The 288,358-nt window shown below is 37.6% G+C and overlaps 1 protein-coding gene across 1 annotated transcript; it reads left to right on the forward strand.

The window, feature by feature from the left end:
• The first annotated feature begins 33,745 nt into the window (after positions 1 to 33,745).
• On the forward strand, positions 33,746 to 200,230 carry GBE1 (1,4-alpha-glucan branching enzyme 1). Its single transcript, XM_074144821.1, has 17 exons — positions 33,746 to 33,849; positions 78,364 to 78,533; positions 87,451 to 87,566; positions 102,525 to 102,650; positions 104,113 to 104,248; positions 107,729 to 107,819; positions 108,993 to 109,202; positions 134,699 to 134,814; positions 135,064 to 135,191; positions 138,506 to 138,604; positions 140,762 to 140,872; positions 143,813 to 143,984; positions 175,466 to 175,650; positions 176,734 to 176,881; positions 189,715 to 189,842; positions 191,588 to 191,650; positions 200,174 to 200,230. The coding sequence occupies exons 1-17, from the start codon at positions 33,746 to 33,748 to the stop codon at positions 200,228 to 200,230; spliced, it is 2,160 nt and encodes a 719-aa protein (XP_074000922.1).
• The last annotated feature ends 88,128 nt before the right edge of the window (positions 200,231 to 288,358 follow it).

Below are 288,358 nucleotides of genomic sequence, written 5' to 3' on the forward strand. Positions count from 1 at the left end.
ATTTTCAGGCACATATCAGGAGGGAAGAGTAAAATTGGTCATTATGAGTACATAGTGATGAAAAATGGCTAGACACAATAAAGGATAATTTCTTTGGTTTCCCGAGCATAATGGAGTATGAATCATATTTAAAATTAATGGCTGAGAAGACAGATCATGATTTGAATGTCATCAGTAGCTATTTTACTCCTCCCTAGAGCAGCAACAAGCCTTTTATGAGAGATGAGTTCCTGCAAACAAGCCCTTCTAAGCTATCTGAAATCTCCTAATTTATAAAAGAGCTTTAGAAAATGTTTTATTTCTACTTTTTTTCAGTGCTTGGAGCAGGCGGAAGAGACTGGGAACACCGCCTTACTGTCCAGCAAGTAATATGCAGTTATTTTTTGCAAGTAATTTTTTTAATGTAACTTTTTTTTTTTTTTTGGGTGGGGGGGCTAATGTTGGCAGCGCATGTCCTCATTTTCAGATGGTGTGTAGTCTTCCTTTACCCTTCTCTACTTCTGAAGTAAATTTGAAATTACTTCAGCAACTTCTGGTATTTCCACTTTTGGGCAGTGCTGCATCCCTGAGCCTTCGTTTGAAGCACCACACCAACATTGATGTTCAACACCCTTGAAGACTGCTGTCACGTTCCCAGCCCTTGCCAAAGCGCTCGCCTGTGTCCATGTGTCGGGCCACTGCAGCACTCGCGCCCAGACTCATCCTGCCTCACCTGCGAGCGCTGCTCTCGGACACACACCTTGCTGCCTGCTCTGCAGGGCCTTCTGCCAACCATCCAAACCTGACCTATGCACCACATGCCCTAAAGCCTTCCACCGACAGTAGGGCGAGGCCTAACATGAGTGTTTATTAAAACACCACTCTCTTAAGCGTTTCCCAATCTGTTTATTCTTGCACACAGGGAATGAGTTACAATCCCACTTGTTCAAAAATAGCGAATTTGGCCAGGGTGGCTTCTACTCATTAGTGGGAAAGGAAAAGGAGAGGGAAAAGGCATTATGGTGTATCTGTGTGTGGAAAAAATAAGGCTTGCCTTCAGCATTTTGTTCACAAAATAAATAAATGGGCCTCAGAGTAAGTGTCAGTACTCGTTTTAGTCATTGGAGAAATAGCACTGTAGAGGGGGATATGCTATTATTTCTATTTAAGTGATCCTTTAAGCTCTGTTATTGTGTACATGTGGTAGGCAAAAAGTAAAGATAACTAGTCAACAATAAGTCTTTTTCCAGGAGATGACATCCTGATGTTTTTGATAGTCCAAGATATCAAGCAGCAATGAAAGAGGAAAATCTGGGGGGTTGACTTCTATGTTTTTTGGTTTCTTTTGATGATTGGACCAGTTGATCTGAAAGGTCCCTTCCAACCTAGGCAATTCTATGATTCTATGATTCTACGTTTATGTAAAGTAATCGAGCTTTTTGATTTTCAGCATCAGTGACAGTCCTGTATTGAAAGTTGAAGCCTGCTGTTGGAGATCAAACTTTTAAGAAAAGATGAAGTATGCCTTTTGTTTTAAAGGACTGTAGGTAAGACCTTTCCTGACATTCAAACTTTGTGTTTACTAAAGCTGTTATGTACTTTCAGTTCACAGGCTGTCCTTAAGCTGTTGGAGTTATTACAGTGGTGTATTACCTTTCATTCTTACCACCAAATCTCTCATGGCTCATTTGCCGTGCACGACGATATTCTGTGAGATTGTTTTCATTTTTCAGTAACTTATATCACAGAGTACCCCAGATTTAGCCATAACTCTATTTCACTGGCAGGCTCCTCTCTCCTCTTCCTTTTGGAATTGATTCTTGAAAGAGCACTCGTAAAGCACGGCCAGTTAGGATCTCAGTTTAAAGGGCCTGCCAAATTATACTGTTTCAAATTGGCATAAAGGCAGGATCACAGGCTGAAAGCAGGCATTGAAGTAATTCATTCTTACAAATGGAGATAGACCAGAAGGGAGACTTCCATGTATAATACCTAAAATAATAGTCTGACTTCTGGTTTAGGGCATCATTTTTCATGCTGCACTGATCTATTTATAGTCTTATAATGTCAGAAAAGCACTTTCTATTGTATTTAGGTTCTCTTATACTTTGGCAATATCTAGAAAGATACAGAAGCTATTCTGCTAAAGGTAGCTGAAATTTTGTTGAAAAATATCTCCTTTCATGTCATTACAGTATATTGTTTTACAGGAGCTGAAATGGGTACAGAGAAAGTTAAGGGCTCCAATGATCTGTAGCCTGGCAACTACAACAGTGGCCTGAGATTTGGAAAGCACATACATGCTCAAGTTCTTGCTCTGGTAGAAATGTTCCTGGGGAGATATAGATAGGTAGATATGCACACACACACACAGAGGCATACATATATATATTTCATATATATATATAAAATAATAACAGCAAAGTGAAATCTTCTCTCTGCATGCTCCTTTTGTACATCCTAGGACACGATATCCTGATCACCACGTGGCAGGATTTTTCCTCTTAATTAATACTTTCTAAAACAAAAAGGAAAATATTTGAATACACATACCCCACACCAATGTTTTGTATAATTTCCTTTCTGCAAAGAGAGTCGATAATGTTATTTTTTATTTCAATGTGATGAAAAGCTAAGTGTGAAAACACTGGAATTTCAGAAATGTGATTGCTATCTCTTATAAGGGGTCAATATCCATTTGCTCTACCAGATGGTCTTGTGAACTATGTAGTGTAACTCTCTGCTTCTAAAGACTCCTCAGTTATCAAAACACAAGGACTAGAGGAAGTTCATGGGAACATGTATAAATGGAAGGAATCCGCTGCTTTAGGAAGACAACAACTGAAAGTTATAATCGAAGTAGTCTAAACTGCTACTTCTAAAAATAGCTGTCTCTAGTCATTTCTCCGTTGCACTTCCGTTTTATGTAAGACATACCTGGTACACAGTTGTGCTATGTAGGAGTGGATCTGATGGTGCAGAAAGGCAACCCAAATGAAATATGAACAGCTAGTTTTAGTACTCATAGAAATACATTAGAAAAACACTGCACAGAAGCAATAATTTAAGATACCAAACACGTTTTTTCCCCATTAACGATATTTTAAAATGCAGAAAGCACTTCTGTGAAGCATGAAGGATGGTCAGGGTTAGCTAATGAGGCTGATAGGTACAATTGCTGCATGCTTGATCTGTCTTGGATCCTAATGCTCATTTGAACATGTCTTATTATTGTGTGGGTGTTAAGTCTGTCCAAGCTCATAATCAATAGATATATGGTCATTCACAGTGTTTATGCCTCTATATTAGAAAGCTGGAACAAAGTGATCAGGATGTAGTTTGCTAGGTTCATACAGAAAATTTCTCATAGAAAATCTGAGCAAACTAATTGCTGGCATTAACATGGGAGTCATATGAGCTGCGATAATGATACAGATAATGAAACCCACACCTCTGGCCATCACTTTATCACCTATGAGGTCAGCAAAGAATTTATTCAACCCTGAGCTGCATTTTATAATTGGCTATTCATATCCAGGAGATTTTGGTTCTGTATGGGAGCTTCAGATATCATTCATTGACTGTAAAACAGCCTAATTGCATCAGAAGAAAGAATGGTGGGGACTCACTGTCAAACTGTGTTGGAAAACAGAGTCAAAAAACCATAATTTTCAGTTTTAAACACATGGATCTTTTAGATTTAGATGAAATAGCCTGAACTGGCAGTTTAGCTAGAGATTAGCAGATTTATAAAAACTCTATATCTGCTGAATGATGATAATATGGCATTGGGTGAACATCCTGAATCAAGTGGGCCAGTGCTTTGCAAAACGTACTTTTGTTTTGGTGACGTGATTCCTCAATCTCACAAAATGGTGGGAATTTCCCACCTTTAATTCTGCACAGGGTATCATGGCACATGAAAGTCCCCCTAATAATGAGATGCTAACTAGTCAAGGACTTGAATGCCTGAAGGTTAACAGTAGGATATTCTTCAGTTATTTGCTAAAAGCTGAATTCAAAATGAGACATGGCCATAATTCATTCAACCTGTGTCTATATGCCTAGCTGAGAACAGAATTTGGGAGTCCAGTTTTCTGAATTGTAGCATATGCAGCAAGAGAGGCACCATTAGGAAGCAGCTCACAAATTCTATCCCTCCAGAAAGCAGTTCAGCCTGCATTTCTTTCTCTGTTAGCTGTATAAAAAGCCCAGCAAGATTATGAGTTTAATTTAAGCTGGTTTTGCAAAGACTATTTGATTTGGGCTTAGGTATTCTGGGTTTATTGTCCCAGGCATGTGGGCAAAGGTATCTGCCAGTAAGTTAAAATAACACCCACAGCAAAGAATTTGGCAAGCGTCTCTGGTCTCCACTGCAAGCTGTGGCTTACTGCTTAGTAAGACCCAAGTCCCTCTTCCAAGAAAGAGAAAGAAAAGAGCTCTTGTGTAGTTGACTGTAGCCTCTGAGCTGACAAGGGATCCTTTCCCCTGGCATTTCATAGCTGAGACTGGAGCCCGCACACAGCGGTGCTATTTCTTCATTCCCAGAAGCTCATTCCCACAGCCAGTCAACTGTGAAAGGAGAAGATACTAATAGCCAAGAGGTGACCAGGAAGAGTTTCTAAAAGTAACCCTTATCTTGCTACTAGTAGTTCATGGCTACCACTTCAGTAGTTCAGGTTAGATGCTTAGCTGTACGAAAATTACTTGGAACAGGCCTACGTAATTTTTAATCATCTAGGTCTAAAATGTGATCCCAAATCTCCTGCTCACCGGTGGCCTACGGTGACATGGCTTTTACTTGCATATTCTTCAGGTATCCGTTCCACTCATGGCCTTACTCCTGTTTGGAGCAGCTACGTTAGTAGCTTCAATTAAAATCAGATCAAGATCCAGCTAATGTCCACTCTGGTAAAAAACTCTGGATGCTCAGCTCATACTCTCAAGATGGCTGTGGCTACTGTCTTTACTATGCTATTTTTCCTGGATACAGGAGATTGAAGAGAATTTTAATCTTTTAAGAAAGTTTCATAATGAAAGGACATATCACTTTAGGTACAGAAGCAGTAAATCAAATCAGGTTTAAGCTATTCCAAGTATTCTTCTTATCTTAATTAAAAAAAAAGAACAACAAACCCTCCCCAAACAAAAACAAACAAACACCTCCCTCCAAAAAAAACCCAACAGAAAACCCCAAACCAAACCCTCAACAATAGAAAAGGAACACACATAGAAATCATAAATAAAAAATTGCCTTCATTTAAATTTTACCTTTCAAATGATTTCTGGCTCCAAAATCATTCCACAAGTAAAATGTGGTGAAGTAGATTTAAGTTTTTCATTTAAATAGTGAAAAGCAGTAGCAATTTTTTTTCCTAAGCTTCTTGAACCAGAGATTTCCGATCACTCTTTAACATAATAATCTGGAAAGCATTCACTTACTTTGTTTTTAATCTAGCTAGCTACATATTACTGATCTGAAGGCATTCACTCAAATTACATATTTATTTTATTATGAAAGTTTCAAGAACATTGTAAATTTTAAAATTAGACTAAGAGTTTGTTTTTATAAAAATAAGATTTTACAAAATCAAAGTAAGATAATTCTATAACTTTTTAGAATTTAATATTGTTTCAAAATATATTACTGGTAATAAATCTTCAAGGCAAAAATTGCTGCTACAGCATAACTTAGCAGAGGAATATTTCAGTTATTTCTGCTTATTACACCTGCAGACAGGTAAATCACATCTGGAGATCTCTATAAAGGCTAGTCATACGGTGGATCTCGGCCATAACTTTGCTAGGACCTTGCCAATCTATACATGCTGTGTTTTTTACATTCCTACAGGACATCCCATACATATTGTTTTTTCTAGTTTCCCCATGAGCATCTGCACCATCCTACTGTGGCTCTTAACTAGGAAAACAGCATCCAGCACCTGTCTGTCCTGGCAGAGAGCTGCAGCCTGCTCACTGCCTCCTCCTGGGCAGATTTTAGGACAAGGACACAGCATTGCTATGTATGTTGAAAGACTTGCTGTAAGCTGGAACTGATACATCTAGTGGCTGGAATATAAATGTAAACTATCTAAAGAGGTGATGTGCGAGGAAAAAAAGGAAAAAAACACCCCACAAACATTGCTGCAGATCTGTCCTACTGTCTGCATGCTGTCAGACCTCATGAGAATTTTGGATTAAATTTGCTGCCTGAATTTTTGCTAGTAACTGGAGGGTACAGTATCAGGCAGTTTTACAATTGTGGCTCCTGCAATGAAATATTAAAAGGATTTTTTTTTTCCTTGTACTTTTGACCTGCTAGACAGGAAACTCCCTCTTCTGAGAATTAAAACAGCAATAAAGTTTAGGTTTCAGTTTGCGAGAAATGGAGAATTCTTGATAAGACAACTGCTGGGTTAAGTATTTGTTTAAAGCCAAAAACAACTCGTGAGTAACATAGGCAGCTAAATTGCACCATCTGGAGCAAGAGGCAGATGTAAGCAACTTTATTTAAGAATTAGTTTATAAATATTAATAAAAGATGTGTGGAATTAATTCCCTCCTTTAGCTTTGTTAGTTCAGGGTATATCTATGTAGCCCATGAAGCTTTGTGTAGACATCTGGAATAGATGTTTCTTAATCATTTTATATAATAAATGCAGAATAACTGCTAATGATTAATAGGTAATGTCACGTAAGGACTTCAGACAACCTGACAGCTTGGGCTAAGCACAGGCGGATGCTTTAGACAGGCTGTAAGGAAGGCTGAGAATTATACGCAAGGCAGGGAAGTGACCTTTTATTGTGGCAGGAACCAAAAGTGTCATCATACACCTGAACACCACACATTGCACAAATTAGATCCATTGACTACATCTAGACAATCTTGTTTTCCACCTGGTATTCTGGGCCTTTCAACTTGTAAGTTGGGCATTCAGAAACTGAGGCACATTAAATTATCAGTCATCTTCTAAATTTTATAGAGAAAGTGGTATTTTCATAGGAATACCAGCATTTTGTTTTCACAATACTAATTTGTTGTCAATGATTAGTGAAATGGTAATTGTTTTTGTTACTGAAAATTACAGGGTTTGATTCACAAAATGACTGTTATTCATTCAATGTTTAGAGATGGAAGAAAAGGACCATATGAAAAACAATTTGTATGTGATCCTCCAAAACTTAAGCATCATCTAAGTTCCTTCAAAGTGAATATATAAATATAAAGATAAAATAAGGCAGTAATCTATGTATATTCAGGCAGAAACAGACTAAGATTTAGGCCCTCTTAGGATAAAAAATAATGGATGAAAAAGACTGCTTAATTAAAACTTAACATTACGTTGTGTGGTTTAAAAAAGGTCCATCTAATTCAGTGCAATTTATTTCCAGATGGAAGGCATGCATAAGAAAAATTATACTCACAGAAAAAAAGAGAAAACTTTAGTGAGACCAAAGCAACCATTAGTAAAGCAACCACTAGCACATTTATAGAGCTTCAATAGGGGAAGATCTATGAAAAGCGAGTGTTTTAAAGCTTCCCACCAAAGAAACAGATAAGTTTAGATATTGAGTATATAGCTATTTTCTCATGCCAAGAACTCTGATTTAGTTCCAAAGATATTTTATGGTCTGTACAATTAAAACAGCTGTGCATAAATATAAATGTGCATTATACTGCCTATCCAAAGAAACCTACTAGCTTAATTCTTGTGCCATGAGCTAACATACCCAGAAAGGACAAAATTATTTGTTCTTCAGTGGCTCTTTGTCTCTAGTGAACAGCTAGTCAGTATCAGGAAGCGAGATTTATCACAGAGTCTAAAAATTAGGCCCTGGTAATTCTGTTTGGTGAAATTTAATTTAGATTTAATTAGAGATGGACTGGAGTCAAGATACATGTCTTGTTAAGCTGTTGTTAATACTGAAGGGGTAAAAGTTACCTTTGTTTTATTGGACCTCCCAATTGATTGTGACCCATGTAAATTTGCCTTTTGGGTTAGCTGGCTGTGGCCACCATGGGCTCTCAAACCGGTCCCTGGGGCAGAATTAGTGCCCCTATCAGCAGGGTGACAGACATTTCACGTATGTATGAGAAATAGGGGCTGGCAATCTATCAGTGCCAACACTGCTTATAAAAACATTGTGTTTGGGTTTATTTCTCACAGGCAAGGAATGAAACTGTGGGCGAATAGCATCCTGCTTACTCACAGCCCTCATGCAGCTCTTCTGTTTCCTGGACCACGTGCTCCCAGCCTCCCCAGCCCCGTCACCATGTTTCTGACACTTTCCGGTCATGATGCCCCCAGCTCAGGGTACTGCCCAGCCATGGCTCCCCTCTGCATCACCCCTGGCACGTCTAGGTTTGTGTCCTGCAACTGAGTACTTGAGAGTGGACCCCCACATTCTTGGACAGAGGTATTTAGGTACCAGTGACATCTCTATCTTGGACACAGGGTTGTATGCTCCTTTCAGGACTGGTGTCTCCAATTAACAACTTCAGGTATTACAGTATTAGCAGCAGTACTGAGCAGCTAGAGCCCATCCCTCTGGTCCTGTTTCTAAACTTGGTTTGTTACCTAATCCAGCTACATTTCACATTCATTTGTGGAAATTATTTTCATGTCTGAGGACAGAACTTGACTAACCTCTTTTCCTACTACTGATCACCACTAGCTCCTTTATTTTCATTTTATAATGATTATTTTTCATTAAAAAGTATCATTCTTAAAAAAAGTATCTGCATATTTTCCTATTGTCAGGAGAAAAGCTAAAATTCCCACCATGAATCAAAACAATACCAATCAAAATCTGGGGGAAAGAAAAGCTATCAGTAGGCTTAAGAAGGCGGCTTAATATTCTCAAAATAGTTTCAGAATATTTAAACTTTCAAATTAGTATATTTGAAAACATACATATCAATACTTTGATATATATGGCATATCAATAATTGGAAACTTTTTTCTCAGTGAAAAAAAAAGTTAGAAATTGATCTTTCCTCTACGCATTGACATGACATTGACTGGTGATCTGAGAATCCTGTGATGGCACTGAGTGGCTCAGGGATGACTGAAGAGCATCTCGGAGCCCAAAAATTTTTTTCCTCTCGGACAATGATACTAAAAGTTTTAAAAAGATCGCTCTAGCAATAATGTTTCTTTCAGTGGTGTCATGGAACTCGAATATCTGTAGGTTGCTGGTTGACAGTTGCTTTCTCATTTGTGATTATACCTTTTTCATTATGTTTAAGAGCTTTGCTACAGATGAGTAGCATATGGTATTGGCTAAGGAGATGAGACTTTAATGAGATATAGAAGACACCAACAAAATGCATGCTAAATTGCAATGACACGCTTGTGTTGGTAGCATGTGATGTTGTGAAATTAAATTCCTGACAAGACAATACAAACAAATGCACTTCAGCAAGCATGCAGTCAACAAACTGGTTCAGAAGTTGGTCCAGGAGACAGGGCAAGTGGGGGGCCACTGGGAGGGAGGAGTTAGGTTCTCTCCTCATTCTGCTACTGATTTGCTGGGCAATTTCATAAAAGTAATTTCACCTTTTTTCTCTCATTTTGCACATGGGCATAATGAGGCATGGTATTACTTACTTGAAGATGTAGAGATAAAGTGGTAAGTATGACTGCTGCTGCAGTGTCTTCCAAAAATTGTTGCATTTATCTTACACATACGCAATTTCAAACAGGCAGCTAAACAATAAAAATTGCAATCAACAGTAATAGACTGTGAGTAAGTGATATGTGACTTGCTGTAACCTGGAGCCATGCACACTATTTAATTAGTGCCACTGAAAATTTTCCATCAGGGAATACAAGAGCAAGTCTTCTCTTCAGCTCAAGGAGTGACTATTGACCCTGCAGAAGGAAACAGATAGCAGTACCTCTGACACTTTAGCTTCTATGCCTGGACTCCCAAATCACCCATTTTTTGCAAGAACAAATAAAAGTAATAACGCTAATAATATTGTTGTGAGTAATTCACGAGGTTTGGAAGAGTTTGGTAACATCATTACTCTTTCTTGGGAGAGATTAAAGAAATTAAATGTTAGTTCCCTAGCCAAGGAATACAGATCCAACAGTTATAACCTTGGTTGGCACCATTTGGAGGATAAAATGAAGCTATAACTGTTCCATTAAGACTGCTCCACTTGGATCTTTCTACCATTCTCTAAGCTTCCTCTTGCCCTCCCCTAAATGTGGATAAATACATGTCAGAAAAGTAAAGTATCTAAACATCTCCTTTTCTTACCATGCTTAGGCAGAAGCAGCCAGCTAATTAGAAACAGCAGCCTTCATCCACTCAGCCTTCCCAAGGCATCCCAATTCTTGTGGTGGACATGTATTTTCAACAAAAAAATTACATTTTATCTCTTTATGAAGAGTTTATTCATGTCTGGTTTGCCTTAACAAAGTTTGAAAAGCTAAAAGTAAAGAAAGCCTGCCGTGCAAGTTATCGAGAAATTGCATTTTTCAGGTGCAAGAATTTTCTAGGAAGCATCACTAAATTTGAACTAGAAATAGTCTCAAACCAAAAGATTCAATCACCTTTGTACTTTAAGGAAACCCAGATCTCTCTGTGAACTTCATGGGTCATCTTTTATATCCGTTGTAGAATTTAAACTAAAATCTAATCCCGGATGCAATTTTACCTATTTAGAACAGGTCTGAACCAGATCTGATCATTACAATCCCAGTTCTACTATAATTTGGGGGGAAAAAATATCTTAAGAATAGTAGTTGCCTCATCCATAACATATCTTTAAGACATATGAACTGCAGGTGAGTGCAGATGTTCTTAAGATAGCTTTAAAGTAGGTAACTGGCAATTTAGCTTCAGCAGCTCAACATTAGCTAGCTCTGGTTATCAAACCAGATTCCAAGGCGAATTTTGCACCATGCTGATCTTCGTGACACCTTTAGCAGTCAGACAGCAGTAGGTAATTGAAAGCTATCTTCAGTATGCAACATGGTGGTGGTGTACACATATTCATGGACTATGCTGTGATTTTTACTATTGATGTACTCAGTTGCTTTTTGAAAGATGGAAATCTCTGTCTTTAATGCTACTAGCAGAAAGCATTTTCTTGTACTTTGCAGAGCAAAAGGACAATGATAACATCTTCTTACAGGAGTCACAGAGCAGAAAGAAGAATCAGTTTAATTTGCAGTAAGAATTCTCAGGGTATGCTTTGCTTTACTTGATTTTGTTGAGAACAGCAAACTGGATTAACACAAGATGGGCAGCCTGTGCTGGGCTCTGAGTTGCCTGCACTGACCGAGCAATCTGAGCGCACTTTCCATGCCAAGGCTTCACCGGGGTTGTGCTGCTGTGGGAAGGCCAGGTAAGAAGTAGGGTAGGTAATCTGAGCCCCGGGGGCTGTCAAATTGAGATTACCCCCAACCCAGTTCACGTTATCTCCTAGTGATGAGGTGAGGCCCAGAGAACACCTTTACTATTCCCTACACATAAATCACTTTAAGAACTCCTTCAGACTTCCAGTGCCTATGGTATGTGCGTTTGCTTTTGGCAGGAAGCTGTTAGGACCAGTAAAGATTTGTGGAGGCTTTTTCTTGCTGTTTCTGTGCCAGCTAGCTTCTACAAATCAATATCTTCCCATCTTAAGGGGAAAAAATAAAGAAAAAAAAAGTGTCTTAGAAATCATTCAGACAGAGACCAAGGATCTGAGCCAGGGCCTGTGTGGATCTGACAGTGTGGGAACATGATTGGAGAGGGAGCGGAAATATCCAGATTGGCATTTTCATTCGTACTTTCTCTGTCATGCTCTGTATTCATGCTTCTCTCCCTGCCGGCACACCCTTATTTATCTCTTACCTTGAGCCAAATATATTGTGCTATTCTGAGAGATATTTTCCAAAGGAGCTACAGCGTCTCCTTGGGATGATGGCTCCTGGTAAAAAGATTCTTTTGTTCACTTGGTTATGCACAAAGCATCATCTGTTTCTTCCTAATAGGTTTTTCTTCTAGGTAAATGTCTTTTAACAATTGGAATTAGAAACAAATTATTTTCAGCCATTCAGACCTTGCAAAGAAAGAACTAAGAGTGTCAGCATTATGTCTTTGTGTTTTTCCTTGTTTGAAAAGTGTGCTAAAGTACAAGTGCCGCACCATGCCCACTGCTTTCAAGAGTACATGAATAATATTTATATACATATATATTATATGCATTTTAAAAAATATATACTGTAATCTGTATAATACATATATCATGTTTGCAGATGTTCCAGTGATATCAAGACAGTAAAGTATATGGTAACATTTTTTTTTTAGTCCATTTAGCCATTGCATTGCATGAAGGGAATAATTACATACCCAAGTGATTTTTTTCAACAGTGAATGGTAGCTCTTCAATTATATGCTCACTGTCTTTATCAGTTAAATTCCTTACATGTTTTTGCAAGATGGGGATTGTGCATCTATACTATGGAAATGTAATTATCTGTGAGTGTGGTACCTGGACAGCTATCTGCTTAGAAATTAATTTTGCTTTTTATTGTAGAGAAAGACAAAGAAGAATGAAACTTTGGGAAAGAGCTTCCCTTATTAAATATTTACCATTTCAGCTCCAGAGTCAGGAAAGGTAAGCTCTGAGTCATTACTTTGTATTTTTAGTATCCAATCTACTTCGAAATGAATGGAATGCAATAACCTTCAAATCCCTTTAGAAGTTGTAAGTTACATGAAATCATCTATTTGAAAAGCACCATGAGATAATGGAGGATGTATTGGGTTTGTGTGGCAAGGTTTTGGTAGCAGGGGGGCCTACAAGGGTGGCTTCTGTGAGAATATGCTAGAAGCTTCTCCCGTGTCTGATAGAGCCAATGCCAGCTGGCTCCAAGACAGACCCACCACTGGCCAAGGCCGAGCCCGTCAGCGAGAGTGGTGGCTCCTGGTAGGACCTGTGGATCAATGGAAAGAGGATCCCACACCACTGGGACTGGCAGGACTTGTGACCCCACCGGGGACCCACGCTGGAGCAGTCTGCTCCTGAAGGACTGCACCCTTGCCTTGCCTGTGGAAGGGACCCACCCTGGAGCAGTTTGTGAAGAACTGCAGCCCATGGGAAGGACTCACATTAGAGAAGTTTGTGTTGGACTGTGTCTTGTGGGAGGGACCCCACACTGGAGCAGGGGAAGAATGTGAGGTGTCCTCCCCCCTGTGGAGGAAGGATCAGCAGAGACGTGATGAACTGACCCCAGCCCCCATTCCCCATCCTCCTGCGCTGTTTGGGGGGAGGAGGTAGAGAAAATCGGGAGCGAAGTTGAGCCCGGGAAGAAGGGAGGGGTGAGGATGAAGGTGTTTTAAGATTTAGTTTTTATTTTCTCATTACCCTACACTGATTTTGATTGGTAATAAATTAAGCTAATTTCCCCAAGTCGAGTCTGTTTTGCCCATGATGGTAATTGGTGAGTGATCTCTCCCTGTCTTTATCTTGACCCACGAGCCTTTCATTATATTTTCTCTCCCCTCTCCCACTGAGGAGGGGAGCGATAGAGGGGCTTGGTGGGCACCTGGCATCCAGCCAGGGTCAACCCACCACAGAGGGGTTGGTTGGTAAATATAAGGCACCTTCTTCCTGCGAATACCCATTTTCTCACTACGCTTTTTCCATATTTAAAATTGGAACTCTGGAGGTAAGAATATGAATTGATTTTTTGAAATTGTTTTGTATTATGTTAATTTAAAATGATCAGCTAACGCAGCAGTAATGATCACAGAGGATTGTTCTTTTGAAACAAAGATAACATATCATTGATCTGATGCTGCAATCACAAGCTTCAAAATACATCAGAGATTTTTAAGGCCAGAAGGGAGTATTTTGATCAGTTAGCCTGACTTCTTGCGCATGAGAAGCAAAGAGAATTTCACCCATAGTTCCTGCACAAACTGTGTTTCTGGACAAACACAAATACTTTTGTTTGCAAGGGCTTCTGAAAGTGAAAATAAGTCCTTCTGCACCAGACACTTTGTTCACTGGGTAATTTTAAACTTCTTTGGAAAGCACAGCTGAATATTTAATTTCATTATACACTCTGACTTGAGATATTTACTAAAATCATGAGTGGATTCTGGAAATGAATGAAAGAGATGAGTTATCAGTGAATATTTGAGTAAGAAAACTGAGCTAGAAATCATGATAAAAAGCTGAAGTATCATCGACCTAGTACAGTTTTAAGAAGCTAGGTCTTAGAAATAAATGCAAAGAAAAGAAAAATGGCTGAAGTCTTAATCCAGTGAAGCACTAAAGCATACCTGTGACTCTCATGATGTGACACGTTTCATCAAAGGCAATGAGACTGTTAAAAGTTTCAGAAGATGGGCATAGGCATGCCTCTAAGTGCTTTGGTAGATTGAAATCCAAGTGCCTAGTCAAAATCATTAATTTATTTTAGCAAGGAGGTACTACAGAGTTTGTGAGAAGCTCACTAAAATAAATTACAAAACAGAAAGAACTATAAGAAAAGTTCAACAGTCACGTTTGTGGTATTACCTAAGGATCAACCACAAACAAAGTTCCCACTGTGCAATGTAATGCACCTCAGAAAACACTAGATGCTACTTGCTCCGCAGAACATGCAAGCTAAAGAGAAGAAAACACAATGTCATTTTCATGCATTGTCTTTCATCATTTTATTGTCTTTCTTATTATTTCCTCTTGTTTTAGTCTTGATTTTATATCCATATGTGTTGTCTTTTCTCCCAATGCAGAAGCCTTTGGGGTGCATTTCTTAGCACCCACTGGAGACAACGGGGCATCCCCCAAATATTGCAGCAGCCCTGCAGGTGAGATGTACCATGGTAAAATTTTAAAGACTAAAGTGCTTTTTTTTGAAGAAGCCGGAGTACATAATTGAACAGAGTTGCCATCATTAAAACGCAATTAAGGTTGTGAAGCCCTTGAGCATCTTAAATTGTGGCGTGATACAATATTTATCAGGCTTCAGAGCACATAATCACATCTATGGCCATCCAGCCATGTTTTGCTTTTTCACTAGGCGACATTAACCCTCTATCACAGTTTCATGCAGATAAACTTACCGCTTCTGTATATGACATCTTCATAATTCTGAGGTGGAAGAGTAAGGACTAGAGTTGCACAGAAGACCAAGCCAATGAAGTGCCAAGAAAACAGACATATTTAAGCATTCATTTAGAAAGATGCTTTATTTTTTTTGCTGTTAATGAATAATGGAGATAATATGAAATTCCGACAGGCATAAACCTATTGAATAATTCTGACACTGCAATCTACAGGTGACTCACAAGCAATAAATTTATGCAAGAAATAATCTTTTAAAAGCCAGAAAAAAAGGCAAATGTGTAATTCATATAGATAATATTTGAGGTATTTTGAAGGTAAGTTCAGACATTTTCTGTGAGTATCTACATGTGCATGGTTTAAAAAAAAAAAAAAAAGTCCAAATGACCTTCAGTTAAAAACTTGGCAACTATTTCATATTCTACTTCTAAATTTAACTTTGTCATGTATGCTTATTAAGAATATAATTCATCGCCTGGGAGTCTGGTCTGAAATACCAGTATCTATCATAAATGCTGGACAATTTTTCAATGTATCTGCTTTCAGACATTGGCACTGTATCAGCTTCAATGACTAGGTCAAATTCAGGTGTTGGCAAATGACACTGTGGGCTTTAATGACAGATTTGTGAATCTGCTCATGAACTATACTACTGCGGTTCAAAAGATTTACGATTATTTTGATTTTCTGTCACATTTAGAAGTTGAGTCAGAAAGATCTTGTGAACTGTACCTAAATCAGAATAAAACATTGCCACCCTTACACGTGGATGGCCTTAATTAGTTGTTAAAAGTGCTGTCCTGAGTTTCTCTGGTTTGTTTATTTTTCCAGTAGGGAAGATTTGTTCTGGAGGGGAAACAAATACAGCCACCATCACATTTTTCCTTACAAATAGCTGCTTGTGAAGAGACCAGGTTTTTACCATTAGGATCTCAGTATTTTTTAACAGATTTTTGCATGCAATGATGTTACTTGTTATACTTTTCATTTGTCATATATAGCACACACATGCAGTAAGGTCTGTGTTGCTCATCAGCCAGTTAGGAGATGAACACAGGCACAATCTGTCTGTCTAAACCAGGCACTGGAGATCAAATCCAAATTCCTTCCAAATTTAAAACCAGGAGCTTTAAAATTGAGCAATTTACACAATAGCTCAACAGATTAAGGACTAGAGAAGCTACTGCAATTTAGAGCTGAAGACTTAACTTTCAATGGTACCAATGCAACTACCACAATTTCAAAATAGTAGCTACAGCAGCAGTAGAAAAGAGAATTGCACCTGTTGTACACAACCCAAGAATTCAAAATTTGCTTGGCTGGAGAAGCAAAATGGTGGAAGGTCTTCCTAATTTTTTCCTAACCCTGTCCTGCTGCTTCTTCAGGTCATTGCTCATCTTCATATTGCCCTTTGGAGAGCAGCATGAGCCCCTCTTCCTTCCCTCTGCCTCCACAAGCTCAGCTATCCACGTGGGAGTTTCATGGATTTCCAGCCCTTGGGTTGAAACCAGGAGGCAGACAGTAAACCTTCCCATGTTAGAGACATACTGAGAGCCATTTTGAGCCATCAACAAGGAGCAGCCAACAGGTGGACAAAGCATATGGGCGTATAGGGGATGTGAAGCGGGTAAACGCTACCCAGGCTACACATCTGAGAAGTGGTTACTTGTTTCTGAGGGGGGCTGGACTTGATAATATAGATCACTTTTTTTTCTGTGTCTGCAATGCAGAGGTTCCTCTCTGCTAATCTCGGCACTGACATTGAAATTGATGTGTGGCCTTTAGGCAGGTCACTTAATCAATGTGTTTGTAAAATGAGGATAATAACATTTATTTGCCTGCCTGAAAAGGATGTGGTAAGGACAGACTAGTTAATGCTATAAAATGCTCTTTACTAGTAATTGCAAGTATTATTAGACTGCAGACTTAAAACCCTCCTTGACTGGTAATTGAAATAGCCAAAGAACCAAATAGAAGCCTGAAATGTAAAGGTGATAGAGGTCTCAGCTAAAGTGGAGATGGTTAATCCCCCTTCCTTTTCATGGAGCTAATTATGCTTTAACTGAGGCAATAAATATCAAAAAAGGCTCGAGCATATACCTGCTCTTACTCAGAATGAGGAAAAATATTGTGGGAATCACATTTGATTCACTGCTTAATGTGCCACTCATAATGGGTCAAGGGAGGAGCAACAGAGAAAAATACATGTTCAAGCCTCTGTTCTGGGATGCAGGTGCACTCAGGTGTCCTGAGAGCAGGAAGAGCACAGCAGGTAAGAGAATTTGATGCATCATTACCATTTTCAACCCAATTAACATCCTTGCTCTTCAGGATGCCTTTAGGTACGGCAGGTTAAAAAAAAAAAAAAAAAAAAAAAAGTCCTGAGGGTGAGAAGGATGAATATAATAGTGTAGAATGGCATGAAGTAGATTAGGAAATGAACTACAGTAAACTGGCTTATCTGTGAGTTGTGCCTTGAGAACTCTCCTGAGGGCTCAGACTGTCAACATTTCTCCCACAGATGTTTCTCTGAGGAGGGAGGAACATAAGCCGGCTGCCTGGGGTGGCTAAAGGATCAGGTCCTCCAAAAAAAATTCCTTTTGGCCATCCGTAACGCTACCAAGAATCATGCCATTAAAAACAATCATGTTTAGTTAATGTAGTAATTAAAATAAACAGCCTTAGGTTTCTCTAACAACTGTAGTAAAGGGTCATAATTTGATCCTTCCTTATGCTGAGTGAAAGCTAACCAGCAGGATAAGTGCCTCTGACTTCATTAGAACTTGGGGGAAAATCTGCTTCATGAATATTACACACACCTCAGTTTAACTGCTCGATATTTTCATGATAAATTTGCTTGAAATTAATCAAAGAATCTAGGAAGCAGGGAACCAGAGTGTGATTAGCAATATATCCAAGAATATATCAAAAGTTATGAAAAGAGAAATAGTGAAATTGTTAACTGAGGAATGACCTACTTTGCCCATCTCCAGGTTACAGCCCTGCTTTTCCATTTTTAAGTATTACAATCAACATTTGGGGCTAATCCAGCCCGGAAAGGACAGGCAGCTAGCATCTCCAGAGCAGCGGTGAAAAGCACAACGATGGGTGCTGAGTGGGGGACCTGTGACACTGGCAATACTGCTTGGCATACTGGTGGCAGTGTATTGGAGGGGATAAGCTTTACAGCAAGACAGGGACAGAGAAACATTTTGTCATTTTGTGTAAAACAGTTCTAGGAGAGGTTGCAAGTCACTGCATGCTGCTCTACTACCCAGGGAGAGGTGTCATGCAGAGGCAAATCATCATTTGGCTTACTGTGTTAATAAGGTTAGAAACAAAGAGATGCCTCTTTGGGGCTCGGACAAAAACGTGGTCGCTGTAGGACTTTCAAGAAAGAATCAAACACACTGAAATACAACCATTTAAGGGGTGCACTTCTGCAAAGGAGATTTAAATGCAGAAATAAAGAATAGGGGATGCCACGGGCTCATCAGGTTTAAAGGAGAGCATCTCGGGGGAGTTCTGCTACAGTAATACACGAGCAGAACCCTGTCACTCAGAAGGACTGTGCACTGAAGAGATTAGGTAGAGGTAAGGTCCAGTGACTGTTCTTGTCCCATGGGAGACAGTACTACTGGATATAAAGGCACTGCTACCTGCCAGTCAGTGAATGCTGAAATGTTTTTTTTGGGAGTATTTGGTCAAATTGGTAAAAAAACACGTTCAGTAATTTACTGGCCTTTTTCGGGTTTTGATGATCACAGCCTTATAGAAACAACAAATTTTAAATGACTGTCCAAGGAAAATCGTTCAAAACAATATTTGAACTAGCCATGCCAAAACATCTAGCACCAGCAACGTGCTAAGTATCCACAGCTAACAGGAATATCATGCAAGTTCAGTGAAAACAAGCCAAAGGAACTCAAATTTCCAGGTATGAATACTAGTCCCAGATTATCTGTGGATTACCTAAAGATCAAAAATAATGCATAGACAAGATTTCCAATTCATAGAAAAGATTTTCAGTAACTGGAGAAAAAGTTTCTAAAAGAATAAATGCTTTCTATTTCCCTTCAAAGCCAGAGTGGGCCACAATTAAGTATTTAATTAACTATGCAATATTTTTTTGTTGAAAAATTGGCCAAGTTCTAATAAGACACTGCAAATTGTTATTAAAAGCATGAAAATAAAGCATTCTAAATTATGTATTATTTTCTCTTACTTTTCTTCATGTGATGGCCATTTTCTTTGAATAACAGACTCCATAGCCAATATTCTTCTTCCTAATTTATGCTGAGGTTGTTTATTTAGCATTTTTTCCCCTAGTACCATGTGCTTTGAAGGTATACTGAAATCTTTCTTCTATACTTAATTCTTCACTTTGTGATGATGAGGCCTTGAGATGTCTATTTTATTGGAAGAACTCTACAGATGGGCTGCACTTCTTACTAGGAACAGTGGATCCTTAACTGGATTTTAGACAAGCACTTCCACTATGCAGTGCTGGGCAGCTTCTTGTTTGCCTTGCAACTCTGGCAGCTATCCCCAAGTCACACATTTGGCAGTTCATAAACTCAAGACATCCATCTATGTACACTTTAGAGAAAATGAGTATCTTATTTCAGCAGCTGAAAGGAAAGTCAAGTAAGGTGGCATATATTACAAATTTCTTAGGGGTATAATTTACTTGCAGTGCACTGCACGCCGGGAGATGGGTCAAAAAATTATTTTAGATCGAACAGAAGGCATTGTAGCATACATCTTAAACTGTGGTTACACAGTAATTCTCTCCGTGCTGGGGCAGAGAATATGGGAAAGGGTAAGGGTGATCCTGTAGCAACAGAGAGACGTAGATCTGGTGACGTACACAAGAGTTTTCCACATGTATTGTGGGAGGAAAGAAGTATTTTGTCTCTGCCTCCAGGCCACAGACGTCCCTGGCACTGCTCACTTGAAGTTCTAAGGTTCAAGAACACTGGTAAGTTTACTTAATAACCTGTCTTCTGCCATCAGTGACATGGCTACAAAGCCAATAATTCAGAAGAGTGGCTGTATTAGGTCCAGAACAACAGTGGATCAGATCATCTGAGTTTACTGACTCAAAAAAAGTCCTGTGTTCGATTCAAATTCTCTCTAAAAAGGAATAGGTGCTGTTTTCCTTAGAATAGGACTATATATTTTTACAAAACTTTGCCCCACTTTCCCTTTTTTTACTTTGCTGGACCTAGTTATTCGAAGAAAGTGACAGCTTTAATCGACAAGAAACTCAGTTTTCATCGATAGAGCAGCATGGTATGTCATTCTGCCAGCAAAGATAAATTCGCTGAGTGTTATGGTAATTAATACGTACATTCGAAAAGGAGACTTTCCATCCACCTTTAGTGAGCTATTCTTAGCACTACAAGTATTTCCTAACCCGTGATAGGAGGAGATTTAACCTTACCCTGTGAAATTTAACAGCTAGATCAAAAGTGTTACAAGAGGGGGAATTCCAAGTCATCTCAATTATACAGCTCCACATGAAATAATTATATTTGGTTATCCTTTAGAAGGATATGTTCTCGAGGGATAACTTTATGTACTGCTCCTCCAAACATGACTACGTTCTGACTGTGGTGCTTCTGATTTTTAAATAGCTCACACAGCTATAACCTTTGCATATTATCTCTAACTATGAATGACAGTATTATATTTACACACAGATACCATGTTATTGGAAGATTATTTTTTTCCTTAACTATCCAGGTTTACAAGGTAAGACAAAAGAAATTAAAGGCTTCATTGAATCTTCTCTAACATAATGGAAAATTATCAGAGAAGATTCTATACTTTTTACTAATAGAGTAACAATATTCTTTTGAGAAGAAAAGAATGAAGAGAATAAAACTAACCAAACCTCTTTCAGTTAATACGCAAACTTGCACTCAAAGCAGTGTGTAAAATACATTAACCTGAAAGGCACAATGTACCTGATTCAAATTTATAAAAAGGCTTGTTTTCATGTCTCTGACTATTGAATAGGATGTAAAATGAATGTAATTTACTACAGAAATACAACAGAACCCACCTCAGCTCCTCACTATTGTGTCAGTGTTGAAAGACGTCTTGATGTTTACGAAAAACTGGTCCCCAATAAACAAATGAAATCATGTGAACAAGCAGGACAGATGCTAAAAGCTGAAATACTTCAGTTTATTCTAAAGATGAAAAACTGGGGCAAGACACCTGACTAATGATGTAAGTTAAATTTGCAAAATATTTCTAGATTTAAGAAAAACAGTAGACAACAGGTGATAGCTTTTATTATTGTGGAGGTTTTTTTAATTTTGAATACAAATATCCACACTTCATTCTAAAGAAAGGATGTTAGAAAAAAAAGAAACAGCATATGGCAGTTTTTTTTGTTGTTGGCAGTGTCTTTTTTTTTTTACAGTTATGAACACCTATGCTTCATCTTACAGAAAAGGAATGACTCCTTGTGCAGCTCCTTACAAAACCAGGGAAATATTCTGATGACACTTGTATCTCGTATTCCACAGTCCTGTCCCTTTACCAACATGCAACGAAGATCACGAAGAAACCATAAAGCTTATCTCATCCATTGACATGGGGCTCAATTTTCTTCTGTGTAGCTTTAAACATGACTTACTGTAAAAAAAAAAAGGGGGGAGGAAACAGCATATTAAAACAAAAATGAGCTGGAAAAGTGATAGGGAGAAGATAAATATGCAAGCAAATAAAGCAAGAAAAAAAACCTTAAAAAGTATTAATTTGGGAGATTACAAATTTAATATTGAGGCAGTATTTATAAAAACAGAGCTAGCATGTAAATTCCTAAAACATGAGAAGAATTATGCTGCAGAAATCAGCTGAAAAGTTTTATTTCAAACGACATAATACAATTTAAACACAGTTCTTTAGAAGTGTTCATGTAAATCTTATTTGGGGCTGCAAGTAACCCAGCAATTTGGACAAAACCAAGAGAAACCACAGTGTTAATAACTTGTAGTAGTGCTGGAGTGGTTTCAACCTACTAGAGTATGCATTTTTGGCAAGTACAGAGACACGATTAAAAGCAAGTCTGTTTATTTAAAAATACAAAGAATGTGCATGGTATTTTATACTGCTAAGAAAGGATAAAAAAAAAAAAACAACAGTTGGTCTTGCTTTATCCTCACTTTCAGGATGTCTTATATATATCCTCATCAGTCAGCCCTTTTAAATGTTAGGTATATCGTATGACTTAAGCCAGATTGATATTCACCATGAATGTCTTTTAATGGTATGATTTGAATAACAATTTGATTGTACAGGAGGTTATGTTCCTAGAGCACTAGAGGTTTCCTGGATGAGAGGAAAGTAGTCGCAGTACACAGAAATTAGATGTATGTACAAAAAACAAACTAGTGAAGATGTGAGTATATTCTGAAATCATGATTAAAACATAGAGGAGATAGAACACAGAATGGAGAAGGATAACTAAGTTTTTGGCATTATATAACGCATACGGTACAAATACATAGAAAATTTTGGTGGATACTGCTAAATTATGTGCTTTTCAGTCAGACACGCATGTAACAAAGTAAGAAAAGCTGAAACATCCCATGTAAAATCACATAGGTAATACTTGCCCTTAAGTTCTGCAGAGGAAGATTTTGCGTTCAGAGGATGATGGTCCTGATTTAGAGAATGAGTCAGCTCCCAGGATGGAAACCTTTGTGAGTTTCTCTTGTGCATGTGTTGAAACAGATGACAACATAGGAGTTACTGAGGAGACAGCTGAAGGACCACATAAGTCAAGAAGCAACAGATCATTCATTAACTGTAAGAGCAACTCAGTATTTTAACTGTGCAGCTGAAACAGCAGCAGGAGGAAATAGAACAAATAATTCTAACAATTTGGACAATGATCTTATCAATGAAGAAATCTCTTAATTTCCATAAATTAATGCCTTAATTGCGAACAGTAAAAGAGCTAAATAATGACCAACAGAAAAATGTCAGGAGAGGACTTAGTGTGTTTTGTAAGACTAAGTTTTAATGGGGGTAAGACATGAAAGACTTTTCAAAGGATTCCTTCTTTATAGTGTACTAACATGGCTGGTATTTGACTACTACAACCTGACTGACCAGAGACAGTGAACTGTGTCACTGTTTAAAAAAATGTTACGTCTATAAAAGGTTGATATTAAGGCAAATATATATATATCTATAACAATAATTTTGCCTAGAACACTGCGTTATGAGAGTCAGTGATGACAAAGAAAATGGCAGATGAGTTCCAGAGACTCAGTATACCTACTGGTCCATGTATTGTCATTTATCCTACCACACTTATTCACATTTCAGATTCTTTGAGGAAAAAGAGCTGGAATAAAACAAGACATAAAAATATTTGCAATTTTTTACCATGACAGAGCATTTTGAGTACTTAAGTATTTCTACAGCATATTTATCTAATAACAGTTGGTTAATGTAAGAGAGTAGCACAATCAGCTGATTTGCTTGTGGCCCCAACAGTCTAGGATATATGGCTTTTCATAACCTGAGTCAGAATTTTAACATAAATTTGACAAATTCTGCAAAATTGGAAGAGATAGCAGACTAAGTTTTTTATATTCTCTATTGACAAACTACTAAATTGCAGGCAGGCTGTAAAATGGGCCATTGTACTGCAACGTTATAAATGTTCACGATGTCTTCCATTTATAGATGCTTTACTCAAGTAGCTAAATGACAAATTTGAACTTAATGATGCAATGACCTCCAGTTTTATACAGCTCTGCTGACTATGTATTTCAGCAAAACTACTGTGAATTTGAAAAATCAACCACTGCTCTCTAACCTGTCTCCTGGATTCTCCACTAAGGAATTACAATTTTATAATGCTGAATCTACTGATTTTAGTAGAGTTAACGTTTGTATAATAGTGGAATAAAATTGCAGAGGATGGCAGATATCTGCTGAGAGCCCTGTAGTGAAGATATTGTGCAATATTCAAACTAGCTGGGAATCAATGAGAGGGGTGTAGATGGTATAAGGAAAAGGTTTAAAAATAAAACTAAACATACACAGGACTAAGGAATTAGAACCTCCAAGAAGAACATTATTGTTCTTCTTATGAAGACCTCAGGGGCTGATGACTTGTCATAAAGCAAATCCCCCTCTCTCGTCTGTGTCAGGAAGACTTAAACTGCCAACCTCTGGACCTAGAGGCACACTGGAAAGGGGACCATAATGTCAGAAAAGTGAGACTTTTCTATATTAATTAGATAATTTGGACTGTTAGAATATTTACTGGACTAACAGTAATTTCTTAGCACTATGTAAATGATGTAGTACACAAGATTTTGGGTGTAACAAATCAGTGGAAATATGGGCAAACCCTTCTGTGAACCCTTCTAGTATGTTGGTGAGCAACCAACCTTCCACAAAAACTTTTGTAGGTAGAAGCCTACAGTCATCATAGAAGATCAGGAATGTAGCAGGTGTGCATTCCTGTGTTGTGGATCTCATTTATCTCATTTATAGTGTTTATCTCATTTATAGTGTCTCAAATATTAATCTTTGGTAAAAGTGGCAAAAAGGGACAAAGTAATAAGAAGCAGAAAAGTAGTCCATGCACATATGCAGTGGTAGGAAATAGTGCACTAAGAAAACAGTCAGACCTAGCACAAACACACATGGAAACGCTGTGAGAAAACTGGGGAAGAGATGCAGTACGGGGTCAATATTTCCAACAAGCCCCCTACCAGATCACAAACTGAAGACTGGCATAAGGAAAAAGGCAATTAATTGCTTATGTCTCATCTTTACAGACACCGAAGTACAACGTGATCATTGCGGATGGCCTGCTGTCCCGGTGGAACTAAGGGACAAGTGGAAAATGAAGAGCCTGGATATTGCCTGAGAAGATAATATAATGCAAAAAGATTGAACACCTGGCACAGGCTGTGATCTGTGCAATTCAGAAGGCTATTCTGATTAAGCAGGCAGAGGAAGAGAATGAAGTGCTAACAAACAAAGAAGCTGAATATTCAAGCAGGAGAAAGCAGAACTGCTGTGAGAAGTGTGACTGCTGATGCATGATGTCCTACCCCTTGAGCTGATCGCACAATGTGAGGAATATCTGCACCGAGTGGCTGGTTAAACTAAAATCAGATTGGGCAGTGCTATCAACCATTTCTTGAATAGGATTAGGTGACTGAATCCAACATCCAGGGAGAATTCTGAGAGATAAACAAAGGGCTCGAAGAGATACCGAAGAGGGAGGGTGTCTGAAATGAGGAACACTGACTGAGAACCACCAGCCCTTAAACTATTCTACTGGAATTGGGATCACATTCACTTGGAAAATGAAAAGTTACCCGTATAATACATGATTGTAATTAGTATCTTATGGTGAAAATTTATACATAATTGTAAAAATTGAGATTTGAATCAAAATAGAAATGTTTAGCTGTTTGTTACAAGTAAGAGATGGAACCAAAGCAAAACAAAAACAGACAGAAGATTACTAAAGTTATCTAATAATACAAAGCAAATTTTCTTACTATGTAGTAACGAAGTAGTTGTGTTATTATTATGTACTTTACTGTAAAATATTCAGGAAACAGAAATGCAGTTAATTAACTTGGATAGCCTCAGAAAATCATACTGAGGGAGGTGCTTTAGCCTGGATAACTAAGATAACTATGCTTATCTTCCACAGATAGTATAGTATAAGCAATCCCTTCCAAATGTAAGCACACTGTAAGCTGCATATCGCTTAGTTTACTGAGTATTTTTATTATGATACATGCATATAGGAAAAGTGAAAGCCACACTACTGTTCTTGTAACTCAAATGCCATGCCTGAGTTTAAAAACAAGAACAAAATACAAACCTAGGTAATAAGAGACAAAGAATCCAACCTAAAGGATTTGTCCCCAAGCAACAGAAAACCTGTTTCTGTGTGAAGACAGATGTACTTCTTACTAATCTATGAATACCTATATTCCTAACAAAAATGCGTGTGTGTATGTGTTTGCCTTGGATGAAGCTTTCTACATTTATAAAATACAGAATTTTGAGTGCTTAAGAAGAAAAGGTAAACCACCGATGGAAAATTGTATTGCCTACAATACAATCACCTATGGCAACAGATTGCATACCTGTAAGTGTAGCTCTGTATCACTGGGATTGAGAAGACTGCACCTTCATTTATTGTACTGGGGATATTTTAATACATGTAGAAAACGGTTGAAATCACAGGTCCATAAACTGATAGGGTACCAAAATGTTACTTATGTTTATAGTATGTAACGTTGCATGATTATTCAGCTAGAGCTAATCAGGTAACTTCAGAGATATATAGCTACAGCATTGCTGAGATGAGAGATGTGCATTTATAAAAATGGATTATTGAATATCACAGATGTTCTTCACAGTCTCTTAAAGCATATTCGAGAAAAACAACAACTCAAGACATGCATTACATATGTAAGGATATTAGTCTTCAACGTTTGGACAATTGCCTAGATCAGAATTTGACCAAGATTTGATTATGAAATTGCTCCAGTCATTGTGCCATTATCTATTAGGATTTGGTTATGTTCACATACATCCAGAAATCACTGTGAACTATCTCATAGTGTGTAACAAGCCTAATGATAGGCACACATGCAATGGAAAGATACAACTTACATCATTACCTTAAAAGTAAGGCTGTGGTCTCCAACACCTACAGATACCTGAACTTTGCTTTGCACCCTACAGTTGTAATTTTAGTCACTATACTAGCTTCGGTGATTGTACAATGTTTATACATCATTATACACTCAGACCCTTAAGTGTTATCATCACACAAGACCACACAGGAAAAAAATGATTGTTTTCAAGCACCATCACTCAGTTCTGTTAAGAAGCCTTGAGTCAAAGGAGAGTTTGCAACATCTCGGCTGGACTCATATCGATTAGCCTGTATTTAGTAGACCATCTATCAAAAAGGAGAATTTTAGCCTGGTACATGTTATTTTTTGCCATTGCCATTGCTTGCCTAGTGCCTGAGAGACTATTGCTAAACCTGTGTGAGCTTGCATCTGTGAGTGCCGCTGGGGGAAAGGATCTGACAGCCCCCGGTAGTTCGTGCATGACCAACAGCATCCCTAATGTCACCTGCATCTGGGAGAGGATGTCGTGCTGTTGTCAGACTTCAGCTGGGAACCTCAAAATTGAGGAGGGAGACACCCACTCCGCCCAAGAACACCATGCAGTGTGTGGCAAAGACCTCAGGAGGCCAATGCCTTGTCATAGCACATGCGCCCCATCTGCCTGAGGAAGACTTAAACTGTCAACCTGAGGACCTAGAGACACACTGGGAAGGGGGGCATACTATTAAGAGAAAATGCATAGGTGCTAGAATATTTTCTGTCTAACAATTTAAATTGCACTATTAATGAGGATAGGGTTTTTTTCCATATTAATCAGATAGTTTGGACAGTTATACTGTTAAAAATTTATTAGACTAGCAGTAAATTCTTAGTTCCATATACGGTGTTCTCTTCTGCCTATAGTAAGATTTTGAGTGCAGCACTAAGAAATTTGTCCCTGTCCCATCTTTCTGTCCATTCAAAACCCTACTGGTCACACCTGAGAATTTATTTGGTCAACTGCAACCGACTGCCATTAAATCTAAACCACAACTAATACTGCCAAGATTTATAAGACCATCGGCAGAAAGCATTTTGGACTTCAGAAAGTTCTGCACTTCACACAAAATTTGCACTGGATTCATCTGCTTTTACTGTGGTGAACTCAGTACACACTTAAATTCATGAATGTAATTTAGGTATTATTCTGCTTTTTGAAAACTAAAATAGTTCTACCTGTACTAATGAATTTATATGGGCAGAGCTGTCAGAGCATTAGCAATATGTATCTCCTTTCTTCTCACCTCACTTGACCTCCCCAAGATCAGATGTGTTACCCTCTGAACAGATACCTGGCAACCTCACACTCTTTTCTGTTCAAAAGGCCAGTCAGCCTAAATGCTCGTAGTGTTTCAGGGAGGACTGTGAGACCATGCAGCCAGCCTTCAAGAGACCTCCCAGTCAACATTACTTCTCAGGGATTTTAGGAAAGACTTGGCAATGAACAACAAGAACACAAAATTGCTGCTGAGGCTGTGGTGTTTCATTCTTAATTCTAAGCGTACTGGATGTAAACCATACCATTATTGGGTAGTGTTAATAAGTTGCTTGTTTAATAGCAATATATTGTTACAGAAGCCCACTGCAATAATAGCAGGAATATTCCTTTGGGACAACTATTCTGGAGAGCTCAGGCTACTTATTTCCTAAGTGTTAGAGATAAACACACACTGCTAAGACAGAGGTGACAGTTACCAAGTATTGTGGGCAAAGAATTAAGGAGAACAAAGGAGAGAGTCCTGAGCGTTTTATATTCTTCCCCCAACACATAAACACATATACAAATACCAGGAAACAGCAGTATTGGCAGTTGTAGAGGATTCTTACTATTGGCAGTAATTGCTTTTGAGAAATACATACAGAAGGCATAAATACAACAGAGTACATACAACTTCCAAAAATATTGATGTTCCTACAGTTTTCCTGTATTTTGTATCTGTGAAGCGTTTCACAAATTCTTACTTGAAACTAAAGACTTTCTGCTAAATTAAAACCTTTTTTTAGTGAAACTCATGGGCATTTTCACAACAAATATTGTTCTACATCTGCTGATATTTTTTAATTGGTATCACACTTTGAAGTGTCTTGATTACTGTGTAAACAACTATGAAAGATATTTACATTTTTTGATACTCTGTTATACAAAATAAGGACACCAAATCATAATAATACTGCAATATTGTGAAAGCAAGAAGCAGCCGTTATCTAGGACTTTCAGGTTGTTGGAATGTGTTTCCATTCTGCTCTGCATGGTAAGTGCAAATGGCATTCCAATCAGCTGCGCTTACTGGAATCTGACAATCCTGAAACTGGCTTTTTAGTATTCCAGATTGTATACTAGTTTTGATCTTTAAAGACGTGTTGTTATTTGAAGCTCCTGATACCATGACAGGGAAGAGGTAAGACTTTAAAATATAGTCCCAATGAATACCCTACATTTCTTAAAAAATCCAAACCCCAAAACAACCCCTCCAAACCTATAAACTAATTAATGGATATACTAATGGATTCTTGGAATGTTTGCTGCAATTTTCAAGGATATGTGCTTTGTTCTTCATATGCAATCAAACAGTAAAATCCTTGCCAGAAGTGCAGTTTTAATTAAGGAACTGTGACATGCTGTTGAGGTCTAGCTTTGGCAGCAGTTGTGCAACACTGACCATTTCTTCTCTCCTATGTGTCTCACCTTGGAGAACCCAAAGATAGGGATAAGTAGCTTATTTAATCTCCATTTCCAGTATTTGACCTGTCTGAGAAGACTACCAAGCTAAACGATAACTTTTTTTTATGGGGGACATTTGTATTGGATCTGGATGACAACAGTGCAATTATTTTCTTATGGATTCTTGAACAAGTAATAGGGGTAAGTATGACTGGCCAATGTAGCAAAATATGCTAGTTTTCTTCTAAATTTTGAACTCCATGTACTGAATGGGCAGAGGCCAGTCTAAAGGTGGGAAGATGCAATTTGTCCTGTAACATGCTCAGATGTCTGACACCCCTATAACGGACACAGGGAATCCTTCAAGAATCCATTCTTCTGGAATAATGAAACACGAATCTTTTTGAACAGCTGCCTCTGTCCACAGGAACACCTTTTGTTGATAGTGCCCATTGTGGGATCCAGTATAGGCACAGGGGACAGCTCATGCTTGGCCATGGACTACTTCTAATTTTTAAGACATCAAAAGGTGCAATGGCAATAAAAAAAAATGCATGCATCTCCCCACATGCAAGCACATAAAGTGGGCAATAAAGTGGGCCAACCACAACTAGTGTAAAAAGGCTTTCAGGAAAAGGAATTGGGAGGAGTTTTGCCCAGACTGAAACAATGACAAATCTTGCATACAGCCTTTAAGTATTGAATTTAAACATACAAAGGACATACCTTGTGAACTGTCACTTTGAGAGATCAGTAATTCTTAAATGATCTCAATAGCAGAGTTAAAAAATTTATCTTGCTGTCTTCGGTACCTGCCATCCCTTCTCAGATGGATTAAACTAGGAGTCTATACACTGCCTACAGCTAAAACGGAGCACAGCTGATGAAATACGCTAGTAAGTACTTTGTGGTATTTGGGACCATACTGTAGCACCCGGGTATGGTTGTTTGCAATGCCCCATTTATGTCTATATTGGAATAAAAACTGGGCACACATCATCCTTGGCCATTGCCCTCTTTCTCTCCCTGCAAGTTACAAGGTAACTCCAGCAAACCCTCCCCATATTCCTGCTCTGGGCAATCTGGGAACCGACATGGCAGGAACCACACTGTAACTCATGTATGAGTTATCTACCTATATATCTCAGAGCTGTCGGATTGGGCAGTCTAGAAATTAGCAGTAGTGCATGACAGCTGTAGTGCAGAATCCTGTACCCCAGAGATGACTCTGACAGATCTGGAAGCATCCTACGGATCCAGGCCAGAACCAGTGACCAGGCCCACTTCATGCTACTTGGTTTAGAAGCACCTGGAGCTCAGAAACTGGCTCTGCAAGAGCCAGTTCAAGGCCAGAGACCACACAGATCTGTTTTGGCTGATACACGAACTGACGCTATTGATGATGAAGAATCTGAACCAGTGCCTTAATGTAAAAAGATTTTTTCCTAACCCAGCTCGTACAGTTTAGCATCTCTGTCACCTTTTGAAAAATAAGTGCAAAATACTAGTGAATCAAAATGGAGGTACTGCATAACAAGAGTAACCATTTTTCTCTTTCTTCAATGCTTTCCAGATTTTGAACATTCTTTAATCCAACACTTTGATTTCTATTTGAATTTTGCATATTCAAAAAACCTAAACTGACATTATAATAATTGTAACTACACAGTTTCTGCTCAGCATTGCTATGCAACATTTTAAATTATACATAACTTAAGCACGAGCATCCTTTGAAAGACTAGTTTAGACTGGATTGCTAGAGTCCAGCCTCAGTGGTAACTGGGTGCTACACACATGCCTTTAACATCACTCCTATATGACCCATGGCTGTCCCCCCAAAAGAGCAGTTACTACAAACAACCCTTCCTCTTCCTACTGGCAGCAGCAGCTGCCAGCTTTGTATCAATCTCTGACAAAGCCACAAAGATGCATTCAGCTGTTGGGACAATGTTCATTGTTTGAACTGCCATTTTGCCTTCAGGTAGAGGACTAAATGGCAGCATCCTGAGAGCCAGCCTCAGCCTTTGAGTATCAGCTAGATCGCAGTGTAATAGATGATCCCAATAATATATGCCTTAGTGTCTTTGAGTTACTTGTGACAAAGTGGGCAGATCAAATTGTACCCAAGTTGTAAACTGGAACATGATACAAATTATATAGTTATCAATTTCCCAGTTAACAGAGTATTAAATATAGCATTTCAGCTTTGTCTATTATAGGGACAGGAGCTATTTGCAGAATTTAGCTTTCTGAAGTTCAAGGTTGCTTGAATGTGAGGCTTGATACTGTATCATTTCTACTTAAAACCTTCCAAATGAAGGTTAAGTAGGGGTCCCTGTCTTCAGGGAGCCGAAAGTCACAGCTATATTCCTACTGTTTATACAAATTGCTAATGCTTATTTATAAATCTCTCTCTTTTGTTTATGCCAAACAGCTAGTAACAGTGCTGTTAACTGGTTTGAGCTTCCTGACAATGAAGAAAACTAGAGACTGTGCCAAGAGAGAAGCTCCTGTTTCCTATGCTTGTGAATACAAAGGCTGCAGAAATTTCCCTCCTACCTCCCCTTCAACGGCAGGTGACCACTCCAGTACCAAACACTTGGAAGCCCCAAAGCAGCAACAGAGGTAACATAGAACTATTGTAAAAAAATAATTTTCTGGCTCTTGATAATCAGCTGGAATTTCTCTCCTTTTAGTTTGCCAAATTAGTTAACTGTGAGAATGACTGACACATTTGCAAAAGAACACAATGCACATAGTATGATGCATGAAGCAAGAATAAGGTGGTAAGAGTCGTTCCTCCATAAGGAAAAAAGGACAAAGTACTTGGATTTTTGCGTCTGTAATTAGAAACTGCTGCAAGGAAGGAAATATGAAACAAACCATTACGGGAACTTTCACTGTAGCCAATTATTGGTAAAGTAATAAATGAATTGCTAGGGTTCATTAAACACTGTGCTGTTAGTTATCTGGCAGACAGGAAGGAGAAGCAGCACTAAGATTCAGACGATGCCAAGACAGGGGAGATGAGTTACAAACTGAGGATAACAATTTAGGAATCGGCTATGGAAACAAGTTAAGGTATCTAGGAGCTGAAAAGTTTATAAACCGTGACTGAAATGCATTCAAAAGAGGCCTTTAAATAAATGTTCTCACTACAAGTCTAAACAAAGCAAAATTGCTGGACCTTAAATAAAAGTGCTAAATGCCGGCCTAGAGGCATGGTCAGGCTAGAGATTAGTTGCATTGGGTATCTGGTGGCCTATCCAAAAATGAGACACGCTGTTATTAGATCAAAAACTTCCACAGCAATTCTACTTGAGCTATTCAGCATTTCGAGCTGCATTGGGATCAGCTGAATTAATCTTAATTTGTTTAGGATTCTTTATGTGTCCAGTAAAGCGACATTTTGCTGTACAGACACGGCGTTTATGAGGATTCATGGATGCCCTCGGAGTCTTGTTTTGCTGACCTTGTCTGTGAGCACACCAGCACCCTATCAAACAGTCGAGAAATTTATTCCAGCACTCACGATGATACCAAATCCGTTTGGGGCGGGGTGGTGGTGGTGGTGTGGGGTTTTTTTGTGTGTGTGTGGGAACGCAGAGTTCACCCAGCAGCAGACACACTGAAAAAAAAGACATCAAAGAGGCACTAAGAAAACAAACTGGGGACTGCTGGGCGACGGCAGACACCCCCCTCTGCCGTGGAGGTCGGCTCCGACAGCGACTTTTTTATGTCCTTCATTGAGAGGGCACAGCTCGCCCCTTCATCTCGCCCCCCAGCCCCTCACCAGCGCCCAAGCCCCTCAGCAGCGGCGTTTCAGGCCGCCGCTCCTCGCCTCAGGGCCGGCTCCGCCAGCGCCGCGGCCCAGGCCCGGCCCGGCCCGCCTCGACACCCCGCACCGTTTTGAGAACGGCTCTTTATACACTCCCCCCACATCAACCCCTGCGGGCAGAGCCCCGGGGCTGAGAAACCAAACCCCTCGCTCTCCCGCGCCAAGGTGAGCCAGGGACAGAGCTTCCCAAAACACTTTCCCCCTCCGCGACTCCCTGAGGCACCCAGAGCCCCGACACCGCCGCCCCGGGCATCGAGGGGGGGAACTGTCGGGGGGGGGGGGGGGAGGGAAGCGCGGCGTAGCATGCCCCAGGCGGCTGGCACGGCGGGCGGGGAGGGGCGGCAGAGGCGGCCGCCTCCCGGCCCCGGCGGGCTGCCCCGGCCGGTGGGCGGCGCCGGGCGGTGAGAGGCAGGGGGCGCCTCGCCCGCCCCGGCCCCCCTCCCCGGGTGTATATAGCGGCGGCACGGTGCGGCGCGGATCCCGCGGCGGGCAAGATGGCGGCCGCCGCCAGCACGCAGCCCCCGCAGCCGCCGAAGCTGACGCAGCTGCTGGAGCGGGACCCCTACCTGGTCCCCTTCAAGACGGACTTCCAGCGCAGGTACCGGCCCGCCCGCCGGCGGCCTAGGCCTGCGCCGCGGGGAGGGGAGCGCTGCCTCGGTAGGGCGAGGGGCGGCGGGCGAGCAGGCGACGACCGCCCGCCTCTGGGGGCGCCGGGGCGGGCGGGGGGAGCGGCGGAGCGGGTGGTGTCCCCTCCCCCCTTCTTCCTCTCCCCTCCCTGTGGCGGTGGGGGCCGGCCCTCAGACAGCGCCGGGGCGGCTACGCTTCCCGCCCCGGCGGCGGCGGGGGGGGACGGACGCGGAGCAGCGTTTCGCGCCGGCCCTTCCGATAGAGGCGTCTCCAGAGCAGGCGGAGCTGCCGCCGGGGCCCGGCGGGGCCTCCTGAGGCGGGCAGGGCGCGCCGCGGCAGGGAGGCCTCCACCGCGGGCCTCGCCGCCAGTTTTGTGGGCGGCCGGGCCGTTATGTCCCGTGCCTTGCAGCTTCTCCGGCGCCTCAGGCGTCTTCGTTGCCCACCCTCGACCTGCCGAAAAGCGGCATCGCTTCGTTATGGGGCGGGCGGCGTGGGGAGGTGCCAGATAACTAACTCGCTCATAGGCGAGAGTGGCCGATGGAGCGCAGGCAGGTGCGCGGCGGGGGGAGCGGCGGGGCAGCTTGTGAGGGCGGTCAGCCGGGCCGCTGTCGCTCGTAAAAATGTTTTTCAGTCTGGCTGTGGTAACCTGCAAATAAACTGCTCTTGAATCACCCCTCTCTTTTGGAGATTTTTTTTTTTTTTCCTTTCTGTGCGTTTTTGGAGATATCCCTCTATCCCCAGCTCAGATGTTCGTCAGCCTTACGAACGATAAGGTAGCAGCAGAGTGTGCGTTATGTTGGTTTCAGGTTGCCGGGTCGAGCATCCCTTTTTGGTTTTTTTTGATATATTTTTTTTTTTTTTTCCTCCCCTTCCCCCCCCGCCCCGACAGGAGCTGCGGCACCAGCCCTCCGGCACCGGGGAGCGGTGGGACCGGGCCGGAGCCTGCCCGCAGGAGCTCGGGCAGAGGCGGCCTGCGCCGTGCAGAGCCCTGGGGGGACTGCTGCAGCCTCGCCCGCCCTCTGGAAACGGGAACTGGGAGGCTTTTATACTGCAACTTTTTACGTTGCATTTCACTAGCGGTCCTCTGATAGTTATAATTGTAGTACTGACTAAGGCTCTACAGCCCAGAAGTCTGGAAAAGTCTGTGTATGTGGGAGGGAAGTAAGAGGGAATTTGATTTTTTTTTTTTTTGTTTTTTAAAGGACTTGGATTTTTTTCCTTTACTACATTACCTATGGTGCTTTTGGCTTAGAATTATGAGGTGTCTTGTTGAGTTCTGGCAGAGAGTAATGGTAAAGCCTAGGTCTTGTAAAATGGGATTAAGGATTGAGTAAACTGCTAGGCTGATTTGCAGAGCATTTTCTCAAACTGTAATCTCTTAATGATGGAATAACTGAATGTTTGAAACAATGATTCCTGGCAAGCTTATAGTAATGTATGCAGAGCTGTAAAACACCTAATTCTTTCAGTGGGGTGCCAGGGTGTAGGAAGCAATAAGTGGGCGGATCTGGCTCTTAATAAAACCATTCATTAAAACATTTGGGCTTCCCAAATGTGCCTGCCGTCCAAATGGGCACATTGTGGATGATGGGGTTTGTATTTCTGGGGATAGTATTGCTGTGCTGAACACAGCGAATCTTCAAAACTTTTGAGTGCTTCCTGGGTTTGTACATCTCAAGTGCAGAGCTTCAGATGTTCCTGTTTGTATCTTGTCCCTTTCTGGCTTCTGAACCTCAAACTGGTTACTCGCGATATAATTATTGTGGAAACAAGTATACTGTAATTAGTTTAAAAGAACAAAGGAAAACTTTTATGACAACCTATGATAAACAGAATGTCTTATTCCAAGTCCAAACAACAACAATCCTTTATTCCAAGCCTGTCCTGTCTTTTATCCAGTGGATGGTAGAGAGTGCCAGGGGGAAGAGTGTAGGCACAGGGAAATGCCTGTTGGTGTCTCCATGCAATGCTTATCCCAGGTTCTAAGAGTGCTGATTCAGCCTGTATTAAATAGCTTCAGGTGTGTTTTTATCCAGAGCTTTTGCAGCAAGAGTGCCCAGGAGAAAGGAGTTTTGCAGCCTAATTGTGGCTTGTGTGAAGAACTAGTTCTCTGAGGTGTTTTGAGCCTCAAGTATGTGGGTTTCACTTCCTTTTCTCTAATTCTTGCACTGGAGGAGGTAATGAACAGCCATGCACTACTCTGTTCACTGTGTCCATGAAATCCTGAGCAGTGTGGAGCTATGTGATTTTTTTTTTTTTGTTCCAGGTCGAAGGTTCCTGACAAATTGTTTTATGAAGGTGGTCCGCATGTCTGAGCCTTTGCTGTGTGTTGTATGTTTTTTCCTGGCCCCTTTTGAGATGGGAGTTAGAACGGAAACCAGTCTTTGACTTGAATACCGTGTGGATTAATACAGTTACATAATGATATGGCACTTGCATAACTAATCCTTCAAGTAAAAGTATAAGGCAAAATAAACCTGACAAGCTGTCTAGAAGCAGTGATGTATTTAAATGTATTTACCTTTGAAGCTCCAAGCATACGCACAAAGTAAGGTTGCACGTATTAATCTTAAATCCTACTGGCAGTAAACTTGTGCCTATAGAAAGGTAGCGGTTATTTTAGATGATGACTTAAACGTTGATCATGCATCTGCGGTGCCTCTCATTAGGTAACCCAATGGATCAGATATATCCCACACATAGTGTAGGAAAGGCTGTGACGAAGCAACCAGGAATATGTGCTGTTGAGCATATCTGTGTATTAAGAGTTGATCAGTCAACTGCTTGCCGTGGCCTCAACATAGGTAGGGCAGGAGGACTAATTCTTAATATATATTTGGTGTTAACAATTTTTACTCATGTAGAATAGGAAAACTGGATAGAAATTACATCATTCAACTGCTGAATAAGTAACAATCTGTTCATTGCTCCTGATACTACTGGCTGGCTTTCTCTCTACTTTTGCCCCTGATACCCCCCAGCCAGTGGCATTTTTGCTACTTGTGTAGTTTAAACAAGAAAGATACAGGTAGTCTCTCAGTTCAGAAGGTTGAGTTATTCCTGACAAAGGGGGACTGGAGACAGCTGTTGTGCCTGGCACCCTGTGGCACCAAAAGTGGTTTACTTGCTTGGATTAGGAAGCTTTGGAAAAGAATAGAAATGAAACAGACTTGATCAAATACAATATATGTGGGTACTTCTACTGTAGAAGTCTAAATTTCTACTTAAAGTTTGCAGTGATGTTGACCTTGCTTAATATGAAACAAAATAATTAAGGACTGATGGGAATTTTGTAACTTATAGGTATCATACTGTGCATCGCCTAGAGAAATTAAAAGTTGGGGATTTTGGACACAGGAATAAGGATCCTTGAGAAACAAAGCTTTTTAAACATTTGTCTGTGGAGATCTTCATACTATGCCATGTGCAAAACCATATAAAAATAGTCCTCCCCTTGTCTTGCTTAGTAACTATGTTCTTCTACAGAAGTGGGGGGAAAGAAAAGATTTAGGGTCTGTTCTTGTCAGTGATATTGGCAAGTTGTTGACTCGCCATTTGGGCTTGAGTCTGCCGTTTTATCCACAGCACCATATTAGCATAGCCAGATTATTGTTACTGGAAAACTTCATATCTGTTTATGCATGACTGTTGTAGGATGCACAGTTAACTTGGTTGTGATGGTTTATTCTCGCACTCAAAGCAGGGCCATTTCTGGTGTTGGATTGGGTTGCACAGGGCCTTGTTGGGTTGTGCTGAATCTTTGAAGATGTGCTTCTACAGCCTCTTCTTGGTCTCTTTCCCAGTGTTTGGTTACCCTCATTGTGAAAACTTCTCGATACTGTAACTTTCCTTGGTGCAACATTGTTCATTGCCTCTGGTCTTTTTCCTGTGTACCTTGGAGGAGAGCCTGGCTCATTCTTTGCTCTAGGCATTCTCCCCAGCCGGTCCCTTTAGATAGATTAAGACTGTAAGTGGACATAAGCAACCTATGCCTCCCCAAGTTAGCTTTTTCATCTCTAGTTTGAAGAAATCCAGCTCTCTTGGGCACCTGTGTGCCAAAGTGTAACTTCTGCTTTAGACAGCTGACTTTTTTCCTTTTTTTTAATAAATCTTTGAGAAACACTGAATAGGTGCTTTGACAGGAACAAAGTGCTTATCTAAATAAATGATGCCTGATATGTGATGCTAGGAGCTAGTTGAGTCCTGAGTATGGACTACCGTAGTTAAATGAGTGACTAGCAGGAAGCAATGGACCTCTGGTCACATTCCTTCCTCTGTTCTTTGTCATGCACAGGGATATTATTGCAAATGGTGTTTGTGGGGAAAACCAATTTTTTTTGTGATTTTATAACTTCCTTCATCGGAATGCCTTAATTTGATCCTGAGTTGTGGGGAGGTGGAGTATTTTCTTTGGGAAAGGGGGTAATCCTTTCAATATTTATAGTGAACCATTCAGCCTTGACCCAAACACACACTGTTCAGAGCTTGAAACAAGAATCTACTTAAAAAAACAAGCGAATAAAAAAAAAAAAAACACCACACCAAAGTGATAGTGTTTGCATAGGATATCACTATGCTACATTGTTTGACCATCTGTGATATGTTTTCCCACAAGTATTTTGTTAACTCCCAAGTGTTATTTAGGCTAAAGACTTTGTATAATTTAGTATGTATTTTTAGTCTTTTACCTCTCAGAACATAATTGGTTCAATTAAAACCATTAATGCCTGTGGTGTAATTGCATTTTATGGAGTTACAAACTGGTGTTAGAAAGTGCTGCCCATTAGAATTTTCTGCTATAACAACATGCATGGCTTATTATATTTTACCAGCCCCTGCAACTGCCTCTGTAATCTACTCACTGTGTAGTCCTCAGTGAAAGCTCTTTTTTGAGTAGTTCAGTTTATAGAGTAAATAAGTAAGAATGTACCACTGTACAGCTTCAGTCTTTATCTTGGTGAAAGCATCAAACAGGACACTGATTTGTTCAGCTAGACAAAATACCAGCCATAATGCTTGGCCATAGGTACGGGCTGAGAGAGAAAGTGTTATTTCTTAAGTGTTGGTGAGTTTTTGGTTGAGAAGACTGGTCAGTGTATTTAGTGTGGTTTGAGAGAGAAGATCCTATTTCTTCTGAAGCATTGGTGAGTTTTTGGTTGAGAAGACTGGAACACCTCAGTGGCTTTAGTAGCTGGATTGATTAACAAGGTGTCTGTCAACTAGTTCATAGGTTTCTAGAAGTGTTCGTAGTCATCTGCAGCCTTACAAAAGGGAAATACTTGCCATTTTCCTGTTTTTATCTGCCTAATATTGGATTACTGCTGCTTTATGATAATTCTGTGACTTTTTTCAATTTTGAAGTGCACAGTGGTGGGTACTTCACTGAGGTATTGAAAATGAAGATATGTGGAATTGGGTTTGGTAGGACTGTGTAGCAGGGCAGCTGTTGGGAGTCTGGAAAGTTTGGGAATAGAAGCTGATGAATGATCCAGTGGGAATCCTAGTTTTAGGTGATGAAGAGGGGGGGAAAGGCTGGAGTGAGATCTGTCACAGCACAATTACTGTGTATAATCTGTGTTGGGAGCCATAATGCTTAGAAAAACTGGATTTGCCTTTTCTGTTTTGTCTCGTACAGTCTGCTGTATTGAGTGCAAAACAATGTTCATGAAAAATGTAATGTCATACATTGCTGTCTTTTTCTTTCTTTTCTTGATGGCTTCCCATAAGTTCAGTTGACTTCTGCTGAATTACTCAGATTAAAGCCCTATAGAAACCAATGCTTGTCAGTTTAATGGAACATATGCTTTTGCATTATGGTAGTCTTTAGAATGCTCTTGTGCATAAGAATTACTACCCCTGACAAGCACAGCTGACTGCATCACTGATAACCTTAGTTTTTAAGTCTGTGAAGAATTACATGGCTCAATGTATATCTAGTGTATCTGGTTGTAATCCTCATCAAAAGATTCAAGTTGGCAGTTGTCTTAAGAGCTGCTAGCTGTACAAAAAGGCAGGAAAGTATTAGGATCTGAGTATTGCATTTTGTTAGCAAAGCAGTTGCGTCTGTATATGAATTTAAAACCAAGTACTCTGAAAAACTGAGTGGAGGCCCCCTCAGCTGTTACATAGTGTTAACATGTCTGAGGGTGTTGGATGGGCTCTTGAGAGTTTGCCCAGAATTTTAAAACAGTAGATTATGTGACCAGGAATCTAATTACTGTCTCATTGTAATAGTGAGGAAAAGACTAAGTCTTGCTGAATATTTTAAATTCAAGTACTTCTACATGTTTCTTTACTACTTCCAAGCTGCAAAGATGGCACTCTTATTATGGAGGACCATCTTAACTTGACATCCTATCTCATGAAGATGCTTTTTTCCCCACTGTTCAGTTTCAGTATTTATGTATACACGCTTCTTTCCTCTGTCTACCTGTTACCTTCAATTTACTCTGACTATACCTTCTAATCCTAGCTGCTCCTTCATCTTCTGTCTTCCATAAGAGAAGCTTCTTTTCACTTGTGTCAGAGATCTAAAACCGCTCACTCATGCTTCAGTTTACTCTGTATTTCTGAAACTTCTCTTCATATAGTTATTTGTTAACTTAAAAAGGAAATAATATCTTAAGGCAATGTGTTAAGCGCAACAAGATCAAGTTTTTCTATTTAAAATGTTTAAAACATGAATTTTCCTCTGGAAAAAAAAAATTCTGCAAAAAAGCTTTTAGCTATAATGTGGCTTGCCTCTTCCCCAAGTATCTGACAATTTATTTGACATTCTTATGACACCTCATGTTAACAAGTTGAAGGCTGATTATTAGCGATGATTCCAGGCCATGTTGCAAAGAATAGGCCTCCAAACTGCTTAGAACAAGTCTGTTCACCTCATGTTGCTGTTGGAAGCACCTTACCAATGAATATTATCTGGACATTATTTGCACTTAAAATCTAGCATAGACACTTGATCAGTGTAGGTGTCTGAAGACCTCTGTAATGACCCAGATCAACTAGTTTACTTACATGAACATCTTGAAACTAGTCCATTAATCTGGATATATCTAATGCTAGATTTATTTTAACCTACTTTCTTGATATACTTAAAAAGAAAAAGGAGAGTTAAAAAAAAAAAAAGCCTAATTGATAGTTTCTTTAAACATGCAGCTCCAATTCTATTGACTGTTACCTGAAGATAGCTGTAGCTCTAATGCTTTCTGTTTGACACCCTTGACACCCTCCTCCTTTCTTTGGCACTGTTGCTCAGGTACAGTGTACTTATGGTTCACACATGTCCTTGCTGTTCTGATGTGCTGTGTTGCTGGACTTTGTGCTAGCATATCTGCCATGGTGCTTAGTGTTAGAGAGAAAATAAATTGGCAGTGGAGCATGAAGTTCCAGTAAGGCTGGACCTACTGTCCCCAAAGTAGGAGTACCACTGCTAAGTTGAAAAAAAAACTGTAGCCTAGGTCTGCAAAAGGAATTGAGTGTTGCTCAGTCACATACAGAATTAACTTCTAAGTGCTTAGTTCATGGAATAGAAAACATGAGTTTCAGCCCTTATGTCTTGCATTCATTCAGCAACTTGTTTCTGTGTTCCACAGTCATCAAAGTAAGGGTGGAATCCTCCTACTTCCAAGTGATGCTGGTGTGAGGCACCAAAGTAAGGATGATGTCCTTTGTGGTAGGAGTAGGGAAATGGAGAAACCCTGTGAAAGTAATACTTTGGGAGAGCGTGGACTTCAAGTGTATCAGTATTTCTTCTTTAATTCTTCCTACTCCAAACCGAAACAAAGCCCTACCTTTTTGGTCAAGAAAAGGCTTACAGGATTGTGGATAAGCTAACATATGCAGACTTCATTAATTCTGAAGGGTGGTCAAAGATCACTGCAAAAATGTGCAACTGGAAGAGACTTCTATTCCTAGGAAATGTTTAGGGTCTGATCTTCATTTGCTTTCATCTTTTTTGGGGAGAGGGAGCTGATAGAAAAGGATCTCTAGGAGAACACTGTGTTGGGACAAGCGGAAAATAAACTTAGTGCTGATCACAAATAGATGTACGTAGTTTATTACAGTTAGTGTGGGGATTTTTTTTGGTCAAAACAATACATTAGTTGTTCAAGCAAGTCCTCTGTGCCAACTGTGTGTGGCCAGACTTCTGTTTTGAGGGCATTCTGTTTCCTAGTGTGTCACTGATAGGCAGGCTACATGCATGTGTGAGATGTGTGCATCTAGGCATTCCCCATGGGTACGCATGAATGTGATGTCATCATCAGATCTAAGTTTTTGTATGTATAAGCATTTGATAAGATCCTTTAGTGGAAAGGCAGGAGGGCAGGGGGACTGTCTAAAAGACTCCTATTAAAATCATGCTGAGTTACTGTATGTTTTAAAGGAAAACATGCTCTACTACCACAACTGTTTGGAAATTGCCTATCTAGAATGAATTCATTGCATAAACATAGGAGTTGGCAGTTCATTTCAACAGCTTTAGGGGGTATCCTGATATTTTTTCTGCTAGGATAGCAGGTACAATACAAAGTTTAAAAAATTCTGTTGTGTATGTCAGGCTTAAGCAGATGGCTTTGGTATTTTAGGCTGTCTTTTGGACATCCCTATTTATGCAAGCAAGTCTTACTGTTAACATCATTGTTTGATACCTATTGTGGTAGATATCCACAGTATAAATGTTCCCAGTTTGACAGGAATTGGTAAGCTGTAAGTTAATTAATGCTTTCTATTCTAAGACTTACGCAGCTCACTTGGAAATTATGAATCTTTGATCACTTCCAGCAAAGTTTAATTTGTCCTGCATAAACAGTTCTTCCTGCTAAATGCCGCTCCTCTAGGAAATTGTTAAAGTTTAATAGAAATATGAAGTGTTGCATACTGCTTTGGTGTGCCAGTTCTTTTGAGAAAATTTGGGCAGCATGCCGGCTGTAAATACTTGCACAATGGCTTTGTATTGTTACACAAACAGTAGCAATGACTGCACATAGAAGCATTTGTGAAATAGATTTGGTGGTTTGGGATAGGAATTGGTGTGGGGTCTCTCCAGAGGTTAGAGCTAAAATCTATCTTTTTTTGAGAAGAGAAATTGGAGAACCAATTAAAGTATCACAATCTGTATACTTTGTACACAAAGGTAAGAACTTAAAGGAACAAATACTTTCTGTCAGTTCTCAAATCTTTTCTCAGTTTGCATTTTGATTGGACTTGTCATCTGATTTTACCTCCTCTCTGTCCCATCCTTCTGCATTTGCCCTCATCACCCCCCAAAACCCTTAACATTCCTAGGAGAAATAGGGAAAAAATCCCTCCTTTGTAAAAAAAAAAAAAAAAAAAAAAAAAAAGCAGGGAACAGAGTTGGAAAAAAATACATGCTTTACAACTTCAGGGCCTGTTTAGATTACAGCTTTTTTTGTGAGAATGTTAAAGTAGTGGAGAACAAGGTAAAACTTCTGCATGCTGAATGAGGCAGGTGACTCAGTTCTACTGTATGAACAAACAAATACTATCTCTCAGTTGACATGAACTCCCAAGCTTTAGCTTAATCTTTGGAAAGATCATGGATTATATCTTTCAAGTTTATACATGGATATTGTTTGTACTAAAATGTCAGTTTTCAGGAGTAGATAGTATGTGTCCAGTATTGCCAATGGCATGGCCTCTATGAACATGTATGTGAGGTTTTCCAGTGAGGCATAATCTGTTGGCAAAGATTTTCCATTTTTCTTTCTTTCAATAGGCATCAGATGTATGCTGTACATTTTTCATTCTCACCTCAAGGAATTGAACTTGGAAAAATATGGCTAAAATAAGCAGTGTAGAAATTTTAAATTTTTCATCTTGCAAGTAGTATGGTTTCTGTACTAGCTTCTCCCTGTGGTCTACTTAGGAGACTAAATAGTTGTCTACTTGCCCCCATTTTTTTAGTTGGGATGCTACCCTCATTGCCCCTTTACTTATTTCTTCAGCTCTTTGCTACTTTCTTGCCACTGGTTGGCAGCTATTTTGAACAACAGCAGGTACTCTTGGGATACTGAACTAATTTCAGCACGTAGAACCAGTAGAAAAATAATCTTTTCACTGACAAGCTCCAAAGGGATGGGAGAGAGACTGCAGCAAAGCATAGCATTTAGGTTAGCTACTTTGGTCTGTATCCATGGTGTAAGCAGTTTTTTCCCTTTCTTAAAGAAGGCAAATCAAAATAGGCATTGCTGTCTCTTTTGTCAGGAAGTAAGGGAGAAAGCCCAGTGAAATTTTTTTGTTCTTTTTTTTTTTTTTTTAAAAAAGTGATGATGGTAGCAGTTTGGAAGTGATGACAGTATCAGAAAAGTTTGTATTTCCTCTTTCATCCTTGCCTGTCCCCCCGCCTTCCCAAAAGGAAGAGGAGGGGAAATCCCTGAAGCTTTTAAAAGGAAGACCTGTGCCTGGCCTGTGTGGAGGTGATGTCACTTGATCTGCAGGTGGCACTTTCTTAGTCTGGAAATTTCAAGGTAGGTAGTTGTATCTTAGCTTTCAGTGGCATGAAGTTTTTGATTTGAGAGTGAAGGCTAGCCTTTCCTTTCTTAGTTGTACAGCTTCCTCTATAGCTTTTGGGGAAAATATATTAAAATATGTTTATTAATTGTACTTTATGTACTTAATGCACAAGTGCATATACAGACACAGAGTGTGCTTTTGGAGGAGTTTAGCTAACGTGTATGTGTCCAGCCTTCACAGGGGTCCATTGGCAAGTTTAACTGTAGCTTATAGAATTCATTGACTTAATCTATGGCATATTTTGGTATGAGTTTTCTGATAAGAGTGAGTTTTTTGATGTTTAATTTTATAAACACCTGAATGTTTTTTTTTCAAAATATTGCTGCTTTATTTTAATCATGTTTACAACAATTGGAAAGTATTTAAGAAAAAAAATTAGGCTCTTAACAGGCTCTTTTAAATAGCAGCAAACGGATTTTTAATAGTAATGCTGTTGCAGTGTAATTTGAATATGATTATAGTGATTAGTTCTTTCAGACAGAAAATTATAAATAACACTTGTTAGCATTTAGATTTATTTGCCAAACTTCTCTGGATTTTTCTTTGTATCATCAAAAAATTCTGGACAGAAATTCTTTTTCTAACTACTTCTTACTTGTTATCTTAAAATAAATAAATGTATGAGTTCATAAATCTGACTACTTGTACTTCACTCAAACACTGTAAATTAGTGTAAATAAAACCACCTCAAAACTGAAGACTCTCCTTTTATCTCTTTTCCCTGCCCTCACACTTTTAGATGCCACATAATTTTGATGGTAGGTATATGTAGAACTTTCCTCAAAAGTTCAAAGTATTAATTCTATCAGCTGACTTGATACATTGTTTGTGGTTTTTTTTTTTTTTAGTTTGAGAAAGGGGCATTGCATTATGTCAGTGTATAAGTGTAATGTATGAAGTGTGTATTTCACATGTGAAATACATGTATTTCATGTTGCTAAAATAAATTATGGATAAAAAGCTCAAGTTTGCAGAAGGAGGACAAGAATGGGGGAGGTTAGAGAAGTTAACTGCTGGACTTAATCTACAGAAAGATAGTGCAAGGTACTGACATTATGTGGGAAAACTTAGCTGTGTCACTTGTATATAAATTGCACCCCTCTATCTCTAGAATTTGCTATGAAATGAATGCTGATTCATAGTATGAGCTGTCTTTTCTCTGATTAAGTTTGGGTTTTTTTTTTTTTCAGAGGCAGATCGGAGCATGTTTTAGGGCTGACGATGCCGCATAAGCTAATTTCAAATTCACTTTGTCCTCACAGACTGGGATGGGTCACTCTAGCTGACACCCATGCAGGCTAAAATTCAAGCCCATAGTATGAGATCCAACAGAGCTTAGATAGGGCCTGTTAAGGTCACCATCTCCTCAAATACAATGTCTTCTGCTAGGCTCCCAGTACAGTGTGTTTCAAAGGTTTCATGTATGTATTGTTTAAACTGCTTAACTTTTTTTTTCAATCAGATAATAAAAATACAAGATCCTTGATATTGATGGAGTTCTTAATGGCAGCAGAAGACTCAATCTATAAATCTGATTGTTCAAGTATATTTTTTTTTTTTTTACTTCTGAGGAAAGCAATCTGCTACTTCTTTGTCCTGGTATCAGTTAGTGGAAAAAGTATGGAAGTTAACCTAGTCCTTGACACCTTTAATTGGTAGAAGGTGGCTGTAGGTTATATGGAGATATATGTATTTCAGCTACAACTTGTGAATTCTAGGAATGAAGTGAAAGGCTTTACTAAAAGATTAGGTACCTAAACAAACCTGATGATTATTCTCACTTTAAAATTTAGCAAATTTGGACCTAAATAGTGCCTGGATATCAACTATTTTAGCACGGCCAGTAAACCAGGAATGTTGTTACTGCACAATAACAATGAGTGGATTAAAGTATCTTCGCCTTCTGAATAGGATCTCTTTTGGGCCATGAAGTTATGGTGTGAGTATTATAAGGTAATGAGTGATGTCTTTGAGTGTGACTCTCAGCCATTGTGTATTTTGACCAAGCTATTTGTTTTTGTTTCTACTATTGATTGTTAAGCAAAAATTTCATAAACAAAATCCAGACTTTAATACCATAAGAAAAAACTTTATCTGAGCTGTTGGCCTTTGAATTGCAGAACAAGTAAAACATCACCTTCCCTAATATAATAAATAAAGTATTATCAAAGTAGGCATCAGACTGAGCTTTCAGCCACAGTCATGGTTGACTTTGAGTGGTTTCCAGCTCAAAATGGAGGTAGCTGTAAATGGCAATTATGTCTGTTAAGTGTCATTGTGGAGCACTTTGACCATAATGACTTCTGACAGAAGCATCTTCCAGGCCCTACAGAGGTAGGAAATGCTAAGCCTGTCAAGATCTGATTTTTTTTTTTTTTTTCCAGATTTCCCTTTGAACATTTTTTTGTCCTTGCATCCTTACAGGGATCAGTGTAGTTTGCTGTAAATCCAGTACCTGTCACTTAATGTTGTTCAGTTCACTTAATGCTTAGTCAGTTCTGGGGTGTAGCTCTGATAATTATTGCATTACTTGTCAGGGGAACCAAAAAAGGGAGGTATTGAAGTAGGTCTGGTATATAGAAAGATTGCCAGTGTAGCATATAGTATTGGAGAAGTGGTTGTACAGTGAATACAGTTTAGAGGTGCAAGAGCATGCTTTTAACAATACAAATTGTTGCTGGTGCCCAGTCGAACCCAGACAAAACTTGTAGTGGTAAATTCCTTGGTCTAATGGCATCTGCACTCGGGACTTTTGCAGCAAAAAGGATATTGCTCACCAGTAGCATTTACTAATACACTAACAACTACTTTAATGTAAACCTGGTTTTAGAACAATAGTCATCACATTTTGAAAGGTCGGAGACAGCTTCTATGTGCACTTGCATAAGTCCTTTAGATGTTGCTTTGACTGAAGTACAAATTTTGATGCCCCACTTATTCAACTCGTGTACTTTACTAAGAGGAAACAGATTGAACTTGGGTATTTGGCTCTACTGACTACTGTGGGTCATCAGTTTCAAAGACTGTTCTTGCCATTGTTGATTCTGTCAGTGGTGCATGTTGTTGGCTGTTGAAGTAATTGTAAAAATGCCACTGAGATTTCTTCACAGATGGGTTTTCTTTAAATGCTTAATTAAGTTTGCCTAATACAAGCAACAGCATTTAGTCTATGCTGAGGAAACCAATGGGACAATAGTAAACTGCAGTGATTTTTGTGTTTGTTTTTGACATTTTCCAAACTTCCCGAAAGTTTCATCAGTCAAGTCCTAGTTCAACACAAAAAATGTGCTGAGAAAGGTTAAGATTCTTTGTTGTATTGTTCCTTATTCTGTTCCTAGCCTGTCTTTCCCAGGCTTTGTGGGTTATCTGCCAGGAACTGTAAGAAATCCAGAGATTTATTGTAGAGAAGGCTTTTAGACTCTGGAACCTTTTCTGACATTCATTCTGTCAATATTACTTCATGATATGTGTCAGACAACATGGTGCTTACCATCATGCCTCTTCCATATGTTTGTATTAAATATTGTATTGTTGAGTTCAACAGTTATATATTTTTGCCTTTGTTCCATAAATCAAGTGCTGTAGTGGTGATGACTAATTGAGAAGCAGCAGGAGAATAAAGGGCAGAAATTGCTTCTGCTGTGTTTTGGTGTTTGTGGGTATGTTTGTGAGATACAAGTGTTACTCCTTGTATCTCCAGGGAGTGCTGCTAGTTGGGGCAGGATGGCAAGACAGAACTATGTCAGAGACATAATGGCATAAAACCTTAAAATTACTAAATCAACTTGTTTACTACCTTGTTGAGGTGGTTGAAAGCTGACACTAGTTTCCTTCTGGCACAGAGAAACAACACTTTGATATGATGGCTCCAAACTGTAGCTTTGATGTTTCTGATCATGCATAAGTGACAATTAGGAGAAAAATAAGGATAAGCTCTCTTTTTGTTGAGGGACCAACAGTTCTTGTGGCAGAGAAACTGTATAACAGAAAACTAGGAATAAACAGTAATTCGTGGCTGTTTTTGTAATGTGTTTCATACTTTGTAATGGTGTATTTCAGTAACATTTTTCAGGTGTCTGGGTGTTTTTACTTAAAACCAGAAAGGGTGCTTTGTGGAGGTATGGGGTGCTGTGTTTTTTAATATCTGTCCTGTAGTGGATTAGCTTCCTGAATCTGTTTTGCTGAAGTTTTTGATTCTCAAATGTCAATGCAAAGAAAGTACTCAATCCCCTGTAGCTTGTAAATGACTTTTCTGGCTTTCTAAAGCTTTGTGCAGAATAGGCTGACCAAGACTGTGATTTGATGAACAGCTCTATCAGAGAAGATAGGAAAACCAGTTGAAGTCAAGAGTGTTCTGGGTCTCACTACACTTCATCAAGGTGGTATTCCTGCTGTGGTTTGCTTTCCCCTGCAGAGGAGAAGTACTGTAGAAACCTCAAAATTCATTGGGATATGAGCTTTCACCTGCTAATATAAAAATCTAATAGTCTGTAAGATCTAAACAGTCATCTAGAAAACAGAGATGGCACTAGTGTTGTACATGTGTTTTGGCAATGAATGCATTGTTTGTTAGGTTAGAAGTTTTGGCTTAAGGTATTCCTTTCTCCTGCTATTTCTATTGATACTGTTTTATCAGCTTATCTATTGTAAACTATGAAAGAAACTATAAGGAAGTTTGAAGTGAAGAGAAAATTGAGATCTTGACAGATGAACTCAGAAAAAGTCCCTTTGATATGGAATGAACTGGGAAGTATAACTGGGGGATGTGTAGCTGCTTCTGTTCATGCAGTATGAGACACTATAGACTTTGTGGGGGGTGAAATAAAATGAAACTTTGAGGGATTAAATAGCTATAAATAAGTGTCTGTAACTCAACTGGTTACTAACTGTTTGCTAGGCTGTGCAAGGTGTGCTTTCCCCCCTGCCCCCCAAGCCCTCCAAGTACATTTAAAGAACTTGCTAGTTGGTGAGAAAATTGTGCTCTGTTCTAGTACTTCTTGATTTGTGTGCTTTGTGCTATATAAGCCCAATGGTTTTCCTTGGCTTTATTGTTGCTTCCTTTATTTTTTACTTCAGGTATCAAGATAATGAAAATTGAATTTAGGGTTTTCACAAAGGTAGATCTTGCCTTATACAGTTGCATATATGACCTTATTTGAATGACAGATATTTATTAAACCATCTTAAAATTGTGTATATCTCTGGCAAACAAGCTGGTCTGCAGTGTAGGATGTCAGATTTTAAATCTAATGCTTCAAAACTCTTACTGACTTGGAAGCCTGGATAGATGGGGACCTGTTGAGGATAAAATGTTAGGTTACTGTTACTTCCATGAGAGAGTGGTGGTGAATGGAGTGAAGTCCAGTTGGCGACCGGTCACGAGTGGTGTCCTGCAGGGCTTGGTACTGGGGCTGGTTCTCTTCAACATCTTTATCAATGATCTGGACGAGGGGATGGAATGCACCCTCAGCAAATTTGCAGATGACACCAAGTTGGGTGGGAGTGTTGATCTGCTGGAGGGTAGAGAGGCTTTGCAGAGGGGTCTAGACAGGCTGGCTGGATGGGCTGAGACCAATGGGATGAGGCTCAATAAGGCCAAGTGCCGGGTCCTGCACTTGGGTCACAACAACCCCAGGCAGCGCTACAGGCTTGGGGCAGAGTGGCTGGAGAGCTGCCTGGCAGAAAAGGACCTGGGGGTGTTGGTCAACTGTCAGCTGAACATGAGCCAGCAGTGTGCCCAGGTGGCCAAAAAGGCCAACAGCATCCTGGCCTGTATCAAGAACAGTGTGGTGAGTAGGACCCGAGAGGTGATCGTCCCCCTGTACTCAGCACTGGTGAGACCCCACCTCGAGTGCTGTGTCCAGTTTTGGGCCCCCTACCACAGGAAAGACATTGAGGTGCTGGAGCAGGTCCAGAGAAGGGCAACGAAGCTGGTGAGGGGTCTGGAGCACAAGTCTTACGAGGAGAGGCTGAGGGAGCTGGGGTTGTTCAGTCTGGGGAAGAAGAGACTGAGGGGAGACCTTATCGCTCTCTACAACTACCTGAAAGGAGGCTGTAGAGAGGCGGGGGTCGGTCTCTTCTCCCAAGTTACAGATGATAGGACAAGGGGTAATGGCCTCAAGTTACGCCAGGGGAAGTTCAGGTTAGATATTAGGAAATATTTCTTTACTGAAAGGGTTATCAGGCATTGGAATGGGCTGCCCAGGGAGATGGTTGAGGCACCATCCCTGGAGGTATTCAAGAGAGGAGTTGACATGGTGCTCGGGGATATGGATTAGCGTTGGGTGGTGTGGTGGTGTGTGTGTGTGTGGTTTTTTGGGTTTTTTTTTTTTTCATTGGTTGGACTAGATGATCTTAAAGGGTCCCTTCCAACCTAGGTGATTCTGTGGTGATTCTGTGGTGATTCTGTGGTGATTCTGTGGTGATTCTGTGGTGATTCTGTGGTGATTCTGTGGTGATTCTGTGGTGATTCTGTGGTGATTCTGTGGTGATTCTGTGGTGATTCTGTGGTGATTCTGTGGTGATTCTGTGGTGATTCTGTGGTGATTCTGTGGTGATTCTGTGGTGATTCTGTGGTGATTCTGTGGTGATTCTGTGGTGATTCTGTGGTGATTCTGTGGTGATTCTGTGGTGATTCTGTGGTGATTCTGTGGTGATTCTGTGGTGATTCTGTGGTGATTCTGTGGTGATTCTGTGGTGATTCTGTGGTGATTCTGTGGTGATTCTGTGGTGATTCTGTGGTGATTCTGTGGTGATTCTGTGGTGATTCTGTGGTGATTCTGTGGTGATTCTGTGGTGATTCTGTGGTGATTCTGTGGTGATTCTGTGGTGATTCTGTGGTGATTCTGTGGTGATTCTGTGGTGATTCTGTGGTGATTCTGTGGTGATTCTGTGGTGATTCTGTGGTGATTCTGTGGTGATTCTGTGGTGATTCTGTGGTGATTCTGTGGTGATTCTGTGGTGATTCTGTGGTGATTCTGTGGTGATTCTGTGGTGATTCTGTGGTGATTCTGTGGTGATTCTGTGGTGATTCTGTGGTGATTCTGTGGTGATTCTGTGGTGATTCTGTGGTGATTCTGTGGTGATTCTGTGGTGATTCTGTGGTGATTCTGTGGTGATTCTGTGGTGATTCTGTGGTGATTCTGTGGTGATTCTGTGGTGATTCTGTGGTGATTCTGTGGTGATTCTGTGGTGATTCTGTGGTGATTCTGTGGTGATTCTGTGGTGATTCTGTGGTGATTCTGTGGTGATTCTGTGGTGATTCTGTGGTGATTCTGTGGTGATTCTGTGGTGATTCTGTGGTGATTCTGTGGTGATTCTGTGGTGATTCTGTGGTGATTCTGTGGTGATTCTGTGGTGATTCTGTGGTGATTCTGTGGTGATTCTGTGGTGATTCTGTGGTGATTCTGTGGTGATTCTGTGGTGATTCTGTGGTGATTCTGTGGTGATTCTGTGGTGATTCTGTGGTGATTCTGTGGTGATTCTGTGGTGATTCTGTGGTGATTCTGTGGTGATTCTGTGGTGATTCTGTGGTGATTCTGTGGTGATTCTGTGGTGATTCTGTGGTGATTCTGTGGTGATTCTGTGGTGATTCTGTGGTGATTCTGTGGTGATTCTGTGGTGATTCTGTGGTGATTCTGTGGTGATTCTGTGGTGATTCTGTGGTGATTCTGTGGTGATTCTGTGGTGATTCTGTGGTGATTCTGTGGTGATTCTGTGGTGATTCTGTGGTGATTCTGTGGTGATTCTGTGGTGATTCTGTGGTGATTCTGTGGTGATTCTGTGGTGATTCTGTGGTGATTCTGTGGTGATTCTGTGGTGATTCTGTGGTGATTCTGTGGTGATTCTGTGGTGATTCTGTGGTGATTCTGTGGTGATTCTGTGGTGATTCTGTGGTGATTCTGTGGTGATTCTGTGGTGATTCTGTGGTGATTCTGTGGTGATTCTGTGGTGATTCTGTGGTGATTCTGTGGTGATTCTGTGGTGATTCTGTGGTGATTCTGTGGTGATTCTGTGGTGATTCTGTGGTGATTCTGTGGTGATTCTGTGGTGATTCTGTGGTGATTCTGTGGTGATTCTGTGGTGATTCTGTGGTGATTCTGTGGTGATTCTGTGGTGATTCTGTGGTGATTCTGTGGTGATTCTGTGGTGATTCTGTGGTGATTCTGTGGTGATTCTGTGGTGATTCTGTGGTGATTCTGTGGTGATTCTGTGGTGATTCTGTGGTGATTCTGTGGTGATTCTGTGGTGATTCTGTGGTGATTCTGTGGTGATTCTGTGGTGATTCTGTGGTGATTCTGTGGTGATTCTGTGGTGATTCTGTGGTGATTCTGTGGTGATTCTGTGGTGATTCTGTGGTGATTCTGTGGTGATTCTGTGGTGATTCTGTGGTGATTCTGTGGTGATTCTGTGGTGATTCTGTGGTGATTCTGTGGTGATTCTGTGGTGATTCTGTGGTGATTCTGTGGTGATTCTGTGGTGATTCTGTGGTGATTCTGTGGTGATTCTGTGGTGATTCTGTGGTGATTCTGTGGTGATTCTGTGGTGATTCTGTGGTGATTCTGTGGTGATTCTGTGGTGATTCTGTGGTGATTCTGTGGTGATTCTGTGGTGATTCTGTGGTGATTCTGTGGTGATTCTGTGGTGATTCTGTGGTGATTCTGTGGTGATTCTGTGGTGATTCTGTGGTGATTCTGTGGTGATTCTGTGGTGATTCTGTGGTGATTCTGTGGTGATTCTGTGGTGATTCTGTGGTGATTCTGTGGTGATTCTGTGGTGATTCTGTGGTGATTCTGTGGTGATTCTGTGGTGATTCTGTGGTGATTCTGTGGTGATTCTGTGGTGATTCTGTGGTGATTCTGTGGTGATTCTGTGGTGATTCTGTGGTGATTCTGTGGTGATTCTGTGGTGATTCTGTGGTGATTCTGTGGTGATTCTGTGGTGATTCTGTGGTGATTCTGTGGTGATTCTGTGGTGATTCTGTGGTGATTCTGTGGTGATTCTGTGGTGATTCTGTGGTGATTCTGTGGTGATTCTGTGGTGATTCTGTGGTGATTCTGTGGTGATTCTGTGGTGATTCTGTGGTGATTCTGTGGTGATTCTGTGGTGATTCTGTGGTGATTCTGTGGTGATTCTGTGGTGATTCTGTGGTGATTCTGTGGTGATTCTGTGGTGATTCTGTGGTGATTCTGTGGTGATTCTGTGGTGATTCTGTGGTGATTCTGTGGTGATTCTGTGGTGATTCTGTGGTGATTCTGTGGTGATTCTGTGGTGATTCTGTGGTGATTCTGTGGTGATTCTGTGGTGATTCTGTGGTGATTCTGTGGTGATTCTGTGGTGATTCTGTGGTGATTCTGTGGTGATTCTGTGGTGATTCTGTGGTGATTCTGTGGTGATTCTGTGGTGATTCTGTGGTGATTCTGTGGTGATTCTGTGGTGATTCTGTGGTGATTCTGTGGTGATTCTGTGGTGATTCTGTGGTGATTCTGTGGTGATTCTGTGGTGATTCTGTGGTGATTCTGTGGTGATTCTGTGGTGATTCTGTGGTGATTCTGTGGTGATTCTGTGGTGATTCTGTGGTGATTCTGTGGTGATTCTGTGGTGATTCTGTGGTGATTCTGTGGTGATTCTGTGGTGATTCTGTGGTGATTCTGTGGTGATTCTGTGGTGATTCTGTGGTGATTCTGTGGTGATTCTGTGGTGATTCTGTGGTGATTCTGTGGTGATTCTGTGGTGATTCTGTGGTGATTCTGTGGTGATTCTGTGGTGATTCTGTGGTGATTCTGTGGTGATTCTGTGGTGATTCTGTGGTGATTCTGTGGTGATTCTGTGGTGATTCTGTGGTGATTCTGTGGTGATTCTGTGGTGATTCTGTGGTGATTCTGTGGTGATTCTGTGGTGATTCTGTGGTGATTCTGTGGTGATTCTGTGGTGATTCTGTGGTGATTCTGTGGTGATTCTGTGGTGATTCTGTGGTGATTCTGTGGTGATTCTGTGGTGATTCTGTGGTGATTCTGTGGTGATTCTGTGGTGATTCTGTGGTGATTCTGTGGTGATTCTGTGGTGATTCTGTGGTGATTCTGTGGTGATTCTGTGGTGATTCTGTGGTGATTCTGTGGTGATTCTGTGGTGATTCTGTGGTGATTCTGTGGTGATTCTGTGGTGATTCTGTGGTGATTCTGTGGTGATTCTGTGGTGATTCTGTGGTGATTCTGTGGTGATTCTGTGGTGATTCTGTGGTGATTCTGTGGTGATTCTGTGGTGATTCTGTGGTGATTCTGTGGTGATTCTGTGGTGATTCTGTGGTGATTCTGTGGTGATTCTGTGGTGATTCTGTGGTGATTCTGTGGTGATTCTGTGGTGATTCTGTGGTGATTCTGTGGTGATTCTGTGGTGATTCTGTGGTGATTCTGTGGTGATTCTGTGGTGATTCTGTGGTGATTCTGTGGTGATTCTGTGGTGATTCTGTGGTGATTCTGTGGTGATTCTGTGGTGATTCTGTGGTGATTCTGTGGTGATTCTGTGGTGATTCTGTGGTGATTCTGTGGTGATTCTGTGGTGATTCTGTGGTGATTCTGTGGTGATTCTGTGGTGATTCTGTGGTGATTCTGTGGTGATTCTGTGGTGATTCTGTGGTGATTCTGTGGTGATTCTGTGGTGATTCTGTGGTGATTCTGTGGTGATTCTGTGGTGATTCTGTGGTGATTCTGTGGTGATTCTGTGGTGATTCTGTGGTGATTCTGTGGTGATTCTGTGGTGATTCTGTGGTGATTCTGTGGTGATTCTGTGGTGATTCTGTGGTGATTCTGTGGTGATTCTGTGGTGATTCTGTGGTGATTCTGTGGTGATTCTGTGGTGATTCTGTGGTGATTCTGTGGTGATTCTGTGGTGATTCTGTGGTGATTCTGTGGTGATTCTGTGGTGATTCTGTGGTGATTCTGTGGTGATTCTGTGGTGATTCTGTGGTGATTCTGTGGTGATTCTGTGGTGATTCTGTGGTGATTCTGTGGTGATTCTGTGGTGATTCTGTGGTGATTCTGTGGTGATTCTGTGGTGATTCTGTGGTGATTCTGTGGTGATTCTGTGGTGATTCTGTGGTGATTCTGTGGTGATTCTGTGGTGATTCTGTGGTGATTCTGTGGTGATTCTGTGGTGATTCTGTGGTGATTCTGTGGTGATTCTGTGGTGATTCTGTGGTGATTCTGTGGTGATTCTGTGGTGATTCTGTGGTGATTCTGTGGTGATTCTGTGGTGATTCTGTGGTGATTCTGTGGTGATTCTGTGGTGATTCTGTGGTGATTCTGTGGTGATTCTGTGGTGATTCTGTGGTGATTCTGTGGTGATTCTGTGGTGATTCTGTGGTGATTCTGTGGTGATTCTGTGGTGATTCTGTGGTGATTCTGTGGTGATTCTGTGGTGATTCTGTGGTGATTCTGTGGTGATTCTGTGGTGATTCTGTGGTGATTCTGTGGTGATTCTGTGGTGATTCTGTGGTGATTCTGTGGTGATTCTGTGGTGATTCTGTGGTGATTCTGTGGTGATTCTGTGGTGATTCTGTGGTGATTCTGTGGTGATTCTGTGGTGATTCTGTGGTGATTCTGTGGTGATTCTGTGGTGATTCTGTGGTGATTCTGTGGTGATTCTGTGGTGATTCTGTGGTGATTCTGTGGTGATTCTGTGGTGATTCTGTGGTGATTCTGTGGTGATTCTGTGGTGATTCTGTGGTGATTCTGTGGTGATTCTGTGGTGATTCTGTGGTGATTCTGTGGTGATTCTGTGGTGATTCTGTGGTGATTCTGTGGTGATTCTGTGGTGATTCTGTGGTGATTCTGTGGTGATTCTGTGGTGATTCTGTGGTGATTCTGTGGTGATTCTGTGGTGATTCTGTGGTGATTCTGTGGTGATTCTGTGGTGATTCTGTGGTGATTCTGTGGTGATTCTGTGGTGATTCTGTGGTGATTCTGTGGTGATTCTGTGGTGATTCTGTGGTGATTCTGTGGTGATTCTGTGGTGATTCTGTGGTGATTCTGTGGTGATTCTGTGGTGATTCTGTGGTGATTCTGTGGTGATTCTGTGGTGATTCTGTGGTGATTCTGTGGTGATTCTGTGGTGATTCTGTGGTGATTCTGTGGTGATTCTGTGGTGATTCTGTGGTGATTCTGTGGTGATTCTGTGGTGATTCTGTGGTGATTCTGTGGTGATTCTGTGGTGATTCTGTGGTGATTCTGTGGTGATTCTGTGGTGATTCTGTGGTGATTCTGTGGTGATTCTGTGGTGATTCTGTGGTGATTCTGTGGTGATTCTGTGGTGATTCTGTGGTGATTCTGTGGTGATTCTGTGGTGATTCTGTGGTGATTCTGTGGTGATTCTGTGGTGATTCTGTGGTGATTCTGTGGTGATTCTGTGGTGATTCTGTGGTGATTCTGTGGTGATTCTGTGGTGATTCTGTGGTGATTCTGTGGTGATTCTGTGGTGATTCTGTGGTGATTCTGTGGTGATTCTGTGGTGATTCTGTGGTGATTCTGTGGTGATTCTGTGGTGATTCTGTGGTGATTCTGTGGTGATTCTGTGGTGATTCTGTGGTGATTCTGTGGTGATTCTGTGGTGATTCTGTGGTGATTCTGTGGTGATTCTGTGGTGATTCTGTGGTGATTCTGTGGTGATTCTGTGGTGATTCTGTGGTGATTCTGTGGTGATTCTGTGGTGATTCTGTGGTGATTCTGTGGTGATTCTGTGGTGATTCTGTGGTGATTCTGTGGTGATTCTGTGGTGATTCTGTGGTGATTCTGTGGTGATTCTGTGGTGATTCTGTGGTGATTCTGTGGTGATTCTGTGGTGATTCTGTGGTGATTCTGTGGTGATTCTGTGGTGATTCTGTGGTGATTCTGTGGTGATTCTGTGGTGATTCTGTGGTGATTCTGTGGTGATTCTGTGGTGATTCTGTGGTGATTCTGTGGTGATTCTGTGGTGATTCTGTGGTGATTCTGTGGTGATTCTGTGGTGATTCTGTGGTGATTCTGTGGTGATTCTGTGGTGATTCTGTGGTGATTCTGTGGTGATTCTGTGGTGATTCTGTGGTGATTCTGTGGTGATTCTTCTTCTACCTTTCCTAATACAGCCAAAGCAAATTTTAATAGAATCCAGTGAGATTTCATACACATGCTCATGTATGGACACAGTGCCTATTGTAATATAAATTTGAATTCCTCTCTTGTCAAATAACTTTATTTTGCAGCTTTTTAAAAACTTCATTGCCTCAACAAAAAGGAAATGAAAAAGGATGGGTGAGGTGAAAGCCAAGGCAAACTTGGGAGCAGAGGGAAAGGGAAATAGGGAATGAAGATTTGTAGATCACCTCTAGAAGTTGTGACAAAATCTAAGGTTACATCTCTTTCAGAAAGTGTCAGACTTTGCTGCTGTGTTCTGTTTTCCAGCTATGTGTGGTGTGGGTGGTGTTTGTGGGTAGGTTTTTCAAATAATAGCATGGTTATAAGAGGACTGGAAAAAACAGGTTGTAATTGCAGCCTGTAGTATTACTTTTCATGATGTTTATTCCAGTGACATGGTAATTGCAGATCACACAAAATCCTGATAATTTTTGTGATGGAGTGTTGCTTCTGCTGGCTTATTCCTTTGTGCTCTGCTGTGATAGCTGGTGAGAGAGCTGGTCGACTGGGGGGAACTTAATAACTGCATCGTTGTATCATGTGTGCATGTGAGTAAGATTACTATCAACCTTCAGGTGGAATAATGGTGTATTTCAGTGTGGCTCTTTGCTAATTCTTACTGTTCTGATATCCTGACTAGATATCACGAAGAAATTTTTATTAGTAGGTGGAATCACATAACTTCTTTTTATTAAATTCCTGGAAATGCAGATATCTGTCAAATCTTAAAAGAATAGTTTCTGCACTATTAATGATGCAATTTGTGCTTGATAAGATATCAGTACTCCAGTGAATGCCATATATTATGGGAGATGTTTATACCTTACCAAAACTCAGCCAAACAAAAAAGATGTCATGATAAATTTCTGACAGTACAAATTCATGATGATTATTGCAAAGGAATCTTGAATTAGCTAGATAGTATGAAAGGGTAAAATATACAAATTTTTTGTGTGTTTTCAGATCTTGACAGATATTCTGTGTTGCGTCTTCTATTTGCTATTTACATTAGTTACCTCATTATGCTTTCTAGAAGCATTTTTCATCTTCCTTGTCAGCATTTGTTGTGTACTTTTTTTTTACATAGGGAGCAATCTGTAGTATGTATTGTGAGTTTGGGATTCTGAGGCTAATAATAAACCTTTCTTTTGCAGAGTGCAGGGCTTGGTTAGCTTACAAAGTATTGGAGGAAATTCCTTCCAGAATATTAATTACAAAGAAAGAAAAAAAAATTAGAAAGATGGAAATTATAATCAAAGACCTCTGTACTTGGTAGTAATCTAGAACTGATTTTATTTTTTTTTATTGGTACCTGTAACCGGTAGTGTCTGTGGTGTGTCTGGGTTGTATTGTAAAGTAAACTTTCAGAACAAAAGTATTCCTGGAGCAAATTGTATCATAACAATTGCTGATTGTGTATCATTTTTTAACTCTTAATATTTCAGTGTTCTTAAAATACAGAGCGTGCTGCATACTACTGAATCTTAGTTTTCATGAGTGCTGTCAGGGGTGAGGGAGTAGAGGATATTGTCAGTTTATATGGAGCTGGGGGGTTGGGACTATATAGCTCACAAATCACGGAGATTACAAATGCAAGCTAAAATTATGGCTGCATTTGTTCTTAAGACTTCAAAGTTGTTAATGAAATTAGATTGATTGCAACTGTGTCCAAAGTATGCTATTTGTGGATTTGATGGGGGGGACACTGTGTGGTTTGTGTGACTTTTTGGGGAGTGGGTTTCTGTGTTGGTTTTTTTTCTCTGAATTTCTCTGTGAACTGTACAAGCAGTGAGGATTTTCTGGACTCTTGCAGTCAGTGAACTTTGAAGTTCACTGAATGGCCTTTAGCTGTTCTGGATCCAAGTTAAGCTTATTTCTAGTTTTATTTCTGTTTCTGGGAGAACAAACAAAAAAGGAAATTAATAATTAACAAGTAAGCTGAGGTAATTCTCTTGCTTTCACCTTCACCCTCCAAAAAAAAAATAATGCACTTTGACAAGTAGTTGCTACTCTGAATTTATTCTTAAAGCAAATATGGAAAGTGCCTGATACTGAAATTTGGTCTAGGAAGAGCTAGTTGACTAGCAATGGGACAAGATTTAAGGTGTAGCCTTGCATTCTGTTTGTTTTAGTAAAAAGTTGCTGTATGTCATATTCACTGCTACTCATGCTAATAGGCATCTGCCTCTGCCAGAATATTTATTTGGAAGCTGCTCACCTGTTTTGCCTGATAACTCATTGTTTAAATATTAAATTAACTCAAGAACAGCTTTTCCCTTCATACTACCTTAAACTTTTAACAGAAGGGATTTAATTTAGTTTTCATGGCTTTTTTTTATCTTGTCTCTCTGTGAGCTATTTGAAATGTTAAATGCATAAAATTGAATCATGGACACTTGTGCTTGTTGTGAGAACTATATGGAGAAAGTTGCTTTGGGAGTTCCAAGCCTGGCTTTGCTTCAAACTGAGATGAAGGGGAGAGGGATGTTCTTGCTAAATGGAAGGCTGTGGGCAAATAGCAAGTCAGGTCCTGGCTGTGGGCCCCTGCTTGGTGCTTACCCCAGAGGTGGGAAGTGCCGGGAGCCGGCACCACAGAGGAGCTGAATAGGAGGGCTGGTAGGGAAGCCGACTCTGCTGACTAGGTCTTGTGTGCTTGTTAAAGGGTCTTAATAAAATAGTGTCATATAATGAGTGGAAGTTGAAATCTGTATTAGCTGTGTTGGGATATAGATGTGACTCCCCCAATTCAAGTGTTATGTAAGTGTAATTCAGTTTTAGCAACTCTTTAATGCCTCAAAAGAGGGATGAATTACTGGATTGAGCTCTAATATTGCCCAAATCAGGTGTTGTTCATATTGTTCATTACATATATTGATATGTCTTCAAAATTTTGTTTTTATTGTGGACTTTTCTCAGTAAGCGATCTGAAAGTTTATACTTAAGAATAATTGATAATCTTTACAAGTTTCTCTTACAACATCTTGCAAGTTGAAAATTTGCTTTATTCAGCTGTATGCACAGTACATGTAAGGGAAAAAGAACACATGTTCAGTTTAGACCTGAAACTTGCTTATTGTTCTCTTCTTCACACTTACATGATACAGCACCGGTAACTCATGTGCCGGTAACCCGGAATGAGCTTCTCTTGCTCCTGTGACTCCATGTAGGACACAACTTAACTGTACCAGCTATGTGATATTTTGGTTTTGGGAAAGAGGCCGTGGTTCTGTCATGGTTCTACATGTCTGACCTGTAGGAAAGGACTGGTAGTGAGAAGGGCCTTTCTACAAGAATCTCTTATCTGATCTGTTGCTGAAAGCTTTTTGTCATAACTAAATGCAAGTGTATTGTGTGACGGTGCATTAGGATGGCACACAAGGGCTTTCTGAACAAAAGTATCTGTAAACTTTTGTCAAACAATGCACCCACTGATGGTGTATGGCCTAACATTTAAAATAAATATTATAGTTTCTTCAGCATGCACGTTCTGAAAAGCATTAAACGCTCAGCTCATAAAAATGTGGGAATAATTAAGAACTTATCTTAAAGTAAGTGAATGATGGACTGTAAGAATCCAGACTTCCTTCAAGAGATCTTAAAGTGAGAGATATACATACTTACAGCCCTTAGCTGTGTAAGAGACTGGAATGTGTGGGCATTAAACTAACTAGCTGTCACACTGCAGTGAATCAGGCGTTCTGGTTCCCTCCCTGGTGATGTAGAGGTATGCTGACTTGTCTTAAGGGAGGCTGGCAAAAGAAGACATGTTAAATGCAACTAGTAATGGGTACCTCTTCAAAAGCTGCAAAGAACATAACTTAATCCTAAATTTTCAAGAAAGCCATTATCTTAAATCCTGGAGACAGGCATCCTTTGTGAAGGACTTCCCTACCCTTTGCTGTTGATTTATTCAGGATTAAGTTTAGTGTTGTAGAATGAGGGCTGATGCATTTGATTGAAAATTACCCAAATCTGACTGAAATATAGGGTAAGGTCCTAGGTTTTGTAAAACTCATATTGACACAATTTTACATCAAGAATCCCATTGGTAGCATAAATGGGAGGCTGACAGTAGCAATTCAAGGGGGTTTGCCAGTCAGTAGCAGGGGAGTACATAAGGTAATATGTGGTAGCTGCATGTTCCTGATGATTTTGGTGAGATGGGAAAACAAGGTGTCCCTTTCCTATAGAGACAAACCGCTGTTAAATAGTAGTTCTGTGCTTCAGTTCAGGAAGAAGAAATGGTAGCATGATCTTTCCTGTAAGGTTGGCCCCCTCTGTTGCAGGATACTCAGGGTTATGGATTGTCTCTTGTTCTAATTAGCTATCCAGGAAGAAAGACTCAAAAATTGCACCTGTAATATTTGGTTAAAAAGGTTAAGAAGAATAAAAAATCCATAGTATTAGATGATATCCAGGATGATACGATCTTGTGTCCATAATCCCCTAAAGTGTTTTATATGTTGGTGCTGAAAATGCTGGAATTTCTTGTCAATACTAAATTGGTCTACATTTCCAGAATGCTTGGAAACAATACATTATATATATATGTAAACTTTGTGTGTATAAACACACATATATAATTGCATAGTATACACTTTACATATAACTTACAAGGAATTAAGATAGAAATAGCTGAGTATATAAATTGCTTGTGAAAATCTGGTTACTGTAATTGTAACATTTTACAGGTAATCTTGGTGTAAAAGTTCACTTTATACATGTCAGTAACTACTTTAACTGACTTCATATGACAAAAATACATATGCTAATAAGGAATTTGAGGAAAAAATTGCCTCGCACAACAACTTGTTTAAGGTAGCAGCTGGGCTGCTTTGTCCCTATTTTTGTCTGGTTTAACACTGGAATTCCTTCATCTGTGTGCATAGATACACATACAAAGAAAATTAATGCAAGTCTAGGGGAGGTGTATGTGATTGCCAAAGCATTCTAATATATCTTAAATTACTGGCATTTGCAGCACTTGTATTTCTGTCGCTATCTGCATCGTTATGTTTCTACATCTTGCCATGTCTTGTTTTTTCTTAAGCAGAACTGGCTAGCTTCAGTAAGTGTAAATTACTAAATATTCACAGAACCATTCTGGCTGGAGGGGACCCCTGAATGCTGTGTTCCAGCCTCCTGCTCAGAACCAGGTCAGTGTTGGATTTGGACTAGATTGTTCAGGATTTTGTTCTTTTGAGTCTAAAACCTACAGGGACGGAGATCCTGCAACCTCTATGGGGCCTGAATCCTATGGGAAATTTTCTTCTATCTAGTTGATGCTCCTTCTGTCAATTTTTGCATGTTTTACACTAAAATCTTTTATCTTGTACCAATTCAAGTGAGAATTGAAAAAGTCTTCTAGCTCGCAGCATGCAAACTGTGTGTGTTAGGAGGGCAAGAATAGGAGAGTAATCTTATAGATGCTAATGTATGTATAGGCTTGTAGAAGCTGAATGCGAGTTCAGGCTCCCCAGGAGAAGAAGAAAAGGTTTAAGTATGGAATTTTTGGGAGGTTGTATACAATTTGTGGATTATAGATATATTGATGGAATAAATACCCAAGCTACTCTGTAATGAATACATTGTGACAAAAAAATACATGTTAATATTGTTAAGTACGTAAAGAATTTTTTCTTCCATGATTGCTCGGAAGTCATTACCAGCTTTATTCTTAATTTGTACCTCATAAATGAAGAGGTTAATTTCCTGACAAACTGTGAATAACTATAGTTGTTGGCTCATGGTTTTCCTGCTTTGTTATTCCCTTGTGCTGGTTCACGTGAAGTTGACTTCAAATAAGGACCCTGTGCTGACTGAAGCTCTGGGACTAACCTGTTGTCCTGCTTGGCTTCAGTTTGTAGGCTTTACTTTGGCAGCTCTCCAGGCTGAGAATTGGAGCTAGTAGTGTTTTTCTAGGCTTAGTTCCAATAAAAGAGATACTACTCTTATGTTGTGTGTGTCTCAGGTGGGAGAGGGGAGAATGAAGGGTGGTTGTATGTGTATATGCCTAATGTAAACACCCAGATTTGTAGTACTTGTATACATATTTATATTTTTTCAGTCAAGTATAGTGCACTGCTTTTCCTATTTTGTACTTTAAAGGTAGATAGGTACTTTAAAACACAATTTTTCAAGCAGGTCAGCTAGTGTAAATTGTGTGAGTTCCTCTATAAAGAGGAAAAAACATACTAAATCATCATAGGAATATCATTGTGGGGGTAGAAAATTACTAAAAAGTGAAATCCTATCCAACATATAGTCCATTACTACATTGTTTAGCCTTTTTGATGTTTAAGTTTGTCCATCTGAAGTAAGTGAATGCTTAGTAATATTAATCTTTTTTATAGAAAAGATTCTGTGTAAATAAAGCTTATGTCAAAATTTGATGAGACTTCTCTAACTTTAGTAGATGTTTTAGAAGGTGCATATAGAGTCTTAAGCAGACAAGATAAATCTGAAATTCTAAAAATAGAGGGCTTTTCTCCACCCAGTAGATAGCTTGTTCATCTTGTATTTAACTCCTAGTATTAGGCAAATGTTAATATTCCATGATCTCTGATACTTTCCCAGTAGTACTGTCATATCAGGTTGACTAACCCTGGCAATACCAGGCTTTTGAAGTTTGGGGGTTTTTGCTTCCTCCTTCTCCTCCATCCCTGAATTGTTGCAAGTGGCTTTCTGTGTGTCGTGAATTACCTCATCACTTCAGATATTTAACATTCTGATGTAAACTTCACTATCTTGCTAAGTTTTGAGTCATTTGTAATAGGTGATTTATGCAGCATTGTTACACAAGACTCATTACTCTTCCCTCTTGTTTAAAATTTTCTTTAGTCATATCAATTCAGAACTTGAATCATAAGCTTTCTAATGTTGTGACAGACAAGTTACACTATCGACAAGACTAATGTGCTTGGAAGCTGTAAAGTAATGGTGACTTCTATCATTATTAGGCTATCCCAGCTAACATCAAATATAGCCACAATCCCATCAAAAGGAAGCTATGTCATATGTACTTATGAGCTTAAATCATGTGAAAATGGTTATGTGGTTGGGGTGAATCAAACTGCTGAGTAGTGTTCTTCAGTTAAGTGCTTTACATGAATTTCTGCATGCCAAAAACTTGTTATTTTATTCAGATTAAAGATTATGCCAAAGAGATGCAGTACATTGATGTTTCAGAATAATAGCTGGACTATACAAAATTTGAACTCCTCTCTTTTCTAAAGAGGTTTGAATAATCAGTATGATAATATTGAGAATTTGATGTTTATGATGCTCTTTTAGCTGATGGTGCACATTAGTTAACAACTAGTATTTCTTATCTTTGTATTCATTCTTACTGAAGCAGATTTTAGATGACACCTTGAAAATGGTTGGCCACAAGTGAAGTGAGCCATTGTATATGACTACTCACAGCAGCAATGACAATACATGCTTTTTGCTGGCTCATCTTGTGTGGGAATAGACTTGATTGCCTGGAACTAGTTACAGAAATTTCTTAAGTACACAAGATCTAATTATACTTCTAGTATGTTGATACTAAATTGTAAACACTTAGCATTGTGGACTATAGAAATGTTTAAGAGTGCTTGGCTTTCCTTATTGGTCCTGTCTGCAGTGAAAGCAGTTAAGAATTAAATTTAGACAAGCTTGTGCTGTGAAGTCAAGGATGCTAAGGCACCTGAAGCTGGCGTGATAATGTAGAAGGTGAAGTAGCTTAGTGGTGTTCTTCCCCTCCACCCCCAAATCCTTCCAGATTTTATTGTCCAGTCACTGGAGGTAATGTTTTCTTCCTTAAAACTGTCTTCTAAAAGGGCTGCTTTTCTTCATTGGTGTTACAGGGAACCCAGCTAGCAGACCAGGCATGCTTAGCGAGTTGAATGTGCAGTCTATATGAATAGCCCCGTACAGCTACTGAGCCTAAATAAAAAACACTCCAAGCTTGATCAAACCAATGAAGACTAATCAAAACTGGCACAGTGGTCAGCAACAAAAGGAAAAGTATACCTTCTTTCCCATCCCATGTTTAATAGTTGTTTTTCTATCTATTCTTTATATGTAAAAGTCTCACACATGTTTTTCTTTCCTGGAGTACTGTAAAGTTTTTCTTTCTCACAAGAGAATACAGAGAGGTCATCTGTAAATGGGTGACAAATACTTGAAAGCCATGAAGAAATCTACATTAGGAGTATATTTGTGTGCATGAGAGGGAAACCAAAACACCTTTTTAAAGTGGTGTATGAATACATGCACATCCTAAAATTTAGGCTAAAGTAATAGGATTTAAAGAGCTAGTTAATTAGGTGGAATACTGTAGCTTTATGGTCACACTAGATAAGAGGAAAACTGTTACAGGGAGCAAGGTTTGGTGCTGTAGTAAAGAACCCAGGTGTTGCTGTGGGTACCTTTCCTTTAGCTATCTTTTTGGTAGTCTCTTAAGATGGCTATCCATTTAAATCTGTTTAAAGTTTGACAAAGAAACAGCCCTATAGTAAGGGGGATTTTTGTTTGGTGGTTGTCAGGGGATGAGAAGATTTTTATTTAGCTTTCTAATGTAACTTTCAAGTAGTGAACTGCTTGAATATATAAGCCATTGATCTGTTCCACTAAATCAAGACTTTGTTTTTAATTTCTGGAATGTATTTTAAAAAGAGGTGAAGTAGGACTTACAGAAATTAATAATGAACTTGTAGCTAGAGCAGCTACACAGTTTTCTGTTAGGAAATTCAAATAACAATTCTTACTACATAATGTGCCTGCTAAAGTGGGTTGGGTGGCTACGGTAGTGAGGAATATCTGGTGTTTTATTTGAAAAAAAATAGAAAAATCAGAAGTGACTTCTAACTTAAAAGTTTTCCTGTTTGGTAGACAACTAAAACTTTTGATTCTTAACTTCTTGGGTGCTTATTTAAAACGACAAGTCTTTCTTAGCATTGTGTTAAACTTCATTTATACCAGTTAATGTTATTTGCAGCATTACTCAGAATGTGGAAGCCAAACTGATGCAGCAGACTTGAAATCCAAATTTGAAGAGAAACAGATGGCTGCTTATGTTTACTGCTGTGGCAAGCTAATAATAAAAAAACCTACAACATTCAAAATAGCTTTATTTAAACAACTAAATTTAATAGTAGTTACTGAAGTCCAGACTAGCTTGTCACTATTTGCAGAGCTTTTACAACCCATAGGTAGTGTGTGTGGCAGTTCTTACCGTACAAATAATTGCTTTAGAAATGGTACTGACTGACACTTCCAGGTTTCTGAAGACCTTCAAAAGGTAATGACACTTGCCCACCAAAAGGCATGTTATAAATTCTTTAAGAAATTCTGCAGGTTTTTTCCCCATAGCTACTGCTTTTTGCTTGTGTATTGATTCCAACTTTGTACTAGTGCTGTGGGAATCACTGACTCTTTACCCCAACTAGACCTTGATATCTGTTAATATGAAGATAGCCTGTTAGAAATAGTTGGCAGTGGAATCAAATGGGAATTGATATACTGTTATTTACAGCTCCATTAAAAATAATTCTGGCAAATAAAACATTTGAGTGAGTTGTTTCCAGATTAAGATGGTTTTAAGCGTGTGCTAATATGTTGAGTAGAAACTGTTTTGGAAGGTTCCACTAATAAACGTGTTCTCTAAGAGGAAAAATAAACTACTTTTAATATGAGGGGAAAAGTGTACCCTACAGTTTCCAGTTACATTGTATTGAATAATGAGAAGAATTTGTGTACTTAAAGTAAAAATGCATTAGTAAACCAGATTAATTTTTGACTGTATTGTGTCCCTATTACGAACAAATTAATAATGATGCTGTCCCTGTAACTTACCTGGGAATGTGATTAATGTTCAGTATTACCTATTGTAGTGTGTTTTGGCAATATGAAAACCTGAATGTTTAACAAGAACACAATTTCAAATTAAAGTAATAAATCAGAGTTACTGAAGTAAGGCCTGCAGTGTGCCACACTCCTCAACGGGTATTGAGAGTGGTATTTTGTCCCACATGCATTTGGCAGCAAAAGCCTCTTTATCAGCTACTGTCTTTCCAGTCACGCTTGTGTTCACGTCTTTGCTACATGCTCTGCTGATTACCTTGGAAAAGGGCAATGCTGTAACTGTTCAACTGACCTTTCAGTTTATTTTCTCTTGTGTAATATGAAACATGAGCTAACACAGTCTTAGTCTGCTGATTTCAAGAAAGAAATCTGTCTCTCTACACTTCTGCAGCTTTCTGCTCAAATATGATGGAGTTTCTCTGTAGTTATGTTAATTCAAAAAACTCCAACTTGCTTTGGATATCATTACAACAGAGAAGCAAATTATTGTAGCTAAAAGAGGGGTTTTAGTGTACAATTCATGCATAATTAAGACTACTTAACAGAGGTATAGTGAGACAATTGCTGTTAAATGAAGAAATCTCATACCTAAAGTGTTTCTGATAAATGTGCAGATGTGTAAAACAAAATAAGTATGCTTCTGGTAAACTTGTTGCCTTGTATACAAAGAAAAAACATACAGAACTCCCATTATTTTGTAATTTGCTGTCCTGTTTAGACTCTTCCATCATGACAAGGAAACCGTCTTGAGTACTTTGGCAGGTACAGGATATACATAGCTGTGCTGTTCCAGAAACTAACACAGCTTAGTATCATAAGGCTTTTGGAGGTGGCTGTGTTTTTTTGGGGGTGTCTTTTAGTTTAAAAAAGGTAACGCTACCTTTTGTCTCAGTAGAGGGTAAATGATAAAATGGCTTTCTTGTAGCAAGTGTTAATGCTTATGTACACACTTATCTCTTTTCTCTTGCTTGAATTGATGTCTCTAAGTAGTTTGCTAGGCTTCTGATGGAAAGAAATTGCCTCTTGCTCCTTCTAAACACTAGTAATTTGTTACACTTAGCCTGTGAGGTGCAACCATGTGTTTCTAATAAACTGAAGGGGGTGATAGATGAACAGACATACGTGGATATGAGGGCCTCTAAATATTGTGGAGAAGGGTGTTCTTAGAAGTGGGATTGGTTTAGGTAAGTCAATGGAACAATTGTTACTAAATGATTGCATTAATTCTGCATTTGATACATCTTGTAATTATTCCTGCATTTGGTTCCAAATTGAGCACTGTATGTTTGTTATGAAGCTGATGGCAAAAACATTACAGCTGTCAAATGCTGGTGAAGCCAGTAAGTTATCCAAATGCTCAAAATGGGAGAGGCTTGCTTCTAGTCCCCTGTATTGTGCAGAAAGTACCGTGCCAGAACTGAAGTCAGCAAATAATCTTCTTGCTAAAATACTACTGAAGTATGTTTATCTTTATTAGACTTCATAGCTTATAGGTCTTTATATTTCTGTTAGAAATAGCAACTGCTGGTAGGATGTCAAGAAAAACTCTATAGTTTCCCTTTGTTTATGTTTTGTTATGCTCCTGTGTGCTACACTGTATGTTATTAGCTTGACTTGCAAGTCACTGCACTTGAAATTATTTTGAAAAAAGCTGATGCTGAATCAGTAACTTGTTCTATATGAATAGCTTTCAACAAAACAAATGATTACTCATTAATTATCTCCAAGCAAATATTTCTTAATTTTTAAGTTACTGTATTTAGTTTGAGACACAAAACTGCATACTGAAATCACAGAACATCCAGAGAGTTGGGAGCTTACACCTCTTCGCTCTCTGTGGAAAGTGCCCAGAAATCATAACTAACTCCTGAAGTAAGGTGTTGTGGGTGCTATTGCATTTCTTTTTTTTTTAACTGCTTCTGCTTCCACTTCCAATGTAGCTTCCAATATTATAGAATTATTCTAGTTGTAGAGAAGTTGTAAGGATGCTCAAATTAATGCATTTACTTGAAGGAGACTTTTGGATGTAGCTGTTGAAAAAGTGACAATATTCATGGGATTCAGCAATAGTAGACACTACTGAATCCCTTGCCCTCACTCTGTTCATTTAGGTAAATTTTAAAGAAATCTCCTGGGGAGACCAGAAAAGCACAGAGCAGAGCTGTCCTGTCTGTTGGAAATGAAGAAATGAAAAACTGCAAGTTAGCATTCATTATCTGCACAGTAGAGGAAAATTGGACAAGTTGCTTTGGAAATTTTTGCCTGCCTTGCTGGCTCTTACAAGTTCTCTGCTGGGTGGTTTTTTTAGTAACTAGTAGTAAAGCCCTTCTGTAGGAATTGTAACAGAAATGGTTTAATTGTTTAAGTTCCTTATTGGAGTAACTGTATCCCCAAATTATTTAACAGTTAATTTTATTACACCTAAAGAATTTAATATTATTGTACAACATGTAGAATCCTTAGTTTTCAGCTGAAAATGTGTGTTAAATTGCCTCTGACTTGGGAGAGAGGCAAAGTGTTTGTGTAATGAATAATTTTAATAGAGCAACTGGAACCTCTGGGAAATTCACATTTAGCCACACAGACTGCTTAAGATCACGGTTCAGAAACATGTAACACCTTTACTTTTAGCGTGGGGAAAAAAAAAGCCCAATTAAATGATCATATCTTTCTGGATCTCAAACATCAGCTTTTGCTATCCTATAGCTCTAGAAGAGAGCCTCTCTCTCAGAATTCTTCTAACACTTCAAAGGTTACATGTGTTCAGGTGTTACTTAATCTATTTAAATGCATATTAAAAAAAATTACCTGAGTGAGACAGGACTTCTCTATGCAGAAAGTGCAAGTCAGTCATCTAAAACTACAAAGCTGATGTAAGTTAAAATGCAGTAAATCTGCTGTTTTGAAGTAGTTGTACCTACCTGAGATTTACTGTGCCTTTACTTACTATTTTCCTTGAGTGTGATTACTTTGTGTAATGCTCTGTATAGTCAGATGAAAAGTGAGTAAAGGGAGGTAGAGAAAATAATGAAATAAAATCCAAGGCTTCTGTTCTGATACACTTTCACTAGTGATGAAGTTGAAGAAGCAACTGCAAACGGGAATTTTCTGCTGTTGTGTAATTCTAGTTCAACATGGTGTGATGCATTTAATTTGTTGGGCTGCAGAAATTTGCTTTAGGAAGAACTTGATGCATCCTACTCCTGTCTTCCTTCAGTCCATCCCCTTATAATCAGCTGATCTGGGACAGTTTGAGGGAACTAACTATACAGTAAAAGAAAAGATGAGAATTAGGAACTCTGCACTGGTGTTGGTGTCAGTGAAAGTGTTTGTAACTGCTGCTATCTCTTTGAAGATGCAATATTGGAAAAAGTAATTTGTGAACGGCCCCATGCTCTTTATTTTGAAATATTCAGAGGTGATGCATCTACACTTTCAATTTCTATCTTCATCTTTTCATTTCCTTTTTGTCTTCTATGCAGTGGTAGGGGTCACAGTAGGAATAGAAATGGGTATTATTAGCGATGATTGTTTCAAGATTGTCTAGCTTCATATTCCCACATGCTCATCCTTTGACTACCTTGGAAGAAACTAATTCTACTCTGGCTTTCTAGGAAAACCTAACAAGAGTACAGCACAGTCTTTATCAGAGACCTTCTAGCTGTGCTGTATGAGATTGCAGCTACCAATTCTGTGATCTACACGTGGTGGTTAAAGTTACCTGTTGCACACGGTGGACTGCAGTATGGAGATCAAAGAGCTAGTGAGCCTGGACCATATGGCTCTGTATAGATGTATTGGAGGCGGGAATACCTATTTTATGGGCAGGCTCTATGAAATGCCACAGCATGTTAACTTGCCAAGTTTGACTCCTTACCCTGAGGGTAGTGGCAGACCACAAGGGAGTCTGTTTTTATAAGTTTTCTGAGCTTATTTTACTTCTGCAGATGAACATTTTTGCCTAGATGCATAGAAGTAAGAGCTGCTTAAGTACAGAAGCTTATGACCTAAGTGTTAACATCACATCTTCAGAGTTCCTCTTCTGCAAGAGCTATCAAGTCTTTTTACAGAAGTGCTTACTGTTTATGTGTTCGAGGTAGGCCACTTAGATGATAACCATTGCTGCTAGCTGGTATCAGCATTGCAAGATTTTTGGACGTTATTCTCTAAAGAGTGGGCTGCCTGTTCTTGATGTATAATATAAAACCAATGGTTAATCTTTTCTCATGTTCCTGCAGTATACTATTGGTACTAAATTCAGCAATATTCAATTTCTTATTTGTGAAATCTCAATGTGGTTTTATTTAAATATACTTTATTGTTAAAAATTGTGACAGTTTATTTTTCAAAGGTTTATTCCTCATCCTATTGAGAAGTAATCTATAAATGGTATGTTGGTGAAAGTGTGATGCATCTATACTGGTGATTTGAATTTTTTTCTTAGTTTTTTAACCCTTTTGATCCTCCATAGGGATCATAACGTAGAGTGGATCTACACCAAAACAGGGAATGCTTTGATGGCCTGTCCATATCAGTAGGTGAATGAGTTTCACACTACCCAACTTTTTGCCCCATGACTAGCCCCAGTCTTCCTGCACTATGACAGTGAGCTTCATTCAACAGCTCTGAAGACAGCATGCAATCTCAATATCATTCCAGAGATGGTTTGCAGTCTTGTTTAGAAGATGTACGACTGCTATAAAATCAAACACCCCAAACTAAAAACGCCCAGAGAAATCCATGGAGCCCTGTTCTTTACCCTATAATACTATGACTGGAAAACTTCAGGAGAATTTCAGGTCAGTGTAATTTTGGAGCAGAATATGATGGTATGTTAGCTCTCTAACAGAGCTGCTGTGTGGGGATGTAAGGAATATCCTACAATTTCAATGAAGCACTACAGTTCCAGTCATAGTAATTGTGGGGGGACGCGGGGCAGTTTTGAAAATGGAGTTCAGAAATTGCAGTAACTTTATGAATAGCATTATTCATGGTATACTGGTGATTGTAGAGGACATGATCTGATGGCCTCTTTTCTTTCTTATTCCCTGTTTACTGTAATGCTGATACAGCTGCTTCTGTGGCAGGGAAGAGTGGAAGGTTGAAAATAAGAGGCAACATTCCCCTTAGAGGCTTCAGGATTAAGCTGATAAATAGGATAAGTGGTATCTCAAAATCTATAACAGTTTTTCTTAAGATTTGTTGTTTAAATGTGTACGAAGGTGGTGGGGGGGAACAGCCCCATTCTTCCCTTTTTGCTTTTACCTTTTAGTCTTTCCAACACCTTAATTGTAAGAGATATAAAGCAATGTAACAAACTTAAGTAGCTGCGTGTTTATTTTCTTTGGGACTGTAGCTTTATTTTTAATACAGACATTACTGTAAATGTTTATATTTATTGGAAAAAGGGAGGATTTTGGATACAGAGTACCTTACTGGGCGTTTTCTTTCATATACTTTTCCCTTTGGTATTTGCAGAATTGGACTTTCCATATGGACACCAGATACTGTTAACAAAGTATTTCCTATTTGCTTTCATGTTTTGAATAAATTAGCATTAATACTGGGCCAATATTGTAGAAATAAATTATGACATGAAAGCTGTGTGGACAAAAAGAATCTAAAAGATGAATTGCAACTAAAATCAGCATCATAAGCAGAAGAGAGACTAAAATGATTAATTTCAGTGTTGATACCAGAGGTCTTAAAATAAGCTGATTGACTGTTCTATAAACTGCAGTGACTACAACTTTATAAAAAGGTATGAGAATGGGCATAAAAATGCCCTGAAGTTTTGCAGTCATCCTGGAGTTCAGCACCAGACTGATTAAGTGAGGGTATCTCGTATGCTGCTAAGGCCTTTTTGGTTATACCAGTTTCTATTTCAGTTACTGTGATGCCTAAAACTAAAGCTTGTGTGCTTAAATCTAAAAGTTTAAAATACTAGAATACCCTTTTGTTATTTTACAAGGTGGCCAAGGAGGAGTTAGTACCTCAGGTTGCTTGGAAGAATAAAGACCTGAAGGCTTTATGTAGAGCCCTAATTCAGTACTCTGACTTGCCATCAGACTTCTTTAATAGTCTGCCAGAAGTCTTATTTCACTAAGGCTTTGGGGGAGTAGGGGAGGCTTAACTTTTATTCTTATGCCCCATATTGAAGCTACTAATTTTAACATGTGCCTAAGACTTTTAATGCGATCGATAGCTGAATGAAGTCAGTAGTGATAGGAACTGCAGTATCAGGAGGGGTTTGTACATCATGGTTACCAAATAAATAGAACATTATTTCTTTGGTAAGAACTGTATAGCTTCAGACTGAACTGAAAGATTCCAGGCCATCTTTTTCTCTGCTAACTGTATGCTTCTACTGTATAAATCTTAGGTCTCTGCATATATGTAAAACAAAATATTAGAGGGTGTTTTAGTGATAAATTATGAGAAATAGGTGCTCATCTGAAATGTAAACTCTTGAAGTGGTCACTGAGTTAATATTGTCCTTGCTGCCTCACTATGAAGCTTACTTTGCTTTCCATACTTGCTTTCCAGATAGCCATTATACTAATTCATGTTTGATGTTTTAATCCTGCTTCTATAGAAAGTCAGCCAATTCCTACACTTCTATTGTAAGGGTTTAAACAAAGCCGCGTATAAAGCATGGGATTTAAAGCAATGCTGTGTTACAAATTATGAATGTAACAATAGGAAGAGACTGTTGTGGCCCTGTTTCAAGTGATGTTTACAATTGCCAGTATTTCACAGTGGAAATATTACTAGAGGAGGGTTAAAATCTGGTGTAAAAGTACTATTCCGTTACCAAATGTCTTGTTTCAAGCTGGGTATGTGTGAGTTTGGGGAAATGCCAAGACTGCAGTCTGTTTCCAGTAAGCGAAGAAAACACCTAACTTTGGTATTTTAATTTTAAAACAGATTGGTCTGTTAATAGAGGTGAGATGAACGCATATGGGATTTGAATTGAAAAGCTTGCTTTTCCAAAACAACTCCAGGAACAAGGAATACACCAAATGCTGCCCTCTTCTGCTGTCTGCACTTGCCGTGTGTGTAGTGATGTACCAGGCGATAGTAAGGCACTTGATGTACAACTTCTTACGGGTACTCCAGACCTTCTGTACCTGAAGTTTTGTGGATCCAGTTGTTGCTCTACTTAATGTTTGTGTTCCTTTTTTTTTGTCCCAGAGGCAATGGTTGTCCTTTTCAAGACATACCTGGGTACAGTTTTTACCTTGTAATCATCTTCAGTGTCAACTGTAATGCAAGGAAGCAGAAAAATCTTGAAAGACTTTGCAGTCACTCATTGTTGTGAAGGCTTGCAAAGTACGAAGGCAGAAGTCAGCCTGTTGTCTTGACTTGTAGCTCTGGATGCTGTTGTTGACTATTCACATGTCCAAAATTTTACAAGATTGTCTGACCTTTGAAGTGTGTCCCGTGTGTCCAGACTCTATCTGACTATATATGTGTAACTTTCACATAACTTTCAGTGTTAAGAGGGGACCACAAAATGCAATCTTCATTAATCTACTGTCTACCTCTCATCTTTTAACACTTGTATGCTATTAATGAACAGTAGAAATCTTTGGAAATGGTTGAACAAAAAACATTTTATTGTAACTTCTGCATGTGATCCTGGCTTCCTGTTTGAAAGCTTAAATGTGTTTAACAAGCTTCAGTAAAGGAGAAATGAAAGCCAAAATTTCTGTGAAAGCAATACCTAAAGTTTCCTAAATCTGCATCGTGAGCGTGCACTTAGCTGAATCCTTTCCTTTAAAGCAGCAACAGGATACAAAACTATGCTTCTGTTGTTTTACAAGACTTTCTATGATGGGTCACCTTATTCTGTGTCCAGATGTGTCATCTCCTGAGATGAGTTTTTAGAATAGTTCACAGCACTATCACCAAGTAATTGATGCATTTCAGAAGCTAGTGGGTTTTTCATGAATTTTCAGCAAACAACAATTCTATGTTTGGTAATTTCAGAAGGTGGTTAAATAAAAATAAAACGGAATGCTTTCTAGAATATAATTTTAAAACAATTATGTAGAGCAGTAGTTGTTTCAATAATCATGATTTCTCTAGTGATGATGCAGCAGTAATACCTGAATTTACTTTCTCTATCTGAAGCAGTGTGCTTGTGTACAAATTGAAGGAACATTTGTACTCTATGTACATAATGTATTACTTGTTCAAAATCTGTCCTATATAAAAAAGTTGTTATTGTAATGTTTTACATATTGTAATAATGTTTTACATCCCTGACCAACAACTTTTCTATCTACTTCCTCGATCCCTGTCCTCCAAAAGAAATTGTTTTCATTGAGCATGTAATCTTGCTAACCACTGTTGCAAAGCGAGCAAAGAGTAGCATTTTTTTACAGTAACACTCATGATCATTTAACATATTAAGTGTGTGATCTCTTTGTTTACCTAAACTTTGAATTTACTAAAAGACAAAATTGAAACGGTAGATATATTCTTAGTGCTTCTGGAACAAGAATCCAGAGCTTACAGTGTTTTTCCGCAAAGACGTAAATTGTATGATTGCTTTCTGAAAGTCCATCATCTTCCTTCCCACCCCATAAATCCACTCTCGAATCCTGAATTTGTTTGCTGCTTATTTCTTTGGAATGAGATGAATGGGTTTGATTCTTCTTTGCTATGGAGGACTCATTGAGAAAGAGCAGTCAGCATGAGTGTGCCCCCTAGGTTATATGAAGCTTATCATAGGCTTTTTCTTTTCTGCGCAGAGATTTCAGTCCTTCTCTGTGACCTGCTGTTCTTCTCTGTTAATAAATGTATCATCTCCTTCCTCTCCAGCTTTCAAAGATTTCTATGACTGACTTTTGTTTAAAGATGAAGCTTTCCACTTCTCCTCCTACTTTACTTCTTCCTGAATGTGGGAAATACCACATCCAGCCAAAGGTGTTCTTAAAGCTGTGAAAATGTATTTGTACCAAGTATGGGGGAAAAAGATTAATTTTAAGTAGATAAAATACAGGAGGTGTTTTGGAATAGGTTAAGTGTGTCAAATTCATTGCTTCAGTTAGATCTTTTCTAGACTTAAAACAGTTACCTATAGCATATACAAAAGGGTTCCTGCTTCAGCTGCAATGGAACTTTTTAAAAAAAAATACGTGACAGGCAGCAATTTTGAAACGGCTTATGTATAGCTGAGGAATTGGAATTTGCAGATAGCACTGTGTTCTTGTATAATATAACTGATATAATTTCAAGGAAGGCTTAAAACTTTAAAAATAGCTGTACAAATCAAAATACTTTATCAAGGAGAACCCTTCTATGATGGAGTGATTTTTGCCTTTACTAAACGTCATATGTTGAACTTCTGAGGCTGTTTGTGACTTGCTCTGTTTCTGTATTTAAACTTCTTTTATATAAGCTTTAACCAACTGTAATCACAGAAAGATTTAAGTCAGTCAACTGGGTTTGTGTATATATGTAATACACTTATACTTGGAAATCTGACAAAATATTCTCCCTGAAGCACTATAAATGAAATTGATTATTAGAGCAGTAGTAGTTAGTAATGTACTTCTGAGGATTATGCCCATGAGCAAATTTTAAAAGAATGATGCAGGTGGATGGGCAAAAAGTTATAAATGTATTTGCTATAGTGTGTCCTGAGGCATTTTTCAAATCTTGCTGTCTTTAAAGGTGAGCATCAGTCTTCATAATAAAAACTTGCTGGGAGATTAACCTTGAAAGTATTCATAGTACTCTAAATTAATATAAGTAATGTTGTTTCACCTTAACCAGTAAATCGACATTTTAATCCTCTACTTTGAACTGATTGAGGGGTTTTGTGGGTTCTTTTTTAAAAAAAAGTATCATCCCATAGTGCTGTTTTGGTTCTTTACTGTTTATATTTCGTTTTTCAAAATACAGTAAGTGTAATAAGACAGACAAGTTGTTCTTGCTGGGATTCTTACTAGTTTTTAGACATTTCAGAAGATTCCTTTCCATTTATGGAGAACACAAGACATCCCCAATGTGAACTGGAAATGTGTTTATTTAAAGCAAAAAACCTGTGCAGGTAACACTAATGGAATTCTCAATTGAAGCTTTTAGCTGTGCTGCTTCACATAATAGCTCACTTTAAGTCAAACTTGACCTTCTAATTTATATTGTACACCTAATGTGTGTTTCTTGAATTGATGACAAAACATAGCAAAATATGGAAAAAAACCCTCTAAGCTGTTGCTACTAAATTTTTAAATTAGAGATTTAGGCCATTCCATGTCCTACTGGGGTAGAGAGTGTATGGACCAAATGATTACTTCTATAAAGTGGTAATTTTGTTTTCCAAATCGTTGGAGTATTAGGGGACTGCAAAGACTTGCTGATGGTCTCTGTAGAGAGGCTGCCTAAGGAGCTGCTTGCTGCAAGTGCCAGGGTACTTTCTCAGTACTTGCTGTATGCTGTACTGCAAACTTTTCAGCATCTTGAGATTGTCTATTAAAATTGGCTGTGAGAGATGTAGCAGAGCTATACAATTCTCCCTAGGTGGTCTGTGTCTGATATTAATAAGGTGGAGGAAAAAGTGCTAGGCTGTTAAGAGTGTGAAGTTCTCCTGTTGTGTGGTAATACTAGGATTTTTTGACTCGCCAATCAGGAGTTGTAGTCCTAGACTTAAAGTGCAAACTGTTCCCATAAACTAGAGAAATACAGATAAACGTGAAGATTGCAACTTTGCACTGTGTAACAACCATGGAAAAATTGTATGGTTTGTATTTGATTTTTTTGTTCTGTTTCTTTAGAGAAGAGTGAATCTGACATTGTAGTCTTAGGACATAGTGTGTCTCAGTGTGTCTCACTTAATGTGGTTTTTTATGTTCTTACACTTGTTAATGTAAGAAAGGCACTTACTAAACTTTCTAAAAAATCTTATCTGTTTTCATTGGAAGGTATTCTCTGTTTTATAACCGCTTGAAGAACATTGAGGAAAATGAAGGAGGCCTTGATAAATTTTCAAAAAGCTACAAAATCTTTGGAGTTAACCAGTTGCTGGATGGTGGAATATATTGCAAAGAGTGGGCACCAGGAGCAGAAGCAGTGTTTCTCGCAGGTGACTTCAGTAAGTATCTTTAGGAATATTTTTCTCCTGTATTGTGTTTTAGATCAATTCCCTTCCCACTTAAAGACAATTTTGTAGCAATGATGAAGTTATGATAGTAAAAATGTATGTAATGGCTGGCTGGTGTAGTGGCATTTCATAACTTAAACTCATAATCTTCTATTCTACATTGTAATAGCCTAAGAACATAGGTGTTTCTGTTGTATGGTCAGTATTATGTATATCTATTTATTCTTGTTAATACCCATAAGTCAATGACTTCTCTAAAGAATCTGGCCTGATCACACTGCAGCTTTAGGCTGAATGTGTCTAAACTACCTGAGGTTCTTCCTAAAGCTCTACACTTAGGCTTCTATAAAACTATATGCAGAGAAGGAGAAATAACAGTGGAATAATTTGCTGTGTCTTTGATCTAACACAGCAGTGTTGTCCAAGGACCAAGGCCCTCCAAAATGCCCACTAATCGTGAGAGTATAGACAGAAGTCCCACTGGAAAACACCAACCTAAAATCAAACTAACCTTCTTATGAAAGAGTAGGTGCTGTTCTTTTTGAAAGGAGGGGAAGGATGTTAGCTGACCAGGAAAGTGGGAGGATTACCAGGAGGAATTGCATTACTTGGAGAACTGGGAAGATGTTGATTCACTTAGAACTTGATACAAATTTGTTCCTTATTCAGAAGGCTATCTACACTCATCACATTCTGCAAATTCTTAAATGGAGGTCAGATGCATTTTTTCTCTTAAATCCTGCAGTACTAATTCCACTCTCTCCTTTTTGTTTGGGGTTTTTTGTTCTGTTTTTCCCTTTCACCTCTCTGTCCCTTTTTCAGGGTTAGATATTGGCCCATCAGGATACTAGGAATTTTGTTACTGGCTCTTACTGAATTGGGACTTAATCTGTGAAATGCTCTTATTCATTTAACTTCATTTCAGAAATAATTAGTGTTATTTATCCAACTTTTGTTTGAAATACTTATCAGGTGAATGTTCAGTGTGTGTATTACAAAAAAGTGTATGAATTGCTAATTTGAGGCAGCCTTTTACTTCCGCTTAAACAAAAAGTTGAGTTTTCCTTCTTCCTTATCTCTGTTTGAGAAAACTATTAAAAAAACCCTGTATTTGAGGAAGTCATGAACTTGTATGTGATTATATAACTTTAAAAATAAGACTTATGTAAGCTATTAGCTGTAGTATCTGGTGGTGCTTTCTAAAGTACTATGGTTAAGCTTCTGTAAAAATGTGCACAGTAATAAAGAAATAAATGGACTACCCTGGCAGTGTTTTCCAGATCCTTAAAGTTTTCTCAGTGGTTCATAGCAAACAGTACTGTTTTTCCATAGTCCTAAAGTCAATACTCAAAGTGTTTTAAGTATTCATGTTTGGAAACTGAAGCATAACATCAGAGTCATAAAAAGCATCTATTTTAATTATCAACAATTTGTATTTTCTTTTTCTTTAAGAAGTCAATGGGAGGCTCTGTGTTTGCTATTCACTGTGATAATTTGAGTCTATAGACAATGATTTTTTTTTTTTAGAAAAATATTTTGTTTTTAATGCAGAAGAGAAACAGAAAAGTTAGTGTAACGCTGTGTTCAACCATGCTCCTGTTTTATAGGGTTTGTTTGATTTTTTTTTTTTTCTTGGAATAGATGTTGATAAAATAGGTTAATGCAGTACTTGAATTTTAATATGGGAATCAAGGATGTCCTTTGATTCAAAGCTGAATAATGAGTTACAAGTATACTACACATACTGTGTTATAGTGATGCCAGCTATCAGTACTGACTGCAAGACAGCTAATTGAGGATATCTTAATAGGTCAACTTGATATATAGAAACACACAGAAAATTCTCCTTCTTGTCCCCTCCTCTATTCCCTGCAATCCCCACCCCCATTGCTCAAGGTTTTTGTGATGAATATAATAGTCTTTAAGTTAAATTACTCAATACTGTTGAAGACTAGAATACATTTGTTTTAAATACTTAATTTAATAGCCATTTAAAAAAGACAGATGTAATTAAATTAATAACTACTATTTTAGAAAGGAACGTAATTTGTAAATTGGCTTGGTTGGGGGGAAGAACACATACGAGAATACAGTAGCTACAAACTGCAATGGTTTTCTAAACTCTACTTGATTTTAAAATATTTAATGTAGTACATAATATGAAGCAAAAATTTAGAACTAATACTTAGCGTGGTTGTATCTAGATGGTAATGAAATGTGGCAGTAAGAAGTCAAAAGACTAAAAAAAAATAATTCACTTCAATGTGGAAAAACCTGCATTTGTCCTATATATCATATTCATCAGTCATAGTAAAGTATTCATTCCCAAAGGGGAAGGTAATGTACTCTGAAAGCCTAGCGGAATGGAAGACCTGTCATTCAATTCAGATGAGCTTTAATAGTATTCTGTTGAAAAATTGGGTTACAAAACCCTAAGATTTAGATTCAGGTTACTACAGATAAGTTTAATTAAAACTGAATCCCTTTAACCTTTCTTTAAGATTTTCAAGCAGGTTAAAGTCTCAAACTAAATTTATGATTATATTGTATTTAAATTGAAGATCAAGATTGTTTTTGATATGAATTTTTTTAAAATAAAACTCAACTTATAAAGCAAATTGTAATTGAACCACTTGAAGGGGGAAGGTGGAAGTATACAAAGAAACGAACATGGAACTTAAATGACAGCTGCTCTTTCAGTTTTAAACAAATATGATGTCATATAATATGAAAACAATCAATTCATGCTTTCTTTTCAGTTTTTGTGTAGGTAGATGGATAGCAGTGTTTTCTCATACTGTTTTACTTAATAATATGGTATTGTCTGTGAGTCTCTTAGATGTTTGATGGAAAGACACAAATGACACAAAATATTAGTCCCTGATAATTAAACTGATAAGTTTCTGAGGATCAAAAACTAGTAAAAATTAAAATGGCAAGTGCAGACTGTGTTGCAGAGAATTTAAACGTCTTTCATAATTCATACTTAAGTACAGTTCATAATAAATTATCAGCTTAAGATAAACATGAATAATTTATTTCTGTTATTATATACATGTGAAGCATCAGTTCTGCAAATGTAAAGTTTTTTGTGAGTGACTCTTATGCTTTATAGCAGACAATAAAAGCTTTGCTATTAAGGTATTTTTGGCCCAAATTATGGTGGTTTTGTACCTCCTTCTGAGACACCTGTAATGAACAGAATAACTCCTATTAATAGAATAATTAGTATCACTGTGCATTCTGGAAGAAACCTAGAATCTAGTAATAGCACACAAATCTGTATTTGGGTTGGAGAATGAAAAACAAATTTAAGAAAATCCCAGAACTTTCAGAGTTCTCTTTGTTTCTTTAAAACTTCGTAATTGGAGAGAAGATGATTTTATATCTGTTGGTGTTCTGGTACAATGCTTTATTCTTGCTGAAATGTATTAAATGAACATACAAAACCATTAATTTTCGTCAATTAACATTTTTAGCTTCTCAGTAAATCAGTAAATCTCACGCCTCAGTATGAGGCAATAAGCTGAATTTCTGATACTGAAGGTGAAATCAACACTATAGCTACCTTCAAAACTCTCAGTGATAATTGAATATTTTAGTTGTCTGCTGTATTGCTGAGGAGCTTGGTGACTACTAGCAATTTATTGCTACTTTACAAACAGTTATTTCAAAATAAGTCACTGCACTGCCAAGTTTTGAGGATAACCCATGGAATTTGTTTGGGAATTAGACACTCAAAATTGTATTTGGCCATGCAGAGGCTTAGCAGGTTATCTGTAAGCAACATTTTAATTAAAAAGTTATTTGCTTTATGAACCTTGCAAGAATGAGTATGTATATACTAATTTGGAAGTCAGTATTTGATATAATACGTTGCCATACTTGTGATTTCTGTTCTTCAGTTCCCTTTTTTCTTTGCCTTCCCTTCTCTCCCTCCCAGCTGACATTGGATCTAAAATGTTGATTGCTCTGGAGTGTCAGTTTTGGTTTCTGTTTCCTTTTTCTTGCTCTAGTGTGAAGGCTTCTGCTGAGGCTGGAGGGTGGAGGGAGGGTGGGCTGGTTCGTTTTGGGGGAAGGCTTATTTATTATTTAAACTCTGGCAGGCATCCTTCAGAGTGAAGAAAGGGGAACTTAAGCCACCAGCCTTGTATTTTGGATAACTGATAGCTGACGAAACTTTTCATATCTTAAAATTATTTTTAATTTTTTCCCTAGGCTCGACTCAACCTTTTACCTAGATGGAGCCTAACTACTACTATATGATACTGAATTTCTTACTGCTTTCTTCAAAGCTTTTCATAGAGAAATACCTAGATTCCCTGAGTAAAGTTAAACAGTGCTATACTTATGTGGCTGCAGACAACTGAACGCAGTAGACCGAAGTATAAGCTGTTATTAATATCCAGGGAGACATCCTGTCTTAGAAGTAATGACATTTGTTTTTATGTCAGTGTTTGAGCTGTTAAATCACTTTTTAAGCAGATTATGTTAATGACCTTGCTATTGAGCTGTTGGAAATTGGTCAATGTAGAAAGAAGACAACCTAATCGGCTATTACGTAGAACAGTTTAGTGTCCTTAGAACGTAAATGGATAGATTCTTTGATTTCATAGTCCAAGCAAATGGTATAAAAGTATCTTTTGAGAGAGTGGGATTTTTCCCCTTCCCTTGTCCGAACTGCTATTTGTCTGATATATTTTCCTCAAGGAAGATGTATGAATTCTTCCTGGACTCTGTATTCTTTGAGCATCTTTCAGTTGATCAGAAGTATATGAAATATAGAAATATAATTGCTCTTAGAGATGAGTTTATTGCGCTTTAGAATTCAACCTCACTTTATGTAGCTTTTTTCAGTTTTGAAAAAAATAATTACAACATTGCATTAATGCAATCAGCTCTTACGTTGAAACAGATGAATGATTTGGTCAATATGCAAGAAATACTTCTTGCCCCTACGTGAAGCAAGAGGAGTGTTAACTTCTGATATGAAAATAACTTAAGCCATGAGCCTCAGAGCTGTATGGCTATATACTTGCCAATGTGAAAATAAAACCAGGTGGCAGAAGTCAATTTATAATTTAGCTGGAAGAACTGCATTTTAATTGATTTTTAACGATAAATGGTAGAATCAGAGCCATTATAGCTTTGAATTTAGTTCTAGATTAAAACTCAGTTCATTATTCTTTGACTAAGGGTGCAGTTCTGAGCAAGAAGTTCCCTTGTGCCTCACGTCACTGAGGTAGGATGTAATGTTTAAATAGTTGCCTGGTTTTGGAAGATTTGATCACAGATGAGAGAAATTAAAAGCACCAGGCTATTCAAGATGTCTTCTGTGTTGGATTAAGGCATATCTGGAGCCTGAACTTCTTGTAGAAACTCTTGTCTTCTGTATGGCTAATAGGATTTCTGTGATGGTATGCTTTATCCTAAAACCTATTCAAGCTGATCATCTGAACCTTCTCCTGGTAATCTTCTGTTTTCTGTTTGTAGCTATTGACAGAGTTTTTGAAGCCCCTGTTCTCAAAGTAAGATGTTTCTTCTTGTCCTTATGTTTTCAACTTCTGAGTAGTCTGCTATTTGGTTTTTGTTGGTGGGTTTTGTTTGGTTTGTATTTTTGTCTTGTTTCTTTTTTTTTTTCCCCCCAGGCATTTTGGCTGTTTGCTTAAAAAGCTGAAAACTAAGCAGTAAAACTGAGAGAAGCCTGAGCCACTTCCTCATTGAAGGAAGCGTTCAGTTTTCAGCATGTTTTAACTTTTCATGCCTCTTGCCTTAAAGCAATATTTCATGTTATAACCTTCCTAAATAAGTTCCTCTCCAGGGGTAAGTAGTAAACAATGGTTTTAAGAAGGACCATCTGGGACAGATGGGTATTGCTTTGCATTTATTCTTAAGTCATGAGCCATGGACACCCAGTAATGAACAACCATGGCTGAGAAGAGGAAAGATTAACAGGAGCATCCGGTATTGCTAGTAGGTAGAGGGTAAAGTGTAAGCAACTTGGACAGAGTTGTTAAAGCTGCCTCTGGAAAGCAGAGATGCTTAAATGGTTAGAGAGGTACAACCATCCCGCCTCGAAGTGAGGCAAGAGAGGTGGTTGTTACAGAGGTCATGTGAATTTTTTTTTGAATAATGTAAGAATTCATTGTTAGTATATGTAATGAACTCAGCTTCAGGCAATTTCCCCAAGTGAGTGTAACAAAGACTGGGCCTAAGACTTGCTGTAACTTCTAATTTTCTTTGTAAATAAGTCAGCTGAATTTCTGATACTAGAAGTATTATCAACATTATAGTGACCTTAAAAACAGTGATAACACTCAGAATATTTTACTTGCATGCTGTATTGCTGAGGAACTTGATGGCTACTGACAATTTATTTTTACTTGCAATATCCTGGTATTCACCAGGTACCCTCACCTCCAGGTATGTTTGATTCAGTTCAAGTGAAGCTGGTGAATGTTTGCTTAGTTTAACTTATCACCTGGTATGTTTGGTTTGGTTCATGCATTGTAATCAAAAGATACAGCTCAATTACAAAGAATTTCACAAAAAGCAGTGAACACAATCATATCTATGGGGGGGGGGGAAAGGTTGAAAGAATTGGTAGTAATTCCCATAAGATCTTGGCTATCTTCAATCCTAAGAGGTTCCTTAAAGTAGTCGTCTTGCAACTTCGTAAGATGTTTGTTACTTTTTTCATCTTTCTTCTGTTTTCCCATTTTTGCCTGAATTGTTTATTTTGGGCAGTTTAGCCATTTGCAATTTAAAAGAAAATAAGTTTTAACTTCTTTTCCAAGGCCCAAAATCTTAGTGATGTATTTCACATCTTTTTACCATTCCCTGACATTAAACACTGTATAACATATATTTTCACAGTGTAATATGTATGTGTTTTCAGTCTTGGCATTCTTTTAAGGAGGATTGCTTTATTGCTAAGGTATTGTTTGATGTTGCTCTTAGATGTTTGTTTCATTATTTTTTGATTGAAACTTCAGAGTAAAACCAAGGGGGAAGACCCATGTAATCTTACTAATATACAATCTCTTCTGCTATTAATCAAGCAGAATAAATACTTTCCTTCTGCTAATGTGTGTATTTTGTCTGCACTACCCAAATACCTTAATTGTGATTAAAACTAACATCTAAATAGAGTACTGAGTTAATTGTATTTCTGGTTTTGAGCATGGGAAATGTTTTATTATTATAATCTCTTCATTGGTTTTGACACTGTTCTCTACTGTAAAACAAATAGGTACTAGAATATTTGTCTTACATAGTTATTTTTGTCACATTGTCCAGTCTGTTTGATTTGTGCCTTTCAGTTTTGTTCCTTAAAGATTGGCAGTTCTCAAGTTTAAACAGCTGTTTAAGAACAACTAGCAACTTTCTCTGAAACTCAAGACATCCATATATTCTTAGAGGACATCTTGTTGCACAGCAGAGAATATTTTTGATTACTGATGTTTAGAAAAATACATATGTTGATGAATATAACTTCATTTCTCTACCTCCCCACTGAGATTTCCATGGTGCCAAAAGTGATGATGCTGCTCCAGTTACACGTCCAGTTTTTTATTGAATTGCTTTTAATCCTGACTGCCGTGTTTAGTAGCAATATTGTTTGATGCTAGCTTAAGCTAGTCGTGGAACTAGCTTAGGGTGTGAACAGTTTCCTGTGTACTGCTACAGGTGTTAGAGTGCCTGCTTAAGATCATGCACTGTACCTCCTGTAAGTAGGGTGTCACTGAAGGCTGCTTATTCCTCTTTCATTGAGGTTGGTTGTTTTGTTTTATGACAGGACACGGCTTGCAAATAGATTAGCATGAAGGAAGATTAGCGTATGTTGCTTTAATGTCTTGCAATTCAATTTTCTGTGTTGACTGCTTTCTCGTAGCTTAGAGGTCTCTGTTGCCTTGAACTATGTGAGAGACATGTTTCAAGGCAACAAAAAAAAAGTAATTTTCAAACTTGACTTGCCACTTACTTCCAGCCCAGAAATGATTACGTTGCTGAAGTCTGTCAGTTCAGAAGCTTTGTATTCAGTCTCTAAGGTCCCTTCCAACCATGAAGATTCTGTGATTCATTTATGAGTTGATCTTGAACATGCATACAAATACACAAGACCTTCTTGGCAGATGTCTGTTCAATTGGACATGTCATAATGACTAATGTTGCACATCTGCAGTACTCAGTGAATGCAAAGAGGACAAAAGAATCTTGAAGTATGGAATCTAAACTTGGTTCAGATTTCTTGGCTGTGGCACCAGGTATTGTGTGGTTTCCTAGCCATTGCTACCAAGTTTGTCTACAGTTTACCCTTTATTTTTCCTATTTTATACACTTAATTAGTGTTATTAATAGGACATCAGCTTGTCAAAATAGAGGCAGTGAACAGCATGTGTGTCCAATCCTGGTTTGAGCATTCAATTTATGGAGGTCATTTTTGGTTCCAGTTTGTCCACTTTCCCTCTCTCTAATCAGCAGCTACTGACTAGCTTTTTGCATAGTGTGGTAACAAATATTTCTACTGACTTGTTTAGGGTGTAAGGTTTTTAGTTTTAAATCTGCATTAAGCATTACTTTCCAACCATTAATCTTCACATCACCATGATTTTGTGGTATTAAAATCAGTAGTGTTTTCCCGGGGGGAGGAGGAGGTGGTTCTGACCTTGATCTGAGAAGGTAAAGTAGAAATAATTTAATCATTGTTAAATTAGGAGTATGGTTTCCTAGTAAAAATCTTATACATTTTATTGAACCTCTTTGAATGTGTATGGTAGTATCAGGTAAGTGTGTCTGCTGTCACTGATGTTTACTCTGAAAATGATGGAACATGCTGTTATACCTTTGCGTTGTAAATGGACATGTTTTAAGATAAATACATTTAGTATCATTTCTTATATTGTAGATGGCTGGAATCCATTTTCTCATCCATATAAGAAGATGGAGTATGGGAAGTGGGAATTGTTCATTCCACCTGGAGAAGATGGTTGTTCTCCCGTGCCCCATGGATCAAAGCTAAAGGTGTTGGTTCTAGACTCACTCTGCCTAATTCTCGTAACCCTTCTTAACGACTTGTCCTTTTGCTTAACTAATTTTATCTTTTTTGAATTGTTCTAAGAAGCAGAATCAGTTTATCTACTTGTGCAAACTGACCTCAATGAGTGAAACATTAACATCTTTGTGATGCTTAGGAAGAGGCATATGTGGCTGAAATGTGTATTGTATCATGTTACAAGATGAAAACAATATTTACATATTGATAACTTGAAAAATAAGAATTAAGCAATATATAGATAAAGCCTTTCTATATTTGATGCAACTAAGATCATATTCAAATCTCAATACCTTTGTAACTTTAGTGGTCCTTTTAACCATGGATTTTTCAGGTGATCTGTTTGGGTTGCTTTAATGGTACATGTGATTTTGTAAAAATTCTGCCTGCTCTTTAAGAATTAAGGTTATTGAGCAGTAAGCTTAGGTGAGGTAAGTTAAACTAAATACAGACGCAGGGAAAGCTTAGTTGTATTTTATCAGTTACATTGCGTTGAGTATCCATGAGCATAAAATCCTTTCTTCCAGGAATTAATGGAAAATTTCTTTGAGCTATCAAATGCCACAGTTGTTACACTTAGTGAAGATGTACATAATGACAACTAAATATCAGTAGGGTAGATTACTTCTAGGTGAATACGGATTTCAGTCAGAGATGTACCTCTGAGAATTTGAATTGTTGCAGTCAGAGCTTGAGTTCCAGAGATACTGTATGCTAATGGGGGACAGTAATGAGTAGTTAAGGAAAGAAATGTACTGAAATCATCTATAGACTAAGAAAATTAAGAAACTGGGAGCATTTGTATAATACTACTATATTTTCAGGTCTCTCATCAACAAAAGTAACACACTGAAAAAAATCCTCATTTTTCTGCTGAAAATCAGCTTAGGTAAACAAGAAATCTGCTGAAACAAAGATGCATAAAAATGCTCTGGAAATGCTTACTCAATGTGTGTGCTTATCTTTATGCTTTTTGTTATGGCCTGTGAAATTATCCCAGTAATAAATATGGATAAATTTAAATTTAGGAGTAATCATTCAAGGATGAGAAAGCTGGTTTTTATTTTACAGAGCAGGAAAGAAAACAGTTGTCTGCAACTCAGAAATGCAGTGATTATAAAGTAATGTATGAGATTGCAGAATGGTTAGTTAATATTTTTCATGGTTGACATGTAGGTTAGATTTTTGATTGTTGTTGTTTGATATGTTTTATCTACAAAACTATTGAGCTTACCTACTGTAGAATATTCTATGCTTAGTGTAGAGATAAGAGGTGTGAATGATGGAGTGTTGGTAATTATTAACATAATAGCAAAAAGCATATATTCTTAAACGTGTTTGGAAAAAAGATTATTTTTTGTTTATTTTTTGTTTGTCTACCTATATAATCACTAATCATAATCTCCTATTTTTGAAGTACAGGTCTTTATAGTACTTTTTCTCTTTCCATTCACTCTTTTCTTTGAAATGTGAATTCCAAAAAGCAAAGATTGCCTTGTGCATAATTTGTTGAGTATGCGGAATTTTTGACTACTGATTACTCTTGGTACTGATGTATTAGTAAGATGATTTGCTGTAGTTGCTCTGAGTCTTCTGAAAAGCCATGAGACTCCTGCTAACAGAGCAGAATGTGAGTTTGTTTCCTCTTTTTTTTTTTTTTTATTTCAGGTTTTCTTACCTTGCCATTTCTTTAATCGTGCTTTTACGTGGTCAGTTTTAAACAAAGATGTATGCAGTTTTCACTAACACTCAAAATATGTGATTGCCAAACAGGCTCATGAAACTGGACTGTTCTGTCTGCCTATGAGAAATTTGCTTTTGAGTGTGTATATTCTCGTCTTAAAAAAAAAAAATACAAAGATTTAGAAACTTGATTCACAAGTGTACATAATCATAATTGATGACTTCATCCATATGGAACTGCTCCCAGACTCAACTGTAACTTTGCTGGTAATCTTTCATGACACTTTGTTTTTGTTCCATGGTGCCTATACAACTGAATCTAATACATCACGATGTGTACTTTCAGTGTATTTAGATTATATAACTAACGTGGAAAAGAAGTCTTCAGTTAAGGTAGTTCTAAAATGGTTATCAGTCACAAAAGCTGGAATGAGGTTGGAATATTCCACATGGTAGGCATATGTTACCCTCATGCTACAGCTGATCTTTTTATCCTTTCTTATTCCACTGTTGGGTTCAGAAAACTGCTGCTCTTCTGTAAATTTTCTTTGAACTACATGATTCTTTTAGATTATGATCGTTCATAAATGTGTGTTTTTGGGAACACGAGGATTTGTGTGGTAGAGCATAGTTTTGCAATTCTTTGTTCATGTAGAAGCTGAGAATATTGTATTGTCTTTAGATAGCTCTGCAATCTGCAGAATAATTTCTAATGTTTAAATATACAGGCACTGTTGTCTGTGTGCACTAGACTATGCCACAAAAACTATTTTTTTTTTTTTTGGCAATGAATGCATTCCCTTTTTTGCTTTACTAAAGAAGCATAAGGGAATCACAGGTTTTAAGGTTTCTTTTATCAATATTATTCTTAAATATTTAAGTTAAAACAGACAACTTCAGACATTTATGCAGTGACTTGATTAATCTGCTGGGAGGGAAAAGTCTCCTCCAGAAGGTCCTTATCTTAAGCTTCTGTCTAAACTGTTTTCATCTTTAGTTGTACACAGGCAAAAGCCAAGTTCTGAAATGGTGACAAGGTCATTTCTTTTAAATAAGTAATTTCTAAGCCAGAATGGGAAATGGATCGAGTGTAGCTGGTGACACTAATTTAGATCAGGTCACAAAATATTTTTGTAGGAAAATAAATGAGGAGCAGAGGTCAAACGTTTGCCTGTTTTCAATAGTAGTAGACTTCTACTGTAGCTCTTCAGGCAGTCTTCTCATAAGTAAATATAGACATTGAAGAAGGTGAGCAATTAAAAAACCTGCTATAGATCTCCTGATACGTTTCTGTGTGAAAGGATGGGTGCTTATAACAGTTGAATGACACCATTGTAGATTATGACATCCATCTACAAAATAAGATTACCTGCTAGAAAAGGGTATATTTTTTTTCTCCCATGGATCATTTGGGAGCTTAGTGAGTTAAGTGAGCAAATACAGTTGTGGTTGTGTGGTGTTTGTGTTTTTAAACTTCTGACATATGTCATAAGATGAGCACAGATTAAAAACCAAACCCCAAACTTCATACCTTAATAAATTAAACCTCTTTACCTGTCTGTCTTTATTCTAATGGGGGACAACTAAAGTTTCTGTAAAGGTTAGCACTTTTGCCATTCTAACAGTGATGGCAGTTGGGGGGCAAGTGTCCTTATCTTCCATAGTTGAAAGTGATTGAATTCTTTCTTTGCTGGAGTATTCTTAATTACTTTATCACAGTATACAGCCAGCTTTTAGAAAAACTAACATGGATAGGCTTCTTTAGCAAGTCTTGTCATGTGTGCATGCAGGAGTCTAATTGGTGTTCCACTTTGTTCTTTTACTTTTTTTTTATAAATGAGTTTTACAACTGCTTAAAATGCCTGTAAATTAAGTTTTCACTGAAATTTGTAAGATCCTAATTTTAAAATAGTGTCAGTGAAGTTTAGGGGTGATGACAGTACTGTCAAAAATTGAGGTCTGAGTATCTACAGTGGGGAACTTGCTTAATGTTCTTTATATATGCTAAAGAACAGAGAAAATGCCAAACAGTTGGGGACTAGAAGCAAGTAAGAATTCAAACCTAGATGAAAATTTCTGAATTCATGGCTAATGATCAAGTTCTAAAATATTTTCACACAGCTAAATAATAAAAGCTAAGATCAGTACTTCTAAAATATTGGCAATTATGATTGAGCTACCTGCTGCCCTTGAACACTGAATCGGAGGAGATCTGTATAGTGAAACCACTAATATCTCCAGCTAACAGAAGACAACTACTAAAATAGTAGTAATTGTTCAGCTTTCTAGTAATGACAGGAGATCTGTGATTTCTGAAATGATTTGACAGAATTTTATATATTAAAGTTACCTGAGACTTCATCTGACAATATGCTGGGTAGGTGCATGAAACTAAAACACTGTGCAGCTAAATATCACTTGTACGTTCATGAAACCTTGTTAAATGTAAGTGATTCTGGCTTATTTCTCTTGAGTTATGAAGGTAAGAGCCAGGATGACTGACGTCTCCATAATGTAACTTTTACCAAGAGTGAGGTAAAGATTAGGAAGCTGTATGTAAAATCTTAGTGACAAAATTTGTTGGTTTCTTACTACGTTTTTGAAGCCATATGAATTAACTATGAATGGGTAGCTTTCTCAGATAACTTTTATGTAATTGAGTGTAGACAGACAAAAGAAAAAAGAAACCCTGTCTTAATTTTAATTGGGTCTTAACAGATCACTTCTGGGCACCGTAGCAGCCTTCATAATTCTGCTGTGTGTGCTGACAGAATTAGTGATATACAGCTCAGGGAACAAATGATGTAAGTTTTTCCTGTAAAGGTCACATCAGAAAATGGTAGAAACTTTAAAAAAAACAACTGTGTTCCATCATTTGTTAAATCTATATCCTTTCTTCCTCCACACATGTATCAGTGTGTATATATGCATTAAATTGTAAACTTTTTTTATATTGTATTGTAATGAGGTGGTGAGATTTGACATCTTGTGCGCTTGTTAACACAATATTATTCTATTGATATTCCACTCTAGCATGTTTGCGTGGTTTCAGTGATTGCTGAACAATACCTATAGGTGCTAAGTTCAATACAAAATTGGGGCTGGCACGAAGAGGAGTATGTACAAAATGTTTAAAAGTTCACTACTACTTGACTAGCTTTTCAGTCTGTAGGTATAACCCTATTTTAATAGTAAAGACTGCAAAGGAGGAACTACTTTGAGTCAGAACAGATTAATTATGGTCAGAAGTACCTAAAAGTATACTTGTACCCATAAGGTGCTGGGAGAGGAAAGTTAGTTGTAAAGAATATTATTAAACCGTCATCCTTACAGTTTTTACCCCTGTATCCTATATTTTGTAGTAGATCTGCATGCTCTGTGTTCAAGTTGTAAACCTTGAAAAGGAATCAAATATGGTGAGCAGGTGGGTTAATCAGTGTCAGGGAACCACTGTTAGTAAAATTCATCAAGTGTAATTACTGTCACTGATGAAGTAGATGGTGTTGCAGCTGACCCTACTGGTCATGAAGTCCAGCAGCATAGTATCAGACTGGCTTTGAGTTCAGGTCTCATGCCCTTCAAGCAGTCTGCAGTCAAAACATGAAGGCGTTTTTAATGAGTATGTGGAAACTCGGGGGAGCTTTTTAATAATGGGATAACAAGCTGGTGGTTAGGATGCAAGGCATAGAAGTGTTAAAGATGTGGTGGTTTTTCTGTAACGTAAGATATAAATGTGTTATATGCAGTCAGACAGCTTTTACAAAGGGATTCTTAAGTACTCCTAGCAGAGGTATGAAACTTGATTTCAGTGAGAAGCTTCCTGAAGTGTTCACTGTTTTCTTACACATACAAATATAAACACTTAGACCTGTTTCTTGTATTCATGTCAACTGGGGGAGCGGGGCATATCCTTGCTCATAGTCTAAGTTCCATGTCACCTAAATTTCATGTCTTCAATCCTTAAATGGAGGATTTTAAAAAAAAAAAAGTAATCACTAGGCTTGCAAATATGAACAGTGAATGAAACAAGTGTTCTGCAGCATCACGATATATAACCTATGTGCAAGAAGGAGCACACGTGGCCTTCCTGGCATTTGGAACTTTAGGGAATAGTTCTGAAGTCATCTAGCATATATATTTCTAGACATCAGTGGTGCTGAATGGCAAGTAAAGCATTAGTTAAAGCTGTGGCAATACCCTTCATGTTTCATCGCTTGATTTGCGAATCATGCAGCAAGTTATTGTAAACTTCTCTAGGTTACAGTTTAGGTTTACTAGCAGGAGGAGTTGGGAGATACATGGTCTCTTGACTTTGCCTGTTTGGGTTTGGAAAACCTCATAGGAGAGGTTGTAGCAGTGATGAAGCATACAATGTAGTAGACTGTTGCTCTTTAGAGCCATTTTTGGCAGACTGTGCTCTGCACTTCGGAATATTCTTTTTCAGTTGTTTTGGCAGGCTTAGTTCTCCAGTGACTTGAAGATTGCACAATTCTTTGGTAGGAGGTTTTGCTGTTTAAAAATATCTCCCCATTAGTTTATCCATACAGAAGGCTAATTGTTTAAGTTTATATTAGGATTGTGTAAAGCAAAATGTGGGGTGTTGTTTTTTGAGGAAGAGAGATTTAAAGGGATCTTGAAATGGAATTTGAAGTCTGAGAGTCCATATTAAGTATATATAAACACGACTCTGGTTTTTAGGGGAATTGGTTTTGTTTCAAAGATAGGGCTGCTAATTAGGTAAACCTTCAGATACTCTCTTCAGTGTGACTTACTGGTACATACTTCCTGATTTTCAGCTGTATTTGTCTGTAGACAAATAGAGAAGATTTTAGATCAAGGAGAAAGTGGAAGATAAATTTTATTCTAATGGACTTATTCCACACCTTAGATGCCTGAGTCTTGTCAGATGGAATCTGTTCTGGCAACACAGCCAACACAGAGCTGTTTGAGGAGAACTTCTCTGAGGCGTTATGACAAAGTATTCAAGGTATTCTCCTTTAGAATATCAGAAAGCAGTTAAGTTAATGCACCTAACAATATGTGGAGAGGGTCAGGTGAGCTTATCCATGATGGATGACCTCAGAACAGAGGGAACATCATGATTCTCTGAGCTTTTTTATTATCCACCAAAGAGTGTGACCTAAGGTGTTAGGATCTCTTGAATTGTTGGGCAGTGAGACAACAGGAACTGGAGGGAGAGACCAGTGGAAGGACCATTTGGGGCTGTAGACTACCCCAGTTATAAGATACCACGGAAGTATGTGACAGAAAGTGGAGGTGCTGGGCATGACCTGCATCATCCCCGAAAGATGCTTTGCTGTCAGTTTGAAACAGCCATGAATGGGAGCATCAAAAAGTAAGCATGCTATGCCACAACCACCCAACCGCAAGGTGCATTATGCAGCAGTTGTCCTTTATACAAAGGCTTTATAGTTGAGGATAAGTAATACTTAATGCTTGGGTGCCCCTATTACATACTTCAGCAGCTTCTTTTCTACTTGACATGACTTGAAACAACTCTAATAAGTTACACTTATTGTGTGTAATGTGCTTTATTATTATGGTCGCTTTTCAAACTGTGCTCTCCTACCCCAAGCCTCTCAGTTACATAATACATACATGAATGCTTTTATATTATGAATACAGATTTTATAGTCTTTGAACTATATCACTGTTATAGTAACTTGATTTTGGTTAAATCACAGTGTGTGTGTGTGTGGAAAGTATTTCTTGAACCCTATATTTTAGAGATTCCAGTTTTCCTTTGACTTATTAATAATATTTTTGAAAAAGGTTTTAGAAATCTGGATTCCAGACTGAAAGAAAAGTTTGAATGCTGTCCTGCAGCATAGATACATGTGGTGTTTTCCTTTTTTAAAAGGAAACTGGCTATCTGTCAATACCTAATAATGCCACCTTTGTGTAGCTAACAGTTATAAAGCCTATTGTTTCTTCCTCTAGGAATCCATGTACTTTTAGAATAGTTCATGATGTTTAAGTGAAGTAGTCTCTACACTTGTGCTTGTTGAAATCTATTGGGAATGTTTCCATGTGATATTGCTTTCATTTTAAACAATTCTCTGGACTTTAACAGTTTGATCTTCCTATACTATTTTTATCTTTATCTGCATAGATATTTTTATGATAGTAGGTCGCTGTCTCCATCGTTTGAATTTTTTAACATTCAAATAGATAATATAGTATTTTTGTTAGTATTTACTAATTTCTCTTAGTTTAAGAAGCATGGAAATAGAAAAAAGAGCAAAAGTTTTCCTTTTTAATCTGATCTAGTAAACTAGTTAAACGTGTTCTTAGATTCTTCATTGTAATTGAAATGCTTAATTCACAAATGGAGCTATATCTCCCTCTTTTGGAAAATCAAGGCATGACTTCATGACTTGGCTTTGAAGATAGGCTTTTGCTTCTTTCATATCTTGATTATTTTTTTAATTTTTTTTTTCCCTGAGGGAGACAAGAAGGGGAAAGAAAGGGGACTTGTGAACAAATATTTAATATCCCTAATAAGTTTAGAGTTTAACAGCTGATGTGATGATATATTTACAGAAAAATAATCTGCACAGCAAATATACCCCTCTCCCAATGGCTTGTGAATGGCACAGATTCCTCTGTGGAACTTTGTTAAATGTGTAAACCACCGGAGAAGTATTACTATATGTCCAATAGCTAAGGAGTATTTTTTCAATATTTGATTGAAAAGCTTGCCCCTTTAGCAGATTTCTTTGCCAGAAAATTGCTTGGAAGGAAAATCAAACAAAGCAGACAGCTTTGTCTTGACTGACTTGATTTTGACAGTAATCTTAAATTGATGAGGAAAAAGAAGTTGGAGAGAGGGAGAGTTGGAGTAATGTGATTAGAGTGTTCTACTACTTTTTCTTTCCAGTGTAACCAATTTGCAATTTAGGAAGGAGAATAGCCTGGCAGAAGCAACACGCTGTCAGTTCTTGAAAAGAAGTTTCGGAAAGGTTTATACTCGATTCACTAGTTAGGAAATAACTTCAGTGACTGCAAACACCTTGACAGATATGCTTGATTTCTTGGTAATTTGGAGTGGTAGGAATAGAGTATGACAAAGTTTTTTTCAGTGGAAGATGTATTCTGGAAAGATCTCCCATTTTCCATGCCTCCCCCACTGATTTGGGTAGGGAGTCCTTTTGAGGAGGTACTCCTGGCTAGGAGAAGCTGAAGCGTTGAACAACTAATCCCTTTTCTTCCTGGTGCCTCTCCTGAGCTCAGTTAGGTAGGGCTGTGCAATAGCAAGAAGAGAAAGGCACTAGTGAGAAGAAGCTGTGTTTGCTTCTTCATTCCTTGACTTCTATTTCTGAGGCTGCTAAAAAGCAAACAGCTTTAACTGGTCTCTAAAATCTGACAGGTTGAATGAGACAATTCCAGAATAAAGCTCTTAATATGGGATAGAAGAACAATGTTTTGTCAGGCTTTTGTATTTTTATCTAAATCTTCTTTAAGGAAAACTGTCAGGCAAGGAATGCTGAATTCTGGTCCTGGGTTCTGCAGCAGGTTGCATTATCTTACCAGAGAGTGTTCTGCTGTGGTCTCAGGCATTAAAAACCAAACACACAAAAACCCTGCCTATAGCTTCTAGTGCTTCTGTTGCAAACCAGTATGATCTGTAGAAAAAGAATGATAATAGTTGCCCTGTGGTTTCTCTATGTGCATGGGGAAGGCAGGGCTGGCGATGTGTTTTTACTTCTGTAAATGGGCTCAATTTACATCATCCGCTGGCAAACAATCATCAGAACTCTGTATTCTGTCCTGGGTGCTAACCTTGGGATTGGATGTGCTTTGTGGAAGAAAAGTATACAGATAAGGTATACAGGGGAAGGTATTTTCAGCTGATGGTAAAACTTCAGTTCTCTATTTCTGTAGCAGCTTGAGGGGGTTGAGAAGGATGAACTAATTAAGAGAAAACAATCCTGCTATAAGATCACATTTCTATCATTGACTTGAATGCAGGAACTGTCATTGAAACTAAACTGCATTAATGAAATAAAATGCGAGTCCAGGTTTTCTTACAGCAGCAATATGTCCCAAGTATGAAGTTTTGGGGAGATCAACTTTAATTGGTTCAGATTCTTTTGTATTCTTATAAACTTGTAGTGCTTTCTCTTGGTTACCTTAAGTAAAAATGTAAACTTTTCTTTGTTCACAGGGTATATTATGCTAAAAAACATCTTAGTGTGCAAGCAGTTGTTTTCCTTCCCATGCACTCTTAGAGCAACTGAAGCAGGGGAAATACATGAAATTTATTAGAAATTAAACATCAAGGTATTGGAAAAACCTTGCTATGTTATTGCAGCATCTAACACAAACTTCTTGGAGAGTCTTTAAGATCTAATCCTATCATGCTTTTAGGTTTTGTGTTGAACTTACTTTCAAATCAGGTGCATGTTATTTAGATGAGGTGATGTTTCTACTTGTATTCTTGTGACTTTTACATATGGATAATCTTGTCTCAGAATTGAATAAATATGAAGCTAATGAAATACTATAACTTGTAAAATATTGAAATAATAGCTTATTGCCCTTGTATAAATAACAAGTCCCTGACACTTCTGTATTTATGTTAAAGCTAGTCCACTCCTATTATGTTAGCTGTTGTTGGTTTGATGGCCAATTTAATTTCATCGTTGTATTAAAAGCCACATATACCAACAATCATTCCAAGTGCTTTCAAGCTATTAAAATAATGAAATAATAATACAGTGTTTCAGAGCAGTTTATTGGCTTGCATATACTCATCAGTTATCTAGTTATCGCCGTCTTGTTTTCTTCTCCCCAACTCGAGTATAAATGACAAGCCACTATATAACAAATCTCCTGAGCTGCGAAAATATCAGTCTTAATTCTTAAAAAATAATCCAGTAGATGCTAGTTTTAAATGAAAATAAATATCTGAAAAATAAGCCATTCTGTCTTGATAATTCCTTATTTTTATTTCTAAAGTTTGACCCTGTATCATAATAATGGAAACAGAGGCAGACGGCTTATGAGAACACATTAAAATGGAATATAATGCTCATGCATGGAATTAAAGTCTGCTTTAAATGCAGCAACCAAAAGCTAAAGGAGTGGATGATAGGCAGAAAAATTGTCTGATCTTATATGTCATGGTCATTTGAATTATTTTCCCACATTGTTCTGAATATCTGTGTATGTGTACACTGGAAGATGCGTTAGCCAAATGAAGCTGATATGAAGAGAAGATGAAGGTGGGCAAAACAAAAAGAAAGAAAGGGGATATTCATAAACACAAATTTTAAATGTGGTGTTTTGTGGCCTGCTACTGCACAGTTTCATCTGTCGTAACAATAGCACAACCATATTAAGTTCCATTTTACACATGGGTTTATATTTTATATAAATTTGCATTTGTGACTGAGCTTTCAAAGCTGTTACTTGCAAAACTTTTAGACTTTTTATTGTTATAGATAAATTAAGAATAAAATATGTGGCTTCTGTTCATAAAAAGCCAGCAAATTTCACTTGAGTCACAGTAGGTTGGAAGTTGCCTGAAGGTAAATGCCAAGTTTTCCTTTAAATGCCCTGAGACATCTAGAAGGGGCTGGCAGGTGTACTGTAGGTGATCAGAAGACCCATGCTATTTTGAAAGGGCAGAATAGTGGGATACCAAAGAGTCTCAAAAATATTCAATGTCTCTGAAAATCAAGGCCACTGATTATCACTTGTCCTGTGTTGAAAGCACCATTAAGTTAAATGAAACCTCTTTCAGCTTCTGAATTGCTCCAGTGTGTTATTGCCTTTTCTGTATTACTCTAGACTGCCTTCAGAGTGATGGTTCCTTCTTAACTGTAACAAACTGCTTTTGAGAGTTGTAAACATCATCAAAACAGACCTGTAAATGCTGTACTTAGTTTTATCCTATCGCTTACTCCCCACTTCATAAATTCCCTATACTCTAATGGGACAGACATGAAACACAGTTGTCACTTTGATACCAGTGTTATCATGAGATTTAGGTCCTGCTTTGGCTTCCAGCAGTTCAGCATTTTGAAAATTGGACTGCACCTTTGCATACCAGTCTTCACATACCTTCAAAGCGGGCCATTGTTGGCTAATGTTGGTTTATTGTAATAAGAGTTGTACTGTTGTTACAACTGTCCGTTTCAGTTTTCCTAGTGATTTTTTTTTTTTATTGAGGTCTGAAAGTTCTTACTTAAAAATCACTTCAGCAGCATTGATGCCTTAAACCTCAGGTTTAAGGGTTACTTAAACCTCAGGTTACTAGGGTACCTTTGGACTACTGTGGTGTATTCATCTATGAAATCCAGTGCCCTGATCAGTGGTTTTGGATGCTAAACTTGTGTGCTGAACGTCTCGGAGAAGAGTGATTAGTACCACTTGTTTATGGCTCTACATTGTTACTATCATAATATATGAGAAATACATGTATGCTCGTGCTCCTCAAAAGTTTTATTTGTAGCTATTAGAATTCTCGCTGTGAAAGTTGGTTAGGAACTTGTACAAGTTCCTACAAAAGTCTCTCAGTTCATGAAGAGTCTAACCAATCAACTTGACATTGATGCTTTGAATAAAAGAAAAAATATTTAAATGAAATGGCTCCTGAAAAACTGTTAAATCAAGTGCACTGATGCCTCAGAAATGAGGGGAAATATGGTCAATTTAAATGTGTTTCTAATCTGTTTTCTTAAGCATATTTCATTGCTTAATGGACTAAATTAAAGAGTATGCATGACTGGTTTTATTATTTCATAATAAATAACCTTTTTTCCCCCTCCAGTATCATCTTTGGATTAAACCAGTACTACATCTAATTAAATAATGTTCTGAATTTAGATAAATTACTTCATATTTCTTAAAATAAAATGTGCCCACCTCATAAGCCTGTATAGTATAAATTACACTAGAGTATTAGAGAAAAAGGAATGCTAACTTGAGTAGCTAGGTATGGTTATTATATGCAGTAATTATTTTTGTGATGGGTAAATTGGGAAAATTAGTTTAACAATAGCATCATCAGAAGTGTGATATCAGAAAGAGGAGATAATTTTTATTATTTTAAGAGTAACTTGCAAATTGTCCATGCTATCAGCCAGGAGGATCTTCATAGTGTTCATATAATTTGCAGAAATACCCTTTTGGCCACTTTGCTAGCACAGCTGACAGAAGAAATTTTCCATACAACTGGATAGGTTTTTTAATAATTTTTTCTTAGCTTTTTCTGATTAAGTGGTTAGTCTCATTTACTCCTTAAAAACCCATCTTGAGTTGTCAGAGCTACAGTAACATGCGCTGAGAGACACAGCAATCATACTTCCTTGCTTTACCAACTGTGTATACTTATTTTCATCTTACTTTCTCCTGTGGCTGGCTTGAGGATACAGAAAATCTATCAAAATAATGAAAGACACTTGCCACAGGTGAAAAGGCAATTCTTTGATAATTGTTATCTTCTAGACTACTTGTTAGGAATTGAGAGTAAAGAAAATCACTCCCCCCACTTCTTTTTTTTTATTAAAAAAAGCTCAACACTACCCCTACTTCACCCCACCCCTTTTCATATGAGGTTTCTTATGATGTTCATAGCTCTCCTTACAAAAAAAAAAAAAGCCCCCCAAAACAACCAAACAAAAAACCCAACTGTCAACTTAACAAAAGCATAATGAAGAATTTCAGGACTTCACTTGCTTGTACATTTCTGGGTTCTAAATGTGCAAACCTGTGTTATTGTTTTAATGGCAGCCAAAATACCAAGCAAAACCAGAGTGATGCTGTTCCTTCTGCACGGAGGAATGGGTGAGGTAGGGTGGGGTGAGGTGAGAGAGGTGGAGCAGGATTCTTTCTGCATCTCAAGAAGAAAGGCTTGACAACAATTGGCTTTATAGCATAACTGCTTTAATTAGAATAAGAGGAGAAATACTGATAATGAGCAAGTCACCTTCAAATGCTGGGCACCCTGCATTAGTATAGCATCAGACAGTGCCCTGGTAGATCTTTCACATGGCATACTGTGTGAAGCAGATCCTGTTCTTGGAGAGAAGCTCTCCCTTTTGGTCATTCAAGCTCATGTATGTTTCCTTAAAAGGCAAGACCATGTGGGTGGTGTAGTTGCTGGTACTAAGGTGGGGCTGCCAGCAGGTCCCTCTGTTATGCTGAGGTGGCTGAGGTTGTCCTGCAGCCAAGGGACATGTGCAGCGCAGAATGGACCTGTTGTTGTCCCTAATGTGCAAGTCTCCCAGTCAGCAGCACTACCTTCCACCCCTTGATTCTCATACCTTCCCCAAGGGTATTTCATAAGTTGCAGATTACATTAATTATTCGATAGAGCACAGGTGGCTTGTTCAAGATCACCAACTCTTCAAATACAATGTCTTCTGCAAGGTCCTGGTTCAACATTATCCTGGTAATTATTTCAATTTTGCTTTTGTTGTGTGAAATTATAATACTCCAAAAGGCTCCTAGGTTTGTTGCATTTGGTCATTCTTTCTGTTGAAGTTTTATGAGCTTTTGGAAGGAATTGAAAAGAATGGGCCTTTTCATCTCTTGTTATAAAATAGAGGAAACCAAATGCAGGAAGTAAAACTGATAATAATATTTTATCATTAGAATGATGAAGGGATCCAGAGAAACTGAAAGGCAGCAGAAGAAACTCAGTTATTTAAATTTTACTCTTTTCCGTTTTCTTGACCTGGAAGCTGTCCTGTGCTGCTTGTGTTTATTTGTGGTTCTGGTCTACGTGATATTGGTCAGGACTCACAGAGCACAGAAAATAAGAGGGAATTAAGATAGTAAAATTGGCTACTGGATTGTTTGCCAAAGTAAAAAAATAAGAGTTCTCATCTTGGTGGCATTATACCGCATGTCTATTTAAATTCATAAGAATGTGGCGGGGAAATAGCAGTGACAGGGGAAATTAGGGAACTTAATAGTAACTTATTTGGGAAGGCTCTTTTTCCCATTACTTATATGAAGCTTACATATATATCCTTACCTTTCAGCTCCTGCTTGTGAACAACACTCCTTTGTCTGACATACCTGGTTTGCTATCCCTTTGCAAATCGTCTCTGTGAACATGGTCATTCTTCCTTGTCTTGACTTGCATTGTATATTTGTGTTCTTTAAATTAAATTTCTGTGGTGTACTATTTCATTCTCCACTATTGTTTACATAGGAAGTGTTATATGAATTATATATGACTGCATGCATATGTTGTGGTCATTTTATAGGTGGTGATTCGTGCTCAAAATGGCGAACTCCTCTATCGCATTTCACCTTGGGCAAGATATGTAGTCCGTGATGAAGACAAAGTAAATTACGATTGGGTACACTGGAATCCACCACAGTCATATATAGTAAGGCTTAAATATTATTTTCAAAAGGTGTATAAAACCATATAACATGTCATCTTTGCGTCCTTGCTTGGAAGAAAAAAAAAAAAAAAAGTTGTTCCATGAAAAGAGGGTAGCGAACTAGTTAAAGTAGCCACCTGAGACGTGAAGGGTTTTTATTCATGGCTTTGACAGAAACAAGTGACTTTAATGATGGATGTTGTTGAGCTACTTTTTCAGTCTCCCATATAGTATCTTAAACAATAGTTACCCGTTAAAGCTGTATTTTAACCCTAGCTTCCCATATGCTAGGCAAGTTCAATAACTATTCCAGGACTGGACAGCCCATCCTGGTACAGAGGAGAGCAGGGAATTATCAGAATTGGGTTTAAGACTTAATTAGCTGCAAATACAAAGTTTAGTACTCCAATAATAAGTCAATTCTATGTGAAGTCAGAAAAAGCTTTCAAAAGTAAGGTGCTCGTGTTTCAGACAAATCCTTGTTTTTCATATCAGGAAAATGTATTTATTGATTTTTTTTTTTTTTTTTTAAGCCCTCTTACTTCTCATGCACTGCAATAAGGGGGGGAACTCTTTACATAATATATGGAAAATATCCCAGGAGAAGATTCAGAAACTTTAGACTGATCTTATTTCATATGGTTACAATTTTTGGTGTTTTCACTAAAAAATGGTATGCAGCATTCTATATTATAGAAGCTGCAACCTCTGTTTTGAGTTAAATTGTAGCACCCACCTCAAATTATGAAGCATCTGCTTGACCAAGAAAGGGTAACTTGCATGGAAAAATCTCTTTAAAAACAAAATAAACCACAAAATCCTATCGTTACATAATCTACAGTAACTTTCTTATTTAGGTGTATAGTTTCTATGAATTTAGTGACCTACTTTCTGTCTATGATGCTGTATGACACCTAGATTCTCTGTAAGAGGAGGAATGGGGACATAGTTGGAAATGCAGTGATCCGTATGACGTAGAGCGAAACGGAGATGAGAACATTTAGGATGCAGACAAGGTCTTAATGAGTTAAGTCAGGAAAAAAAAATTGGGTCCTTTTATGAATAAAAGAGCAACTTCAAATACCTGCAAAAAGCAGGTACGTTTAAAAAACAAAAACCTATGTTTCTGTTGTCATCTTTTACTTTCAAACAAGCTTCGTAGTAGTTCAGAAGTACTTTATAGTGTAATGGCTGCTATAAGTTTATACACTTCAGTGTCACTTAAAAAGAGTATAAGAAAAGCGTTGAATCATGGATGTCCAGTTTCTTGTTCATTAAGAATGTTAGTTTGAAATAGACATTTGTTTTAATAGTTTAGAATGCTTAATTCTGAAATGTTTGTGCTTTTAGAGGAAAACAAAACAAACCTCAAATTGTTTTTCATCTTGTGCAAATTATGTGATTGAGACAATACTTCCAAGCTGTTGTATCCTAACAACAACTATTTTTTTTTTTTTCCTTATAGCATAAGCATCCTTCCCCCAGGAGACTAAAAAGCCTAAGAATCTATGAATCTCATGTGGGTATTGCTTCCCCAGAAGGGAAAGTAGCTTCTTATAAAAACTTCACATACAATGTACTGCCTAGAATAAAGGATCTTGGTAAGTAATAACAGAGATACTCGCAGAGATAAATTTTTTTATGTGCCTGTGCTCTTATTAGGAAAGATAATTATCAAGTGTCCATAGGTCTTTTGCATTTTCAGATTATACGTACTATAAAAATAGATTCTTAGGGCAGCAAAAATTATGAACAAGTGAAATCTATGGAGAAGAAACAAAGACATAAATAGGTTATTTGACACTGTCTCCCATAACATCCTCATAGGTAAGCTTAGAAAGTGTGGGTTAGATGAGAAGACATTGAGATGGATTGAGAACTGGCTGAAGGGCAGAGCTCAGAGGACTGTAATCGGTGGTGCAGAGTCCAGTTGGAGGCCTGTAACTCGTGGTGTTCCCCAGGGGTCAGTACTGGGTCTGGTATTATTCAACATACTCATCAACCACCTGGATGAGGGGACAGAGTGTGTCCCCAGCAAATTTGCTGATGATACAAAACTGGGAGGAGTGGCTGACACACCAGGAGGCTGTGCTGCCATTCAGCAAGACCTGGACAGGCTAGAGAGTTGGATGGTGAGGAACCTAATGAAGTTCAACAAGGGCAAGTGCAGGGTTCTGTACCTACGGAGAACTAATTCCATACACCGTTACAGGTTAGTGACTGACCTGCTGGAAAGCAGCTCTGTAGAGAGAGAGACCTTGGAGTCCTGGTGGACAATGAGTTGACCATGAGCCAGCAGTGTGCCCTTGTCGCCAAGAAGGCCAATGGTCTCCTGGGGTGCATTAAAAAGAGTGTGGCCGGCAGGTCAAGGGAGGTCATCCTCCCCCTCTACTCTGCCTTGGTGAGGCTACATCTGGAGTACTGTGTCCAGTTCTGGGCCCGCCAGTTCAAGGAGGACAGGGAACTACTGGAATGAGTCCGGTGGAAGGCTACAAAGATGATCAAGGGAATGAAGCACCCCTCTTATGAGGAAAGGCTGAGAGACCTGGGTCTGTTTAGCCTGGAGAAGACTGAGAGGGGATCTTATCAATGCATATAAATATCTAAAGGGTGGGTGTCAAGAGAATGGGGTCAGGCTCTTTTCAGCGGTGCCTGGGAACAGGACAAGGGGCAACGGACACAAGCTGGAACACAGGAAGTTCCATCTGAACATGTGGAAGAATTTCTTTACTTCGAGGGTGGCAGAGCACTGGAACAGGCTGCCCAGAGAGGTTGTGGAGTCTCCTTCTCTGGAGATATTCAAAACCCGCCTGGATGCGTTCCTGTCCAGTCTGCTCTAGGTGAACCTGCTTTGGCAGGGGGTTGGACTAGATTGCCGAAGGTCCCTTCCAACCCATACCATTCTGTAGTATGTGAATCAAAATCCATTCCACATATTTTAAGCAAAATGTGATTGCAAAAGCCTAGGTAAATATTGCAGAGCAGTCTGCTTTTGGTATGGTTTGCTTTCAACTTGAAAGAGGACCTGTTTTTGTGGGATGGTCCTCAGAAAATACTGTGTTCTTAATTGGTTCTGTTAATGTAAATCTTGATTCTAAGGTAAGACAAATACCTGGATAGAAAGTATTTTCCTTTCTGTTTTCTAGAATGTGTACTAAACTTTTTATCCCTGAACAGTTGCTATGAAGTATCAAAACATAGAAACTTTAAATCCTCTTTTAGAAAAGAACTTCTAGTATATTGGAGGGGATGTATGAAACAGCTGGCATGATTATCTCAGGAAGCATGGCAAAACTGTTCACCTCAATTTCTCTTTGATTATTTTTTTTTCCTGTGGTGTTTTTGGTGTTTCTATAATGGACAATACTAGAACTTGCTGGCTTTTACTGCCCTGTGATGAAATATGTTTTGTTACACTCAACTGTAAAATCATCCTGACATTCGTGGCTGAGACCTCTGTGGATTGTGGCTGTGCTTATGTGTCGTTTGATTTATTTTTTTATTTATCAGAGTGCCTGAAGAAGCCATATGTTTTTCTTGTAGGTTTACCTGTTAAATCAGTGTTTCACAGAATGTGGCTTTTTGGCTTTCTATAAAGTTGAGCTTGCAGGTGAGATGAGGGAGTTTGTGTATCTAGAGGCCTTCAACAAAAAGTATATTTGGATGCCATGTTACGTATTTGTGAGTCTTTCCTTACTGCCGAAGAATTTCAGTTGTTCCAGGATGTTAAGAAGTTTAACAGAATTATGAAAGCTTTTTGCTTTACCTGCAGATTTTTCCTTAGGGAGGACTAATGTCATGAAAAGTCTGGTACATCACAATAAAAGCAATATCAAATTTAGGTAGGGTATACAGAAATGATAGATAACGTTCATTTTTATTTACATTAAGTAAATAGTTTGGGCATTAAGCCTTTTTGGTTTTTAGACGTATTTTTAAGGGCTATTAGATTTGGGTTTGGAATGTCTTGCTTGTTAGGACAAGCTTAAAAACATCGGTATTTAAGAATGCTAAGATATTAATAGTTTGTAGAAATATGTGCCTAACAAATAGCAAAATAAATAGCAAGCAAATCGAATGAGATTAATTTGATGCTGTGTTCCTGTTTATTTACAAAAATGTTGTAAATAAGTTCAATGAGCCTGAATTATAAAACAGCAATGAATCTGACAAATTGCTGGCTCATACCAGCTATCTTCTAATAATCTCTTTTATAGCTGCGAAATCTAAAAACAAAACCAAGAACAATAAAAAAGAAACCAGTATCTTGTCTAAACGAAAGAATGAAATGAAGATTTTGGTTAATGCAAGTAAAGAGAAGCGGTGGTGGGAGTCTCAACAGACTGTAGATTAAACCTGAAGGTTATCTTTTGCTGGTAGTCCTCACTTGTGAGCTATCTGGGACAGGTACTCACTGATATCAAAGATAGCTTTGGTTAAGATGTGTGATAAGTCCTGTGGTTTCACTGTTAGTATGTTGTTTTGCCTTTAGATTTTCCCCCCCTTAATATTGCACGCAGCCATCTTAAGGTGATAAATGAGACAGCATGTTGCCAACCCTTCTGTACTGCCTTGGTTCTTTAGTAATGTGGTTTTGTTCCGAGTTTACTTCTGTTTTCTCTTTTTTGAAATACTCTTGTAGAGGGGGAATGTAAACATTAAAGTTGGAAAAAAATGGTTTTGAAGTGGTAAAAAAAAGATTCTATAGAACATAAGGTATAATATGTGTAGCCAGTGACTATCTCCCACACTTTTTGAGTGCAAGTGTCAAAAGTGAAGAAGTTCAGTTAAATTAAGATTATATTTGCATATAATTTACTACTTTCTAAATCTGAGAGATTCAATGCACCTAGTTATATGTAGATCACTTGAAAAATTTGACCATTTTTAATTGCAGATCATGTAAGTATAAACTATTAGGTAGAATTACTTTTTGAAAAAGACTGAATCTTTAGTTGTTCATCATGAGAGTTAGAAGCAGCTAAAATGAGAGAAGACTGGAATGACTGTTACAGGTGTTGAATCCCCTTAACTGTCCTTAAGGCAGGGGTTGATTTGTTTTATTTCTTCTATTTTTATAGGATATAACTGTGTCCAGCTGATGGCTATCATGGAACATGCATATTATGCTAGTTTTGGTTATCAGGTCACAAGCTTCTTTGCAGCATCAAGGTAGGTTTAAGTACTTCATCTTCTCTGTTCTTTCACCTTACCTTATGCCTGTATGTGTATGTTCGCAAGTGTTTAATGGAAAGGGAAGGTAATGGCTTTTAGGTATTTGCTGTAGCTTCCTCTTAAATCTGAAGTCAGTATGGCGTAGTGATCAGCTGTTCTGTGAAACACTATGTAGGATACAAACAAAAAGGTTCTAAGTAACTCCAGCTGTCATAGCATATTACAGCTAATCCAGCTTCAGCAGACTTTATGCATGGGTTTTGTGTTGTGGAATTCTTGGCAGTAACAAACACAATGTGTAAGTCATTTTTTTATGATAAGCACAACTGTATACTGCTTGTTGATAATAAACTTGATTAAAATCATGGCTCTGTGTCCTGTGGGAACTTTTTGCCATGCTTGTAACAGACTGTACTTAGATTTGAAGCCTAGGATGAAAATAAATTGAAAAAGTATTCAGGGAATTGTTAAGAAAATTATGATAAACCCGAATGTTGTGATTTTGTGAGATGTTTTGTTGTGTGGTTTTGTTTTGTTTTTGTGTTTTTTTTTTTTTTTTTTAAATCTTGATGAAGTTCACATGACAACCAGGCTAAATTTAGATAGACAGGAAGTTTTAACTGGCTTAATTAGTTGAAAGAAAGGTGTGTTGAGACACAGGAGACAAAAATATTTATTTAAAAACATGTTGGAAAATAGTGTAGTACCCAAAACAAATAACTAAGCAGGACAGCAGCAGATAGCGTATTTTGGGGACTTTCATGAATGTACATTTGCTTTTGTAGTCATCATGGATTACTTTATTCCAGTAATACAAATATATTCTTGCCTCTTACAAAGTAAGGAAGTGTTTAATATTAAATAGAAGCTTTAAGTTGTATCAGTTATCTTTTATACTGAATTTGATCTATTGAGAGACTAAGAGAAGAATAAAATTTTGTAACTATTTCTGCAAAATATTGCATGCGTGATGTAATTTTATCATTAGAAATTGTTTAATTGAAGTTTGTAATAAATGGCTACTAAAGAGGCTGAAAAGATAACCTGTACACAACTGGAAACTAGGTGATGAAGAACTGACTTTGATGTAGGTTTTATGAGTATTGTTCCTTATTGTCAACTTAAGCTCAGATTGTATCACTCATAACACGTGCATTTTCATGCTGATAGCCGTTATGGAACTCCAGATGATCTGAAAGAAATGATTGATGTTGCTCACTCAATGGGCATCACTGTTCTGCTGGATGTTGTGCACAGCCATGCATCAAAAAACTCTGAAGATGGCCTCAACAAATTTGATGGTTCAGATTCTTGTTTCTTCCATTCTGGTCCTAAAGGAACTCATCAGCTCTGGGACAGCAGGCTCTTTGACTATGCAAAGTAAGTATAAATATCACTTCAGGTGTGTTAGTGGTAATTACTTCATACCAATTCTAGTAAAATTTCGCTATTTGCCAAACTGGAAAAGTCATTTGTGTTGTTCAATAGATAGGATATTCTGAGCTTACTTTGCATTTAGCATTTAGTAAATGCGAATTCCTTTTCTTTGCTAATTACTTAAAATCTAATACTAAATAATAATACTTAGGTCTAGTTATTCTTTTATCTGTGGCTACATATGTACATATTATATACCATGTGTATTGTACGTATTATGTAGTTATAAATTATATTTTATTTTAAAATAGATTAAAATATTTTTATGTAGATACCTATTATAGGAATATGATATTTGATTATATTATCTATATATTATAAAATAGATTTGTATTTCCATATTGTATCTTATATTGGTATATAATATATTGCATGTGTTATATATAATGTATTATATTTGTATATATAAATTAATAATAAGAAAAGCTGAAGAAAACTTGTAAGCTCTAGAAATTTGTCAAACTGTCAGATTGTTGAAATGTAGCAAAAGTTTTGCCCCTGGACAACTAACTCCATTCCAAAGAGCTTTCAGAGGTTAATCAACAGAAATACAGAGCAGGGATCACTTTCAGTAGGCAGTTTTAGGGGCCCAGTTTGTGCATACTTAAGTAGTATAAATATACTGTGTGTCAAACCACATGTTAATGCCAGATGATGATTAGCATTTAATATTGTTTACTTTGTGTTCTCTGAGGTATTGGAAGTAAGGGGATTTACCTTGTATGCTGAATATTTCAGTGGTTTAAATGGAGAAACACGCCAGCTTATTTCAGTCTCCTCCCATTTTTCTCATGTTCGTTCATCCCTGAACCACCTTGATTCCTGCCTTTCCTTCTCTTTGATTCTACCCCTAAACATTCCACAATGTTTTGCACAACCCCACAATCTCCTTAAAGCATTTCTTAATAAATTCTATACAATGTCACCCACCTCATGGAATTTATCATGGAATACATGATAAATTTGTTTTTTTTTCTCCCCCTTGAGATGCATGATAATCTTGTTTGCTCTTCTTATCAATTACAAAGTTCTGGTTTAGCCCTTTCAAGGTTACACTTCAGTGGTTTCTCTGGCTCATCACTCAGTCACTGTAGAGTTCTGGTCTCTTGTTAATCTGTTAGTTGTTAGGGTTTGTGTGCTGCAAGTTCAATTTACTTTTTCTCCCCTGTGTTTCTCCCTCATTTCATTGAATTGCCATTAACTGGATATGCTTATATTGCAGATGTCTTTAAACCTTGGATGAGAATTACGTATGTTCAGTTAGTTGCCAAAAAAGATTTTTCTTCTTGCACTCGTAGGCTGTATTCTTGAGGCTGACAGTTTCATAGCTTGTGGGGGTTGTAACTGTTTAAGAAGGTCACATTTGCAGAAGTAATGTTATGCAGCATAGGTCAACTGGTTAATGGAAAGTCTTGCACAGTAACTCACAATTTCAATTAAACTGAGTGACCATTGTAATAAGTGACTTATGCACTGTGTTACTTAATAGGATGAGCTGTTCTTTATTTACTTTTTATTTGGGACAATTTAACTGATGAATTCAGGGGACCTTTTTGAATTGTGATTTTAATTATAACAAACGCATTTTAGTATGTCTAATAATAATTTCCTCTTTAAGTTGTTTCCCATTATTCTTTAAACTTATATTCAAATTCTATTTCAGATAATCTTAAAACTTTAATATCAATACAGTGATATTTCACACCTTATTTCATTTTATGCTTATGTATAATCAACAAGTATGTGATAGCAACTTCTCTAGTGAGAAAATAAATTGAATGCAATTATGGACTTTTCTCTGTTCCAAGCAGAGCCAAGTTCTTATTGGGAAAGAAAGTGGTGCTGGTATTGAGTGTTATCCAAGGATTTGTAAATGAAAGAAACACCAGGCTGCTTTCTAGGTGGCATCCGGCAATGTTAAGCATTTATTCAGAACTAAAGAACTTGCTACACAGGTCTGATTGGTCAGTGATAGGTGCCTGTACTCATTGGGGAGGGATATGGTTGCATAATTACTTTTCTATGTGATCAAATGCGTGCTAGACTGTGGGAAAGGGTGAGGGGAAGGAGCTGTGAAAGGGAGAGAAAAGATTAGGAAATAGTAATGACCAGAGAAATCTACTCTGTGCTCTACTGATGAGTAAAAATAATGCTCTGAATGACTGAGGGTCCCTCATGTCATTCCCCATCCCCTGCCCTCCAGTGAAAAGCAACAACAAATTTGGATTTCCTTTTTTAAACTTTTAGGGAAATGCCTGCTTCCCCTTTAAGGATAGGAAGCTGTGCAGTGAACTGGTTTTAGTCATTAAGGGCTTCTTTAGTCCTAAGATCTGAACCGCTAAATATTCTGTGTTTTTATTGTAAAATTTTAAGGCTTAAAAGATACAGCAATCATATTTAGTCTAAATTGCTCAGAGCTCATTAAAAACTGGATTGAGTTTTTTCTCTTTTTTTTGGTATGTAAAGGTCCCAGACAAAATCAGGAAAGAATTAGAACTGACATTTCATTGAAAATGTTTTGTTTTACCCATTTAGGCTTTATTGACATGCCTGCTAATTTCCATACCAGTAAAGAGCAGTTCTAGTCTGAAAGAGGGGAGTAAAAAAATCTGAGAGACTCGAGTTGCGTGCAGATGTTCAAAGTTTGCTGAAAATAAATGATACCAAACACAGTCTATTAATGGTATACAGTAAAGCTTGCTTTCTGAGACAGATCTCTTCAGCTAGTACAGCTTTCTCTCCTGTACAGTGCTTGTACTAAATCCCTTGTGTAGTGGGAAGAACTGTTAATTCTACAGGTACTTAAACATCAAATACAAAGAGTGTTTAATTTACTTTGGAATTGAGAGAAACTAATTCTCTGCAATGAAAGAGATTAAGAAGCAATTGCTTTATCAGTTCAGTCTGTCTACATTTTCTTTGAAAGCCAAGACGTAAGTAAATTTGTCTCACAGCATTTGCAAGATTATTCAGTTGTCTGGGAAAGGGGAGTGTGAATACTTGCTATAACAGAAGGTGGCAAAAGATCTATATCCATGCAAAAAGAGTACTATATCCATGGTGTGTTTTAAATACTATATTTTTAGTAATGATCATGTAAGTAGAGAGTAAGTCCAAGAAAAGCAGTAGTAGAACTGTTGAAAGGACAATCTGGATGTTGTACCTCACACCATAGTGCAACTTAAGAGAATGGTGTGTTTTGTATTTTGGACTTTGAGACAACACTTAAGCATTAGAATTATATTATTATTTTAATCCATGTTTGTACAAGTGTTGTAAAAACTGGACTTCTTGGTAAATTGCAAACAGCAGCTCAAAAATTTTGCTGTTCAAGGTGGTGTCAAAGGAGAATAAAACCTCAATTCAGTAAAATGAGAAGGTAATTTGGAGGTAAAATTTGGAGGTAAAATAACTGGGTAAGTAAAAGAATATTTTCTGCTTAACCTTTATAAAGAAAAGTGCTATAAATTATAAATTCTGCTTAAAAAAAGATTCAGAAATAAATTTCTAGTTTCATAATTTTGGCATATTTTTCCAGTTTTTCTGAAAATTGGAACTGGGCACTTTTTTCTCAAACACGTTAATTTGGTGAATCATCTTCTCCTTCATTTCTCTCCCCTCTTGGTTGTCTCTGTATTTGTCCCCCCTGCCCCCTCGGCAACTAACCCAAAAACCAGAACTACAAAGCTTGAGTAAGGATTGCAGTTTATTTTAATAACACTTTTTAAAAACAAACTTTTTTATATCCTTTTTCTTGGTTCCTATTAAAAATGTAGTTTTCCTGTTGCTGAATTCATGAAAAGGAAATGCTGTAAGATAAAAGGGATGTCGCAGGCTCTGGACCTCTAGTCTAGCTGGCACTGTCTGGGTAATTTTGTGATAATTTAAGTGCCTTGTCTCTATTGTGATCCTGTTTAAGATATCTCACTCAAAATACATGTAAACACCCTCCCATCTTAAGTAAGGATTCTGCTTGTAATTAATTTAGCATGAGCTAAGTATAACAATTTTTCCTTTCTAAAATCATATTCAAAGATTATTCAGCTGTCAAGTTCATTAGAAATGATGCTGTAGACCCTGGAGACCAGGTGGAATCACAACTAGAGCGGTTGATTGTGTTTTGATTTAAATTCATTTCTCCACATAGCAAATGTGTCCAAAATACTAATCAGGCAAAACAATTTAAAAAGAATTGAGAACAAGATATTACCTAGCAAAGATAAGTTGTTGTTTTTTTTTTTTTTCTTTTTCAAGCACTACATAATTAAAATGTGTAAATGATGCTGCCTTTCTAGGCTTATTGAGAGCTGAGAGTATTGTTTTGATTTTTAAGGCTCTGAATTCGTTTTTTCTCATTAGGCTTTGTTAGATTGTACACTTTCTTAATCCAATTCTAAGGGACAATAGGTATAGTGATATATTTCTGTGAGCCTTTAAGAATATTGGTATATGTACAACATGCAGAAATCATGTGATGCCCCGAGTTTTGCGTTCAGTTTGTTTTTTAATACTGTGACCGTTTTTACCTGAGCCCTTAGCTAAAATTTTAAGTTCTTCCTCAACCTAGGAGAAGAATTTGTCACAAGAGTCAGAGTTTGAATTAAATTCTGGTTTTAATTACAAAGTTCTGCTTCCTTTGATGCAGCAGTATGATCAGCAAAAGATGATGTCTGTTACAAGGTTCTGGGGCCAACAGACCTTCCTGCCATCTCTTTTGAGGCCCTGTTTTCAGTGTGGGGTTTGTTTGGTTTTGGGGTTTTTTTTTTTCAGACTGGATTTTGTGTGTCCATGCTTTGATTCTTCTGTGAATGCACCAGATCATAACTAGTGGGAATCCTTTGGCTTGTTCACCTACAGGTTTTTTCTTGTTTGTATTTGGTGATACTCTCTCTGGAATTAAGGCTTGTAAGTGCTGTAATGGAAGTTAAATTTATTTAAATCATGTAATGGGAGAGATCGCTTCTTTACTCTTTTCTTCATCCTTCAGTTTTATGAAGTCTCAAGTGATGACCATGCCAAATGTGCTTTGAAATGCTATGTGTAGGTAGGCTTCAGAGTATAAACACTGTGTCCCACAAGCCACAATTTACATCAGGGCAACAGATGACATGCTGGTCCCCTGCTGCCTACCCAGATGTTCTCTCTAGCTCAGTCTTCTGAACTGTTGGTGGAGCAGCTGATCATAGCTCAGTGTGCTACACTTTCTTCAGTTTTTCTTAAGTGGGTTATAAACTACCATAGTTCAGAAACTGCTTTTAGCCCAGTCATCAGTGCAGCAGAAATAGGGCAGCTGTCAGATGCCAAAGCATGTGTTTTAGTTCTGGTTTAGATGGGCTGTCCTCCAGCTGCCTTACCAGAGTGGTGTGGGTCACCTGAATCTTCCCTTTCCTGTCCTGTGGCCCAGCATCATGCGGGTATCTCGAGTGCTCTCTTGCATCTAAAATGGCGCAATACATCTATGTTTGGATGCTGAGATGATGATGGCCTCTTCTGCCACCCTGTATTTAAATCCTGCATAGACTTCATGCTGTATTTTATGGGGGGGGGGAAAAAGTCCGCTGATGGCAATAGATACTAATTTACTTCACTTTAGGATCTGACTCCTTAAAGGCATGCTGTTCTAACATCTTCAGCAGCCTCTGTTAAGATCAGTATTTCATTTTTCCTTGGAAACCTGCTTTTTATCTGAATTTTTTTCCTTTCTTCTGATTGCCAACTTTCCCAATCTTTAGCTGCCACTAGTGTAATATTATTAGTGGGTGGAATGAATTGGGAAATATATCTTTCAGAGATCAGTGTTTGGTTAGTAGGGGTACCTGTCTGGGCTCATAATTCTCTTTTAACATAGCTGTCCAGAGAAATTTTTTGGACTTAAGTAGCCAACAGTTTAATGTTGAGCTCTTCTAAATATCTGTGGAAGTGAACACTTCTTGCATTATGTGGGACCCTCACCATGATTTGTAACAGCTTTCAGAAAGGAATGTATACACTTGCACACTTAGCTTTCTAAATTGATGTAAGTTGATGCTTTATGGAGTACTATAGCATTAAAAATTATGGTTCCTTACCTTAATGTTCTTAAGGAAAGTTGGCACGTCAGCATGAGATACAAAATGCAGATATGTGTGTTCTTATCCATGTCAGGGTTGCTTTATTTATGTGGGTTTTACAGGTTGCGGAGCGGGTGTACTTCACTGCAAACTATTACTTAGGAGTTAACATGCTCAAAGGATTGTTTGGATTAAAGAATTGCTGGTACACTCATATCTTCCAGTAAGACACCTGAAGAGTCTCTGCTGGCCAGACAGGCATCGGTCAGGTGGGAGAAAGGAGGCTGCCACTACTTATTGTAGCAGATCCTTGATGGTGCTGGGTTATCTTCTTCAGATATTATTTTCTTTTACAATTTTGCAGATTTCTATCTTCTTCCCTTTGCATCTTTGAGCTACTAACAAACCTGTCTTTGTCTGTAACTCTTCTTACCTTGTGTAGCTCTAAAGACTTTGTTGCAGCTTTCTCTCAATGAAGAAATTTCCTTAAAAGTTTAAGCTATACAGGTTTTGGGAGGGGAGGGGAAAATTACTGAAGAATGAATGTATCATATACAAACGAGTTGAATTGCAAGACTGTAGATGTAGTCACTGAAGTGTCCTCTTCTGCAGCTTCTGAGGATTTAGTCAGGTACAAGTGATGTTCTTCCAGCTGTGCTCATGCGGTAGTAATGATATCCAGTGGCAGGTCATGTTTATCACGAATCTGTATTCACTGGGGAAATACTTTGGCCATAATTCCATCTAGGTTAAAGGTAATACAGGGACAGCTGTCAATAAGCTTAGATTCTCAGTCATTTGATGGTTTCTTTGGTGCATTGTTGATTGTAGGGTAATTATAGTAGGAACATGGATGTAAGTTGTGTTTCATGATGTAAAACCTTCAGCTATGCCGATTTTAATTCATTTCCTGCCAGTCTTTCTTCACTAAATTGGTTCAGGAAAGCTCTGTGTTTAGAGATCCCTATAATATGCATTGGAATTGGATTTGGCTGGCGAAGATTGTTTTTTAACGACTGTTTTAAGAAAGCACTGCTTGTGATGTAATAGCGAGATACTTTTTCTTTTTTTTTTCTAGAGCTCATAAATGGAATTATTTTGATAACAGTTTTACTTTAAAAAACTTCCCTGCATACCTCCTAGGCAATCTCCTTCTAATAGGCTGGACTTTGAGGGTGACTGTAAAGGCACAAAAGTACTTTATAAAACTTAAACCTTCCATGTCTGTGAAAATCTTTTTCTTTGTGTTTTATCCTCCTTTTAGTAACCATTGTGAATGTTAGCAAGTAAGCACTTTCAAGTATGGGAACATAGAAGTTAATAATTTGCCTTTCTTGAAGGGAGTGAGTACTGAAAGCATTGACAAAAGGGATGATAAGTTGGAACTTACTGCAATGTAATCAAAATGATTAAAGTAATAGTACGGAAAAAAAAAGTTCCAGCCGTGAGCATATGAGTTATAGTATATGCAGTCTAGACCTGCTGTAGAGTTGCTTTAATTTTTTAATTAAACATTCATCTGGAAGTTTAATTGTTTTACTGCACTGTACTTAGATTGATATAACAGACTAGGAGGCTTTAAATCCACAGATGCTCTGAAACTCAGAGCATCACCTAAGAATATGTGTAACTTTCTTTGAGGTTTCCAGAACCTCCAACACGGCAATCACAACTTTGTGTGAAGTTTCTAAAATGTAGCTGCACAAAAAGTGGTATAGTAATAAAGCAATATATTGATACATGAAGAAAAGGCACACTAAAAAATTAAAGCCAATTGTTCTAAATTTTGTCAGGTAGCATATTCTGAAATATAAAGGTCCACACTTGTAGCCAATTAAATTCAATCATGTCTTGAATAGGCAGTTACTCTTACCTGTAGTTGATTATGGTGTTTCAATAAAGATCTAAAATTAGATGAGATTCAACACACTGCAGAGAATCATTCCTCATCAGTCTAAATGCAATAATGATCTTGCATTTAGTAATCCACACTTAAATTGACAACTTTCACAGCATTCTTATGTGATTACTGCAGCACTTATATGAGCAGTATCTGTTGTGAATAGAAGATTGTGCTGGGAAAAAGGGTGACAGTTGTATAAATTAGAGATGAGAGAGAGGTCCTGAAGAAAATTCACAAATAAAATGGGGATTGTTGACTTTCTTCTCATAGGGTTTCATCCAAAGGAGTTCTAGGTTGGAGGAAAATTAGGCATGGTACCGCTCATGGTGGGGAAAGAAGATAGAATCAGTAAGACAATTGTCACCTTTTTTTTTTTTTCTGATTCTAGTGTTTATATGTTGGATAACATACAGATCCACTCAAAATCCTTTTTTGGAAGGCTCATTGGAGAGGGAGAGAAAGAAAATTGATAATAACGAGGGGCAAAACAATTAACAGCCATATTTACAAAGTAGAAAAGGATAAACTATTAAAAAGCCGCATGCATTTCCAAGAGTCAGTAGTACGTTTATGGCCAACACATCAGAAATGATCAACAGACCAACATGATTATTTGCAGTAGTGCTTTGTTTTGAAAGGGATGCTGTGTTTTCTTGAGGAGTGTCATTTCATGGACTAGCAGGAAGACTAAGTTCCTGTCTCTAGAAGTTGATTGAAACTGAAGATAGAGGTCAGTGCATCCAACTGAGCTGGCCAGGCTGCTGCTCTAGGTGGTAGCTGTCTGTGTCCTACAGCTTGGAAACCAAATTGTTTCCTAGCTGTAGCCACCAGCTGAGATTGTTTTGCATGGGACTATGTTGGTAGTTCTGTGCTAAAATTTAGCAAGGATTTGTATGGATGTGCTCGGTTTTATATGGGTGTTCTCTTTAGGGTTATTTAAATACCAAAATTACTTTGACTTTGAAACAAATGTGCTATTGAGATAAATTTTATTAGAGTTCATACTTACAAAAATTATTTGTGAAACTGCAAGGAAGGTACAGAAACTGGTTCTACTGTGGTCACATTATACTGGTAATGGATGGACTGGGAGTAGCTCTTGCTCATTTTTTTCTTCTAGGTTCTGTTCTGGCTGATATGGTTAACAGGACAAGTCTGAAGAACTGAAACAGTGTATCATTTCAAATATGTCTTAATGAATGAGCAGAATTATTGTATGAAAAGCTCTATCCCTGGGAACAGAGTGAACTGTTCTAAACCACGTTTGGAAATAGTTCACTTTTTTTTTAAAAAAAAAAAGCATACTACACTAAATTTGCTTGGCTGTTTTTTCCATGCATTTGTTTTGGGCAGTTCCTTGTAAGGAATTAGCTTTATAGAGTTTTCTATAGTTTTCCATGAGAATTGCAATCAAATATATGTTTGTCCTGGTTTCTTTCTGTATCCCCTCTTTGATAAGGAGGCTAACTCTTTACCCAATACTTTTATATATCTATGTTGCAGAATCACAGAATTGTAGGGGTTGGAAGGGACCTTTGGAGATCATCTAGTCCAACTCCCCTGCCAAAGCAGGTTCACCTAGAGCAGGTTGGGCAGGAACACATCCAGGCGGGTTTTGAATATCTCCAGAGAAGGAGACTCCACAACCTCTCTGGGCTTGCCTGTTCCAGTGCTTAGTGCTGTTACACTCAAAAATCTCTTGTAATCTCCTGAAAAATGGTATAAAGCCATTTAGAAAAAAAAAAAATTCATTGCTGTAGAGATGACCATTATTAGTCTAAGTAGTTGACACAAATGGTTTTTTCCTAAGCTATTCTTCTATGGTTAACTTAATGAATTTAGGAGGGAGTGAAGGAAGTATGTGTAAAAGTAATACCCTGTAGACCTTACTTCTCTTGATTTCTTTGATCTAATTATTGTGCAGTAAGAGTCACTTCAAATAGATATGTATGTACAAATAAACACAGGAATGAAAAAAACACACCCATATAATAAGTCACTCTAAGATCTCTAGTAATTTTCTTGTGTAGGAGACGTTTCAATCAGTTTAAACAAAGAGCTGAGAATGAAGTTCTCTGGAGAATTATTAAGTAAAAATATGGGGGGGGGTGTATATGTAATATATTTAGTCATTGCACTAAGGCTATTTAAGTGAGTGTATATATCTAAGGGCTTCATAGTCAAGAGGAGGATGCTCTTTCCTGTCTTTATTCTTATTCTGTCTTTAAGATATATAAAGAAAGTAAAGGAAAAGAGAATAAAGTAATGACTGTTGTCACTTTTCCAATAAAATAAACACATTAGATCACCTCTTCTTGTCTGGAGGGTAAACACCGTAGAATTTGTCACTTCATGATGTGGAGTGAAGCCGCGTTCCTTTCACCCTGTCAAAATGAGTGTGCAGCACAGCTAGAACCTAGAGCTTGTATCTTTAACCCACAAAGTTTCACAGATAGGCATACTTTACTGTTTTCTTCAGTGCTTTACAGTTATCAGCTTTTTTCGCCCTTGCAGTTATTTAGTAACATTTTATTAACGCTGTAGTACAACTTTGATTAGGGCATTAGGGCAAACACACTTTAGCACAGGCATATTAGTATATCTAAGTTCTCTAAGACAGTTTTCTAATACAATAAGTAAAAGAGAAATTGGTGTCTTTTGAGGAAATAATCCATTCATTATTAGACCACAATTGGGAGTAAAACTATCCCTATGAGGACTACTCAGTTGAGATATTAGTTATAGTCAGTGTTACACTTCCATACCTTGACCTTTTGCAAGCAGGTGGAGACAGTGTTAAATTCCTCCTTGCTTTCCCTCTCCTTTCTCCTCCCCTTCTCCCCTGAAGGAAAAAGTAAGGGGAGAAAGCACTTAAGTTTTTGTTTTGTTTATTATGATGCTACATTAGTCAGAATGGTAAATAATTAGAATGATATATAATCGTTCACACAAAGGAAACTTTTACATATGCTTCATTGCTTCATGTACCAAGGCTGTCTAAAAGAATGACCTTTTGCGGTTATAAAAGTTTGGCTCATAGCTGTGACTAAACACTTTTTACTGTTATGTAACATAGAATTGATGGCTTTCTTTTTTAAGTTTATTTAGCTTTAAATGAATGAATTTTGGACATTCAGAAACAAGTTCTTAAAGTTGGTGTTTAAGGAAATAAATAGCATAAGTTTTCAAATTGCTAAACATGCAATTGGTCTTATGGACAACAAGGATAGGTGAAATTCTTTTTTTTGTTGTTCAAATTTAGGTCTTTGCATTAGGTTCCCTAGATGCTTTTTGTGTTCAAACAACCGGTGAATCTGAGTAATCAAACTGCCAGACACTGGAGAAAAACAATAAAATCCCAAAAGGTTTCCACTGGGTTTTCTTCGCCTGTCTTCTGGTTTGAGTATTTAGTGTTTGTTACTTGAGATTTTTAGGCTTTTTTCACTACTCTGTAATCTGAAATTCTATATTTCCCTTCCTACAAAATGGAAATAAATATTTAAACCAAAGCCTAAGTAGTAGTTGGGGGGTTATGACCATTCTGGGGTTGATGCTTAGGGCCCAGCAATTATTTACGAAGTGAATGCTTTCTGGAAAAGAAAAAAGAAGCCAACTACGAAACACTAAAATTTACACTATCAATGTTTTCGGGCTTCCTTTGCCACCACCTTCTTGGATAAGGGCATTGGAAAAGATGAAAATCTACTTTGACTATGTTATAAGAAATTCCAAGGTAATTATTTTGTCATTGGATTAACTGGGGAAGAAACAGAAAGTCTATCAGGAAATGGATTAATGGAAACATCTTTAAGCTGGATGTTCTTTCTAATGCCTATCTGACATTGGTTAATGAAGCTAGTGGCTTATAGAAAGTAGAATGAAATAGCATTCTTATAAACTAATTATTGTGTACTGGAAGGAATGAATGTTCTGCAGGTTGCATCTACAGGTGCTCTTAGCACATCACCATTATCATCCAAATTTAGAAAAACAAGAAAAGATTTGATTAGAAAGAATGTCTTCACCGAGTGCAAGGTGTGAGAAACTTGTTTGCCTGTAATGCTGAACTGTCAATATATGCAAAGAAAAACTTGTGCAAAAATATTTCAGAGAATCTTAGCTTTAGTTTTCTTTGTATTTTATCCTGGCCTAGACAACAAAACTTGTTTTTCACAAGCTTATGAAGTTTCCACTTCAGAGTTGGATTTTGGTGAAAAGTTACTATCTTTCTGCTACCTCTTAAGCTAGGATCAGTAATAGTCACACTGTAAAATACGGTCTGAAATAGGAGATACCTATTACAGGAACAGTTGCTTTCAGTTTAGTTGACAATCATGGAAAAGCCTTACTGTTGGTCCCCATCCAGAGGGACGTTGACAGGCTGGGGGAGTGGGTCCATATGAAACTCATGAGGTTCAACAAAGCCAAGTGCAAGGTTCTGCACCTGGGTTGGGGTAATCCCTAGTATCAGGACAGGCTGGGGGATTGAGAGAAGCCCTGAGAGAAGTCCACGAGGACACTGGTGGATGAAAAATTGGACGTGAGCTGGCAATGCGTGCTTGCAGCCTGGAAAGCCAACAGTATCCTGGGGTGCATTAAAAGAAGTGTGGCCAGCAGGTCAAGGGAGGTGATTGCCTCCACCTACCTCTGCTCTTTTGAGACCCCACCTGGAGTACAGCATCCAGCTCTAGGGTCCCCAGCACAAGACAGACAGGACACATTTGGTGTGGGTCTAGAGGAGGGCCACAAGAATGACCAGAGGGAAGCCAGGCTAAGAGACTTGGGGTTGTTCAGCCTAAGGAAGAGGGCGCTCTGGGGAGACCTTATTGTGGCCTTTCAATACTTAAAAGGGGCTTATAAGGAAGACTGAGAGAGACTTTTTACCAAGGCCTGTAGTGACAGGACAAGGGACAATGGTCTTAAACTGGAAGAGAGTAGATACAGATTGAACATAACGATGATGAACATAAATTATGATGAGGGTGGTGAGGTGCTGAACAGATTGCCGAGAGAAGTTGGTGGTTGCCTCATTATTGTAAGTGTTCAAGGTCAGGTTGGGTGGGGCTTTGAGCAACCTGGTCTGGTGAAAAATGTTTCAACTCTTATGGCAGGGGCGCTGGAACTACATGGTCTTTAAGGTCTCTTCCAACCCAAACCTTTCTGTAGTTCTGTGATTAATGTACAAGTTCTAGTGCATTAATCGGACATTTTCAGCAACATAACTTGATTTTAAAACTATCAAAAAATACTGTTGCCTTGTCTTGTGAGTTTCCACTTCTGTGTTGACTTGAAAATGTAAATGCAATAGTCAAAGCTCTTTGCAGTGCTGAGGAGTATTTTGGTTTTAAAAAGTTTTCCAATTAAGCTGTAGTGCGAAGTATGTGTGTTTTGTAATTTATATCTAATATAAAGACTCTGAGTATTTTCAAGATACTACCTGATTTTTCCATTTCACAATTTAATTTCAGTGGATTAGTGGGAGTACAACATGATATTTTGGCACAGCATTTTTCCCATATGTCTTTGGAACTTAAAAATTTGGTCACTATAGAAAGATATCGCATATGTTAAAACATATGTTCAGGTCACAAAAGGTTTAAAATAGGTGCTTAATTTTAAAAAATAGAATCAAAGATAAAGTATAGTGGTGAATCAATACTAAAATGACTTTGTAGCTATTTTTGTCAGAGTTCAAATAATCTTGCTACATATTATATACTAAAAAAGAGTTATGGTAACAATCTATTGCAAATGTGCTTATTGTTCTTGTATTAATATTCATGAAGTACAAATTAGTTGAAACAATAGTATCTAGCAAGAAATTGAGATAATGTAAGTATCTTTGAATATAAACATGTTTTTCAGTTATCTTACATGAAAAGGTATTTATGAAACATACAGAAAGCAGTACATTTGCGAGTTCTTAACTCTATTGACACAGCGTAAGATGAGCTAATATCTTTAATTACATTCCTGAAGAATGTAACTTTAAAAAATACAGGAAATAGAGAAATATTGCGCTGTGCATAAGAATGGATGCCTATTTAATATGAACCCTGTACTTCAGGTCTCCTGTGCTGTTCTGTGCAAATGCACTAGCTTCCCATTTTGTGCTTGCTGAAAGATAATAGGGACTGATGCATACATAAATCGGTTTTGCCAGATCACTGCTTACCTCTGCAGTCATTTCTTGAATCTCATGCTAGGGATGAGATAAGACAATCTTTAGGCTGTCTGAGACTTCCACTGGAATTCTTTTTCTGTGAATGTGGCGATTCATTGTACAAACTTTTCTGCCCCTCATGCTGTCTGTCACGTAATTGAGCAGTGCCGGAAATAACATTTTGGACTGTATCCAGAGCAATTGTTTATGCTGAGGATAAAATCTGGAAGTGTGAGAGGAAGTAATCTAAGCTTTGTATTAGCTAATATTAGTATAAAGAGTGAACTTTCCTTACCCTCTGCTTTCCCAGGGGAGGAAATCAGTAAATTACCATTCAGGACATTGAGTCAGAAGCCTCCTGTAATGTCTGTACTGTATGATGACTGATAAGTTTAAGATCCATAGGATTAATTTTTTTTCTCCTTTTACAGATTTCTGCATTGCTGCCCACATTGCTGCTTTCCTTCCAGGAAAGGAAGGATAGACTTTTTGTCAATATAACAGAGGCAGGCAACTGAGACCTCTGGTCTCTCAGAGACTAAAGTAAAAGGATATTCAGATAATACCGTCTTTGAAGTAGATGTCCTAGGGTGGTAAAATTCAAGAGTCGCCCCCTTTTCCGGCTTCTGTATGTGATAATAACTATTCCTTATGAGGTTGGGTTTGCTATATGAAAATAAAAAAAGTAACTGAACAATTCATTGCTTGAGGATTAATGCTTTGATTTTGGATTTTCAAGGTAATAATCTATTTTAAAAGAAAAAGGTAATCTGCAATAGCATACGGACACTGAATGATAGACTGATAAGGTTTTGTTAGTGGATTCTTGTATATATGAACTTGAGTCTTGCTTTTACCACCATAGCAACTATGGTTCCCCGTCATCTGCACGCAGAAAAGACTTCTCAATCATCAGTACACTTAACTTTTGGAAAACCAGATATTTGATGTTATGTTTATATTAATGCTGGAATTTTCTCAAGGACAGAGGTCTGGTCATCTTGCTTCAACTTATTTAATGATTTTCCTTGGGAGTTTTCGAAATGTTCTTTTATGAAGAAATTTACTGCTTTGCTTCTTAAATTCCTGTTGCTATTCATTAGCATTAGAAAACCCAAAATATCCACCTGAATTCAAATGAAAACAATCTGCATTTTCATCTGGAAGGTACAGGCATAATACTAACACTTTAAATATTTTTGTGTGTGTGTGTTTTTAGGCTGGTATTCTTAAACTTTGTTCATGACCAGCAAAGAGAAAAACTAGCACTTTGTCAGCTGTAGCTTTGGTTTCTGCATGTTTGAGGGAGGGAATGCACACAAAATCCTACCTTGACCTGGATGGAGGCCACAACAGCATTTCTCAGCTGTGGCTAAAATAAATGGTTACAGGAGACAGCCGTATTTCTGTTTAGTTCTTCAGACAGAAGGCTGGGAGCAGTTAGGTAGGAAACATTGAGGGAAAGGCAGTGAACCAGGCACTTCTTCAGTGTCCCTTTTAAGTCACTTGTGCGAGTCTCAATTTGGGAAACAATATTTTAAAGTAATAAATGAAATTAGATTTATAGAAAACACTGTTTCAGGCGTTTAGCAATGTGGTTTTGAGAAAGCAGAACTTAAAGTTAACAATTTGCCAGGTATTTAATGTTTTGTCACTGCTAATGGAATGAATTGATTGAGATTATAATTTTGGTTTCCTATATAGAGAATGTAGAAAGTCAAGGATAATTGTTTTCTATTACGTCTATATAATAACATACTATTTCAGGGGAGAAAAAACACCTCACAACAAAGTAGTTAAATAATCAAACTTCAAGAAATACTTAGCGGTTCCCTCCTTAACTCTGGTGCTGTTTTCTGGTAAAGTTGAGGGTAATGGTCTGTTTAAGACCACAAGTCACCTGATGAGTAATAGTTGGCTATTTCTACCTTACACTTAGGGTTTGCTTTCAAATTAAGTTTGTGTTGAAGAGTAAGCTACTGTGAAATGTTTGAGATCTCAGTTCAGTTATGGAAGTCACAAACTGCATTAAATTGTATGCAAAATCCTGATGATATATTTTAAAAATGTTGTGATTTGGTTGCGTGTTGCAGAACAACAAATTCTGTTTCACTGATTGGTTGATTATGTCACTAAACAAATTTAATACTAAGACGTTTATTTAGGGTTAAAAGAATTTTGAATGTTGTCAAATATTTTTATTTTATTACTATATATGTTACTTGGGTAGAACATGAGTGGTACGAGTGCTGACATTATCCAAATTGTAGCTGAAATCATGTATCAGCACTTTAAAGGGTTTTCTAATTTTAGTTTTGAGACATTCTCTATTTTAAAATGTGTGTCCTGGAGACTGTTAAATCTGTGGGTAATTGTTTTCAGTACTCTTTTTTCTATTTACTTAAGGAAGCCCTCTGAGCAAAAGGCATCAAGAATATTAAATTTCATTACAATAAGTACATATCTGCGTTGCCTCTAAGGCTGTTCTTATATTAACATTTTGCAGGACATAACCTTTACTGAGTAATACTTGAGTTATTGATTCCATTTTTATGGCAAATAACTGAATGTTTTATTTGATATTATTTAGTTTACTCCTATCAGGTGTAGATAGGACTATCCTGAAAATTTTAAGTCTAGGATACTGTGCTGCTTAGTATATATAATAAGCCTATATATAGTCCATAGTTCCTTTGACGAGAAAACTTGCCTTTTTGTGCAAATGGCATTTCAGGAAAGTCATGTGAATATATTCATAAGCATGTTTAATTCATTGGCAAAATACAATAGAGATAGTTAATGCAGAATTAACCTGCTAAATTAACATCATGGATCTTTCCAAAACATTGATCCAACTTCTAAGCACTTGAAAATGGGTAAATTCAGAGGGGAAAATGTCTTCTTGACTCATGCGTCAGAATCTTACTTTCTGCTTGGTTGAGTCCAGGTCTGATACTTGCCAAAGAAAATTTGCCTTTTCATGTGCAAAGCTTCTTAAGAGTTTTCAGATAGCTGTAACTTGGTGTGTTGCATGTGTCTCTCTGTCCAGCGGGTATAGCTTTTCTGATCCGGAATTAGATGGGCAGACAATCAACATTTGGTATAGTTACCCTCTATCATCTTTTTTTTTTTTTTTCCTAGACAAAATGTTAGACTATCCATCACTTAGCACATATTCAGTCACCCTAATTTAACTGTCTTGTATCATCTGTGCCAGTAGCTCCTGAAGGACCTTACTGTATAGTTCTGCTTTGTGCCAACAGATGAAGGAGAATTTTGAGGGGAAAAATAAAAACTAAATATTCTTGTATGCAGTTAATTTACCAGTATTTACCATAGTATTTACTTATTTACTTTTATGTTGCCTGATAGAAACTGGTATGATTTAGTGTTTGAAAGGACTGCAGATCTTCACAGAACAAATGTTTCCAAATTTGAAAATAATCCTTTCACTTTGACTTCTAATAACTTTTTCATAATACTACTTGAATAATTAAGCACAATTTTCCTGAAGACTGGCCTTCAAATTCTGAAATACTTCTGAACTTTTCCGTTTCAATGGAGGGAATGGGATGTTAACACTTAAGCAAAAACATCTTCTGCATCAAGTATTGATAAACGTATCCATTATTTTTAACTGTTACAGGAACCTTTTAGTCTTTCAGTGACTTACTTGATATGGTCTTGTAATAATGTAATATCATTGCCTTTCTAATTATGATGGCATAAATAAATCTTTAGTTCTTGTGGCTAGGAATAAAACTTCTTCCTGGATTTAGATGTGCTCAGGTTACATGTTTGCTGTTCATTTAATCTTACAAATGCAAGATTCCAGTGTTCCTCCAGCGTAGTTTTCTAAATAATGGAGGGTCTCAGCTGCCTCTTATTTCTTACTGCTCATGACAGTGAAGCACTAGTCATCTATTGGAGTATATTTTTGGTATTTTTGCCTGTTATACAGTCCAACTTAATGGAATAATGTCCTGTGAAAATATAGAAAGCATTTTTTCACATCAATGCTTTCCAAAGATTTGTATCCTTCTGTAAAAATACTCAAAGCATCTGAGAGCCAGTGGCTGTGGTGTCTTTCATTCCTATAGCCACCTGTCTCTCATCGTAATTTGATATGATTCTTTCTATGATTGAGAGGCATTTAGTAGTCGTGAGAAGTACATGCCTGAAAACTGTTGTGTTCAAGATGACCTGATACATCCTGGAATATGGAAAGATAGAATCTTGACTTCTTTAAATACATGACTGGCTTGACCACATCTGGTAATGTTTGCATCTACCTTCTCCTGTCTATTTTCTTGTTTCTTGGAAAACTGTGAGTTTGTTTACCCTAATAGCAAGCCATTTGGAAGCTTCACCCTTCTGGGAATCAACTGCATAATGGCAACTGATCTAGTTGGGAAAGCTACTTGAGCAGTTCATCAGAAGTTCAACTCCTACTGTGAAAACTGGTATCAGAGACTATTACTAGCTTTAAGCACCCTTTTTGTTGAAAACGAAAGTGAAGCAAAAAACCCTGACCTTCTTGCGTTCCTGTGCACAGGGATCAGTACTTCCCAGTGGAAATTGCTGTCTGGCATAGTGATGCCAGTTGCTACATCTCTGAAGGTTCCGTAGACATTGATCTGAGCAAGTGCTGTGTTTTGCTGTCACTGCTGCTCTTCTCACAGCTGGTAAACTTAATGTTGGGATTGATACTCAAATACCTAACCAGAAACAGACTGAGAGGGACTGTTAACAGGTCGCATCCACTTTATGGACACTTTGTCACCTTACTGTGACAAGATAAATTAGGAATGACATGTCTTCCTGTAGGTCTTCGCTTTAAATCCATTAGGGCTGGTTAGCATTTTTTTCATTGTCTCTTCAGGTAGCACAATATTCCCAAGGGCCACATTATTGTCTGTGAATACAGGGAACTTTTATACTAAAGTTTTTTCACAATCACAAGGTTATACTGAGACCCCATCCTAATTACTGATCTGGTGTTTCAGATTTTCATAAGGGCTGCATCCGCTTCTGGCTTCAGGGTAGACTGTGAACTTCAGACCGGTTTAGAACACATGCTGTGTTTTGGTGCAGACCTCTGCCCTTTGAGATTCAGTAGGAGGGTGATTATCTAGGACCAGACACAAATGGGTTAATTTTTGGGAAGTCAGGTAATCTAGCACTGCTTCAGAGTGATGTTGTCCCTGTACCTCCAGAGGTTAAGATTGGTCGCTTTCAGAAATGCCTGCCTTTTAGTACGAAGCTTTTCTTGTCTTTTCTCATTTGAGATGTGGTGGTGTTCTTTATTCAGTTACTTCCTTATAGTTCAGATTCTTTCATGTGACCTTAATTTAGATCTGTCTTCCCTTACTGATGCCAGAGTAGTATTCACTCATGTATGAACCTGAACAGGCAAATGATTTTAAAGTTTCTATTGCATAGCAATTACGATTTGTCAAAACCTTTCATCTGCTGGCAGTGACCTATGTGTATTCTTCAGTTCTGGGTCCTCTGTTCCATGGGTGGGTCCTGAGAGCTTGCAATGCTAATCAAGATTTCTTAAGTGAGGACTTTTTGTTAGCTGTAAGGAGAATTGTCCATGAAATCTGTAGACTGAACTACCTAATTGGTGGTTTAAACTTTTTTTAATGCTTTCAGTGTCATACTGGATTCCAAGGAAAGATGAAACTTGGAGATCTGTAACATACCATTGCTTGTGTTATTTAGTGCTTTTTATTTGAAATGTCATTTAAAAGATAAAGCTGCTTTGCAGACCAAATATCAAGGTTACAAGTCTTTTGTTTGGCACTGTCAACATCTTTGCTGTATCTTAGTATATAAATTGCTTTCAGTGTTACGGATTCTATACAGGTAGCAAAGCAAACATAATTAGTAAAGTGAAAGAAAAAGGTCATGGTCTGGATCCATTTCTCTTTAAAACAAACAAAACCTCACAATGCAGAGAACAGAGGTAAGGTGATAAACGATTATAAGCAGTAAGTGGGAAAGGAGAAGACAGTGGGGTAGTAATTACGATATTTGATAAATTTGAGGAAGCTCAGGGAGCTAGACCTAAAGCTAAGGTTTATTTTAAATTCAGAGGCGTCGGAGGGAAAAAGTGGCACTCCTTATCATTGGTATGGCTGAAAGAGATACAGACAATTCTTTAATGATCCAAACTCCCTGTTACAGAAGTCTTGAGCCAGTAGCAGTGGAAGACTTAAAGAATTGGGACCTATCCCCATTAGTTTGCCCAGGAAAATGTGGTTATAATCCATGCAGTACAAGTAACATCTCTCCAAGCTTTGTGTGAGTACTGCTATTGAAGATATTAATTTCAAGCTTCATCCATGTACAAGATTGTGATGGACAAGAAGTAGAGACGTTACAACTTATGCATCTAACCTGTAGGTTCTTTCTTGGCCCCCGGATCACTTTCACAATGCAACAGCTTGAACTGCTTGATCAGAGGGGTTGTGACCATGGTGACTGTCATTTGGGTTGGTTGTTTATGGTGGGGGTGTTAATAAATTTTGTCATATTAATTAATTTTAGTAGTACCCAAAAATACTGTGGCACTGTGGGAAAGCAGTTCAAGAGTACTGCAAGACTTGCAGCCATCCTGAAAACTTTTACTAGCTAAATTCTCCTGCAGCTGAACGTTGGAGTGTGGAGAGGACTGTCTCCTCAGGATTTTTGTCAGTTGTCTTCTGTTTATTTTAAAATACTGTTATAATTCCAGTGTGTGTTAAACTGAAAGCTTTAGTCTATTGTAACATCTCACCTATTGATATTTGCGCCACTACTATTAGTATTACTTGTTTTTAGAATAAGCTTTTTCCTTAAAAGTTATTAACTTGGAAATGTAAGATTAATATTGTTGAAATAGAACGGCTTATTTCTTTTCATGCAGTGCACTTTCAGAAATCCTAAGTCTAGAAAACGTAGCATTCTACTTTATTGCCTTTGTGGTTGTTACTGTGGGGAAGTAAGCTAATTCACTGCTGCTCTGCCTTTTTGGGATTGATACAAGGGAAGTGACATGTTGCTGCTGACCCTTTCTGTATTGTATGCCCCAGGAGGATAGCTCTCAATTGTGTTTGTTGTCTGGACAGTTCATTTTGGAGGCATAATGCAGCTTGAATTACCGAGCAAAAGCTCTTTTGATTTGTTAACGACTGTATCACCTTCTGTTGAATGACAGCAATGTGTATGTTCCCATAGAAAGGGGCCAGTCTAATTAAGAGTGCAAGTATTGAAAGCAGTCTAGCAGTGTGTCAGGATTGTGCCTTGGCTAAAAAGTGGGTACCTGCAGCACTGCTTCAACTTCAGTCCCTGGTGGCCAGAGGTGACTTGGGGTCTTGGCAACGATATTATATAGAGGACAGCAAGGAATCACTTCTCCATGTAAATGAAGGAGGTTGAAATAGAGATGGGGTTTTTTTGTTGTTGTTTCCCAAATAGAATAAGAGTGTTTACCCTTTTGTATCACTGATCAAAGTGCCTCTAAGTAACAGGCAAACTGGTGTATGCTGGTTAAAAGCTGGGGTGGGGGGCGGAACATCTCTGTATCACATTTGGGTATACTATGCGTGTTTAATTCATAAAGTAACTTCATCAGGTTTACTGAAAGCTAGCATTATCAGACTGAGTGGCAGTTTCTCTCTTATGTTTAGTAATCCATTGGTGGAATTTAAGCCAATCAGCTGTTGAAATGCTTGGGGGAAAAGTAATATTTTAGCAAGTCAGTACTATCATGTGTTAAGTTAATTAAACACTAAGAATTGAAAACAGTTAAATAATCATAAAAGTCTAGATTCTTATAAGGTCAGCAGTTCCACATGTTTTCTGTAATACATAATAATAAATGCAGTTTATGAGAGTCAACATTAATGTGGTTCAAGAATTGCAGCTTCAAACTGTTTTAGGTACAGCCAATATTATTTTTTTGTCCATGGTGACAAAATTAACTGGTTTAAATGCATTACTAGCTTGCATCTAAATATTTCATGTTCATCATGGATTGAAATTAGAATTCTTATGGTGGATCATTATTTTGCTTTTTGATTAGTACAGCAGGAAAAAAGGTAAATAATGAGTGTGACTTGTAAGCAATTTCACAGGTGTTTTTGCTGACCTAGTATAGGAAAGTTGTTAAACTTCTTATCACCTTGTGAAACCAGGTCAGCTAGCTAGATATGCTTATTTCACTACTTCAACCGAGAAATCTGTCTTTAATGTGTGAGCTATTGGCCCTAAGGGGGAGAAAAAAACAGCAAGACTCTTCTGCAAAGACCTTCTTTGTTTTGAATGATGTCTGAGTGAATTCTGAATTATTTAAATTTCTTACAGTGTAAATCATTCCGTTCCTTAATGATAATACAGCATATATTTTCCTCTCTTAGATCATGCATGCAATGAAACAACTTTCTCAATTTTATGATATGCAAAAGCGTGAGAGACTGTTAGGATATAATTTAAGATATGGCTTTTACCCAAAAGAAATTACATTCCTAATGAATGCTATCCCGTTTCTTAATGAATGCTATCCTGTAAAACTGCAAGAATGTACTTCTTTTAGAAATGTTCCTGAGTTATTGCCTATATGGTGGATGTATTTCAATTATGCTATGATTTTGGCCTCTACTGGCATTCTGCAAAGTTATTTGTTATTGCTGTCAACGTCTATTTCTAATGCTGCTGCTCCCGTAAACAAATTGACTTTGGATGAAATCATTAACCTTTGTATGGTTAGTGTGATTTGCACATTTCAAAAAAACCTGTTGTTCTAGCTCATGTTTTGGAGCTGTGTAGTTACCTCTCTAAAAGTCATAATGCTACTACTTGACATCATTCCTAGAAATTATACTAAAACTGAATTTTTCCAAGTTTAGACTAGTCAGAGTTAATATGTTTGTTTATTTTTTTTTATTTACAATCTTCTCTCCCATATGCAATCAGATGGTTGGAAAACATCTGCTGCTTCTACTCAGGTTTTTGATCTCATCAATTTGCTAACTAATCTTTTGGTTCAACAAATTCATCTTGTTTGTTCTTATTTGTAGTCACTTTTTCATGTAAAAGTCATTACAATTTGTTTTCATACTGATTCTCCATCTTTTTCCAAAGATCAGTCTTCACTGCCAACAGTGGTAGAAAAAAATTCATTTGTTATCTGTTTCGAGACCTCTGTATGTTTTACAAATGTACCAAACCTCTTCACCATCTTAAGAACTTTAAGGTTATAAAGTCAAGCAGTCTGTAATGAGGAGAAATAACTTTTAAGTTTGGCTGGTGCTTGTAGCAATTAATCTACTCTTTGTACATGCATTATCTTAATTCTGTGTGAGATAGTATTTTTATGGTTGTACATTGACTACTTTGACTTTGCTTGCAGTGTTTAGATTTCAGGAAATAGCTTTCTGCAAATTTGATACTGGGTCAGAAAAAGATACAGCAAGCATTTGCACAAAGTTGTATTTTTATGTGACCGGCTTGGCAGTTCACAGGACTTTTGGTATCTTTCTGTTCCTTTCAATATCAGAGCATTCTCTCTCTATCATTCATTCATTACAAATCATCTCATCTAAGAAACAAATATATAAAAGGTTCTGTAGACAAGCTCCTGAGGATCTTCCTAGTATAGTGTTATCTTGTGAATGGGATGATTTGGGCTGGGAGGGTGAACACAGGGGTGGAACAAAAAAAAATCATGTCATGAATGACCAAAAAAAGCTATTGAACTGAAGCAATGTATTGATTCACATTTCCTAAATTTGGAGGGTTTGATTTGGTAATATTTCTGTCTTTATATGCACAGGTGTATGTCTGTGTGCAGTACATGCAAAGAATGGAGAAATACTTATAATCCTATTGAAGTAAATCAGAATGGACTATTTAGGTCAGGATTTTACCAGCTTTATAGTGTATTCACAGCCTCCCCATCTTTTCATATAATACCACTAATTGTAGGTTTAAAGCACCCTTCATGCAAGGAAGTTTTTTGGAGGAAGGAATGTGGGGACATTTGTTTTGTCAAAATGGAGTGTATTCTTTGTGTCATAATTGCCTCATGAGTCTGCCTTCGACATCTGGTAAATAAAGTGAAATCTGGAAGTGTTCTCCTTCATTGCCTTATGCCAACTATGTGCATAGGTGAACTGTACCAGTGATGCTGACTGATGTGCTTTGTGCTAGGTATACCCCATCCATCTCACCCACCAGAGAGTGGTGGGTGAGACCCTGCGTGCTGCTGTGTAGCTTGCACTCTTCTCCGAACAGAAGCTCAGTAGTAAGTGGAGTTGTAGTTGTGCTATGTTGGGAAATTGATTAGAGAGAAATAGTATAACATTAGCAGGTCTGAAGATCGAGGCAAAAAAAGTTTTTCTACCTCATATGAAGCTGATTGAAATAGGTGAGCTCTTTGGAGCTACAGCTTGCAGGAGATGCACCTGAGGCAGCCTGTGCTGAGGGTGACAGTGAGGGTAGTGGCATGGAGGGTGGACGGCAGAAACAAGTTATAGGGGTCTTTGAAGCTACTGAGACCAGTGTCCTGGGAGAGGAGGTGATGAATAGTGGGAAAACTGCTCCTGAAACTATTTTGTTCTTCAACACAAATTTTGTTCACAAATGCCTCCACATCCTTACTCACTTTGGAACCTCTTTTATATTTTTGATTTCATGTCCATGCTTTGTTTGTGTGTGTGTTATACCCCATTTCTGTTCTGAATTTTAAAAAATATCTCCTCAACTTCGATAAGTTGCCTTACTCTTTAAATGTGTAAATTTGCAACACAGTAGGTGATTTGGTAATCTACTGGTGACATGTGATTTGTAAATAATCAGGGGTAGGTGGGCAGGGGATGACGGCTTTTCAATTTTTATTATGCCTGGAAATTGTTGTAAATCCATAAAATCTTGGGGATGAAATCTTACCTATTATAATTTTCTCTCCATGTCTAGAAGATCTTTTCCCAAAGAGTGTAAACATCTTTAGAGAGGTAAAGGAAAAGTGCAGTGTCAAGTATGGGTGTTAAAATGTAATATATGGGTTCAATCACTAACCTATTTAGACGTCTATATAGAAAGATGATAATTTTTCCTAAACATCTATCTCCCATCTTAAAATTATGTGCAGTAAAAGACAAAGATGTAAGGAAGACAAACTTCTTGGGAAAAGGCTGATGAAAAACAGGGAAGAAGTCATTAAAATGGTAAAATGTTCAGTACAAGTACTGTATATGCAAGTGGGGAACATGGTATAAGGAACTCTAGTTGATCCTAAGGTTTCTAAAGCTTATAAAATACATTCATGTTATTTCAGCTGGGAAGTTTTGAGATTCCTTCTGTCTAATTTGAGAATGTGGATTGAAGACTATGGCTTTGATGGCTTCCGATTTGATGGTGTTACATCTATGTTGTATCACCATCATGGTATTGGTAAGTAATTTAAACAGCTCTGATCTGAGCAATCCTGTTGCAGCTCTGTTGCTGTGGAAATAGTGCTGTAAAAGTTCACTGAATGCTCTAAAAATTCCAGATTTGCTAATATCTTGTTGTGCTGCTATATGGATAGATCTGAAATTATGAATAAATGTGGTGCTTATAAAATTGCATATTGCAAAATCTCTATGGTTTGTTTTTTTTTAAAAAAAACCCTGTGGTCTTTTAAACTTCCTGTCTTATTAGGCACAGGGTTCAGTGGAGATTACAACGAATATTTTGGTCTACATGTGGATGAAGATGCTTTGTGTTATCTAATGCTGGCCAACCACATGATTAATTTCTTGCATCCGGAATGCATAACCATAGCAGAGGTAAGATCAGGATTTTCCATCCTCAGTGACAGTAATATTGATTAGTTGGCTTTGGGATGTGAATTTCCTGTTAATTATCAAGTCATACTTTGGGTACTCAAGGAGTGACAGGAGCTGAGAAATGTTAATTAGTGGACAGACTTTGTCTTGTGGGGAAAAAACAACTGGAATATGTACTTTTAGAATTTTCTCTAACAGGTCATTAAATAACATGGGTGTGGTTTTTTTCTCCTTCATTTCCTTGAACTTGTAATAAGATTTGGTTTTATTAATTTATTGCTTTTGCATGATTGCTATTCGTCACTAGTGATTCATGGTGCTAAAGATGAACAGTTCTAGTGTGGTTTTGCATATTTTGAATAATATTGGCATAACTGACAATTCCTCTTCAAAATAAATGTGATAAATCTATAAATATTGCATGTATATGCTAATTTAAATTTAGTATTAAGTTTCTCCAGGTTTCTGAGGGAGTAAATAGAATATATTACTTGAGTTGATTGAGATCAATTAAACTTTTTTCACTGAAAAACGTTATTGTTGGGACATAGAATTTTTAATAGAATGAAACACCAGAGCATTACAGTGCTATGAGTAGGTATGTTTTCACTGATATTTTCTCTTTATCTAAAAAAAGTAAACCCTGAGGATTTTTCTCTTGTTATAGTTCAATAATTCTTTTTGTTTAAAAGAAAGTTGCATCTATCTGATATCATTAGGGACTATGTAGATTTTTTAATAAAACTTTCTGTATTGCTTATACCCTATTTATCTTCAGAAAACAAAATACTGCTTTATTTCATTTCTCACTTATGGTAAAGTTTTATATTATAGGCAGCCACTGCTAAAAGTTTAATGACAAGCTATCAAAAACAGGATCTGATGAGCAATTACTAATAAACTTGGCATGGTTTCACTGGGCAGTAGGCTTATTTGAAGTCAAATTTGTTTGTTTTCTAGATAGTCTTAGATTATAAGCATTCCTGCCAATGAAATTCTGAGCTCAGTCTGCTTATGTTACTCGGCCTAAGAGTTCTGTTTTTTTAATCAGATGTGTCTTCAGTTTCTCTTGTTTGAGTTGAAAACTGCTTCTGTTCCAATACATCATTTTTCTGCCTGGGGGAGTGGCTATGTGAAATACAGAATTGATCAATGGGCTGCATAGTTGAAGGAGAATTTCAGGAGAAACTATTGACATAATTGAAAATTACAAAAGGCAATGAAGAATTTCTGCTTCCCCATAATGATGATGGAATGAGTGCCATATGAGAAAAATGTTTTTGTCTAGCCATAACTAATCATAATATATTCCTTAATTACTTAACCGATAATTTTCGTAACTTTTTAATATTGTGTATATTCACTTAGTAATTTCTAAGTTTTTAGGTATTACTGGCTATATGCTTACTTTTCATTTTTGCCTTCTAAATAAAGCTGTGATTAAAGTTTTGTATAATAAGAAAAAATGTTAAATAAAATTACTTCATGCCTGAAATATTATAAAAACAAACAGACAAAAAAACCTACTGCTATGATGACTTCTTTTTTTTTTTGTGCAGCTCATTTCAAACTAAGGTCTGAACAAATTTTTAGACTTTGGCTGTTGACATTTGGTGGAAAATATACTGAACAAACTAACACTGATTTTTTTTTTTCAGTGTCTAGGTAAAAATCTGTAAATATAGATAGATATAAATAATATTAAATTTGGAATTTTACTTCCCAAAAATTTGACTTTCAAAGACTCGGACCTTGTCCAGATAGGCATCATAGCACCACAGAGAAAGGCTTTTGTTTCAGATCATCTTGTCCTGCATAACTTGGAGAGCTTTAGTCTGCTTTTATCCTTTCTGACTGATCTAGGAGAGCTATTGAACTTCCTTTTATAATATCTAAAAGTTTGGAAATAATTTCTCCTTTGTTATTTGGTATTTACAGCATGTGGAATGTGAATGCATTTTTCTGTGTGATCTAATGACTGCTGAGTAAAGGGGGATAAAGCCCCTCCTTTGATGTCCTGGTTTTGCTGTTGACAGAGCCCAGGATGCTGCTGGCCATCCCTGCTGCCAGGGCAGGCTGCTGCCTCATGCTCAGCTTGCTGCTGGCCCAGAGCCCCAGGGTCTTTCCAGCAGAGCTGCTCCCCAGCCTGGCAGTCCCCAGCCTGTATGGATGCAGGGACCGGATTTGACAATTTGCCCTTTCTGAACTTTCTGAGCATGCTGTTGATTGATTCCTCCAGCCAGCCAGGGTCCCTCTGGATGGCAGCCCCGCATTCCATCCCCCAGGATGCCATCCATGAGCTTTGTGATGATGATGTTGGTCTCGTCACTTATGTCAATATGTGGGGGGTGGAAAGAGGGAGGATGCATGTTTGTGTATGTATGTATAACTTTAAATGCAAATATCTTTTTCACTAGTCTAATGCAGCAATTGGATTGAAAAGTGGATTGAATCCAGAAACACAGAATGGGCTTCTTACTTAAGACCTGGTTCCAGTCAGAATTTAGTTCCATAAATTTTCTTGTGCAGATGCAAGAAGTGTATTTTAATCCATAACCATTGTGGTGGAAGAGCTTCTGACTGACATCAGTTAATAAAATTGAGTACTGATAGATATTTTGCAATTATTGGAGATGTGCGTTTTCTATATGGATAAGCTAACTTTAGAAAAAGAATGCTGTTGACATAAATGCCTAATAAAATGGTGGAATAAATATTTATTTTAAGAACTTTGCATTACAGATTTAAGAATGATCAGCCTCCATCAATACAAAACTGGAAAATTATTCAGTAAGAGCATGTCACTTTCCAGTGCTAGCTGGATCAATAGTTTTGATTTGGTTCATTTAGGAAAGGAGCAGAGATTGTATTTTTTTGTGTGTGTGTGTGCTTTATATTCAGCCTTTTATTTTTATGCCATTCTTTATGCAAAATATCAATAAAAAAATGAAGGTTTAATTTGTCTTTCGTTGACTACTCTGTATTGATTACTTGGAGCTCAAGAGAGCTAATTATTTCAAATTCTGCACCTACTGAGGTCTCTTTCCCCTCAAATATCTACTTTATTAAAATATTTTGTAGTAGAGTGATGAGAAGTTATAATGCTTTTCCCTGTAACTCTTGCATTCAAACAGCAAATCTAGGCATAGTAATCACTCACTGATTTTTTTTTTTAATTTTTTTTTTTATCCCCTACCCAGGTCAGTCTGTGAAGCAACTTATAGTTTACTGAGTGTTTGTCAAGAAGTATTACTGTGTGGTAGAAATGATTGCAATTCATGCAAATTATATTGTGGCTTTTTTTATTATTTAAGGATGTTTCTGGAATGCCAGCTCTTTGTCGTCCTGTTGCAGAGGGAGGAGGGGGGTTTGATTATCGACTAGCCATGGCTATTCCAGATAAGTGGATACAGGTGAGAACTTCTCAAAAAAATGTGTTCTGCTCTTCAAAGTGAAACACTTCTCTACCTGTGCATACACAAAACCACTCTGAATCCTACTGACAAATTTCAGTCTCTCTTCTATTAATGTCCTGTTCAAATAAATTGACAAGGTTGAGCACCAGGTATTAGTGGCTGAAATGAGTGCTGTCAGATACCATGTAGGTTTTGAAAAATGAGTACGTTCAGGGGCTATTCTTTGCATTCTAGCTGATATTTGTTTTCTTTGTACGATACACATAGACTAATTTTGTTTGAAGTAACTTGTATCTTGAAACAGCTGTAGAATGTGTAGTTTGTATTAAATGTGAACAAGTTGATAAGTTAACCATATGCATATGAAATACTAAGAAAAAAAAAAAAAAAAAATGCAACGAACCCTCCTGAAATTGAGTGTAGTAATTGGCATTGAACATAGAGCTGAAAGTTTAACCAAAGTAAGCTTAAGTGAATTACACAAACACCAGCTATCAGTACAATGGGGTTGCAAAAAAAAAAAAAAAATCTGTAAATGCTCTTGAAGAACAGTAATATACTAATAAACATGGACTACGATAAGAATTTAAATCACTTTTTCCTTAATACAGGGAATCGTAAGAAAAGGAATGAAACAGTAAATGATCTCAGAAGGCTTCTACTGATGTTTTAGGGAATGTTTTTCGGTTAGATTGCATCCAAATCCCTCAAGCTATCATGATGATATGAAAACAATAAATGTTTTATATGAGCATTAATGCTACAATAGATGTTGTGAGTAGCTTAAAATAAAAAGCAAATTAACTTATCTTCAGCATCTTTCACTTTTGTAACTAGGAGGTGGAGGGCAAATTGAAAAACAGCGTCCAAACCTTTTCATTCAGAAGACAAGCGTACCAGCTTTTCCAACAGGGAGAGCACCATTAAACTTGAGACAGCTTCTTGCTGTCATTTCACTCCAGCTTTTAAGTATGTCCCTGTTAATAACAAGGTTTCTGTGGAACTTCCTAAAAGCAGTCGTAGACCTGAAGGATCTCCAGGGTTCCATGAATTAATTCTGAGCAATCTGTAAAAGTAGGTGAGATAAGCTGATTGTTGTAACAGTGTCTGTACTAGTTCACATTAAAGATCAATCTACTACGTAATATGATGCTGCACAGGGACCTGAATGTTTTCAGGGCCAGATTTTATAGAGTTATTAAAAAGAAAAAAAAAAAGCTGTTTAGGAGTACGTGGCCACTTACAATCAGAATGTTACATTTTACAGAATCATTAGCCATCAATGTTACTGCCTTTTAATCACCATAATTTTTATGCCTATGTAGTTATGCATATGTATTTAAGTTGTAGTGATCAATGGAGGTCTAAAAAGTTCTATAGAAAAAAGAAAGGACTAACACTGAAATGGGTCTAGGTTTAGAAGAGGGAGGAAATAGTGTCATATGAGGCAGAAAATTCCTATTGATGTGTTTTAATTTAAATTCCTAAAAATCAGGAGCTAGCATAACAAAAAACATGTAAAGCTTGTTTTGTATTCCAAAGCTTTGGAATTCATGCGGTTTGGACCTGACTGGGAATTCACAGATCAGGGAACATGCAAGCCCCTGCACTGAGCACCTTCTCGTGTTATTGTGTACTTCATGGCAATAGCTTAGTGCTATCTTGCAATGATCCATTCTGTACCGTGCAGCCCAGTGCTTCAGCTGTAGTTGGAAGCTGCCATATGCCAGGGTTACTTGGAATACAGGACTTCCTTCAATACTGTGTGTCGGTAGGAGTGTGTGCCCACATTTTTTTTTTTTCTCTAGTTTTTGGTGCAGTGGTCTCTTGGAACTCCTAGCAATTGCATTGCCCACTGTTATCAGTGGATTCACATGAGAGATGGCAAGTCCAATGGTCCATGCTCGTATGTGGAAGTCCAGGAGAAACAAAATTTTCTAGTTATTAGATTCATGTAGTGGAATTCAAAAGAAAGAAGTGTTTCCAGGTTATCAGAGAAAGCTCGTTGCTCCAAAGCTGGGAATAGGAGAAGTTGAAGTAATACAGTTCACAATTTATTGGAAATTTCTGTGCCAAGATAATGAAGAAAGGTACTAATGTGCTTTTAGTTAAAACAGAAATAATTTTTCAATGATCTTTCGTTTATTTCTGCAGATTATTAAGGAGCTGAAAGATGAAGACTGGAATATGGGCAATATTGTGCATACATTAACAAACAGGCGGTATGAAGAAAAGTACATTGCATACGCAGAGAGCCATGATCAGGTATTGTATCTATATGTTTATATATAAGCAAGTAAAAGATGAGGTTTAGAGACTTACCGGGTTTTGCTTTTTAAAAATTGAGACAAGTTGAGAAAGGTCTGGAACTACTGCTCATTTTTTTTTTGTTTGGGTTTTCTTTAGGTCTTTTTGGTTTTGATCCTTCGTTTTAATTAAGGAATCCTGGAGTGGGTGGATGTTTATTTTTCAGTTCTGTTTTGTTTGGGTTTTTTTAAGAAATGAGTTCCAGCTTCTTGTCTTGCCTGTTTGTCGTAGAACATAGGAAGGCATATAATCCATACTTTTGAAAATGTGATTTCCATAAAATAAGATGGAACACTGTTTATGATAAGCATAAACAATATCACAATTTAGCAAATCTGTTCACTGAATCAGTGTTTGCAACTGTTGTCATTCCCTTCAGGAAAATGTTTCCTCTCTGAAATCTCTCTTCAGAAATCTAAATGAAATATTATTTAACTGTTTGATTCAAAACACAGCAATTATAATAGTTCTATGTACAGAAAAATGAAAAAATAAGAAGTTTGGATAATGCTCATCTTCCACAATCTTTTCTAATCGTTGTTTCTGAAGAATCAGAAAATCCATTGGTTGAGAATTTTACAATTAGGAACTTTAAAAAAAAAAAAAATGAACAATTTTCTAATGAAAGGTTTAAGTAACCTATCTTCAACTCTTTCCTCTACATAATAGTGGTTGACATTCTATTTCATACACCTTCTGTAATAAAAGTCTACAGAAGTCTCCAAAATGAGACTTGTATTTTATTTTAAAGAGTTAATTCTGAGTTTATCGGCTTACTTTTATGTATCTATTTACATTCTTATCTCAGACTGTTACATAGCGTTTGCTTAAGGCACAAGAGAAGAGTCCCAATCCTGGTAAAAAACTTGAGATGTTACTTGGAAATGCATATTATTTGGTGATTATTTGCTTTTATGAAAGCTGATGGTTCATCTGAAAGCATCCATATAACAGTAATGTTGCCGTTCTTTTATTTCATGATGGATTTTATCAGTTAAATTGTTTTCCATATCACTATGTATTTTTGTTTTAGAATCTCATACTTGAGAAGATCTATTTATTTTGAATTTAAAAAAAAAAAAGAAAACGAGCTGTGACAATTGCAGATGGACACTAGGATGATATGTGAAAAGTAGGATAGAGAAACAAAATAGGGGTGTAGATAAAAGTCAGTCTGGAGATACTTGAAGTGGTGCACCTGAGGGGCTGAAACAATTCTGGTTTCTTATGTTATAATGGGCTGTGAGCTGACTATTACCAGTCAGAATACAGGGCCTTATGGTTATAATAAGTATGTGAAATAGAGCAGCTCAATTCTAATAGCTGTCCAAAAACCAGATACGATACTGGAATTATTATGAATGGAATGGAGAACAAAGAGCAAAATCAGTATGCCACTCTAGCCTTTCATGGTTTGTGGCCGTCTTGAATGTTGGAGACAGATTTGTTCCTGTTATCTCAAAGGATATACAGAGTAACTAGAAAAAAATTCTGTAAGCATTGGTAAAAATAATAGCAGGTGTGGATTGGTTTTCACGAGAAAACTAAATAGACTAAGACTCTTCAGGGTAGAAAAAAGATCATTGAAGGAGGAAGGGTTCCAGTTTATAAAATCATGACTGGCATAGAAAACATGAACAGGGAACACTTACCTTCTCTTCTAATGGAAAGATTAGGGGACATGAAATGACACTAACAAATGCCACATTCCGAGTCCAGAGAAGAGTTGTTACTTGCAGTTGTTCAGTGCGATCTTCAGTCTTGCCACAGGAATTTATTATTTTTTTTTTTTACAAAAAGATTATTTTTCGCTTGAGAGAATCATCTGCATGTGCTGTTTTATCGTTAGCTGGAAAACTAAAGGATGGTGGTGCTTTTCAGCTAGATCTGTTTACAGCTCAGCTGTCTCTTTGGCATCTAGTGAGTTTTCATGCTAGTGTATAATATGAGAATTGGGCTAATTGAACAAAAATTAGTTGTTTGCATACAAATGCTCCAAAACATTTTCAGCTACCTGCATGCTAATATATTAGAATAATCCTTGTTAAATAGCATTTTGTGGCCTTTCTCAAGTAACAGTAAGATCTAGCAAGTTAGTGATTCAGTCACTGTTTTTAGACAGAATTACTATTTATTTTTCTCTTGTGTGAAATCACAGAAAACCAATCACATTCTTGATTGCATATAAATGAATGTTTCATATTCACTCTGCATCTCTAAATCAGGAGTGTTGTTAATAGCCCTTTATTTATACATCCTAGGAAGTTAACTTGATATGTTTGCTTTCTTATTTTCTGTGTTTTACCATAGAACCATAGTTTTCTATAAAAGTTCCAAAATGTTAGGTCACTTGTGGCTTGTTGCGTTGACGCTAACATTTCACGTTTGGTGTCTGTAGGCAAAAAGTTTCTCAGAAGTAATTGCGCAGTGCTGTCACATCAGGTGAAATGCAGGACCACAACAGGGGTTTATTGATCCCATACTGGTACTCCAGTCAGTGTGAGGAGCCCCAGTAACCACGTGGAGGGTTGCAAGCGGAAAACAGACGGTCGGGTCTGGCATCCAGTTGAGGCTCAGCTCAAGGATGTCTCTGCCTCAGTTTACATACTTTCTCTTTTTGGCAGCAGATCGTTTATGTCACGCCCACATGATTACCCATCACACAATACAAAGCTGCAGTAATTAGAAGCTAGGGTCACTGTGATCTGGTGATCATCGGCGGTGGCAGAATGTTTTCTTTGTGAAGAGGGACTAGATCGTGCACACCAAGCCGTGTCCTTGACTCCTCACCAATCTTCCAAGTCCTCCCCTTATGATATAGAGTGCCTGCTTTAAAAAAAATTAGAAACATTTCTAGTATAGCCAAGGCTTTTATTCACTTTTTTTAAATTGTTACAGGCACTTGTTGGTGATAAGACATTGGCATTTCGACTGATGGATGCAGAGATGTATACAAACATGAGCGTGCTCTCACCTCTTACACCAGTCATTGATCGGGGAATACAGCTCCATAAAATGATTCGTCTCATTACTCACGCGCTTGGAGGAGAGAGCTATCTGAACTTCATGGGTAAGTAATCTTAGGAACAAGTCTTTCATTTTCTCATCTACAGAATGCTTGGCAGGAAAATAAAACGATCTAACATCATCTTGCATCCATAGTATTTGTCCCAATGCTCAAGTTTGGAGCCTAAATGCTTTTATAAAGAATTAGTACAAAAGGTAATATGCATTGTATTTCTGTCTGTAAGATGCATTATAAAACAAGAAAATAAAATCAATATGGTTCCTATTTGTAACAGAAATAACTTTTTCAAAGACTCTAGTTCAGGTTACTAACTGATTTACAGTCTAACTCCGATTTATAACTCAGACTAGTATTTTAATTTTTGTTCTGCAAGTTTGTCAGATGGTGAGTCTTGCTTTATACAGCTAGGTTGACTTTCATCTCTATTTTCTACTCTCCAAAACTTCTAAAGGTAACAGTGAATTTATTAAGGGTAGCTCTGTGCTTATTTCACTTATTAATTGTCAGGAAGTAATCTAGAATCAGTTGATTTATATTTCATCACTTCTTAGTGAAGAGAAGGGGCTTAATGGGATAGGCAAGGACAAATCATAGAGACAGGAGGCACATCCCCCTATCAAAGCAGGGAAATAGTAAGAGTTAGCAATACTTTCTTTTTGTTCATAAGCTGTAAATACAACTGTTGCATTGCTTCCTAAGCGCTATTGCTACAAAAACATCCAGTAGTTAATCTTATTTAACTAACTGGCAAGTTACAGTTCCATGTAGACATCTTAAAAGTCAAATGTTGTTCCTAGTTTTTTTACAAAATGCTAAAGGTATTTATGCTTAATGCTCTTTACCATATTCATGTTCGTTAATTTCTTTGCAAAATAATCCTTTGTAGTAAAAATCGCTATTCTGTAATATGGTGTGACAAGTTCTGTATGGCAGTTATGGTAGTCTCATGTGGAGGAGGAAGGCTGAAAGCATGCTGTAAATGACCATCTCAGTTTTCTGACAATGAAACACTTGAAAATTATAGAATTTTGGGCTTAATACTGCCTTCAATTTTTATTTTTAAATGTTTTATATTATCAAGTTAAAGGGGATTATTGGATGTATATTGCCCTTCTTTCATGACAGTATATTAAAAAATCCAGCTTTTTAATTAGAAAAAATATATAACATTAATAAGACAATGGTGGCATTTGATTTAGGCATATGTGTACTGATATGTTCTCTTCCTTCATATTAGAACACTCAGAAAATACAATGTTTGTGGGTTTTCTTAAAAATTAAAGCAACTTCCATATAGAACAAAAAAAATTCAATTTATGGTATACTAATAAAATTGTTTCCAATAAAATAAAGAACTTTTTCCCAAGAATGAAGAAGAGGTAATGAAACAAAATATTTATGAAGTGTGTAGTCAGGCACCAAAATGTGCAGCTGTTCAAACTAGTGATACTACAATAGTTAAGGAAGCAGGTGTTGAAAAAATATGCCAGCTAAACTGCAGATGTCTCTGCCCCAGATTGACTTGGTAAGGTTAGAAAAATGATCAGTAATTCAATGTGGCATGTTAAATCCAATGTGTCAATGCAGGTTGATTGAGCAATTAATATGTGTATCCTTGAGTACCGCAATTGTTTCAGTAACTATGTTATATTATTCTATATGAAAAAGGTAAAAAGATTGTAATAAATGTTGGAGGAGAAAATGTATAAGTTCAGAATGCTTGCAATCCGGTGTACTTAAAATGCATGTTGCAGCATGCTATCTAGTTATGCAAATACAGGGACAAATGACTTCTTTAACTTTCAGTTTTGAGCAAATGCTGAGGGTGAGGAAGAGAAGCCTCCTGTGGGATAAGGGGGAAGCATGGAAATCTCCTTTCACAACATCTGGAGAAGGCACTCCAGGTGCCTCTCTGCTTCCCTAGGTCCTTCCATAAATGTCTCATACCTTCTTGTTCTGAAAAGAGACACCAAAGTAACATGCTGCTTTCTCAATGCTTTGCTCACCTTAAGGAAAAAACAAACTGCTTCTAAAATACATTGTATCAGGAGTGGAATTACATGTTCTCAAATATATCCTGGAATTTCTCTTTGAAGATCTGGAAAATATTTAATGTGTCAGAGTATCATTTGTACTCCGAATATGCAAGCAGATTGTTGTTGAGAGAAGTTGCGCCCCATTGAACACCAAACACCCATTGTGGCTTTCTCCCGTCTTTCCTGCTTTTCACATGGAACAGTTCTCTGTTGTTCTTACAGGTATCTGTATGAAACCATGGCAGAAATCCTGGAAGTTGTTATTCTTATTTTTCATGTTCCTGGATGTTTAATTTTGGAACTACAGGATCTTTAAGGTCCCTTCTAACCTAAACCATTCTGTGATTCTATTTCCCTTCTCAGTTGCTTATTACAATATAGGCAATCGATGATGTATGCAGACCTAAATGTGAATAGGAAAGTTTTGTCATTTCCGTAAATTGGTTCCCTTGTAACCTTTGGGAGCGTTCTTTCCTCTGGTCTGTATTTCAGTTTTCTGTGCAGCTTTGCAAGTAATCTCTGGGGCTTCATGTGCCCATCTGGCATGGAAGACTTAACCTAGAAAGAGAAAATCTCCATATGCTCGGCTGAAAATGAGCATGACAGTGATAAACATCCTGCTGTAGTGAATGAACACTCTGGAAGGCCAGTTTGTTTAATAGTAATAATAAAAAAGTAGCAATCGCTTTGAAACTTGTGCTATGTCTAAATCCTCAGCTTTCAAAGCAGGTAAGGAGTATCGATCCTAATGTAGTTGTAGTTTGTTCAGCCCAGCTCCTGTTTTAGATAGAAATTTTAATACTGAGACCAGCCAGGACTGGTCAGAAGGTGTCATGTGACTTTAGGAAGTCACAAAAATTACAAGTTATTCTGCACAATGCTTTAGTAGGGTCTCAGATGATGCTTCTTTAAGGGTTTCCTCCACTACAGCTAAGCTTCCACAAAGATGTTGACATAGATAATACGCATTTGATTGTCTGAACTTAAATGACACTTAAAGCCCCAAGCGTTCACAGAGTGTGCCAATATTAAATAGTGGAAGTAATTTTGTTATTGGAAGTAATAGGAAAAAACCCTCTATTCCTACTCAAGTATTTTTGTTTGTAATTTTAGTGATATTGAAATACAATAAGCATCTAATATTAACTTAATTAAAACGAGAACAGGATGTGGAAAATATTTTGAGACACAGATCTTTGCCCTCTCTAATATGAGGATTTGAAAACAAATCCAAACCAAAAACCCTGTATCTGACTAAAATTTATTGTCAATTTATCTCCCTACAAAATAAGGCTTAAGATTTGAGTATGCTTCCTCAGTTGCTAAACAAGGACTAATAGAAGTCGTTATATGACTTCTAGAATATTACAGGAATCTTCAGATCTTGCCTTGAGAATAAAGCAACTGCTGTTGTTACCCACTGGACAATGTTTAACTTCAACATCAAGGCTCTCTACGTATTTCCTGAAAACAATAGTTGAACCTACCGCTGCAGAACTGTTCTGTCTGTGCATACCTTCATTTTCCTTTGGCATCGTTTTCCATACTGTCCCTGAAGAAAAGCTGTAGACAACTGTAATTGTTCCTTTCCCTTAAATATTATTTTTCTTTTGTCTTGCTTATTGCATGTGCCCTGCACTTAGGGAAACCCTGTGGGACAGGGAAAGAGGTGTGCCACTTCTTTGGTGAATTTGTTTCCATGTTCTCTCCTTATCTTGCAAGATACATCTGTTTGTATACCTAGATTTGGACAAGCAAGATAGCTGCTTTCTTGTCTAGAATAAACATAAGATCCAGCCTAAGGGGCCTTAAATAGCAGTTTAGGTCCTTGGGATCCTTCATAGCATGAATATTTACTGGTTTATGCCACTATGGGGTTTTGCTTTTCAGCTTGCTAACAATCATTTTCTTGTTTCCTTTTTCATTTTAAATTGGCTTAAACTCAAATCTATTGATTTAAATGGAGATTAGTTTCTACATGAACCTCTAGCACTATTTTGCATGACTTTTCTATAGTAAAACAACTCTTAATTAGGACTCCAGAGAACAAATCGCTCTCCCTGCAAACAACTACTTAAATATATATATAAGCTAGAAAATTATTTACAGTAACTAGAACAATCATGCAGTCATGAGCATTGACTGGTGCTGTTACTGTTTGGGTTGACATTTACTTCTGTGTTGCTAATATCATCAAATCTATCTGAAAAGCTTCCTTTTACCACTTGATAGTTGATTTACACAGTACTTTGTCTACTTTCTTTATGCTTAGGGTTTTTTTGTATGCACTAAACCAGTTGTATTTTTTTTCATGGTTTGGTATGGTGACACCTTGTTCTGTCTTTGGCCTTAAAAATAAAGTGCTATGCATCATCTATTCCTTTGGGTATTTTGGAGAGAGAACCTTAGGTTTTTATTTTTATTTTTTAAACTAAAGGATTTTGTAACACATGGATTTGAAAATATGTTGACAAACAAGACAAGGAAGAGTGAAAACCTGTATCAGTAGCACCAATGTTAGGGTGGGAAATGCACTTACAATTTACTTTGAGTTATTGTTTAAAGACCTGAAATAAAAATGATACAACATAACTTACAATATAAATGCAAATGTTACTTAAAGCAGAATCTGAAATACTTTTATTGCTACCTATTCTAGACAAAGAAATTGTATCGGCAACAAGGATATTTAGCATAAACCTAAGGGCGTTTTATTTTCTTAGACATGTTGCCAGCAAATCACTTTGAATTTTTACACTTTTTTTTTTCTGTACACTTTCTTATGATTATTACGGCTGTGCGCTGGTCACAGAGTAACCTTTTTAGACCATGATGTAAAAAATGGCCTTGCAAGAGCAAATGCTCTTTAAATAGCTCCCTTCAGTCAACTTCATTTGATAAACAACTTTGAAGTGTTCAGTTGGTAAAGACTGTGGATTAGGATACATAATTTGAAATCATTCTCCTTAATATGCTTACCTAGTATACATGGCAAATGTACTATCTCTGCTGCCAGTTCTACCAGGTGCTTTAATTTCATGGCAGTCTGACAGAAACAGTTATCTTCATTTTAAGGCAGAAAGCAAGAAGGGTGCAATGTGAAATCTTTCGTATAATTTGGCAGAGACTTCTTGTCCTGTAGTGGTAGACCACCTACAACTTTGTTCTATATATAGTACCTTGTATGCTCCCACTCACAACTTGGGGTGAGCAGTGGCAGGGGGAAGTATCCAAATATATAGATTTGGCTTCATTAATTGCTTTGAGAGTCTCTTCCAGAAGGTCTAGAGGTGTAAACTGTTAATGCTTGTGCATTTAGAGTTGATTGAAACAAACTTCATTTCTATACTCAAAGCACATTAGAGTGACTGGGAGAAAAGCAATTAAAGAGAGACTGTCTCAATTTAAGACTAAACCACGCACACACACACTGATTTTCTTTCTGTCCCACCTTCTCTTCACAAATTAAGTATGCCCAAATACTAGAAATCTGTTGTGGGAGTTGATTGCACTTCCTTCTTGAGAGGGTGGGGAAGAAGGCTCCATATGTGAGTGTGTCATTTAAATACATAAATAAAATGATTACTAGCAGAAGTCTATATGTGTGGTGGTGCATCAGTGTCCACACTATGGCTTCTCAAGTTAGGAACCTTGAAACAGAAGCCTTCATAGGTAGCAGCATCCTCAGAACTGCTGAAGAATCAACAGTTGCTGCAACTGTGTTCAAGGATTGAAAACTGAGTAGGATTTTCCAGAGTAGGAGAGAGAATCCTCCAAATTGAGGTAGCTGTTCTGTGTGGTGCTCCTTTTTTCTTTCAGAGTAATGCTGATGTTTCCGTAGTTTGTTACTGAGTCTTAAATCTGCAGGGTATCAGATGTTCCAGTATTATTAGCGGAGTGGATTTGTAGTAAATCAAGCCATTTTGACATTCTGTTTCAGTTACAAGGTGGTTTGTTGTTTTTTTTAAAGGATGGGTAGTTTCCTAGTTGTTTTTCTGTGTTACTGATACAAAGGGATTTGATTTTTAAGCCTGAGTACTCCCCAGAACAACTACAGATTTTCTACATTATGCTTAGTACCATCAGTTAACTATGTTGATATTGTTATTGAGACTTCTGCTAATGTCTCAAGCTTTGTTCCTAAGACTCCATCTGTTGCCTTGCATCTTGTGTGATTTGTGCAGCTCACAGTTCAGATGAGTAACAACTTTTCTGTCACCATGTATGAGTGCATATAACCTGGTCTACTGATACAATAGTTCCTGTGATGTGAGGACTTCCTAAGCAATAATAAGTGAAGTTTTAAAATAAGTATATTAGAGTTATATTAGAAATGAGTTCTGTTTCTATTTGTGTGGCAGCCTTCATTTTTGCTTTATTGTTTTGAGGAACAATCACACTAATAGGCCTGTATTTATTATAACTTTACACTTTTAGCACAGGTTTTTGGAGACATTTCTCTTTTCAAGCATTCAAAATTAAAATTTATTACAGAAACTATGATGAAGTCATATTGTTATGAAAAGCTTTTTTCTCATCTTCTGGATGTGACAGCCAGGGCGTGACTGTTATTCTGTCCTTTCATAATTGTTTTTTCTTTCCCTCTCCATAGCTACAAAGCTCAGAAACTCTTTTCAGTAAACTATAATTAAACTATATACAGGCAGCATTGATTAGTTTTACTTAGCTGTCTCTTATGGGAAAAAAACAACCCCAAACCCAACTCAATAGTTAAAGATATATCTAAAGATTATAATATTCTGACTAAATTGTATTTTGTTTTAAGTTTCTTCACCTTGATTTCAAATAAATTTAAAATCAATAGGTTTACCTCATTTTTGTGCTCCTTTTCTTTTGTAATGCAGAATGTAAGCACTGTAGTAGAAGCTCTGTCTTAAAAATGTATCTTGAATTTACTGGGAGTTGTGCATCTAAATGCACATATTTGTACATAAGTAACTGTTTTGATTAGATGTCAGATGTGATCCAAATTAAGATTTTCATAAAGGACAGGATATTCTTGCCTGTTAGTATGAAAATGTGATAATCTTTGTAATTTTGATAATATATTGAAAATCGATTTTTCTATATATGCATGCATATATATAAAGATTTCTTTGCTCAATGATTCATGAGGTGTGTAAGCAATTATGTGTAGTCACCTTACACTTTCTGTGCTGTGGTTAACTTGGAGCCAAACAAAACACTTGAAACGTTTTCTGTTTATGTAGTCTTGAGGTGCTTTAAAATGTTACATATTGTAGTTATTCTAAAAATTTTTAAAAGCTTGGTTCATCCTGTGAACCTTGACCATTAGGGCTTTAGAAGCGCCTTGACATTGTAAGGTATATAAAAATGCCTTTGTGTAATGATTTTTATCATAATGCCTTTTCAGAGGAGAAAAAGAAATACCTGGCTGATTCCCTCTTCTGAGTAGAAGAGCACTCTTGTATGTGTTTTTCTTAGTTGCATGAAGATTTGGTCCATCACAGCATGCATTCAGAATTATAGATTGACTGTCCTTACTTACAGCTAACCTATAGGCTTCTGCTTCTAGCACTGTGGGTTCTTGGTTGGAAGACACAGTGCAAAACTGAAAGGAAGAAAAAAAATATTTTCAGATTTTCATATTTAATTTGATCTAAAGATGAGACTGGAAACCAACATCCGCTTCTCCATTTGGATTATAAAAAAGTAATAATAATTTGCCTTTTTGAGGAGTAGTCATCTTTAGGTTTTTTTCCTCTCTGTTGTAACTTCTTCAATAAATTCATGTAATAATGTGTAGTTTTCACATGGAACTTAGCTTCTGCTTTATCACAAAGCAGAGAACTAATGTTTATTTTCTAGTTTGTTTATCAACATCACTAATGACATGCTTAGTGCAGGAGGCCACTAATTTCCTGGGTGCCAGATATTTGGAGCGACAGTCTACCTGGTGAAAACTCAATCTGTGCTAGACCTTCGCTTGCAGAACTTTTTGTGTTAGAGGAGAGAAAAAGGGTAAGCATTTACCACTCAAATGTTGTCTGTACTAAAGCTATTGTCTTATCTCCCTGCTGCTCACTGTGCTTCATACTATGTTGATGCTGATAATTTATCAGTACTCATTCTGTTTTAAGTTAGTTACTTCTGAAACCACCAATGCTGATAAGTTACAACAGCCTCTCGCCACACCCAGCTGTGTGGGTGTTTTACTTCTACTTTTTGTAGTCTGTCTGTACTCGGTAATCTGTGAAGAGTTTAGCAATTGCATGGACAAGAAAAAAATGGATCTATTTTGTCCAAAGCTCTGTACCGAAGAGGGAAAAAAAAATTCTCCCTGATTACACTTCGTAGGCTGGCTTTTAAAGAGAGAGAGAGATGACACAAACTGCTTTTTTCTTTATGTCCCGATCAAGTAAACTAGCAACGTGACTGTAGTGAGCCGGTGTAAGAGCACGCATGAGAATCTGTTAATCAGTAACCCTACTTTTAGCAATGCATTGCTCTTTCTCAAACTGGTTTAGGGCAATGCAGAGCCAAATAGAACTAAACTCCACGTGTTATTCAGTGAGGAATTGCTGTTTGGAGACATGACTGAGCAGGTGAAATTTTTTATTAGTAAAGCCTGAATAATAGATCCTTAGGCATACATTCCAATTTGGATTTTAATGGGTGCAGTTACGGTAATTTGAAATGAGTTCATCTCAGTAGTGTCATTAATTCCCCAAATCAATATAGTTTAAACTGAGATAACACTTTTTGTGATGACATTGGAATAAAAAAAAAAAAAGTCTTTGAGTTCAAGAACTTATTTTCATAAGCCCTATTTATTAGCTTAAAATCTGCTTACTGTCTTAATTTTCTGAGGCCATCAGTCTGACACTCAGAAATTTACTACAATATTAATCTAAACAGCATTGTAGTTGAATTTGCATTGATCTTCAAGGGGCAAGATATTTTCTATGCAAATCTTCATAATAAATGGTAAATTCAGCAGAGTAAAGTTTATTGAAACATCTTTTATAAATGTTGACCTGTCTTTCTCAGATGTCTTTTGAGATCTTCAGTTTGAAATTTCAAACTATGCAGGCTTCAAATGTCACTGGAGTTTATCACTGCAAGCACAGACTACATGCTTTGGAGTATATTTCTGTTGTAACCTTGTTGATGTTTCCAAAAAGAAAATCTGAAAGCGCTCAAACCCATTTGGTGTGCTTCCATATGTCAAGAGATCTAATGGAAAAATGCTTTTATATAGTAGCAGTCACACAGAGGTAGCTATGTATTGGTGTTGGAGGGAGGAAACACGTGCCAGGCAGACCAGGAGACACACAATCAGGTTGGTATTGGAGTGAAGCTACAGGCTCCGTTAACCCAGGACAATCACTTTATCCTTCCTGCTAAAAAGATGCTATACCTAATTCAGGGCGAGTTCCTGGAAATTGATAAAAATACAGTGAAAATGAGATTTTAGTTTTATTTCTGCGTTAAGTGTTATGAGGTGTTAATCTTGTGTATGAATATAGAGCTGATTTTTGTAAGCTCTCACGAAGGGAGAGGAGGAATTTATACTGGAGTAAATTAGAAAGGGAGTTTAGGAACAGGGGAAAATTAGTTTTGGCTGAACAGAAAATTAATTTTTAGTTGGTTTTTTTGGTGAATAGAACACGTACCTTTTGAGTTGGAATGTCTTTTTGAATATAAAAGACTATTTTTTTCTAAACGTATTGCGTAAAAGTTAGGGCTAGAGGAGAAACAGGACAAGTTACTTAACATCAAAAGAGTGCTAGCACAGTGTTTTTACAGCCAGAAGGCCAGAATTTTTACTCAATTGGGATAGTTATTTGGATCTTTTTGTAAAATTCAGAGCAGGTCCTGCAAGCAAGGTATTTCCATTAAATAGCTTTTGAACTAGCATTTTTAAGAGATATTTTAGAAGTTACCTGTTAATCCACTCCTGACTTGAATCACTCCATAGATTGTGAAACTTCTCCCTTAAACTCATTAGGTTTTTTTCATCAGGTTAACTAATAATGCAAAATGAAATACTGTAGGAAAGCCTGAATCATCTTGATGGTTGTATTATGGGTCAGCTCTTTGTGCAGCCTAAGCTTACAACCTTTGTCTTCATAATGAAGAAATATATGGTGTTATTTCAAAATATTAATGCAAAAAAAAAGGAAATCTGGAAGACAATGTTAATCTGTTTTAACATGTAGTGTTGGATCAGTAGCGTGCTTTCCACCATTTGCTTTGTACTCCTTAAATTTGTGAAAAGTACAAATGCTGAGATTGTGACATGCACTTAAAACACCTTTTTTATTTTTCCCTTACTGGAGACTTCTGCATAGGTCTTTTGTGTATCTGTTCTCTCTAGGACTGGGGGAATGTGTATATGGCCTTTTAAAAACAACTCGGTTCAAGCTGAGCTTTTGTTCTTACATTTGTTTATTTTTGTGATTGGTTATTTATTTTAGTTCATACTGGCTGCCACCATCTTAGAAAGTGAGGAATTGTACATAATATTACTTGAAGTGAAAAGTGCAGAAGTCTGAACTGCATGGGCTTCAAAATGCGGATTTTTTCCTTTTATCTAAGCTAGCATAGTGAGAGTGCTAGCTATTTATAGGTACCAAAATACTGTGTAAATGTATATTCTATTTTCAGTAAGTCTTCATTTGTGATATTATGCTCTTTTCCTCTTTGTGTTCTATATATCTGTACTTAGGCAGCTTTTATGCAGACCTTTATGAATATGTGAATAGTTCATTCCTTAAAACCCCATATTTTTTCAATTTATTTTAAAATCTCATACGGCTTTTCATCTCTTTCCTAATAATTCAGTCATCTTTTTTTCTTTTGGAGGAAAAAACCAAAACCCCAGCAAGTACTACTGAAAATACTCTCTATGGCAATAGTACATTTTAAATACTAGGTTACGTTGTTTCTAAATTTTGCTTTTTATTGCAATGTGGGCCTTACATGTACTCTATCTTAATATGTGTCAGATTTGCAAGCATCTTGGTGCTAAAGCACTGATTTACACTGATCAGAGAAGTAAAGATGATCTAGAGCAAAGTAATGGAGGTGCTATTTAGGGTCATTCTTGTTTGTTCTTGTTCTTGGTCATTCTTGTTTGTTCTTGTTCTTAGGGTCTAGGTACTTTTCAAAGGAAAAGTTAGAAGTTTAGCCAGACCAATCTCCTCAAATGAATTGTGTGTGTTTGTGGTTTAAGTTCCATTTTATTTCTGGTCTTGTCATGAAGGTTCCTACCCCCATCTCCCTCCGATTTAACTCTTAAGTTTTAGAAGCTATGCTATGCCTCTGTCTGTCAAATTTAATATGACTGTTTAAAGCTCATAATTTGATAAGTATACCAGAATATTGACATGTTCATTTCAGTAGATGTAAAGAGAGTTTGCCTTATTTTGCAGATTTCTCCAATATGTGAAACTTGTTATTCTGGTTGGAAGGGGGACGGGGGGGAGGAGAAAAGAAGAATCTAGCATTATTGATTTTTCTATGGTGCTGGCTGTGACTAGTTAAAGAAATATATAAGTTAAGTATTGATATCCTGCCTTCCTACGGGAAGGAAGAGGGCGTCTTGATTAAAAATGATGGAGGGAGTCTCTTAATTCAAAATAGTCGTCATTTTCTGGAGTTTAAACTAGACATAGTTGAAGTTTTCAGAAAAAATGTGAAGTTCCCTTTTCATATTTACTAGTTGCATTTATATTTGTATGCCAGAAAGACTGTAGTTTTTATGTTTTTGTTTCCCACGTGGAGGACTATTGTTTGGTTTGTACAGTGCGCGTAAGAATATAGGACTAAATCCATTGCTTGTCTCTGAGAACTAAAACACAGGAAGAGGCCGGTAGAAATAAATGAAATTTATCTTAGTAAAAGAACTGTCTGTATTACATTCTCTCGGTAATTTTTTGATTTGTGGTGTTTTCTATTTTATGAATATGTTGAAAATACTAAGAGAGACCAGACACTCCTGAAAAAGTGACAGAAAACGGTATGATGTGTGACTGAAGGGTTTTGTTCCATTCCTCCTCAGTGCCTAACCGTAAATATGGAAATGCTTGTGCTAGAAGTATTTCTACAAGGAATATATATTAAGAAAAGCCTGTAGAAAGCAATAGTGACCATATTGGGTTGAGAAGTTGTAGCATATTTTTCTTTCTCTAAGATTTTTTTTTCATCTCCCAGTTTTAAAAGGGATGATGTGAGCCATATTTGAGATACCAAGAGGCTAGACTCAGGGACATAAGTTTTTACAAGTCTGGTGTTATGGTCCTGTCTCTCTATTCCTCCCTCTCACTGATACCATGCAGTATCGGGTTTTCAAAGGATATGTTGTTTTCTGACAATAAAATGTTCCCATTAAGGTCTAAATAAGAAAACAAGTAGTGAAATAAGCTACCAGCATAGTGTGGCTGTGTAAAAGAATGAAATGGAACAACAGAAAATGAGTAATGACACTGGCAAATAATTTTTTGCAGATAAAGATGTAATTTAACTTGTTTCAGAAGATTGTTTTCCTCTTTTATAAAGAATATCCATGCAACGCATTTATCACTCCAGCAAGTTTATTTTTTTAAATAAAAAACCAAAGGAATGAAAATCATTACTGAGAAATATTTCATATGTCCAATTCAAAATGTCTTTGTGCAAGTAATCTCTAATGATTTTTTTGTCTCTGTTTTGTGTTTTTCTTTTGTCACTTCAAATTTTCATAGTGTTGCTGGAGGGGGAGAGGAGAAATCATCTTGGTGTTTGTACATATTTGGCTTTCCTCAAACAGTTGTAACGCAACACTTTTCTGACATTGAAGCAGGCTTTTTTTCTGAAATCAAAGTTCACTTTTTCCTTTGACAAAGAATTGTCTTAAAGATGCAAAAAGCATTATGTGCCTCCTAATATAGTTACAATAGATTTTCAGCTTGGGGCCTAAGAAAGCTATATCACTTCTTTTTATGCAGTGAAATGACAGCATGAAGTACAGTACTTTGCCTCCATATTTCAGTGAAATGGAATGCTATTTTTGGAAATAATGTTTTAAAATAATTAATTAGTACATGCATACAAAATAAATCCTAGCAATTACATGAAACTTTGGGTAGGGAAAGGCAGAATTTGTTTAAAATATTCTTTTTGTAAAAAATTACTGGAGGAAAAAAGGTTGGAGGTGGCTACTTGGATGAGATTGTTTATATTATTTTATACAGCTAGTTCAGAAGTATTTGTTTCAAAACCCAAAAAAACAAATTAAAATTGTATCATGTTCTAAGCAGCCATAATATAATCTAGAAGTAATTTCTGCTCTGATAATTATTTATTGGTGCAAATTTATTTTTTATCCATTAACTTCGTGTCTCAAGGAAAACCTAAAATAGTTAGGTGGTCATGATGTCATGAAAGGCTCACAGCTTTGTTATGCCTTCCACTGACTCAGGTTTTAGGGCTAATTTAGATGTGTTTCCGGGATAAGATGAATACTGTTATGTTTGCATCCTGTGCATATAGGAAATCGTTGAATTTCAAACCCAGAAGGGATAGCTGTAATCTGCAAATACAGACACAGAATATAAGGGAATGAAGAGAGGGGATAGCTCACGGTGAATCTCTGTTTCTAGTAAACTGGATCTCGTAGGTTCACAGTGCTACATCAGTGCTACACCATTCATTTACAAATATGTACTTGTTTCCTAACTTCCTTTGAACAAGGATGTTTGAAAAAAACATGAGTATTAAGATAGATAACCAATCTTGCTGCATGGTTTCTTTTCTTCCTATAGGAATGACTCTAGACAAAAGTTAGCATTCTGATCTATGAAGACACTTGTTCAGAGTAGTCCCTTCCCCAGTTGCCACAAGGATGTACTGTCCAAAATACAACTTTTCTCCCACGTGCACCACCAGGTCAATAAGAAAGAGAACTTGATTGATTCCCAGTGAAACCGACCCAGACGGAGTTGGTTAGATTTCTTTTCAATATTACAAAATTCTGTTTGATTTTTTCTCACATTCAGGAAGTAAACTGGAGTTGTAAGAAAGCATACTTTTCTGTTCTATCATGTATATCCAGTCACTTTGCTCACTCTTGGTGTCTTAGTCCCTAACCTAACTCTATACTCTGAGATCCTTTTCCTGTCAATATAAATGCAGCTAGAGATAACAAAACATGTAGCTTCCGCTTTTCTGCTGGCTTTGTGTGAAGAATAACATACTGAATAATGTCTTCCTTCATAAAGCCGCGTGGCATGAAGTGACGTGGTAAATTCAACAAGTTGTTTATAGGAAGTTCTTAGATAATTTTTTAGCTCTAAGGCTTTTCTAAGTAAAAAAACCAAGAACCGTCACCAGTAGTTTGAGAACTAGCAGGTATCCTCTGCTTCTGTTTGTGAACTCATACTGCTCTGCTCTTGTACATATATCTCATACTTATCAGCCCGTACACTAGTATCTGGTGTTCCATATGTAATATGCCAATCATCAGCAAATGTTGGAGTGCGTTAATGGGTCATGGATTTCCTAGTTACATGAACAATTTTCTATACTAAAACCTGAAAATTGGTAGGTGAAATACAAAATTGGCAGAAACTCTGCCTGGTGACAGTTGAGTACATACCTCTTAAAAGCTCTTTATCAAAAGACTTATTATTGCGGGGGGGGGGAGCAAATGACCAAATCTTTTCTCTAGTCTTTCTGCCTGTAGTGAGAATGGTTATCTGGGGGAAAGGGAGTGGAATAATGCCCCTTAAGCCAGTACATCTTGTGGGTCTCCTGATGTCTCTTAAAGCTGTTCCTTTAAGACAGGCCCTATTCAGAAGTACAAGGGGAGGAGAATGTGAAAGATTACTGATCATGCAGAATGGGCATTTTCTGCTACAACTGATTTTTGTAACTGAATGTTACCACATTTTTTTAATCTAGTTTGTTTCCCTATTATGTTTTAAATTTTAACAAACATCTTGTTTTAAGCCTGTTCTCTCAATATTCCAATATTTTTAATTTTTTTTTTTTTTCCTATCTCCCCACATGCAAACAAAAAATGTGATGAAGGCGTCACTGGACAATTGTTCTTTAATCTTGTGGATCTTGGGAGCTGTTTTATAAATCACTTGCTACCTGTAGCAAAGGTGCCATCAGCACCAATTCTAAGTCCTCTTTTTAGCTGAGTAGTGATGTTTTGCTTCAACTTCCAAAGCTGTTGCCTACTGGGCAATTGCCTGATAGGCTTTATCTAAACCTGCTAAGCAGTTTTTCTTATTTTCTCCATTTTCTCTTTTCCTGTATATTTTTTTTTTTCCTTTCACCAGTTTCTCAGTTATGTTGACACTGGTTTAATGTACAGGTGAGTCGAGACTATCTTTAAATTACACTTGTAAATCCAGTCCATCCATTCATCAGGATACTTGTAACGGTCTGCCCTAGCCTTTGCATTAGCTGCAGTCTCCACATGCACACCCACCCATACTGGCAGCACCATCCTCAGTTAGTCAAAGAGGGACCTGCTTCATAAAGTTGCTAAGTCTATACTGTGCAAAACCATTCGGTTTGGGGGTTTTATTTCATAGTCTAAAAGCATGGCATCAGAAGTTCTCGGTGTGTGATGTAATTAATTGTAGATTAGTATTAGAAAGTAATGCTCTTCAGAGACTCTTTCTTAAGTCCAGCGTTTCTTTATGCTATTCTGGTGGTGTAAACAGTCATAAAAGTACTTTAATGATAAGCAAGCATTATGTTGCTATTACATTTTAACTTTTCCCTTTTTTGCTCTTTATACTCTGAGACGTGAATAAAGAAGGTTCAGGGATCAGGTTTAAGGTGCTTTAAAATCAAATTTTGTAACAGTTCCATCTATATAAAATATTTGTATGCATGACGTTCATGTGAAGCAATTGCAAATCTAAGCTAAATTTTAAGAGCTGATATAGTGAGCATTCCAAGACTATTTTTGTGGACATCTCAATGATTTTAAACGAATTCTGATTTTTAACATCATGGAGGTGCAGTCACCCTCCATCTGACAGATGCATTTTATCTTGTAAAAAGTTCAGAATAACACTTTGAAAACTCTGTGAGACTTGGGCCCTATTCCAGTGAGAGGGAGGAGAGCGCCAGGGCAATTACTGCCTTGAGCAGGTCAGAATCACATCATTGGAGGTTTTTGCTTATTATATATTTTGCTTTACACCTTTTGTGCACCTTTATTAGTAGATGTCAATTACAGACAGGCAAGGCATTTCAATTTGCACCATACCTCTTCTGTTCCATGACTGAACAGTCGACTTCTTAGGTCAAATACTGACTGATAGTCATAAGTAGTTCAGTTAATAATTAGACAGATGCTACTCTTCCTAAAACCTGCCCCTTTTGTAGCATGGCAAAGTACCAGAGACCTACTGAACTCTAACTGTTCTTTCTGCAAAGAAAAACTCACAAGCTTCAATATCTATTTCCACATGGGGAGGAGGGAACAAAAAACACCATCATGCAAAAAAAAACACACCACCAAACCAGAAACAAAACCAAGAAACCCGCACAATACAAATAATCTTGACTTAGGCATCCTGGTTATGATTGACTGTAATAAGCAGAGATCTTGCAACAGATTATGCTGTCGCCATACGATTACTGTGCTAGGACTTTGGAACTATGCTAAAACTAGTAAACATCACTTAGAAAAATTGGTTTTCAAGTGTCTGGTTAGTCTTAAACCAGTCACCTTCTTTCATTTCTTATGTAAGAGTATCTTTTAAAAAAAAAAAAAAAAAGCCAAAAAACCCAACCAAAAATATCTCCTGCAAAACAAAACCCTAAAGATAACAATTAACCGAGTTGAAGGGGGGAGGGGGGGAGACTCTGAAACAATGAATACACAAAGCAGGTAAATTGATGAGGGACGTTCTTCTGATATACACACTGATTATGTTTATACCAGCATAAATATTTATGAACCACTGAGGGTGCTGCTTTTGAAACATAGTCTGCAAAGCAGCATTTTCATTCTTTGGAATATCAGTATATTTCAAAGCTTGTTTTCTTTCCAAATGAAGATGAAAAGTCAAATTTTTGTAAGATAAAATATCAGGAAATTATTTCCACTTGATAGAATTTAAACTGTGTATAGTACTGTTTTAATCTATTTATTTACTAGTAAGCAGAAGGAAAATGAATCAGAATGTAAATGTACTGTTTAATTTGGCATAGTGCAAATGAGAGTTTGAAACTCTCAAGGCTTCCCCTTTCCTCCTAAGGTTGCTCAAAATACTCATGCTTTCACAAGGAGTTCTGGCAGGCTTGTGTTTTCCTAGCTTAAATAGTCAGTTGTGCCTTCGGTTAGTGTAATTCTTTTTTAACCATTTAATTTTGTTGTCTGGTTAAAGAGAATCCCTACCTGAACTACTGTTAGATGTTTGATGTTGGAACATCAACATGTTTTAACTTGAGTTATTAGATAAAAATTCTGTCTAAAACCCCAGCAAATCATACTGTAACACTGTTGGTTTGAGCGGAAATGCCAAAAAAGTAATGTATAATACTGTGATGTGTTCTGATTTGGGGTTGGTGGTTTTGCTTTGTCTTCAAATAGAGCTAGAAAACATTGACCCAACATTTTTGTCAGCAACTAAAAAATATCTTATGCAGAGTTACTCAGCTGCTCAGTGCCTGCAGTGGGACTATGGGCTACAAATGAGAGCAACATCACTCTCTTCTCAGTGGCGTGCTGCAGTTTTGTGGATCAACAGCTATGTCTGGAGGACTTGCTGCAGGCAGTCTGAGTGGGCTAGGCTGGACTTGTGTGGAGTTACTTATCTCCCTACAAGGCAGCATGGGGCAGCTGATAAGCAATATCTTAAAGCTGTAGGAGACAGCAATTGCCGGCTCAGAGCTTCAACTGGATTTTTGGCTCTCAATCCCTGTGACCAGCAGGGTAGCCCAATCTCAGCTAGCCCTAAACTCAGCAAGGGCCTCTAGCACTCCTGATGCAGAATCTTGGCTCTTTTATAAACATGGTTTTCCAGTTTCTGCTGGGTCTGTTTCACGCTTTACTTTCTCATTTCTTCAAACTTTGCTCTTGGGTTAAATAACTTAAGTCACGCAAACTAACCATCAACTGGTAAACTCAAGCATACATATCTGGGATGTATTTTAGGCCCTTTTACCTCTTACAGTTCATGCAGCGTATTACTGTCTGAAAGCAGTTTAGCATGAGCAACTGAAAGTGGCAGTATGAGGCATTCGGTTTTACTGGTTACCCACACTTTGTCTTTTGCCTACTGTCCTGGGTTGAGAGACACAGGACTAACTTTTCTGCTAATGCTGGGGAAAATTGCACTTTTAGAAGACTCTAGTGTCTGAATTTGTGAAAATATTTATGTTATAGCCAGCCAGGCTCTGTAGGATTCCAGGTCTCAGTGTTTTCGAGCCATGCCAGGTGCAGGGACGAGGAGGAGCAAGGCCTGGGCATTTGACCCGAGCTGGCCAACAGGAGTATTTCATACCATGAATGTCACATTCACTATAAATTAGAAAAGTTTGCTGTGTTGCTGGCTCTCTCCCTGATGGCGGCGGGTCCAGGCAACTCCTTGCCCTTGCCCGGTGCCAGAGCCCTGAGGCCTTCCCTTCCTCCTGAAGCCATTGCGCTCGCAGCGTCCGACATTTGCTGTCCACTGCTGGGAGTGCACAGCTTCCTACTGATATAATTGGCTGAGCATAATTCCTGTATATCTTATATCAGTATCGGGATTAATACTGGTTCTTTAGTATTATTGTTAATTATTTAGTCTATTAAATCTATTTATATTTCAACCCTTGTGTTTCTTTGTGTTCCCCAGTTTCCCTTTCTGGGTGGGGAGGGGTCATCGGGTGATGACCCGATATACGACAATAGATTGTTATGGGTTCTCTCAAACCATAACACCTACACATAAAATTCTTTTAATGAATCTTATCATGTATCACATTTACTTTAATAACTGTACAGGAAAGCAGATTGGTTAACTGATACATCCTATCTCAGGTTTATTTTAAACTACTAGCAAAGTTGTATGCCTCTCAAAATGTGGATTTTGTATTTATATTTTCCTCAGCATGTCTGAATTTTACAGATGGCTAGTATTTAATTCATCCCACAGCAGTAACCCTTAAGCAAAGGGGATAGTTGGTCAACCTTTTTCAGTGTCAGAAGTTAGCATTTATTTTCATCTGCTTTGTGTAAAAAAAAAAAACAAAAACAAAAACAAAAAAAAACCCAAAAACCCACAAACACACCACCAAAAAAACCCCCTCGAAACACAAACAAACAAAAAACCACAACCAACAACAGACAAACCTGACCTAACCTTTAATCCTTAGTGCATGTTTATTTAGCAGCAGCCTCGTACATTTTTTTGCTGTGAGGTAGAAGTACAATAAAAATTTAAATGTCTTCCTGCGAAGTAATGGAATTGAAGTAGTTTAGAAAGAAAATATACTGTGCTGAACAGTAGGAATGCTGGATTTTGCCAGGGCTATGCTTTTTTTGTTTTTTCATCAGCTCACTGAGGCAATTCTGTTTCTTGAAACAAATTACTTTGAGAGAACTCTGTAAAAGAAACCTGACTTTAAAATGCTTTCAACTCTTCTGATTTTGGAAAGATTTCTGTATTCTGAAACATTGCTAATATGCAATTCTGGGTCATAATGCTTGCCTTTCTTCTTAACAATAGGTTTGGATTTACTAACCAAGCACTACGTGCATTATGTTGGAGTGGTGTTGTCAAACTCCATAATTTAAAACTCTCAAATGAACACTTTGAAAATATGTTTGTATCTTACTGATCTATATTTTCTAAACAATATGCAATTTGAAGATGTGATTATGTTCAAAAACTTCTTTGACGTATGTTGCCATAATGTTTAATTGCTGAGTTAGGAACCTGAAAGGATTTTTAATGTAAAAAGTTCCTTATCAAATGTGATATATGGCTTATATTTTTCATACTTCAGTGTGGTGAAATTCTCTGCTAACGTTAAGATTTTCTGCATGAAAGTGTTATAAGTTTATATCAAATTTTGTACTCCTTTTATTTCTATAAACTTTTATTTTGAGATTAGGATATTGACTTTTATTTTCCATGCTCGTTTCTGCGTTTTGTGTTTTTGATTTATTTTTTTTTTTGTCCAAGGACTCAGAGAAGGCCTTTGAGCTTTACAGTTTATCTCGGAGACTAAACTATGTCCAGACCTAATTATACAGGCGTTGCATTCTCTCACAGCGAATCAGTTAATTAAATATTCATCAGAACTGAGCGGCACTGTAAAACCCAGGACTACTGAAGCACAAAGTTCCTATGCCAGTCAGCGTATCCTGGTGAGATGTGCTGGCATCTATTGCAAATACATCAGTTTTCTCTCTTGTTCTTTCTTCAGGACCTCTGCACTACTTTCTCATTTGTTCCATACCTCAAAGTGTAGTGCTAGGATGTGCTATATGATACATGTCTAAATCACCTGCTAAGGACCATGCTCGAAAATAAGCTTCTGCAACTCCAGGGTAACTTTATAAGTGAAGCAGGTCATTGTAGGAATAGGTATCAATGAAACGCAATTAGAGAATGGGAAATAAACCTCTCAATTAAAGGCTGTCACAACACTGCTACCTTGTGTTTGAAGTGCAAGCTGTGTTTTCAGCCTGGCAACCCTCATATAAATCTAGAAAGCACACATTTGAAAACAAAAGTGATAAGAACTGCTATCGTATATGTATTTTGATTAAGAGGTCGAGGGGCAGGCAGGTAGCACATCCAAAATGTTGATGTGTGCACCACTGAAAAATGCATGGATAGCGTGGTCACTGTTGCAGCGGAGTCTTCTATAGGGAGAATGTTACACACTAGAAATGTTCCAGAATAATGGGACTAGCTCACATACAATAAACCTAGCTCTGTAGCTGTTTTTCTGCTTGATTTTAGCATTTTTCTGTTTGTTCCAACTAACTCTTAGGCAAATATACTTGCATATGTAAAGTATGGCTCAAGTTCTATATTAGTTACACCTAAGATTTCAGCTGTTGTGTAGAATTGTGTTTAGAAACAAATAGACTGTTTGATTACATTTTTATAAAAATTTATATTGGGTTTTTTATGTTTATATATGTATTTGTGCATATGTAAGCTCACAGTGATGAGACATTACAGTAATAGATTGCTTTGAAACAGCGCCAAGTCCTGCAAACAGAATACTGCTTGTGCCTTCAAAATTCAGAAGTCACATAACATTCAGAATACAAATAACTTTCTTTTCTTAATTACATTGAAACATATCCGATATGTCAACTTAGAAATACTTGTGATTGGTTTTTTACATCAGAGGAATCTAACACTGGCAGCCACAGCCTTGAGACCAAGCCCATCAGAGGTAAGTCTCTGGACTCATTAAGAACTGTGCCTCAGTGCCCAGATACTACTTGCTTCAGCTGCTGTACTGGCTGTTTGCTATTTTCCGTCTTGTTGAGGAAAAGGAGGTGTAGCTAGCAGTATGATGCTGTGCCTTACCAAAGACTTTTACAATAACCACATAATTCTATTTTTGAAAATACCGTAGTAAGTGCCCAGATCCGCTGAAAATAATGACAAATGAGGTGTGTAAGTTGTGTGAAGGTCCTGAGAAAATGGTTTTAAAACAGATGTCTACAGGAAGTTTATAAATACATTCTCCACGTGGTGGGGTTGAGTCAGCCTCATGTGAAGGGCAGGAGATGGCTGGCAAAAGGAAGCTTTAATGTAGGGTGAAAGCAGTGATAGGTGATTCTAGGAGGAATCTTGGGAATGTACTTCTTCCTTGAAGACATTAGGTAAGAAGAGGTTCAGAGCTGCAACCAGAAATATTCTGATGGCTGATTTGTACTGTTTCAAGAAAGCAAGACTTTGTATTACATTTTTTCTTTGGCATAAGGATGACCAGCCTGACTTGCAGGCAGTAGGAGTTCCCTATCAGTGCCTTATCTGCTTTTTTGTTTCCTTGTTGCATCAATTCTCTGTATGAAGTATGTGTTATGTAGATAGAAATATTTGTAGCACATGTAATGATGTATAGAAAAGGAAGAAGCTGTTTACCCAGAATAGATGATATGGCAGTTGCAGGTAGACTCTGTGTGCATCTGAGTAGTGTATGAAGACAAGAGAGCTGATGTTCTCTGTGCATTTTTTACCTTTCTGAGGATTGCATGGTTAGGCTTTCTGCAATGAGGCTAGTAGGAATAAGGTGGATGTCTGTGCACATGCAAAAAAAACCTTAACTTAAAAATTACTAATTATCTTTTTGGACATGACTTTTCCCTTATGCAAGCATGCTTTTGCTATTTCCCTGTCTTTCTCCAACCCCTGATAAGACCATTTAATGTAAACATTGTCATTCTGATGCTCTGTCTTTCAATATCACCCAATTCTCTATCCTAATATTTCTTCTTCTTCAAATGACTTCTCCATAACCTGCACGTCTTTTCACAATCCACCTTCTTCTGTTTTTTCTTCTATCAACTTCTACTTTAATTTTTACTGTCCGCTTTTTTCCTTTTTTTTACAGTCTTCATTGTGCTCCTTTCACAAGTTGTCTATTTTTTTGTCTATTTTTTCCCCTGTCACCAGGGTGCCAGTTCTGTACAATGAGACTCATGTATTCCTTTCTGTGGATTTTTTGTTGGGTTTTTTTCTACTCATGAGCTGCTTTTTTTTAATCACTCCAAACTTTCATTTCAAATTTTCTTATTTTGTGCTGATAACAAATGCATACTTATTTAAGTAGATTTGTTCTTAAAGCAAGAACAGAGTAATACTGAACAACTTAAACTTTCATTGTTGATTTACATTATATGACAAGCTTTAACTTTCCTATGTATCAAATATTATTCAAATGGTCTCCATGGTTTACATTTTCTTTCTTTCACTAACATTCTTTATATACTCCTTCAAAATTAAAGGAAGAAGTTTTGGACTTACTGACAGCAATAAGAAAACTGCTGTGTATTTAATATATTATGGCAAAAGTTTTGTCATCTTTGTGTGACCTGTTCCAGTCTGGTCCTTGATTCACTTTTTAAGCCCATTAACTTATCAGTTGTACCGGTCAATAGCCGACAGTACACCATGCCAAAAGATTTAGCTAGAACTTCTTTGACCGCGTCTTCTGTTCAGGAAATCTTCTTGTCATAGGTTTTGTATGGTTTTGCTGTTGTTGTTTTTCTTTTTCTTTTTTTTTTTTTTTTAAAAAAAAAAAACCTTGAAAAGTGGTGTAGAATATTTGTTGTTAAATATTTCAGTGAGCTTTTGGAAGTGCTTAACTAAATAATATATACTCTGCGTGTACACATAGAGCATAGTGGAAATGTCACAGTATCCAAGTGAGTCTCTTGTTTTTACCAAGATGCAGCTAATAGGAAACTATGACGTGGAAACTGTTTCAGTGTAACAGCAACACAAATAGTTTATGTTGTTACTCAGTTTTTTAAATGCTGTACCTGACCATGGAGTAAATTTAAGTCTGAAATATATTCTTCTACACTGGGGGAGGGGTGCTGAAATGTAAGTTTTCAGGACTGAAAATTTCTAAGAGTAGGTTAGTAAAATAAGCATCCTCTCAGGGTCCCTTTTAGTCTATATGACTTCATGGTCAATTAGTATGAACTGCAGAAACTCTTTGGCTCTGCTCACTAAAGTGTTCAAGGGAAAACACAAATCTGCCCCCAGGAACTGAAAATTATTATTAGTGGCAGCACTAATATTTCATTGAATACTCTTGATGGAACACTACAAATAGGTAAAAAAAGAAATATTTATTGCAGGTAAATATTTTTTCCTGTGTAAATATAGCTCTAGCAAATACAAACATGCTGTCATAATCATCATGCTCTGCTTCTGTCAAAAAGTGAAGTAAATTATGCTAAGCAATGCCGTGGTCTGTCCACTATGCCTGTGCCTGGCTATTCTTCTATGTAAGCAAGCTCAGCCAACCAGTCCTTCCTAATACAGGAATACGGAGTTGGTGTTTCTGAGTAGAATTGCTAGTTTTCTTGTTACTTGGGTTTGGTTTTTTTTCTGTAATTGATCTGACAAAAGGGAGGTATAGCTTTGAAATATGAGGACTAAACAATGCTGTTTAGTATGGTTGGAACTTTTGTTGGAACAGTTGGAAAATTATCTCCTTTAAGAACTTGGAACTGTATTATCAACACTATAAAATTTTACAGAACGATAACTCCAACTTCTTAACATCAGTACGAAATGAGTGAAGACAGGGCAACCTTTATAGGAAGGGGGAATGGGAGAGAAGCAAGTCACTTATTGGTATACCACAACCCAGAAAATTAAATATAATTTTAAACATTTTTGAAGAGGGGTCAGAACTGTGCTTAAATCTTATCAAAATTTATTTAAATTTTTTTAAAAAGCTTTAAATTTTGAAGTGACTTAACACTTTTATTATAAGTGTCTGCCAAAGACCCCAATGCATTTGTAGTTCTTATTCATTTTTTTCAAGGTACTTGCACACAAAAAAGACTAAAAAAAGTAAGAATACAAAGCAACAGTTATGGTGTAAGCTCTTAGGACTTAAATGTACCTTCAGTGCAACCAGTTGCATTGAGGCAGGGTCAGTTTCCCCATGTGACTTGATCCTGCTTCTGGGCAGCAGGTTAGACTAGAGGTTATAGGCGCAGCGTCCCTTTGAAAATTAACTGTACAAATTAGCTTTTTCTATCTAGGCTTGACTGATTGTGTACCAAGCAATAGCATGATGAGATTTGAAATGGACAGTATATTAAAATAGGAAAATCAGACTACTGGCCTTTTGAATGGTTAATAGACTATCTTGCCAAGAGCAAAGACTTGGTAAGCATTTGTCAGCTTCTATAAAAACGAAATAGTGAATTATGAAGCCTCTTGAATTTAAACAATGTGTCTGATATCAGAATGTTTGCTTTCCTGGATGATTTGTTTGTATTAACCTGTGCCTGTTTGCCTTAATGACTGAGGGAATAATAAAGCTGATCTGTTTGCTTTGACAAGAAGGCATTTATTGCAAGTGCTATGTACTACAGAGGCATCTCTTTTGGAGGAGAAAAGGTCAGTAACCAGTAAATGCCCTTTTAAAAAAAGTAGAAAAAGTAATAAAATACTTAGTATGATGAATATAACTTCTAAAGTTAACATTTTCCTGCTAAGCAATGTTATAAAATTTTCCATTGCTAAAATCTTTGGTACATGTCATCAATAATGTGTTTATATACACACAGCTTTCATGGGTTTGTAAATTTTTTTTATGCTGTAATTCATTCTTCCTGATTAGAAAAAAATCTACATTTTCATTTCTTAGGAAGTAAGAATAGAAATCAATTTTCAGAGTTCTTGAAATGTTTTGAATTTTATTCAAACCACTTGTAGACAGATAAGTCTACAAGAACAGAGGAGCACCATCTGCAGAATCTCCAGGAGCATAACAAGCAGGTTGCCTACATCCCAATTATGGTCCCAAACTCTTTGAATCCATAAGTGGTTTCTTTGTAACCCAGTTTTTGGTTTTTAATATGAAAGTCTCAAGAGATGGAGAGTATGTTGTCCCAATTAAGGTTTTGCCAGAGTTGATATTCATCAACACACACATTATTTTTTTTTTTATGAAACAGTCTTATACAGAAAGTTTCACAACTACCAGTAGTTATCAAAAGGCACTGTGGTTCATATATCTAAGGATAACATTCTGAAAACTTATTGCTAGTTATTGTGAAGGTTTTTAGTATGATTTTTTTTTCTTAATTTTCTTCAAAGCTTCAAGAATTAATCATAGAATTTGGAAGAAATTGCAATTAGTATTGCAGTTTGGTCCTTATGATGTTGGTCCACCATCATCATTTTCTTTAGGATTTCTCAGGGCAGATGGGGAGGCTTAAAGCCTCAGTAGGAGAAAGTTCACTATTTAAAAGCTTGGATATTCAAATGATAGGATATTTGAAAGTGCTGCCTACCTATGCTGAGTGTGTCAAAATGTAGTACAAGTTTCCATGCTAGTTTTATGCACTAAAGTATAGTCAGTAAGAGAAGGAAGAAAAAAAAAAAAATATTCGTTGTCGTGTCCTGAAAATGAACGGAGGCTGGTGGAGTGTGCTGGAGAAGCATCGTTATTCATGCTGCTTGTATTCTTCAGTCCTTTTGTAGGCACCTGCTTTTGGCCACTGTTGGAAACAGTGGACTAAATGGACATTTAATTCTGATTGAGTAGGGTTTACTGACATGTTAGAAATAGGACTGGAATGTCATACCTAAATAGTGTCAAAGCCATACTTCCAAACTGTTTGCTCTGATAACAGCTGAGATTGAGAAGAACTAAAGAAGAAAAGAGAGGCTCTAAAAGCAGAAAAAGTCATTATAACAGAAGCCGTCGTTTAATGCTATATAAATTAAATCAATGTTATTCTGGTAGAAGAGTAAGAAACTACCTTTCCAGATAAACTGAAAGATCTCTTTTTCAAGCGACAAGTCAGACATCCCAGGGAATTCCTCAAAATTTCATTCCGTAGCTGGCCTGGTGGTTCCAGTCAGCTATTGTGGATAGAGTACTATATCCCTGATATGACCTATGGTAACCATTTTAAGGACTCGATACTTTCCTATGTCTTTGATACACTAGAGGCGTGCTTATGGTTTTTCATGACTATCACACCAGAGGAGATGCATTCTTTGATACTTTAATACAGGCAAGGTTAAGCATCCCCTTCCTTTTCCCCTAAGAGATATGGAAGATCCAAGTTTCAAAACAAATAGGATGCTTAACCTGATTTTTGTTACATATTGGAAGTAGAAAACATCTGATATTTTCAGAACACTGGAGAAAAATACTTTTCTCACAGAACTGATTTTACTGATACTTCTTTTTACCACTTTCTCATATGTGATATTTCCTGTAGCCTATGTTTTATACAGGAATTGCAATAGAATTGTTTGCTTTAATTGATTTTTGTTACTCTTTTGGGGACTAATATGTCATTGAATACCGGTGCTAGAGAGAGGAAAAAAAAAGTGAAGGTCTCAAAGTCATCCACCCTGAGGGTTTCAACAGGAGTCCATTTGGAATTTCATTTTATCATATTGTTGCATGGATGACAAGATTAAGTGAAAGACAAGATTAAATGAACGCTTGTAATGAAGCTCACTGTCTTGTAATTTGAAGGCAGCATAGAGCTTCTTATTTGGTTTTGGTAGTTTGAATGTTAAGTTTAATTACTTAAGGACCTGAAGAACATTCAGTACGCACATGAATAAATACAAAGTATCAGAATTGCTTAATATCGAAGAGCTTCACAACAAGGGAAAATGCAGATATATTGTTTGACATATTTCTTTTTTGAAATAATGAAAATTATCTTATGCTATCTAGATCTGACTTACATTGTTTCTATTTATAATCTACAGATTGTTGCATTGTCGTCATTGTTCACAAAGGTAGTGCAGTTAAATTCAAGTCAGTTACAACTCCTGGATGAGCTGATTATCTGGATGGTGTAAATTGGCATAACTCTACTTACTTTCATAGAAATACATTGTGGTGGAACTGTTGAAATTCTTTCCCAATGTGTTCTGGCTGTCTTAGATTGTTTAAAAACTTGTTCACCTTATACACCTAATTAAACTTCTTACCTTTTATTTATCAAATAAACTACTTGCTATAACTGCTTTTAATGTCATACTTAATTCAAAATACAAACAAATCAAAACAACAGGCATCTCTTGACACTGCCTGCTGCATCTTTTAAATATGCCTTCAGTTCTGCTTAGCCTGATTCTTTGAGGCAGAATTGCTAGTAAAGATCTCTAAAGAAGAGAGATCAAGAAAACTTTAATGACCTGTGGGGCGCAGCTTCAAAGTAATCATCATCAGCGTAACTACTTTGTGGTATAAATGCATTTCTAGCCTAATAAACAAGTGTGATGTAAATTTTCATTATAGTAATAGAAAGTTAATTTAGTTTTTGGAATTGTGATCTTGAAATCTTGTACGTAGCAAAGTTGTCCAATATGCACATATGTAGGAAATAGCAAACTTGAATTAATTCCTAGATAAAATTAGTATGCATTGCACTTCAATGATTTGTCTTTGTTTTGTTTCTCTAATCAAAATTTCAGTTAATTTCAGTTTTGTTCTCTGCCTCCCCCACATTAGTTCCATTGTCTTGATTTGCATCATTTGTAGCAGCTGGCTTCTTGTCAATCTGTAGTTTGGACCTTTACATCAAACAGCAAATTAATTACAGGAAAAGAAATCCCAATAGTACTTCTATGCTTAGGGGCTTTCACAATTATCAAGAAGTGAATGTTGATGACTCTTGTCAGAAATGAGAAGTGGAACATGGGGAAGGGGTGATGCCTGCTTCACAGGTACTGTTAGTTATCTCTAGACTTAAGTACTGGTCAGTTAACTGTACCTTCCCTTTTCTAGACCTTCCCCTCAATTGTTATAAAGTCAAACTAGGAAAAAATAGCAGTTAAAAAAAAATAGTATGATGTATTTTTTGATAAAAGATGCATAATCTTAATACGTCTCAAGCACAGGAGCACTCTCGGGAGTTTATTGGAAGGCCTGTTTGTATCCTAAATGTTAGTTCCTTTTCCCTATATCGCATCTTAAAAATATAACCAAAAAAGCCTACTTGAATTAGTTCTGTCATAGTTAATCTGTTTTTCTTTCTGTAAAGATAAATCAAGGGACCCTTTTAAAATCAAATAACATGTACAAAAGGCTCACAAGTACATTTTCTGGAAGGTGCCCGTAGAAACCGAAGTTTAAAATGCGAGCAGTGTTTAGACCCTCAACATGCTTTTCTGAAGTCTACAAGTAATTCAGTCTTCTGTCAAGTTGCTGTACTTCGTTAAATTCCTTTTTTTCTTAATGGCCATTAGTAATGGTTAGGAAATTAACATTGCTTTTGTATTTTGCTGCACTCCTGTTGTTCTTTAAAAAAAAAAAAAGCCAAACAACAAAACACAGCATTCAAATAACACTAGTTACTATGGTGGGGAGATAGGCAAAATGAGTGGAGTTGGGGAAGTGGTATGCGTATGGTATAAACATAAAGGAGAGGCGCTCTACTTGCGGTGAAATAATCTATTGAATGATGGGCTAGTTTAGTCTAATTTATTTGCTATTCTATTGCTCGTTTCCCTCATTTTTATGTTTTTCTTGAACAAATAGGTAAGATTTCCTTTGCTATCTTTTCAAGATACACATCATCTCTGTCTTTCTGATGGTTTTTGCTGTCTTTAACTGACCTATCTCATGTAGTCTATCTTTTCAATAGCGTGCAGATCACAAAAGAAGGTAATACCTTGCCCAGCTCTTAAGGGAATATTGAATTTGGTTAGATGCAGTGTCTGTTTTGTACCAATATCCTCCCTCATTTTCTGTACCGTATTGTTAGCACAGTTTAAGAGCTCAGTCCAGCATTATTCCAAGGTCATTTTCAAAGTCCTGCTGTGATTCTGATTCTTTTATATTTGTCTCTGGTTTTGAGCTGAATGTGAAATTTAGTGGTTTAGCTTTTGAATGGGAAATTTAATTTACAACTTGTCAGTTCGTTTACAAAACGGATACCACTGTGAAGGATTCTCCTAAATGTATATGCAGCCTTTCTCTTTTGTTCTCTGTTCATTTCTTTGTTCCCGTGAAGCATGGAAATACACAAAAATCACTTTGAAAATCTAAATTCATAGCTGTCACTGCTGACCATATCCTCCGGGCCTTCCAGGCTGTGCCAACTGTGTGAGACGGCAGATGGTGGCTGCACATGCAGGGTATCCATCCAGGAAACAACGCTTGCCTTCTCTCAGCATCCCTGCCCTTTGTCTGCCCACAAAACTCAAAACTCCAGCTTATTGACAAAACTTGAGTAACTGCTTGTAGAAATGTTAGGTTTTCTTTCTTTTTTTTCTTTTTTTTTTGATAATAGAAACCCTCTTAAATTTGATCATATCCCTTCCCATACATACTTCCAGGTACACCACTTGTTGTCTCTGTTTTATGGCGAGTAGGCATTATGTGTAATCTCTGAAATGTTTGTGATAAATCAACTATCACAGGCTTTGAAACGTGTGTTTTAACTTTCAGCATTTTAATCCTGTGTCCAAAATGACTGAAAGTCTGCTAGGCAATGGGTTATAGCAGGAGTTAGAACGATTAATCCATTTGGATTTGTCTCAAGCTGTAACAATGACAGTATATGAAATAAGAAAACTTTGTATACATGGAAGTGATTCAAAATACTGAGTCCCAAATGAGGTTTTGCTGCAAATCTTTAGCTTTGACAGCTGAGATTTGCTTCAGAGAGTCTATGTAAGAGAAGCTAAGCTTTTCTTGATTAAATTACAACTTTTTCTCTTTAATGGAGTGTGATCTAAGTCTGAATAAACCTATTCCTTTTCTTAAAGTGAAGTCTTTTCAGTACTGTTGTGGGCTAGATAATCATGATGAGACAGGCAAACTTGTGAAGCATTATTGCTATAGAAAACCAAATTGAAATACAGTGGCACTTGCACACACGCAAAGGGAGCTGAACTGGTGGGCATACAGAAGGACGCAGCGCACAAACATGCCTCGTTGCAGCCTGAACTATGTCTCGTGCTCATGATGCTGAGTGTTATGTTTGGAAAAGGAGCTCCCCTTGATTGATGTTGATGAATTGATGCGTACTGTTAGATACTCGAGTTGTCACACCCCTTAAGTCGCTTGTTTTCAGTATCAAATACTGAATGCATCATCAAAGCATTGTGCTTTACTCTCTATAATCGAGCTTGCTACTTGAACTAGGATGTCTTTTTTTGAATTTTTCTAGGAAGTGAGGAACCGATATTCAAGTCATCTTCTTTAACAGTTATCTTTATACCACTGGAAACAATGACAACATTACTTTTGGCCAGGGTAAAAAAAGTCAAAAAAGCAATCAAAGTGGATCCAACTGGTGCTTTGATTGTTTGAAGTTTAACTGATAAAATGGGAGATTTCTGTGTCTCTGGTTATGTGAATGATAGAGCTGATTTCTGTTAACTGCTCTAAAACAATAGATTTCCATGGTTAAAGTGATGTTTTTAGGCTTCATAGTGACTCTAAAATTTGTATTCCAGTTGACTGAGTTTCTGTTGCCCTTATTAAGGGATGGGAATGATAAATTTTTATGCATAGATGGCATGATAGTGTAGAGGTTATAATTCATTCACCACTTTATACTTCCCCTGGAGTCCACGGGTATTTTGCTCTGATATTTTTATTGGCCAAACAAACCTGTTAACAAGCATGAAAGTTCGGAGAGACTTTTTAATAATAAAATTACCAATTTATATATGGAGAATTATTCTTCGGAATTTAAAACTTGTAGAAAGGAAATAACTGCAAAATGTAAAATACATGAAATACTTTAATGTATTTTTAGCATGTGATTTCACAGATCCTTAATATTTTTAAATACAGGTAATGAATTTGGGCATCCAGAATGGCTTGACTTCCCCAGAAAAGGGAATAATGAGAGCTACCACTATGCCAGAAGACAGTTTAATCTTACTGAGGATCATCTTCTTCGCTATAGATTCCTAAATGCATTTGATAGAGATATGAATAAATTGGAGGAAAGATTTGGCTGGCTTGCATCTCCCCAGGTAAGCTTTATATACTAAATGATAAGTTTTCAGTCACCAGTTGGGTACGTGTTCAGAATAACAACAATGCTAAATTTGCATGCAGAAATTTTAAACAGCACTTTATTATGCACTGCGTAATGCCCCACCATATATTTCAAGTTATCAAAACATGTCACTGAAATATCTTCCACAGATAATCGAAATCTGAAACAGTCTCCTTTTAGCTTCATAGCAAGGCCTTTTCCTATTATTTTTGCTAATTTTATTTAGTTACTACAGATTGGATAAAGGAGACTATAAAATTGTCTGTAATCCAATCCAAGGACTGCTTTGGGAAACTGTAAATTGTTCTGACGATTTACTTCTCTACAAATAATTACTCTGTTACTGAGAAAACGCTTTCAGTAGGGCATAGTCTAAGTTATAGTCTTCCAGTCTTCAACCTGTCACTTTTCTATTTGCCTTTTTTTACCCAAATATTGCACTATACTTATTATCAAAGCAACTCAATTCTTATAATTTCTCAGTGTTTATTTCATACTACTCATAAGCCGCTTTAAAGAATTTTTTTTAATGGATGTCTAGTTATTAATGGCTTTAGCAAATAGAACAAAGGTGGTATGTGCAGCAGTTTAATGTGACTTATCAAAGCTATTTCTCACACAGATTTTAAAAAAAGAAACAAAAAAAAAATCAAGTGCTTCATTTTCTAAATTACTAGCAGTAGATGTGATGCAGATCTCATGAAAAATAGACTGAACGTTTGATTTGATAAAAGGAATCCATATTTTGTAAAGTGTGATAAAAAGACCACATTACCAGTCTTTGTGCAAGAATTTTTCAAGTGCTCTATACCTAACATGCTTCTATCTCTTTATTTTTACATTGCATTATAAAAAGTAAGCCATGGTTTAGTAATCAAAAATTTTATATGACAGGACATAGGTAAACAATTTCAGTTTGCATGTTAATGCCCTTATCTATGTTGTTTGAATCTTTGACTGTTTTACTTGAAACGAGATATAGAAGCAGTGGGGTTTTTGTCTAATTCATTTGGAAATGAAATGTTTTATAGGATTTAATTTTTTTTTTCTTTCCTAGGCCTTTGTGAGTGAAAAGCATGAATCCAATAAGGTTATAGCGTTTGAGAGAGCAGGTCTTATTTTTATTTTCAACTTCCATCCGTATCAAAGTTTCGTGGACTACAGAGTGGGTATTGAAACTCCAGGAAAATATCCTTTTCTTTACTGTATTTCTTGTACAGAAAAGCTTTAGAAGTTAAAAACTAATTTTATTTTTCTGATATGAATGTAAACTCTGTTTAAAACTTAAGAAACCACTTATTTGTCATTAGTATAATCTTTAATTCTTAGTGTACAGCAAAAAAATAAATTAGAAATTTGCCTTCTTTATAAGAGACCATTTTTTAGAACACAAAAGTAGAAATAGTGATTTAAAGATTATGTGTTAGTTTCCTTGTGATGCCTTGTTTTTTGGAAGTATGTTGAGGCATGTAACAGCAAGTGACTTCTACTTGTTAAATAAGATGCAGAAGTGACCACAGCAAGACGAGGGTGTGCACACAGTCACACAGGAAAATACATTAGTTTAAACCTTCATCAGGAATGTTGTACAATTTCTCTCTTATAATTAGGTGGACTGAGAATGTGCTTTTAGCTCAGCTGAGAAGTGGTAAATGATTACTCCTGAGTAATTGACTGGTTTTGTGTTTGTGTTAAAATTCTTAGCACTGAGGAAGATTAAAAAAAAATAATGCTAACTTGCCAGAGGAATTTAGTTCGCCCAAATTAAGTTCTTTCAAGTGCTTTGACAAACAGAGTCTAGTGAATCTTCATGAGTCAGTAAAAGCACTGCAGTTCCAAACTTTTGGCCTACTCGCTTTTTATTTATCACCAATTTCAGTAAACTACTGCAGTATTTTAGGTGCTTTTGTTCGGTGTAGCATCTTACTACTCTAACTCTTGATCACCATTGATATGACCTGCATGATCTCAGGCCTTAGCAGGATTCTGGTTTAGAAACATCAGGTCAAACCCACCTTCTTCAGTGCTTTCTTCTGCTACCTCTATGCTGCTACTGGAACTCCTGGAAAAGGTTACAGTAGTAGTAAAGAGTAATAAATTGGAGTAGTAAAATCTTAATCTGGTGTTGAGAGATATCAGTACTTGAGTGTCATAGGATTCAGGTATCCACCCATTTCAGTTGGTGCTACTGCTCTTCATCTCTCTTGTATGAAATGCTTTGAGGTCTACATATGGAAAGGTGTAACTTCATTGTTAAGGACTACAGCGTGTTACAGAATTAGCATGAGGTTTTTTTCTCTGATAGTTACACAGATACATTTAAATCCAACCCGCATTTTTTTGTTCGCTTTCTGCCTTTTTCAAGGATGCTAGAGATTCAATTATCAGAAATGCTTAAAAAAATATTTCCAAAAATTCTCACTCTTAATAACTTCTGTCACTTGTTTTTTCTCTCTTTTCAGTAACATGTCTTCAAGCTTGTATTTTATTGCAATTATATATGAGGCTGTCTTCCTAATTTTGTTTTCTCCTTTGTGGTAAAAAAATTAAATAGCTAGCTATTGTTTTTTTGGATTTGTAAATGCCCTGCACACATTGTAACAAAAATTCTACTCCTTGGCACTTACAGCTAAGATGGGACTAAGCTGTGCTAAAGCACTTCTGAAACTACTTGGGCTTTCTTTATAGAAATATTTTTTATGACCAGTCTGTTGACAAAATATTGAATATAAACAGCCTTTTGGTTTTTATCAGCACTCTAAATTTTTCAGTCATTTCAAAAAATATTTCATGTATCTATTTTACAGCACCAGTATCTCCTATCCCCTTATAAATGAGGCATTTACTGTTTGTATAGAATCCTGAACTTCTGTTTCAGCTGAGGCTGCTCTACAGTAGCTCTTCTGGAACAAATTGCAAAATCTTCTTTTCACTGGGTTTACTTTGCAAATCAAGGCCCAGTTGGGTTTCAGTAAGTTGGTCTGTTACTAGTTCACTCTGGGCATTGAAGTAACTTTCTACTGCATCTTGATCAGAAACATAGTTGTTGCTAATTGATTTTTTTTTTTTTTTAATATTATTTTAAATGTAGGCAGAAACTCATTGGAAGATGTTTGCTATTGACTTAGATGATAAGGGTTTTTCTTTACATCCTTTTTTATTTTGGCTCACTGAAAATCATACTGAAACTTAACAACAGTGCAAGTGTGTCCAAAACAAATGTGATATAAACAAGGTATACAGATAATATTTCATATTTACACTTTATATCATATTTTTAATATGTTAGTGTCTGTACATATCCTTGTCTCTTAAGTATGTGAAGTATAATTTTATTTACATCATATATAGTTTAAATTTAAATTGTTAGAGCATAAAGATCCATATTTGGTTTTTGTTCACTAAGCTATAGTTTTTATTACTAATGGAACTGCCAGTTACAAACAGTGTATTTGCTTTTGTTAAGGTGCTTTGTCTGACTAATCCCTCCTGCCTCAAGCAAACACTGGATTTTGTGGTTCTCTGTCCTCAGTGTGTGACATGCTCCACCGCCTCTGGCGGGAGCAGAGAGCTCTAAATGCTACTGCTGCTCTGAATTCTCTTTGAAACACGGTGCACCTTCAGCTCCAAGAGCCTTGTTCGTATTGTAAAAGAATGTCTGGTTTTACAGTATTGTATTGTTTGCAACTCTGAGAGGAAGTAGTTCTCTTAATTTAGTGTTCTCATTTGGGAATCTCAAATACAGAATATTCCCCAAACCAAAAATCACCTTTTCAACAACCAAAGGCTGTGCTGCCATTCAGTGAGACCTGGGCAGGCTAGAGAGTTGCGCAGAGAGGAAACTGATCAAGGTCAACAAAGGCAAGTTGGAGGGTCCTGCACCTAGGGAGGAATAACTCCATGCACTGGTACAGGTTAGGTGTTGACCTGCTGGAAAGCAGATCTGCTGAAAGGGACCTGGGAGTCCTAGTGGACAACAAGTTGTCCATGAGTCAGCAATATGCCCTTGTGGTCAAGAAGGCCAATGGTCTTCTGGGGTGCATTAAAAAGAGTGTAGCCGGCAGGTCAAGGCAGGTTATCCTCCCCCTCTATTCTGCCCTGGTGAGGCCACATCTGGACTGCTGTGTCCAGTTCTGGGCCCCCCAGTTCAAGAAGGACAGGGAACTACTAGAAAGAGTCCAGTGGAGGGCTACAAAGATGACCAAGGGAATGGAGCACCTCTCTTATGAGGAGAGGCTGAGACCTGGGTCTGTTTAGCCTGGAGAAGAGAAGACTGAGGGGGGATCTCATCAATGCTTATAAATATCAAAGGACAGGTGTCAAGAGGATGGGCCAGACTCTTTTCAATGGTGCCCAGTGACAGGACAAGGGGCAACAGGCACAAACTGGAACACAGGAAGTTCCATCTCAACACGAGGAAAAACTTCTTTACTTTGAGGGTGGCAAAACACTAGAACAGGCTTTCCAGAGAGATTGTGGAGTCTCTTTCTCTGGAGATGGAACACTCTGGAGTGTCTCTGGAGTGGAACACTGGAACAGGTTGCCCAGGGAGGTGGTTGAGGCCCCTTCCCTTGAGATATTCAAGGTGAAGCTCGACGAGGCCCTGGGCAACCTGGTCTAGTAGGAGGTGTCCCTGCTGACTGCAGGGAGGTCGGACTAGATGACCTTTGGAGGTCCCTTCCGGCCTGGACCAATCTATGAATCTATGAGATATTCAAAACTTGCCTGGATGCATTCCTGTCCAGCCTGCTCTAGGTGAACCTGCTTTAGCCAGTGCGGTTGGACTGGATGATCTCCAGAGGTCCTTTCCAACCCCTGCCAGTCTGTGATTCTTCCCCTATTCGTTTTATTCTCTGGCAGTTAAATGCATGAACTAGGGAAAATTCCAGAAAATCCTCTGGAATGGAACTGTTGCCAACTGGCTTTCGGTCTGATTTAACTTTGGATTTTTACGTCTGAAGGAAGGAACCTTTGCTTCTTTCCAGTATCTTGAATTCTGAAGATGCAAATAATTTTGAACAATATATGTACTTAAGCAGATATACACCATAGAAATCTCACTTCTGTTTAGTACCGCTTGCTAGCAAAGTCTTTGGATGATAAGTTTTCTGTAAACACCTTGAACATACCTAAACTTTTCATTTTTGTTCTGAATAGGAGAAAGCTAAGCAATACTGTATCTAGCAATTGCATTCTCAGTATCTTTTCATTCATAATGAAAGCAGAAGCCTTCCATTATCCCATTCCTCTCTGTAAAAGTTTGCCTCTAACCCAAGGAAAGCCCTGGAGTTGGGAACTACTATCAAGTGTTTTAGAGAACTGCTGAAATCTTAGTAATAGCTGCTATACGATATCCTTACATGTTCATCTTCATAATTAATTCTCTTCAGAAAGCCTCATCTCAACTAAACTAGACATAACTGATACTTTGGCATTAGAACTGAGAAGATGCAGAGAGTCACTGAAACGCTTCCCTGAAAACAAGCTCAAAAGCAGAATCATGTTACAGCAGTTCCTGAAGCATCCTCTATGTGACACTAAATCTTCAGAATAATTTCTCCACTTTAAGAGAAATTCTTTGTGATCCCTTTGGAACTTTTACCTGAGGCAGAAATATGTAAGAACAAGAATTTGTTATCATTCTGTTTGGATTTTTCTTAGAAATTGGCGGATTTTTTTGTGATACTCTGAGGCAGTCAAAAATTCTTGTTAATAAAAAGTTTACCAGAATGATACTGGGATTTGTGGGGAAACATGATCCTTTCACTGCCTAGGTTTAAGTTTGTGTGATGAATTGAAGTAGCGAAATCAGTGCATGTAGGACTTGTCATTAAATTTGCCTTTATTAAGCAGATGGCTTTGGCCTATCAGTATATTGTAGTAATATATATCGCTAAGGTGTTGTCATATGTAGTTTCTCAGATATGTTTCCAGCTATGTTAAAAGATATAGAGCTTCCTGTCTCTCTGGCCTACACTTTTGTAGGTGTTCGTTCCTCTGTTCTGGTCTCATTGAAAATATCATTATTCTTTCAGGTGTTCTTTATTTGTAGGCTGTTGGCGTAGCAAGCCTTATTGTACTTTTATAAGAGAAGTGGTAGTCAGTAGCCGTTAGGGTCCTGTTCCCACTTGGTTTAGAAAGTCTTTTTCTGAGCAGTCAGCCAGTCAAAAACTATATGAAGAGTCACAGCTGGCTTGGAGTTAGTTTTTCCTTCCCTTTTATACTGCAGTCTTCTCTCTTGACTTATTTCCCTTGATGCTGGGTTGCTCTGTTCTACAATGATGTACCCTACTGTGAGACATTCAAGGACTGAGCCCTTAACTTTATATGTGAGCATGGAAGCCTCTAAATGTTGTTGAGCAATATGCATCACTATGTGTTTGCCTCTGTATCTTGACATTTCATGTTGTCATATATTGCTAAAGTGCAAGCAGTAAAAAAATGTCATGGGAAGAAATGGTTACTTTGTTTAAAATATTGCCATTTTTTACATGGCATAATATAGCAAAGCATTGTAATGCTAGAGTTAATGAATACCAGTCATACGCTTATTGTTGGCATGAATTTAGGGTGAATAAATACATTTGAAGTCAGTTTTCATAAGACACAGCTAGATGAGACCTGAGTTATCGCAAACATTATCATCAAAATACTGCAAAAATATACTTTTTTTTGGAAAAGAAAAAAAAGAAAAAAAAAATGGAAAAAAACCCCAACCAAACCCCATAACATTAATTCAGGCTCTCTGACATTTGCAACCTGCACCTAGAGCTTCTAATGAGCAAATAAGGTCACTTGAATGAGTCACTGGCTTGTGATTGCTGAAGGCAAAGAGGCTGCTTTGCAGGCTGCTTTGAAGTGTGGTTATGTAGCTGTCCCTGCCTGTTAGAATTCAGGGGGTATCCAGCACGTGGAGACAAAGGACTTAATTTAGGATCAGCCAAATGCCAAATTCTATCAAGGTAGTTGATACAGTAAGGTTAATAGGTGTGAATAAGAAATATAGCACACTAATGTGAGAATGGTTCTTCGATCTGTGTAGGAAAAAGCACAGGTTTCCAGCACTATGAGTCTGTGTAGCCATTAGAGTGGCATATGCTATTGCCCGATTTCTGTTTCATTATGTGAAGGAAAAAGAAAAACATTTCTATCCTCGTGCTGGAATTTTACTTCATAAATTATGCTCTTTCAGAAGCTTTTTCATGAGAAACAGGCAGCTTGAGCTAACAAATTATTTCTGCCTAATTTGCTTCAGTTTTGAGATAGATGAATAATCAACATCTAGGTCAGTTGTTTCTAGTTCTCTGATTGTAGATACAATTTTGAATGTTAACAGGGAAACCATTCATAATTTTCCTTTTTTATTTTTTGTAATACTGACTAGACATTTCTTTGGGGTAGTGGTTGATTCCAAGGCCTGTCTGCAGTAAAAATTCCATATGGAAAGCTCCTTCCAGTCAAAAGGAACACGGCTGAAAGGAAGGAGAAAGAATAGGAAAGGGACTTAAAGTTCAGGAATAATTCCTTTCCCTTCCATTAGATCCCACGCTGGTTTTTGTTAAATTTTCCACAGTGTTGGAAATGTCATTAATATTAAGCTAAATTGTATATATCCCTCCCTCTTTTTTTAACAAGGCTTGGTAACTTGGCACAAAAGTAAATCAGCATTTTGTGTTCATGATTACCAAGCTGTATGGATTTACATATCTAAATTTACATTTGGTTTAAGCAAAAAGCATCCATATTTGGTTGAAGCAAAAAGGTACAGTATCCCCCTCCTCCTCAGTACTGTGCTGTAAGTTCAGTGCTAAATGGCTTCAACTATCTAAATATCCTGAGTTGAAGTTCATCAGGCCAAGGTGTTTAATTTAATTAGAAAATTCATTCAAATACTCTCTAATATATGCTTTTTCTCAATAGTAGGTTGACCCTTTAGTCTTCTCCAAAATTAGGAGAGTGTGGAGAGGAGGAACAGAGGTAACCTTCATCTTGAAATTAATTATACTGGTTTTTTCAGTGAAATTCAAGAATTATTAAAAGCGAAAGGGCCTGACCATTTCAGACTCTCTACGGTCCTCCTTGCAGCTGTACTTTCCTTTATCGTCTCTGTGTTTGTGGTGCATTTGATGACTGAGTTCTTGTTTTCCTTAATGTGTCTTAATAGCATATATTGTGTCCCTTTAGCTTCTGTGTTACTGTCTTTGTATTCTTTTATGCCTAGCTTGAAAATCTAGCTTCCACTTTCTTTAGGCTTCTTTCTAGGATATGAGGTGAATTAAAAGTTCATTAATTAGCCGTATTGATCTGTGTCTATATTTCTTGTTCTGTGTGCATATTAATAATTCATAAGTTATGCTTGTGCCCATAGCTTGTTTTTTTTTTTCAAAATCGATTTCTTTGAGAAATTGCTGGTGTTTGGTATTCTTTCCCTTTCTTTCCATCCATCTTGAGAATAACAATTGTCAGTTCTACAGCTGCTGGTGTGCTGGGCTTTCATTTTTCTCCTTTTGTTTCTTGTCTTCACTTAGTGCCAAAATCTCTTCTTTTATTTTACAGGTAGTATTTAGGCAGTGAAAATTGTTTCCAGGACAGCTTACCTGTTCTTGCTTTCTGTAGTGTGAATATATTCCTTTGGCCCGGGCTCATTACTGTTGCCTTTGACTTCTCAAACCAGCTAATGCCTTTGTACATGAAAATCATGTGTTACCTTCATTGTCATCCTGGCGACTTCTCCATCTGGGCACTCTTTGCAACAGCTTTTCTACATACTTTTGAAAAACAGGCAATGAATAGCATTCTTTACCACGTATCTTCTGCTGTTGGGAAAGCACAGATCACGATGCTGGTAAATCCAATCTAAAATCTGAATCGGAGTATCTGATGGGGATTATTGCAGTCTTGGTACTGCTTTCCTAGCTACAGGCCTAATAGCAGAGATCATGCCTTTCCTAAGAAAAACTTTTCCACAGTGCTGATGTCAAGCTAGTGCTGGAACATATTACCCAGAGAGGTTGTGCAGGCTCAGTCTTTGAACATTTTCAAGAACTTACTGGGTAAAGCTCTGCACAATCTGGTCTGACCCTGTAGCTGACTTCCAGAGGTCCCTTCCAGACTGACTCATTGTTTTTCCCATCCCTATGGTCCCATCCTATGACTTGTAATCCTTGTTTTTTCTCCTTCAGACTTACTTATGATACTGTGCCCTAGCCTTCTGTGAGTAAACTCTTGTGGTAAGTGAAAGTCACCTTTCTTGCCTAGGTGAGCTTGCTTCTCTCATTAACTTACAACTTTTAAACCGTGCCATTCCTAAAAAGCAGCTTGCTGCAGCTTTTTTTGTGTTATTTCTATCAGAAAAGTTCTTAAAGACGAGCAAGTGTTTTAAAAAACAAAAACAAAACAAACAAAAAAAAAAACCCACACAAAATCAACAAATCAAAACCAAACATCAAACATGAGAATCCAGTGAACGCATGAGGTAGGTGGAAGTTCAGTACGTGCTTTCTTTCTGTCTGGCAACTGTACCGCTAAAGATAAGCATCAGTTCCATGACTCTGACTCTGCGCTCCCAGTTCAATGTGTATGTCTAAGCATACAAGAGGTAAGTCACGGTCAACAAAATGACATTTTCAAAGCATTGCACTTGACTCTTTTGTACATTGTATCTCTAATCCCCTGTGCAGTCAGTTTCAGTTTTGAGGAAAGAGACGGTGAATTAACACATTCTGTGAACTACCCTAAACTGAATTAATTAAATTTGAATTTTTTCTTTGAATAACCCTGGGTTGCATCTTCAAGGTGAACAAACAGATACACACAGAGACCTACCTAGAGAATATACTAAGTTCTCAAAGTGAAATGAGGGAGGGTTTCTATTCTTTCTCTTGAGATAGATTCACCTGGAGAAAATTAGTGTGATAACTTCATAGTCACCTAGGTTGTAAAGGACCTTTAAGACAGAGTCCAACCATTAACCTAACACTGACAAAATGACCACCAAACCATTCTTACATGGTGTGTCAAATTCCCTAGTTAAATATTTCTTGCTTTTTGTACAGGTTTTACTCATATATTTTGAACAATAAGTAAATATATGAAGCTGTCTAATGAGATATAGCCACCTTAAGAAGAGAGAGTCTTTTGTATGCTGTGTGCAGCTATGACAGTACATATACTGTAGCTACTTCCGTAAAGAATTTACCTTAGGAAACATTGAAAAAGGCTTTATGGGAAAGTTGTTTTGTTTATACAAACAAAAAAACACCCAAAGCTTTCTCAGGACACCTTAAACAAACCATCCAGGTGTACCTTAGCTGTTACTTTCATGAATAAATCTTTTAATCCATGTAGATGTAATAAGAATGAGTAAATTTAGTCTTGTCGTATGGTTAAAACTTGCAGCTCGATTAGGCATGGAATCATGCCAGCGTTACTACCATTGCCACTATAGCTGGCTCAGGACAGCCATCTGATCCCAAGACCGCTTAAAAGATCAAAAGCTTTTCAAAGTGTTCCCATGTTTTCTGTTGTTCATACACTTCTTTCTTTCTAGCCTAAATTCGCTTTCTGAAAGTTTCTATATACAGACAGAAATTAAGTGTTTCAGCACAATTTTTGATACTTTTTGGTTCTGTACTTTTATCTTTGTCCCATCTTTATTGCCAGAACCATAGCCATTTGCTTTTAGCCAAGAAATGATAGCAAGGCATAAAAATTAAATCCTTATTAAGTATTCTTTTGTATATAGAGAAGTGCAGTGAAAAAATGAGAGCTGATTTACATATGAGTTAAAAAGAAAATAAATATTTACTTAAGTAACTATTTACTTACATGCTCTAAGGGTATGGCTGGAAAGCATCAGAGAACCAGAAGTATGAATGCTTAAACATTTGATTGTACAATAAAATAAAAACCATAATTGTTCCTAATCCTGATATTTTAAAACAGATTATGAATGGATGAAGATGAAACCATCAGGATCACCTACGGTCTTTTTGTATATGTTGGGTTACCCTTCCTACATGTCCAGTCTTGCTCAGTTATGTCCAGACTTTCTAGCTTGATGAGTGACCTGTCACATAGGTAATCTGTGTAATACGGCTGTCATATGTAATACAGAGGGCCCAACGTGCTTAATGTTATTTGGATATATTTGATTTGTGGTAGATGTTTAAGCAAGTGAAACCAGACCATAGACAAAAGAGGAGTTTCTTTATAAATACTCAGTAAGCCTAACCTTGTTTTACAACTGGTCAGTAGAAATTCTTATCTGCTCTTCTGCAAAGCTTTTAATTATGTTGGACCATCACCCTCACAAATAGCACTTGGATTTTTTAGTCAATAGTAAAGGTTGAGGAACAAAATATGAATTATCCTATTTTATGATTTGTATTTTACTTAGTGGTGTTTTATGTGTCATTAAACGTGCATAAGATCAAATAAAAAAAGGCTTTAAAATATGTATTTCAAAACATCATAAAAGCATAGTAATTCAGTAATTAATGTGGTAGATAATGACAGCCTTTCCATTTCCAGCTCTGTCTATGCAAGAGTTCATTGCTTTTGCTACTCTTCTCCACTAGGAAGGAGAGTAGTGGTTAGGAAATGTAGTCAGAGCATCAAACTGAACAGAAATTGGCCTTTTTTTTTCAGTCAGGGTACAGGCTAGTGTTTCCAGCACTCTGTCGGTGAAACAAAAGAAACCCCACTGCAAAAGAAAATATTTTTATTACATGCTTAATTAAAATGCATAACTGTTTAATGGTTTCATGAAAGTATTTTTCCAAAACCTAGATGCTCATAAAATTCTGAAAGGTGACAAGCAGCTTTTCTGTGAGGTTGAGGTTGGAAGGCAAATGTGCATGCTTACCAAATTAGTTATTTTTTCCCTGAGAAATATCTAATTTGTGAAGATCTTCAAATTCTTTTTGATCCCATTCTTCAGGATCTGGTTAACGGTATTTATGCCATGGATGCTATGTTGTAAGGTGTGGAGAGGCAGTGAATACTAACTTTGTTTTTCTAGAGAGCACTGCTAGATATACTTTTATAGCCTGGATTAAGGAAATGGGATAAATTGTTTTAAAATTAGCATAGCCATAACAATTGCATTTGCTGTAAATAGTTTTAAAGGAATCATTAAAGATGTCAGGGCTTTCAGCAACATTGATAAATTATTAAATTTAATGTATAGCATAGATCACAGAAGCAGAGAGTGAAATGCTTGAGGGAGACATTCCCCTGCCACATTAATAAAATATACAGTGGAACAGTAGCAGCCATTGCTGATGCTGGGTTTGAAAGGGCACTGGAGAGAGTAACTAGAAGTTCCAGTTTGTATTTTTCTATGTTGTACATGACGACAAATGAATGGTAATTTGAATGTGTTTATAAAATAAAGGGTGAGGGACGTGTGTATGTAGTGCACATATAAGACATTGAGGACTAAAGCTGGCAAAGTATAATTTTCATAACTTTTTTCTTTTTTTTTTTTTTTATAAAGTAACAAACAAGAAGATTTTGCCAGCAGATGTGGTGATCGGCTGTTTCTCCCTTCAGGCATCTGCCCTCTAGAGATCAACAACTAACTTGGCAGTTCTGGATCTTTCTCTCATTTTGCTGTAAATACTTGCAGGGAAGGGGTTTCTCAACATTAGTGATTTGGTAGCTAATTGACAGCTTTTCTGCTTTCCTCACGTGCATCTATTTTTCTTTGCCTTCTGTCAGCAAAACCTGTGCAATCTTCTAAACGGAAGTGTTTCAGAGTGAATTTGCAGTTACTTTTAATTTATGCAACTTTTTGTTATGTCGTGCTTCAATCTCTTTTTTTTTTTTTTTGTGGCTAGAGATTTAAATCAGTAAGACTGGCAGTTGGAAAACTTCCTAAATTCATCTGATAGTGTAAAAAAACTTAATTAAAAACGGTTCTGTTAATATCAAAATCCTTAGATTTTTGAGCAGGTCTGTTTTCAAAAGATTGAGTAAATTTAATTTAATTTAAGAACTACTGACTTGAGAGTTGCTTTAGTTTTCCTTAATCCTATTAAATACAAGCTCTAGCAAAATAAGGACTTCCATGGTTTAAAATTAAGGAAGCAGATTGTGGAGCACCCTCTCTGTATATTTTGGGTGGTGGAGAGTGGAGGTTGAGGCTTTCTATTGTAATTTCAGGAGGGAAAAGGATGTTTTAGTTATGTTCAACCAAGAAATTCAAATGTACTGAAATAATCATAAAATTAAAACATTCTATTTTTTGTTGTCCCAAATAAGAAGGATTTGACTTTTGAATAAGTGTTAGCTCTTTATTTGCCTATTTATTGTGTGTCTGTCTTCTTTCAACATTATTTTATCTTTTTTTTTTTTAACTTGAATCTGTTTGAATCCTTTAAGTGTCTGTACAGGTATTCCAACTCATTGTCACACTGTTAAATAACTCGCCTCATTTTAACAACTGCAGACAGAGAATGTTTGTTTGTCTCTTAAAAGGTCTTCTATACATATAAGCTTTCTTTTGTTCCTCTGTGCTATAATAATTCAAACTCTTTTCTGAAAAATTCTCAAAGGAGTTGTGGGGTGTTCTTTAAAACTATATGCTCTTCTCATTAACACTTGATCAGATTCTGACAGACTGTAAAATATTGCTAAACGCCAGTTGATTTTGATGGTCACAATTACGCAACATCCTAAATGCAATTCAAATCCACCTATTTTATTTATTGGTACATTTTTAATCTAGTTCATCACATAAAGTGCTATGCATCTCTTCTGTAATACTATGAACTTATTCTTAATGGAAGGTTCCAGAAGAGACTGGAAGGTGCTTTCTTTATTAGGAGTCACGATACTGAGATGAAATTTTCAAGACAAAATGTCATACAGCTTCTGTATATTCTGTATATTATTCCACTCTTAAGTTTTCTTAATTTTTTTTTTTTGCTTTATATTGAGTATATTAGCATAAATTGTGTTGCAGCAGTTCTTCTACTTTTTTTACTTTGATTTATTTCCCATTTAAGAGTAACTTGGCATAGTTCCTTAATAGTAATTTTTAAGTATAAAATCCTTCTGGATTCTGATGCTGCAGAATATGGAGGGCATCAAAGGCTGGACCACAGTACAGAGTACTTCTCTGAAGAATATTCTCACAATTATCGACCTAATTCACTTCTGGTAAGATTATTTTGTTCTGATTTCATCTGAATAACTTCTGAAGTTCTTTTGAGAAATACGGAGTCTATTCTATGAGTATTTTTTTGAGGGACGTTAATTTATTTTCTGAAATTAGCCTTTGTATGAATACAGTAGAGATGACAATATTATGATTTGATTATAACCTATAATGTTAACTGATTTTTCTCTTTTGACATTACATTTAAATTTGCATGCACTCTTGCAGTGTCTGGCACACAACGTTCCTTGCCATCTTGCATGAAAACCTTCTAATGTGCTTTTGAATTGTCATTCTTAATATCATTTGCTTTATTTTTATGTTTGGGAAACCCCATCTTCATGCTTGCTTTGTGATGTAAAGTTCTGTAGAAGCTGAAACTTGCATTGCTTTCTTAAAATCATTTGCTTAACTCCATAAACACGAATTGGAGCAAATCATGTGTTTGCCAACTGGCTTTCTCCTCAGTTTACAGAAAAACTTTACAAAATGGAACAGACCTCCTCTGTTCACATTAAGAATTTCCAGTCTTAAAGCTATATGAATAAAGGATAAAGACTTTCCCACAAATCACTTCATCTGAAGTGGGAAGCATATCCTTGTGTACAATTTCTGTTAGCTGAGATGGTGACTAATAAAAACTTTACCTTTCTTAATTACTCTTGAAATCATAATCACTTACCACAATTAAAAATATAAAAATGTCATTTTTCCCATTCTTTATATATGCATACATATATACACATACTTCCCATTCTTTATGTATGTATTTACATATGTACATGTGTGTACGTGTTCACAAGCACAACAGAGTAAGATTCAAAAAGCCAATGAATTGAGGCAGAGTTCACTGAAAAAGTTCTGAGAACACTTATATTGCTGACTAGATTTTCATATCTAAAACATATATATGGGTGAAGGGGTGCATGTCTCTATGCATAGGTATATTTATACACACAAACACCTGTAAGTTACACCTATAATCTTACCAGGCTACAGAAATGGAGTATCTGCACTGATTTGTGTGGGCCCTTTTTCTTCCATGACAGAACAGAGATGTCAATTTCTATTGTCACATCTTAACATCTCTCATGAGATCTGAACTCCTGAGAATTATTGTCACTTTTAATCTCTCTCTTTCTTCCTCTTACTGACATTCACTGTATTTCATTGTATTCAGGGTATTGGCATTTATCTCGTTTGCTTGTTTTAAAAAAGAATTATTGCACTTTCATCGTGCTTGGTGTAAAGGATCTTGGGAACATCTTTTGTTATTTATTTAAAGTATCTGTATGTGACAATGTCTTCGTAGTGTGGGTAAGTATCTATGCTCATTTACACACAAAGAAACTAAGGCTCTAAGATTTAATTCCTGAAGGTTATGTAGCAGATTAATGCTTCCAGAATTCTTGCTTCGTGTGTCCAATTCAAATACCTTGCTTTGGTGATTGGAGAGCATCTTAATTATCTACCACTAACTTAACTTTTGCAAGACAATTAACTGTGATTTGGAATGTATCTTTCACATTTAGACTCTTAGATGGTGAGTGCAAGTTATCCAAGGCAGACAAAAATACCACAAAATGTGAGGATGCAATTTGCTAGGAGCATGTGAACGATAAGGCATGTGACAAGCAAAGCAGCAAATGCACTTTTGCAGCATAAACTGTGGCATGGCAGTGGCACCTCTGGGTCAGAAAGAAACCCAGCAGTGTGGGTCATGTTAACTTTCTTTTATGTCCTTCAGCAATCCAATTCACAGACCACCTTCAGCCAACACCCCAGAAGATGCCACAGGCACCACATAGAGGTAAAATGCTAGTAAAAGGACGCCAAGCAATAGTAATTGGGGAAAAAAAATCTGGAAAACCTGAGTAAATTCAGCAAGATAGAACTCCAAGTAAGAACGAACATATGTTACAGTAAATACCTCCAGCTGCTATGTTACAATAAACCAACAATGTTTTGTTTTAAATAGCAATTTACATCCCAGTTTTTGGATAATCAGTTATCCTTGGGAGTTGCTTTAGTCTTAGTTGAAGCTTCTAAAATACAAGTAGAAGGCTTCTCCTCCTATTTCTTTTCAAAGAACATATGCTGCCACCCCAATAAACTCATAAAGGTTATTTTCCTGGTGTTTAACAATTATCTTATTCTCTTTACATGATGCATGAGACTTAAGTTTCTTGTTTCAAACATTTTAGTTCCTCCTCCACCGTAAACTTCAAAGAAATATTTTTTTTAATGACAAATGTACCTCCTTCAAGGTGTGTCAGCAAACATTGTCAGTAGAACATGCCCAGAGGGCTATGACAAATTGAAATCACATACAATAACTATGCTGCTCAAGTCAAGCTTAAATAGCGCACAAATGTGTTACAAAAATAGATTAAATGTGACATGATTCATTCTAGAAACATCACCTAATAAAAGAAATATTCAAAGTGACACTGCAAAATGAGAAGAAGGGAGATATGAAATTCCCGGAGCAAAGAACCCTGGATGAAGAGGAAGCTTTGTAGGCACTGCTAAGCATTTCACTGTAAAAATTTCTTGATGAATAGATGATGATTCAGGCTTTAGTACTGCTGCAGAGGGCCAGATTTCAAAATCGGACACGCCTTGAAAACTCCATAGAAAAATGCACAAAACCTGTCCTTTTTAATATGGCTGATTTAAATAATGATTATAATCTAATTTTTCCATTTCACTGCTTGCTCTGTTCTGGATTGTTAACAAATATATGAAATGTACATAACTTTCCGCATAATCAACCTATCTAATAACAAGCTGTTAACCACTTTGTCATTGTAAAAATAGAAACCTTTTACCGCAGCTATATTTCTGTTTACGTCTCTGCTGTGGTATTCTCCTATTTTGAGATATGTTTTATAAAAGTTGTGTGCTTTTTCAATGCTTCTGTAAACTTATAATTTTTCTTATGTCTTATCATCTCTTTGCAAGATGTAAATTAAATGCTGCACACACATTTCAACTCCTGTCACATCCTAGTGCCCCTTTATGTACAAAGTCATTTGTCGATTACTTAGTTGTAGTTGGATGTGAAACTTAGATTTGGGATGGGAGGAGGAAGAGCCATGTCTAATAACTCTCATCATTCAAAATGTTTTGTCAGTCTTTTCTAAGGCATCCAACTTGGTTTAATTTTACTGTAAAATGTAACTAGATATCAACGTAGTAACTGTACTAGTAACTAATACTTTTGTACCATAACAAAAGTTCAGATTTATATGAAGACAGTGGGGTTTGTGCTTTGATACTTCGTGCACCAGCAGAACTGAGTAATAAGCAGGCTAAACAGAGTATTGCAGAGTATGTTGTGCTATTGGCAAATTAGTGTGCAGTTTATTGAGAAATATAATTGTTTAACATATTTCAGCTTTTATAGATTTGCTCTTTCTGTAGTTCTTTCCAATTAGTTAAAAAATAAATAGATGTAGAAATACTCCTTTCCCCTTGCCCCCAGTACTATTTTTTCCAATTCTCTATTTTTGGCCTCCACTGATACATTAAATGAAACTGAATTACATATTTTATTTTAAGAATATCCTTACTGCTGGGCTGGGTTTTTAACCTTGACCTTAATGTGTACTATTCAATGTTAAAGTGCAACTTCCCAGTTCCTTGGGTCTATTGACAAATTAAAATATTCACATAGACTGAAATGATCTAAAAGCTTTTAGTGACCTTAGCTTTGAAAATACTCATTTGAATAACTTTCATGATAAGGATTTATGTATTGAATTTTAAGGGACTGATGTACTTTTTAACTGTTTTCTCCCTTGATATGCACAGATATACAGACAGAATGTAGTAGCTAGAAAATTAACCGTTTTAACTAGGGGAATCAGTAAGACTTTAATACAAGCAAGGTCTATTTAAGACATAAATTTACTTGCTATTATTCATTGATTGTTTGACGTCTTAAAACAAACAAAACCCACAATCAAGAGTAATGATTCCGAAGTTATTCTGTTAGTCATTGCCTTTCATCGTATCTTATTTTTCAGTCTACTTGTGTGTGTTTGCCAGGGATTTTTGTTGTCATTTTGAAGTACTGTTTCTTAACCTGAAGCAAGAGCACAGAAGATGATAGAGGAGAAATTTTGAGATACAGCCTGTGCAGTATATAGACTTCTTTTGCACAAATAAAGCAAGACAGTCTGAGAAATTATTTTCTGCATATTCATGCTGTACAACTGTAAATTGAAAAACAAATTGCAAGGCAGAACTTCATATTATTTTAAGCATACCTTTTTTGTCATATGCAATATCTAGCAAAATGAAATACGAAATGTCTGAGGTTTTATATAACAAATTATAGTCAGAAAGCAAAAGCTATCATGTATCTTATTCATTGATGGTTAATTATATTCTCAGAATAGTGTCACTGTCTGACAATTAGTAGTGATACAGAGACATGAGATTGTCTAAAGCCCTCATTTTAATTAAAAGTTTGGGAAAATGTTGGCACAGACTCTTGCGACATTGCCTTCTGCATCTACCAGCTGCAATATGCACTATCAAATATTTTTCTGCAGTGCCTGATCTAGCTCTGAGTTCCAGTAATTCTCCCATCTGTTGCAAAATGACCTTGAAATGATTTTTAGGGCTTGGTGTTTTCCAGCCCTGAAAGTGGGATGAAGAGTAGTTCATTGCAGTTCCAGCCAATTTCAGTTGTGCTTGCACCTGCTACTGAATCTAGTCTGACAGATCTGAAAGTAGCAGTTGTCATTTGCAGAACTTCTTGCTTGTGGGGTTTCAGATACATTTGGAGGTGGCTATGCATTGTAGTCCTCTCCCAATATATCTAAGGCGAGCTTCCTGATTGTAATTGTTGCTGTTCACAGGTGCCTCGTGTGTGGTATTCCTGTATTCTTAGCCTTTATAATCTCTCATTTCTTGAAATTATGTGGATATTTACAGCAAAAAAGATAAGGAGTAAGCATTTATATGGGTGAAAAGCATTGTATATATTCCTGGCAATTAGTAGTAGCATCAGTTGCTCTTCCCTGTTTGTGAGAGAGCCTACATGAATGGACTGTGATCTTGACAGAACACTGTGTATGTTGGTGGAAAATAGGTTGATTGTAGTAAGTGGAGGTTTTGTCTCTATTAGAGTGGCTGTGCTATTTTAGTGCCAGAAGCCTTGGTCTGTGTGGGATTTGCCTGGTTTCAGACAGTGTAACTGCCTCAGAGTTTAAATGCACGTACAATATAGAAAGGTCAGAGGTGATAACAAAAAACAATTTTGTATGTATTTGACTTATAAACAACATTCCTATCCACATCATTTGCCTGTGAAGTCAACCACAATTATTCCACTTTATTCCTGCTGAATGCTCCATTGAGAATAAAGAGACTTTCAACGATAGTTTGATGACTAAACATTTGAAGGTTAACTTTGTCAAAAACTTTTATTCACAGCTGAGTCACGCCAACTCTGTCCCAAATAGATCTGATGTTCTCCTTTCCCCATATTCCACTCCCCCATCAGAACAGGCCTCGTGAGTCTTCCTCTGTGTGGGTTTAGATGTCTTCACAGTTTCCTAAAATAGCAGAGTTCGTGTGACACCTTAGAGGACACGAGGTAATACATAAGCAGTTGATGCAGAAAGCAGAGAGCCAATTCACTGAGATATGTAAAGCCCTGAGTAACCTGGTCTGACCTCATAGCTGACCCTGCTTTCAGCAGGGAGTTTGGGCCTCCTGAGGCCCTTTCTTACGTGGATGAGCTTGTTGGGGAGAAAAGAGCTGGGAAGGGCCTTTAAGGTGAACACAGAAAACTTTAAACAGAAGAGTGTTTCAGAGGGTGGTTTGATTGACTTACATAGTCAAGATGGTTAGCTTTGTATTCTTTTTAGTATTCTGTACTTTGGGTTTTCAGTTCTATCCATGTCTATTAAGTGAGCCTCATGAAATGGTGAAGGAGACATGAATGGGATAAACCTTGTGATCAGAAAGAAGGTTAGAAGAGCAAAGATCAGACCAGAACTGAAGCTGGTATTTGGAACTATGTAATTCAGTGTCAGTATATGAAAAGAGAAGACAAGAATAAACTTCTGAGACCCTCCTCCTAGGGTACAGAAAAACATCAGAAATTATGTATCTCTGGTAATGTCTTGTACTGATGAATGTCTTTTACTGACCTTTTACAAGGTCTGCTATGATGATATTAATCAGGACATCTCTATATACTTCCATTGTACTTACCTATCTATAGGTAGGCGTATATCTTAGGCTATGTACTATATATGTACAAACTAGCTAGAGATAATGAAGAGCAGCAAGAAGGGGATTCTACAACTATACTAATAGCAAAAGCAGCTTAAGAAAAAAATTAAGTCCCTTGACAGAGAGAAGAGTCAAACCTGTGATGGGCACTATGGAGAGTACAGGAGTATTTGATGCCTTTTTTAGCGCAGATTCCAAGGGCAAAGTTTGCTCCCAGACCCTTTTGTGCACCAGTACACTACTGGAAAGAAAGTAACAGTAGCAGAGCAATAGTTTAGGGACATCTTAAAGATGAGATACACCCAGAGATTTGGAAAGATGTCAGTGATGTAATTGCAAGGCTGCTGACTGTCGTTTGTGAAAAATCATAGGGGTCAGGGGAAATTTCTGACAACTGAACAAAGGATGTAGTAAAAGGGAAAAGGTAGGCTGAATTATCTGTAGGCCAGTTAGCCTCTCCCCTCAGACCCTTGAGAGGTCAAGGACCACCTCTTTGTGGAATCTGTATCCAAACAAGTGGGGTATATGAGATGAGTCAATCATAAAGCCAACCCAGATTTTAGTAGAGGCAAAACATGCACGATCAACCTGATTGCTTCCTGTGATTAAATGATTCTGGCTGTATGCTTGAGGTTACTACAATCAATGCAGTAAAACTTTCAGTGTTGTCTCCTAGAGCATTCTTACCTAGGAGCTGAGGAAATACAGGCTGGATAAGATTCAGGTGAGTTAAAATTGCAGAAGCCCAGCCAGTTTTTAGGAATCAGAAACTCAGTGTCAAGCTGTTGACTGGTATCAAGCAGAGTGCTCTAGCTAGGAATTGCAGCTGGGGTTGATACTGCTTGGAGTCTTCAACAGTGACTGGAGTGATGAGACAGAGCGTACCCTCAGCAGATTTGTAGATGACACTGAATTAGGGTGAGTAGTTGATAAATCGAATGCTAGAAGTCCAATGCAGGTGTGTCTCAATAAATTTTGAGGATTTAGCCAACAGAAGCTTCATAAAAAATTAATGAAGAAAAATTGTGCAGGGGAATCCCATGCATCAGTCCAAGCTTAGAAACCAACCTTCTGAGTAGCAGCCTGACTGAAAAGGGCCAGGGTTATGCTGGATACTAAGTGGAATGGAATGGAGTTTGTCACAGACATGTCTCATAACATGTCAGAACAGATGTCTTCATTAATCCATTTCAGTGTGTTGGAATTATCTTTAAAATTCTTTATTATAATTTGTACCTAAATAATTTAAAGAATAAAAAAAAAAAAAAAGAGTTAAAAACCCACCGTGGTACTTTACCTAGGAAATGCAAAAAGGAACTGCGGTTGCCATTTTTTTTAGGATTTAAGAAAGATACAACTGAGGCTGGTTGTTCCAGTGTCTGAGGATGTTTGCCTTTTATTGTATGCTATTGCATATTTATTTCTATAATAATAATATCTATAATATTAAGTGTTGTATGTATGTGTTCTAATATGAATCAGAACAATGGATTAAAGTATTATAATCAAGTAGAGTTCTTAATCTAAAGCAGGTGGAGACATCAATTTAAATATACCTAATGTTACTAGTTAATTAGCTTTTAGCTAAGGATTATCCATATTTTTATTCATTTGAAAATGTTTGGACTCAAACATACAGTAAGATGCTTGCATTTCAACTCATCCTGTCAGTGATGTTTTCCTGACTTTTTTAGCATATGGTTGGAGCACAGTCTACTTGGTACACTTCAGTCCACTCAGGAAGAGGATAGAGAAAATAAATGTAAATTAATGGGGATATGTTACTACAAGAGTGGTAGTTCAGGTGATACGTGCTGAAGGAAGAGGAATAATACTGGATTGGAAAGGCAGAGGAAGCTCTGGGATTTGGGGTGTCAGAAGAGGAAGGAGCAGAGGTAAGAAATCACGGCTGAGAAGGCTGAAAACCCTGCTGAGATCCTTGGCAGATAACCTTCCAGATTTCACTTTATCTCAGGAGAGACAAGCAGTCTTTCCAACCATATTGGTCATTTTTCCCTCCTCTCTCCATCACACAAATGTTCTGTGTTCTGTCTATTAGACAAATAATAAAGCCAGAGCATATACACTGTAGTATTTCTGGAAATACTGTTGGGTGTAGGGGGAGTAATAACCCTGATAGATATAATTCCTGTTACAAATATAATACTTTTGTAGTATTTTTCTTTTTAAAAAAATTGTACAGCACTGGAAATAATATTTAATCAATAGTTAATACTTACTCATCATGCCCTGATTGTTTTGTTGCTTCTTTCAGTTTTATCTAAGCCTTAGAGGTGGTTACACTGACCAGAAAAATAAGTTGATAAGATTAGGAGATAATACCATATTTGGCTCTACTGTGATTTAGCAAGAAGCCCACCAAAACAAAAGACAATAAAACACGTTTAATTTGCCCAGGCAGGGAAAAAAACATGACTAAAGTGATAAGATGACAGTTGCCTATCTTCATGGAAAACAGAAAATATCTCTCTCATCAGTCTAGATACAATCATTTGCAAAAGTTCTGAAATTGTGGTTAAAACTAGTTTTAAAATTCTGATTGGCAGTGAAGTGGTAGGAGTGGGATGCTTCTGCACTACTCTCAGATTCTCAGCTGATGTAAATTGACTTTAAAGGCACTGGGCTAATTTACTCCTCCTAGGATCTGACACATTATTGACCAGAATAAATTTGAGAATTGCTGTGTCCTGTATTAATGTTCGTTTTTGTTGCCTTAACAGAAGTAACTTTTTACACATTCTTTCTTAGATTATTTCTATTTGTTCCTTCTCCTTTCTTACTTCATCATACAAACCCAGAGTGCTAAATTTCTCAATACACTATTTTAAAATCTCTCCTTATATATACATTCCGAGCTAGTTGACTTCATTAAGTATTTCCTTTCCTGCACAGATTCGTAGAAGCTATTTATCACTGAAACCTTAGGGGAAATCATTATGCTCACTGCCTTTCAAGAAGCATTGCACATAACTCCGTCTGGTTCAATGAAGATCAGCTGTTCTTTTCATTTTTCTCCTTTTCCTTAAGCTTTTTGCTTTATTGCTTTATTCCATTTTGAAAACCATGAAAGCCTTTCATGCCATCAGGTTCTAGTTTGCAGATAACATAGTTGAGATTGCAGAATATTAGGTATTCCATGGGGATGGAGGATAGTCCAAAAGAGGATATTGTCAGAATGAAGCAAATAATCTTCAATCTTGTGTTACCTTTTATAATTGCATTTTTATTGACTTGTTCAGCAAACACATTCATATGCTTGACAATTGACGGAGTACCGTATATCAAGGTAATTGGTAGGTAGTACATACTGGTCTTGTTTTCCGATTGTGATTCTACTCTGCTTGGAAGAAATGTCACGTAAAATATATTGCCACAAGTTCTCTTGTGATCTACGGGAAGTCTTTTGATTATATATGTTTGGGTTTTTTTCATGGTGATCAGGAAAAAAGGGTGAAGCAAAATGCAATAATTGAATTGTTAATTTTAAATCTGTCTCGTTTCAAGAGTGAGTTTTATTGCTCAGACACTGAAATGGCATGGATACTAAGAGTGAGATGAATACACTGCTGTGTTATATTACTGGTATTTACCTGTATGAGATGATATCATAGACCTTGGGGCAACTTTAATTCACAGCAGAAGAGTGTTCAAATGCTGTTGTGAAACTTTGTCATTTATCATTGTACGGTCCATTGACCTAGATGATCTCAGGTTTTTGAAACTGGTCATTTTAAGTCATATGAGGCCCTCTACTGGTAGCCACTTTAAAATATATCAAGGTAAGATTTAAAAAAAAAAAACAAAACAACAAAAGAGTCTGCAATGAAGCTGCCTTTTAAACTTTTAGATTATCTTGTGTAATTCAAGTGCTGGGGACTAAGCAGCCAATAATCTTTAAGTGTGATTAATATGACCCACAACATTGTACAAATGACAAATTTTTAACAGTTAAAATATTTCACATGTATTTTTTCACATGCTACTATTTAGAAATTGTATCCTGTGAGGTTGATATTTTTTTTTTCAGCTATTCTTGTTTTTGTCGTATTTTTACTAGGTCTACATTCCAAGCAGAGTGGCTATTGTGCTTCAGAATACGGATATTCCAAAATGAAGTTCTCGTAACTACCACTGATGAAGCAAGTCATAAAAGAAGTGCTGATACGCTGTACTAGTACTAAGTATAACAAAACTTGCTCTAAGGAGGCTTTCTGAAACTTAGTAGTATTAGGTGTTTAAAATTTAAGATTATATTCACGTATAATTGCAGAGCTCTTGACTTGCTAGAACCTCTTTTGAGGAAACTTTACAAAAGAGGCAGAAAGGAAAACGTTGGTTTTGTAGTTCTAGTAGTACAAAATTACACTTAAGATATTGCAAAGCAGCAGGTATTCTCAATTAAATTGTTGTTTACATAATTTTATCAGGAATAACAAGAGTGATCCTGCTCCAAAGTTTGTTATTTCTTGTAATCCTCTTTTTTGATAGTGAATTCAAATGTTTATTATATAGTAAGGCTTCTTACTAAAAGTAAGTAGTTTGCTTAAATAAAACAGAAGGTTTTGGCTAAAAGGCAGCCTTAATGGTTTGTGGGACCTAATTTGAGGCTCCTCTTCTTCAATGAAGTCCAACATGGAATTAGAAATGTTTATTCAAGTGGATGAGAAGGTCCTCTGAGAGTATTGTACTTTGCCATTTTTTATTTAATTAAAATTGCACAAAAATGCTGAACAGCAAAATGAGCAGGCCAATTGACTGGTGACCTGCTGATGCTATTGCGTGTGTTGCTTATTTGCTCCCAATCAAATCACTTAGTCTGTGCATCTCACTTGCTACAGCTGAAAAAAATGACACAACCGTTTTATTTAGATGACTAGAAATGTTCAGTGAGAAGAGTGTTGTGTTCTTGCTGCAATGATACCACACTGGAAGATGTACTTAAAATGTAATTCTTCCCATTGCATTTATTTCACTCGTGTCAGGACCTTGCAATACTGATTTCACTATATCCAGAAGCTGCCTTTCAGCTTGGAGCATGGTGATGTTCTTGCACTTTTATAACTTTTGAAACATTGCTTCTCATGAAGAAGCAGTCTCAGAATACAGTGATCAAACTAAGGTGTTTTTTCAATAAAATCAAGGTAGTTAATTATTGGAGTGCTGCTAAGATTATTCAAGTGAGTTCTTTCATGAGCTACAACTTTTTTTGTAAAGAGTAAGATTTTGTATATTTGAAAAAGTATTGCAGAGTATTCTGGAAAATTAATACCAAATTAACAAGACATGCTTTATTTTGTTCCACTTATTTAAAAACATATTTGAATTGGTTCTGAAATGAATGTCTTTTGTACAAATCTGAATTTTCTAACTTTTAAAGTAGCCAAAGAGGAAGATGTCCGTGACCATTTCCAAGTCATAATTTTACCCAGTTTCCTACGTGAACCATTGTGTAAATTACTGAATAGTTGTGCCAACACTGAAAATCTAATTACAGTTCTTGGAATGCTTACTTGTGGCTTACTTCTTAAACGAAATAAGGGATACGATGGAATAATGCAGCATGATAGAAAACAGTCTTTTGCAGAGAGAGTTCACACTGAAAGGACTTTATGAACATCCCCAGTCTGCTATGTTCTGTGTGACAGGATTTTATATTGCAGTTGAGTACCATAATGCTGTTTAGGATCATGCTCCATTTTCCTCTACACCAGTTTGATCATTGTTTGGTAGTGGGCTAATAAAAGCATTCCCGTTACACTAAGACTTTAAACAAAATACACTGAACTGTTTTAGCAACTGGAACTGATTATCTTTTTTTTTTCTCCAGATTATTTTCCTTGTAGTGAAATAATGAGCAACTTCTAATACATGTTATATTTACATTGTATTGATCTAATATGTTTTATAGGGTGGTTTGTTTTTTTTTTTTTTTTACTGGCACCAGTTCCAGATTTCAAAATGTAATGCAAGGCAAGTGTCTGTGTCAAACCTTTTTTCCAAGAGAAGGAATAAATGTATGATGTGAAGTATAAACTGTATAAAATTACATGCAAAATAAACTCTGAGGAGGATAAAACAAATGCATATATGGTTTCATTGCTTGTACTGCAAAAGGATGGTACAGTGGTCTTAACACTGGAGGAGAGTATTAATTAGATTTTGCTTCATATTGAAATCGGGAACTTGTCTTGGTTAGAAAAAGTCTAATGAAATTGGTAGAATATTTGATCTACGCATGTTTTTCTTCTGTGTAGCAACAGATTAATAAAAGCAGAGTACAAGATTTGCAAGATGAACTTGTAAATATAGGAAGCATAATAATTAGGGCTTTTTGTGGGGTCCACCTCTACATTCTAACGGTGGGTGTGCTACTGCTTGTCTTGTGAGGTTGGAAAATTTTCCCCTGCAGTGCCCATTGAAAGACAATTTCTTCTTCCTGCTCTTTGTATTCTGATGGATTATGAAGAGGAATTCACCTACTGCAGTTCACTTTGTCTAGCATCACACTCAGGTTGCAAGACTTAACCAAGGTCCCTCCTTACCCTTATGCACTGAGACTTGTAGCTGCCTGTCACCACGACTTGTTGAAGACTCAGACACGTTCCAAGAAGCTCATGAGTTCCAGAGCTTCTTTGCTTGGGTGCACCTCAAATCTTCACTCTTCAGTCAAATATGATAGTTTAGCTCTGTCACAGAAGTAAATTAAGCAGTCTGTGGGGATGTATCCCTGGGCACGACACTCTCCACAGAGATTTAGACATCGTGGAAGAACTCTCTTTAAAGATATAACCCCTCTTAGTGTGAAGGACTGATAAGGATTTATACTTTTACACTTAAAAATATACACTTTCCTGTCACCTAAAAGAGTAGTGGTAATCTTTGGTAGCTCTGGCCCCAGAAACTGTTGCTCCACAGTATCTCTAACAGTCAATAGGAACTCAAGTTCGTCCTCACCTGCCGGTTTATGTGAAGATTGAGGTTGACCTTCCCTCCATCTTGCATTGTGTGTGCTGGATGGTTCTTTGCACTGAATAATTCAAATTCTTGAATTGCAATAGCAGGCAGGCATCCACTAGAATGGCGTATTCTATGGGCAGTAAGCTTTGATTTCCTTGCTGTTTTCTCCTCCTCCCACTATTCAAGCCGTGCAGTCCTGAGATTTATTTTGAAGATGAAGAATGGAAAGATTATTTCAGCTTGGTGAGTACTTCTGGAAAACAGAATTTAATGGAAAAACTGTTTGATCTTTGTTTGGGGTTTTTTTTTCTCCTATGAAATTTTTCTTGCTCATTATATACAGTTTAGTAAAGAGTTAGTTAACCATGTGCTCTGAAAGACAGAAAAGTGGTGTAGCTAATCCTCTGAGAAAGGGAGACCAGCTGTTTGAACAGTAAGATACCAGACTAGGTAAGCAATTGTTTGGTACTTGGACATAATGCAGGATGATATTTTTCTGTATTAATCTTTCAGTCACAGTTGTGCTTTCAAATGATGTTATTTTTCAAATGATGATTAAGATTCAAAAGAATCTTAAAGTCTTAGTTTCTCCATTTTTTTCATGGCTGCACGTTCCTAGCTGCCTATTGATGGTTAAAGGAGGAACTTCCTGTTTATTTACAAGCCTCCCCTCTCAGAGTTCAAAAATTACTTGTTAAGTACTGAAGGGTGAGGGCTAACTGAATGAACAGCAGAAATTGTTTTCTTTAACTTAAATAAATGTGGCTGTTCTGGATGTATTGAGCTCTATGATCTCTGCTCTGTAACTTCTGCTCCATAATTTAACTTGCTGAAGGAACTGAAATATTCAGCATTTAAGAGTTTCCTCATTGACTAATGTTTCCCAACTGGGCACATTGTCATTGTTGGAGGACCGCTATAGAGATGAAGTGGTATTTTACATCTTTTCATACATCACCCCTTAGTTAGGATCTGAGTTTCATAAAAATCAGCCTGTAAGTGGCATCTTCCTAACAATTAACAGGAAATTTTTTGCCAAGGAAGACTCTGCACATGTTTCACACCTGTTTTCACACCTCATAGTATATGGTGCAAGCGTTTTGAAGAGATTCAGGGTGTGGGTTATTTGCTGTAATGGAGAGCTGTTTCTTATGCTTAACGTATGTTTTAACTCTCTTTAGATTTCCAGATTATTTAGAGTTGTACTCAAATTTCTGAGGAGAGAAACGGCATCTTTCTGAAAATTTCATGAGCTTTTTAAAAAAGTCCAAAAGTTTTGGTCATAGCTGCCTTTATTATATTTTTTTTTCTTTATGTAGGCTTTTTCATTTTTGTTTTATCTGAAAATAAGTTGCAGTATAGTGATAGGCTGACATATGGCTGCTCTTATTAAAAAGAATTGTATACATCATTGGGTAAAAATAACTGTAGTTGAATACGTTAAAAATATTCTGCTTCTGGAAAGGTAAAAACAAAAGCTAATTATGACTCATTAGATGAGACAAATTATATTTTGCATGCCTGTGAGTAGAATATGTACCCTGTAAATATAAATAACTCTTGGTTATTCATGGTAAATTAAAGCCTAAAATGAATTAGGGGAAAATGTAAGAACTTCTAGGTATCGAAGTAATAGGTCTCAACTTGGCTGATATTTTTGAATATTTACAAAGATATTCTGAACCCTGAAAAAACACTAAGTCTTTCATTGAACTAGTTCTGAAAGCTGTCTTCTAAAGTTAAGGCAAAGGCAATAATTTTCTCAAAATATTAAGAGGATTAAAATTGATGCAACACTAATTACCCATGCCATTTAACTCCAAGATAATCTTCAGCATTGTTAAAAGCTAGGAGGAAACTCCCTCTAAACTTTTTTTTTTTTCTGACTATGCCTCACAAATCACAATGTATATGTATAGAACAAGGATAGTCTGTGATAGGATGGTGGGTATTTAATGTGTTGAGTATTTAGTCTTTGCTCAGGATATGAGGTTTATGACAAAATAGACACAATGCATTTAGGAAGAAAGATATGTCTGCAAACACTGAAGAAACTAAGCTGCAAATGCTGTAATGTTGAAGTGTTTTCCCCATAGTAATCTTTTGTTCTGCTAAGTAGTTTAGTCTGCTCAAGTTTGGTAGCAAAGGAACCTACTCTGGTCTATTTTCTATTCTCTTTATTGGTGAGAAGGGCTTGGGGACGAGCAGCTAGCTGTCCTGCTGTACTGGGTCTGGCTGGGATGGAGTTAACGTTCTTCATAGCAGCCCTGTGGTGCTGTGTTATGGACTTGTGCCTAAAATGGTTGTGATACAATATCAATGTTTTGCTGAATGGTGCTTGCACAGTCTGAATGCTTTCTGTTTCCTACTCTGCCCCTGCTTACCCCTTGCCAGGAAGTGGCTGGACATCTGCCTGCTGATGGGAAGTCATGAATGAATTCCTATTTCTGCCTTGCTTGCACATGCAGCTTTTGCTTTTCCTATTAAAGTATTATCTCGATCCACAAGTCTTCTCGCCTTTCTTCTGTTTTCTCCCCATCCCAGAGGAGAGGGGAGTGAGCAAGCAGCTTGTTGAGGGTGTTTGGCTGTTTGCTGGGATCAACCCACCACCTCCACCAAAAACTGAGCGAGCTGTCCACCTCAGAAGGAAATTGACTGCCAAGATGAAAGTAGGTGAAATCACTTGAAGTCATTTGAAGGAAAGAGTAGGGGGTAAATCCCAATCTTGCTTAGTTGCCTTTCACAAATACTGAGTGTATCTTGTGTTTACTTGGGTTATAGGGCAAGATACCTGGAGTAGATTAATTATCAAAGTCTATGTATTCCATCTATTTCATGCTTACTTTTGTACAAAGCTCCTTTCATGTATTGACCACTGCTTCTGTTGTTTTTTTTTCCCTTTGTTCATTTCAGTGGTATTAAACGAAATGTGACATTTTCTTTTGAGTCTTTCTGTATTCTGTAACCTGTGTAAATACTAGCTATGGATGTTTGAGGCAATCACGGTTTTCAGTCTTCAGTAACAAGTTGGGGTTAGCTTTGGTTTGAGGGTTTCTAAGGTAGCGATAAGAGGGGAGGCTTGAGATGTTTGGTGGTTTTGTTAAATGCCACTTAAATTCCTGCCTTGGCAATTCCACTAATCATTTTAAATCTTTGTCTGCGGCATGTTTTTGTCAGACAAAAGCAAGCCCTGTCTGGCAGCAAAGAAGCCACATCTTTAGCACGAGAAAGCCAATTATGTAAACACATCATGTCCAAAACCTGAAACGTATTTTGCTATCCAGGATTGTTTATCTGAAGGAACTAGTTTTGATCACTTTATGAAATGGAGCAGAAGGGCTGTGTGGCATAGAGAACAGGTTTTTTGTACAGAAAACTATTTTCCCAAGGCAAAAAATATTCCAAGATTCCAAATATGGGATGTTTTAATAAAAAATACTGGATTATGACAAATGAGACTCTTCATATAAAGATATTTGTCAAAAACCCTCCCAGAAGAGTTCTATAAAAATAAGAATACTAATCAAAATCAATGCTTGCATTATAGGCAGAGCATGGACACTAACACATCTAACATTGTTGGTGTAAGCAACTGTGTGGAGGGGTCTTTCATTAAATTCATTGCACAAGTGAATCCCTGTACTGTTCTTCTGAAAATAAGAAACTTTTGTTAATAAGCATGTAAAGTGATAGGGCTATAAGAGTTAGTTTTCTGTAGGCCTCCTTTGGTTTTCCAGGCAGTGGCGTCAGGCTGTTGGCATCAGCATCTTCTTTCCCAGGTGGATCAAGCTGTCTCAGTGGTGGGCCTTGCACAAATGCTGGTGATGCCACATGAGGAACTGGACTGGAAAACTGATTTGGTGGGAATATAACTCTCTTTAATGGCATAAAGGTGCCAAAATGTGTAACCCTAGCTGGAAAATGGGCTCTTTACAATTGATAGATGTCTCAGTCTTCCTGCAACTTGTCAATATGATTGGTGATACGTCAAGGTGATTATGCTGCATCCAATACGTACGTGTTTTTTTCTAGTTGTGCTATGTAACAGCCTGCTGTTACACAGAACTAGCTCTTCCTTCAGTTTTCAATAACCTCCTGGACCTACCAGCTTCTGTTCCTCAAACTTATGGGGCAAGTGTAATACAGTACATCATATTCATGGATTAACACAGTGACTGCATGTCCCTCATGGCAATGACCTCTTTTTTAAAAAAAAAAAAAACAAGGAATAATTCAGTAATGTGATTAAGTATTTTAAAACTAGTTGAACATGGTTTGCCTAACTGAGGATAGCTGGTAGGAAGTGATAATGAAGAAATCAGATATATTTAATGCAATTTTAGCTTTTTCCTTCTTTTTTTTTTTTTTCTAATCTTTTCCTGTGGATGTAGTAAGCACAAGGTATCACTGGTGGTTAATACATCCCTAGAAATGCTATCACCAGCGCACACACACACATTAAAGGGAACATAAAACTGTATTGACGTATAGCTAGAAATTAACTAGGGATAGCTAGTCTCATATCGCCACAAAAAAAAAAAAAAAGAAAAATCTAATTATCCAGTTCTCTGTTGGGTTGAAGTACTGATGGAGTGGAGGGAGGCTTGTCCTAATCTTCCGTCACTGCACAGAGTTACTCTTTTTCAGAAATCTTCATGTTAGCTCTGGTAGAAAACATGAAAGGAGCAAATATTCCAGAGTTATGCATCTGCTGCTGCTGTAGAAGCTCTCATCAGGAAATTCTTGCCTTGCAGTGTGTACTTATTAGTGGTTGATTGTAATAGTCCCATTTAAACTTGAGTGATGATACACACCTTGTTATGTAAAACACTGTGCAAGGTTGTTTAAACATGAAAGGTAATTGCTGATGTTTCATTGACAGCAATTCATAGGTAGGCATTCCTAGGACTAATTAAATACACTGACCTTTAGTATTAACAGCCTTGATGGGTTTCAAGCCGTGATATGTTTTGATGCTAGGCATAGCTTTCAACCTGTCTTGTCTGCTTTTGCTTTTTTTCTGATCAGAGCTTGTGAATCTCCCTGTTTATTTTGGACAATGCAGGCAGCTGTCTGGTGTGCTTGTGCTCCCTACAGAGTCCTGCCACCTCATACTACTGTGCTATGTTTAGTCTTGCATGCCTCTAGCTATCTTCTGTTGCATCCAACCATATGGACCTTCTGAGCAGCCCTTGTGTCCTTATCCCTTCCTATTTCTCTGTCTCCCACCACCCAACAGAGTGGGCATGTTGATGCAGGTACTTGGAACAGTTTTGGCCATCAGAAGGCGGCCAGATCCCTCAGATACTTGGAGACAGAGTGGACTGCAGCACAAATAAACGTGTTGGCCTACGTTTTACTTTATCCTTAAAGGCCATGAGATGCCCAGCTTCTAGCTCCTAACTTCCCCAGATTTTACAGATTCTGTCACCCTGGTTTGGTGGCTCCTCTTCAGGGCTGTCCCTGACCTGAAAGGATTGGTAGTGGTTACAGCTGTTGCTTTCACAGCAATTACTATAACAGCACAGATGTAAGCTGCAATCAGAGATGTGCAAATGAACCATCTTCAGCTTCTTAAATGTATTCCTCCGTGTCATCTGCTGAGCAATGTTTGCATGTTGCTGGTAAGGAATTTTTGCTATGAGGAAAAATTTTAAGTCTGAGCATGTCCTTGCATATATTTCAAAGTCTGTTTCCTTTGGGCTTCATACATCTCTACTCTGAAAAGCTGCTATGTGGCAGATGACTTGTCCAGGACTTGAGACAATCACTCCACAACTCACTAGGTACCGCTTTTTACACTGGGGGAAGCCAAACAAAGTACGAAGAATGAAGGGCTTGTGAAGACACATCACCTGCTGAGGTTGCTTTGATGCCCAGTGGAAGAGTCAGACTTGATGTGAACCCTGCTGCAACCTGCTGGATTGGTAGAATCAAATCCACCCTCTTCCCATCTTTTGGGGGAGTCGATCATATCCATACGAGTACACATGTACTGCATATGCTCCAGGGATTAAAGGTACAATGTCAAGAACTCAGATGACAGAATGAATAAGGTAAACAAGGTTATGAAACCTCAAGCACATGACACATCCATGCAAACACACAATTTAATGTTTCTTAACTGTCTTCCAGTTCTTACTAGAATTAATCAGGTGCTCATCCTGTCTTTCACAGTGACTACTGCTGGCCAAAAAGCCAGCAGCAGGGTAGGTATCTATGTGATAATCCTGTTTATGGGGAAGTTAGGTTTCTTTGGGGATGGGACTGCACATGATAGAGGAATCCCTGTGGAGCATTCAGGAAATAAGTATCCAGATATATCTGGATACTTATCTGCAGTTTCTCTTGCTTTTAAATCTTCTGTTGATATATCTCTTGGTTACAGAAACTTCAGTAATTAGGCTTTATTTTTTAAGCACACATTCTGCAGTATTTTGTACCCACTTCTGTTTCTTTTCTGTATCTCTTAAGTCACATCATTAGCAACAGCAACCTGCTGCTGCACAGTATTTCCGCAAATGATACTGCTTAGTTAACAAAGTGATGTGTAATAATACTACATGACATTTTTCTAGAAGCGTTACCTAAAAGGCCTGAACCTCTTTGAAGTGATAGCAAAAAAGTGGTAGCAGAGTTCAGAAAGATAAATGTGCTGTAAATGGTTTGGTATTTCTGCAAGTCTGCATCTACAACAGTCATTCAGACCAGAGAAGTAATACGGAGTTTTGAAGTGAGTTCCCTGATGGTCTACACTTACCGTGTGCAAACTCAGTTCCCATAGTGGTTTCGGGGGTAAAAAAAAAAAAGTAGATTCCTTATAGGTGGAACTAAGCAGTCTCTTCTCCAAAAGCACTCCAGGCTTCCTTTGGTATGTAATTTGTTTAGACCCCAATATTCCCGTGCATGGCCTCCACCCACTGCAAGGACTTCCCATGTCCCAGTAGGTTTTCCTATCAGGAAGCTTCAAATTACATGTGGAGGTAAGACTTTTCAGCATAGGAGATGAGGCAGCATCTAATCCACAGTATACTGCCCAAACCACATGCAATAGCAGTGTGAGGAGCTCAGCAGCAGCCACTTCATTTTATTCCTAAAATATTTGCTAACGTAGATGTAGAGTGATAGGTCAGTACTATTATTTTTAAATTTGCAAGACTTTAATATTGTCAATCCATATTCCTTGGCTTAAGCCTTGTTCTTTATGTGACACTGCAAACCAAATTAAAGATACAGAAATGCTTCTGAAAATGTTTACACAGAACTGAGGTTGTGAATCTACAATTATTTTTACAGTTATCTTAATGTAGCTGTTATGGCATAATAGCCTTTAGTCATTGTTCTTCTGCCTGCTAAGGCAAATGATGTGCTTGTCTAATGTAAGAGAAACTGCAGTCAGCAGCAAAATCTTTAATTTGCTAAACCTTATTTTGCACTTTTTCATCTGAAATGCAGATTTAGAAATTGAAGTGGTATGTGTAACATTTCAGTGCACAAAATCATTACCAACAGGATATTTGGATGGCGGTTATAGTTTGGCTTGGGAGGTTGGTTTTTTTTTTTTAGCTGAGACTAATTTTTCTTCATGTGCCAGAAGATTTTTAAAAGTTAACAAGTTTTATGGGGAAAATTTTTGGTGAATTTTTCTAATTATCATTTAGCAGCACATAGTGAAATAGCTAAACACATATCCACATACCCTAGCTAAAGACTCTGTTTCATTTCCAGCCTGTTGCACCTGAGGGTTGCCATTCTCGTTGGTACAACCATAAGCTCAAAATCAGAAATTGGTTTTCAGTCCTCACTGAGCTTGGTGCTTCCGTGTGCTACAAATATTATGCTCACCAAAGGGATTGTGAGGCATGATTTGTGTCCCCAATGAAAACATAGAAGTAAAATTTTTATTATCCCAATTTACAGGTAGGGATTTGTCACATAGAGGATACATTTCAGGATATACGTTGCAGTACTCTGCTGATACGAGGATTCATTGTTTCTAGATCTTGTATTGCGTTTCTCTTACTAAGTTCTTCCTTATTTAATTGCAGTCAGGAAAAGCCCACCTGTGAGTTAGATGGGATGAATACTGCCCTTAATGCCCTTCACGTATTGTATTTAGCTTATTTTCTGCTGCATTTTATTGTTGGACTCTAATGTTGCATGTCTAGCAAATGGAGTAATTGGGGAGGGTGCCTTGTCACATGTTAAAGGGACATTAAAGGTATAAAATGGTGTCCATAAAAGATCATGCTGTGGTATTCAGCATGTCAGTCCTCTTTGCAGCAGCTCCCCGGTTGGAGCTTCAGAGCCAAGTTGGTTCTTGCCTGGCTAGCCATGCACAGCCACTCTTAGACCAAGAGATGGGCAAAAGTGTATTTCTGGAGTAGACGAATAAGATCTCCAGGTGGTCCCCATAAGCGGTCACTGAAAGCATATATTGCCCAGGCATCAGGTGGCTTTAGGGTGAGGATTATCCCAGAAGTGACATGAGAAAAACTGTTGTAGAATCATGGGAAAAATTAATATCCTCCCTCATCTGGCTGGCAACTGACAGATGAAGAAATGTGGCTATGTTTTCTTGTGTTGCAAGATTCTGCTAGTTTTAGGTGCTTGGGAGGAAAATAGTGTCTCTGGACAAGGGAGTCACCAAGGCTATGCTAGGCATTGCTGCCCCCCTGTTCCAGGTGAAGGCGGTGCAGGTGGGTGACGGCAGAAGAGAGCGCAGGGTATTTCCAAGGCACTTGAAAGCTGTCTGCCTTCTCTTCCCTGGCTTTACATTGGCACAGCTTGAGCTGGGGCAGGGGCAACAGGTTGGTCTTCTACAAGACCATCACATGCCATCTTCAGTAACTCCAGGGAAGCTGTGATGCATATACCAGTAATATAAAGGTATTTCTATTCAAAGGATGTGTTTGGTGTATGTACTGGGATATATAGCTAGTGTGTTCTCTGGCACTGCATATGAGACTTTGCTTGGTTTCCCGAAGATTAACGTTTTTTCTATAAAATACATTAAATGTGCCGACTGTAGCTATCCATGCACTGTATTGATACCAATGTAACTTTATGCCCAAATATTAGGGAATGTAAGAAGAAATTAATTTCATTTCAATATAAATTAAATCGTCAAGGTATCCAAACATATTTTTTAACCCAAAGTTTATGGAAATTGCTGTAGCCCCGTGCCAGGCACAGAAATCAAGAAGGACCTGGATGAGGAAAAGTTAGAATTTTTTTATTGGAAAACCTCTCACAGAGGTCAGTACTGTGATGGTTACAGTGGTCCCATGAATCTGATGCCTATGGAGGCACGTCTGCTGAATAACAGCAGTTCAGTAATTCATGCTTATTGTTGTTGTAAGGAATCTCAGGCACAAACTTCTCCAGCACAGTGTCAGGTTCTGATCTTGCTGAGCATAGATTACAACATAGTAGTTAAGAAATACTACTTCAAATATATTTGTTGCTTATAGAGTAATCCCTGTTTATGTATTCAGTTGACACCACAGAAAGCAAAAATTATTTATAAATACGGTTTAACTTCCATTAAAGCTTAAAAAAATTTATCTTGAAAAATTTTTAAGAAGGCTAAGCAAAAGTATTAAAGCTGTCATTTTCATTCCAGTCCTCCAGGAAAAGTCATCCTTCAGTTTTCATAAAAATCCAGCAATAACTAAAATTGATTTCTCTAAGTAGAGCTCAGTGTCTCGTCTCTGAGTGAATAATTGAATTTATTGGGTTATTCATCACACCAATAATGTACAAATATTTAAGGTTCATATTAACAGTTTTTATCTTTTGCTACCAAAGTAAAACACAATGTTTTGGAGTACTTGAAACACCTCATTTGACCTAAAATAACAAGATTAATTTTGAAACAGCTGAAGAACAGAACAGATGGACTAGTTTTGCCAAGGGTCCAATCATGTTTTTTAGAGGTCTCACTATTAATGTGATATGGACCTAGGTGTAAAATGACTGTCCTCTTACATGGAAGTGGTGAGGTTTGTGTGAACTACCCAAAACTTGTTGGTTTAGAAAAACATGGTGATTCTCTGCCCGAGTGATTAGTACACCATGTAAGAGGCGAGATATCTGGGGTACGATTCCTAGTCCCCCCAGAATTCTTGGTCACGTGCCAACAAAGCAGCATTTAATGCAACAGGACAGCTCATGCACCTGAGGTATCTCTCTCTCTGTGGGTCAGGGTACCTGTCAGAGAAGTGAGCAGCCAAGGTTGTGCCTCGGGTGCTGAGCAAGATGGAAGCTGGGCTCCTTGCCCTCCAACAGCCTCAGCCACCCATTTGGCTTCCAGGTGACACAGCTTGACTCGCGTGTCACTAACTTACATCTGTGACTTAACAATGCCATGACCTGAAGTGCAAGTGGTACTAAAGCACCAGTTTTGTCCTGTGATCTGCAATACCTGGCTGTACTCTGTCTGCATCCCCTGTAATCCCCTTTTTAGGGGTGTCCTGTAGCCCACCTGCACATCCATGCTGTCTCAAAGGGGCATGTGGTGGTGGTGCATACTGTCATGTCTGTGGTAGTAATTTGGCTGAACGGTCAAATTGTGTCATAATCCTGGCCAACTTTTTTATTTCCCCCTCAGCAGGGTGTTGTCTGTGTTTCTAAGTGTATGTATGGCATATGTATGTGCACACAAATATATATCTCTTAATTCTTCTATTTGAGTGCAAGAAGATTGCATCAATATTTATTAGATTCCATCCTTTTTAGAGTCAGGAACAGCTTACTTTTGTGTGCCTGAACAGACCTAACACGAAGTTCTGGTTTACTTAGGAAATTCCTAGACATTTCTGCAAAATAAATCAATAATAAAAACTTTCTTAACATGTTATCAGTCAGGCTGTTTACAAATATTTTTTTTTTTTTTTTTTTTGTCAGGAACAGGATGAAAAAGCTGATCTTCTGTTGGGGAATTCTACTAATGAACCTTTTTTATAGGCTCTGCACTCATTAAGGAAAATATAGACAGGCAAATACCACATGGCTGTATATTTCTTCCACATTAAGTATAATTATTTAAATATTAAGTGAAACTGTTGTCCTGACAACTTGCTAAAGCAGTCATTGTGTCTGTGTAATCTTGGATGCTCTGGCTTAAGTAGTTTCAAAGCCATTTGTTTGTTCAGTACTTCCTTTTGAATCTTTCATTGAACTAGTTGCCCTTCAGCAAGTGAATCTAGTCCATCAGGAAAGTTCTGGGATCACGAATTCTAGATCAGTGGGAATTATTATATTTCCTCCTCAAGGCTGTGGTTTTGTCTTTGTAATACAGAGATGTAATTACCATAGCTCTGATACCTTAGGATCAGAATTACATGAAGTAGAAGGAAGGATTCAAGACTCAGTACACTACATTTGCAGAAGTGTTTTATTATTGTAAATTAGCACTAAAATTCTGCCTACCTCATCAAACTGCATATGGATTATGAAACAGAATTTGGGTTCGTAGAGATCCTGATATATATGTATATTGGTCAAATAATGATCATCTAATAAGAGTTGATAATGATGGGCAAACAATTACATCTTCTTGATTACTTTGCCTTCACCATTCTAAGTACTTGTGCTGTACCACCAATTTGCTGTGCTGTCATTTACCTATTTATTTTTGTTGTAAGTTCTCTTAACAAGTTCTGTCCACAGAAGTAACTGAAAGTGTCATGCCTTTTATCTTGTAATGTTTAATAACCACTACCAGCTCACTTTCCTGAGTCTGTCTGTGTTGTGGTGTGTTTTGGCTGTGGGACCTTTGTGCTCTTGGATTCTTGCTTTCAGGAATAGCAGTTCCTTGGATGTTCCTTTTAGCACAACGCAGCCTCTGCCTGAGGCACTTTTTCTTACTTTCTCACCTGGTAATTACTTCAGGAGGGGAAAGGGGAGAGAGATGCACAGGATCATGCTGAAGTGAATAAGCAAAATGAAGAAGTCTACATGTGGTATAAGCCACTGCAAAACGATCCATGTGTTACACCCTGCATGTCAGTGAGGTGCTGCTGTGCCCCATGACTTCACTTTGGCCAGTCTAGAATACAATTTAAGCATTTGCTTAACTTGGGGATGCCAGTGAGATACCAGCCTTAAAGCTGAGTATATATTGTATGCTTTTCATTTCATTTTTCTTTTTAATCAGGACTGGAGAGCTCAGTACCATAGAACTAAAGTACGGACATTCAAGAAATCACTCTGCTTGACTTTTATTAAATAACATTGGATCCCCTACATCTTGTCTTTAGGAAAAAAAAAAAAGTAGAATTACTGTGTAGGGAACCCCCCAAAATCTCATTTAAGGTCAATGAAAGCAGTCACATTTCTGTCAGTGATTGCCAAATGCAAGCCATGCTATTCATTTTCTGGCTCCGTTTTGCTTACAGTTTGTCAATTATAACTAAGTTTTCCCCCTTAATTATTTTCAAGTGCAAGCCCTTCTATGGTCTTCTGATTTATATATATTTTTAAATTAAATTTTGAAGGACTGTGGTACTTAATGATGAGTTAAACACATTTCAAATCTTAATAAGCCTATTTTTATATTATGCTGCTTGAACTACAGACATGCTAAGGAATGGGGGGGGGAATAAAATTAATGGGTTTCTCTTGAAGTAGAAAAAATTACTCATTTTTGATAAAAGATCTTTTGATAATTTACTCTTGACTTCACTACTTGATTTATCTCATCTTCCCACATTAATCTGCTTTTAATTTTTTTCCCTTGCCTTCTGAGGTTTTCTAGCTTCAGTAACAACTCTGAGATGGTTGGATTGATGGATTACAAAGTTTAACATTTTTGAACTAAAAGGAAAAAAAGCTTAAACACTTGAGATAACAAGCAATATAACCTTCATATAGTAAACTAGAAATTCAACTTTTCAGTGCCTTCCTCTAAGATACTGGAAATTGATTATTTAGTTCACCTACTCCATGTTCCTGCTAGGCCAGTATAGTTCCATAATGAAAAACTTTTCTTTTAGTGATTTGCAGAGTCTTTAGAATGGGTTAAGTATTGTTACTTCCTTTGTTTCCCTTGAAATACCATTTACAGGCTTTTATTGATTATTGACAGTGAGGTTTTTTGGCTATCACCCTCTGTTTCCCTTTTTCCCCAGTTTTCTGCTCCCCCCTCACCCCACCCCTCATTTTCTTTTTTTTTTTTTCCTCAATTGTTTAGTTCTTTCCTCAAATATTACCAGTACATCTCCCTAAATCTTCAATAAAAGATCAGTCTGTGTGTAAACTTATCACTGTTACTACATGCTAACGAAGCATTCTCAGTGCCCGCATTCTTATCTCACTTGCAGCCTGTTGGTGTGCTCCCAGAATTAGCAAGGCCTGTAGGGCAGACATACAGTTGTTATTTAATATAGAGTCAAGATATTACTTTCACTATTACAATAATTTTAAGAACCTTACAAGCTACTTATTGTAAATAAAGAGAGGTTAGAGTAATTACAAGAACAAAAGAGGAAAAAAAATTAAATAGAGTAACTGGAAACATTAAAACTTCCCTGGTACTGAGCACCCAAACTACACTTCTGCCTATGTTTTGATAGGCACGTGCTTCAGTGCGGACCATGATACCTTCACTATGAGCTTATGCATGGAACACAGGTGGACATTCTAAGGACACCGATGTGATGAATGTTAATGGAAAATGGTAGAAGTTGAAAACAAACTGCTTTAACTCAGGAAGAATTTTGCTATAACTGTGGACTGCACTGAAGGCTGAGTGAAGCATGAAAGGGGGATACTTTGTGAATTGGTTGAGCAAAGGTGACAATCAGAAATAGAACTGACCTGAATTAAATGACAAAAAAACCCAAACTTCTCTTGTATTATTTGTCAACCTTTTAAAAAAAAAAAAAAAAAGTTGTGAGCAGGGAGGAGAGTTAAATAGACTGGCATATCAGTTGGAGTTACTGCTGAAAAAGGAAAGATTGTAACTTCATACCCTGGAGAACTTCCTGCTACTTTCCCCACTGCCTGTCCTGTTCATTCTTCCATTGTTTTCATCCATTCTATTCTGTCCTTCTGTATGCATGTTTCTCTGTTTCCACCTGTGTCAGAGCCAAACTTCCTTGACTGTGCACCAAAACAAAAGGAGGCGATGCCGAAACACCACTAGTAGGTTTCTGAATATCCACCAAGGCACCAAACCTGCTGAGACTGACCAGGTGATAGTCTAGACCAAATGGTTGGAAGAAGCAGTTTTAGCAAGACACGCAGCATGTGTTTTCATGGATGATGGATTGTATTTTAGCCTGAGATATATAAAATAAGCATTTTCCCCTTTACTAATCTGTTGTGTTTGTCTGCGTTGGCAGCAATGTAGCGCCAATCAATTGAGATTCAATAAGAACACTGCTTCTTTCTTCTTTGCTAAGAAAGATTACTTGATGTTCAAGAATACTGAATATCCACTCTCTAGCAACATAAATCTGGTAGCTTTTATTAAATTTATCTTGTGCAAGTGTTGAATATCAATATCAAATTCTCATGTTATAATTTGGGTTTTTTTCCTTGTGTATTTTAATTCTTTTTCTCTGTTCTAATTAATAAGTTATCAAACATTTGTTAAGGACTGTCTGTTCTGTTTGCTATGAAATAATGCATTACCTAGTTTTTGTTCTTGAACTTTATATAGCTGTTAAAAGTTGTAAACTAGCATGAAGAGAACTGTATGTGTACTCAGAAAAATGCAAATGTGTCCAAGCTGTAAGCTTGAAAAGATCCTTATTTTCAGCAGCTTACAAGTGCTTGGGCAATAGCACTTTTCGGGTCACATATGTGGCATATCCATCTTTAATGTTTCCTTGGTTTAATAGTATAGATGTTGAATTTGGGTTTGAACAACTAATATACAATATAAAGCCCAGCTTAATTTCTTTTCTGTAATCTGATGCCTTAACTCTTTGGTGTTTAAACATAAATATTTTAAAGCTTTGCTACTTAAGAAGAGACTAGATTTTTATTTATGTTATCTCTACATTTGTGTAACTTTTATTTTTATTTAAGGCAGTCTGAGAAAATAAAACTTTGTCTCCTTCCAAGGTGCTCGAAGCCTTCAAATGTTGACTATCCCAGTAACACACACCTATTCTCTTTACCACACCTTGGTTTTTAGTCAATTCTTGGCCAAATAGCACATTTTCAGTGATTTGTGTCCTTCCTTGTTAACTAGTTCCTGAGCAGTCACTGATGATGTTCCAGTTTTCTGAGATATTTAGTTGGTTGGAGTTATGTATGGCATTTAAAGCACCTGTCCTAGATTGTAGGCTTTTCTGGTATACCCTGTGATTAAAGTAATGAATATAAATGCAAAGGAGTAAAAAAGCAGCCTGTTCCGTATTGTAGCTTTTTTAGTCTCAGCTCTTGCCTTTTAAGTCATTTTGCCATTTCCACAGCCCAGGGGAAGAGATGAGCTTTGCTGCTTACTCTGGAAGGTCCGTGGCCTGAGGCTGCTCTGGGGAATGAGCCCAGCACTGTTGCTGCCCATGTGGCAAACCCTGCTCACAGCTGTCCCCACGTTCTGAAGGTTCCTGTGCCTTTGACCACAGCTGGAGATGAGGGGGTTTTTTAGATCACAACAAATAGCTTAGGTAGGGTAACTTCCACTGTAAGCCTCCAGGCAGTGAGTGCATATCCTCGGAGATGGGTTATTTTCACAGGAAAAAGAAAAAAATAAAGATATATATCCCCCAATGAGTGTCTTTTTACATTATTTTCATCACTCACTTCAGTTTATTGTGTTGCAGGGGCTGTGTGCGTTGAAATTGGCTTAACCTTAGATTGAAGTACCAATTATGTATAACACCACCAGAAGCAGTCCTCAAGACATCATCAGCACACATCTTCTGTCTCGCCTGAACCATTGCTACATCGTTGAATTTTTGCTACCAGTTTCATGCCTTGGTATATCTATGTCTGACAATGAGTGCTTGAAGTTGTCTATACCAGTGTAGTAGAGAGGGCTGCCAGATAATGTTTGAATCAGTTTGGGTGTTATTCTTCAGTGGGTTTTGCTAAATGGTAAGATTTTGAAGAACTGTTCGGAAGAAATGTAGGCATAGGCAAATATTGGCTCCCCTGGCTCAGGTGTTCATTTTTGTCTGCTCAGCTAGAGTCTTTTGACAGTTCTCTAGACACTGCCTGCATATTGTCAGCAGGAGTACTGAAGGGACCGGTTAGATCAGTAAAACTATGTTAACTCAATCTATATTTGACTGGAATTTTTCCTGACCTTTGAAACCTCTACAACATTATACTATCTATTATGTCTGCTCACTTACTGAAATCTATTCTAATTGATGAAAGGAACAGTAAACTTCTCAGGAATAGGTTTTAGCTTGCTTGCTTTGCTTACTGTAAATCTCCATAGGCTGGTGATGGAGAGAAACAGATCTATTGCTCATTAAACTGATAGGGAAGGAATCAACACTTTGTTAAGCTTCAGACAATAATGGTAGATAAGTAGGTAGGAGTACATTATAACTTCAAGGGAAGAGGGGAGGTGTCATGAAGATGTATGTGTTTTTTAATAGCTTGACTTTCTTTTTTGCTTCTTCAGTGGCTTAATTTTCCAGGTGATGCTGTCTGCTTCAGAGAGACTACCCAATTCCCACACATAAGCCCAACTGAATAATGAAAAAGTCATATTCATCTGCCATTGTTTTCCTTTTGTAAAGGTTATTGTATATTCAGGCTTAATAAAAGAGTGTAATGCTCTTTTATTTTTTCTTTTTCACAAAAATATTTTTTTCTTTTCTAACAAATTTAGGCAATCATAGCAATTTCTGAAAATTTTCCAGTTGTACGGTGTGTTAGCGAGGGCTGTATTTGACCTTAGTGTGAAAGTCTAGTTGAAGGAAAACAGGGAAATGGTAAATAACAAAAGAAAAAACTCAAATATCAGCTGAAAAGGGTGTGTCAAAAGGGTATGAATTGGCTAGATTTAGATCTTGCCATTTTGAAAAACATATTGAATTTTACAAATGTTTCTCTCATACATTTTTAATGAGCACAAGCGATCAGAATGATTTTCAATCACAGTGGAAGGTCATGGCAACACCATGCTTTACTTCAAAAGGTGTACTGACTTTAAAAAAAATGTCGGATGCAAGAAATGCCCTGTAAGTTTATATAAGAAATGAGCATGGGCTGTAAAGATGCAGACTCGATCTTGCCCAGTGAAAACTATAGACTGAAAACGTAATCTTCCAAACCCCAGTTCAGCTTTGCCAGTCTTTTAGAGAGCCCAGAGAAAGAGACATCTGTTTTCAGAATGGAAAATATTTGCATTGTAGAGATTGCGGCAATTTTGTTAAAGCATTAGAATAATCTCTCTCTGTCTCTCTTTTTTTTTTTTTTAATCTTCTTATTCTCTTTTTATACTAGTCATTTTGTAGTTTCATGCAGTTTTAATTTGAGGGAGATTTGTTTAAAAAGCTGTGTTTTAAGGTTCGGGGTTTTTCTCTTCTGTATGTTTGAAGGCTTGCTTCTTTACTTTCTCAGAGGTGGTGCTGGTTAGGGTTTCTCTTTACTTTAATTACCAGTATTCTGAAAATCCAGAATAGTATTTGTTTCCTCTGTGATCATCTGTTCCTGCTGTTTATGCTTCACCTGGATACCTAATCCTTTTAGCAGTGCAGAAGATTACGAAGCTACAGACAAGAGATTACGGCTCCAGGTGAGGTATAAGCAGTTGATCAAATGAATGAAGGAGAAAAAGAGATTGTTTCAATGCAAATAACCCCTACTAATTAGGGCTAGGGAGAATAACTGAGAAGAAACATGATTAGGATTCTTTCTGTCTCTCTCAATAGGATATATTTTTCCCCAAGAATGCCTTAAAGTTTTCATAAGGAATTAAAGCTGCTTTTAAAATAAAATTCTTCAGAAGGCTAGTATACCTGTACAGTTAGTACTGCATTCTTGTGCCAGCTTTGTGGATATTTTTCATCTCATTTATTATATATATGTATATGTTTGTTTTAATCTTCCTTTGTATCATAATTTCACAGGGTCAAGAGCGAAGGATCTGTCAAGGGTGTATGGTCAATGTTTTCTGTGGCTTTGCAGAAATAGACATCACCAGTTCATTTTGCAGTTAGCATCCGCATATATTTGAGTGATATTTATCCTAGTAAACACTGAGGTAACAACGCAGCAGAAATCTTTCTCGCTGCGGGGTCACCCTCCTCAGACATGAGAAGGAGCCCACAGTAGTAGCCACTGTAATCAGGTCCTTAGTATATTTAACACTTTATTCTCAGTGTATTCTGTACTCTGACGTCCACAAAAAAAGCTTCCATGTCTTGTATAAAACACAGAGCCAACTAAGATACTAATCAGCTAAATAATTTTAGAGCTAGTCCTGTTCCCCCTATCCTATCCGCTGAGAGGAGCACACCAGAACAGAAACAATTTTCTGCTGGTCTTTTGTGGGACCTCTGGGTGCTACTGCAATGCAATTATTTGCATTTTTTTCTCAAGTATCTAGTCATCTGTCTTCTTATTCTCTTTGCAGAAAATTGTGACCACAATTGGACTGGATTTTACTAAAGTTAATCCAATTTACAAATAGAAGCAAACTAGAAAATGCATGCTTAATTTTATCTTAGCATGAGCTGGTGTCTAGTCTTCTACAAAGCAGTCACGCACTGTTTTATACCTATATAGCAGGTTTTGTTTTTTCACTTCTCAGAAAACTGTAACAGAAATAGAAAAGTACTTGTCTCCATGTTGATGCAGATGCCAGACAGACTTGTCCAGTCTCTGACTGTTTAAATGGTACAGCTGAGAAGAAAAGCCAGTTATCCTATTCTGACAGCTTGCCCTAAACCCTGGGCCATGCTGCTTCCACTGGTACCAGAAGAACATATCTCTGTGCTTTTCATTTTTCATGAAAAATGGGGAAAAAAAACCCACAAACCACCAACAAACCATGGCTCAAAGCCAATAGGTGGGGTAAGTAAACAGAGAAAAGAATGATTTATTGTGTAGACTCAGTAAACCTCATAAATTAATTGTTTCCCAATGTGTGTATGCAAGACACAATTAAGTGAAAGTAATTAAAAGCTCTTTCACGAAACTGAAAAAAAACTTCTCCGTGTGGAGACATTCCTTCTGAAAAGGAATTACCAGTTCCCAAACGTGCTTGGGATTAAAACAGACTTGCTAAGCATTTTGATAAATATGTTTAAGGGTACTCTGTTGATTTACTTGTGACAGGCATGCTATTTTACAATCCTGTTCTCCTATTCAAGCTAACAATAAAATTCTGTCATGTTCTGCAGAAAAAAAAAAGCAAAGAAATGTAAAAAATTGTGTACCTTTATGAGTGATTTAAACTTTTTCCACCTAGCTGAGCACTGTTTGTAAAAGTGTAAAAATGTGAACTATGCATACACTATACACTGCACAATAGTAGAGAAAATAATAATTTGCAATATAATTAGGTGACCAGTACATGCTAATATATTTGTCCTTGACAAAAAAAAAAAGGTGGATGTGAAGACTTCAGTCAGTATTTCAATCTGAGATTTGCTCTATTAATAAAATTCATTAACAAAGGTATCGGCATTATATATCTAATTAATTGACTATTGCACAATACTAGTCTTTTCCAGCTTTTGAAGTCAGCCAGTATTTATAGCAAAAGTGCTGCGAGGGACTTTTAAGTTGTAATTAATAATTATTATGTCTCATCATTTAAAAGGCTTGTCCCATCAATATGTTGCTTCAGTTTATTGCTTGGGAGTCTTGCAATAATTAAAAGTAAAATGGTGGAAAGTAAATTAAATTCTACTTCACAGAGATTAGCAGGGAACAGATATGTCTTGTACAATTAACAACAAAGTCAAGTGTTTCTTTAAAAATAAGAGCTATGCTTCTAATGAGATATGTGGAAGACTTAAAATACAGAGTTTTAAATCAAAATTGCATCCATCAAATTTAATTATGAAAGATTGCAGATTACAAGAATAATTTGTAGGGTTTAGACATCACTACAACATAAGCAGCAGCTCTCAAGATACTTTACAGGTGGGAAGCCAAAGGAGCAAAGCAAAGAAGTGATTTTTCCAAGGTCACGGCTTATGACAATGCTGCAAATAGATGACCAAAATCCGGCCCTTTTTTGAACAAAAAGGCAGCTGTGCTTTGATCTCTCTTATCCACTGATGCTGACTTCTGGTACCTCTCTATCCCTGCCATGTTAAGCACTTATGAACCCAGCTGTTTCCTCATCACTTTAAAACCGGTACGGTAGCACAGCTGATCTCAAACTCTGCTGGTTCGAAAAAGCATAAGATTTGGGAACACTGTTATTGAGATAGCTGCTGGAAAAATTAGCGTAGCTTCACTGGTCATACTGAAGTTGAGTGTTAAGCCCTGAAGCTGGGCATTGGCATGAGAGATTTTTCCTTCCATGAGGCAGAGGCCCAGGCTGGCGGTGCTGCTGATGGGCTTCCTCTGTGCCTAGCTGCTCCTGACCCCTCCAATAAACAGCAGCTGCAAAGCTTCACTCTGTTCATCTGCACCTCACCCTGGAGATACAGTCTGTTTTTATATGTAATGTCTCTCCATTTAGATTAATCTAAGTTATCTTTACGTGGTTACTGTTGGGAGAAAAGCATGATGCTTCAGAAGGTGGAAAACAGGTCACTGTGCCTGCATGGTACTTTCTTCTGGTGAGATGGTATTTCATCAGTAATATGGTACAGTTCATCTGATAATTTCATGTTTCACTTTTGCCCTTCTAAGCCTTATGTTGTGTGAGTACTGATAATCCTAGATGCTAATTTTTCTTCACAAGTGTCCTAACGGTAATTTCGTTTGTTGTACTACTTAAGCCATCAGTCTCCCAGTCAACGCCCAGACAGGAAAAGAGCCAACAGCAAAGCTCTTTGAGAGAGTTTTCAAGGTTCACCTTACACTGGTCTTCGGGAGGCTAGAATACCAGCTCATCAAATGTAGTTTGAGCTACCAACAGAGCCATTTTTTTGCCAAATATTTTGTGCCTTAACATGTTTAAATGTTTCTCAATATTTAAATTCTCTAACCTCAGGGAAGTACTAGTGAGGTACAGAGACCTTTGGTATGCAATCTAGAAGCCAATATCCAGTCCATTCACTGTTTTTGCTATTATTTTGCCCAATTTAGAGCATGACGTATGGAGTCCACCATCTTCTGGCAAACAATTGATTCTAGAAACATTGATAATCCCTCTACATATTTCTTTTCACTCTGTCCCCGGGGTTTCTACATGAGCATGGGTAGCCTGAATAAGATAGCTGACAAAGTTACTACCCTCAGTGTAAATCAGCAACTACTTCAATTTACACTGCAGTTCTACACCATAAACTATGGTGGTTCAAGTTCTGCTTGGTGATCAGCTAGAATATCTTTGCTGCAATGGCAGGGCAAAAATTTAACTTTGTGAGTTCACAGTCTTTAGTCTTAATTACAAACAGGATGCTTTAGTCTAGAACTAAAGCATCTGACGTAATTAACCTCCTTGTTTTACTGTTACATCCTTTACGGAAGGAATATACATTACTTTTCTCTCCTTAGTGTTACGGAATGACTGTAGTTATTTGAGAAGCAATATCTGAGATTTTTGTGATTTCTTCTTGAGTGGTGGGATGCGGGCAGAATATAGAATCATAGAATGGTTTGGGTTGGAAGGACCTTAAAGATCATCTAGTTCCAACCCCCCTGCCATGGGCAGGGACACCTCCCACTAGACCAGGTTGCTCAAAGCCCCATCCAGCCTGGCCTTAAACACTTCCAGGGATGGGGCATCCACAACTTCCCTGGGCAACCTGTTCCAGTGCTTCACCACCCTCACAGTAAAGAATTTCTTCCTAATATAGCATGAGTTTCCTGTCCAGCAACATTGAGTATCGGGAGGAAGCCAGCATTAATGTTACTTGCTGTTACTGGCTGTCGTGCTGTATACGCCTGGCACCTTGGAGCAATTGCTTTGGATTAGAGATGGAACTGAGCACACAAAGGAAAAATGGCGCTTTGTTGTGAAGTAAGAGCGTGCCTCACAGCAGCCCTTAGAACCAATTCATTTGTTCTAGTCACCGTCTGTGAGTAGCATGACTTTATCTGGTACATGTAGCCTTTAAAAAGGAACAAAAAAACCCAAACAACAAACTTACTTAAGCTCAAAGTTTTGCAGGTCTGATCTGTGGACCAGTTTTTCAATGTCCTGATTATATTATGAACATTTATTTAGTTATTCATGCCATCATCTATTCATCTGTGTGCTCACTCTAGTAATCAGAAAATATGGTCACTGTATAAACCTAGACGTGCAACTGCACAATTGTTTTATTCTTCTGCAATGTGCTTTATTTTTGTTTGTTTGATTTGGTTTTTTTTTTTTCTCCAGGTGGCCTACTGCACACTGAGTAGCTTAAGCTTCCATTATCTTTGAATAGCAGCAGCTATTTATATAAATGAAATCATTGTATTTGCCTTATTGGCAGCATAGCGGGTAGAAAATCTAATGGCCTGGTTTGCTGGAGTATTTTGGCATTCACTTTTAGCATTATGGGGCCTGTCTCATCCATTAGCTTTTTCTAGTTAGTTCTATCAGTATTTATTCTGCATCTTAAATATCTCAGTTTTATCTAAGAAATATAAAGCCAACAGGAGTATTTGAATGTTGTGATTTTTTTTTTTTTATAAGAATAGCTGAATTTTGCAGCTTGAAACTTGTAGTTCGTGGGCAAAATTCCCTCAGCTGGTTGGTTGAGTGGATGGCAAAAAGAGTCTTGATGGATTGTTAAAGGATAAGTAGGATGGTTTGTTCCTACAGAAGTGTATTGAGTTTGCGTGGCAAGGTTTTTTTCAGTGAGGGGCGGGGGGGGCTACAGGGGTGGCTTCTGTGAGAAGCTGCTAGAAGCTTCCCCTGTGTTCAATAGAGCCAATGCCAGTCAGCTCCAAAGCGGACCAACCACTGGCCAAGGCTGAGCCCATCAGCAATTGCGGTAGTTCCTCTATGATAATATAAGAAGGGAAAACAACCAAACCTGTGTGACAGTAATTAGGGGAGAGGAGTGAGAGCAGCTACTCTGCAGACACCAAGGTCAGTGAAGAAGGAGGAGGAGGAGGAGGTGCTCCAGGTGCCAGAGCAGAGATTCCCCTGCAGCCTGTGGTAAAGACTATGGTGAGGTAGACTGTCCCCCTGCAGCCCATGAAGGTTAACAGTGGAGCAGATATCCACCTGCAACCCATGGAGGACCTCATGCCAGAGTGGGTGGATGTACCCAAAGGAGGCTTTGACCCCGTGGAGAGCCCATGCTGGAGCAGGCTCCTGGAAGGATCTGGGACCCCATGGGCAGATCCACACTGGACCAGTCTGTTCCTGAAGGTCTGCACCCTGTGGAAATGACCCATGCTGGAAAAGTTCATGGAGAACTGCAGCCTGTGGGAAGGAATCATGTTGGAGAAGTTCATGGAGGACTGTCTCCAATGGAAGGACCCCATGCTGGAGCAGGAGAAGAGTGTGAGGAGTCCTCCCGCCAAGAAGAAAGGAGCAGCAGAGACAATGTGTGACCTGACTCCAACCCCCATTCCCTGTCCCCCTGTGCCGCGGCAAGGGGAGGAGGTAGAGAAATCAGGAGCAAAGTTAAGCCTGGCAAGAAGGGAGGGGTGGGGGGAAGGTGTTTTAAGATTTGGTTTTAGTTCTCATTACCCTAGTTCGACTTCTAATGGGCAGCTAATTAAATTAATTTCCCTAAGTCGAGTCTGTTTTGCCAATTAACAATTGGTGAGTCATCTCTCCCTGTCCTTATCTCTACCCACAAGACTTTTCATTATATTTTTCTCTCCCCCGTCCAGCTGAGGAGGGGAGTGACAGTGGTTTTGGTGGGCACCTGGCATCCAGCCACGGTCAGTCCACTATGAGAAGAGACAATTCACTTGTTTTAACATGCATCTAATTTTCCTTCTTAGATAAATAGCAGTGGTCACCACCATAATTATCCATTTCCCCCTTATGTATATATGAACATTTTTACAGTAGACAGGAAGCTTTTGTCCACTTAAGAAGTGGCACATGGAGACTTAGACATGTATTTCTGTTCTGTATTACCAAAACAGGTGTAAGATTTTTCTTATGTACACTCTATCTTTTCTCTGTGAACAACAAATAATGAAACAAAACACTTTACGTGAACCATGGATGTCATTCATTTTGCTCAAAAAATTTTCTCACGTTTTTAATTCCTTTTCTGTTTGTGCTGTGTTTTTCTGAAGGTGTCTGCATGAATCTGTAATGTCTTCCTTGTGATCCTGTTTGCTACAGGTGTGTTCAGTCATCCAGCCCTCCCCTGCTAAGCTGACAAGGTAACAGCCACTAAGTGGATACTCTCCAGACTCTTAGGGGAAAAATAATATTAAAAAAAGAAAGATGTATAATGTGCTTCTTCAGGAATTTTTCCATTATAAATATATATATTTTAAAATGCTTTCTTAGTGACATCTTTAGTTCTGAAATATTAATATTGCACTGCTGCAGTATAACTGTATTTAGGGCTGTGTTTCATTAAGCATTCCCATCTCAATTGCTGACAGCTTCCTCAGCCAGATCCCTTTTGGTTTACTGTGTTCCATGGTTGGCTTCAGATCAGAAATTATATTTCTGGGAGTGAAGAATATTTAGTCAACTTTGGATTTCTCCATTAGGAGAGCTGTCAATATGCCATTCAATGGATGATGTAGTATTTGATTTTTAGATCTTAAGAAAAAAGCAAGGCAGATGTGAATCCAGTACATTCTGTAGGTTTAAGTTCTGAACACATTTGATTTTTACTTATTTTCCTTGTTAATTAATGCAAATCTGCTGACATTTTTCATACCGTGAAATGGATCTGCAAATGGACTAGGGAGGTATTTCTCTGACCAGATTTTTAGACCTCTAGTCTCATCTACGCCTCTACCTTCAGTGGAGATCAATCATACTCTGAATAAACCTACATTTCTGTGCTGACTATAATAAAAATCTAGTTGACTAGGTCTCACATATCTATCTACTTTACAGATGTCTGTAGGCGGTCAGATGACTCTTAATCTGACTCCAGGGAAGCGAAGCACCAAAACTTCCTTCGCCTCACTTTATCAGTGTGCATAAAAAAAATCTTTTAATTTTAATTCACATTTAGAAAACACTTCAGGGAACTCTAATGGTGCGTAAATACATGCATGCGTGCATATATATATGTATATCTTATGCATATATATATAAAATAGAAGTTTGGGTTTGACAAAAATTGTTTTTAAGCAAAAATTAGATCTAGGAATAAATTTTTCGGTTACTTTAAAAATGACTGCGCATTTGTTTCACGGTAACCATATTTAGAGTCAACAGTGCACATTCTAATGTTTTAGTTGAGCTTGACCTCCAATGTATTGATCAGCAGTTGTGCTTTATAAGTCCAAATTGGTTCACAAGTTTGACTAAGTGAAATGGGTTTCAAGCCAAGAAAGAATCAGGAAATGAAATAAGTGTACCTGATTTTACCTTTGATTAGATATTTTGCGGTTGTGTAGGCAGAGGGAAGAAGCTCCTCATAATAACCTAGAAGTAGCAGAGAGAATCGAGTACTTTCAATAGTATTAAGTCCCTCGGTACTAATCCTTTAAGAACCCTGAAGCAGACTGGGAAGTTGATCTAACCTTTGCTGTCAGTACCTATCAGCCAACCTTGCACTCTGGAAATGAATGGGTTGAGCAGGGACACTGCTGCAAACTTACTATTTATTTGAAATTCTTGCAGCATATGGTGTCTTATTCCAGTTTCACAGTTACATGTTAGTATTGGAGAATCTGGTTTTAGGTTTGTTTGGGGTCGTAGTTTTTTTTAAGTCCGTCGTCTTTACTTTTAAAGCAGAAAAACTTAAAAATATGATTTTTTTTTTTTTCACTGTTTAAGGTTATTATTTCAAACCAAGCTCTCAAATTTTTTGGAGTTATTAGTACTAGAGGAAAAACTGTATCTCTGTTGTTATCTTCCCCAAAATTTAAAAATCCCTTGCATCATGGTCCAATAAACGGTTTTGTATCCTACCTAACCTGTTCTAAAACTAGAGGACAGAAAGACTGAAATGCAGCAATGAGAGCTTTGGCAATTGCCCTCAACCTTTACTGCACAGACAAAAGAAACCTTACTGTGATAGAAGAGGTTAGGGCTATTTTGCATAGCCCAGAGTGTGTGCTACAGGTTATCAGGAGTTATGTAGCTCCTCCAGCTCTGATGATACTTTGACACATAAATTATAAAACACAGAAGCGTGTAAATGGGGCCCAAGTACAAGAGCACAGTGCACAGAATAACTGTCTTGGTACTGAAAGGCCTGTGAATCCATACTTATGGGTTTTTTAGTGGACTATTCAGGGTACCTAGAAATGTTTTTTTTTGTGGGTGTATCTAACATTGCTATCTTTATGAAAAAGTATTTAGTTGTCTAGGCTTGATTTAACTTCCATTGCATGATAAACATGGCTGGAGGAAGAGGAGGAGGGAGTACTAAGAGGGTATCGGTACATACCCCGGCATTAAGTTGTGAAGGTCAAAGTTTCAATTGATCCTCTGCCTGAGAAACGCAGATCCTTGCCTGTCTTTTCTCATAAAAGTATCCTAATTGTGAAGCTGGAGGATATATTGGCCGGTCTTTACAAAGAGTGAAGGGTTGTCTCCACAGTCCCATGATAAGGGCATTCCCCAGGCAAAGGGAGGCCTGAAGATTGATCCGTGTTTCCCAAATCAAGTGCAAAGCCCAGTGCAATCCTAATTACTGCACTGCTATGACACATTTATCATTGCGCTTCCTGATCCGCTGTCTCCGCTTAGTGTTTCACAAGACAAGAAGCAAGCTGAGAATGCCAGCCCTGTCACTGCAATCCTGATCTGGAGGGGGACGAAGGCGTGGTGATGCTTATTTATTTTGTCCTAGATTGTTATAAAAAGAAAAGAAAAATAGTGGCACAAGTTCCACTTCTATTTCTAGCTGCTTTTAAGAGGAAAAGTGTAAACTGCCTGAGTGTGCTCAAAAGGTTCCCAAGTCCTGCAGGACTATGGATCCTGACTTCATAAAAACGACTAACAGATCGGAGAGATGCCTGAGAAAGACAAGATTTTTAGGCACTTTTCCTTCCAGCTAGTTTAGATGACCTTTGAATTGTATGGAAACTGGGTGCTTAAAATAAGGTTTCTGTAAATTCTGTGGAGGGATGTGGATGTTGAAAAGCCAACCATCATCATGTTTTAGACCTGTCTAGATTTGGACTGCAGTGACAATGCTGGCATTCTCAGCTTGCTTTTTGTCTTGTGAATTATTTTAGTAGAGCCAGTGGATAAGAATGAGTAATTATGGAGGTGTCATAGCAGCACCATAATTAGGATTGCATTGAGCTTTGCAGTTAAATTTTATGCCTAATGCTCCCCTGCTGTCCCCCGTCAGTGCGCCACATTTGAAGTACAGCTACAATTAAACCATCATAAAACAGAGCACACAACTAGACAAAATGATTAAAAGGAACCTGAATCCATGTGGTGTTAGAGAGGAATGACTTTCTTATGACATTGGTTGTTCTTGGTATAGGTTGTAGATTTCCAAGCACTTCAATTTGGTAATTTCCCCCTCTGCCCCTCTATTAATATTATAGTATGTATCACCTTGGGCCCTATTATTTGTCTGATTGCAACATAGCCTCATCCACTATGACACAAAAGAACTATAAATAATCTTGGCTCTGTTTATGCTTGAATAGTTCAACGTGCCTGAGATGCCTAGGCACAGTTTGTGAACACAGCTATATAATAATCCATGGGATATAAAGCCAGTTCGCTTTTTGAAATATACATTGGGGTTTGTTTTCTTTAGCTTGGATATTCACATCAGTGCTGTTTTCCAGGAAGCAGGCAGAACATGAATGAAAAAGTCTCACTGTGCTGTTGAAACCCAGAACACCTGCAAAAAATCTGCTGGAGTCTGCAATAACCCCAGGGTATTTTTGGCTTGTTCTTCTTTTATATAGCATTTGTTCATTTTTCTTTTCCTATGGTGTTCTGAATAAGGCATGCAGTAGAATCCACCTGCTAGGATACAGACAAGGGGGCGTATATGGCTCAATCTGGGGGGTTAAAAAGCTAAACAAAACACTTATGATGTACTTATTGAATCAAACATAACTAAACAATGATTCAGGATTTTGGGTTAGGTTTTCAAATCTACTCATCTCACATCTACGTTCCTAAACAAAGTGCATAGAGTTGCAGGCGAGCCTGAGAGCAGTTGTTATTATTAGGTAGCTTTGTGTGGGTCAGGATCTACAATCCAGTTAAATGTTTGGGAGCTGCCTGGGAGGGAGGTGGAGAGGCTTTCTCCGCTGTCCTTTTCCAAGCATTTAGGACTTTGCAGGAAGAGGAGGAAGGGAGGAGAGTTGCAGTTGAAAGCAGGGAGTACAAGAGGTGTCTGGGGACACCTTAAGTGGAGGTGAGAAAGCAGCGTGTGTATGCAGAGAAGGCAAGCTGTGTAGTGATGATCTGGGAAGAGTCGACACATGGTTGCATGCAACCCTCAGTCCACCTGCACTGATGAGGGCTTGAAAAACCAGCGCAGGCGTGAGGGAACCAGCCCAGACCTTGCACTGTTCACTAGGAAATCTGAGTGGGCATGAGATGACTCCATGTTCTAGAGAGCCTGTACAAGCACTGATTTTCTGTGACTCAGGAAGCCCCAGATAGCCATAATCTTGGATAAAAGGGAGATGAACCATGCAGTAATCGTGTTGTTTGTGTCCAGTTCTCACGTGGTGAATTTGCACAGAAAAGTCTCAATTCATACGTGTATATATGTGTCTATATATAATTGAAGATATTCTATGATTCCGTGATTATCACCTTGTTTGATGGCAGTGATAGTTGGCATCTCTTTGACCTGCCTGTTTCCAGACAGATTGCCCTATGGTAGGCTCTAATTCTGCAAAGGATACAGTATTGAAAGATCGGTTATAGCCAAATGCCAGATACTTGTCTCCATGTAGCAGTAACAGAGAGCCTGTGTTGTACAAGAATTTGTATTTGCTGATCTAACGATACTGACATTTGGGGGTCCACTACAAATTAATGCAGCATTCTGGTGTAACACCTAGAAGCAAGTTTCCATTTTGTTTACTAGATGTTCTGCTTGTAAAACTATTCGAAGATCCCTACTGGATAAACTGTACAAACTTAGTGAAGTTCTTATTTATAAAGACCTTCCTGACTTCAGAAGGAAGATAGGCTACTATAATCTTTGCAGGCATGTGTTCTGTTCCAGAAAATATTTTATTGCTTGAAAATACTGTGGCTTTTATTTTCCCTAGAGCCTGCAATGCTGTTCAGACAGAGAAATATATTTTATTCTGGAACTTTTGTAATAAATGAAATGTTATTTATTCTATTTTTGCTACATTTTGCACTACAAAAGCATGAATATCTTTTAATAACTCATTAAACTGACAGTCATTACAGTAGATTAATTCAAAAACATCGGTGAAAACACTGAACTGTACTGAGGCCAAAATGTCTGTAGTCATAAAGTTTACTAAAGTATGCCATCTAGAGGTCTTTGACAGAGCAGAAATAACACTTCAAGGTCTCAGAGAAACATCACAATAGCATCGTGGTAAGTATTTTGAATTAACTGTATGTAAACATAGTTAAAACTCAACACTGCATGAAACTCTGGGCATGTGTGCATGTTTTGACTGGTGACAGGGAATAAGCTGAGGTTAGTTTCACCATTTTTTCTGATCCAAAAAAAAATGTAAAATGGACTTGCAGTTTACAGGTGAGAATTTTTATTTGCATGTATATAGCTGGATTTTCAGTTTTCATTCACTTCATCTTTTTGATGTAGAACATAAGAAAGACTTTCCAGATGATGCTGCATAATAAATATTTACAGTAAAGACAAATAAATGAATCAAAGCCATAGATAAATGTCCTCTTGTGACTATAGACAATTGAAACTACCTAAAACATGAGAAATGAGTGCACAGTAATGATTTTTTTTTCCTGGGGCCTGCCTGTATGTTAACAGATAGTAAAACTAAGCTTTATAATTTTGGAAAAAAAAGAAACTTCTGTTTGAAAATAAAATAAAATGGAGTAGCAGTAATAGTGTTCATGAGGGTGATTCTGTAGAAAGGAATTCCATAACAATCTTCTTCCATAAAAACATCATCTCACATTTACTTCTTTTTTTTTTTTCCTCCACCAAAAAGATCTGTAATCCTTAACTTGCTTTTTAATCAGTTAAACGTGGCATTCTTGTTAAGGTGATAATGCGATGGGCATTTTATTTATGTGGAAGGACTGTAGTCATATCACTTTAAAGCCTGGGATTATGGGCTTTAGATTTCATTTTGCATGATTGAATACAGCAGGAGCACCAAGTAAACATTAAATTTTGAATCTGAATTGAGTAATACTTGATCCAAAAATTTCTTTCTTTAGTGGAAAGATGGATTCTGAACCTTTGGGTATGATGAGGAAAAGTAATATTATAGTACGTATCCTACTCTGTCTTCCATAAATATCTTCTGGGATACCTTTTAAATTGCAGCTTTCTCATCTCAGTTGCCTAGGCAAAACTTGACTTTATACCTCGTGGCCCCTGTTGGTGCGTTTCTGAGAGTGAGAGGAGGAGAGAGAACGGGAAGTGGAAGCAGGTGGTCTCTGGTCTTACTTTGAGTGGAACGAGGATTTAAAATGGCACAAAAGTGTGTGTCTCTGAATTTCCTTTGTTCATTTAAAACACAGTAAGGTACAAGTTTGGTCCATTTACCTCTTTATTTTCGGAATAGAATGGAAGTGAGAAGTCCCAGCAGGAACAACCAAATTTGAAGGCAGGGAGCTTGTACAGGGGCACGCAGAGATCTGTCTCGGGCAACTCTGAGATTTGAGTTTTAGATGTGACTAATTATGTGAACTGCTTTTACCTTTTTCTGAAGAAAAAAAAATTGAGGAAAGATTGCTGGTGAAAGGATTTTCTCCATTTCCTTTTTCCTTTTTCACTTTGACTTCACTATAAATGATGTAGTAGAGCACACCAGTTATTGAGAGAGGACTTAAATATTACATTCTGATAATAAATGTAGAGTGGAGTCTGTGATGGAAATCCTAGATGAGATAAAGGAAGAAATAAAATTTTAAAAAAATAGTATTTTGCGCTTTCTCGAAAATCAGAAATAGGCAGCAGGGAAGAAATTGTGGTGTTTGTTTAAGTCTAGATTTCCCTCAGGAGAAAAATCAGTCTGAGAGACACTAAGGAATAAAGCAGAGAGAACCTTGGGTCTCCAGAAGGCTCCGTGGCTTTTTGAGAGTGGAAGTTGAATTTGGTCCTTCCTAACCGAAGAAAGAAGCCGGTCTGCCTTATTTGTATTGTAATGAAGCATAAGATTAGATGAGATTACTTATGTGTACAGGTTTTCTTTTTTTGTGAATGATTCTCTAATATCTTGCTTCATTTATTACTCCAGCAGCCCGGCATTACAGAAGCTGCTGGTCACAGGCTGCCGAAAGCAGCTGGCACAGAGGTAATTTCGGAGAGGCAGGGAGCAGTGTTCAGCCTCCGGTGGAATTGCACTTCTGAGTGTGCACTTAAAGAGCCTGGGAAGGAACAGAGCTGCAATCAGCTCCGCAACCTAGATAGTGATATTAACAAGTAATTAAAACTTGATTCCTTTTTCCGTCTTTCCCTGCACTGTTCCTCACGTATCTTTAAAAATAACCTAAAAAAATCGGTTATGAATATTAGCCTTTCTGTTGCTACAGAGAAACGCAACATGTGGTGGTGGATTAATAATTAAAATCAGGAAACTAAGAGCACAAGCACTCGAGGGAGTCAGCAGCAATAATGTTATTGAAACAGCCAATTTAAGAGTCAGAATTTCTCAAATAATTTAAATGTTAACTTTTAAGATGACCTATAAAAGATCAAACAACATATAAATCCTCAGCAACTACACCAACTTTTTGCATAATGGGAAGTTTATAATCTGCCTGTTTCTCTGTTTGGGAGAAACAGCATAGCCTCATAAGCTCAGAAAGCTTCTTGAAGGTGGAGGACACAAATGAGATTTGAGCACTTCAAGTTATATATCCACTGCAGTCAGAGGAGAGAAGGGGTGAGGGGAAAAAAGGTACGTGATTAGATGCAGAGCTATGTGCAGCCATCTTTAGGTTTCTACCTATAATCAGGGCTGCCCTAGTATAAAGGTAGTCTCTGTTGCGTTATAGGCACTTGAACAAAAGCAGTTTATGTTGCGTAAGTACTTCTGGGAATTTCTAGCCTTGTTCTAAAACTGTGGTTTGTTTATTATTATTTTTGTTGTTGTTCCATTTTTTGTTTTACTCTCATTTTCCTTCTGCCTCTTAACTGTTGAGGAGAGCATCTTAGCCTGATCCTCGCTGGCATTCCCCTCTAAGGAATTGTTCTCCAAGCCCCTTCCTGCCTTTGCCCTTGAATTGGGCACCGGAGGCCCCTTAAACCTTGGAAAAAGTCTCCTGTGGGACATGTGTGTCACACAGTGGGTTCTCAACAAAGCCCATTAGTCCACGCAAAAAATTGTTTTAATCTTACTGCATGCTGCTGGCTTGTGCAAAGTAAATGTGAAAGTCTGAGCCAGGCTATTCCTCTCTTCTAGCTCTGAAACTCCATCCATGAGATTTCCTGATGACAGCTCATAGGGCTGTTGTTGATTTTCGTTCTCTTTCTTTTCTTTGTTTTTGTTTTAATCCTAACATAGAGGTCATTATCAAAACAATACCGTTTCTTTCTTCAGGTTTCCAGCTGCTGTCTCTTTGAATGCCTATTTGCACTGAAGGGCCACTGGATGTGCTTCAGAGGAAGCCTGACAAAATTTCAGAACCCTGCTGCTTCTCAGTGAGGGCAGACCACCCTCCCAGATATTGCTCTCAATAATAAAGAGTTGCTATCATTAAAAGTGACTAACAATGGGAAAGGCATTAAATCTCGGGGATCTAAAATTAAAAAGATGAGGAGTGAAAAGCTTTCATGCAGTGAATTTTATTCCATATATGTTAAGCAAGGAATTTTTGTATCTTCTCCTGCAGTATCTCCTTCTGGATACCCACAGAAACAAGAAACCAGGAGAGTCAGTGTTTCATAACAAAGCTCTAAAGTGTTTATGAATGTTAAAAAAAAAAAAAAGTAATCTTTGCCTTCACTAGAAGTGCAGAAAATTGCTTATTCGTCAGTTGAAAGGTATCTCCTCTGCCTTTTCCCCTGTCCAAATGGTCTTGCTGTTGTCATGTTGATTAAAAGTAACCATTTTCTTAGCTGAGGTAAGTCCCTGTTATTAGAGAAATGAGGGGCAGCAGTGTGCAGTGTTGTGTCTGGAGCTTTTCTAATTGGGACTCTGCCTGTGTGCTAGAGGTCCTTTTGATTTTCAGCACTCCAGGAAGCAAGCTTGATTTAAATCATAACCTTGGAATTAAAATGTGTATGTGTGTGGGGAAATGTTTTTTAAGTAGTTTGGGTTTTATAAGAATTTATAACAGAAAAGAAAACCTTGAAAGTTAGCATTTCTTTTCCCCTCTTCATTACTGGTGTGTTTAATCTGGTGGTAGAAGTATTAAGGCTCCAGTCTTTCAAATTTAAAGCGTGTCGTCTTTTCCTACTGCCATGCCATGCTTGTTAATATTATAAGTTGCAGTAGCATCCAGAAGCCAGCAGCATGATCAAAACCTTGTAAGGCACTTTGCTCTGCAGTGAAATAGGAAGATGCAGTTTTTCCACTCTCCAAAGTCCCTGTCCTTCACTATGTTTTGGAGGTAACATAATATCTGTTTTACAATATTAACTATTTGGCTCTGTTCATATATCACCTCTCATCCATTTCCCGCTCGACCAACCACCATTAACTGTTTGAGCTCCTATGGTTCAAACACAGGAGAACAGGTTTGAGGAAATGCTTAAATGAATAAAAAAGTGCAGTGTGAGAAAGAGACAGAAATGTGTATTTTTTTAAATTTAATTGATGGTAATTTAAAGAGAGCCTTAAAGAGCCTTAAATCCTCTCCACTACCTCCATCCGACTTCTAGGTGCCTCTGATTTTGGTCTCAAAATTAGAAAGTCATGGGTTTGACGGATGGACCACTCGGTGGATAAGGAACTGGCTGAATGGCCACGCTCAAAGGGTTGTGGTCAACGGCTCAATGTCCAATTGGCAGCCAGTGACGAGTGGTGTTCCTCAGGGGTCAGTACTGGGACCAGTGCTGTTCAACATCTTTGTCGGAGACATGGACAGTGAGATAGAGTGCACCCTCAGCAAGTTTGCCGACAACACCAAGCTCAGTGGCATGGTCGACACACTGGAGGGAAGGGATGCCATCCATAGGGACCTGGACAGGCTTAAGAGATGGGCTCGTGCAAATCACATGAAGTTCAACCAGGCCAAGCGCAGGGTCCTGCACCTGGGACATAGCAATCCCAGGCACAAATACAGGTTGGGCGGAGAATGGCTAGAGAGCAGCCCTGAGGAGAAGGACTTGGGGGTGTTGGTGGATGAGAAGCTCAACATGAGCCGGCAATGGGCACTGGCAGCCCAGAAAGCCAACCGCATCCTGGGCTGCATGAAGAGAAGTGTGGCCAGCAGGTCGCAGGAGGTGATTCTACCCCTCTACTCTGCGCTCGTGAGACCCCACCTGGAATACTGTGTCCAGCTTGGGAGTCCCCAACACAGGAAGGACATGAACTTGTTGGAACAGGTCCAGTGGAGGGCCACAAAGATGATCAGAGGGATGGAGGACCTCCCCTACGAAGACAGGCTGAGAGAGCTGAGGTTGTTCAGCCTGGAGAAGAGAAGGCTCCGGGGAGACCTCATAGCAGCCTTCCAATATCTGAAGGGAGCCTACAGGAGAGCCGGAGAGGGACTCTTTGTCCGGAGATGTAGTGACAGGACAAGGGGTATTGGTTTTAAATTGAAAGAGGGGAGATTTAGATTAGATATTAAGAGTAAATTCTTTACTGTGAGGTTGGTGAAGCACTGGAACAGGTTGCCCAGGGAAGTTGTGGATGCCCCATCCCTGGAAGTGTTTAAGGCCAGGCTGGATGGGGCTTTGAGCAACCTGGTCTAGTGGGAGGTGTCCCTGCCCATGGCAGGGGGTTTGGAACTAGATGATCTTTAAGGTCCCTTCCAACCCAAACCATTCTATGATTGCCCTGCCTTCATCTCTCTTCTCTCCCTTCTTTTCCTGTACTGTATAGTTTCTTCTAACCCTCTTAGTCTGCTATACCCTCATTTGTGTAGCATGTATTTTCCTTCCGTTTCCAGCACCAGGTATGTTTCTTCCCCTTGAGCACTTTCATTTCCCTCTCCATTGCTCCCCCCACTTGCTTGAGATTTTCAATCATCATTTCATAGCTGTGGTCTCTGAACCTCCCTGTGCTCACAATGCTGTACCTGCCACGGAAAGAAAAACACATTACTCGATTCATTTTAGAAATTATTTTACAATATGTCAAGATAAAAAGGCCTTGGGATATAAACAAGCTCAGAAAAGCTTGAAAGATCAGGTAGACATAATTAGAACACAGACTGTTGATTAGATTGTTTCATTTTGCAACAATGCGAGTTTAATCATGTTGGAAATTGGTTACAGGATTTCTTGTGGAGATTAGATATTTCTGTCGCATTTTAGTCTCCTTTAATTACACAAATAAATATGGGTTGTTTACTTTCTTTTTGGCTTAGATTTTTTCCTGTCAGCCTGCAGATGGTAACTAGGCCTGCTGTTCAGCAGCCACATTAAGTGCGACCGGTCTCCTTCTGGCACCGGGTGGAAGACGAGAGGAGAGGTCAGCGCCCTTTTTCTTGTGCGAGAGGATTACTCCATTACCTGCTTCCCGTTTCCTCCCTCTCCCCGATCAAAGCTCTGTACCCTTCTCCCAGATACCAAACCAGAAGTTACTGTGTCCAGCTCAGGCTATGCACAAGTGCCCTTCTTGAGCAAAATCACGAAAATAAAGAGAGCATCGTGATGCCTGGACTGCTGAAGGTAAGTACAGGGCTCCGCTGCAGTGCAATGCACCGGAGGGGCTCGGAGCCGAGCCTGGCTCTTGCAGTATATCCTGCCAGAGCAACACGGTGGTCTGCAGAGATGCCCCAGGTGCTGTATTGCCATAGAATCATAGAATAGAATCATAGAATCATCCAGGTTGGAAGAGACCCTTGGGATCATCGAGTCCAACCATCTACCCTACACTACAAAGTTCTTCCCTATATCATATCCCCCAACACCACATCTAGATGTCTCTTAAACACATCCAGGGATGGTGACTCAACCACCTCCCTGGGCAGCCTATTCCAATGCCAGACCACTCTTCCTGTGAAAAATTCTTTCCTAATGTTCAGTCTAAACCTACCCTGTTGGAGCTTGAAGCCATTCCCTCTCGTTCTGTCATTAATTACCTGTGCGAAGAGACCAGCACCAACCTCTCTACAGTGTCCTTTCAAGTAGTTGTAGAGAGTGATGAGGTCTCCCCTCAGCCTCCTCTTCCTCATACTAAACAGTCCCGTGCTAGGGTGAGGACAGCCCCTGAGTTTAAGTGGCCTTTCCTGCACCCTGCAGTGCTGTGGTGGCAAAGGTAGCCCCCAGCTCTTCTGCATTTGGCGATGCTCCTCTGCAGATGCCACCCACACAGGTGTACAGGCTGGCAAGAATATGTAAATAACTTCCACATGGGAAAAAGCAGAGATGTTTCTCAGCATTTTTCCTTCCCTTGGCCTATGAGGCTGCAGCCTCACTCGAAGTAAAAGAAGTTGCCCTCTTTCTTAGCAGTGCACTTTAGCTCCCCACTGGCTCCTGTGCTGCCCCTGCGACGTGTGGCACCTCTGATTCCCTGGGGAAGGGCACCTGAGCTGTCAGTCCCCTGCCTTTGCCGCTGCAGAACAGCACACAATGGCCGGTTTATGAAGGCAGACCAAGACTGCCATGCCCACAAGTTGGGTTTTACACCATGGACATACCAAGGTCAAACTAGTTGAGATGTAAATGCTTCTCCTAGGCTTCTGCATGCAGTGTGAGGCCTTGTTGTCCTTTAGTATGACAGAAGTTGTTCATGGGATTCCAGGAGACACAACGCACCAAGCTAGGCCTGATAATCTTGTGGGAAAACAAATTCATTGAGTCTCCCACCTTTTGAGCCTCTTGGATCAGCTTCCTACAATGACCTCGTCAAATTATTCACATGCTGCCTGGACTATCACCCTTATACAGTTTACATGGCACCAAATCTGTAATATCTAAAGCCTAAATAAATCCTAAAGCCTATAATATGAATTCTATGGCTTTAATAATATACTATATAATATATTTTTATATAATATATATAATATAGTAATTTTTTTTATATAATGCACAATAACTGTTTTTCCATAATTATTTCCTAATTGCAGATACTTTTTTCTTTTTTTTTCTTCCCCCTAGCTCCGCCCTGATGTGTCAAATACATCTTTCGTGATGCAGGTCTGCAAGCAGTCTACTTCAAAATTTGCCAGTACACACTATCTTCTGGACAAGTGGCACAATTTCCACATTAATGTTTCCATAACATTTAGAAATTGATAACCTAGTGCATGATTCTGCATTATTGAGGTTTAGGAACCCTGCATTTACCTGCCACGCTTGATTCTATGGAGTAAACTTCAAAAAAATGTTTTTAACAGAACATTTTTCCTGCAGCAGAAGTCTGTTAAACTTTGGGCATAATGAGCAATCTCTCTGTATGCCATTCAGTATTCCACATAAAGGTGTAGGACGTGTTAATAGCCAGTAGCTCTGTATATTGTAGCTCTGTGTATACATATCCAGACAGCAAGATTGTCATCTTGAGGTTTTTTTTTGTTTGGGTTTTTTTTTTTTCAGGGAAGGGAGAGCAGTATGACAGTGCTAAAGGTTTTTGTGTCTCTTTCCCCTGTGGATTGATTTTGAAAACTTAATTCTAATGTGTATGCTGCTGGATTCACCTTCTGAGAATAAGAGAATCTGTTCTTAAAAATAGGTCAATACAGTGAGGAAACAAAGGGAAAATATTGAGAAGCAAATGGAAGAATAAATTGTCTGATACTGGGAAGATAACGTTGCTAAGAAGTCCAGAGAAAGAGATGGTAGTAGAAAGATAAGGAGAGTACTCAACTATGCAAATTTGAAACATATAAAGACATATGGAGCAAATTGGAGGAGATTTTAATAATAAAATAAAAATTTTGAGGAGTTATTTCAAGACATGGATGGAGAACATGGTTCTCATAAGGACAACTAACACTTTTTCTATTAGACAGTGAATGTTCAGTCCTGTTTCTTCCCTTTTTTTTTTTTTCACTTGAAGACTTTGTGGCAATACTGCTTTCCTTTCAAACAAATCACTGTCCCATTGGTCACCTATAGCTCCAGAAACATCATCAAAACTTTCTGTAGCTCACAAGCCTGTCTTCTACAAGTAGAGTCGCCCCTCAGAAAGAGTGGTCTTAAATCCCTGGACGAAATGCCTCATATGGTCAAATGGGCTTTGCAAACCAAAGAAAATGATGCGAGGTTCACAAAATTTCCACCTTTACAAAGTTTTCCCCACTCCTAGTTCACATGGGGTTTGAAGAAACCAGTCAGGCAAACAGTTCAAATCCGATGCTGGGAAAACTGTAAAAATTTAACATGAAGAAAGATTTCTCTATGCCACAGTGAATACCAAAACGTATTTGATAACACTGACTTAATGTAAGTGAGTGTGATAAACCAGTTTTTAGCGTAACATTCTATATTATCTCTTTGCATAATACCTAGTGATTCTTTGGCATTGTAATCCATAAGGGCAAAATAATACATAAAAGATATAGTACACAGAAGAGATGAATACAAGGTGTGGGTTTCCTTTTGAGGTCCGTGCTGTGCCATGAGAGGAAGCACTCTCAGGTATCAAGAGAAGACCCTTCTGTCCATCCACAAAGGTCAGGATGTCTCACCGTCTTTGCAGTTCTGAAACTAAATTCTTATCAATCCAAGTGATGCTTTTCTAAGTCAAAATCAGCATAATACAGAATTTCAGAGTCTCTGGGATTAATGTGTTTTTGTTAACCCATTCATGCTTGCGTTAAAAGCACTGGGAGGTGTGTGTTCTCTTGTAGGGTAAATTTTTCTCTTCTCAAGGCCTCAGTTACCTGAAACCCATTTCTTTATTAATTGAGTCTGGGTCATGGTGGTGACAGTGAGTGACCAGGTACCGCTGGCTCTTCAGCTTCTCCTTCCAGCAGTCTCTGGTCACAGTCCCATGGTGTTGTCCAGGGACAAAAGTTCAATGTGTAAGTGATCATGGGGGATGTTTTGCAGCCTGAAAGCAGTTCCCTTAGAAAGAAAGAAAGTCCACTGTGGCCAAAGTGTTAGGAGACTTCATTTACATAATCCATTTGGATGATGCACACTGCCTAGTGATTGCCTCCCACTCGTCTGTTCTGAGAGGTGGTTGCACTTTCTGAGCAGAATTCAGGAAGCTAAGGAAGCTCCTAAGTATCGTTCAACATTATTAAACAGTAATAACAATGTTCTGTGGTTCCACATCATTTTCAGTCCAGCAGTGTCAAAATGCGTGACTATCACTAATGAAAGCACACAATGTATCCATGAGATAGAAAATCGGAGTTCTTATTTTAGTGATGCAGATGATGAAGCAGAACGTGGTAATGTATCTGTCACAAGGACAAACGCAGTAGGACTGTGGCAATGGCAAAAACGTTAACAGGATTTTTCCATTACAATCAGAAGATAGCATTTCCAGCAGACCAAGAACTAGACTCTAGGCTGAGGATGGATCTGGGAGGGAAGCTGTACAATGATTATACTGATTCCTTCACCCTTGCCATAGGCGTAATAGTATTTAATGATTGTTTTAAAAGGTGCCCCAGGGCTCTACTCTCCTAGGTTTCTTGGACACAATTAAAAAAAAAAAGATAATCCTTATCCAAAAGCATAGGTTATAGACTGCACTTCATCTGTTGTCACTTTAAAATAACCATGGTTTCCCTGGGGGGAAAAAAAATCAAGGAAAACTAAACTGAATGTATGTATTTCAGCCTAAATGCTGCTTTTGGAGATTTTTTTCCAATGCTCTCACATGGAAAGGAGATACAATATACTATGTGTACCTTTTACTAATAAGTGAAATAAAGAAATTCAATAAAGTGGACTAATGATTTCGTCATTATCATCATCATTCCATTTCAATCTTGTCTGCAATGCAAACTGTAAAGAAAAGAGAAGGTGAGATTGATGGTGGGGTATTTTTTTTACATCTGAGGTAAATGTGCTGAACAGTAAATCCCAATGTGACAGATTTCATCAGGTCTCTGTATAACAAGCACTCTCTTTCAATCTTAAAATGTCACCACTGCATAAACCTTTTCAATGTTCCCTCCTGTTCTCTAAACCCTTTATAAACCCATTACAATTTTAAAAAGATTTTATTTCTTACAACTACTGCATAGAGAAGGTAAAACCAATTTCTTTGTTTCCAGGATGTTGTAACCTGAGGTAATTTTCAGAGTGCTTGAATTGAAACTTTTATGAAGAATATGCTCATTTGTCCCCTAACAAGGAAAAATGTGAAAGTATACATTGTTTAAGTTGCTAGAGATAAAAAAAATGCTCATAAATATGGTTGTGTTACTTTAAATGTTTGAAGTATACTAAAGAAAGTAAGTAACACTACAATTTTCAATGCAGCAGCCGACAGCTGGCTGGCTTTAAATCTTAGTGGAAACAACATTTCTGGATGCTCAGAGCCTCCACTGTTCCATTTCAGCTAAAGGCAGGATTACTTGAGCTGTATTATATCCTCCATCTCATTTTCAGCTCTATTGCACCAATTATGCAGCCTGGAGGCTTATAGAGGCTTATATTGAGTTTCAGATAGATATAAGAAAGTAGTCTATATTCTCTGTGATAAAAATAGTCATTAATTACCGAGACTTGTAAACCGCTTAGCATCCTTCTTAATGTGGTACATCAGGCGCTTTACTGCATTCTATAGCTAATCACCAAAAAAGAGAGGAGAAAAATACTTCATGAAGAATATGCTCTTTCTTAGTTGGAATTGAATGCTGGAGTTAGAGGGATGTACAGAAAAGGCTTAGCCACTTCAGTATGAATTTGCTTTTCAAGGGCTTCATTGTTTGCATCTATAAAATCGATTAAATGTTGATGTTGAAGGCAGCCCCTTGTGCAGGGTTCATCAATATAATCAAATGCCTTCCCTAATCTGCACAGAGGTGTGATTGGATAGAAACAAAGAAGCCTTATCTAATTGGAAAAGATATTTTCAAGTAGGAGGGTGCCAGAGTGAGCTAGTAAAAGCCATTTTAGACTTCTAAAAAGGACAAGAACAACAACAAAGACTCATTAAATTTTGTATACATGTGAATAATGCACCATCCAGTCCAAATATGAAATGGTTAATTATAATTCATCTGGTTTTGGGCTTTCATACAATGGAAGACAACTGATCAATAATAATTTAAAAACCCCATTCAAATCTGTTTTTAAATCCCTAAACTTCATATTCTAAATCAGCCAGAAAAGACCAAGTGAGTACTAAGTACTTCAGCTTTCATGGTTGTTTTTGGTGTTGGTTTCTTTTTTTTTTAAAAGCAAGGTATTCAGTCTATTAAAGGAAAACACATTTAACCTGTGTGTTTTTTAAACATTTATTTACTGCTTAATTTTTCTTCATTTTGAAAAGTGTCCATTTGCAGTATTTTCTTGATTCTTCTGAAACAGATGATTTAATTACAGGAGCAACTGTTTTTAGATCTTTTATGGCTTCCATTACCATAGTGCATAGGTGCCTCTCTGTGCATAATTCATCCACATAAACATTTGCCTATCTAGTTGGGAAACAATACTCCTTCAACTCAGTCTGGAAACAGATACACAAGGAAACTGAAGATTTATCTACAATGTGGCATCAAGGAGTTACGTGCTTCAGCCATGCACCACATCTACCTATGGATGAGGCTTTGGCATGAGTCTGCCTATACTCTATGCGTGTTTGTACTGATGAAGCTAGACGAGGTCATGGCACTGTCAGGCAACCAGGGCATCTCCTGCCAAGGTATCTTCTGCCAGGTTGGAGGGTGGAGGGCACTGGGACTGTGGACTGCACCACAACATGAAGCTGCCTCACAGTTTAGGGCAGGTACGAGCACATCTACGATGCATTTAGCTAATGCTTGTCTTTGTAGATGATAGTTTGTGGTAGTTTCGTCCAATTTCTAGGAAAAATTATGTATGTTATTTAACCTAGGAGAAAGTCCTCTGATTTTATACTTAGAAGGAGAAGCACTGAGCTGTTAATCCCAATCTAGCACCAGTTTTTCTATGAATAAATGGAGATAGTAGAAATAGCAGTATATAGATTAATATTGGCCCAATAAGAGATAACAGCAATCCTAAAAACTTCATCTGGCTTGCATTTTTAAATCACTATAGCTGCAAAAGCACTATCAGAAGGTAAGTTTTTGCAATAGAATTGGTTAATGTGGATTTACTGGTAATCCATTAGATTTACTAAAAGTAGAACCAGACTCCAAAACAACAGTTAAGATTAATATGTTTAGAGATATTAACTGAATCACAGAAGAGGTTTTATCTGTTCCAGAGCCACAACAGGCTGCAGCCACAGATAATCATCAGCAGATCAGAATTCATTGCTCACTGCAAAGTCCTTCAGGAGCAAAATGAAAACAAAATCCAAAACTTATCTGAGATATAAACTCTGGACAACGGAATTTAGGGATAATTCCTTTGATCACCTTGATGGAAGTAAGTTCTATGACTGAACTATCAATTTAAAAAAAAAAAAAAAGAAGAAAAAGAGGCTGCACTAATGTTTATGTATATGGCAAGACCCCCTAAGAGTCCAATTGTGAAACAGTCAACTTATTTTAAGATGTGGACACACACACCTCACAGATTCAAAAATAATGTTCCATTGTTGACAAAAGTTAGCCTTTTTTTTCCCAATTGACTTATTTTAGTAAAAGTTTCAAATATGTCATGTCAGCCTGCTTTTCTAATATTTTCTTCTCACTTACCACCTCTTAACAATAATGACAAGACCAAATAGGGTCTTACTCATTTATTTCTGTATTTGTCCATGTCCCTTTAGGTTTGCACCTCTAATATGATAGAGGGATCTTGGTGATGGAGTATCCAAGCACTGCATGTGGCTCTTAAGATTCTGTGAGCAGGTAGAGGTAGATGAATTCAGCATGGCAGTTTGAAAGGTGTTGTAAACACCAGGGACCTGAAAAGAGGTAAGGTTTTTCAAATTATTTACCATTAATTAATTTTAGCGAAGAGTACATTTAGCACTTTAAAGATGCAAAGAAAATCTTGTGCTGACTGAGAAAGGTATCTGCATGAATAGCAATTTTTTATTTTCTTCCAGTATGTAGTCTCATCTTCTAAATTTTATCTAGTGTTTTTCCTGACCTTCATATCTTTTGCAAGCAAGCAATCACTGAACATGGATTTTTCCATCAGCTTTGTTTGCTGTTACGTATTCGTTCTAAAATTACTGATCTCATCCAGTTTTAATATTTATTTTTTCCTTGTCACCAGTAGTATTACAGATTGTCATGACTGTTCACCAAAAACGTTTGCAGTGCTTTGGAAAGGAGAAATAAATTTGTTAAAAAATCACATCCTTATTTAATTCTTTCATAATATTCCTTTATTTAATTGTAATAGGAAATGGGACAACCTGCAATGCAGATTTTATAGCTTTTATAGACTGATTTACTCTTGATTATTTTTTCCCAATTTACTGCAACAAGATAATTGTACTGACTGTGTTATGGTGGGTGAAAAAAGATTAGGTTATGCAGCATTCCAATGTTTTTTTTGACAGCCTGATGTATTGCAAGTTGAAACATAAAAGTCCTTTCAGTGTTATTCTCTCTTGCTCATTAAAACTAAGAACAAGGTTTAGGAATCTGACCTACTTTTCTTCACTGCTTTTAAGGAATAGCAGAAATAAGCTGTTTTCACTGGTGCCACAGATCCCATTCACATGTTCATACTTGTGACCTAAGGGCTAATTTCCTCTTTCAGTTTCATTCTCATTTTCAATCCAAGACTGAAGGAAAATGAGGATGGAGATGGCCAAGTGGTACCTCCAGTATCTGTGAAATCAGATGACTTGGTATTCTCTGCTGACTACTGAGTAAGGGCAATACCTGGCTCTGCAACAATTATTTCTGTGAGATGCTAGCCTAGGAGGAGGAACTACATATCTTTATGTCTGGTGGAGAGAAGAAGACCAAGTCCAATAATTTTTTGTCTGGTATGACCTTTGAGTGCACTCCACAGTGCAACCTGGACAACAGCTCAGCCATTATGTGGCTCTTGTCCAGTTTGCAAGACTTCTTTTCTGTAGAAACAGGAGGGCTAGGAAGAGGAAGGGGTTGGTGTACATCCAGCTTCTTTCCTCAAAGGAGGGCTAGGATGTTGTGGAGTACAAAATTCTATTTGGGGCCACAGAAGTCCCTTTACAGCTTGCCATCAGGGCACAATGAAACAGCATCATTGGTGATGTTTCTGCTAATGGGCTAAGTCCTGCACAAATGCTCAAAAAATAGGTAACTTGCTTCACAGCAGCTCCTTTCCTCTGTTTATGGAAGTATATCTTGGAGTTTGGTAGAATTTAGATCACGTTCTGCCTTCTGTATAATTCACCATGGATTACAGAGTAGGAAACTTCATACCAGAGAGAGGAATGGGTCATGCAGCATAAAAGTCAGTACTGGAAAGAAAAGAATATTCCTGTCAAGTGTTTAAATACTATATGCGCTTTTAGTTGCTAAATGGGGAAAAGTAAGTGATAACAATTCTGCCATGTGTCTTAGGATCTCTGCATTGACACTCACCCTGTGTCACTCTCATACCTCCATAGGCATAAAGATCTGATTAGGAGCGTGGCAGTTCAGCAGAACAGAGTGAAAGGTGGGCTATCATTCCAGCAGATAAATGTCTCAATAAGTCAATCTGACTTTTGTACTTTGAGTTTAATATCTACTGTATACCAGCCAAACTAACCTTTTAGTTTTAATAGGACAATGTCGTGACTTTGTGAAAGTTGCAGCTCATTGGGCATTACTCCAAAAAGCATCCACTTTCAGCACTGAAATGACTTTCAGGATCAAACCATGCTTTGCATCTCTGGTTTTCACTAAGATTACACTGTATCCATTACCCTATCAAAACCGAAGACCAAAGAGAAGTGGCTTTTCTCTCCCATTTAATCATTACTGTTAAGAGTAAAGGTTATAAGGGCAGTGCAAATTCTCACATTGTGGAGTACTGTGAGAACTGCCTGAGCCTGACATGGGAGATTTTAAATAAAATGTGCCATGAAAAACAGAAGAAGCCAAAGTTTTCTTCCACTGAGCCAGCTTAATATCTAGAAGTAAAATTAAGGTGTCTCTAAAATGTCATGTCTTTTAATGAAGGTGCAGTATTTAGAGTCTAGTAAGGGATTATAGAGCTCAACAAACTAAATGGTAAAACTTCTTTGTTGTAAAATAGGCAGAGCATCACTGTAGCCTAACTGGAACAGAAATCTTTGTGTTGTCCCCTAAAGGCTGTGAATAATTAGACTTTAAGTTCAACTTAAAGCTGGGAAAATACTAGGAAAAATAAATCACAAATATTTGGAATCATTTGGGAAGTGAAACAGTTGGCCTTGTCTTCCTGCTTTTTATATTCATCTCTTTGCAAATATTTGTATTTGCGTGAGTGAAATGTTATTTGTACAAAAGTTTATGAGAAATAGGTTTTTAGGTTATAAGCTGAAATCTGTTTCATAGTATACCAAATCCATTTCAGGTAAAAGTGGAAGTAATAAGAGTTTTGGTTTTCGAATTAATTTTATCAGAAGGCACTTTTCTCTCACTTCCCCTGCTCACTCTCTAGGTAGAATTCAGAGTAGGAATGGGCCATGATATTAGGAAAAGATTCTTCACCGAAAGGGTTACCAAGCACCGGAACAGGCTGCTCAGGGAAGTGTTTGAGTCACCATCCCTGGAGGTATTTAAAAGACGTGTAGATGTGGCACTTAGGAACGTGATTTAGTGGTGGACTTGTCCGTGTGAGGTTAATGGTTGGACTCAATGATCTTAAAGGTCTTGTCCAACCTAAATGATTCTAAAACCAGTTCCTTGCTGTCCCAACTATTGCATATCTCCATATACCAGTTCAATACTCCATATAGTAATTGTATCTCAAATAATGAGACAACTGTAATATTTTGCTCTTTAGAATAATTATAGAGAACTCTAGATCAGATATTTAACAGTCCCATTGTAAAAATTCTTTTATATCCTTCCCTAGGGTGACCATCGTTTTATCTTCATTGTGCTTTTTCTATACTATCTCTCTTTCTTTCTGTCTATCCATTACACACTTCTTCCAAATCAGAACTATCTTGATGGGCTGAGAAGGACATGGTGTTGATAATAATTTGAATCTTGTCCTTGAATATCTATCTAAAGAAGATCTAGGAGGATCTGCTTAAAGAAATTATTTCCCTCTTTCTGCACCACCCCCTGACCTTTGCTGTTTTCTGTCACTTGTGTGCACGTGGTAGCTGCCAATGAATAAGGAAGATATATCAACAGAAAGAGAGAATCCTTCTTTGAACCAAAAAAATCTTCACTGAAATATTCTTCCAGAGGTTCAGCAAGAAGACGATATTCTTGTAATGCCTATGGGTGCTTCCCTTTATTTTCTCAGGGAGGACTGGGGACACAGTCAGTCGGCTAGTTTGTAATGGCAGTACTGAACAGTGACTCAGTAGGACTCTGGAGACCAAAATATTCATGCACAGTCTTTATATGCAAGCAAAGATCTGCTGTATCATGCTGACAGAGCAGTCTGTGAGGAGGGGGATTCTGCCCTCAGACAGCAGTCTGGGTCAAGCAGCTCTCCAAGCCACAGCAGCAAGCAAGCTTGCATTAAGCATAGATTCTTCTTGGACAGGGTGTTAGATAGCTCTGGTCAGGTCCCCAGGTACCCCCATTAAAAGTTACCTTACAGTGCTGAGAGTCATGATGGGGCCAGGAATGTGTGGCCAAGCACAGAATTGCCAAAGGCATTGCCGTGCCATAGTGAGGGGTATGTCTGGGTGGCCAGGCACCTCATCGCACAGCCCCACAACAGCTGAAGAACAAACCTTTGAAGTAAGCTGGACTCCAAGTGACATGGCCACATAACCTTGTGGTGAGAGAAAGTTTGAGCATTAAAGATTGCAGCTAACTTTCCTAAAATATTCCAAACCAACTGGACAGAGATATTTAAAGAGGCTAAGAAAGACACAGTTTTGGAATATCTTAAAAAGAAAACCCCAAACCCCTCAAACTTTTCAATCTGACTTCCCTTAATTGCCTGTGCTTTGGCCTCTTTCCTCCATAAGCATACTTAAAAATAATGAAGTATATCAGTAAGAAAGGGAAAAGCGGAAATACCCTAAGGTGACTTACTACAAACAGCAATATTAATTTTCTAAACACAATTTTCATAGGCCAAATGTTGCTGACATAAGATCTCCAAATAATTACCGGCTGCCGTCAAATTCATATAAATAAAAGTATGTTTGTGAATAATTAATTTACTTAATTGTTTGCTGCATATAGCCTATGTACGGGACTAATGGTAGTGGCAGATATATAGTTCATGTGCTACTTAAGAGTTAATGGCTTCCTTCAAGAGTAATAAGAATATCTTGACTGATGAGCAGGACAGGCCAAACATGAGAAGATAGGCCAAATTAACAGTGAGAATGTGTTTAATAAATGTAGTAGTATCGAGCTTATTGCAATATTGGTATTCGGCTAAATTCTTTCCTTGGCTAATAATCAGACAGATAATCCTAAGAGAAATTGGATCACTTCAAAGTTCTCCAGTATTTTCAGGTGAATGTAATTCCTTCATTCTCTTATTTCATCTGGCTATGAAGCAAGCGTTGCATTCTCCTGAAAGGAAGCAACACTGTAAGAAAAGGTGTGGTAGATTTTGGTATACATACAGCCCTTCAACCTACTCCTTAATAAAAAATAATTAAATGTCTGTGTAATTCTTAACTACTTATATTTCATTCAGATTAAGTATTACTGTTTGAAACTAATATTCAGTATACACATTGGAAAACAACAGAGGGGCTAGTATAATTGATTGCAAATCTAATATTCCTCTAGCCAGCACAACCTCAAGCTAAAAAGCAGTTAACATGCTGGAATCAGAGAGATCTTATGCTTTCTTTGGAGTCTCTAGCTCTGCATTATAAAATACTGAACTGCATTTTCAGTTGGTGTTGTACTATTTAAAAAGCAAGGGAACGATGCTATTCATCTTTCCTCTGAAAACTTCCTGGGAAATTTTGGGTAGTTCCTTGGATGAGGACCCTTCCCCGTCTTCATTCTGCAAATACACCTAGCTGTTGAGTTCGGTGGTGCGTGGGCTCCCAGACACCTCTGTGTTTCTGCACAAGTCCTTAGAAAGTTTTCCTTTATGCTGGCTTCTAAAATTTGCTATTGGCCTTGCTAACTATAGCTGGCAGAGAGCATGTCAGGTGTTTCCATTCTCTACTTTGAACTCAGCTTTTGTCCCTCTGTTGTGTTGCTAGCCGTAGCAGAAGGCACTAGCAAGCAATGAGTGCTGAGAGGGGTCGAGTGTCTTAGAGGTTAACATGCAAAATCTTCACCCAGATAATGAAAATTGCCCTGTTGACAGGGATTACGTCTTTGAGTATTGACCTTATGTCATCTAAGTCAGTTTAAGATGCAGTTTTATAAAAGACTGCTTTAAACATAACTCCATACTAGCTGTGGAGGTCTCTTTTGGTTGCTGGACAACGAAGAGGAGGAGAAGATTCATGAAAGTATCATGTGTTGCCAATACTTTTATGCATAATAAATGCTAATTCAGCTTATATGTTGTTTCATTTTCTATTCTTTCCTGAGGCAGCTTCTCAGCTTGTTGAAAAGCTACATTTGTCTTCTTGGACAGGAAATAATTATGATTACATCTTTTCCATGACTAATGGTAGGAAATAGACTAGGGTGTGTAAAACAATGAGGTAGCATGGTGTATGGGGAAAAAATATTGTGCATTTAGCTAGTGATTAACAAGAAGAAAGACTAAAACATTTGCTCGGTAACGTGGCTGGTCTGTTGGATTTTTTTCATTGGAGCCCTGGGAGTTAAGTATGTGGCTCCTAATGAAAGCCTATTGGGTTTAGGCACCCTTAAGTCTTAGCTTTCTGTGTATCTCTTGGAATTAGAAAGTGGATGTGTGTAGCCAGATGTTCCCAGCCTGCTTTGCCTCATTGTAATTCCTACAATACTTGGTTCCTTATCTTTAACCCACTTCTGAAATCGATGGTGTCAAGCCTCTCTGGCTTCACATAATCTAATATGTTTTTAAAAATGATTTTTCTTGCCATCTTATTCTTTCCGCCTCGCTTCTGCATCTTCCATCGACTTTAATTAAGCTTTCCTTGGGCTTGTGACCTCGGTGAGCTTTTAAAAATAAAGTGAACTGACTTGCAAGGTGATTTTTCCCAATCTTTTTGTAGCCCTGCTGGAAATTCACTTTGTGTGGTGTTTGAAAATACAGTCTGTTCATTTGGGATCATCATATGTGCACAGAGTGGCAACAAGGAGAAACTTCAGCCTTCTAATTACTACATTGTAGAAAATAGTTCATTTCTCTACAATATATGCTTTGACTTTTCGACCCCTTTAGGACCTAACTATACACTGTTGTTTTTTAAAAGAAAGGTGCAAAAGATTTGTTCTTTCAGGCAGGCAGTATTGAAAGAAAGCCTTTTTTAAAAAAAAAAAAAAAGTGCAGAGTAAAAGATGTGTAGAAATGCCTAACAGAGATTCTCAGCATGCTTGTTATCTTCCTTACCGTTTTTTTGCCAATAAAATCTCAGAATAGATGGGTAGAAGTAGATGACTCTTCCTAATTCCATTTATAATTACATTTGGCTGGCTTCCGTCAAAGGTCTGAATAGTAGCTCTTGTCCTGATTTTCACTGCTATGGAATCTACATATAAATCAATGCACACTGTCATGCTCTGGGAGGCTGAATATGAAATACCCCTAAAGCTGACATTGTAGGTACTAGATCTAAAGAGGGTCTTACATACAGAATAACAAAATTGGGCTAAAACTTGAAAGGATTTTTTTTTGTTGTTTTTTAGCTTGATCTATTATTTTTTACTTGGAATCATTCTTTTTGTTAGTTTCTCTGCTTTGTGGATGGTAAGGAGTGTACAACACCATACAGAACTTTATGCAGCTTTATAATTACTTGCCTTTGCAGAGGTTTCTCTTCCTGCATTCATCGGGGAGCTGGAGGAGTTAGCAGAGTGTGTGTGACCTGCCCAATCCCAGCCCTTTAGTAAAAATCACATCGTGCTGGAGCACCCACTCAGGTCAAGTAATGAAGGCAGCGTTAGATGTGACTGTATGCACAGAGCAAACTCACAGTAGGAGGGAAAATTAAAAAAGGCATTTATAGGCATTATAAAACATAGTAAATAACACAATAGAAACCTTAGTAAAAGCTGGCATTTTAGTATTGGGTTGAAGTAAACATTATGGTGAAGGTATAGTGTACCTTGACCTAAGGACCTATAGTAGTACAAGTCTTCATTTGTTTTCACAAGGAATGTATTTTGAATTAGTCACTACTTGGTAAGACAGTAAGCTCCTTTCTTTTGAGAAAAAGCAATCTCTTCAAATAGATTATGCTCAGTCTTAGCAAAGACTAAACCTTGAATTAACCATGACTATCTGACATACTGCTAAATTTAGCAATCCTTCTTGATATGGTGCATTTAAAACTCTCCTAATTCCTAGTACTCCTCAAGCCGTATTCTAGCATGATGTAGGCATGGCAAGGCCTTTAAATGAGGTTGTGAACAATGTCAGATTAGTTTTATTTAGATGCCTTAGTACCTATCCCAGCAAACTGCATCAGATCCCTGCAGCAGTATTCAATATTCTGTTTTTAGAACCAGAAACAGCACATCAGTTCAGCAAAATGTGATACCTTCCTAACACAGCTGCAGTGCTTTTGAAATCCAAGAGCTCTGCACAGGTGTATACTGTGCTTGGAATGAGCTTGGGTGTCTAATGTACTGCTGCAGTGCTCTTTATGGGCATGGCCTCACTGAATAAGAGGGGATGACTCACTGCTGTGAAATTAGGCATGTGACTTCATATGGTATCAGATCAAGGCATAGTCCTGGTTTTAAAGGGCGTTAGTTTAGACATTTAGGTCAAATTTAATGTAAGGTATTAATAATGTAATAAAATTATTAACAGCAACTCCTTGCCATCTATGAAAAGTGAATGTTTCAAACAGCTATGACATTAAAGTCATAACAGCTTTCTTTCTTTTCTCTTTTTGATCCTCTAGAGTCAGTCTATTGTTGCTATTACATTTAAAAGAAAAGTTAGAAAAATAATGCTGAGAGCAGACAGGCTGTAAATTACTTTTCATGCGCATTTTTTCCCCATGAAGCACTTCTTTGTATTTTTAAATGTATTTGAATGTTTTTCTGCTCCATTTTTGCAGCCTCCTCTAAGACTGCAAGCCTTGAGGCTTTTAAATAGACTTGTGTTGAAAGATATGAGATGATGAAGGAATAACTCCTCATAAGAGCCTAGACCTTTGGACAGTACAGATAGTGCCTTTAGAACTGAAGAGTCACTATGTGCTATTCCAGCTGTGTGGTGGCATGAAGTGCATGCTTTTGCCTGACATTTTACCTAAGCAGATACTATTGCTGTCACAGAGTCTGTTGCATTCTGTACAGACATTCTGCTCTTAAGAAACAAATCCCATTTTTTTTTTATAAGGCTTGAAATAATTCATAGATGCATTTTGCAGACTGGGGGTATTTGAGAGTGGTGGAATTCCTTGCCTGTGCTGAGACACAGAAATGCAAATGTTTTCCTAGACTTACTGAAGATGAACGGCAAGCCCTTAAATGTCTGAGCATAGATCGATGTTCGATTTAATAAATCTGGTAGATAAGAGTGAGGCTTTTTTTGTCATAATCTGGAATATGTACAGTATCAGCAAGAAACTCTCAGGCAGTTTTATTTTGGTATCTCAAACTCAGCATCTCTTAAGTGACTTAGAGATAAATTACCACTTTTTACAGTCCCCTTTGGAATCCATATTTAGCCAACAACATTTGGGATTCTGTTTAAAAAATTCATTGCTCCCTGTCCTGTTGGTATTAGCTAGCATTCATGCAGGATAGATTTATAAGCCTGATTTTCGAGTTGTATTTGCAGGGATGTTTTGGAAACTTCCTTTTCTTATACAGGTATATCCAGACCAATGAATAAGATCGGTGCTTCCAGTGCCTTAAATTCATTCCACATTAGGGTGAGTGGCTGCTCAAGGTATATTATAGCAGAAGATTAGATCCATTCTAGGCTTGTATAGTAAGTTTTAAAGTAGATATTTACAATTAAAAAATATAGGCCATTCGTATTGAAGAACAGAGCCTGGGTTAGGGTTAGTGTCTCTGAATATGGTGCTGCTTTATTGGCCATTACATTCTGAATCTGGCAAAACTGGCAATCCAGTGTTCTGCCCCCTTTGATTACAGAGCAGAGCAGCATGAGAGAAAAAGGCCAATGTCAACTCCTGGGTTGGCTATGTTACAGCAGGTATCCTGGATATAGTCTGATTTTCTGATACTTCTTATATAGTGCATTTACCCTCCAGATTTTCACAGGCTAAAATATATATTAAACCAGATCTTTGACATTTTAGGTATTTCAGGTTGATGTAAATTAGAAGTTCTTTATGAAATTCCTTTGCAAAATTGCATAAACAGGGATAAGGATATCAGGTGACATTCCTCTAGAGTTGTAGACCTCTAATGTGCAAATGATCTGTATTCTCAGGTGTAAAGAATAATAATGATACGTGAATAATTTTGACTTTATCATATCTTATAAAATAACTTGACTTTTCAATATATATAACTTTTCATGTTAATAGCTGGTGAATTTCCTTTTCATTTCAGATATGAACTGAGCCATTTTTTTGTATCATACTGTTTATTCCTTAGATCAAAAATTTATCTTGCTTTCACTTTTATTTCAAATGTGTTCTTAAACACTTGTCTGACTGAAACATGATTATGATTCAGTGCATACATAGTGCATTTGAAAAAGTTCCATCTAAACTTGACACTGAAGCTTCCTGGCTGCAGGATAGTTTCACATAAGAGAACACATAGATAGGAATTAAACTTAAAGTGGCTGACAACAAACATTCTCCAGATCAACTTCAACTTCAAAGTGGATTTCTGTTCTTGTTTTATTGTTATTTCCACTTTCTTCTGTGGGTCCAGGTCATGGATTCTATATGGTTGATGCTTCTGAAGGCTTTGAGGAATCCATCAGTGTTGCTCTGGATTCATCATCTCTTCAGACATAATATTTGATAAACAGGATGGTCTTCATAGTTAGTTCTTTTATTTGCTGTACTAACTATATACACAAGAAGGAAAGTCCTGTGATTCTGAAGCAACTAGTGGCAGAGCATGCATTCAAGATGATGCATGCATAAGAACACATGAAAATTTGCTTTTATAGCCCATTTGATCAATATCAGTAACTGAGGAAAAATGTTTTGTATCTAGACACACAAGGATGCATATCTGTTATGTTACAATGATTTCTAAGTACACAGTCACTCGAAAGACAGTAATTCATTCTTTAGAGCTTCCTGTTTTCCTCTGACTCTTAAGTTGTCATGATTGACTTTTCACAGCTATGTTGTTTTGAAGGAAGTTATCTCCATGACAGACAAATATGTGTGTTGCATCAGAATGTATACATGCCTTAAATCATTATTGTATAACACATTCTCAGGCACTACTGCATCTATTTGCAGAATATCCGGACTCTTTGAATTTTAATAAATCACCTCTGGCCAAAATATATGAGAAGCCCCCTACTGTTGGAACATCCTCTGTTTTGTGTTCCTAAACCTCTCCTGGGTAAAAGATTAAATGGGCTGTGTACAACCAACTTAGAAGACCAAGATGAGAGACAATGCAAAAAGAGATGGTGTCAAGGAAGAGTAGACTGAATAGTTACAGTATGATGAGCTGAATTGTTGCTAGACGTAGAGGGCCAGAATCACTCCAGCTGTGGCAACTGATTCCAACTCTGCAGCTTGTTCTGTCAGGTGTGGTTATTTTATTTGTATTTGGATGGTGACAGAAGGCCTTGACAATGATGAGTTCAGTTACAGTAGATGTTGGACAGCATGTGAAGATCCAGGTCTCTTCTGGACAACGTAAACGAAATAGTTGAGTTATGCCAATTTATAATAATCGTTAGGAAGTAAGGGCCCAAATAGATTCATGGATCTGTACCAGCATGCCTGCAATGGTCAGATGGGTGTCTGGGGGCCATGAAGAACTGAAACCGCTGGCCCCTGCCAGATTTGTTGACTGGAGTGCAGGTATCACTTCAACTGTTCTCATTCCTAGAAGAGTGTGAAACGGAAGGACGTCTATCATACTTGCCAACATTTTAAGCAGCATATGAATATTTTCAGTACATGAAGGAACAGAGTACAGGAATCACTTCAGCATTGCTTATGAATAGGAGATGCCAAGCAGGTAACATTCTGCCCAGTAATGCTGCTTCTTGTTTTGATCATTTGACACACTGTAGAGATATATATTAAACTTTCACTACAGCCAGTAGTGAAAGTTTGTGGCCTCCGCCATTCACTTTGAGTGGGTAGGATGGTAACTTGTGAATTTGCTGACAAACTGTCTGTTATGACTAAGAATTAGCTATTGTATATTATAGTCATATCATACATTTAAAAGAAACGAGGGAAATAAAAATGGGTCACTGTGAGAAAAAGAACAGCACAGGACAACTTGAGATCATTGGAATATCAGTAAAATTCAAGTCGCATCAGCCCTGCCAATGGGGCAGAGGAGTTCTAAGAAGAATAATAATACATAGAAGAAGGTTTGTCTTGGAACCTTAAAATATTACCAATGAGAATAATTTAAAGGTCTAAAAAAATTATTTGAGCCTTCTTAGATTTCTCCCTGACCATTCTTTACGTGTTCTCAGGCATCTTCTATTTTAGTAGAAGTATGGATGCTAAGATTACCTCACATAGAAAACCTGTTCGTTAAAAAATTAATATGAGTAAACTAAAACTGGAGAACACAGGAAAGAGAGCTCAGTGTGTTTCAAAGCAATGTGTGTAGCCTTGATACTAGACATGTTCATGTTTTGTTTGTTTGTTTGTTTCCCCAGCCCTGTTGATGATGAAAGTTTCTCTCTTCCTTATGTTAATATAAATCAGGAATAGTAAAGTGCGTAATTTTATGGTTTTATTTTTCCAAAGTGACTTTTTCTACTTATAGCTCACCATTGGAAAATCCTACCTCAAATACAAGGTGTAATTAAGGTCAAAGGTTATCTTTTCAGAGGATCTTGGGGCAAATTTATCTTGTCAATATTAGGGGAAGTTAAGCAGCTATGGCAATAATTTGCTTATGACAATTTTTTCCTCTTCCTAGTAATGTGTTAAAATAAACATCCCTGCTGATGTCTTTGGTTTTTGTAGGAACTGCCACAATAATATTAAAGTCAGAGAGTAGGTGCATGTGCTACCCCACCCCTGGCAGAGCTTGCTCGCTCGCTCTTTTGCTTTCCAGCTCTTACTGTGATGTCAGTTCAGACAAGCTAAACATTTATTCCTACATTTCAACATGCTTGGTAAGGAATGTAGATATCTCTCTCTCATAAAACCTGCTGTAGATAAGAGTTTGGACCAGTGTATTTCTCTCAGACTTGGTGCTTACTTCAAGGGAGTTGTATCCAGCCCTGTTCAAGAGATGTAGCCCATGTTTTCTGAGCTTAAGATGAGTTGTCTTGGTAAAGATGAATTCCTTGCTTGCATGGATGGGTTGTTTTTTTCATTAATGGGAACAGGTGTGTTGGGTAAGGAAATATTCTCATTTCAGAGACCTGGAAGAAAACTCCAGCTGTCAAAATGCAGTTGAAATACGAGACAGGCAGTCTTCTCATATAAGAGAGAATTGAGGTGCACTGACTGATAGCATCCAAACAGGCAATGTATACTGCTTAACACTTCTGAAGGTTGACCATTTGAGATCTGTCCTTCAAGGTTGCCTTTTTGCTCCTGCTCCAATTACACTTGCTTAAGAGAGAGAGCAGCGATAAAAAAAGACAAAACAAATTGCCCGTAACAGGTTTCTGGTTGATAGCATGGATTCAGGGGAGCTTGTTAGAGTGAACAGATATTACTTCCCAATACCTTTGCAATAAAATTTTGCTGTCAGCAAGAATCCATATTTTTACTGAAAAATAAACCAAGATTTTTTAGCCAGATGTATTACAATAAACCTTGGAGTGTGACTGGGAAAGAACACATGGCTAGTAAAGAAATAAATCTGTAAATTAGATGTATTTATTGCCAGTTGATATAATGGAGGGGTTTATGTACTGCATCAACTTAAATTTAATGTCTAACCAAAAAAGAAAGTACTTGAAAAGGCATAATATAAAGAAAAATGAGAGAGAAAAGGGAGGGAGGAATCATTAAAATCTGTGCTAATAAATTGAGATCTGTTTTGCTGGAGGCATGTTTAGCATTGGAGAACAACCAGAATATAAGAATGAGATTAACGCTTTGCAGTAATAATGGAGTTGTGCAGTTCATGTGCATTTCCAGAGCTGCAGAAAAATAAAAAAAATATTATCATTTCTTAAGGAAATTTGTTTTAAACTGACTGATACAGTTACTAGGTTTTCTGCTAGATATTAATCCCAGAGATTAAATTAACGTAATTTGTCACAGATTATAAAATTTTCTACATGCCTATAATGAGTTACTATATAAACCATCTACCACAGTGCCAAGCAGCACAGCATTTTCTTTTTTTTTTTTTTCCTTTGAGAATAATATAAATGTAAGTACCTCCTGTTTACGTGCAAGAGCTTCTTGCCTTTCTAAAACTGGCAACTTTCTGAGTCATCAGAGTGTCAAGGCAGATGGTTCCAAACTAAGCCTCTCGCTTCACCTGTGTGTTGAAGATTTTTTTGCATGCCATCTTCTCTATCTTTCCTGAAGCATTCTAAATTTGCATGAAAAAGGTTAGTAGAATAGAAAGCTTTGAGGATTACTGATAGAGCATGATAGCGGTGTGGGTTCCTGTAACCATGCCATGGGTTTATAAAGGACAAGTTAGTGAGTTACAGAAACTCTCTGTCTTGATTTTTCATTTAAAGGATGATGTAAATACTTATTGATTCCAAAAAGATACTGTGAGGCTTCATTAAACAAATATTGCCTTTTACAGGAATAATAGCTAGATGTTGATTTGAAGTCAATAGTGACATAGCATTGTATTGAAAGAATTCTTGATATCATTTAGTAAAATGTTGATGTTTTCTTTTATTCATATTTTGTAGGTTTCTAAGTGTCGACTATAAGATATTTACAGAACCGTGAATTACTGCTACTTATTACGCATTCTTCTTTCTGCATGTAGGTTCTGGCAGTTCATCAAAAGTAGCAGAAAAAGTCCAATAAAAGAATCCTCTTGAATTTTGTACATAGAGTATATGTATGAAATGAAAGACATTCTTGTAGCTTAATGATTTTGTATGGGAGCAAACCTGAATGAAATGGTTGGTACTTTTGTTTCTCTGTCTTTGAAAAGCAAACCCAGTCTGCAGCTGGCTTAATGCCTGGCAGTTAGTTACAGTGGCACGTTAAATCTGTCAGCTGAGAGCAGATAACCATCCTGCATTGATCTAGTTGAGGAACTATCTTAAGCAGCACTGTGCCATGGATGCTGTCACAAATGAAGTGTAAGATGCTAGCAACTGTGGTGTTCCCATTAATTGTCCTGATTGATAATGATACTGGAAAGGATGATCCTCATCATGGAAGTGATTAGCCTGCATTCAAAAGGGTCTGCACCTGCTTTTATTGAGTTCAGAGGCAGCTCTGAAAGGGGTTAAAGTTAGCTGCTAACAGTAAGTTTGCAGTATAGCCGGAGTGAGCACACTTTTATTCGCCCCCCTCCTCCCTTTTTTTTTCAACAGCAATTAATTTCATCAATGATTCTCCCTCCTGTCTGGTTTATTGCTTAGGTACTTCTATGGCCACCTTTGCACCAGTGTTGGGCTAGTAGTATCAATTTAATTGGAGGCTTACTGCACAGCTCCCACAAACCCTACTGATTACTGGCATGGGTGATACTACTGGAGCATGAATGATATCGGGAGATACAAGGGAGGGAGAGGTTTAAGGCTAGAGGTTCCGAAAGGAGTATTTGTGAAGCCATCTTAAGATGCCAATTCCCAGCAAGCAGAACTGACTCACAAGTAGGCTACAAATATGCAGCCTCTGTATAACATGAGCATCGTTTTCAGTGAGTTAGTATTCCTGTGACAGAGGCAGTCATGCATTCGTTCAGCCCATGCTCAGAGACAATCAGCTGGGATCTGGAAGCTGCACAATTGCATGAATTCTGAGCTGACCCTGCCATAAGATGGATGAGAAACACTGGATTTCAACTGGGATTGCACTCTATACTGCTGCGGCTTCCAGACTAGAGCTGGCTTGTTTCTTGTTGATTTGGAGGACAAGCCACTAGAATTAGTACCCATGAGGAAATGAATTCTGCTGACTGATGTCTCTGGTAAGAGTAAAGTGGAGATAACATTATGCAGTGTGTAAAGATACAAAGCAATTTAAAAAAAAAACAGTGGCGTCTTCAATGGAAAGCAGCAGAAAAAAATATTTCATTTCTTCTGTCATATAATCTAGTGTACTGCAACTGAAAGAATAATTACTTTTGAAGTAAAAAGGTTTATATTTATTTTCATCCAATATTTATTTTAATTCAATTTTGAATTAACTTATTATTTTAAAGGGACTGGGATAGGCAAGTGGTAAAAAGAATCTTGCTTATAATGATTGGAGAGCCATTTTAAAGTTTTCATTCTGGATAGTATACAGTGTGGAGAAAAATCTAAGGATACGAGTATTTTCACATTGTTCGAAAGGTTTTTAAGGTCAGAATAGATTATTCTGATCAGAACTTGACATCCTGTCTGCAGCATGTGCCACAAAAAACTTGTCAAAGGAGTTTCTTTTTCTTCTTGCTGCCTTTAGCTCACCTTGACTAGTTTACTGTGAATATTCAGGATCTGACAGGCTGCAAGGAAAATATGCTGGCGTTTAGAAAACATACCCATAAAATCAAATGGGTAGATAGTCTGAATCTAATATCATATTTTCAGGGGAACCAATCACCACATTATTATTCTTTTCTTTAGTGTGTATACGTGCACATACTTCCTACTCATCCTGAGTGATTAAATTTACCAACAATGGCTTACCCTTCTGATAGACCTTACTGACCTAATTACTGCAGTGGATGAGTTCACCTTTCTGAAGATGTTGGTTTTGCACAGCTCAGGTTTTTCACTTGAGGCCCATATTGGGTTTTAAAGACATCTATCATGGGCCTTATGGTACATAAAATGCACAACCAAAAATTATTATTTTCACATCAGAAGGGAGGTTACGTAACAAGGATTAGGCCACTACCATCACCAGCTTCCCTTTTTTTTAATGACTTTCCTCGTTTCCTCAAAAAAACAACCCAGGTAATACTCATTTTACAGAGTATTGAGTAGCTGAAGAATTGCAAGTGAGATCCTTTTATTCCACTAGTTTCTAAAGCCACCTCTTACTTACCACTGCTTCTTTTATAACGTTGTTTTTGTCATTATATTCTAGAGCTCCCTATCCCAAAATGTTTTGGGGAACATCTGAGAAGAAATACCATACTAAGGTTAGGTAGAAGGAGAATCTTTTCATCTCGCTTATTTTTAATTCTTTTTGGTCTTTACTGTTCTCAGTGTGTGCGTGTGTGAAATATCATTTGGCCGAGCATTTTTTACCTATTCAGGTTTACTTCATGGTCTCATCTGTAATGGAACATGACATGAGAATGAGGAATAAGCACTCTCGGCTGAAAGCTGCAGCATAGACACAAGTAGCTGAATTACCTCTTGGCCAAGCCCAATTATGTTAACACCTAAGGAAAAGTGACAAGATTATCAGGCTAGTTTTGACAGCATTGGCATGGATTGAAGGCTTCTGTGTCTACTTAGGGCCTACAGCAGAAATGACCCAGTAAAGAGGAGTGCCCAAATTGAACGATGCTAGCTCTTCGCACATCTGCATGAGGAAAACAAGCAGATCCCCTTAACTAATCACGTTAGCGCTGCTGACAGGCTTCACCATACCTCGAGGATTTTCCAGCTTTGTTGCTGTGCCAGTGGGGGTTGCGTTGCGGGGGCTGGTGATAGCATGTGCATGGGGCTCTCCTTTGGCTTGTCAAGAGCATGGTGGATTACTGTCGCAATTTCATGTTTCGGCTGGACTTGCAGAGAACTTCTCCAATAGCTATAGCTGCTATTTTTAAGCAGCCACAAGAAACTGATTTATCTGTCAGTGCAGGAGAATGTGCTTTGCAAAGCAGTAAGCTACGTATCTGGGTCACACACTGTATGGTGTGAGGCAAGTCTGTGCAGCTCAGTCAGGAATTAGACAGCTATCAAATATTGGTTTTGTGGGGAACAAAAGAAAGAATCCTCAAACAGTGGGGAAGGAGTTGTCTTTGGGGTAAAAATCACCATATGCTAAGCTTCTACTTTGCCGCAAGCTTGACAGCCGTACTTTAAAGACTGTCTAGAGGAATCAAGTCAATCAGTCTCTTTATTCCACAATTTTTAATGAAAAAGGAAAAGCAAGCGTGTTTTCATTGGCTGAAGCTTTGTTCTGGACATCAGTAACTGGAACAGGTACCCATAAGATCCTTTCTAAACCATCCTAACCTACGTATATTATTATTGTAATTTTAAAAGCATTTGGAGGAGGAAGGCATTTTCATTATAAAAGCAGCCTAGCCTAGCATTCTTTAGGGTAAGAGAAGGACATAAAAATCAGTCTTTTGCTTGGACTCCTGTGGGAGTCTGATACAGTCAAGTTTGTCTCAAACTCCTTCACTGGAAATTGAATTGACTAACCATTGGCTGTACCAGCTCATGAAGGGGGTTTGTGTCACATCGCTCAGCTTCCACGAGACTCCCACCTTGAAAGCAACTGCTATGAGAACTGAAGCTCAGGTAGTTGGGGAGGCTGCAGGCTCTTCTAGAGAGTGGAAAGTGTCTCAGCTGTAGTGACAGCAGCAGTGAGGGACGATTGCCAAGCTGAGGAAAGCACAACCAATTTCAGCCCAGGAACCCAGTGAGAAATCAGAAGACATTGGGAGTTCTGCTGCTTGAGATGATAGTTTTAAGCTTGAATCTGCCCCTTAGAGAAAGTGGTGGGGCTTAATTTCTACTCCTTTGACAACATAATCCCTTACTGGGAAGAAAATATTCTTTCTTTTATTTAACTATGAAGTCCAGGCAGGTCAGAAATGGGCCTGGATCAGGATCGGTCAATACTGCTGAATCCTTCTAAAGCAGCTTCAGATAACATGTTGATGACATTCCTAAATTAAATTTTAGGTTGGTGGCTTTTAAATGACAGAAGAAATTGTGTCCTGTCTATTTTGCTGAGGACTTGCTGATCAGGGATTTGTTGACGTGGATTGACCAGCGTTAGAGGGTGAGTAGAGCTAATAGAGCTTTGGTGGCAAATACACGTGCAATACAAAGCAGAAGCAGGGGGAACTCATGACTTTACCTTTCAGGATCTTGCAACAGCGTGGCAGTAGTGGCAAAATTGACATTGTCAGAGCGCAACTACCTATCTGAAGACAGAAGTACAAGACAGGGGACACTAAGCTTCAGAAGCTGATGAAGTCCCATTATCATGCTGTCCTTGTCTGGCATGGCCAGCACTGGTGGACCCTGGACACCCCACACTTGGGAGGAATATGTGGCTTATGAGAGCAGCTCTCCAATGTGTGGGTACAAACAGAACAGAACATGGCATGAGAAAAAAGTATAGCAGTCATTGCATTAAGAAGAATCAAAAATGTCCATGGATTGTTGCATTATGTTGTCAACCTCTTTTTCTTCCTAATTTTCTTTAGTACAGCAGATTATTGTAAGTTTTTAGCTTGTGTGGTACTCTAATACAAAATCTTTGAAGACAAAAGAAATATTAATTGGCTTCTTTGGATCTTTGTTGCCTTTAGTGTTTTTGAGTTAAACTATCCAGTTGGCTTGGATAGAAGTGAATTGGAAAAGGTAGGAGTTTCATTTATTATTTCATGCAAGATCATCAAAATGGATTGATGCTAATTGATCTGTGTAAAAATGAAATGGTAGTGAACTAAATTTAGCAGCTGTAAACTAAAAACTGTATGTCCTATATTCAAGGCAGGTACAAGATAGCAATGTCTGTTTTTTGAATGCTTTACTAGGAAATTGTTCTTTACTTCCCTTCTCCTTCCATTTTTCTCCCTCTCCTCTGGTCCCTTGTCAATTTAGACACCTTCTGGCTGGCAGGAGCCCTAATGTGTGGCATTGCTTCATCAAGCCTGTTGGTTCTGAAGAGGCTCATTAGCTACTGCTCTGTTCCCCCAAATACACTTATATTCTGTACTTTATTATATCCCTGTAATGAAGTGTTCAGCTAAACTGAAGCTCCCTTTTTTGCAAGGCCTAACTTTCTGAATGTAGTCCAAGGCTCATTAACACTATTTAATTCCATGGCAGGTTGCAATCTAGTCAAAGGCAAAACAGATTAAGTCAAATCGACATCTACCTCACATTACACAAAAGTGTACCTGTTGTCTAAGAATGTCTATGACATTCTTATATGTTTTCTGAGATCATATATATATACACACACATATATATGTCCAATTTAAAGGATACAACCTTGTTTGGCCACTCCAATTTCACCGTTGTACTACCAGTTGTGTAAATGGGTAGCAACATATACTTACTGGATTGAGAAGACAGTATCTCATTTGCATGTTTTTGAATAACAGCCAATGTTACAGGGTTTCAGTAGTTCTCTTTCTGAATTTAGTCTGCCAGGAGAATTAAGGCTATAATATAAGAATGATTCTAATCCATTTATCTGACATGAAATACTGTATATCACTTGTTTGTATTTTGGTAATTTGATATTACTGAATGTGGGAAAAGGGACATCATGGCATATATATAATTCACAACTAAGACTTTTTTTTTGTGGAGACCTAGCACCACTGCTATGATGATTATAAAAAAAGATAATTTAACATAGTAACAAATGTAAATACAAGGCTTCAAGTTGCAAAACCGTACTTTGTATTTGTAGGCTTTTGTCAGCATGCAGCACTTCAGCTCATATTCTCTGATCATAATCCAGCCAACTGTCCTCATGATGTTCAAGAAAGGAAGGATTTATGCCCCATTTTTCTGAGAGTGAAACTGTATACTTCTGGCATATTGCAGGTCTCCAAAGTAACTCAGGCTTCCTTAAAGAGATTCAAACACCTCATTTTCATAACCTCTTACATTTGCCTCGGTAAAACTCTATGCTGGAGTCAGCATGTGGAACAGCTTGCATGGAAAACTTCATATCTTTCCCATGCTTTTATGCAGAAATGTAAAAAATGTCCATCTGGCAGTATGTATTGATACCTATTGGCCAGTTCTGTTGCTGAGAATTTACAAGCTACAGCTAAGGTTAACCAGTACATTTTAAATACCACATTCAGATTTTGAAGATCATACAATGTAAAATATAGTTTTACTAATGCACATTTTGCATACAGGTTGTATGTGAGGTAGAAATTGAAAGTCTTTGCTGAACTTGGACGTAACTGTTGTTTTTTATAAAGGTTGGTAAATTTGCAGGGAATGACATCAATCTGGACTCAAACTTTAAGTTTGCTGTGGGGGCATAGTATAAAACTTTCCTTTTGATCATGGCCACGATTTTTATTTAAAAAATAATAATAACGTGGTCTACTCTGCAAAAGTGTTACAACTTTAAGTAGATATCTGAAAGCTTCTGCACTATTCTAGCAATATTAGTTATTGAACTTGAATAATATGCATGTAGGAAGGAATTGCAGGGTAGAGGACTCACTTGAGTCAAGTGTTTCTATGACAGAATTAATATGAGCTGCTGTAGCTTTAGATCAGTGGTCTCTGATGTAATTGCATGGCTTAGGAAACCTTGTGAAGTGATATTGAACTTGTAATTTTCATTCAGTTTCCTCTCTTTTTGGTGGTCTAGTGCATACAGACTTCAAGTTGAAATAGTGCTTATATATTGAGTGGCCATAGACTATCTTATTATAAATAGTACTGTACACATTTATAGATTTCGGACATATAGGGTTACAAAACCAGAATAATAGTTTGAATAGCCAAAATAGTAGTCCCTCAAATAGCACCAGGGGAAAAATCCATTACATGTATCCATGTCTACTTTCAAATTGCATGAAAGGCTTTTTTTTATTTCAGCAAAATTAAGTGTTGAAAATTCTGTCACTCAAATTCATTTTGTCCTGGAATCCTACAAAATAATAGGAGGCATTGGCTGAAGCTTTAGATATCACATTGTAAAAATGTATATTTCTTATTTTCTTGTTTAATCTGCTGTGTAAACTATGCTTTATATATCAAGCATGAAAAATGAGCACAATAATTAAAAAAAGCATCTATCATTAGCAAAAAAGAAAGAATGCTAGATATTAACTCCAGGAAAGAATCTCACCTTCAGGTTAGACCATGAAGGAAGGTGGCTGGACAAGTAATTAAAGCTCTCTTGTGGAATTCTCTAGTCTAGGCATTTTCCTTAGTAGGTTTAGCCAAAATGTCTGTTCCTGTAATTGCTACCCAAAGGTAGGGCACCTAGCAATTAATTGTGTTCTGGTTCAGTACAGGAATGTTTCACAGAGAGAGCTATATAGGTTTTACTCCTAAATTGTGAAGGAGTTTGGACTAAAAGATTCTAAATACAAGTAAAATGCATTGTGTTGTTCACCACCTCTCTAAATAAAGAGTTCACAGTTTTTTTGTCTCTTCAACAAATCAAAATTTTCCTAACCAAAGTTGCCATATATTAAGACACGTAACTATGTATCACATATTGATTCTGTTCTGAGAATCGCTGTACTTTTAAAAAGCAATCTATCTGGTTATGTGAGAGAATACAGTAATGCTATCCATGCATTCAGAATTCATTAAAAAAGTCAAAGGAATAATGTGGATTTACAGAACTTCACAAGTGGCACAATTTAAAACATTTTTATGTTCTGGCTGGAGCTTATCAGAAGCACGTCAGGAAGTCTCTGCTTCAAATCATATTGGCAGGTGTGGCTGTGGGGTTTGCAGAAAGCCTTAGTGACTGATCGTTACAGAGGTAGGGTAACTGGCTACTGGTGACTCAGTCACACCAGTAGGGACTTCACCTCTCTGGAAATCAGATTATTGCAGCACATGAGTTCTTTCCTATCAGTGGAAGGAGAAGCTGTTTCCTTCCAGTGAGTTCTCATGGACTTACAATATTCCTTGCCTACCGATGGTTTTACCTGCAGCCTAAACGCAGAGCACGAGGAAGGCTCTGCAGCTGATCTGTGAGGTCCTTCTGTGCCCCTAACCGTGGCCCAGTTTAATGCTGCTCAGGGCCCATGTAACTACTGGTCTTTCCATAAAGCTTCCAAGGGTGAAGGATCTGGCAATGAAGGTGAAAGCTCTGAAAAAGGAGTAGACTCACCCTTGGTTTGGGTGGAAGGAAGCCAGGCTCCTGTTTGATGCCCTGGAACTCCTGTACCCTCCTGAGAACCAGACAGGGCTGTGCTGCCACTCGCATCCCAAACTAAGCAATAGGCTTTTGTCTCAGAGACCTCATTGCTGTGAAAAAGATTAGCTAAAGGTCTTTCTACTGGAGAAGGTAGTCTGGGGCTGGGGGAGACATTTAGGGGAATAATTTCTGACTAACTGTTAATATACCTAACTGTTATGTGTTAAAATTGTATGCCTTACCAGTCTACGGCCTTCCTAATATGGAAATATATTTTAAGTGGGTAATCAGATTTATTTTCAAGGGTAATTTTGCCACAACAATTCTAGAAAGTTGGTATTTGAAAATGAGGGCAGAGATTTTTCTCAAAGCAGTGCTGAGTAATTACAGTCTTCCTGGTGCTCATATATTGCTCTAACTTCATTTTTATTACCCAATGCATCTTTCTTTCTTCCAATTAGCTTCAAATAATTCCCATGCTTGAACCTTAGAGCAGTTTCAGAGTTATAGACATGACATTACACTGCCTGTCCTCTAGGCTTGCAAAACATATTTCTTTTAGGGTTCCAGGAAAACAAATGGAGTAACAACTTCTGTTGAAGAGTAGAAGTACCTCCAGGTATCTACTTATTTCAGATTACTGTTTCACATCCAATCATAGAGCCTTTTAAGTCAAAAGGTTTCTTTTCTGACGCAGGCACAACCTTACTCATTGTAAAAGCATGCCTGTTAGCAGAAACTTTACTTATGTTAACATAAAAATGTGTCATTTGCAAAATTACGTAATTGGGCATTCCAGTTCTGGGCGATACTTTTACATCAAAAGAATTTCCTTTTGGGGGAAGTATTGCTAAATGATTGAGATCATTTGGGGCACCTATAAGTGGAAAAAACAAATACTGAAAGAGTGAGATCAGTGTCATAATCCATTTTTATACTTTATTGTTCTACTGTAGATAAGTTTGCTGCTCCGCAGCCCTGCCAGGGACTGGGGAACATCTTCATCAGTGCTTGGACATGAGTAGCTATTTTCCTTCATCTCTGTGTAGTAATTACTGGTGTAGTGGGGTGGACCCCTACCAACTGTACTTACTAGGGTTGTTCTTAATCTGTCATAATGAAGGGAAGGACAAGGAACAGACGGTGACAGATGGAAGAAGTTGTGTTTGCCATCACATCAGGGTAGTGGTGGGTACAAGAAACAGGACGTGATAAGTAGAAGAAGTGACTGTAATATTATGTTCTTTGCTGCGATTTGAGGGATGTTTTGATGCCTTAATAGCACAGACTATTTTCCACTCAAATGGAGGCAAAAACCTCTAAGGCTGAAGTCATACAAAAACTTATATGCATTCTGAACTTGGATTGGAACTTTAATTTCCTCTCTGATCTACAGATGCTAGGGCACATTCATATGTTTCCACTAAGTTTATGAATTCTATAACCTTTTTTTCTGTGATGTATAATCATAGAAGAGTGGGGATGAAAATATGCTCATAAAAATTACCTTTTGCCATAACTCTCATTCCATGTCCTGTCGGAAAACAACATCCTTATTTGTAACAGGAGATATAGACTGTTACTTTCTGCCTGAATGGTATTCACTGTAATTACTTCACTAGTTAACAATGCTAACTACAATGTGATTCGTGGCAGCATTCCTGCAAGTATCTCTCAGTAAATCAAAGTAGATATGCCAGGGCTGTTACTCAAATTCCTTTGCAAATATTTACAGGAGTATATCAAGCCTGTTGAATTATAGCTACTAAATTGCTGGGAACGTACTCATGAAAACAAATCCTGTTTGTATAAGAAAGCAGGCACAATCATTCTTTAAACTGTACAATAAATCTTACTGCTCTGAAAAGGCTGAAAGTCATTTGCATTTGGAATAGGTAATGAAATGCATCTTAATAGACTTAAATGTTCACAGTTGTTAATAAAGAACAGCAGAATATAACCATTTTATAGGTGTGATCAGGTGGGTTCTGTGAAATTAAGGTTTGGTTCTGCAGCTGGATCTTGTTCATTGCCAAAACTCTTCTTTGTGGCAGCAAATCATGCAATAGACTTGCAGACAAGTATAGCATCAGAGCTATTATCTTATGGAAATAAACAAGAGTCATTTGTTTAGTCAGCAAATGTATGCTTAATAAAGAATACAGATGACTACAACATTTTCAGAATTGCTGTTAGCTTGATTGGTAAAATGGTCTCTTTAAAGAATTTCACTGAACTTGGGAACAATAAAATATAATAGAATTGGTATCCCCAGGGGTTTGCATGATACTGTATAATTGTGAGAAATTAGCCTTACCACAGCAACTCTACCCAAAGGTAGAGTTCTATGCAACTTCTCTTTTAAGACATAGTTAACATTTGAAAATGTTCAATTTTCTTCACTTGTTTTAAAAGAAGAAACTAATTTCATGTGCAGCTTTGCAAACTCAGAATGCAATCTGTTCCTATTAAGAAAATGAAGCTATGCCATAATAAAGTCTGAATGCTATTTCAGAATTAATACTCAGTGTTCTTTTGTGTCAGAGAACATGGGTGTCCCAGGTGAAAACTTTTTCCTTCTGAAGAAAACAAATTAATTTTTTGTCTCTTCTACCTTTTGTCATAAAAATAATTTGTCTATGAGGAGATGTTTATTCTCTCTCAGTACCAATGCAGAATGAAAAACAAATGCCCTTCATATCTTAAAGAACATCTTGTTTATACCACCTATCTACATTTCCATTCCTGTATATGTGCACGGCAATGGTTACACTGTACACTCAGGGAAGGGGAATGGAGGTATTAAAAATTCATTTGATTCTTCCTATAGGACTCTTTGTATGGAAAGTCAGCTTTTTCCATCTTTTACAAATTACTGACACATGCTGATGTTTAAACTGTTGAGGTGCTTTTTTTTTTTTTAGACTGACTATAGAAGTTTTGTTTAGTTAGGGCTCAATTCTTCACAGACTTTGTAATATTCGATTGTGTTTTTTCCTAATTAGCAGGTAAACAGGCATAAAAGATAATAACAAATAACCAGAAATAAAAGCAAGGAATAGACAGTTATATAAGTCAGCACGCACCTGCATCTTTCTCTTCTGAGTTATTTAAACTCCAGAGAAACAGACTGAAAAGGACTCCCCCCTCTCCTATAAAAAACAAAACAAACAAAAAAACCCCCAAAAAACCCCCCAACCCCCCCCCAAAAAAACTACTCAGGTGCAGCACTACATTGTCTTTCAGAAGAGTCAGGGAGATTCTCATGTGAGCCCCAAGAAACGGTAAGCTTTGCTTGTTATTTGTGGCTATGCATATTTTAGGAGAGTAAACCCAATATCCATCATTCTTCAGCCAGAGCTCATTCAATATGTCAGAACCTCAAGAAGAACAAGAGAGCTGCCAGTGCTCCCTGGAAAGCATGACCTCGTTTTATGTAGTCTCTTTTTCTTTTCACAAGCACGTCTTTGTTGCCTTACCTTTCTTTGGTGCCAGGTAACCTTCTCCCCTAGAAATCTTCCTTATTCTGCCCTGCACCCAGGTACCAGCCCCACGGCCACAGCTACCATAAGTCAAAAGCTCCCGTGGTTTCAACCCCAGAGGACCCTCCTTTGCAAATCCCCACACTGCACGGTAAATACCAACCAGCTCCTTAACAGGCCAAAAGGTCTTTTGAGAAGGTGTCTGAATTGTTTCATCCACCTGAGAGCTCCTTTCTGAAGCAAACAATTTTGATGCTCTGAACACCAGCACTTATATCTAGTCCCCAAAGAGCAGCATCTTTTTGAACGAAGAATCAATGATGTTACCTAGGTGGATTATTTGAAGCCTGTTTTGTTGTTGCTGTGTAACCTTAGTTCAGTGACAGAACACTGTATGATGGGGTAATTCTTCTGATTCATTTGCTTCCTCTTTTGTTCATTTTATCACATTTTGCTAACCTGTCCTTTGCTTCTGATAGTAGATTATATGATCTTTCTTTCAGTTAGATCATCTTGTATGATTACACAGACATTTGATAATGCTTCTCTACAATTTTCAAATGCAAACAATACAATATAATATATGCCAGGATACTTTAGCTTAGAACCAAACAGAACTGAAATAAGAAAAAAAGCTTGTCTGTGATTTGTTGTCCTTTGACAACACAAGGACTTCGTGTACCATAGGATATTGTTTTAAGTATAAAGCATGCCTAAAAGTTGCTTATATTACTTTAATACGACAGCTAGGTATGAAGGTGGCAGACAAAGCAGTATAAATTATGGAAGCTTGAAGGCAGAACAATTGCAGTGGAAATCAGAAACCTTGGTATGTGTAACAGTCAGGTCTTTTAACTCAAGAAAGAACATGGAAAAATATCAGCAAAATTATTCTGTGACATTCGCATTCTGAGACAACAGTAGAAATAAGCAGAGAGCTTTGAAATTCACCACCTATACCAGGAGTATTTTAAAAAGTGGAATCACCTTTTCTCCCTCTTATTAAATACTAAATACTGCTACTAAAGGAAGAAGATGCATTTGAAATGTAAAGAAATTCAAGGGGTCATTTTACAGCCACAGTTCCAGAGGAATTCTGTTTTGAATAATAAAAAAAAAAAACTTTCCTCTTTCCCTAGGATCATGTTATAATTTGCTTTCAGCTGGTCTCAGAGCCGCAGGAAAGGCCAATCTCCAGGTGCAATGCATTCGGAACACAGCTTCGGTTTGAATTCTGAATTGGGTTCTTGTGGTGTGAGGAATGTTCTGAATATTTACATGTGTTTTTTCTCGGAGCACCATTGTCCTGAAATGCACTATGTTTTTGGATTGACATAACTGCTCTGTAGGAGCCATTTGAGTTTCTCAGGTAAATGCAAAAATGGTATTAGAGTCTCAAATTGTATACTGTGTAAATTCTCTTTACTTATCTGACTAACCTTCATTTTCGGAACTATTATAATTTGTTGTGTATATCTGTCATTAAAAGCTCATTCAAAAGCTCATCTGTAAGCTAATAGATTGTGACAGCTTCTTTCTTTATTATTTGAGCAGTCCTGGGGTAACGTGTGCATGAATTTGTAGAGACCTTGGAATCCATAGATTATTCATCGATCATGAATGTGTGCTAGGACTGCAAGCTGAAAATCCCCTTGAGAGTTTTATTGGAGATGTTACTGCATTTTCAGCCTCACTTCGAGATGAAATAACATCTCAATCATTTTTATTTTTCTCCTTGAATAGTCAGCACGTAGCATTTGAAGAAAGGTCTGTAAAGGTACGTTCATCATCATCGTGTTAGAAAAATAATTCCTCTCTCTCTCCCATTTTGGGAGTTGTATATTTTCTTAGGGAAGATGTCCCATAGAAGTGTGTGTGTGTGTCTGGGGGTGCCCTTGCTGGGCAGCTGGGAGAGTCACAGCGCCTTGTTAGGACGGGGAGCAAGTGCCATATTGAATGCAATGATTTCTCCCTTGAGACAGGGAGAGGAATCATCACAGGGACTCACAGGGGTGTTCAAGTATTTTCATAGGGTGGAATTGATTGTGTAGAGCTTTCATTTTCAGCAATAAGTTGCACATTTAGATTCGTTTCTTGTTTCACTGCATTTTTTGGATAAAAAAATATTATCTGTTGACTTGTTGGCAAACCAAACACAAATTAAAAGAAAAAAAAAAAAACCCTACCAAATTTCTAATAGCTCTATATAATTTTTTAATTTTCTTTGTACAATTTTAAGATTTTGCAGTTCGTTGCATGTGTGGGGTAGGAGGAGCAAAGATGTGAGACCCTTAGAAAATTCTTCAGGGACAGGAATCTTTCTTCCAAGTTCTGACTGCTACTACCACACCAGGACATGAAAGGAATACATCTGTCCCCTCTTGATGTAATTTGAATGTGAATTTGATCTTCCTAAGGAAGGGAGATCAAATATCTTCTATCCAAGCACAAATAAAGAAAGAACGGGAGAGTATAATACTGTTTGACATTGTTGGAGGTAATATGTAACCTACTGCTGAGCATATGTTACAGACCTACCTATGTCAATATACAGAGAGTGTGTCTATTATAGTCCCATCTAGAGACCTCGATTCTTCATTTCAGACAGTAGCAACGGAAATTTTCAGCTTTAGAGATATAGCTGTAGTTTGACAGCCTTGACCTCAGTCTGTACACAAGGGATTAAACATGCTCATTCAGGCTGTAGACTGTGCAAAGAAGGACTTACGCAGTGCTCAAGCGCACCCCCTCTTTGAGTCTCTGTTAAAATGGAAATAGCAGCAAATTGGGGAAGAACGTATCAACAGGGGCTTACTAATGAGTCTAAGTGCTATTTGATACAACATGCACGGCTGGCTGCAGGTGGTCCCAAGCTGCCTCTCCTTATTCTCCATGCTTGGCTAGATACGAGTCTACTATTCCTGGGTGGGATATAGAGCTATCATCCGATTTGGCTCTGATAGTTTTACAGTGCTAGTGATCACAATAAATTACCTGTACTAATGTGAACTGTAACTCGACGAGGACCATTATTTTGTAGCAAAGCTAAACACCACATGAGCAAGGAATGGAAGAGCATATATTAGAGATTTTTTTTTTTTTTTTGACAGGCTAATGCAACATAAAATTTTGTTGCACTTTGAGAGAGAGAGGTTCAGAGATGCTGTTGGAGAAGAGAACCAGTCTCTGCTGGAGTCTTGTAGCTCCTCATTTCAATGTCCTCACAGGACCAACAAGAGATGAAACTGCAGGAAGAGCATGCAAGATTTTTTCAATGAAGTACTTTTTTTTTTTCTCCTTTGGAAAAGTCTTATAGTAATACAAATTGAAGGTTTTCTCTATATTTTTTAGGATTTTTTTTCTGATTTTGCTAAAAAAGCTATTCTAGACCTAAATATTGTGCACGAATAGCAATTTACTTCTATTTAAAAAAAAACAAAACCTAACTTAAAACCAAAAAAAACCCAAAAAACTTTTAAATCTCAGTGATTATGGCTCAGGAGAGAGATATTTTCTCTGTCCAAAGCCGTGTAATAACTGACCTGGAGGAAACTACAGTCACTCTCTGTCCTTGCAAAGCATAGCGTCGTACAGCTATTGTTATAGCTATGCACTGGACATGGTAAGCACCATAACTTTAGCAGGTTTTATTATCTTTTCCTTAGACAGATATGAACATTGTATATTTGTTCTTTATACATTGTTTGTTCCTGGAAATCAATAAGAAAGTTCAGACAATGCAGTAGTCTTATTTCCTCATGTTTTGAAACAAAATCCCTTTGTAATGCCTGAAAAATCTTCAAATGATTTCTCCTGTCCTGATTACCTTTTAAGGGCCATAATATGCCATTGATTTTTTTTTTCTTTTTCTTTTTTCTTTTTTTTCTTTTGCTTTTTTCTTTTTTTTTTTTTTTTTTTTAAAGGTAGAGCTTCCTGCTGAAATCAATGGGGAGTTTGCTTAAAAATCAATAGGGTGTTATGGTCCTGAAACCTAGACAAGGGTGGCTCTTTAATCATACCAGAAAAGGTGATTAAGATGCCACAAACAGACCACTAATCCATAGGCATAGGAACAGGTGCTAAATTAAGGGCAACCATCTTTACCAGAGCCTAACTTCATTTAACTTCAGAGGGAGCTTTGCCTGAAAAAGAGCTGTAGAATCAAGTAAGAAATGTGAATCAATGTCATCAGATTTATTAATCAAACATTGGTTGCTGAGCTAAGGTCACTTACCAAGAGCAGGTTGGTCTTTAAATAAACTACACAGGCAACATCACTGATTTCTTGGTTCAAAGAACTTCTGGTCCCTGGGGACCGGGAAAGCGAGAAATGAATGTGGCTGTTCAGAGCATCAAACTGCCTGTTCCCAAATGAACAGGCTAAACTGGTGAAACAATTCCAAGTCTTTCTCAAAAGACCTTTTGGAGCTTCAGAAAGCAGACTGGACTTTGACATGCATATCAGGGATTTACAGAATTATTCCTGTTGGAAGCAAGCAAGTGGAAGCACAGATTGCTTCTGGTTATTCCAAACATTCCCCTAGTCCAAAAGGGTTGCATTTGGATTCTTTTTAGTAAGCTGAAAACAAATAAACATCTTTAACATTTCTTATCAACCTTAATTTTTTTCCCTTTGGAATCTACAGCTCCGAGCCGTGACTTATTTGTTGTGTGAGAGTCTCCCCATTGTTTTCAATAGAGCTCCGTACCCATGCAGGGGACAGAAGTTAAGAAGACCCTGGCTAGGAATTTTTGTTCACCAGTCCCATGCTAGGGTGTCTTTTTCACAGTCCAAATTTTGCATATTGTATATTTTTCGCAACTGAGTAGTAATAAAGCCAATAAAGCTCTTGATAATAGTTTTGTAAGCAGTATGGCAAAGAGGGAGATAGCCATGTTTAAATAAAAATGTAGAGACTGAAGACTAAGTTCCTCCTTGTAGCAATAAATGTAGCAATAAATTTATTTACAGTATTAAAGATATTTCTGAGAAAATTACTCTTGAGGGAAAATGTAGGCAGAATGTGTATGGTTGCTTTTAAAGAGGTGGTACATGTATTTTCTCCTGTATCAGTTGTATCCTAGCTCACTGCTTAAGGTTAGAAAGCTGGTCATGGTATGAACTTGGTTATTATTACTCCTCTTGGCTACTTTTACTTCATCCCCAAGAGTGAGTTTGAAGAGTTGTAACAGTTTTCAAAAGCCGGAAGAACTGGAATCCAGATTAGTAGTTCAGCCTGTGAGTTCAAGAATTGTTTATTTTATAAAATCTGCTTATATTATTTTGCCACTGAATACCAAGCAAGGCTTTTGTTCATCCTCCATACATGGTCACTACTGCAAACAAACAAGTTTGCTTTGTAAGCTTGTTATGAGAGGCGCAGTGGAAAACAAGGGCTGAAAAGAACCTACTGCATCTGTGGTTTTATTATTTTTATTAAGAATTGTTTTCTCCTGAGAACTCTCAGCCTGTCACATTAAAAATGTAAAAAGACCTTTTACTCTAACAGTCTCACAGTTATCCCCTCAGTAAAGTTTGCTTTTGTGATAATTACATTTTACCATTTACAGTTGTTTACTAAATGAACGGCTTTTCTCTGCTGCTTCTACTCTTGACAGTTTTCCTCTGATAATTTGTGGTTACAGTGAAATATTTAGAATTATGCATTTGCCTTCTGTTTGTTGTTTTTCTTGTTTTGTTTTGATAGTAAATGATTTTGGTTGTGGTTCAGGTGATTATGGACCACAGGAGTAGTTTAGGAATTATGCCTGAAGTAAGGTAGCATTAACACAGCTATTTGCATTGAGAAGAAAACTGCAGGCTCATTCATTTTCCATGTTAATAGAAAATGAATTGTTCTCTGTAAGGAGGAAGTTCCCAGCTTCCAGGATGCCTTAAAAAGGCAGGACTTCAGGATAACATCCTCTCCAACACTGAGTAACAGGGTTTTTTGATGGAACTATTTCATATGTGAATGTGTGTGTGATCTCACCCTACAAAAATTTTGCTTTTTTTCAGCTTTGTAGCTAAAATGAATGAATGAATGAACCTCTGCTCACACGTCAAATTGTAAAACTATCATTACTATAGCAAACCATAATGCTTATTAGCACTGATAATTTTTGATAAAAAAAAAATTCCAAATTATCTCCTATGGTAGCAGCATCATTGCTCTTTGAACAAAGGAGATAAAACTTTGAATAAGTCAATCTAACCAGGCACCTCTACATAAAATACAAATAAATATTTTCTCATTTTAATTCAATTAAGTTTTTTAATATTTAAGCAGGTTTGTTTTGTGTTTTGCATTCCAGCTGATTCAAAATCATATTTTGGTATGATTCCTTTACATTGAAATATGTGAGTCATAACAAACTTGATACAAACCCCCTTTCACTTATAAATCAGGATTAATAACATTTAAAATCTTTTGAATGTGAATTAAAACTCAGCTCTAAGCCTTTGATTTTTGTGAATATCTGTGAACGTCAAGAATTTCTGTTGTATCTTTACCACTTGATCAGATCTGCTCAGTTCTGCAATAAGCTGCTCCGAAAGAGCTGAGAGAGGACAGAATTAGAGGAAAAACAACAATACTCATGACTGACTAAAAATAAAGCTGGGATTTGAAATTCTTAAAATATATGTTTTCCTACCTCTGCTTCAAAGGCAGCCTTCTGTTACTGAATGGAGCTACGAACCTTCAGCCTCCTAAGCTCCTCCTAGAAACCTGGGCCATCAGCAATATACAGTACTGAGTTAAATCTTCTAAAATGTTTTCCGTATTGTCCCTGTGATTTGGAACTTTGCTATTTCTGCAAATGTAAGTCATAATATTGGGCAAAAAATTCAGATCGTACTAGTAAATTTGCATGTTGAATAAATCTGAGTGTGAAGTTAAAAAAAAAAAAAAAAAAATCAGGAAAAGAGCTCAGTACAGCCTGAGATTTTTTTTAAAAGTTCAACCGTAAGAAAGTTCCAGCTGTCTTAAGAATAGGGCAAAAAAGTGTTTTTCATAGTGGTGGCATATCTAATTGCTAATGCCCTTGTCATCCATGTCACAGCCTTTGTTAGAAAACACATTAATAGTTCAACAGTACTGGTAGTTTCTTCTATTTCTTCATATTTCTTCATCACAGCCTCACTTTCTCCTCCTCACATACTCACTTTCTCCCCCTCTCTTCCCCAAGATCTTAGTATAAATTCACTAGAAAGGGTGAATCAGCCTTGCTGAACTCTGTAAAATGAGTTTCAAGGCCAGATACAGTTGTCCTATGTTATCTTGGAGGGGTGGGGGCTCACAGAGGGGAGAACAAAACCACGGTGTCTGTGGCATCTTAAGTAAAGCCTGTAGAAATGACTGCGTGGTCATGTCAACAAGACAAATGCTTTTCCGTTGCCACAAGGTTATTAGGCAGTTCTACCATTTTCCACGCTAAGTCTGAATGTGGACTAATGTGTCCATTCCTCCTTACCCTCAAAAAAAAAGTCACACATTGTCTTGCTGAAGGTAGAAGGTCTGTGCTGGATTCTCGGTGTGTGTTAATAGGAAGTCAGGAATTTTAGCCAGCTGTTACACACACTTTTTTCTTTTTCTTTCTTTGTAACACAAAACTAGCTGGCTGGATTAAAGTAATAGCAGTCTAACAGTTTAAGCCTCCAAATTGTCACACATTCAGGGCTGAAACAAGGAATACTGTGTTTCTTACGGCTACTCTGCATATTATTGCCACTGCATCAAGTGAAAACATAACAGTGGCAAGTCTACATTAAAATCCCATTAACGATGAGCTGAACAAAAAAGCTGGGGAATTCAGAGACAAGGCAGTCCCTAATCCCCTCTCTGGCTGTAAAATCCTCAGCTGTCAGAAATCAGGAATCCAGACACAGCACTGCTTAAATGGCACTCTTAGAGGTTGACAGCAGAGTATCTGTAAGCAGAGGCAGCGTGGAGCAATTTACTTGCCTTTTAAAAAGCATTTGAACATTTTGTACTCGCTCAGGTAGTGATGAACTTCAACGCGTCTATGAAAATAAAAATTCTGAACTATTTTACATGAGCAACTGATAGCTTTATACTGATAAATCCTGCAGTACTGTAACATAGTGTAGATAACCTCCAGCCTAAAAGAGCATACAGACTAAACAGACAAAATGAATAAAGGGTAAGAAATATGTTGTTATTCTTCCCTTTTTAGAGATGGGGAGGCCAAAGCAATGAAAGGTTAAATGGCTTGTCTCTGGTCACACAGGGAGCCCGTGGCAGGGCTGTGAATTAAATGCCTTCTCTTGTAAGAACTGTGCTGTCTCCTTAGGAAATATGAATAGTAGAAAGAAGGGAAACTACCTAGCACAAATTTACTGTATAGTACATGAATAACATGGCAGGTAGCACTGGAAATGAAATAATGAACTGATAGCTGAGAGTGGACAAAAATGTATTATAACACTGAAGAATGCAAGAAACTCGGTAATTTCTTCTCACCCTCTAAAGCCTTCTTGCTCATGGCAACAAAACGTATGCGTTTGCTCTGTCAGTCCCTCCACCTTTCCACTTGCGACCGATCTTTACACAAAGGCAGTATTTCTGAGGATACCAGATTCCTATGCCTGTTGCCAAAACTCACCTCCCGAGCCGAGGAGAGAGCCTGCAATTTATCCCCAGAAATGCCATACTGAGAGCTCCTTGGCTACTTGTTCTGCCTGGCTGGCCAAACAGCAGACATGGCTGGCATGAAGGATACCAAGCTCTCCCTCTTGCCCTGTCTGTGTCTGTGGTAGGCAGGGAGGGTCTGTGTGCCAGGCTGCCCAGCCAGGGGGGGTGTCCACAGGGGCTGAGGAACATGGCAGAACTGCAGGAGGTCCCCACAGCGGTGTATGGGAAACCAATCATGCTGTCTAACAACAGAAAGTCTCTTGACGGTGATGGACCATGGTCCATAGGTGAAGAAGAATAATTTAAAATAATTTTTATTTGTTCCTTATGGGGTTCATTATGATTTTCTTCTTATTTGCTCTAATTATTTATTTTTCTTCCCCTCTTGCCCTAGGCAGTTCAAGTAGTGTTCCCAGTTGTTTTCACTTTACACAAGTATAAATTCATAGCTTGACACTGAGGTTCGTACTTGCTAGAGTTTGTTTTTATTATTTCAGACTTTTCAAGCAAGGGAAGTTGGCCTAATTTCAACAACTGCAAAGCTACCTGAGCTGCACAAAAATAAGTATACAACTAGTAATCAGCTAAACCTTGAGAGCAGGTAGTTTGATTAGCTAGTATGAAACAACCATACCAAAGCAAGGATTTTCCAAAGCATCTAATTGAGCTTAAGGCCATTTAAACTTTGTTAACTCTTCTAACTTCCTGTAAAAACCTTCAGCTACAGCTTTTGATTTTATAGTTGCAGATAGTATAAAAAATAATACTTTTGACATTTATAGACTAGCCAGATTATTAGGCAAGCAAACAATGTTTCAAGCATTTTTTTCCTTTTTTCTTCTATTTCTGCAGGTTGGATGTTATATAATGTGTATGGACTTCTAACATAAGATTCTTTCAAGTAGTTTGCACAAAACATGTTATATTTAATGCAAACAGCTCTTTGTCTCTTCAGATAACTTACTGAAACAGCTAGAAGGATATTAACTTTCCAACAATCATTTTCTTGTCAAGATTTTTTTGTTTGTTTCTTTCAGCTAGAGCTTCTTCCCTAGAAATGACAAAGGGAGGGTACTTCAGCTCCTGGTGGTGATTTCTGGACATATTTTAAAGATGTAACTTTCAGGATGCATGTGAAAGCAAAACAGAGCAGCCATCTTTATTAGTAAAGAAATTTGAAGAGTCAGGTATGTTGTCTTTTATTAATCATACCACTCTCTATATACATAAACAGCATTTTTCAGTATTTTCCTATAGAGAAATGTGCTGTTTTCCTTGTATATTTATAGTTGTGAAAATACTTGTTTGCCTGCACATTTGTTGTCAGTCTCTTGTTCATGGTAAGAAAAAGAAATGAGGAAGAAAAGAGCGCAAAAGAAGCTGGTATTTCTTCAGAAAAGCGGATGGACTAGGGACAAGCTTTTTCTTATGAAAAAATGATAAGCAATGAGGAGTTGGATAATTCAGTGCTTTATCTTTTTGCCTGCTATAACTAACTAAGAAAAGAATTCAACAGAAAATCAGATACGAAATTGCTCTTCCACTTCTAGTGGTGTGAAAAGAAGAAAAAAAAAAGGGATATGGCAGTTCTTTTTCAAGAAGCAATCTACATGTCAAAAGAAGCATTATTCAAATTGTTTGATGAACAAGCATCAACTTAAATTCATGGATCTGGTGTGTGTGACCCAAGCTTTTCCTTGTCTCCTGTGTGTGAACACGAACTCTGGAGGCATTTCTCTGCTCTGACACATGCTGTCTGCCTGCTCTTTATTGAACCACTTGTTATGCAGAGAAGCACAGTCACTCAGAGATGAGGAAATATTATTACTGCTTGATACTAAAAGATAGGCTCAATTTCTCTAGCTTCTCTGTAACCTACTCTTTGATCTTTAAATGTCCTGGATTTCTTTGCTTGTTTTCAACTTCCCACACTAAAGCTGTAGATGGCTGTGATCCAAGGGGCTTTGAGATTATGGACGAAGGATAGTAGCATTGCACTGGCACACTTGGTTCTAGAACTGGGTATAGATGCTTCATTTCACCTACCACTTCTTTCAGTGAAATAAAAGGCCAACTCTCTTTCTTGGCATAAAACACCAGTATCTTCTGGAAGAGAAGACACCAAAAGCTGGAAACCACTTCTGTGAAAGTTGTGCCCCTTACGCCTCTGTAACATTTAATTACTCGGATCTTCCATTTTTGAAATTTTGTGTGAATCCCATGAAATCTCCCTTCCTGTTTAAACAACTTCTTAGCAGCATTTCTCCATGCTTTCTGGAGTACCCACCATGAGTTGTTTTGTTTGATTGTTTGGTTTTTTGTTTGATCCTGGGCCACAGGTATGTTTTGAAAACTAGTTTGTGGGAAATGCTTCCCGTGCTTTATATAAGTGACTCTGGGTGGCATAGCTTATGTATTCAAATTGGACGACCTCTTCAATCATGTGTTATTGCTCCAGTACCATTTGTCTGCTGTTTTCAGAGATTTCTTAAGATATAATCTCACACCTTTGTAGCAGCACACTTGGAGTTATGAAGCTGTCTTTATATGTGCATGCCTGCAAGACAGATCAAATGTCTGTTCCTAGTGGAAAATTTTGCTGCTAGACACTTGACACTAATGAAATGCACCGAACATATTTCTGCATGCCATGCACTGCTTCTGTCTGAGCAAAAGAATCAGCTCTGTTTTTAAGTACGTGCCTAACAAGGGACAGCGGGATGCTCCTGGTTAAAAGAACACACTGCTCTTTCCTCCAGTTTTGTTTCTGGCTCGCAACTTTTGAAAAACATTTGAAAAGTTTAAAGTATGGCATACTATTATGCACTACAGAAGGGGAAGTTTATTGGCATGCACTTTGTGGTGACCTGTGATCAAAAGGCTGGGCTCACTTCTGTTTAATGTGCTTATGAGCATCTACACGTGAACAAGGAAGGTTACGAATTTTGCTTTTAGAGGTGCTGGCATGATATGTTGAGTAGAGAGAGGCTGCAATAGAGAGAGAATAGAGAGAGAATATTTTTTTCCCCCTCCTTTTCTGTTTTCCCCTGCTGTATACAGATCTCCTGCTGGTAAGAGCTTGCATATGATATGCGCACGTTCAGATTTCTGCTCTGAACTGGATGGTAAAAAACATTTAGATCCTGGATCTAAACGTTGTAGCGAGCTCTGGTCACAGGTCACCTTGGACATGAGCCACTTCTCTATGAAATCCTGGTTCAATGTTTTCCATAGAAACTGTTCTGTTAGAAACTAACCACCGAAAGCAAAGGTAAGAAGCTCTTCTTCCACATCCCATGCAGTTCTGTTCTCTAACAGTTCTTAGAAATGGTAGTGAAAAGCATGACCTGATGGTTCATGATAGACAACGCAAGAAAAATTAACGCAAGGGCTCTTGAAACAACTGTCCTACTTAATTTCTGAACATTGTTTTTCCTTTCAGTAATGGGGCCTGATACTGCAACACTCCTAGCTTTTCTGCCAATATTTAAGGAAAAGCTTTTCCTCTCTTAACTAAACTTCTACTTTTAACTTAACTAAAATTCTGCAACCTAATGATGACTTATTTTAAATCAAACTTTTTTCATAAAAAGAAAGTATAATCATTTTCACTTTCTGTATCAGATAGGTAGTTTTTCCAAGTGAAACTAAATATGAGAAAGAGGAGATTTGTGGGGGGTTTTCTTGATTTTGCTGTTTGAAATCTAGACTAAAGAGAAAAGAAGTAATTTTTCTCTCCCTCCAGTAATGTATATGGCCTTACGTGAAATAATGCCTGTAACTTTATTTTAGCTACAGCTACTTTCTAGTTTTTGCAAATCTAAGCCTCCACCTACAGAAACAGTTCTTCTATCTGGCATCAATACTGCAAGCAGATCTATACGAATTGCTCTTTTCAGTTGTGGGGAACTTCACTGACCCTCTGTATATCTCATAGGCTTCAGTGAAAATACAAGAGGGGATAAGTTTGGCCCATTCTTTTCCCATTGTCATCTTCTGTGTGTAGCGTTCACATGCTCACTTTGATACAACACCAAAAAATGTACAACTTGGGATACATAAAATCTGATACTTCATTCTGATACATTAAAATTATGAATATACCTTTTAAATAAGGAATTTGTGGTTACATTTTACCAATTATGAATTTTTTCACAGTCAAATGGGTGAATTGAATGTAACTTTGATAGTTTACTAAGTGCTAGCATGATTGATGCTTTTCCCAAGAAGTTTTTTTTCGCTCACAAGAATAATGCTACTGAGATCCTGTGCAGGATTCACTTCATCTGTCATTGAGACTGACAACATTAGTCACTTTACAGTTTGGGCCTCTAAAAAATGGATTTTTGTAGCATTGGGGAACTTTTATACACACCAGTCTTACCTGTTTGGATAGCCTTTTTGCATTCAAGTGCAATCAGACTATGTGCAGCTTAATTTCTGATTTAATGATTATGAGCACAGTGACTCAGGCATTTGGCTTTTGTCTCACCTCAGAAAGTTCTCATAGTTATATGAAGGAACAATATGTAGGGTTTTCCCAGGTACATAATTTTTCTATTAGATTTAAATTTACCTTTTTAATCTCTTTTCCATCTCATCTTTTTATGAGCAAACAATATTGCTAGAGACTTGGGAAATAATACTCACTTCAATGCTCTCATGAAATACTCTCCGATGATGACAAATATGATATAAGAAAGACATCAAGTGCCAGTATTTGCTCAGAAGGAACTACATACATGAAAGTAAGTCCAAGTCCTACCTCCTTGTTGCCCAACAGGACCTGGAACTCAGACTGCTTCCTGAGGGCGAGAAGAGGCAATGAAAGCTAAAGCAGATAGACCAGAGTTTGGAGATTTCCTTTCCTTTCTAAGAATATTGTATAAACTTGAGATAAGAGATAATTATAGTGCTATCTTCAAGCTGACTTTAACTGTGATTTTAATTCAGGTAAAAATGCATAGAAATTATGAAATGTAGCAACTGGATTTGGGAAATTATAGAAGTGTTCTAGGATCATGTTGTATCTCTATACAGAAGAGTTGAAAGTCATTTCAATTCAGATTCTCTTCTACAACTTGCCATCTCTTTCTGTAAGTATTTAGTAATTTGGGGGTTAAATTTTGCTAATATTTTCAGGGACACTGACAGAAATAATAAAGAACCGCCTGGTTCTATGGCAACTGCAAATAACACTCCTCTTCCAATGTCAAATTATTTTCTCACATTCCTATTTTTTTTCTAACAATATTTCTAATTTGGTGGTCAGAAGGTGGTCCACAGACAACATCTCAAACCTTTTCTCCTCCCATCTCATTTAATCTGCCTCTGCAAAGATTCTTGCAAATTTATTCCATGGAAAGACTGACAAAAGTAACTTTCCCAATTTATCTTTCTTTCTCCTGCAGGATTCTCTCCTCCCTGCTGTAGATACTGATGTTTCGGGTTTGTTCTCTGCTGGTTTTTTTGGTTGTTTGCCTGGGGCTTTTTGAAACCATTCTTGATTCTTTCATCAGCATTTCATCCTCCCTCTCCTTTGGTTCATTTCTTACCCACCCTAAATAAGTGCTGGTGTCCCATTTACCTCTGCCTGGAGTGTATCAGCTGTGTTTCCATTCCAAATTTTCTACAATTTAGCTTCAGTACCTCATAATCTACTTCTTCCAATGATTTCCAAGCCTTTTATTTTTGTTTTCCAGCCAAAACTGTATTTCCTGAGCTGCTAATTGCCTCTGATGCTGTTATCCATACTTTTCCTGGGATTTATACTTTCACTGTCTTTCTTGCCTCCGTTCTCAATAGATCATCCTCCGGCTCTTTCTTTAAATGTATAAAGAGTGTAGAGAATTATTCTCCTCATCTTCCCTCTTGACACTATAATGTTTTGCAATAATTACAAGCAAGAACTTCTAGACCCAAAAACTTAAGTAAGGTTAAGCTTAGTATGTTCACAGGATGGCTCTTAAAGATGTAAGTGGATTAGTTTTCTGTAAGAATCTTAAGTATTTGTAACATATATTTAGAGGCTAGCAATGCTATTTTAAAATAGTAATGTGGTGAAAAAAAGGGAACTACAATAGTGGATTTCCCTGATTGTAATAAAGGGTACAAATGACAAGAGAATGTTAGAGGCATATGCATGGTAAATTATATTCACATTGATTTAAATTGGTTTTAGAATTAGCCTGTAACCACAGAGTACTCCCACTGTGCCATATGTTGTATAGCTAAATAGAGGAGGAATATTTCAGAATGACTAAGCAGAGCATTAGAAAAAATAAAATAAAAAAGAAAAATAAGGTGCATTAAAAAGATTGTCTCCAACCTGTAGATTGTTTTTGCTAAGCTATGCTGATTGCTTGTGACAAATAAGAACAGGTGATGAACTTCTTACTTGCAGTGTTTTGTTTCTCTCCTGCTCCAGCAGCCCCACTGAAGGCTGGCATAAAAAGACTTTGGTGCTCCGCACCCTGACATGACTGTTCCATTGCAGGCCTCCGTAGCAGGTGAAAGATTAGCCAGAGGAATTAAATAATTGAAGTTACCAGGCTTTGAGTAGTGAGAGTTAAACTAACCAACAGAGACTAACCCTGCTACCTCCTTCCTGTTTTCTTCAGCTGGTTACCAAAAGCTCTTACGTCTCTTCTCTCCCTCCTCCTCAGAGGATGGAGGTGGTGCTCCGTGTGATGCACCACCTCGAGTGAAGCTCGAGGTGATGCTTTCTGCAAGCATTGATTTAGTTCCCTCTTCCTCTCATCTAATTAGTTACATATTTTTCTCAAACCCGCATCTCTCCTTGCTTTTGACATCTGATTCAGGCAGGTAGCCATCAGGCCAGCTCAGTACGGTTAGTGGACCTCCTGCCCTCACCCATACCCTTCAGTCAGGCCCACGGTCTGCTTGCTCTAACTAGAGAAGCTTTGGGAGAACATCTCAGCCCCATAGACTCTCCTCCGGCTTCTCACTACTGAAAAGGTTTCCATACAGAAGATTTTCTATCCAGCCCATTCAGCCTCTCCTCCGTCTTGGCTACAGCAACATCCCTCACTCTGGCCTTGACAAATAGCGTTCTGCTCCACTTGTAACTGTGGAGGATAGTGCTGAAAAGATCACTTTCTTTCATTATCCCTCTCTCACATCTTTCCTTTTCTA

Source organism: Numenius arquata, chromosome 1 (genome assembly GCF_964106895.1).
Source record: "Numenius arquata chromosome 1, bNumArq3.hap1.1, whole genome shotgun sequence".
Taxonomy (NCBI): Eukaryota; Metazoa; Chordata; class Aves; order Charadriiformes; family Scolopacidae; genus Numenius; species Numenius arquata.

What these genes read in the sequence shown, in the direction of transcription:
- GBE1 (XM_074144821.1), top strand. Translation starts at nt 33,746, where the DNA reads ATGGCGGCCGCCGCCAGCACGCAGCCCCCGCAGCCGCCGAAGCTGACG. An exon ending in CCCATGGATCAAAGCTAAAG is followed by an intron (nt 87,567 to 102,524) that starts GTGTTGGTTCTA and finishes GTCATTTTATAG; the next exon opens with GTGGTGATTCGTGCTCAAAA. An exon ending in GCCACAGGCACCACATAGAG is followed by an intron (nt 191,651 to 200,173) that starts GTAAAATGCTAG and finishes TATTTTTACTAG; the next exon opens with GTCTACATTCCAAGCAGAGT.